Source organism: Astyanax mexicanus, chromosome 3 (assembly GCF_023375975.1).
Source record: "Astyanax mexicanus isolate ESR-SI-001 chromosome 3, AstMex3_surface, whole genome shotgun sequence".
NCBI classification, from domain to species: Eukaryota; Metazoa; Chordata; class Actinopteri; order Characiformes; family Acestrorhamphidae; genus Astyanax; species Astyanax mexicanus.
Genome location: NC_064410.1, coordinates 59,530,990 through 59,774,972, shown reverse-complemented (window position 1 = coordinate 59,774,972; position 243,983 = coordinate 59,530,990). Strand labels below are relative to the sequence as shown.

Here is a 243,983-nt window from a genome sequence, read left to right as displayed (position 1 = left end):
CTTCTGCTGGTGTCACGCTGAGGGGCTCCTCTCCTGGTGAGTGTGGGAGTCTGGTGCTGGCGGGTGTGTCAGGGTTCTCAAAGCGGGCGTAGAACGTGTTGAGAGCCTCAGGCAGGGATGGGTCTTTGGAGCTTTGTGCAACGTTAGATTTGTAGTCCGTGATGCACTTGATGCCCCTCCACATGCTCTGTGGATCCTGGGAGGAAAAGTGTCCCTGGATTTTCTGAGCATATGCAGCTTTTGCCCTCTTAACTCCAGCAGTCAGCTCTCTTCTAGCCCTCCTGAGCTCATCCGAGTCTCCAGATCTGAAGGCAGCATCCCTGGCTTTCAGCAGGGAACGCACCTCTGCGTTCAGCCAGGGCTTCTGGTTCGGGTAGCAAGTCACAGTCTTGGTATTAGTGACATCCTCCACACACTTGCTGATGTACCCGAGAACAGCAGATGTGTATTCCTCCAGATCCAGCTCCCCCTCACACTCAGCAGCCTCCCTGAAGACCTGCCAGTCTGTGCAGCCGAAGCAGTCCTGCAGCACAGCGGCGCCGTCACTGGGCCACACCGTGATGGTTTTCTGTGTGGGTTTTGAGCGTCGCAGTGGGGGGTGGTATGCGGGGACCAGCATGATGGAGATGTGGTCCGATAGCCCGAGGTGGGGGTGGGGGAAGGCTTTGTAAGCGTCTTTCACAGAGGAGTAAACACGGTCCAGCGTGTTATTACCTCGCGTTGGAATGTTCACGTGTTGGTAAAACCTCGGCAGCGTGTTCTTCAGTAAAATCCCCCGCCAGCACGTAGAAGGCGTCCGGATGCTTGTTCTGAAGCGAGCTGATGTTGTCATAAAGCTCCTTCAGCGCGTTGTTAGCATTAGCATCCGGTGCTATGTAAACAGCAATCACGAAGACCGCCGAAAACTCACGAGGCAGATAGTGAGGACGACACTTTACAGTCAGCTGTTCTGTCGCCTCAGAGCAGTGGCTGTTTACCAACACGCAGTTTGTGCACCAACCTTTGTTTATGTAGACGCACAAGCCGCCCCCCCGGGCTTTCCCGGATAGCTGGCTGCGGTCCGCTCGGAAGAGCTGCTGGCCGGCGAGCTGGAAGGCTGAGTCCGGCATGGTCTGGTTCAGCCAAGTTTCCGTGAGACAAATCACAGCGCAGTTCCTCATCTCCTCAGAAACATTCATCCTCAGCCGCAGCAGGTCCAGCTTGTTATCCAAAGAGCGGACGTTAGAGAGGAAAAGCGACGGAATCGGGGGTCGGTTAGCATTAGCCTTTAGCCTGGCTAGCACCCCAGCGCGTTTTCCTCTCTTCTGACGCCACTCGCACCGCCTCCTCCTCTTGCCCTTTGTCTGCAGCGATCCGCTCCCCCATGCCGGAGCGCGGAGGAGCTGCAGCTCGCCCAGCGTAGCTCGGATATTATTGTCCATAGTTGCTGTTTTACTGACCAAACTGTCCTTAATCCTCAGAAGTTCGGTTCTGCTGTAACTCACATGCGTGGGGCGCGTAAAGTTGGGTTCAGAACCGACGTAAAAACAGCTCAAAATAGGGTGTTCGCTAGGAGCGTGAGAAGCCGCTGCACTACTGCGCGCCGCCATCTTGCGAGAATCGAGATTGGAATGCAGTATTAGCATTAGCCGCTAACTGCGCTTAGCGCTAGCTCTTTTCCTGTTCAGAGGTGAGAATTATCAGCCTTTTGCTGCTGCTAACCCCAGGTAGCACTGCTGGAGCAGCATTAGCATTAGCCGCTAACTGCACTAAGCACTAGCTCTTTTGCCTTTCAGAGGTGAGTATAAACCAAGCTATATGGAATGAACTGCTGGCTAATATCACCCTGGCTTACTGGAACACTCAGGGTTCCTCAGTGTAGCTTTGTCGGGTGGCATTAGCCGCTAATTGCAGCTAGCCTTAGTAGAAATCAGGAAGTCTAAGCTTACTGTAAATAAACAGAAGTTCTTTACTCACCCAAATAAACAGTTTTTAGGAGAGAAACCTGTGTAGATTAACATGCAGAGCTTGTTTATCTTTAAAAGAAAATGTTTTTTTTTTAAAGAATTACAGTTATATTTACTTAACTTAACTATTTTTTGGCCATTTCAGTCACAATATTGAAAATCTAAGCTTACTGTAAATAAACGCAAGAGCTTTACTTACCCACATAAAGGTTTTTCAGGAGAGAAATCAGTGTAGATTAATACCCAGCACTCATTTGACTTTGAAAGAAATTGCAAGGGTCCCCTATTTTGGCAATCTTATATTCCACTTAAAATACCCAATATTAACTGAAAAATATATATACCTCAGCTTTTATTTTAATAATAACTCTTTACCTGATATTGGTGGCTGATGATGTGTGTAATAATGCGTATTTTTGAATCGCTGAGCTTATTTATTTGTCTTTGTCTACGTCGCCTATTGGAGACATGGCATTTTTACACTGTGCCTATGGGGTCCTGCAGCTCCCAGTGGTGTATAATGACATTTCATTTGTCCTGGGTGGGCATCCATACTCTGATTACGTTGAAAAAACATTGCGACACCTTTGTTCACTTAGAATTAGGCTCCCTAATTAGTGTACAGAAAAAAAATTAGAAAATTTGCTGTTGCGATATGGAAATGCATTGTGTGCATTTTTTACGCACAGAATTACAACATTGTTAGGGATTTTTTGTAAAAATAAAGCGCGATTGGCAGAGAAGGAAAGGAAAAACTGAGCAATAGGCGGAACTGGCCGAAAATAGGGGGCTTAGCTTAGCTAGCGTTAGCTTAGCTAGCGTTAGCTTACTTAACTTAGTTACCCCCCCCCAACACCACCCAGTGGGGAGACCTGCTGAAACAAGGCATCACCCCTGTTCCATACTAGTTTCGCATAATGCACCTTATAATCAGTTGCACCTTATGTATGAAAATACACCAGAAAATAGACATTTATAGATAGTGTGCCTTATAATAATAACTTGGAACATCCTATGTCATGAGCTGAACACCAATAAGCAGGGAGAGAACACACATGGAACAGTGTACTGGTGAACTGGTGTACTGGTGGGGTGATGGAGTGTGCCGATCTGCTCTGGAATGGATCTAGGCCAGATTAATCATTAGCCGCGTTCTTCAGCACGAGTTCCTCTGCCAGAACTCGACTGCTCTCTTCCCTCAGAGCCAAAGAAAACAGCACTGCAGAAATCACCCTCCCCAACACCCAGAGCTGCACAGTGTTCCTCTGCATCCAGTTAGAGTAGAGATATAACTGCTGGTAACTGCGTTAAGATGACAGGCGGTCATCTACATGAACGCTTTGCCAAAACTATAAGAATATGTCTAGCCTTAAAGTACTGTATATGTACTATACCTCTATTATAACCTTTTACACAAGTTAGAACAGGTCCATGGGGTATACAAGACATGTTCATGAAGTCCAGAATGAGCCACTTAAGGGCTCTGTCACTTTTATGCAAATAAGCTGTTGCTGGCCACGCCCAATGTTTACGCTAGTGTTTACCACACATTAGTGTTAAAAGCAGAAGCACAAAACTCATTATCTGAAAGTATAGATCCCTACTTAGAGGTAGGTGTAGATCCCTCCCTCAGAAAAAGTCTGCTGGCTAATTCTTCTGATTTACAGAAAACAGGTAGATGTTTACGCTTAGTGTTTACCACACGTTAGTGTTAGAAGCAGAAGCACAAAACTCATTACCTGAAAGTACTTGATCTCCCTCATCTGCAGTGTTGGTAGTAACGGCGTTAAAACTAACGGCGTTACTAACGCTGCTACTTTTTTCAGTAACGTGTAATCTAACTAATTACTCTGACTGTAACTATAACACCGTTACCATTTGCAACACCCCGTTACTGCACGTTACTTTAGCTGCTCAATTAACTTTTTTTTTTTAACTTCGATTTGCACTGGTTAACCCCTCCTTTTTCCGGTGAACTTGAGCTTCTGGACGCTGTGCCTGTGTGTTGGCGTGGTGAAGTGAGGCACAATTGTGACGATTTGCGTGCTCTAATCAATTCAGTGATTGCCGTGTTCAGCCCAAGTTCCGAATTAAGGACGTTAAGCTCTTTTTAGCTGCTCTGGTTTTTGTGGTGCTGCTACTTTCTCTTTTAGAGTTTAAATTCTCTGCCCGAACCCGACCTGACCCGAGGACCGACCCGAAATCGGGCTCCTATTTTTGTTTTATATAAAGCTCTGGTGTGATAATCACAATGTTGCTAAGTAACCAATTATTATTGTTCACTAAAGCGAACGAAATAGCGAAAACTGAAAGTGAAAAAACATTTGTGTTAACTGAATCTAATAAAAACGGTAATTAAAAGGAAAAAACATAACTATCTCGAACTGTATTTTGTGTTTATAAAACTAACTAAAACGAACAGAAATTATTGATAGAATACCCTCATTTTCGTGTTTAATTTATTTATAAGCGCTGTTGTACAGCGGGCGGTGTTGTGCCGAGCGTGCGGCACTCGTGGTCCGTAGCGTCAGTTCTTATGTAAAGCGCTCGCGCTAGCCGCAAAATACAACAGAAAACACTGAGAAAAATATAAAACAAAATCAAATTAACTATAATAAAAATGAAAAATTTAATCACGTAGCTCTGGGCGTACGTGAACGCCTCCGCGTTTGACTTGCAGCACTGTGTGTAGCTGTTCTTAAAAATCATTTTAATTAAATAATAGTTCTATGCTTTTATGTTTCAGTGTTAATTAACATAATTCTGATTATATTTCGCTCATTCAAACAGCCCGAAAACATACAGTTTATGGGGCGGATCGGGTCGGGCTCATAATGACAGTTCATGGTTCGGGCTCGTGCACGGGCTCGGTCTGGGTCGGGTCGGATTTTTTGGGCACGATCTAAGCTCTATTCTCTTTTGGTGAAGCTGTTATATTAATACCATTTTAATGGTCATTAGATTGTTGTTTTTGTCCATTATTTTGTTTTGTTTTATATATACATATTTCCTTTGAGTGTGGCTTGGTTTGTTTAATTTCATCCCCAGACGCGTTTTTCCGTTTTTTTTTTCAGTATTACAAGTTTTAGTAATTTTCTTTGGTTGTGTGGAGAATTTCGTTTTTTTCTTTTGAAATTCGTTAGATTATATTTTTGTCAACATTTTGGGTTTATTTTCGTTTGTTATTTTTCTAATAATAATAGTAAATACATCATTGATTTCCTTTTTTTTTGACAGGCGAATAATAAAAGTAACGCGATAGTTACTTTTACTGGTAACTAATTACTTTTATAGTGGAGTAACTCCGTTAGTAACTTTTTTGGAGAAGTAACGAGTAACTATAACTAATTACTTTTTCAAAGTAACGTGCCCAACATCTGCCACGACTCGCCAGAAAAACTAGGTACAGATCCCTCCCTCAAAAGAAGTCTGCTGGCTAATCCTGCTGTGTACATCCTGAGGTTTTTAACCACTTACTGACACTAAACTCCTTTAGATGATTTAAAGAAAACAGACATATGTATTTTTTTGGTGTTGGAGTGTTTGGAGACCCAAATGGAAATACAAAAGCACACAAAATGTACGTTTTTTTGCCAAAGCTAGTGTGCTAATGCTGTGTTTCACTCTGTTGACTTCAGACTGCTGCTGTAGTGTGAGGAGTGATATTATTCCGTACTGTAGGTCAGACTCAGATGTTCACAAAACTTATTATTTGAAACTACTTTCATCTCCCTCATCTGCCACGACTTGCCACAGACTGTAGGTATAGATCCCTCCCTCAAAAGAAGTCTGTTGGCTAATCCTGCTGTGTACTGTTTGATGTTTTCAAACTATTTCAACCTGACAACAAACTCCTTTAGATGATTCACAGAAAACAGACAGATGTATTTTTTAGTGCCTGAAGTGTTTGAAGAATCAGTCAAAACCCAGGTGGAAATACAAAAGCACACAAAATGTAAGTTTTCTGCTAAAGCTAATGTGCTAATGTTGTGTTTCACTCTGTTGACTACAGACTGGTGCTGTAGTGTGAAGAGTGATATTTCTCCATACTCTAGTTCAAGCTCAGATGTTCACAAAACTTATTATTTGAAACTACTTCTATCTCCCTCATCTGCTGGCTTGCCACAGACTGTAGGTACAGATCCCTCCTTCAGAAGAAGTCTGCTGGCTAATGCTGCTGTGTACTGTCTGAGGTTCTCAACTAAAAAGACTGCAATGGCTTTTATTCAACTGATCTAGAGGGTAGAAGTGATATTACTCCATACTGTAGTGCAGGTTTAGATGTGTAGTGGGGAGTGTATAATGGTGTGATTGATGCTGGTGCTGGTGGAGGCCATTTCCAAGAGTGTGTGTGTGTGTGTGTGTGTGTGTGTGTGTGTGTGTGTGTGTGTGTGTGTGTGTGTATATGAGTGTGTGTGGGCCTGAGTTCTGTACTCGGGCCCCTGTATGGGCCTCTCTGCTCAGAGGCCCAGCTAATCTCCATTGTTGCTGTGGTGGCTGTTCTCAAATACAGCCATCCATACAGTCATGCGAAAAAAGAGGACACCACATGAAGACCAGTGTCTATTATATAATATATTTAATGACATAAACTGAAGAAAAGCCTGGAAAAAATAATTAAGATAATTGTTGTTTTATTTTATAAACTACAGACAACATTTCTCCCAAATTCCAAATAAAAATATTTAAGTCATTTAGAGCATTTATTTGCAGAAAATGAGAAATGACTGAAATAACAAAAAAGAAGCACAGCTTTCAGACCTCAAATAATGCAAAGAAAACAAGTTCATATTCATAAAGTTTTAAGAGTTCAGAAGAGTTCAATATTTGGTGGAATAATCCTGGTTTTTAATCACAGTTTTTTTTCATGCATCTTGGCATCATGTTCTCCTCCACCAGTCTTACACACTGCTTTTGGATAACTTTATGCTGCTTTACTCCTGGTGCAAAAATTCAAGCAGTTCAGTTTGGTGGTTTGATGGTTTTTGATCATCCATCTTCCTCTTGATTATATTCCAGAGGTTTTTAATTTGGTAAAACAATTTAAGTGGTCTCTTATTTTGTAAATACAATATTTAACTATTTTTCTTGTAAATAAATGAAGTGGCTTGCAAAAATATTCATACCCCTTAAACTTTTCCACATTTTGTTACTATACAACCACAAACTTAAATGTATTTTATTAAGATTTTAAGTGACAGACAAACACAAAATGTTTCATAAGTGTGAAGTGGAACGAAAATGATACGTGGCTTTCAAAAATTGTATCAAATAACGTGCAAAAGTATTCAGCCCCCTTTACTCTAAAACCCCTACATAAAATCCAGTGCAATCAACTGCCTTCAGAAATCACTGAATTAGTTAATAGAGTTAATCCAGCTGTGTGTAATTTAGTCTCAGTATAAATATAAACAGCTGTTCTGTGAAAGTCTCAGTAAAGGTTTGTTAGAGAAAACTACTAGCAAACAAACAGCATCATGAAGACCAAGGAACTCACCTGACAGCTTAGAGATAAAGTTGTGGAGAAGACGTTTAAAGCAGGGTTTAGGTTATAAAAACATATCCCAAGCTTTGAGCATCCCAAGAAGCACTGTTCCACAATCCATCATCCAAAAATAGAACTGCAAACCTACCAAGACATGGCCATGATTCACCCAAACTGACGGATCAAGCAAGAAGAGCACTGATCAGAGAAGCAGCCAAGAGGCCCATGGTCACTCTGGAGGAGCTGCAGAGATCCACAACTCAGATGGGAGAATCTGTATACAGGACATCATAAGTCACGTGCTCCACAAATATGACCTTTATTAAAAAGAGTGTCAAGAAGAAGGCAACCTATTGAAGGCAACAAAAGACTTGAGACTGAGAAGGAGATTTACCTTCTGGCAAGACGATGACCCTAAACATACAGCCAGAGCTACAGAAGAATGGATTAGATCAAACAATACCCTTGTAAAAAAAATGTATATTTAAATATAATAATTGTGTACTTGAGCTACATGCACAATAATTCAAGTATACTTTTTTTACTTATACTTTTACATATTTACCTACTTAATCTGTATTTCAGTCTACTTTAAAAAAGTATACTTTATTTGGCTGTGCTGATTTTATACTGGTGATGTACTTAGTAAAAATATATGCTTAGTATTAATTTATGAAACTGTGATTTTTATGATAAAACTATACTTTTACTAAATCTCTAAGTCTAAGTCTAAAGGAGTCGATATTTCTGCAATAAAACTCAATAAAACTACTTTAGACTAATTTGCTACAAAACAATAATTTTGTGTTGACAAATTAAAACTGATAATGAACTTTTATGTGTTAAATTTATACCTAAAAAAGTTACTTTAGTTACTTTAGTGTCGGTAAAAGAACTTAAAAAAAACTTGTAGCAATGAGATATATTGCTTTTTGTTTCCCCCAGTTTTTATACACTCCTCAAAATGAATGTGATGTTAAATCTATATTTTAAATACATTTTTAATAGATTTTTTTAATGTTCAGTCGGACAGCTCACGCAAATATACTTATAAATAGTGGCGAAAATAACATACAACTAGTATACTCAATATGAATTTTGTGCAAATTTATATCATTTTAATTACAAAAAAGTAGTAATTAAGTACAAATTATTGGTTCCAAAATAACATAACTTAAGTACAGACCTATTTCAGGGTAATTTAAGTATACTTCTTTTTCACAAGGGTATTCATGTGTTAGAATGACCCATTGAGTTTTTGTGGCAAGATGTGAAAATTGCTGTTCACAGAATAGTTAATATGTAATAATCACGCAGCTCTGGGCGTGGGCGAGCTCCTCCACTTGTCTGCGTTTGACTTGCAGCGCTGTGTGCAGCTGTTCTTAAAAAAAAACATTTTTATTAAATAATAGGTCTGTGCTTCTTCAGTGTTAATTAATATTATTCTAAACAGATTTCGCTCATTAAAACGGCCCAAAAACAGCCAGTTTATGGGTCGGGTCGGGCTCATAATGACAGTTTATAGGTCATTTCGGCTCGGGCTCATAATAACAGTTTATGGGTCGGGTCGGGTTCAGGCTCATAATGACAGTTTATGGGTCGGGTCGGGCTCATAATGACAGTTTATAGGTCGTTTCGGCTCGGGCTCATAATGACAGTTTATGGGTCGGGTTCAGGCTCATAATGACAGTTTATGGGTCGGCTCGGGCTCATAATAACAGTTTATGGGTCGGGTCGGGCTCATAATGACAGCTTATGGATCGGGTCGGGACGGGCTCATAATAACAGTTTATGGGTCGTTTCGGCTCAGGCTCATAATAACAGTTTATGGGTCGGGTCGGGTTCAGGCTCATAATGACAGTTTATGGGTCGGGACGGGCTCATAATAACAGTTTATGGGTCGTTTCGGCTCAGGCTCATAATAACAGTTTATGGGTCGGGTCGGGTTCAGGCTCATAATGACAGTTTATGGGTCGGGTCGGGCTCATAATAACAGTTTATGGGTCGGGTCGGGCTCATAATAACAGTTTATGGGTCGGGTCGGGCTCATAATGACAGTTTATGGGTCGGGACGGGCTCATAATAACAGTTTATGGCTCGGGCTCATAATGACAGTTTATGGGTCGGGTCGGGTCGGGCTCATAATGACAGTTTATGGATCGGGTCGGGACGGGCTCGGGCAGAACGTGCACAGGCTCGGGCTGGGTCGGGTCAGTTTTTTGGGCCCGATCTAACCTCTAATCAACATTCCTCTGTGAAATCAGGATTTTCTGCATGATCTAAAAAACAAGTACAGAGCCCGTCTCAATGTGAAAGATGATGTGCGCCTGTTCCTGAGCCCTACCATGCATAGAAAATATTTGTGCCTCAGTGCAGGCCCAACCATCCAAACCATTTTATTTGTGCTGCCAATAAAGGGGGGGGGGGGGGGGGTCGCAACATTTTCTGGAGTATAAAAGGGGGTCGCGCAGTTAAAAAGGTTAAGAACCCCTGGTTTAGTAGCATGCTGAAATTGCTGAATGACTGACTCCGCCTCTTTACTCCATTACTAAAGCGTGGACAGCTGTGGGGCGTTTGCTCAGTGTGGAGATCACCCTCATGCTCAGGGTTCTCTGTGTAAGTAAGTTGGCGGTTTTTAGCGCTGAGGCTCTGCTGAGGAAGCTGATTGCTTTTGGGTGACTGGTTTTACGAAGGGTGCTGGAGTCACTGCAGTGTGGGGGGCTGTTGAATTTGGCATCAGGGTGACAATCAGATTCTGCTTAGTGGAGTCGAGCTTAGTGGCACAGATTTGAACCCAGGATGCACAGAAGTGTATGTGTGCATTTGCACTTCTGTGTCAGCAGTGGGTGCATCTTAGAGTAGTTAAATAATGCATTCAATAGCAAGCTTTAGAGAGCTTTATCTATTCTACAACTGCCTTACAAGATGTTTTTTCTACAAAGTAAATGAATACTGAAGTCATTCAGACTATAAAGGAACTCTTAAGGAATCATGTAGTAGCTTACAGATTTTTCCCACCTGTAGTTGTGAAAGTTTCTATGATCCGGATCAGTTGATGAGTTCGTTTATTTAAAGCATTTCTCCCTCTGTTTGGTTTGTTTTCACACAGGCATAAACCTAAGCGCCCCAAAATGCGCACCAATAAACCACGTGAGAACATCGTTTCCTCTGATTGGTCAGAGCTGTAAATATAGCGAAAACATTCAGTTTCAATGGGACATGTGTAACAGAGTTGGAATGAACAGATAATATAATTAATGAGTTTCACCAAAATTGCTTTATTATTATAAAATGTCTTAAAATATTTTTTTTTTGTGAAGGTTTGTATTTTTGTAAAAAGGTTAAATATATTTTTGGGAGCTTTTCATTTATTGCTTTGACGTCTCTGCAGGCTGTTTGTCCCTCTGCTGCTGCCGTACCTCCATCAGACCAATGAGAGCTCTGAGATGGATGATTTGTAGCTGCTGCAGTTCCTCTCTAAAATATATATTTTCTAATATTTATCTAGTTTAAAACTTTTAAAAACACTGTTCTGTAACTTTATAAAAATATCTAGTGCTCTATTTATTATATAGTTTTGATAAGAAATGCTAACTTTATCGAGTTATAGTCTAGACACGTGCGAGCCGAGTTATATATCTCATGCTTTCAATAGTAAAATATAAATTAAGCTAATCCCCTTTTATTTTATTTTTTACAACCTCAGTGTGCTATACCTGCAGCCATTCATTGCAAGATTTGAAGATTTATTTGGTGTAATCTGTTTTAGGTATGTTGCTCCCTAGATTTTCCCTCCAAAAATGCTCTATAAACATTTCTGAATATGTTATGAATTGATTTTTCTAATGCTGTTGTGCTATAAGATAAAAAATTGCTTTCCTCTGTAAATTTTTTGAATATATTTTTATGAGAAAACAAGCTATACGATCACGTACATGTTATGTGAAATATACTGTTTTAAAAAAAGAACACTCAGACGAGTGTGAGAGAGAGCTCTGAGATGGATGTGTGCTATACCTGCAGCCTTTCATTGCAAGATGTGCAGATTTATTTGGTTTAATCTGTTTCAGAATCATTTACTGGCCAAACAGTGGTCGTTACACATGCAGCACAGACGTACACATAGTAAACAGAGGCACATGGCAGTGAGCAGTGAAAGCAGCACAGACCTCATGTGTAAACAGCATGGAGCAGCAGCAGAGACAGCGTTTGTTCATAGTAGAATATTATCTTGTATACTATCAGATTAAACTGCTCCTTATCAGCATTTAACTCTTAAGAAGTTCAGCACAGCTGTTAACTGAAAGCCTGAATTCCAGGTGACTCTACCTCATAAAGCTGACTGAGAAAATCCAGCAGAGATGTGCAAAAACGGCTTTGAAGAATGTAAAATATGAAGCATATTATGGTTTGTTTAAGACTTTGTTTGGATGACTCTAGTGTTGATCTACAACACAGAACATTTTAAACTAATGAAAAAACACTGAATTTAAGACATGTCCAGAGAAATAGAGAGAGAAAGAGAGACAGAGAGAGAGAGAGAGAGAGAGAGAGAGATATGGGCGGACCACCAGGCCCGTGTTCATCTCCGCTGGGATAAGGAGGAGGAGGTGTTTATTTGATGAGGTCATTGGTGAGGTGGGGCCCATATGGAGAAAGGCTGGGATGAATCATTACGACTGTGTGTTTTTACACCTCACCCACAACACTGCCGCTCACCAGAGCTCGTAGGGTCACGATTGGCCCGGTCACGGCCGCACACCGAACTTCCTGGTAGATGACGACTTCGTACCCTGGTGAAAAAAAATATACTTAATTGTATTTAAAACCAGAGGTGGAAAAAGTACTGAAAAATTTGTAAGTAAGTAAAAGTACTTTTACTTTGCTAAAATTCTACTAAAGGTAAAAAGTAAAAGTACACATCTAAAAATCTACTCAAGTAAAAGTAAAAAGTCCTCAATTTAAAATGTACTTTAAGTAAAAGTTACATAGTTACTTTTATTTATTTGATGTAAAAAAGTACAAATCCTAAATTGAATAATTATTAAATTAAATATTTTGGAACTTTCAGGCAGTATTTGTTCAGACCACCCCATAAAACATTTTCAAGAACAAGTGACATAGGTTTCTATGATTCATTTTTTTCTTTAATGTTAAAAAGTTAAAACGTTATGGTCATATGGGCGACTATAAACTGTATTTTTATAGTTTTACAATTCATTATTATTTTTTAACTTGCCATTGCTCTGCTTTAACTGCTATTTACATGTTTTTTTTTTTTTTTACATCCAAGCAGATTGTTTAATGTTCCCAATAAAAACTTAAGGAATTATTATGAAAAAACATGAAACCATACAAAAGAATGTTGGTTGGCGCATATCAATGGGTAGCATAACTCGACAGAACACCGGTTCCCCCGAGCACAGCTGATTTACACAGCGTCTCTCCCACTAACCATAATAAACACTGCATGGAGAAGTTCAGCTGCGCTGCCATGGAGAACAAAACTCAATTTTTGTTTAATTCAGACAATTTGTTTTTTTTTCCCAGCATTTCATTATTTACTCAGTAACAGGGAGTTTTCCAATGTAGCAAAGTAAATTACTTGTGTCAAAATGTACTTGAGTAAAAGTAAAATTACCTATTTTAAAAACTACTTTAGAAATTACAAATTACTCATAAAATCTACTTAAATGTGAGTAAATGTAATTAGTTACTTTTCACCTCTGCTTAAACCATAGAGAAATGTCTAAGTATGCTGTAAAAAAAACTACCAGATTTATATACTTACATAAAATATATTAAAAGTACATTAATATTATGTTTTCATCAAATATTTGAAAGTAAAATTTGACCATACTTTTTTAAAAAGTACAATATAGTGTATTTTTAAAAGAATAGACTACTATGAAGTACACTTTTAGTTTAATGTTATTCAATATACTTCTAAAATACTTATTTCCAAATATACTTTTGTACATTTTTAGCAAAGTGTGTTAAAAACAACTGTTACAGTAGTTCACTTAAAGTACAATGTATCACGTAACTTTTTAGAAAGTAAATTTAATTACTACTCCTAATTAAAAAATTCAAACGTAAATTTGTAACACACTAAAAATTGCAGTACAGTAAATTAAAATACATACTAGAAGTGTGCTACTTTCAAAAGACAGGAAAACGAAGCATATATGTACTCTAATGTAAATAGATCACATATATTTAACATCAATTCTTAGTACATTTCTAATATATCTGGTATTACTCATTAAATGTTTTATAATTTTACTGTAAGCATATTTAAAATATGGGGTTACATACATGAAGTAGTTTATTTCTGTTTAAATGTTACTTGGGGAAAATAAAAAAAGTTCCATTTTAGAACAGTTAAGTACACTTAGCACAGTTTCCGTTACTCCCAGTATCCAGCAGCTGCTGATTGCAGCCCAGTACAGCTAATGGAGTGCTGAGCTCTGATTTTCACCTTCAAATTTTCATATATATATATATACATTAAATGTATGGAGCTGCATGTAGAGCATTAATGCAGTGGACAAGTCTAGAATAAATGAATGAATTCTGTTATTTTATTGATTATATTTGTCACAAAAAGGTCTCAGTAATTTAGTTCAAATTTTTGCAGTGTGGGCAGTGTGTCAAGTCCTGCTGGAAAATGAAATCTGCATCTCCATAAACGTTGTCAGTAGCAGAGGGAAGCATGAAGTGCTGTAAGATTTTGTGGGAAAACAAAACTGCACTGACTTTAGACTTGATAATAAAACACAGTGGATCAACAGCAGCAGATGACAGACATGACTCTCCAAATCATCACTGATCATCAGTAAATTTTACATTTTATTTGTAAATCAAGGGAGCAGAGTCTGGAGGACGAGTGGAGAGACACACAGTCCAAACTGCTCGAGGTCTAGTGTGTTTTATCTTTTATAGGGATGAGGATTTCATTTTCCAGCAGGACTTGGCACACTGCCCACCTTGCTTAAAGTACCAATTGGTCTTATATAATATGCTGATTTTTGGGTTTTCATTGGCTGTAAGCCATAATCATCAACAATTAAAGAAGTATAAGTTCAATATAGATCACTCTGTGTGTAATTCTATTTAACAGCCGCACCCAACCCAAGACTCCTCCTCCAGCTGATCAGATAAGACTGAGCTCTGAACACACAGTCAGCGGTGAGCTCAGCATTCCTCCACAGCGCCGTATAACCAGGCCTTTGTGCAGCTCAGTCTTTCAGCAGCTCGGCCGGATCGGGTCGGGTGGGTCGGGGTGCTGGTGCTGCTGGAGCACGCTTGCTGTTTATTAGATTGAAGGAGGCCTCGGTCTCTTCTGGCTCTAATTGGATCAGACGGGAAGAGGATTCGATTAAAGGCAGAATACTCACCCCTTAATGGAAGGCTTCCCCCCCCGGGGTAGGGCGGACCACCCAGCGGGGAATCGCTGCAGCAGGGGTGCTGGCACGGCTTCTTCCCACACGGGCTCAGACGTTCCTGAATGACGTGGTTTTGGAAAAGACTCGCAGAAACTGTAAAATAATCTCCGTCTGATTTTCTTATCACAAAATAAAGTTGTTTTTTTATTATTTATTTATAGAATCCAGCACAGACGCAGCAGACTGCAATAAAAGCCGCTACGCCGTTGTGTCCCAACAGATACGACCCGGCTGATCACATGATAATGGGTTTATTGCAGAGATAAGCTTTTACGGCTGCTTCGCTGGAGAGCTCTAATGGCCCAGTTAACAGAGAGCATTATAAAGAAGCATTTTTATAGCTGCTGGAGATAACAGGTACATCACTGGAAATATCATTGCAGAAATTATGCGCCAGAAATGTTGTGAAAATGATTTTGCACTTTAAAATAAAGCAAGCCTTATAAAGAGTTTTTTAAATGATCTATAAAAGAGTGAATTCATGCTTATTAATTAGAGTTTGAATACATTATCCATTTAGGTAGCACTTTAAAATAAGGCAATCCTTATAAATGGTTTATAAATGGTCTATAAAAGAGTAAATTCATGCTTATTCATTAGGGTTTAAATACATTATCCATTTAGGTAGCACTTTAAAATAAGGCAATCTTTATAAAGGGTTTATAAATGATCTATAAAATAGTTAATTAATGCTTATTAATTAGGGTTTAAATGCATTATCCATTTAGGTACCACTTTAAAATAAAGCAATCCTTATAAAGGGTTTATAAATGATCTATAACGGCGTTAATTCATGCTAATAATTAGGGTTTTAATACATTACCCATTAGGTACCACTATAAAATAAAGCAATCTTTATAAAGGGTATATAAATGGTCTATAAAATAGTTAATTCATGCTTATTAATTTGGGTTTAAATACATTATCCATTTAGGTACCACTTTAAAATAAAGCAATCCTTATAAAGGGTTTATAAATGATCTATAAAAGATTTAATTCATGCTTATTAATTAGAGTTTAAACACATTATCCATTTGGGTACCATTTTAAAATAAGAATACTTGTATAAAGGGTTTATAAATGATTATAAATTAAATTACTAACTATTATTAGGTTATTATTAGGTTGTAAATACCTTAAAAACCATTGATAAGCAGTTCGATTGATCTGTTGATTGCTAAGTCATTTAATTAATAGTAAATAGTTAAACATACTTACAAATTCAGCTCTGAAAAAAAATAAGAGACCACTTCAGTTTCTGAATCAGTTTCTCTGATTTTGCTATTTATAGGTTTATGTTTGAGTAAAATAAACATTGTTGTTTTATTCTATAAACTACAGACATTTCTCTCAAATTCCAAATAAAAATATTCTCATTTAGAGCATTTATTTACAGAAAATGAGAAATAAAGCAAAGAAAACAAGTTCATATTCATAAACAAGTTTTAAGAATTCAGAAATCAATATTTGGTGGAATAACCCTGGTTTTTAGTTACAGTTTTTTTTTCCATGCATCTTGGCATCATGCTCTCCTCCACCAGTCTTACACACTGCTTTTGGATAACTTCATGCTGCTTTACTCCTGGTGCAAAAATTCAAGCAGTTCAGTTTGGTTTGATGGCTTGTGATCATCCATCTTCCTCTTGATTATATTCCAGAGGCTTTTGACTTGGTTAATATATATATATATATATATATATATATATATATATATATATATATATATATATATATATATATATATATATATAGCAGAGGCTCTGAATCTGTTTTTGCACAGTTTACAGTGTTGCTCATCCTCTAGTCCAGTGGTTCCCAACCTATGGGTCGCGACCCAACCTATGGGTCGCCAAAGATCCACGATGGGTCGCGAAGCCCTCTTGATTTTAAGGGGTTTAATTTTAATACTATATATAGTCTAGGGTAAGCAAAATTCGCCGCGCTGCGCTCTCTCTGTCTCTCTCTCTCTCTCTCTCTGGCGCGCGCGGGCGCTCTCTCCGGCAGCGCGGAGCTGAATTCAGCGCGAGGCTGAATATAATAATATAATAATATAAGAATATAAAACTCAGTTTAGTTAAATAAATGAAAATGAGTGAGGGCCTGTAAAGTTAATCAATTATTGTCCAATATTTGGACAGGTTGAGGTTTTGGTGAGCTGTTTTACTGATTTGAAACTGAAACTGAAACTGATATTATTATTTTTTTTGTTTGTTTGTTTTTATTTTATATCAATTATTTTTTATTCATTTTAAATAGTTGTATTATTTTATTGATCTAATTATTTTTTTCTTCATAAGATAAAAATTCCTTATGTTTTATGTATCATTTTTTTCCTTTTTTACATGTTTATTTTATTCATCTATAGTAAATGTCAGTTTTTATTTGTCATTTCTAACCCCCCCCCCCCCCCCCTACATTTGGGGGGGGGTTATGTTGGGTCACCAAAGCTTACACTAGTAAAAATATGGGTCCCTGAAGAAAAAGGTTGGGAACCACTGCTCTAGTCCATCATCAGTGCTCACAGGATGCTGCAAATAGAAGGTTTTTGGGAGAATATTCTTAGTCCAGTACAGAAAAAGAAATGTTTAAAAACTCCAGCAGCACTGCAGTATCTGATCCACTCACTGCACCACCACACTAACACCACATACACCACCACCATGCTAATCAGTGCTGATCACTACAGTGCTGAGAAAAATAATGACCCACCACCCAAATAATAATTGTGTGAAATTCTTTATGTTTGGAGAGCTTCAATCCTGTCAGTTAAGGTCAATTAAGGATTACACCTGTCTCTGGAGTTCCTGAGGTTTTGGCCACTTTTCCACTAATTTTGTGCTGCATGTTCCAGCACAGCACAGTGATTGGCTTAAGCCCAGGAGCCCTGAGTGTTTAGAGAGCCTACAATTGGAGATTTAGAGGATTTTAACTAGTGCCATTAGGCCCCACCAGCTGTAGCCCCGGGGCTTTCAAACAGGTTAAAGCCCCTCTGAACACAACACTGACCCTCCTACACTCCAGGCTGAAAAAACGCAGTTTTTAGAGGTCAAAATCTGAGCATGAAAAGGTGTCCTGTGATATCTGGCACAAAATAAGGCGAAGAAGTTCTGTAAGAAGACTGTGATACTGAACTTCTGAATTGGACTTGTTGTTTCTGTACCACCTACTAGCAAACAAAGCACAAATACCCAACCTCCACACTAGTGACCAATGAAGTGTGAGAAATACTGCAGTGTACAATCCCCCTAACAAATCAAGGAAACAAGGATGGGCAGCTACAGGCTGACAATAGATGACAATCTAATATGGCGGCCGGTGCAGCGCATCCTTTCCGGTTTCTGTTTAAGGCCAAATTGACAAATTATAGAGATTCTCTTCATCGTGTGATCAATCTGATGATTGAGAGTGGCCTTGCTTGGTTTTGCTGGTAATTTTGGTTAAGTAGCTTGGTCTTTTTTGGTCATTCTGGTTAAGTAGCTTGATCTTAATGGTAATTCTGGTTGCTAAGCTTGGTCTTGTTGGCTATTCTGTTTAATTAGCTTGGTCGTCAATCTGCTTGAATCGCTTGGGTCCTTGACTAGCTAATCACCTGCTGGTTGATTAGCTTAGTCTTATTAGTAATTCTGGTTAATTTGCTTGGTCTTAATGGTCATTCCGATTAATTTGCTTGGCTTTGATGGTAATAATTATTGATTAGCTTGGTGTTTTTAGTTGTTCAGATTAATTAGCTTGGTCTTTTTGGTCATTCCAGTTGATGAGCTTGGTCTTGTTGGTCATTCTGAATGATTAGCTTGATCTTGATTGCCATAATAGTTGACTAGTTTTTTTTTTTTTTGGTCTGACAGAAAACGCTCCATCAGATGTTGGTCAATAACCCGGTGATCTAAACACTGAGCCACTAGCAAAACAAGAAAACAAGCATGGGCAGCTACAGGCTGACAATAGATAAAAATCCAATATGGCGGCCGGTTCAGCGCATCCTTTCTGGTTTCTGTTTTAAGGCCAAATTGACAAATTATAGAGATTCTCTTCATCGTGTGATCAATCTGATGATTGAGAGTGACCTTGCTGGTCATTCAGATTGATTAGATTGGTCTTAATGGCCATAATGTTTGAGTAGCTTGGTCTTTTTGGTCATTTTATTTAATAAGCTTGGTTTTGTTGGTCATAGTGGTTGATTAGCTTGGTCTTGTTGTCATAGTTGTTGATAAGCTTGGTCTTGTTGGTCATTCTGATTAATTTGCTTGGCCTTGATGGTAATTTATTTTTGATTACCTTGGTCTTTTTGGTTGTTTAGATTAATAAGCTCGGACTTGTTGGTCATTCTGATTGATTAGCTTGATCTTGATTGCCATAATAGTTGACTAGTTTGGTCTTTTTGGTCTGACAGAAAACGCTCCATCAGATGTTGATCAATAACCTGGTGATCTAAACACTGAGCCAATAGCAAAACAAGAAAACAAGGATGGGCAGCAACAGGCTGACAATGGATGAAAATCCAATATGGCTGCCGGTGCAGTGTATCCTTTCCGGTTTCTGTTTTAAGGCCTAATTGACAAATTATAGAGATTCTCTTCATCGTGTGATCAATCTGATGATTGAGAGTGGCCTTGCTGGACACTGGTCTTGACATTGGCATTAATGGCCATAATTGTTGACTAGCTTGGTCTTTTTGGTCGTTTTATGTAATAAGCTTGGTATTGCTGGTAATTTTGGTTAACTAGCTTGGTTTTGTTGGTCATTCTGGTTGAGTAGCTTGGTCTTAATGGTCATTCCGATTAATTTGCTTGGCCTTGATGGTAATAATTATTGATTAGCTTGATCTTTTTAGTTGTTTAGATTAATTAGCTTGGTCTTGTTGGTCATTCTGATTGATTAGCTTGGTCTTGTTGGTAATTCTGATTGATTAGCTTGATCTTGATTGCCATAATGGTTGACTAGCTTGGTCTTTTTGGTCATTGTATTTAATAAGCTTGGTCTTAATGGTCATTCTGGTTGATAAGCTTGGTTTTGTTGGTCATTCCAGTTGATTAGCTTGGTCTTGTTGGTCATTCTGGTTGATTAGCTTGGTCTTGCTGGTAATTGTGGTTGATTAGCTTAGTCTTATTAGTAATTATGGTTAATTTGATTAGCATGGTCTTTTTGGTTGTTTAGATTAATTAGCTTGATCTTTTTGGTCATTCCAGTTGATTAGCTTAGTCTTCTTAGTAATTCTGGTTAATTTGCTTGGTCTTGCTGGTAATTCCGATTAATTTGATTAGCTTGGTCTTTTTGGTTGTTTAGATTAATTAGCTTGGTCTTGTTGGCCATTCCGGTTGATAAGCTTGGTCTTGTTGGTAATTCTGGTTAATTAGGTTAGTCTTATTGGCCACTCTGGTTAATAAGCTTGGTCTTGCTGGTAATTCTGGTTGATAAGCTTGGTCTTGTTGGTAATTCTGGTTGATAAGCCTGGTCTTTTTGGTCATACTGGTTGAAGAGCTTGGTCTTGTTGGTCATTCTGGTTGATAAGCTTGGTCTTGCTGGTAATTCTGGTTGATTAGTTTGGCCTTATTTGTCATTCTAGTTAATAAGCTTGGTCTTGTTGGTCATTCTGGTTAATTAGCTTGGTCTTGCTGGTCATGTTGGTTGACTAGCTTAGTTTTGTTGGTCATTCTGTTTGAGTAGCTTGGTCTTGTTGGTCATTCTGGTTAATTAGCTTGGTCTTGCTGGTCATATTGGTTGAATAGCTTCGTATTGATGGTCATAATGATTGACTAGCTTGGTCTTTTTGTTTTTTTGGTTAATAAGCTTGATCTTGCTTGTAATTCTGGTTAATTAGCTTGCTCCTTTTGGTCATTCTGGTTGATTAGCTTTGTCTTGATTGTCAATCTGCTTAAATAGCTTGATCCTGCTGGTAGTTCTGGTTGATTAGCTTAGTCTTATTGGTCATTCTGGTTAATTTGCTTGATCTTGATGGTCTTTCCGGTTAATTTGCTTGGTCTTGATGGTCATTCTGGTTGAGTAGTTTGGTTTTGATGGTCGTTTTGTTTAATGAGCTTGGTCTTGCTGGTAATTCTGGTTGATTAGTTTGGCCTTATTTGTCATTCTAGTTAATAAGCTTGGTCTTGTTGGTCATTCTGGTTAATTAGCTTGGTCTTGCTGGTCATGTTGGTTGACTAGCTTAGTTTTGTTGGTCATTCTGGTTGAGTAGCTTGGTCTTGTTGGTCATTCTGGTTAATTAGCTTGGTCTTGCTGGTCATATTGGTTGAATAGCTTCGTATTGACGGTCATAATGATTGACTAGCTTGGTCTTTTTGTTTTTTTGGTTAATAAGCTTGATCTTGCTTGTAATTCTGGTTAATTAGCTTGCTCCTTTTGGTCATTCTGGTTGATTAGCTTTGTCTTGATTGTCAATCTGCTTAAATAGCTTGATCCTGCTGGTAGTTCTGGTTGATTAGCTTAGTCTTATTGGTCATTCTGGTTAATTTGCTTGATCTTGATGGTCTTTCCGGTTAATTTGCTTGGTCTTGATGGTCATTCTGGTTGAGTAGTTTGGTTTTGATGGTCGTTTTGTTTAATGAGCTTGGTCTTGCTGGTAATTCTGGTTGATTAGCTTGGTATTCCTGGTCATTCTGGTTGATTAGCCTGGTCTTATTGGTCATTCTAGTTAATTAGCTTGGTCTTGATGGTCAGACTGGTTGACAAGCTTTGTCTTTGTGGTCGTCTAGTTTGGTCTTGCTGATTATTCTGGTTGACTAGTTTTCTGGTTGTATTAGTTGGATCAAGTTGATCATTCTTGTAGACCAACTAAACTCTCAAACCAAATCAGTTTAAGAAGCTTAAGCAGCTTGATATGGCCATGCTGTTATTTTTTAGCAGGGTGGAATGATCAGTAAATGACTCCATGTTTTAGACTACAGTATTAGACAACATCAGATGCCTCACATATCTTGAGTCATTGGTATCAGTGTCATAATCAGCTATTTCTGGGTTGGTTTAGTGAATTTCGAAATGTTTTCTCTTGAGAGGAATGTTGTTGTTCTCCCTCAGTTTTATCTCGGAGCTTTCACAATCCTCCTGGATCAACAATAAAATAACCGTTTATTTTTCTTCGTTGTTTGGAACAAGCTCTGAAGCTTTTAATTGATTTATTTTTTTTAGTCTCCGCATTGTGCACCGCTTTATTGGTCACTGCTGGAACCGAGACCCAGGAAAATGAAATCACTCTGTCAAACGTTTCCTTCGCTGGTGATTCAGAACATTTTGGCAGCGGCTGCAGAAGTGTTGGGTCTGGAAATTGGCCAGGTTTAACCGCAAATATTTGTGCCTGATTACAAGCAATCAGTAAGAAACAATTACGGCTCTTCTGCGTGTGTTGTGGACACGGCTGTTGTCAGCCCAGATTCACTGGAAACCATTGTGAGCTGGAAACAATTTCAGTATATTTACATCCAACAGAGCTGTAGACTGACAGCTACTAGTGCTCACATGTTACCGGACACAAAATACACTGATACTGTGTTTAAAACAGCCACCAAACTGCTAGTTCCTAATGACTGGTATTTATTTCCTTCTTTCCTTTGTAAAAAGGAAGTATACTTAAGAATCCTAAAAATGCATTTTCAATTCAATAAACTTTATGAAAATACATTACATTATGTCACGGTCTCGCTCTGTTCCCCTGTGTTTCTCCTGTAATTTTCCGTCACGTGTGTCTAATTTGTAGCTCCGCCCCTCGTTACCTGTCTCCCCAGGTGTTCATTGTTTCATGTTTAGTATAAATAGTACCTGTTAGTCTACGTTTGGGGTCGGTCTTTGCACCTTCCAACGTTGTCTGTCTCGTCACGTCCTAGCTATAGTTTTGCCACGTTTCGTTATTGCCCTGCTCCACGTTTCTAGTTCTTTGTTTAGTTTGTATTATTTGTTTATCTCTAGTTTGTTACTATTCCTGGTTTTGTACATATTTACGTATTTATTCCTTTGTACATTTTCCCTAGCCCTGTTTAGTCACTTTCTGTTTAGCTTAGCTCTTTGTTGGTTTTCCCTGTTTGTTTATGTACATTTACTTATTCGTTATTCCCCTGTTTGTTTGTTTGTTTGTTTACTTATTATTCATTAAAGTCTGTCTTACCCGCTTTTACGTCCGCCTCCCGTCTGGTCCCGCGTTACACATTACATTAAATATAATTTCTCTGTATTTCTGTAAAATGTATTTTTAAGCAATATGCTTTAAATTATACGTTGTGTTGATAAAAAATATATGTAGTGGCATTAAATACTGCTTAAATTGCACTTTCGTGTAACATTTTCCAGTAACATTAAGGTGTACACAATATGTGCATCAATATGCAAAATAGTACATTTACAATATACTTCAAGTGTATTAAAAATTATGTTTAAAAACACATAATTAAATCTACTTAAATTCGCATGTTGTATAAAGTTGTATAAAAAAAGCACTCAAAGCACAACTTAATGCTTTATGCTGTGTTTAAATATAGCTTAATTACAACTGAAACATTTTTTGGAAATATTATTCATGTATTTATGTACATTTAAAGTTTTAATTAAAAAAAGTATGTATCGTTTCATGTTAAGTATACTTTTAAAACGTTTCTTGTACAAGAGGTTCTATAGAAACAAAGCAATAATCGTCCATCATGTTGTTAAATTTGCAACCAGTGTCATTCATTTTTAGCTTTATCATAAAAATAAAATACATTTCATTAGAAGTGCAGTTGCAACTCAACAGTGTTGCTTTGATAGAGGTGTTGTTAGGTGGTTGCTACGGTGTATAACTTGCTAAAGTATAGCTGTTGATTGTTTTATAATATATATATATAAAGAATAGAAGAAGTTATAAAAACTAATTTGGGCATTAGGGTATCAAGGTCATTTAAAGCAACATTATGTGAGAATTGCTATTTTTGCTCCTGTGCTCCCCCTACAGGTGGGGAGAGTAACTTTTGAGCATCTTCTGAAAGAACATGCATTTTCGGACAAGCTAAGAAAAAAGCCCTTAAAGAAGGTGAGAGAGGCATGTGCACTGAGGCCACAGAGTAACAATACAGGACTTTACACAGGTGTACTACTTGTGTAGTTTTGCCATATACTTGAAATGTATACACTGTTGTTCAGGGACGTGCACAGGAACAAAGTGCATGTGAATAATTCGAATAGTGCTTTATGTTCAATTCAATTCAATTCAATTTTATTTCTATAGCGCTTTTTACAACAAAGGTTGTCACAAAGCCGCTTTACAGGAAAAACAGGTCCACGCCTCTTATGAGCAGCACCACCACCAATTTTATGGTGACACAGTGGCAAGGAAAAACTCCCTTTAAGAGGAAGAAACCTTGGAAGGAACCAAGACTCGGTCCGAGGAACCCATCCTACTCGGGTTGACCCGCTCAGTACAAACAAACAACAAACAAATAACAGAACAAAAACAGTACAGAGAATTAATGTGAACTATGGCTCATATAACAGGTACTAATTTATGAATATAAGAATGTGATGGGCACAAACTATAGAGCTATGGCTAATACAGAAACAGATACTGAGTGTGTTAATGTTAATCAGTGCAGGGTTGCAGAGCCGGAGAACAACACAGCGGGCAGTGGAGAGCCAGGCTGGGAGCATCAGGAACAGGGCAGCTCCATACATGTAGAAGAGATAGATAGAGAAAACAGAAAGGAAAGGAAGAGAAAAAAAAGCAGGAGTTAGAAGGGTTGTGTAATAACCCTTCATTATGTCCGTCATTCATCTTGCTTGATAAAATGAAATGTAATCAGCTGCATGTAACTTAGTTTGGTTAGCCTCCCACAAAACAACCTGAGCCATGTAAAACGAGTTTTTTTGCTACACAGTAGGTGGCTGTCAGATTATTTAGGATCACTAAACGTCCTAAACTCCACGACATCGGATTTTAAAGAAGTTGATTGGGATCATGTCTTGTAATTCTGTGAAGGCTACGTTTCAAGCTCACCTTCAGGACAGTCGCTCTACTCCCATGCCATCTTCAAACTGCTCTTGGGTCTCTGCTAGTCGGCTGAAGCGCCGCCCGGTCGTGTGCTGCGCTTTTTTTTTTTTTTAGTGAAGCGTGCTGCGTGTCCCCCACTACGCCCGCGCCCCTCCCTTTTGCCCATCTCTCGAGGTGTCTGAATCTGAATGGTTGACTCTGAAAACGTTGGTTTATGAAACTTCAATCAAAATTACGAATTATAAAGAAATTCTTGTTGAAATATGAAATCATGTGTTTTTTCATTATTTGAATATGTTCTGCATTGTAGATTAATACTAAAGTCATCCGAACTATAAAGAAAACACATATGGAAATATTTAGTAAACAAAAAGTGTGAAACAAAATAGAATATGTTTTATTTTCTTGGCTGGATTTTCTCAGTCAGCTTTATGAGGTAGAGTCACCTGGCTCATTCAGGCTTTCAGTTAACAGCTGTGCTGAACTCAACAAGAGTTAATGACTTGAATTTCTTGTCTCTTAATAAAGTGTTTGAGAGCATCAGTTAAAGTAAAGTAGTGAAGAGGTAGAGTTACAGGTATACAGTGAATAGTGAATATTTGAGTAATGTTCTAATCCAGGTTATGAGAAGCAAGAACTACTCAACTAAATAAAGTAACTAACTAACTTGAAATAAAGAAATGAAGGTCAGTCAATGCAACAAACTTTAAGAATTTACTGAAATTATCAGTAAGTTTAGTCAATGCAAAAGCCATCAAAAACAGCATTATGATGAAACTGGCACTCATCATGAACACCCCAGAAAAGGAAAAGCAAGAGTTACCAGCCTCAGAAACCACAAGTTAACAAACAGCTCCCTAGATAAGAGCATCTAAATACTTCTTAACAGAGTATTTTGGTTTGTTTAACACTGTTTTTAAGTTACTACATGATTCCTTATTCCTTGTGTGTTCCTTCATAGTACTGATCACTACAGTATAGTATATATTTAGTAACCAGTGCACAGTTATAGACATAGCGTGAGAGAGGATATGTGGACCATCGCTGGCCAGCATGATTCACTCTGGAGAGTTGTGTCACGACTAATCAGAAGCAGAGAGGGACGTCCCCTCACAGCAGGGTCAAACCAATGTGACGGCTTCAGGCTCAGACTTTATTCTTGGGTTTGAAGGAAACAGACAGAGCTTCTTCTGCAGTGTTGGATGTAGAGGAGGGGGTGATTGAAAATTATTAAGATTGCTAAAGTTAGGGTTACCCTACAGAAAAAAATATATGTCACAGATGAGAGGGATGGACGTAAGTGCAGATATAATTATGTTTATTAAACAAACAAGAATAATAAAAAACAGAAAAGAAAACGCGGGTAGCGCAAAAAACTTACAAAAAAACAAGACTAGGATATAAATTTACTAAGACAAAGACAAGGAAAACTAAGGAAACAAGAAACTCTATAAAACTAACTTTAAACAAACAATATCTATAAAATACAAAAAAAACAGACCTGGATCATAGTGACAAAAAAAAAAATAAATACTAAGGCCCACAAAACACAAACTCTATTCACAAACATACGGCCACAAAGATACAAAAGACTCCACAAGCAAACACTCATACAAGGGGCTATTTATACACAAGGAACGAGGAAGACAGGTAACGAGGGGGCGGGGTTACAAACAAGACACAAGGTGACGACACTAATGGCTAGGGCGGGGCTAGGGCGGAGACAGGACAATAACAAAACAATGCCATGTGCTCAAAAAAGCACATGGCTGGGAACACAAGACGGGAAAACAGGGCAGGAGCACAGAAAACCAAAAGAGGGAAAAACACAGGACAGACACAGGCTAATATGTGACAATATATACTTTATTATACTTAAAACATATTGAGAAATGTCTAGGTATGCTGTAAATATATTTAAAATATATTAAAAGTACATTAATATTATGCTTGCACCAAATACTTTTTAAAAAGTACAATATAGTGTATTTAAAATTAAGAGACTACACTGAAGTAGGCTTTTAGTGTAATTTAATTCAGTATACTTCTAAAATACTTATTTCCATTATACTTTTGTAAAATGTTTTAGCAAAGTGTGTTAAAAAACCAACTGTTACAGTCGTTCACTTAAAGAACAATGTATCATGTAACTTTTTAGAACGGAAATCAAATTAGTACATTTATAAAATGTAACGCTAAAAATTGTAGTACAGTATATTAAAATATATTTTTACACCCAACAAAGTATAGTACTAGAAGTGTGCTACTTACAAAAGACAGGAACAAGAAGCATATATATTTGTACTCGAATGTAAAAATAGATCACATATATTTAGCATCAATTCTAAGTGTATAATAATAGTGATACAGTTGTAATACTCTGTATTAAATGTATTATAATTTTACTGTAAGCATATTTAAAATATATGGGGTTACATACATGAAGTAGTTTAAATGTTTAAATGTTACTCAAGTATATTTAAAATAGTTCCATTTTAGTACAGTTAAGTACACCTAGCACAAGACTTTTGTACTATTTTTATACTGTTATATAATACTGTATAATAAGTACAAAAAAAAGTTGTACCATTTTAGGAGTCTTAAATATACTGATTAATAATAAAGTGGCTACAAGAACACTTTAGTGCACTATAGCATAATAATGCTTAGTATACTTTAATCTACTTTTGTTTTCACTAGGTTACATATACAACAGAAACATCAGAATTCAGCTACAACAGTCAGATCATCCTGGAAAGTGTGTTTATTTGTGATGACTGGCAGGTATTTGCTATGGCATCGTCCCCTACACACACTCTACGCACACTGCGCACACTGCACACACTACAGCCACTTCAAGGAAAGCAAACAAGCGAGACTCGACACATGACAGTTTGTTTTCTCAGGAAGGCATGAGGAAGTGCTCTAGAAAAGCAGTCAGTGTTTCTCTGGAAGATTGACTGTCTAAATACATCAAACTCATTCAGACAGTTTAACCTACAGCAGCCCTGCATCACCATTAACATCACTCTATTACACATCTATACGTCCTTCAAGCTTATTATGAATCACGGTTAGATTTTCTGCTACTTTTTGCTGCAAAACTCATCCTGCAAAAACCTGAAGCAATGCAGCAACCACCTGGAATCCATAGCAACCACCTGAAATCCAAAGCAACCACCTGAAATCCTCAGAACCCACCTGAAATCCTCAGAAACCGCAGGAAATCCATAGCAACCACCTGAAATCCATATCAATCACCTGAAATCCTCAGAAACCACAGGAAATCCTCAGAAACCACAGGAAATCCATAGCAACCACCTGAAAATCAATCACCTGAAATCCTCAGAAACCACAGGAAATCCATAGCAACCACCTGAAATCCAAAGCAACCACCTGAAATTATTATCAATCTGCTGAAATCTTCAGAAACCTTTGGAAATCAATAGCAACCACCTGAAACCTCCAGAAACCACTGGAAATTCATAGCAACTACCTGAAATCCATAACAACCACCTGAAATCCTCAGAATCCACTGGAAATCCATAGAAACCTCTGGGAATCCATAGCAACCACCTGAAGTCCATATCAACCACATAAAATACTAAGAATCCACTGTAAATCCAAAGAAACCTGTGAAAATCCGTATCAACCTTCTGAAATCCTCACAATGCACTGGAAATCTATAGCAACCACAATGAATTCATATCAGTCACCTGAAATCCCCACAATCCACTGGAAATCCATAGCAACCACATTGAGTTCATGTCAGTCCCCTAAAATCCTCCAGAAACCACTGTAAATACATAGCAACCACCAGTAATTCATATTAATCAACTGCAACCTTCAGAATCCTTTGGAAATCCATATCAACCACCTAAAATTACCAGAAACCACTGGAAATCCATAGCAACCACTTTGAATTCATATCAGTCTCCCAAAACAACTGGAAATCCATTGCAACCACCTTTAATCCATGACAACCACCTAAAATCCTAAAAAAACACTACAAATCCATAGCAACCACCTAAAATTACCAGAAACCACTGGAAATCCATAGCAACCACTTTGAATTCATATCAGTCTCCCAAAACAACTGGAAATCCATTGCAACCACCTTTAATCCATGACAACCACCTAAAATCCTAAAAAAACACTACAAATCCATAGCAACCACCTGACATCTTCAGAAGACTTTGAAAATCCATAACAACGGCCTGGAATTAATAGCAACTGACGCTAAAACATTAATCCAGGAACCACTTACCAAGGCCATTGCAAGACCATTGCAACCACCTAGTAACATTTTTAGCAACACCATGTCAACTACCTGCAATACCACATCATCCACTTTGTGCCACAATAGCAGCCCTAAGAACCACCAAGAAAATAGCAAAGCAACTTACAACACCATTTTTCAGTGTACTCCTGTAATGAATTTGCGAGCGTTTGGGAGGATGAGGTTGGGTGGTGATCATCTAACACCACTACTGAAGTCACTACTGCTGCTGGTGTTGAATACAATCAAATCCTCACAGCAGTGAAGATGATCTAACAATTTGACGTGTTCAGTCTTGGGATTGAGGAGGATGAAGTGTAGAACAGAGATATGGAGACAACGAAAGCTAAGAAGGAGAAGAATGAGAGGGAGAAGACACTGAAGGCAGTGGAGAGACATTGCAGGTGGTGTCCTTCAGGAATCATCTGGATCCAGTTGTTCTCTCGGCTGCGTTTCTGAATTCTGCAGGCGCCGACTACCAAACAAACATCTCCCCACTGATTAACCCTTGTGAGGTGTTCATATTTTTGTTACTCGTTTACTTTGTTACTTGTATTTAATTCAGCAAAATTAAGCAATTCTACATTAAAATGCTTTACACATGCTCGCTTCACCTAAATTGCAAGCAATATAAACAGCTTACATGGTTAATATTTGCCCTTTACCTTTCTTATGTTACATTTCTTTTAAAAAGTGCTACTCTTTTTTTTATTAGTTTTTTAATAAAATGTAAAAGAAAATGAATTAAACTCAAGATATGAGTAGAAAATTTGTTTAGTTTCAAATTTACAAATGAAGCAATGTTTATTAGCCCTTGGCCAAACATACTGTATGTAATATAAATGTGTGTGTGTGGGGGGGGGGGGGGGGGTGTACAGTGTGTGTTTATCGAAAATGTGTTTTGATATATGTTTTTTTTTTACAAAAAATGAGCCAATGCCAATGAGTTTGAGTTAGAAAAAATATTTTTTGTATAATTTGATGAAAAATGAAAACGGGTCCCACAGACCCGAACACCACACAAGGGTTAAAACCAGCCGTTCAGGCAGTTTATCACACACACACACACACACACACACACACACACACGTACACACACGTACACACACGTACACACACGTACACACACGTACAGTGACATGAAAAAGTTTTAGATTTTTTTTTATACTGATTTTTTTCTTTTCGATTATCAAACAAACTTTAATATTAGACAAGGAATTACCTCAGTAAATACAAAAAAGCAGTTTTTAAATGCTAATTTTAAATCTATCCAAATCAATCTAGCCCTGTGTGAAAATCTAATAACTTAATTGTGTCACTCTTGTCGGCAACAACTGTAACGAGTCTTTCACATCTCTGTGGAGGAATTTAGTTCCACTCTTCTTTACAGAATTGTTTTAATTCAGACACATTGGAGGATTTTCCAGCATAAACGTGCTGTTTAAAATCATCCACAGCATCTCAATCAGACTTTGACTAGACCACTCCAAAACCTTCATTATCATTTTTTAAGTCATTTAGAGGTGAACTTGTTTGTGTGCTTTGGGTCATTGTCCTGCTCCAGAACCCAAGTACACCTGAGCTTGAGGTCACAAACAGATGGAGGGATATTCTCCTTCATGGAGACCATTTTCACACAGTTTTTTTTTTCTTATTATTGAATCATTAACACTGACCTCAACTTAAGATTAGTTAATTAGTACATGCTTCTGTGTATTTATTTGGAGCTGCACAAGGTGTACTTTTCCCGCTGTTATGATAGCAAAGACACACTGACCTGCCCTAAATCAAGCTGCACGGTGCTTAGTTGATGGCACGCCTACAGATTGCAAAAAATATTGCCTAATATCGTGTAATCAGATCACACCTGGAGAATACCATTAACTAATGATTAATACCTTATTTTTCACATTTTTAGAAAGTAAAAAGTTATCACATTTGTAAATACTTATAAATGCATTGATTTATTAATTGTGACAGTCCTGTCACAATTGGTTTTCAGTCCTGTTCTGTTCCTACTCTACTTTCTTAGTGAATACACATTTACTCAGCTATTTCTTTTCATTTAATACTAATTCTCCCTTTAAAAGTTAAACATTATGCTAGCTTTGAACATTTCTCACATTTCACAGTTATAGTATGCTACTGGGATATACACACATTTCTGTTTAAATAGCTGCCGGTACAGTAATTCACATTCACACACTAACCTTCGCTCCACTCTCTTCCTGGTCTGGCAAAGGGCCCAATTATAGTTTTAGCTGTCCTTATATAGGGCCTGAGCAAAATTGAGGCATGCTCACTGGGCCCCGTTTTGGGCCATACCATTTTGAGGGGGTTCTTTGGGGTTTAAAAGAGTTTAATTATTATTTCCTTTTCTTATGTTTATGTTTATTTTATGGGATTGTTGCCTATGGTGTGTAAAATGATTATTTTGAGTATTTTGTTTTCCCATTGTATGATTATTTGATTTATTGTTTGTTTGTATATAATTATATCCCCCTGCAGAGGAAAAATGCTTTGATTTTGGCTGGGTTGGGTAGACCAGAGGTGGCCTATTTAAGGCCTCATTTTCATGTATGGTTGAGTATGGTTGAGTATGGTTGAGTATGGTTGAGTATGGTTGAGTATGGTTGAGTATGGTTGAGTATGGTTGAGTATGGTTGAGTATGGTTGAGTATGGTTGAGGCCTCATTGTGTGTATGGCACATTTCCAAAACTGTATCGACACTGTGTTGCTGTATCACTTAATGGGGACATCTGCTGGACTGAGAAAGTCATTGCAAGCAACTGTGCGAGGAACTGCATCGGTCACGTGGTTTTCCTTAAAATGATACGCGGTCCGACACAGGGGTTCGCCTTGTTTGCTCGGTGCATGCGTCGAGGTTTCAGTGTCATCAGACCCATCGCTACCAAACGAAACCGGAATTGTATTGGTCACGTGGTTTTCCTTAACTTGATATGCGCACTGACACTGGGTTTCGCCTTGACAGCTCGGCACATGTGCCAAAGTTTCAGGGTCGTCAGACCCATCACTATGGTTGAGTATGGTTGAGTATGGTTGAGTATGGTTGAGTGAATGAAGGTCAGTGGCAGCTTCTGCTTTTGTAGCATGATTTATATACAGTGTTGTTAAAGTAATTAGTTATAGTTATTAGTTACTTCTCCAAAAAAGTAACTGAGTTACTGACTGAGTTACTCCACTATAAAAGTAACTAGTTACCAGTAAATGTAACTATTGCGTTACTTTTGTGTTACTCGCCCCCATAACCTCCCCGGCCCCCACCTTCTCAGAGCGTGTTTCATAAGCCAGACGAATAGAGTGCACGACAGCAAAGACAAGTACCTGCATAGAGGTTTTTCGTTCGGGGACATAATGTGAACTTGACGTGCACATTTTTACCTTTTACCTCAGTGAGTTTGAAATAGTGTGGGTATTTCCATCTGGAAAAGGCTGTTTTGCCACTGGAGTTCTCCTCACTCGCTATCTCTCACTATGCGCTCTAAAACACCCACCCACCTATTTCCTCTGATTGGCTGAAGATGTAATCTTACTATACCTTAGCCAATCATTGCTTAGGCAGTTATCTCATCCTCCCCTCTCTTGTGACTCACACACACAACGCACACACACACACACTTGCGCCTTTGTCTGTATGCGCAAAGTTAAAAAATAAATAAATAATTCAGCTGCTAAGGTAACGTGCAGTAACGGGGAGTGGGAAATGGTAACAGTGTTATAGTAACAGTCAGAGTAATTAGTTAGATTACTCCTTACTGAACACAGTAACGTCGTTAGTTTATTTCAACGTCGTTATTCCCATCACTGTTTATACAGCAGTTATAACGCAGTAGTATACCGGCTGAATGAGTTTCTGTCAGAGATGATTTTTCCATGACGGATGACAGCATGTAAACAGATCTATTAAAGCTGGCCGTGTGATAAAGCCGCTGTGTTCGCAGGTAGTTGTCAGCGAGAGCACATTACAGCAGCGTAACGGGATCCTGTTAAGCACAAAATGAGGGTAAATGCTGCAGGGCTGAGAGATCCAGCTGAGTGAGCTCTAATTTTCCCCCCTTTACAGCCCATGATGATGTGCTCTTTACTGAGCATTATCATACCAGAGACGCTGCCAGGGAATGGGACTCAGGGGCCTGGCAAGAGGGGGGCTCAGATACAGGAGAGCTTCTTCTGGGCTCGGGTTCAGTATACTGAATTTAGCACACGTAAAAAAACGTACCTTTATACATAAAACAAACGAGCAGAACAGGACAGAATAAAAGAGAATTTCATATATATGGAACTATCAACGTCTGCTCTTCACAACACATGTTCGTGGAGGTGTATCGTGGCCGAAACAATGGAGATTTCTTAAGACTTCTAAAGAAAAATTGTTATTAATGCCTATTGTTATTGAGGTTAAATAAACATCTCTAAAGAGTTTAAAGAGTCGCCACCAATCCACAGTCAGACAGAGCACAGTGTACAAATGGAGGCGTGTAATAGTCAGCAAGGTCTCAGAGGACCTCACTGTAACTTCTAAGCAACTGAAGGCCACTATCACAGGAGAGAATAGAATAGAATAGAATAGAATAGAATAGAATAGAAAGCAGATGAATAGAATAGAAGTTTGAAAACAAGAAAAAAGTGAATGGAAAATAAATACAAATATGACTCAATAAAATAGAGGAGAAGAAAGCAATCAAATATAATAGTATATAATAGAATTTGAAAATAAGAGAAAAGGGAATATAAAATAAGAGGAACAATTAAAATATAAATAAATTAAAAAAGTAGAGAGGATGGCAGACGAATAGAAGTAAAAAGTTATGCAAGATACATCAAGATACTTTAAAATACAACAGAAGTAAAATAATATGCATCTTCTAAGCATAAAAAAATACCTGAATTAAACAGAAGTGAGAAATAATAGTAGTTTAAAAACAAAAAAGAAATATGAACAGAAAAGAAAAGAAAAACTGACTAAATAAACTTAGCAAAGAATAAAGCAGTCAAATAGAATAGGATAAAATAAAAATTGAAAACAAGATAAAGGAGGACATAAAATAAGGGAAACAATGAAAATATAAGTTGATTAAAAATAGAGAGGACAACAGATGAATAGAATAGAAGAGAAAATGTGTGCAAAATACAACAGATTAGAACAGAAGTAAATTAATATGCATCTTCTAAGAATTAAAAAATAGTCAGTAGGGTCTCAGAGGACCATGCTGTAACTTCTAACCAACTGAAGGCCACTCTCACAGGAGAGAATTGAATAGAATAGAATAGAATAGAAGTTTGAAAGGAAAAAGTAAGTGGAAAATAAATAAAAATATGACTCAATAAAATAGAGGAGAAGAAAGCAATCAAATATAATAGTATATAATAGAATTTGAAAATAAGAGAAAAGGAAATATAAAATAAGAAAATATAAAAAAATACATAAAATAGAAGTCAAAAGTTAGGCAAGATACATACAAATACAACAGAATAGAACAGAAAATGAATGAGTATCTTCTAAGAATTAGAAGAGAATAAGAGAGGAGAGGAGAATGGAGGGAAACAGAGGAGAAGAAAACAGAGCGGAGAGGAACAATAGCTGCTCCTGATTACACGCCTCACTTCCTCTCTGCCACAAAACAGAGGAAGGTGCGGTGAGTTCGGTGAGTTCGGTGTGCGGTTTGGGGGAAAGGCGAGTGGAGAGGGGCGTGTTCTCGGTCCTGCCAGTGCTTTTGGTTTAGGGGTTATAGGGGTTGACAGGGGGTTGTCGAGGGGTTGCCGTGGTGTTGCAGCTGAGAGTGAGTTGCATGTCTTTGTTGAAACCTTGTGTTTCCTGGTGTTTTGAGAGAATGCTAAGATAACATTTGAACAGCTGCTCTACCTTCATCAAACGAGCCGTCCTCCACCCCCTCCCTCCATCCCTCCATTCTCCAGCCTGCAGCACTGCCCCCTGCAGGCTGGAGGTGGTGGGGGGGCGGCTTTGAGCTTCGAGGCAACACTAACATCTGGTCAGGGGTGGCAAAGGCAGGTGGTCTATGAGGTTCAGTGTTCAGGGTGGTTTTGAGTTGAGATGTTGTTGAGTTTTAGGTGTTTTTTGATATTTTGTGGAGGTTTATGGTAATATGTCAATGTTTTTGATGTTTTTTTGGTGGTTCTTAGTAGATGTAGGTGTTTTCTGGTGTTGTTTTGCTGGTTCATGGTGGATTTTGGTGTTTTTTGGTGGATCTTGTTGGTTTTTGGTGGATTTAGGTGTTTTTTGGTGGATTTTGGTGGTCCATAGTAGATTTTGGTGTTTTTTTGGTGTTTTTTTGTGTATTTTGGTGTTTTTTTTGCTGGTTCATGGTGGATTTTTGGTGGATTTTGGTGGTTCATAGTGGGTTTTGGTGTTTTTTGGTGTTTTTTTGGTGGATTTTTGTGTTTTTTGGCGGATTTTGGTGGTTCATGGTGTTTTTTGGAGGTTTTTGAAGATTTTTAAAGGTTTTAGGTTAAAGGTTAAAGGTTTTTTTTGGTGGTTTTTGGTGGTCACGTAGGGTCTGAGAGACGGTCGAACATCTGCACGCTGCATCCTGCAGGACCGAGGACACCCCCGACCTCTGTGGAGGTCTTGAGTTCTCACACTCGGGTTCTTCCCAAGCGGGAAGCCCTCAGAGAGCATTCCCACAGTCCCCCGCAGTGCCCTGTCCGGAGTCAGAGGGGTCGGGGGACGAGAAAAAAGAGGCCTTTCCGAGACACATTCCCAAAAACCTACAGTACAGAGTACAGTTTATATACTAATTATGTACTGGAGTGACTGGAGAGGGTTTCCTTCATGTTCTAATTTAAGACAGTTGAAACCAGAAAATGAATAAATAGTAGAATACAGGGGTACCAGAACCCCGGATGCTGAGTATAATATGGAAATAGAATAGAATAGAATAAACCAGATAATCTATAAATAGAATACAATGGAGGGGTGAGTAGAAACTAGAATAGATATAAAAATAAAATACAATTTAAAATAGAACAAAAAATGATAGTAATAAAGACATATTAACCTATATAGAATACAATACATACACTGCTGGTCAAAGTTTCTTTTTTATTTTTGCAATTTCATATATTCAGGTTCAATTAACAACCAGACGTGTTACAAAACGTGTGCAAAAAAAAACTAAGATGTTTGTATTTTTTAAATACTACTGTAACTATTCAATTATATTATTATTTTTTTAGATGCACCTGTATAAAACATATGAAAAAAATAGAAGGTAGAAGAAAAGAGAAACGTGGATGTACAAAGACATAAGAGAAATGTGAATTGAAAAAAAAAAAGAATAGTCTAAATATAAAATAATAGAATAGAATAAGACAAGAATAGGACTGAATTTAACAACGAATAGAAAAGATTTTGTTTCTCTGGTTCAGCCTGTCGGTATCTAATGGTCACTTTCTCTGACCTGGTTCACTGCACTACTAACACTCTGGGAACTCAGCCCTTGTTGGGTTCTGCTGAAGAGTCCAGTAAGGTCCAATAAGGCCGCAGGTTTGCCGGGCAGTGCTGCCCCGGCCGCTCAGCTCTGGCGGGAACATGCTGCCCCTCACATGCACCTCCTGGCCGCCTTCCAAACCTCCTGAATGGCTGGCACTCTGGAAAGCCCACCACACAAAGCCCTCCACTGTGACCAGACCTTAGCGTTTAATGCGCACACCAATCAAACCAATGCATTTACTTCACTGGCCTTCAGATCGGCGCTGCTGGTTCCCGTGGTCAGGTCTTTGCAGAGACCCAGCGTGACGGTTCAGAAACCCTAGCGGTGTAAATGTCCGGCTCGTTTGTATTAATTGGACGTGCCAAGTAGTGCATTAGCGGAGCCTCGGAGGAGCTGGAGAACGTCTGCTGACCTCGCCGTGAACCGGGAGGCTGCCGCCATGGCAACCGGTGCCATTCTTCTCCTTTCTGTGGTGGTGGTCATGGAGACCAGTGTCTTTTCTGGGCATCAGGACATCAAAGGGAAGAGGCTATGGACACTCAGGGGCTCGAGCGACTGACCACTTGACCCCCCAGTGCCCTGCTTCAGAGACCGGGGCCGGAAATTAAGTGAAGATTACAGCATTGGGGTGCTAAAGTAGAGGGGAGGGGGGCATATACAAGGTATTAGTGCTTTAGAGGATATGGGGTTGGATTTGGGGGGGGGGGGGCACAAAGACAAATACAACAAGAGTGGTGGTCTTTCACATTCAATTAAAACAGGTTCTTTTGTAAGGGAGCAGTTGGGTTCTCCACTCTGCTGTCCAACTTGCTAGATGTTCTGTTTTAAGCCTCATTATGACTTAAAAGGCCTAAATTATAGATTTTTTTTGCAAGATGTAATGCAAATAGATGGACATTTGTATTTAGACACCAATGAACCATAAATACCAACCAACCTGAATACCAAACAACTCGGCCAATCTGATCCGATCCAACTGCCTTTGAAGGTCAAGGTAGAGAACAAGGTATGGGCATAATGCATATTCCTCACCAGAATTTTTGTTATTTTGTAGCATAACCTAAGGTATTATGTGTATTTTCAGTGACTGTGTAATAAAACTCATTTCACATATGTGACAACTGGTGCGGCTCATTCTAGTGAACTGCAGGAGGCTTAACTCGGGTGAAAACTGATCCCAGGCAAGTTTGAGTATAATATGGGAATTTGCTTGAGCTGCATGCACCAACACCCCACTTGCTGAGTATAGTATGGGAATGGGTCTGAGCTGCCTGCACCAACACCCCGGTTGCTGGGTATAATATGGGAATGGGCCTGAGCTGCATGCACCAACACCCCAGTTGCTGAGTATAATATGGGAATGGGCTTGAGCTGCATGCACCAAGACCACGGTTGCTGGGTATAATATGGGAATGGGCCTGAGCTGTATGCACCAACACCCCGGTTGCTGAGTATAATATGGGAATGGGCCTAAGCTGCATGCACCAACTGCACAAGCTTCATGTACCAAGCTTCATGTACCAAGCTTCATGTTGCAGAGTATAAACCACATTCAGAGTATAAACCACATTTCTGATTCATTGTAGATGCATAGTCTCAGCCAGTGCTACCATACATCGTTTGAGTTTGGGTTGATTCTTTATGCTATCTGGGAAGACCCTGATACCATTAATTAAAATATGCTTTCCTGTTTTAACTGCTGCTTTAAGCCACAAACTCGGTCCGCCTTATCTGATCCGTCCAATCTGATGGCTAGGGAGCTTCCCGAGCACACAGGCCACTCAGCTTCTGTTCATCTCCAGGGAAGAAATCAGATGCAGCTCATGTGATGCTCAGTGTTCGTATAAATAAACCCAGCTCCTTCCTGTAAGCAGCACAGAGACTAGCTGTATGTTTAAGCTGGGGTTTCTGATTCGGTATAGCTCGTAAAAAAGGTAGCTGGAAGTGTCTTCACACCACAGTACGACAATACTGCTTCTATATTCCAGAAATCATATGTCTCTCTCGCTCTATGGCCCTGCGGACAGTGCGGCTCAGTCAGCTGCTCCCTGCCCTTATGATACACCACAGGTCAAAAGTTCTAGACCTCACAATCTGTCCACACTTTTATTTTTTGGCATTTATGACCTTCAAATCCAGCTAATAACCTGTAATGCTAGTCAGATGACCTCAAATATGCTTTAAAGGGGGAAACCCTGCTGAAAAATCCAGCTCACATCTAGTTTTAGCAGGTAGCTGGTTTAAAATGGTCTAAGCTGGTCTTTAAGGGGGTCAACAAGTTTGGCCTTGATGGTCATTTTGGTCAACAAGCCTGCTAATCCTGGTCATGCTGGTCAACTAATTTGGTAATGCTAATTGTGCTGGCCAACCAGCTTGGTAAACTGTTTTTTGTGGTCAACCAGCATGGTCTAGCTTGGTCAGGTTGATCATGCTTGGTCAGGCTGGTTCTTGTGGTCTAGCAGCATGGTAATTGTTGGAATAACCCTAATTTTTATTCACAGCTTTTACATGTCTTGGCATGCTCTCCTCCACCAGTCCTACACACTGCTTTTTGAATTTCTTCAGATGGGGGTATAATAATGTGCTGCTTTTTGAAATCTTTTATCTGCTTTATGTTGTCAGACAGATTCTATTTAAGGGATTTCTTGAATCTACAGGTCTGGCATTAATCAGGCCTGGTTGTGGTTAGTAGTGGAATTGGCCTCAACTTTCCAAAAAGTTGATTAAATCACAGTTAATTAATGGAGGGCAAAGACTTTTTTTACACAGGGCTAGATTGATTTGGATAGTTAGATACTCAGGTTATATTTGTCTGATATCAAAGTTTGTTTGATAATATGAAAAATGTAAGTAAGATTAAATGCAAAAACAAAAGAAATCGTCTCACTATTCTAGTCTCCACTGCATTCCTCAGAGCTGATCTGTCCAACATCCCTCCTGTTCTCTTTGACAGCAGCCACAAAAGAGTTGCTGTGCTGACCTACCCTGAGCTCTCTCAGCTCCCTTCAGAGATTACCTAATTACCCCCACGCCACCACCAGCCTCCAGCCTCCAGCCCACCTGCGGCCCTCCACCACCTCCTCTTTCAACAGGTGCTGCGTCCTGCCTTTATCTCCAACAATCTAGTTACCTTTTTTTTTAGTACAAAGCTATTTTTTTTCTTCACTTCTTAGCTTCTTTCAGGCACTTCTTTCTGGCCAACCAAGTTTATGTTTGCTTTGGTGGCTGATGGAACACTTCCCCCCTCCAACAACTCCCAACCTAGATTTCTCATTACCGCCAGCACTCGCACTAAGCTTTGAAAAATAACGGCGTCTTTGTGAAGCTCGTTTTTTTTTTTTTTTGCCTTAAGAGCCGCTCATGCTCTCTCTCTATCTCCGTGGCTTTGATGGCAGCTGCTTTGAGCTGCTCTCTCCCAGGAGGCTGGAAGTTCCCAGCGTCCCAAAGTTCCCGCTTCCACACTGCAAGTTTTGACAAGACTGGAGCGGAGCAGCGTTTGCGGTTAGTGACAGCCCACAGAGCATAAATCTCAGAGGAAAATGTATCTGCAGCGCTGTACAGACCATAATCCTGGGTTTGAGGTTTCAGCAGGTAAGAGAGAGCAGCGGTGGGATTGGCGGCGAGGGCGGAGCTCCGTGGAGGAGTGGGTGGGTGTACAGTGTGGCTTATTTTAAAAATTGAAAGACATTTACTAAATAAATCTTTACTAAAAAAAGACACATGAGCCAGTAATCCGAAACTTTATTAAAGATCACTGTGAGTTGAATATTTTCCCAAATAGGGACCTTTTAATGGGAAATCTCCATTCAAAATAATAGTTAAGTAGGGCTAAGTGGTGGGGGAACTGAACTAGCATGAAGCTTGGCTGATGTTTGTAGCATTAACTGAAACTTGCCGTCATATGGGAATATGGTTTATACTCAGCAACCACAGAATTGGCCAATTCCCATGCTATACTTGGCAACCGGGGTGTTAGTACATGCAGCTCTTGCAGATTCCCATACTATACTCCGCAATCGGGGTGTTAGTACATGCAGCTCAGGATGATTTACATACTATACTCAGCAACCGGGGTGTTGGTGCATGCAGGTGCATCTTTTTTTTTTTGTTGTTGTTTGTTTCAGCTATTTCTCATTTTCTGCAAATAAATGTTCTAAATCAGGGATTCTTAACCCATGGGCATGAGCGCCACCTTGAGGGCCTCAAAAGAACAACAGTTTTTACCTTTGGGCTGTGAGGGCCGCAGCACCACGTTGATTTTTGGTGCAATACACTTTCTCACCACTAGTGCGTCACTCAGATGACTCACTCAGCTTCTGGTTCTACCATTTAGCATTTCAAAAGTTCAAAAGACTGCAGCTTTATGTTCATTTGCATTTTATGAAGTTTATTTTTATAATTTATTAATTTTTTTTTGAGTGTATTTATTTATTTTACTTTAAAATAGTCAAAAAGCTGTTGAAGTTACTGTTATTCTTTGTCACTAATATGAGGAGCAACTTCTGGTCCTACCATTCAATATTTCAAAAGTTCAAAACTATTTTTTTCAAAATTATTTGCATATACAGCTGTATTTTAATTTGCACTTTATCAAATTAGTTTTTATAGTTTATTTTTTAGACATTTTAAATGTATAAAAAAAAACCTTAAGTTGTCAAAAAGCTGTTACTGTTTTTGTTTTGTCACTAATAAGAATAGCATCTTCTGGTTTTACCATACAAACATTTAAAATGGCTGTATTATTTTTTACACTTTATCAAAGTTATTTTTACGTTTTTTTAAACATTTACATGAACATTTTGATTGGATTCATTTTATGGCAGTAATTTATTTATTTATTGAATTTGTCTATTTTTGTTAAAATGTAAAAAAAAAAAAAAGTTATTTTTTTGTTGATAAGCCTGTTGACTGACTGTTTGGATTTGTTCAAATACTTTTCGTGGAAAAGTTAATATAAAATATGTTTGTCATAATCATTTCTTGTGATTATTTTAAAGGATTTTTACTTTTAAACTGTAAGTGTATTTAATTTAATTACAATGCAAGTACAAAACAATTACATAGGAGAATCTCTCACTATCTTTATGAAACTCCTGAAGACAGAGCTCTTCAAAAAGCACTTACTCTCCTAACACCTCTAACTAACTACCTTCTACTACCAGATCAGGAGAATCTCTCACTATCTTTAATAAACTCCTGAAGACAGAGCTCTTCAAAGAGCACTTACTCTCCTAACACCTCTAACTAACTACCTTCTACTACCAGATCAGGAGAATCTCTCACTATCTTTAATAAACTCCTGAAGACAGAGCTCTTCAAAGAGCACTTACTCTCCTAACACCTCTAACACACTAACTACTTCTAACCTCATTTCCTTCTTCCTCTCCTTCACTCCTCTATCCTATTATTTCCCTTTGACCTCCTTTTATCCCTATCCAAAGATGTTTTACCTTTAACTTTTTTTACTTCTGTACTTGACTATTGTAAGTCGCTTTGGACAAAAGCGTCTGCCAAATGTAATGTACTGTAATGTAAAAATTAAGATTAAGAATAATTATATTTTGATCAGGACATCGGTAATAACTGACTGGGCCTCGGGCCACTTCTTGTTCAACAAATTGGGCCCCGAGGTTAAAAAAGGTCAAAAAGGTTACCCCTGCTCTAAATGACAATATTTTTATTTGGAATTTGGGAGAAATGTTGCCTGTAGTTTGTAGAATAAAACAAAAATTTTCATTTTACTTAAATATAAACCTATAAATAGCAAAATCAGAGAAACTGATTCAGAAACTGAAGTGCTCTCTTAATTTTTCAGCGCTATGGTTTTAATGAGACTAAAGCTGCACAGTTATGGTATATCTGTGGTGGTATCATGACCGTAATCCTGGGCTTGAGGTTTGAACAGGTAAGATAGAGCCACGGTGAGGCCATGGTGAGGCAGCAGGGAGGGCGTAACTCTGTGGAGGCGTGGTCAGGCGGAGGTGCAGACAGCCTCTTTAGTGTTGGATGTCTGTGGGAGGATTAGGTCTGCATGAGAGCAGATAAGGTGCTGGGGGATCAGAGCACTGTTAAACATACCTGCCACAGCCAGAGCCAGAGCTGAAGAGCCAGTCACTCCTGAGTCCGGCCCCCTGCCAACATTCCTCCCTCATCCACCGCCTGCCAGAGCCCTCACTACACACTCAGAGCTGGACCTGTGATGCCCGCGCTGCCTTTTCCAAGGAATATAGCTGGAAAAGAACCATCAAAACTATGAAATACTTCTTTTCAAATGAGCTTAACACTTTAACAGGCACTGTAACCACAAACTAGTCCTTTTTCTGTTACAGTGTTGTAGTGTGGGAGAGGTGGAATCAAATGCAGAGTTGTTTTATTTATTATGCTACTTTTTATGTTATATTCCAAATAAAAAGAGCATTTATTTGCAGACAATGAAAAAAAGATGCAGAGCTTTCAGACCTCAAATAATGCAAAGAAAACAAAAAGTTCATATTCATAAACAGGTTTGGTTTTAAGAGTTCAGAAATCATCAATATCTGGTGGATATACCTGGTGGTTTTTAATCACAGTTTGTTTTTTCATGCATCTTGGCATCATGTTCTCCTCCACCAGTCTTACACACTGCTTTTGGATAACTTTATGCTGCTTTACTCCTGGTGCAAAAATTCAAGCAGTTCATATTGGTGGTTTGATGGCTTGTGATCATCCATCTTCCTCTTGATTATATTCCAGCGGTTTTCAATGTGGTAAAATCAAAGAAACTCATCATTTTAAGGGGTCTCTTATTTTTTTCAGACCTGTTGGAGTTCCAGAAGTTGGTGGGGGAGTTCTGGAGAAAGCTGGAATGTTTCACGTCTCATTAAAAGTGCATATTTAGTATCTGCATGATAACACCACGTGCAGTATCTACAGAGATACCGACTCTTGGAGAACTCAGTTCCTGGAAGTCCTGAAAGTGAATATATTCATACTGGAGATGGGAGGAACTGCATGGTATTAAAGTATGTCTTGTTCTATCTCTATCTCCCCTCTCTCACCTCTTCTGCTCTCTGCTCTCATTAAGTCAGTATCATGTGCTGGAGGCTCTACAGAGCGGTAAATGCAGACAGGCAGGCTGAGCTTCATACACTGCTGTTTCTACAGACGTACAGCCATATTTGGGGCTTTCCTTATTTCCTAGAATAAAACAGTCCAGAGGAAAGAAGAATCAAACAGTGGATTCTCTTAGACAACAATGAGATCAGATAATAAAAAAGAAACGATGAGACTTTAGTGTAAATCTCCTGCTGCTCAAATACTGTAGATAAAGAGCTCAGTAATTCTCCCAAAGACACATCTTAAAGTCAGTGGGGCTTTTTTTCATTATTTTAAAATATTCTGCATTGTAGATTAATACTACCCATCCAAATGTGTTTTATATTTTAGATTCTTCAAAGTAGGATTTTCTCCTTTATGAGGTAGAGTCACCTGGAGTTCAGGTTTTCAGTTAACAGCTGTGCTGAACTCATGAAGAGTTAATTACTTCAGTATCTTGTCTCTTAATGTTAGTTTGAGAGCATCAGTTAAAGTAAAGTAGTGAAGAGGTAGAGTTACAGGTATACAGTGAATAGTGAATATTTGAGGAATGTTCTAATCCAGATTATGAGAAGCAAGAACTACTCAATCAAATAAAGAAAAAATACTTTAAGATATGATTATATTCAAAACAATATATATATATATATATATATATATATATATATATATATATATATATATATATATATATATATATATATAAAATATCAAAAATTTCTTTGATTTTACCAAATTAAAAACCTCTGGATTATAATCAAGAGGAAGATGGATGATCACAAGCCATCAAACCAAACTGAACTGCTTGAATTTTTGCACCAGGAGTGAAGCAGCATAAAGTTATCCAAAAGCAGTGTGTAAGACTGGTGGAGGAGAACATGATGCCAAGATGCCACTGTGATTAAAAACCAGGGTTATTCCATCAAATATTGATTTCTGAAAACTTAAAAAAAATTATACCCAGTCATGTTAGTTGTAAATCGATATTATTGCAGCTGTTTTAATTAGACACCCTTACTTTTCCAGCTGTTCGTTGCTCCATCCCTACTTTTTCAAGTTTTAAATTAGTATTTTTTTATTTTTTTATTTCTAATTTTTTTATTCACCCTAGGAGTGATGTGGGAAAGAGCACCATCTACTGTACCCACCCAGAGAGAGCAAGACCAACTGTGCTCTCTCAGGGCTCCGGCAGCTGACGGCAGATGACCGGGATTCGAACTACCAGCAATCTCCCGATCTTGGTGGCAGCACCTTAGTCCGCTGGACCACTCTGAGCCCCCTAAATAAGTATGTTTTCATTAATTGGTAAAATGTCTTACTTTGAACATCTGATTAGTGTTTCTTTATGGCCTCATAATTTATTTCGTAAAGCATGTTAAACTGTACATCCCTCAGTTTTACCTTCAGGTCTTGAAGTTTCAACCTTTTAAAAACATATTTTTAACCACTCTCGAAAAACAAAGACGCCAAACCAGGGTTCAGTGGAGCGATGCCACAAAACAATGGTTCTCAAACTGATCCTCAAGCAAAACAAGATGGTCCACATTTTTTGCTCCAACCCAGTTCACCAAAACACAAAGGGATGGAGCAGAAATGTGGACAGTCCGAGTGCCCTGAGGAATATTTTCAGAGCTGTTGTTTTAGCAGCACCCTTTCTGAATCCATGAAGTGATTCTTCTGAAACCAGACCTCAGGGGCTCACAGACAGTTCACATTTTTTTGCTGGGTCACTCTGTACTAGACGCTTAAATTGAGGAAAAAAAATGTGGACCATCTTCTTTTGTTTGATGACCGTATTGAGATCCTCTGCCCGGATGCTCCCCCCCAAAAAAAAAAACACATTTGAAAGCTCTTTACTTTTAAAATGACACCTTCAATTAAAACACCCTTAATCCCCTTTAAATTCTAGACTTTAATGTTTTTTTATAGACCTGCTATTCAGTAATTTCTACAAATGATTCAGTATCTTCGATGGATGATTCAGTACCTAGTATAAATGAATACTTTGGTTACCACAATAATTGATTTAGTGTCTATTACAAATGATTCAGTAGCTAATATAATTAATTTAGTCTCTTTAGTGAATGAGGTGCCATGTACAATAATTGCTTTGGTCTTCAGAATAAATGATTCAATATTTACAATAAATAATTCAGTATCTACAACACATAATCTACAATAAATGATATGGTCTTTATAATGAGTGATTCAGTATCTAGAGTAAATGATTATACAATTAATGATTTGCTCTTTAAAATGAGTGATTTAGTATCTACAATCATTGAATCAGTATTTGCACTAAATGATTCAGTATCTACAATAACTGATTCAGTATCTACAATAACTGACTCAGTATCTGCAATAAACGATTCAGTATCTACAATAACTGATTCATTATCTATAATAAACGATTCAGTATCAACAATAACTGATTCAGTTTCTACAATAAACGATTCAGTTTCTATAATCATTGAATCAGTAATTGCACTAAATGATTCAGTATCTACACTAAATTATTCTACAATAAATGATTTGGTCTTTACAATGAGAGCTTCAGTATCTACAATAAATGATTCAGTATCTACAATAAATGATTCAGTATCTACAATAAACGATTCAGTTTCTATAATCATTGAATCAGTATTTGCACTAAATGATTCAGTTTCTACACTAAATTATTCTACAATAAATGATTTGGTCTTTACAATGAGAGCTTCAGTATCTACAATAAATGATTCAGTATCTACAATAAATGATTCAGTATCTAGAGTAAATGATTCTACAATGAATGATTTGGTCTTTACAATGAGTGATTCAGTATATACAATAATGGTCAGTATCTACAATAAATGATTCAGTATCTAGAGTAAATGATTATACAATTAATGATTTGCTCTTTACAATGAGTGATTTAGTATCTACAATAACTGACTCAGTATCTACAATAAACAATTCAGTATCTACAATCATTGAATCAGTATTTTCTCTAAATGATTCAGTATCTACAATAATTGATTCAGTATCTACAGTAACTGATTCAGTATCTACAATAACTGACTCAGTATCTACAATAAACGATTCAGTATCTACAATCATTGAATCAGTATTTGCACTAAATGACTCAGTATTTGCACTAAATGATTCAGTATCTACAGTAACTGATTCAGTATCTACAATAACTGACTCAGTATCTGCAATAAACGATTCAGTATCTACAATAACTGATTCAGTATCTACAATAACTGATTCAGTATCTTCAATAACTGACTCAGTATCTGCAATAAACGATTCAGTATCTACAATAACTGATTCATTATCTATAATAAACGATTCAGTATCAACAATAACTGATTCAGTATCTACAATAAACGATTCAGTATCTACAATAACTGATTCAGTATCTTCAATAACTGACTCAGTATCTGCAATAAACGATTCAGTATCTACAATAACTGATTCATTATCTATAATAAACGATTCAGTATCAACAATAACTGATTCAGTATCTACAATAAACGATTCAGTATCTACAATAACTGATTCAGTTTCTACACTAAATTATTCTACAATAAATTATTTGGTCTTTACAATGAGAGCTTCAGTATCTACAATAAATGATTCAGTATCTACAATAAATGATTCAGTATCTAGAGTAAATGATTCTACAATGAATGATTTGGTCTTTACAATGAGTGATTCAGTATATACAATAATGGTCAGTATCTACAATAAATGATTCAGTATCTAGAGTAAATGATTATACAATTAATGATTTGCTCTTTACAATGAGTGATTTAGTATCTACAATAACTGACTCAGTATCTACAATAAACAATTCAGTATCTACAATCATTGAATCAGTATTTGCACTAAATGACTCAGTATTTGCACTAAATGATTCAGTATCTACAGTAACTGATTCAGTATCTACAATAACTGACTCAGTATCTGCAATAAACGATTCAGTATCTACAATAACTGATTCAGTATCTACAATAAACGATTCAGTATCTACAATCATTGAATCAGTATTTGCACTAAATGACTCAGTATTTGCACTAAATGATTCAGTATCTACAGTAACTGATTCAGTATCTACAATAACTGACTCAGTATCTGCAATAAACGATTCAGTATCTACAATAACTGATTCAGTATCTACAATAACTGATTCAGTATCTTCAATAACTGACTCAGTATCTGCAATAAACGATTCAGTATCTACAATAACTGATTCATTATCTATAATAAACGATTCAGTATCAACAATAACTGATTCAGTATCTACAATAAACGATTCAGTATCTACAATAACTGATTCAGTATCTTCAATAACTGACTCAGTATCTGCAATAAACGATTCAGTATCTACAATAACTGATTCATTATCTATAATAAACGATTCAGTATCAACAATAACTGATTCAGTATCTACAATAAACGATTCAGTATCTACAATAACTGATTCAGTTTCTACACTAAATTATTCTACAATAAATTATTTGGTCTTTACAGTGAGAGCTTCAGTATCTACAATAAATGATTCAGTATCTACAATAAATGATTCAGTATCAAGAGTAAATGATTCTACAATGAATTATTTGGTCTTTACAATGAGTGATTCAGTATATACAATAATGGTCAGTATGTACAATCATTGATTCAGTATTTGCACTAAATGATTCAGAATCTAATAAATGATTTGGTCTTTACATTAAGTGATTCATGTTCTACAATAGATGATTCAGTATCTACTGTAATTATTCATTTGCTAATATGAATCTAAGATGAAATTTGTGGCTTGATGGTAAGGAATTAAAGTATGGGCGTTACAGATCATTAGGATATAAAGACTGTGAATGTTCTAAGGCATTGCTTCTATGCACTATTAAAAAAACATAACTTAAAAATACATTCTATTATTAATAGTAAATCATCAAATCATAGATCAACATTCGCATTATAACATTTTCCTCTGGGTAGGCCCGGTCACTGTCCTCCCTTCATATCCTGTAGCATTGCCTGGTCCATCCATTCCCTTCTTATGGTCCACGATGGTTCTGAAAGAAAGAACAAGATGGTCTTTCTCCAGTTCAGCAGGTCAGGGGGGGTTCCTGGTGTGAGGTGGGCAGCTGGACAGAGTTCTGGACAGCCCACACACCAGGTGTAATGACCGGCAGGTTCTGACCACCAGCAGGAGCTACTTAGAGCTTAACAGCCCGTATCTGTCTTTATGAGCCGCTGCTGCAGGAACATGTGGAGAGATCCTAAACCAAGCTGCTTCTGACACACGTCTGCTCCGGACCACCGCACCGAGCCCGCCCCCAGCTCCTGATATAACAGCAGATACCACAGCGGAGGATTAGCACCAGCGCTAACATTAGCATTACATAACCGAGGTGGTTTGAGGCCATTTTCGCTGTTTTGCCCGGGCACATGTGTACTGGAGTCTCCTTCAAAACTATTGAATTGGGAGTGCCAAGTGATCGTTCAGGCTGGTTCAAATCCCGGTCATGCAGCTTGCCATCAGCTGCCAGAGCCCTGAGAGAGTACAATTGGTTATGCTCTCTCTGGGTGGGTACAGTAGATGGTGCTCTTTCCCCTCATCACTCCTAGGGTGATGTCGATCAGCACAAGGCTGCGTCTGTGAGCTGATGTATCCGCGTGCACTGTGAAGTACAGCTCTGCATGGGATTGATTTTTCAACCCCCCAATAGTTCAGGATTTTTGTCAATTGTCTGCCTGACATTACACCACTAAATTATGAGGATTTCTGATCAAGCATTATATAAAAAGACTTGCAGAGACAGAGCTTTTATTTCTGCTGATGGAAAGGGCACTCATCAGTGGTCTAGTTAGATAGCAAACCTTGCAGAGATGGAGTTTTTAGTCCTGCTGATGGAAAGGGTACTCATCAGTGTTGTAGATATTGTAGATAACCCTGCAGAGACTGAGCTTTTAGTACTGCTGATGGAAAGGGTACTCATCAGTGTTGTAGATACTGTAGATAACCCTGCAGAGACTGAGCTTTTAGTCTTGCTGATGGAAAGGGTACTCATCAGTGTTGTAGATACTGTAGATAACCCTGCAGAGACTGAGCTTTTAGCCTTGCTGATGGAAATTTGAATATGCTGTTTTTGTGCTGGTTAATATATATTAGTATTTACTTCTTTCACTGCTTGCGAACTTATTTTTGTGTACTGTAATTACCTTTTTTTTTGGTCCGATACAAACGTGCAGATAAAATAAATTAAATATCAGGGCGACGTTTAAGGTATTTTATTTAAGATCATGTTGGAATAAACCCTGTAATATTGGTGATATGATGAACATCAGCTGTGTGGGCAGTTTTCTCTGAATTTTGGCGGATTTGAAACACATTTTAGCCAGTGAATTGGTTTTATCCGAATCCCACTTTAACAATCTGGCAACCCTGGTGGCTCGCTGTCTGCTTTGTTTGTTCAGCTGTCTGTTAATTATTAGCGAATTGCAAATTGTCGGTGCACGTCTTGCTGGCGCATCTGTGACCAAGACAGCAAGTCTTTGTGATGCATCAAGAGCCACGGTATCCAGGGTAATGTCAGCGAGATACCACCAAGAAGGACCAACCACATCCAACAGGATTAACTGTGGACGCTGTAAGAGGAAGCTGTCTGAAAGGGATGTTCGGGTGCTAACCCGGATTGTATCCAATAAAAAACATAAAATCACGGCTGATCAAATCACGCAGAATTCAATGTGCACCTCAACTCTCCTGTTTCCACCAGAACTGTCCGTCACCACAATCAATTATTGTGCTCTAAAACCAGGTGTATTAATGATCTGCACTGTAGCACTGTAGCTGTCGACCTGCCCTGAACTCTGAGCACTTTTTAAATATCATTTACTGAAAACAGATCTAACCCTGATCTCCCGGTCTGATCTGGAGCTGAATTACTGGGTCTGATTATACAGTCAGTCAGGTGGGGATGTATAGGGTTTATATGGGAGGCAGATTGAGGATAATAACCCGGTGCTGTTCTCTGTTTTAAAGCGCTCTCATAATTACGGTGTTGCCGCTCGCTCTCGCCTCTCTCTCTCTGTTTCTCTCTCTCGCGCTGGCACCGTGCCGCCTGTGCCAGGCTAATTACCCTGTTGCCGTGGGTTACGGTGTTGTGATGAGAAGTGCTCCAGTGAAGAGCAGAATGTATGATGATAATGCTTTTAAATTATATATTATATAAAACAATAAACAGCACTTACACACACAGAGCTGTGAGTCACAGGAAGTCAACAGGCCTGTGTGAGTGGATCCTATGAGTCTATGAGTCTCAGATCTGAAGACGCCCCCTAGTGTTCAGATCAGGAAGTGATGGTGGTAATCTCTGAAACTATAAGGACACCTAGTGGTCACTCTGGAACATTGTTTTTTTATTATATTTTTTTATTATTATTATTATTATTGATCTGGCATTTTTAGCTCTGGCCAAATCCACCAAAAAATCCCACATGAGATTTAAAATTTAAATTATTTGAACTGTTTGTATCTCTGCTTTTCTGTAAAAATACATGTTCATGAATTCTGGATGAATGGACCAATAGGAATGTTTTAAAACAATTGTATATAAAACAATGTACTTTTTTCACATGGACAAATATAAGAACATTTTTGTAAAGTTGATAATTTAGAGATATTTACGTTTTTCATCTTTTTTTTTTCTTCATTTTTTGTGATGTTCTTATACTCACAAAGAAAATACATTTGCATAAAAAAAGCATGTGTAATTGCAATCATTTTATGGGAGAAACTATTTTCTGGAAATGGCTGTATAAATACAGGCTGTTCTAGAATATATATTTTTAGGAATGTATTATTATCTTTTTTCATCTTTAAAATACTAATAATTCTAATTGAATTACTTCACTATTAATAATGCATTATGTATTTGTTAGGCACAATTTACACACAACATTTTAAATAATTGCGTCTCATTATTTTTTTACCTCCTGATTTATATATTTAACCTGATCTAATTTTCAGTTTTTATACATATTATAACATATTATCTGTTTAATGTTTAATTTAATTCATTAAAATACATATAACATACATATAGTATGTCTCTCACAATGTTTTGCACAATGTCTCTCTGTTAATTCTGATATAAGACTGTACAAAATCTGTGAAAATTCTCAAAATTTCATTATATTGTATAAAATGTGGAGTTTAAATGAAGAGTATATTGATTTTTGCTCCGATCTGTTGTGATTGTGATACTTAGTGAATTTTCCATTCAGATTTTAATTCAGTAAACAAACAGAAATTGTGTTTAAAATTATCGGTGTATTAAAGCATTCAGTCACCCAGACCAGGAATGGAACCCCAGTCTCCCACATGATGTGGTAACTCACTGGCAGGGGGTGGTGTTATCCACTGCACCACACCAACCATCATTTACTGGAAGCAGTGTCCACACATAATCAGAGCTGTAGTGTATGTAGATGATATATTGGTAATATTTGCTGTTGTACTGCCTCTGTTCTTTACTCCTTTTTATTTGAATATGGATGCAGCGATTTTTTTAGGTTTTTAGTGCGAAAAGCTAATTTAGCTCCAACGCAACAGATGCATTCAATTAACCGTAATTCTGTCAGTTTAATGGCCTTTAACCAACTGCAATCCCTCCATCTGTTACTGTTAATCCCACCTACGGGGTGAGTTGTAACATGTGTATATCGTCGCTGTCCTATAAAAAAACACTTATCTCCATTTTTGTCGAGTTTTAGTTTACTACATCATTTGAACAGACGAACTGTCCCTTACACTGTGCCAAAATGTCTTGATGAATGGACCAATAGAAACTCTTCAAAATGACCTGAAATAAACTCTTTATACATTGACTTCCATTGAAAGTTTACAAGGTTTTTTCTCTCTCCTGTAAAGTTGCTGTTTTGGAGATAAGTTTTTTTCACTGGACAGCAACGATATGCTCCGCCCACTGCTGGCCTGTTTGTAGAGAGATGTTTAGTTTGCATGTATGAGAATTTAATTAATCTCACTTAAATCCCTTAATAAAAACACAAAGAAATGTCCAAATGAAAAGGCTGGATTTGGTCATAAAAATATATACTGTATAAATATATATATATATATAAATCACTCTTCAATAGGAATATTAGTAAAAGCTCTGTTTTTAATGTTGTGTGGAGAGGAAAAACAGAGCTTTCTGAAAATGGTTTCAGACTGAACCTCAAATACCTCATACCTCATTAATTCCTACAGGTGTGTCTAAAAAAATTGAATATGATTAAAGAGTTACTTTATTTCAGTTCAAAATGTGAAACTCATATATTATATAGGTGTTTTAAACACAGAGTGATCTATTTTAAGAATATATTTATTTTATTGTTGATGATTATGATTGGCTTACAGCCAATAAAACCCCAAAAACATTATCTCAGAAAATTAGAATATTATATAAGACCAATTGGTACTTTTTGCAGTGTGGGCAGTGTGCCAAGTCCTGCTGGGAAAAAAAAATTCCCATCTTTATAAAAGTTGTCAGTAGCAGAGGGAAGCATGAAGTGCTGTAAGATTCTGTGGGAAAACAAAACTGCACTGATTTTAGACTTGATAATAAAACACAGTGGATCAACACCAGCAGATGACATGTCTCTTTATCCAAACCATCACTGATCATCAGTAAATTTTACATTTCATTTGTAAAAAAATAAAGAAGCAGAGTCTGGAGGAAGAGTAGAGAAACACACAATCCAAACTGCTTGCTTTTACGGAGATGCGGATTTCATTTTCCAGCAGGACTTGGCACACTGCCCACACCAATAGGTCTTATGTAATATTCTAATTGTCTGAGGTTTTGAATTTAGGTCATAAGGTAACACCAAGAGTTAATTATGTAGGGAAAAGCCTGTGTTAAGTGCATATTTAAGAAAGCTAAGTAGATAGCGCTACTTACACATAATGCTGTAGCTCGATCAGCTTGTGCACCTTAACTTAGACACACCTGACCAATAATGTACAGATATTGCATTTTTTTTTTTTGTATTTAACATTGTATGTTAGAAATATATTTAAATGTTTTGAACCCCCCAAACTATTGTTTTTAATCCATTTAGGGGGGGTTAAAATCTTTATTTGTAGGGTCTGACCCCCCCCAATACCCATTGTAATTCACACCCTGAATATTAGACAGTTGGCTGTGGAATATTTAGTAGTGAGCAGTGAAATGGTTGTCACTAATTGTATTGTGTAACACTGTAAATTACAGTAAACCCACTGAATAGAAGAATAAATAAATTAAATATTTAATTAAACCATTAATTACTATGGGTTCTTCAGATATAAAAGCTTTTTGTGGGATTTTTGCAGTTATTATAATCAGTGGCGCAAAAAGGGGTATGCAGCGTATGCGACACATAGGGGCGCTGCACTAGAGGGGGCGCCAAAACGATGCCGGAAAATAATTTCTAGCCGGCATTTTCTGTAAGAGCTGTTTATTCATGTATGATAATACACAGGGGCGTCGCCTGGCCTGGGCTTTCGGGGCTTTAGCCCCGAATAAATTTTCAGTAGCCCCGAATCGTTTTGCTCAGCTCAGCTGTATTATTAGTGAGGAGACAAGCCGCTGTCCGCTGTGAATCATGAAGCCAGTTTAAGGATAAAGTTCCGCCTTTCAGGAGAAACACCCAATCAGCTTGCTGGTTTTTATTAATTTTTACTACTTTGTTTTTATTAATTTAGGGTTGCAGGACTACTGTAAGCTATAATTAATGAAAATTGTTTAGGTAACCAGTTAGCTAGAAGCTGGATGTTATGGATAGCCAGAATTCAGTACTATACTTAGTTTAAATGAGTTTATTAATCCTGACCTCTGCCCTAAAATTGTATGTTTTCCACTGGATCTAACTGATCGGCTAATAAACTAATATAATTAACTGGGCTGAGTCTTGGATTTTTACATACCCAGGCAACGCCCCTGATAATACACATCAAAAAGCAGAATCACAGCACTAATCATCTCTGAGAACTTTCTAGTCTGTCTGGCGGAGTGATTGTGCTTCTCACACTAACTGCAGCTCATTTAAGGAAAGCAGTGTGTGTGGCATGGAGAGCCTGCGGTGCTAATAACGCCGAGGAGGCCTCAGCTGGACCCATCCGAGGTTCTGTCAGATCCCAGAGCCCACATTTCCCAGCGGCTGACCCGAGGCCAGAGCGGCCCGCGTGTCCAGGCCTCCACCTGAGCCCTTATTGACCCCGCCTGCAAATGAAGTTTTCACACTCACACACTCATCCCCCCCTGATGAAGTCTCGTCCGCGGCTGCTGTTTTTCCTCTTTATTGAGTTCACTGCACACGTACAAACACGCGCGCACAATACACCATTAGTCAAGTCACATGAGGACACGGAGAGATGCCGACAGTTTTACAAACTGCTGGGAGAAAGAGTGTTAAACCCCGACGCTGAGGTGCGTTTCTTATTTTTTTTCACCCTGCGCTCAGAGAGATCAGGCTGAAAAACCGGCCTAACATTATGACCACCTTCTTGTTTCTACTCCCATTGTCCATCTGAACAGCACCACTGATCATATACTAAAAAAGTCATTGAAAAGTTACTTTTTCAGTAATTCAGTTATTTTATCTATTTTTTAAGTTTTTATTTATTTTATTGTTGATGATTATTATGACTTACATCCAGTGAAAACCAATGAAAAATCAGTGTCTCAGAAAATGAGATTCAATTGGTCCTTTTGGCTGTGTAGACAGTGTGCCAAGTCCTGCTGGAAAATTAAATCTGCATCTTCACATTAAACCTCGAGCAGTTTGGACTGTGTGTCTCTCCACTCTTCCTCCAGACTCTGCTCCCTTCATTTACAAATGAAATGTAAAATTGACTGATGATCAGTGATGGTTTGGAGAGACATGTCATCTGCTGGTGTTGATCCACTGTGTTTTATTATCAAGTCTAAACTCAGTGCAGTTTTGTTTTCCCACAAAATCTTACAGCACTTCATGCTTCTCTCTGCTACTGACAACTTTTATGGAGATGCGGATTTCATTTTTCAGCAGGATTTGGCACACTGCCCACGCTGTGAAAAGTACCATTTGGTCTTATATAATATTCAAATTTTCTGAGACACTAATTTTGGGTTTTCATTGGCTGTAAACCATAATCATCAACAATAAAATAATTAAACACTTAAAATAGATCACTATGTATGTAATTCATCTATATAAAATATAAGTTTCACATTTTCAACTGAATTACTGAAACATAACTTTTCATTGATTTTCTTTACATTTTTTAAGACACACTAGTAGGACACTTTAGACATTATCTTACACACTGTGCAAGGTGCTTTAAGATGCTCATTGCTATCTTACACCCTGTCAACAGTCTATTTTCATGACTTTTGACTCTATATCTCCACCAATGGGTACATTTTTGGTGTATTGCTATTTTGGCAACGGAAAACACAGGTGCGCCGCTGACTGAATACAACCTAGACAACAGTCAAGCCAAGATAATGCAGGCTTACTGCACATGCTCTCTTGTATTTGTCCATGCATTTTCAAGCCACACAAGGTGTACTTTTCCTGCTTTTATGATAGCAAAGTCACACTGACATCCCTTAAATCAAGATGAATGGTGCACACGGTTGATGGCTAACCTATAGATTGCTAAAATAGGGCCCTTTGTTTCTATTATTTCAGACTGTACATACTTTATTATTATCCTCCATCTTTCACCCTGTTCTTCAATACTCACTGATATAGTGTCTGATCCACTCGTACCAGCACTTACTAACACCTCATACACCACCACCATGCTAATCAGTGCTAATCACTGCAGTGCTGAGAATAAAGACCCACTACCCAAATAATAATAATAATAATAATAATAATAATAATAATAATAATAATAATAATAATTATATTAGCTATATATATATATATATATATGATCAGTGGAGCTGGAGAGATGGACAGCCAGTGTAGAAACAAGAAGATGGTCATAATATGAGGATAATAACTGTATATAACAAAAAAACAGTGATATTAAGTCAGTCAAGTTCTTTTGATGCATCCATCAGAAATAAAAAAATAAACAAATTAATAAATAAAAAAGTTAAAACAAAAAAAGAAAACAAGTGTTTTAAAGTTGAAAGATCCTTCAGAATAAATCACAGGAAAAGGAAATTAAAGCTAATTAAGCTTAACTGGAGCCAATTACACTCAGTGAGCACTTTATTAGGAACACTACACAATATACCAATACCAGCTTGGACTTACTTTTACTATTAAAAAAAAGCATTTGAGGTCATTTTTCATGTTCCCAGCAGGAGTAATTAATACTGTTAAACTACTTTTCTACCACATCCCAAGGTGTTCTACTGGATTCAGCCATCTAAAAGAAGTCTTTGTGATGTATCAAGAGCCACGGTATCCAGGGTAATGTCAGGATACCACCAAAAAGGACCGACCACATCCAACAGGATTAACTGTGGACGCTGTAAGAGGAAGCTGTCTGAAAGGGATGTTTGGGTGCTAACCCAGATTGTATCCAAAAAAACATAAAACCACGGCTGAATTTAATCTGCACAAAAGTCACTTTAAGTAAAAACTGGCACAAATCACCCCACTCTCCCCTACCTTGTTGAATCTGTGCCACGAAGGATTAAGGCAGTTCTGAAGGCAAAAGGGGGTCCAACCCGGTACTAGCAAGGTGAGTATACTACCTAATAAAGTGCTTAGTGAGTGTTTCTACATTCCCCAGCCCAGTTAAATCATTCAATCAATCTGAAGTGTACCGAAGGCTGCATTACCAGTATTAAAACAAAAGGGGACAAAAGGAGGGAGAACCATCTCAACATCGAACCCGTTAAATTGAAGAACCACTTAGCATAAACGAACATTCGTTAAGAAAGACAAGGTCTCACAGGAATGCTACAGTAACATTCTCAACACAGCCCAGTGGGATTCAAGAATAAATGCATAACGTTCACAGTTTCAGATAGAAGAAGAAGAAGAAGAAGAAGATTTACGAAAGCGTTTTTTTTTCCCGTAACAGACTGGATCAATATTGTAAAACACTGTGAAATTGTACAAGCTGTTCGTCACGGTCGTGTCTTGCTCCTCCTCTTTGCTACAAAGGCAAAAAACCTGCAGTGTATAGAAATTCTATGAAACTTGCCTTTTTTTGTTTGTGAGTATTTGCTGTAAACCGTTTCGGAAAGTAAGTAAACAGACCCGCGCAGCTCCTCCCACTTTATAAAGCATCTTATCTTAGGCTTATGTTCATACAGGAAGTAAAAGTGTCCCAAATCTGATCTCTTTTAAATCTGATACATATCCGATATGCAGCAGTTGCATCAGTTGCATCAACTCGACATTCACAATTATGCACTAAGAAGAAGAGAAAATGGAAAATAGTAGCGAATGAGGGATTCAGTTGTTTCTGTGGATAGTGTGGCAACAGACCTCACAAATAAATACTAATACTTTAAAAAAAAATTAGAATACCATAGAAAAGTTACTTTATGTCAATAATTCAGTTCAAAAAGTGAAACTTTATATATTATATAAATTTATTACAGGCAGGGTGATCTATTTTAAGGGTTTAATTATTTTATTGTTGATGGAGATACAAAAATTAGAATATCATATAAGACCAATTGGTACTTTTGGCAGTGTTGGCACTGTGCCAAATCCTGCTGGAAAATGAAATCCACATCACAAAGACCAGCAGATGATATAGCCCCCAAACCATCACTGATTGGTGGAAAATTCACACTAGACCTCAAGCAGCTTAGACCGTTAATTTAGTGTTTTATTATCAAGTCTAAAGTCAGTGCAGTTTTGTTTTCCCACAAAATCTTACAGCACTTCATGCTTCCCTCTGTTACTGACAACTTTTATGGAAATGCAGATTTCATTTTCCAGCAGGACTTGATTTTTGGGTTTTCATTGGCTGTAAGCCATGATCATCAACAATAAAAGAAATAAACACTTAAAATAGATCACTCTGTGATTTTAATACATCTATATAATATATGAGTTTCACATTTTGTTAGTTAGTGAAATGATATTCAAATTTCCATGCTTAAAAAGAAATTTTAAAAGAAATGGCTAAACGTAACCAGAAAAGGGCGCTGCTGCAGCATCCAAAGAAAGATGAAAAGCGTAAAAAGCACTAAAGCAAGCTTTAAAGCATTCTCTGAAATCAGCAGAGCTGTCAACGATTGGAATACCCTAACCTCTTGTCCACTGCAGGGCTGTGCCATTCTGCATTGGCTACGGTTTCTTTTTCTATTTGCTGTGTTGCTAAAGTAGGACCAGGTAGTGCATGCCGTCCTGTTATTAGCCTGGAGCTACAAAGAAGCGCAATGGGATTGTGAACAGTGGTTTTAATAAGGTTCTTGTTCACTTCTTAAGTCATTAATGCCTCGTTTTAAATGTGAGAGCTCTCTGGATTCTAGCAATGAGGTGTGGAGCTACTTTGAGCAACTGGATAACGGTGCAAAAAGCGATTTATCGGGGCAAAATATGCCCTGGTACAGCCGTTATACAGAGTGCTGGGCAAAAAGCACAATTACTGGATCTCAGAAAGCTGTGGGAGAGCGGAGTTGGGATATTCAACAAAGGTTAGTACTCTATTTATCATGCTTTACTGCACCAAAAGCCAATTATACTCCAGAGTTCTCATTTAAGTGCCAGTGGACACAGAGCCCAGCTAGCCAATCAGTGCATTTCTACATCATTTAGTCCTTGAACTGAACTGAATGGTTCTCTGGCTCCACAATGGAGCCAAATTGTTTCCATGTGGAAAAGTGATAAGAACAGTTTGGCACTGTAGTATTAAAAGGAAGCCGATGATATTCACTATGATGCTGGCAAAAATGAAACCGAAACTTCACGTGAAGCGCTGCTCTCCGTTTCAGAAAGTGCCAGGAAAGCAGTATTAGAAACCTTGGATTTGGTAAAAAATAAATAAATAAATAAATCAGATTTGGGACACCGTTCCACCTTCCATACGAACATATCCCTAGACTTCAAGTCACAGGAAACTGCACCTCAATATAACGTTTCAAATCTAATCGGACGAAGAACCAACTAAACATACTTCAAAATATACTATCGTTAAATTCATATCATGCCCACAAGCTCCTTTGGTGAGCCGAAACATTAAAACGCAGCACGGAAAGTGCTGAACGGCGACAAAATACTGATCTTTAAACAGAGTCTTCATATAATTCACTTAGTAGTTTTTCTCTGGACGACAGTTAAAATCACACATTCAAAAGAGTTTCGTCTTTAAATAGCAAACATAGTACAACAGGTAGAAAAGCACACTGGAAATAGTGAGTACCACCGGCGCCAAAATCACTCCTCCTCCATCGACTTCTCGATCTCCTTCAGCCTCCGCACGAACTCCTGAGCCTCGCGGTCTCCTGTCCTCGCCTCCAGCATCTTCATGATGGGTTTCTCTGGATCAGGAAAACAGATTGGGTGAGGGTGGAATCCAGAGGGACTCACTGTAAATAAGCTCTTAATAGGAAGGCTGTTTGCTGGGAATCACACTGTAATTGGATTTCCATTCAGGGAAAAGGGAGAGAAGTCTGACAGGTTATGAGGAAATCTGCTGTACTTTAGGAAGCTGCAGTAATTGGTATTTGATTGTGACACCGATATGAATAAATACATGCAGTGTGATATGAAAAAATGATAAGGAGAGCTACACTATACACTAAAGGGGTGAGCTGCTTATTAACTAAGCCTTTTTTAATGAATAACTAGTATATTTATATATTTTTAGATTTAGAAACATTTTAATATCAGGCAAAAAATATAAAGCTCTGGAAAAAAATGAAGAGAACACTTCAGTTTCTGAATCAGTTTCTCTGATTTTGCTATTTATAGGTTTATATTTGAGTAAAATGAACATTGTTGTTTTATTCTATAAACTACTGACAACATTTCTCCCAAATTCCAAATACAAATATTGTCATTTAGAACATTTATTTACAGAAAATGAGAAATAGCGGAAATAGTTTTCATGCATCTTGGCATCATGTTCTCCTCCACCAGTCTTACACACTGCTTTTGGATAACTTTATGCTGCTTTACTCCTGGTGCAAAAATTCAAGCAGTTCAGTTTGGTGGTTTGATGGCTTGTGATCATCCATCTTCCTCTTGATTATATTCCAGAGGTTTTTAAGTGGTCTTTTATGTTTATTATATATATATATATATATATATATATATATATATATATATATATATATATATATATATATATATATATATATATATATAATAAAACAAAATTCTAGTCAAACTAATCTAGCCCTGTTTGAAAAATATTTCCACGTAAACCTATTGATTGGGTTGTGTTACTCTTGGCAGCAACAACTATAATCAAGCTTTACCGATAACTGAAAAAGTGTCTTTCCCATCTCTGTGGAGGAATTTAGTTCCACTCTTCTTTACAGAATTGTTTTAATTTAGACACATTGGAGGATTTTCCAGCATGAACGTCCTTTAAGATTTAAGATCATCCACAGAATCTCAATCAGACTTTAACAAGATCACTCCTAAACCTTCATTTAGTGTTTTTTTAAGTCATTCAGAGGTGGACTTTTTGTTTGTGTGCTTTGGGTCATTGTCCTGCTGCAGAACCCAAGTACACCTGAGCTTGAGGTCATGAACAGATGACTGGATATTCAATTCTCCTTCACTATAGTCTGATATAGTCTGACCATCACACACACACACACACACACACACACTACCACCACCATGTTTTACTATGTTCAGTATGATGTTCTTTTTCTGAAATTATGTGTTTTATAGTTTTACGCCAGATGTAACAGAAAACACACACCTTCCAAAAAGCTCCACATTTGTCTTGTCAGTCGAAAAAATAGTTCTGGAGATCAAGATGTTAAATATTTTTAGTTAAAACATGTATTCAACACATGGATGGCATGTATTATAAGTATACCAAAAAGAATGTATTACATGCCATCCATATGTTGACACAGTGTAATTTGTGTGTTTTAACTAAAAATATTTAAATTTCAGGAATTATAATATGTTATGTATCATAAATGATTGATGAGTAAAATTGTATAAATTAAGTAATTGTACTTAGGTAATATTGTATGCAGAAATTAAGTAAAGTTTACTAAAATGTATCTGAAATTAAATTTACTTAAAAAAAGCAAATGCAGAAAGTTGCAAAACTTTTTTAAATTAAATTTTACTCATCATTTTTTTTTCAGGGCAAGGGATAAGATTATACATATACATATAGATTATTTTGTTAGTACTCAGTGTGTGTTTGTGTGTGTGTGTGTGTGTGTGTGTGTAAGGGGAGGTGTGTACCGCTGGGTTTCTGGCGGGACAGGTGTAAGATGAAAGGCTGCACATTCTTCCCGGCCGGGGTGGCGTTGGGTCGGCCCGGCCAGCAGAAGTCACTCAGAGGAGCCACCGCCTCCCCGGCGAAATCATTGGTGGACAGCCAATCATAATCCATCACAGTGAAGGTGAGGCAGGCAAACCTGTGTCTGTACTGCTCAGGACTCACATGACTGTGGAGAGACCAATCAGAGATCAGGGATCAGAGGAGGCTCTTCTACCTGTCTTCAAATGATTGTAAATAAGTACATACAATAAAATTGCTGTTAACTGGTGAACAGTAGCACACGTAAGGGAATAATTTATTAAAGATGACAAATCAAAGAGCAAATTTGTTTACTAAAACACAAAGCATGAAAAATGATTACTATCAGGGTCCTATATTAGAGATTGTATATATATTCTTAAATTAGCATTCCTTGTGAAATTTATTTACTAGTGCATATCAAATAATTAGAATATCCATGAAAAGTTACTTTATTTCAGTAATTCATTTCAAAATGTGAAAATCATATATTATATAGATGTATTACACACAGAGTGATGTAATGCAAGCCAATAATTAACCCAAAAATCAGTGTCTCAGAAAATTAGAATATTATGGTACTTTTGGCATCAGTGTGGGCAGTGTGCCAAGTCCTGCTGGAAAATGAAATCCTCATCTCTATAAAAGTTGTTTTCAGCAGAGGGAAGAAGCATGAAGTGCTGTAAGATTTTGTGGGAAAACAAAACTGCACTGACTTTAGACTTGATAATAAAACACAGTGGATCAACACCAGCAGATGACATGTCTCTCCAAACCATCACTGATCATCAGTAAATTTAACATTTCATTTGTAAATCAAGGGATCAGAGTCTGGAGGAAGAGTGGAGAGACACACAGTCCAAACTGCTTGAGGTCTAGTGTGAAGTTTCCACCAATCAGTGATGGTTTGGATAAAGAGAGACATGTCATCTGCTGGTGTTGATCCACTGTGTTTTATATCAAGTCAACTGACAACTTTTATGGAGATGCGGATTTCATTTTCCAGCAGGACTTGGCGCACTGCCCACACTGCCAAAAGTACCGATTGTTCTTATATAATATTCTATTTTACATAATAAACACTTAAAATAGATCACTCTGTGCTTAATACATCTATATAATATATGAGTTTGAACTGAAATCAAAATCAATGATATTCTAATGTTTTGAGATGCTGAACATGCAGCAGACTGGTAGTTGCACTTTATATAATAGAGAAGATGTCCAGTTCTTTAGTCAGGATCACTCACAAGTAGAAGAGCTCATCAAACACGGGGTGCAGGGTTTTCAGCTTGACTTGAGTGCGCTGACTCCGGGCGTTGGGGAAGAGGTGATGAGGACAGAGCTCCACTATGACGAAGGGATCACTCAACCCTAATGGAGGACAAACAGGAGAGTAATGATACCATGAGACATAAAGGTAATAATTAGGTTTAGAAAGCAGCAGTCCTCAAGATGTATTTTTGTTTTAAATTAAAAGTAGTAGTGTTCTTCAGTTAAAAGGGGACAACATATTCTAATTAATGGTATCGGTGTCTACTTCAGTTTCTCTGATTTTGCTATTTATAGGTTTATGTTTGAGTAAAATGAACATTGTTGTTTTATTCTATAAACTACAGACAACATTTCTCCCAAATTCCAAATAAAAATATTGTCATTTAGAGCATGTATTTGCAGAAAAAGAGAAATGGCTGAAATAATGATGCAGACCTCAAATAATGCAAAGAAAACTTTGCATTATTTAAGAGTTTTAAGAGTTCAGAAATCAATTTTTGGTGGAATAACCCTGTTTTTTAATCACAGTTTTTTTAAGGCATCTTGGCATCATGTTCTCCTCCACCAGTCTTACACACTGCTTTTGGATAACTTTATGCCTTTACTCCTGGTGCAAAAAATCAAGCAGTTCAGTTTGGTTTGATGGCTTGTGATCATCCATCTTCCTCTTGATTATATTCCAGAGTTTTTCAATTTGGTAAAATCAAAGAAACTCATAATTTTTAAGTGGGCTCTTATTTTTTCCAGAGCTGTATTTTTAACTATGGGTATTTAAATTTAAATGAAAGATCAAAATCAGTGTTTGTTTGGCAACATTTAATTTTACTGTATTTATCTTAGCGGTGTCAATCAACTGTATTAATCACAACAAAATGTTAGCATTTTGCTAGTTTTTTTTTTTTGTATTTTTGGGTAGGGAGACAGTAATAATAGTGCAATTAGTTTTAGATCTGGCAGAATAGAGATTTTTTTTTTCTGTATTATAATATCTTTGTGGGCGTGGCCTAAGCTTTTGGACTTAATGCCTTTAATTTTTTCTCCTTACATCACTTTTACTGGTACCACTTTATAATAAGACTTCCTTTATAAAGGGTTTATAAATGGTTTACAATTAGTTTATTAATTGTTACTAATTAGATTGTAAATGCCTTAAAAATCATTAATAATCAGTTATAACACATACGTAGAAAGGGCAACAATGACCTGTTGTTTGCCAAATAGTGAACTATATTACACAGCCGTCTATATTGTTGCCCTTTCTACGTGTGTGTTATAACTGATTATTAATGATTTTTAAGGCATTTACAACCTAATTAGTAACCATTAATAAACTAATTGTAAACCATTTATAAACCCTTTATAAAGGTAGTCTTATTTTAAAGTGGTACCACTTTACTTTTATACTTTAAGTAGTTTTGAAACCAGTACTTTTTTAAACACTTTTACTTAAATAGTAAAAAGCTTTTTTTTTAAGTTTTACTTTTTCAACTTCTACAGAAGTTTTAATTATATTATTTTTTTTTATCTAAAATATACTTCTACCTACAGAGTAATGAATGAAGATACTTTTTACACCTTTGTTCCACATGCTCTGTTACATTACAATGATCTCTGTTTCTTTAACCCTTGTGTGGTGTTCATATGTTTGTTACTCGTTTACTTAATATTCGCCCTTTACCTTTCTTATGGTACATTTCTTTCAAAAAGTGCTACTCTTTTTTTATTAGTTTTTTAATAAAATGTAAAAGAAAATGAATTAAACTCAAGATATGAGTAGAACATTTGTTTAGTTTCAAATTTACAAATGAAGCAAAGTTTATTAGCCCTTGGCCAAACATACTGTATGTAATATAAATGTGTGTGTGTGTGGGGGGGGGGGGGGTGTACAGTGTGTGTTTATCGAAAATGTGTTTTGATATATGTTTTTCACAAAAAATGAGCCAATGCCAATGAGTTTGAGTTAGAAAAAATATTTTTTTAGTATCATTTGATGAAAAATGAAAACGGGTCCCACAGACCCGAACACCACACAAGGGTTAAGTAATTCTATTAGTTCTAAGCAGAACCCGAGGTCAGTTTTGCACACCAAAGTATGATCATGTGAAATCTTCTCCAGGCTCACCGTTAGCATCGAGGGCGATGAGGTCAGCGGCGTGCAGTATTTCCACAGTGAGTCTCTGCTCGGGGGCGTCGTAGTAACATTTCACACTAATGCGGCCAAAGCGACTGTGCTTCAGGATTCTCTGGAAGATATAAAGCAGGCTCTTGTTGAGTTCTTTTGTTGGTGCAATTTGGAATTCTTATTTTGGCTAAAAATGAGTTTATTTTAACCCTTTAAACCTCTTTCATGTCTTATAACACAGTAATTATATCAGACAGACACATGTCCTGATCTCTTTTACTCCAGAAGACATACGGCTGCTCAAAAATATAATCATTTAAAATGTAAAAGGAAGCAGAATTGTTATATTTTCCTGGAACTGATCATGTTTTATGTTTTGGTCAAAATTTTACCAAACACCTGTTTTTTTTTTACTTATTTTTGAATGTATAGACGTTAAATATATTCACATCTAAGATATATTTTCAAAAATGGTTAGACTAGAGTGTTTATGAGTTGAAAGCATAAGCATATTGATGATTTGAGTTCATTACATGGCTTATTAATTATTACTTTGACAAAATACATGGAGAAACAGCATCAGGTGGATTTATTTTTCTTGATAATCAATAATCACACCTCTAGGATACATGTAGATACTAAAAACCTGACACTCAGAGCAGCCTATGCCTTTCAGTATTTTAATCAGGACACACAAAAATGTAAACTTTTTAGTCTAAATAAATAAAAATGTTTAGGACAAAATAACTACTTAGTAAAAATGTGCAAATAAAATAGAAAAACTATATAAAGTAGTGCACACACCATACCTAGCTTTAGTTTCTAGAGTAAAGCAGGTAGTTTCACACTTTGTTTTTCTGTGGACACTTTTACTGAGTCATTAACTGATATTATTTGGTTTGAAACATCATATAAATATGTTTAAAGCACTAAAGGTAAATATTCAAAATTGGTTGGGGAAGGAGATTTTTTTCTCACTTTTTTAGGTGTTTTATTCTCAGTGGGTTTCTTGTAGATTTAGCTTTACCGCACTGGGATGTGATCACTATTTTTAGAAAGAGTAAGCTCTGCCCTTTTTAACCATATATGGATTATGTTTATGTGTGAAGGGATTCCTGAGTAATTAAGCTGAGAACACAAGGTGAGATTTTGGACGGAAAATCCGTCTGTAGGGTTCTAAGGGTTAATGCATGATAATTCTGCTGATCTTAACTAATACATAAAGTTTAGCTGCTTCAGACCCAGCTAAACATCGAGTAAGTGACTTCCTCCGGTGGCGGATGAGTGACTAAGAGGCCGATCGGTGCAAAACACGTCTGAGGCGAGGTGGAAATGAGTGGTGTAAACTTCTAATCAGCAGAGGAAGTGAAGTCTTTGTGATATCTCAGCTCCCAATCAACACCTCCTCTCTCTGCAGGACTGGAGGCAGAGCGCAGCAGGCTGCAGGATACCTGCTGAGAGATCTTCTCCAGGAAGTACTGCTCGATCAGCTCGAACGACGAGCACTTGTTCAGCTTCAGCTCCTCCTCCAGGGACTGGAACACAGCACACGGGGAGCCGGTCAGTTCTCAGCGGTCACTAAACTGGCTAGAATTGGTTTAAAGTAGAAAATAATTGTCTATTTGTTACTTTACCTTGTAGTCTCCACTCTTCAGATCCTCCAGGAGCAGCCCTTCACCATCAGCGTGGAAGAACCGCACCAGAGTCTGAGGGAAATTACTTATTAAAACAATATCTTTCAGCTAAAATTCTAAATTCATGCAATATAAACACCGAGAAACAAAGCAAATTGGAGCTTCTTACAGCAGATGCAACACATTATTCTACAACAATGACTGTAGAAAACATGGCCACTGTTTATCCACTCCATAGTGTTTTACACATGAAATAAATCTGCCCAGAAATATTCAATTTGCAGCCAAAGTCTGCCCCCTTTTCCCAGATCAATCATCTCAGCCTGCCTTCATTGAGCTTATAGACCAAAAGCAGGTTCTTTTCAATAAATACCCCAGATTGTCGGGTAGTAAACCAAATTTTTCAGACTATAAGGCACACCTTAAATCCTTGTGAGGTGTTCATATTTGTGTTACTCGTTTACTTTGTTACTTGTATTTAATTCAGCAAAATTAAGCAATTTTACATTAAAATGCTTTACACATGCTTGCTTCACCTAAATTGCAAGCAATATAAACAGCTTACATGGTTAATATTTGCCCTTTACCTTTCTTATGTTACATTTCTTTCAAAAAGTGCTACTCTTTTATATTAGTTTAAAAAAAAAATGTAAAAGAACATGAATTAAACTCAAGATATGAGTAGAAAATTTGTTTAGTTTCAAATTTACAAATGAAGCAATGTTTATTAGCCCTTGGCCAAACATACTGTATGTAATATAAATGTGTGTGTGTGGGGGGGGGGGGGGTGTGCAGTGTGTGTTTATCGAAAATGTGTTTTGATATATGTTTTTCACAAAAAATTAGCCAATGCCAATGAGTTTGAGTTAGAAAAAATATTTTTTTAGTACCATTTGATGAAAAATTAAAACGGGTCCCACAGACCCGAACACCACACAAGGGTTAAATCCTTAATTTTTCTCAAAAACCGGCAGTGCTCCTTATAATCCGGTGCTCCTTATGTATGAATTTTACCAGTCAGGTAATAAGAAGCAGTAAAGTCACTCCGCTGAAGTACAGAGTTATAAGTGTTATAAGAGTTCTCAGTGAAGTTTCTCCAGCACTAAGGCTGGGTGCAGCAGCATTAGCATTAGCTGCTAACCACAGCACTAGCTCTTTCACCATTTAGAGGTGAGTATATTGTACTGTAGTCTGCGTGTTTGCTGCATTAAAACAAGCTATGTGGAAACCGCAAACCGCTAGCTGATAGCGCCCTGGGTTACCGGAACCCTCAAGGTTCCCTTAGTCTAGCGCTATCAGGCAGCATTTACATCCCGCTAACGCTGCTGTTAGCAGCTAATGCTAAAGCTAATGCTGCTGCACCCAGCCTTAATGCTGGAGAAACTTCACTAAAAACTCACCTATCTATCTATCTATCTATCTATCTATCTATCTATCTATCTATCTATCTATCTATCTATCTATCTATCTATCTATCTATCTATCTATCTATCTATCTATCTATCTATCTATCTATCTATCTATCTATCTATCTATCTATCTATCTAATAGTGTCGCTGAATGTGCCTTATAATCCGGTGCGCCTTATATATATAAATAGACCAGAAAATATACATTTATTAATAGTGCACCTCATAATCCGCTTTATAGTCTGGAAAATATATATTCTGTGAAACTGACACCAATTAATCCATAGTTTATCCTCTTCAGTAACACAGGCTGTGAAGTATCGTAGAGAATTGTCTTGTCATGTATTGGACATCACAGAATCACAGTACCGTGATGATATCGTATCTTGAGATGCCTTATAATTCCCACACCTACTGTTAACTGGTGGGCCTTAACAGTGGAGGCATGGAGGCAGGAGTCAGTGCAAATCCAGACTTTATTAGAGTCTACTAAACGGTGGGACAGACACAAGAAACTGAAACACAAAAACACGTTAATGAAAGAAACATGGAGATATATAAGAACATCACCAGGCATCCAGTAGAAAACAGTGGGAAACCATGAGGGCCTTCTGATATCTCTAATAAATCACTTTAATTCATATAAATTTGTCATACTGTCTTATTTATAAGCAATCAAGTCACGACTGTCTGCTGTCAACATGCCTCCTCACACACTCCTCTAGTATTCTGATAATATATTTATATATGTGTGTTTATGCACGTTCATGCATTATGCATTATGTACACATACAGGCTCTACCGGATATATTAGCCTGACAGTGTACATACAGTAATTACTCTATGCATACCAACTGTATCACTGTAATTTGCATCTCTTTGCACATCAATGCAATGCACAGTCTTTTTTATACATCCTTATACATATATATATATATATTTTGTAGTTTGTTTATAGCATGAATTTAATTCAGCTGTGTTATCACATACTAATGCAAATTTCCTTTAGAATCAATAAAGTATCTACTGTATCTACAGGTGCATCTCAAAATATTAGAATATCATTGAAAAGTTACTTTATTTCAGTAAATTAGTTGAAAAAGTTGAAACTCTATTTTAAGCATTTATTTCTCTTTATTGTTGATGATTATGAAGCTTACAGCCAATGAAAACCTAAAAATCTGTGTCTCAGAAAATTAGAATATTATATAAGAACAATTGTTACTTTTGGCAGTGTGGGCAGTGTGCCAAGTCCTGCTGGAAAATGAAATCCGCATCTCCATAAAAGTTGTCAGTGCAGTATTTTCCCACAAAATCTTACAGCCCTTCATGCTTCATGCAACACCAACTTATATGGAGATGCAGATTTCATTTTCCAGCAGGACTTGGCACAGCTCGAATACTCATGGTTCACCACTGTCAAAAACCCAGTACACATAGAACAACACACAAAAACCAACAAACACACAACAACAGACCAACAAACACACACAACAGACCATAAAGGCAACCTTGAACACAGACAAGAAACACGTGGGTCTAATGATGAGTGTGCGTGGCTATAGACTTTACAGAACTGAGGGGAATTACAAAGAAGAGGCGGGACTAAAGAGATGCACATAATCAAATTAAACAGAATCACACAGGTCAGTGTAACATTTGTCAGTTTTATTTTCTGACCATTTGAGGTTAAATTCAAATAAAAAAGTCATTATTTCATGTTGTCCATTTTGGCCCCCTGCACAAAACACATTGCGGTGTTCATTGCTATCTTACACCCTGCTAACAGTCTATTTTCATGCCTTTTGCCTGAATGGTTTAAATAGAAAAAAAAAATATGCACAAGGCATACTTTTCCTGTCGTTACAATAGCAAAGACTAAATGTATGATTGACAGCTCACTTATAGATCGTGAAAATTGGGCCCTTTGTGTCCATTTTTTAAATTTTTTTTATTTCTGCCCCTTACAATCTGAAAACTCGGAGGAAAGCGTAGCGACTCGGTTCTGATACATCAGCTCACAGACGCAGCCTTGTGCTGATCAACATCACCCTAGGAGTGATGAGGGGAAAGAGCGCAATCGACTGTACTCACCCAGAGAGAGCAACACCAATTGTACTCTCTCAGGGCTCTGACAGCTGATGGCAAGCTGAATGACTGGGATTCGACCCAGCTATCTCCTAATAAAACACCCTATTTTAATAATCTGTAGGCTAGCTTGATTTATACTACTACTACTGAAATGACTACAACTATGACTACAACTATTAAATTTAATCCTATTAAAGTTACCACGATTATTTTTTATAATACTACTAAAGTTACCTATACTAATATTTATACTACTACTAAAGTTACCTATACTAATATTTATACTACTACTAAAGTTACCTATACTAATATTTATACTACTACTAAAGTTACTAGTACTAAAATTACTATTTCTACTAAAGTTACTACTACTAAAGTTACCTATACTAATATTTATACTACTACTAAAGTTACTAGTACTAAAATTACTATTTCTACTAAAGTTACTACTACTAAAGTTACCTATACTAATATTTATACTATTACTAAAATTACTATTACTACTAAAATTACTACTTCTACTAAAGTTACTACTACTACAGTTACCTATACTAATATTTATACTATTACTAAAATTACTATTACTACTAAAATTACTACTTCTACTAAAGTTACTACTACTAAAGTTACCTATATTAATATTTATAATAGTACTAAAATTACTATTACTTAAGTTACCTATATTAATATTTATAATACTACTAAAATTACTACTACTAAAGTTACCTATATAAATATTAATACTACTACTAAAGTTACTAGTACTAAAGTTACTATTTCTACTAAAGTTACTACTACTAAAGTTACCTATACTAATATTTATACTATTACTAAAATTACTATTACTACTAAAATTACTACTTCTACTAAAGTTACTACTACTAAAGTTACCTATATTAATATTTATACTATTACTAAAATTACTATTACTACTACCCATTTTAGTAATCGGTAGGCAAGCTTGATTTAGAGCATTTCACTATGTCTTTGCTATCGGAACAGCGGGAAAAGTACACCTTGCTCGGCTCAAAATTTGCAAAAACATGTACAAATGCTCTGGGTGTGTTTTGGAAGTAATGTGAATTGCTGAATTAGTAAATGTCTGACTTTTGATATTTGACTGATCATAGTGGCAGTGCTTTAGACTGCTGGACTTGTAACTTAGCACCCCCACCTATGAATTAATTTGTTTTTTACATAAAAAATTCTGTTTTTTTATATGGCCTCAAATGATGAAAGAAGAATTAAGAGAATTAAACTGATACACAGAGTGTGACACAGGGGAGAAGGTTTACACACAGGGAAAAAAACAGAGACAAGGGCAAGGGCTGGACGTTACAATCTGGACGATCAGGAAAATAATATAATTTTTTTGGCAAAAAAATCACTTAAAATTGATATAAAACCCCAGCAGTAATAAAGATACAGTAACATCTGGACTGAGGCCTCGTCTGTCTGCTATCAGCCGTCCCTGAACTCCAGCCCGTCTCTGATTAAAGCCTCTCTGTGTTCCAGCAGACCTGAGAACAGTCTTCAAACAGCGCGGGATCCACGCCATGCTAACAGAGCAGCTATACGGAGCCCAGCATGTTCGCCCACGCAACTCAGCATCTCAGGACTTTTCATGCAAATCTGTCCTACGTTCCTGCCAGTTCCTGTCCCTCGGAATAGTGCTACTCGCACATTGTGATTCTTGTGGGGACTCCCCTAACACACGCACGGCCAGGAGGACTGATGAGTATCTGATGGATGCTGAGAGTGGAAACCGCAAGTATTAAAGCAGGAGTTTAATCACAGTATTTACAGATTCAGACTGATTACAGGCAGCAGGGACTCACTGTGCTCTCAGGGATTAAAGTAGTAGTATGGGAAAATTTTAATTTTAGCCATATTCAGTGTAAAAAATTAGACTTTTCTTTATTATTTCTTTATTGTTCATTTCCTATTGTATTTTTGCCATAATCTGGATTAGAAAATTACTCAAATATTCACTATTCACTGTATACCTGTAACTCTACCTCTTCACTACTCAACATTCTCTATTCTGACTACTACTAACATTGTTACTACTACTAAAATGAATACTACTAAAGTTACCACTGTTAATATTTATACTACTACTATATATGTAACAACTACAAATATTGATACTACTAAAGTTAATGCAACTAAATTTACTACTACTACTAAAGTTACCTATACTAATATTTATTCTATTACTAAAATTACTACTGCTACTAAAATTACTATTACAAAAGTTACTAGTACTACAATTACTACTACTTGTACTGAAATTACTACTACTGCTACTAAATGTAATACTACATCTTTATGTAACAACTACAAAAATGTATACTACTACTAAATATATCTACTACTACTAAAGTTAATACAACTAAATTTACTACTACTACTAAAGTTACCTATACTAATATTTATTCTACTACTAAAATTACTATTACTACTAAAATTACTACAACTACTAAATATATCTACTACTACTAAAGTTAATACAACTAAATTTACTACTACTACTAAAGTTACCTATACTAATATTTATTCTACTACTAAAATTACTATTACTACTAAAATTACTACTACTACTAAATATATCTACTACTACTAAAGTTAATACAACTAAATTTACTACTACTACTAAAGTTACCTATACTAATATTTATTCTACTACTAAAATTACTATTACTACTAAAATGACTACTACTACTAAATATATCTACTACTACTAAAGTTAATACAACTACATTTACTACTACTACTAAAGTTACCTATACTAATATTTATTCTACTACTAAAATTACTATTACTATTAAAATTACTACTACTACTAAAATTACTATTATAAAAGTTACTAGTACTACAATTACTACTACTTGTACTGAAATTACTACTACTGCTACTAAATGTAATACTACTAAAGTAACCACTACCAATATTTACACTACTTCTTTATGTAACAACTACAAAAATGTATACTACTACTAAAAATACCTACTACTAAAGTTACATAAACTAATATTTATATTACTACTACTACTGATATTACTACTACTACTAATCTTACTACTATGAAATTTACTACTACTATTTATACTACTGCTAAAATTACTACTACTAATATTTATACTACTACTAAAATTACCATTACTAAAGTTACTACTACTACTAGTTACCACAACTAAGGTAACTACTAATAATAATTATACTACAATAAAAATACTATTACTAAACTTATACTATTAAAATTACTACTACTACTAAAGTTACTGGTGCTAATATTTATATTGCTACTAAAATTACTATTACTATATTTACTACTGCTACTAAAATAACTACTACTTATTTTTATACTGTGAATAAAATTACTATTACTAAAGTTACTCATAATAAAATTACTACTACTAATATTTGTACTACAACTAAATTTACTATTACTAAAGTTACTGCTATTACTAAGTTATTACTACTATGACTATAAAAGTAACTACTAGTAAGATTTATACTACTACTAAAATGACTACTAATAAAGTTACTACTTATAAAATTTCTACTACTAAAGTTACTACAACTAAGATTTATACTACTATATTTACTACTACTAAAAATACTGCTACATTTACTTCTACTAACATCACTACTACTAATATTTATACTACTACTTTGACTAGAATTTTTATTACTGAAGTCAGTACTACTAAAATTACTACTACTAACACTAAAGTTACTTCTAATAATATTATACTACTACTAGAATGTATATTAATAAAGTTACTACTACTAAAAATACTAGTACTAAATTTACTACTACTAATATTTATACTACTACTAAAATGACTACTACTCATGTTACAACTACTACTAGTAAAATTACTACTACTAATATTTATACTACTACTAAAATTACTATTATTAAATTACTAAAGTAACTAATATTTATTCTACTACTAAAATAACTATTATTAAAGTTACTACTACTAAAACTACTACTAGTACTACTACTATTGAAATTAGTACTACTACTAAAACTACTACTAGTACTTCTACTATTACATTTACTACTACTACTACTACTACTACTAAAATTAGGTTTACTACTAAAATTACTACTACTACTTCTTCTACAATTAATGCTACTCTTACTACTAATAATAATAGTAATACTGTTTTTAGCTAAACACTAAACTTTTGTCAATTTCTACAGATATTTTCAAAAACAAATCACAGCAAAAAGGGGACACTGTGGGAAAAAAATACATTTTAGCCAAACTACCAATTATATCAGATAATCAGTGTTTTAATACAATTATTCTCATTCTGTCATAGGAGTTTGGCCATAGTAGCTCTGGTAGCTTCAGTATATCTATATTTATATCCATACTTTACTGTATAGAACATACTTTATCATGGATTAGACATTCTCTATTGGGTTGGGTCTTCTCTCACCTCTATGGTGTGCTGGAACCGTGTGTAGAACTCCACCTGAACCCCCCTGTTCTCTGCTACTGAGTCCAGGATCATCCTCAGGACCAGCTCCCACAGACTCTGCAGGACCCTGCGGTACCAGAAGAGTAACAGGAATCATCATCATCATCATCATCATCATCATCATCATCATCATCATCATCATCATCATCATCATATTCCTGATGAGCTGAGCTCCAGCACATTCACTCAGAGTAGAGAAACACACTGATATTTACTATTCTCACCAGCTGCAGTGTTATTACACGCCGTGCCCTCAGGCTGCTGTAATATTATGTCATGGTGGAGGTAATTACCTTGCCAGGTTCTCCTTCACCAGTGACTCACTGAGGATGACTAAGGTGGAATCCAGGTATTTCATCAGCGGAGACACGGCCTGGAGAGGTTTACAACACAAAACACATAGTTACTACTGTATATTATTGCTATAATGCACAATTTGTACAAAAGTGTCAATGTACAAAGCCAAATTAAGAAAAAAAATACATTGTTTCTTGCATTTATTTAATTTAATTTATGTAAAATGTTCCATAAAAAGTTGGGATGTTAATGAATTTACCACTTTCTTAATGTTGTCAGTCCTGCACAAGAATTCAAGTCAAGTCAAGTCAAGTCAAGTAGTTTTATTGTCAATACTGCATATGTACAGGACATACAGAGAATTTAAAGTACGTTACTCTCCTTCCCAATTTTACAGCAAGTACAGATAATAGATATAATAAAAAAAAAAGAATGGGAGACACTATGGGTACAATACAGCAGGGACACAATACACATACATGAGACAGAAACAATGGGCAGTAGTGGTGGGGGAGAAATAGATTTAAATATAAATAAAAAGAGAAATAAGATAAATAATATAAAAGAGTGGGAGACACTATATGTACAATACAACAAGACACAATAAACATACGTAAGACGGAAGACAATAGTGCATTATTGATGGTGATTGAGATGGAATGACAGTATAAATAGTATATATCAGTAGTGCAAATATGGTATATGTTATATAGCTTAAGGCTGGTAAAGTGAATGAGTGCGTAAAGTTCTTAAAGTTCACAGTTTTTGGGGAATTAAAGTGCGTATTACAGTGCAAGTATAGCAGTAGTCCAAGTCCATTTGGAAGGGACCAGTACTTTGTGTATTACAGTGCAGAGTTTCAGTACTGTATTGGTGGGGGGTGGGGGGGGGGGGTCAGGATGCTGAGTGAATGTGTGAATTGTCATGATGCTCATTGCTATCTTACACCCTGTCAACAGTCTATTTTCACTCCTTCCGCCTGCATCGTTTACATAGCAACAGTTTACATAGCCTGTGAATAAATTCTTTCCAATGGGAGTGGTGGTCTGGAAGTGAGGTGTGTTCAGCTAAATTTCTGGTATATTGCTATCTTGGCAACGGAAAACACAAGTGCACCACTGCCTGAATACAACCTAGAAAGTAGAAAGACTTCAACAGTCAGACGTTCATTGCTATCTTGGCAACACAGATGCCCAATGTTACCTCTGGTCCATCAATTACTGAAAATAGTACGGTACCTCTGTATTGTAGAGAAGTGGGTGGAGCTTCTGGACATGGTGAACTAGTTATAAGGCTCATGTTGTGTACAGTGATGTTGTAAGTGGTATTAGTGAATATAGTAACTCTGTATTGTATTGTAGAGAAGTGGGCGGAGCTTCTTCTGGTCATGGTGAACATAAGGCTTGTGTTGTGTACAGTAGTAAAGTTGTAAGTGGTATTAGTGAATATAGTAACTCTATTGTAGTAGAGAAGTGGGCGGAGCTTCTTCTGGTCATGGTGAACATAAGGCTTGTGTTGTGTACAGTAGTAAAGTTGTAAGTGGTATTAGTGAATATAGTAACTCTGTATTGTATTGTAGAGAAGTGGGCGGAGCTTCTTCTGGTCATGGTGAACATAAGGCTTGTGTTGTGTACAGTAGTAAAGTTGTAAGTGGTATTAGTGAATATAGTAACTCTGTATTGTAGTAGAGAAGTGGGCGGAGCTTCTTCTGGTTATGGTGAACATAAGGCTTGTGTTGTGTACAGTAAAGTTGTAAGTGGTATTAACTAATTAATATTTATTTATATGTAATTTTAGAGTATTTCTATTGGTCCATTCACCCTAAAAGTTTAAAAACAATATGGAAAATAACCACAAGATTCATCAGACAGAAATTCAACCATATAACCCAAAATAAAATCACAGAAAAAGACAGAAAAGGACGCTGTACTCACATCGTCATTGTTGATAGTGTCTGGAGAAAGGCTAATGTGCTGAATGTATCTCCTGAGCTCAGGAAGCATCTGCACACAGTGACCCAAACACAGAGCCGTCAACAAAAGAACAGAGAGAAGCTCAGCTATCTGTGAAAAGCGGAAGAGGAAGAACGGCTCTTTATTAAAATTGCTTCTTAATGACTCGTCTCAGAGGCCCTCTCCAGGAGAAATGACTGGAGGAGAAGAATGGAAGATGCTGTGACTGCTCTTCATGTCTAATCACTATTATTCACTGCCCTCGCTCTGCAGTTACGGATGAGGGATGTCAGGTAGTAGTAGTAGTGCCCAGTGAGCCTCCTCATAATGTTCCTCATCTCGCATTATTCTACACTGAACAATGGATTACTTATGTACTGATGACCTGACAATACACACGTCTATCTCCTTCAATGGCGCAGTGAGGATGTGATAATTGAGATATTATAATTGTTCTCATGCCATTTTACTAAGAATATCTTCATTTTAAATGACTTTAAAACTTTATAGGAGAAGGGAAAAAACTTACAAAATCAACATCATGGGGTAACACTTTACATTACACTTACTGACATGAATTAATGCATTAGATACCATGAATAATTAGGTAATGCTAATGTCACACCTTAGCCTGTGTCTGTTTTTCCCTCTTTTGGTTCTATGTGCTTCTGCCCTCTGTTTTCCTGTCTTGTGTTCCAAGCCATGTGCTTTCCTTAAGCACATGACATTGTTTTGTTATTGTCATGTCTCCGCCTTAGCCCCGCCCTGTCATCTGTAATCCCTCCAGTCTCATTTGTAACCCCACCCCCTTGTTAATTCCACAGGTGTCCCTAGTGTGCGCCTGTGTATAAATACCCCATGTGCTCCTTTGTTCTCTGTCATGCTTTTTGTTTGACCTTGTACTGTTACTCTGTCCGGATCTATTTCTCTGTGTTTTGTTTTGCCTCAGACCTGCTGTGTTTTTTGTCTTCAGTGTTCAGGTTTGCTTTATGTAGTTTGTTTTTTTGTTTATTTTTGCTTGTTTGTTTCAGTCTTTTAGTTATCCTCTTTTTCATAGTGTTTTGTTTTAGATACCTTATTCTTTTTAGTTTGTTTTGTTAGTTTCGTTTTGTTGTTTTGTTCTTTGTTTATTTTCATTATGGAAAATAAAAGCGACTTGTGTTTGCATCTTGCCTCCTCTTCCGTGTTACAGTTAATTAAACACAGAACTACATCATTAAGTAATGTTTTTTTTTTTACATTAACTAACATTAGAAGTAAAGCATTTGTTAAGATGAACAATAAATCATAAATCACTTCATTAATAATGTTAACTAATGTTTGGTAAACAAGTAACAACTGCATTAGTTAATCTTTTTGTCATTTGCACTTATTGCTTATATGCTGCAGTTATGCATACATTAATTGTTAAATGTTTATTAATTAAATATTATTTATAAATATATTTGGCTGTGGTAACACTTGGGCAGTGGTAGCCAGTTACTTATTTTATTTAATGTCAGTTAACTAATATAATATTATATATTTTACTTTTTTACTTCTAATGGAAATACAGTACATCTCTACATGGATTAGAATTATTTTACTTTCACTTTATATCAGATATATATATATATATCTGATATAAAGTGAAAGTAAAATAATATATATATATATATATATATATATTACTGAGCAAAGCTGTATAAGTGCTAAGTAATGTTTAACAGATGTTAATGCTAATGCTAAACAGAGGCATTATTGGTTAATCATGGTTTATATTTACAATTTCTACATGTAAGTTGAATTCCAACAAACACTCACACACATATATATATATATATATATATATATATATATATATATATATATATATATATATATATATATATATATATATTTCTTATTAAAAAAAATCATACCCAGAAAATTATACTAAAAGTGTGCTACTTACAAAAGACATGAACAAGAAGCATATTTGTACTCAAATGTAAATAGATCACATATATTTAACATCAATTCTTAGTGCATTTCTAATATGCGAGGTGTATAATAAATAGTGATACAGTTGGAAAAACTCATTAAATGTATTATGATCTTACTGTAAGCGTACAGTATTTAAATATATGGAGTTACCTACAGGGGTTGGAGAATGAAACTGAAACACCTGGTTTTAGAGCACAATAATTGATTGTGGTGACGGACAGTTCTGGTGGAAACAGGAGAGTTGAGGTGCACATTGAATTCTGCCGTGATTTGATCAACCGTGGTTTTATGTTTTTTGGATACAATCCGGGTTAGCACACGAACATCCCTTTCAGACAGCTTCCTCTTACAGCGTCCACAGTTAATCCTGTTGGATGTGGTTGGTCCTTCTTGGTGGTATTGTGACATTACCCTGGATACCGTGGCTCTTGATGCATCACAAAGACTTGCTGTCTTGGTCACAGATGCTCCAGCAAGACGTGCACCAACAATTTGTCCTCTTTTGAACTCTGGTATGTCCCCCATAATGTTATAGTGTGCATTGCAATATTTAGAGCAGAACTGTGCTCTTACCCTGCTAATTGAACCTTCACACTCTTACTGCTCTTACTGGTGCAATGTGCAATTAATGAAGATTGATCACCAGGCTGCTCCAATTTAGCCATGAAACCTCCCACACTAAAATGATGACAGGTGTTCAGTTTCATTATCCAACACCTGTAGGTGACCATGGAAGTGATTGGAACCTTCCTGAAACCCATAGTCTCACCTACTTTGTCAGTGAGGTGTGTGATGATGCGCTTGGCCTCCCTCTGCAGGTCCAGGTCAGCGTTATACAGCTGACCGTTCAGGGCTTTGTTCACCTGCTCCTTCCCTTCAGCTCCACACGACTCCTCCATGGCCTGCTCCACGCCCCGCCAATCCAGTTCCCGTGGCAACCCGGCCAGGTACACCCGCACGTGCTCGGTGTCGTTCAGCGCCACGCACAGCTGCGGGAAACAGGAGGAGGGCGAGGAGGAGAGGAGGAGGAGGAGGAGGGGAGGGACAGGAGCAGAGGGGAGAGAAGCAGGGAGAAGATGAGGAGGTCTAGCAGGGGGGGAGGAAGGTAGACAGGCTGGATATAAAAAAATATGGCGGGAAATAAAATACAACGACTAACGAGGCAAGCACAAGCGCCACGTTCCAGACATGCCACCGAAATGGCAGCGAGGGAGAAAAAACCCAGCGCTGACATTTATCCAGCCACACAATAAACCCCCAGTCATCCCCCATCACCCTCCCTCCCCCCCCGTCATCAATATTCAGGGGATGTACCTGCACTGTGAAGCTCCGGTGGTCTTGGCTCATCTGGATCCTCTCGATCTTGCGCTTCAGAAGCTCGGAGTAGGACACGGCCTCGCTGCAGAAATTCTGTAAGAAACAGAAGAGATTATAAAGTATTATAAATTATTCGCTCTGATGCCGTCCGGCAGAAGATACAGGAGCATCCGAGCCTCCACTACTAGACTCTGGAACAGCTTCATCCACCAGGCAGTCAGACTTCTCAACGCACAGAGACAGAACTGAACCCCCACCCCACCCACCACTCACCCAACACACTCACACAAAAACTAAACTGTACACCCCACCCCCCCCCCCTTTACACACACAAAGAACTGAACTTCACCCACACACACACAACCAGTCAGCACACAGATGCTGACATGACTTTATTCCCTTCAGCAATATTTGCTGCACTCTTAAAAACTATAAACTCTACGTCAGTAACTGCTGTGATTATATATGTTCTATATGTTACAGTATGTTACACATCTCTGCACCTTATCCTCACTATACACTATATTATACCGTATCGGTACTGCACTGTCCTGTCACTGTCCTGTCACTTTAAATTGTCTCGTCCTTTGTATTTATTGTATCAATTGTTATTTAGTGTTATAATTTAATAATTTTACATTGCACTGTCGTCACTCCTGCACTTTATGTTGTCTATTGCTTGTTGTTCCATGTTGCACCATGGTTCTGGAGGAACGTAATTTCATTACACTGTGTACCTGTACTCAGTTGTACTGACAATAAAAGCCTCTTGACTTGACTTGACTTGATTATAGACTGGGTTGATTTTGTCACCTTATTACAGTCTCTAGTAACTGTGTAATAACAGTGTAATAACAGTGTAAGAACAGTGTACCTACTGGTAAAAAAGTACGACGGTGCAGATTTAAAACAGTTGCACAGGTTATTTCAATATTGATTTTGACTTGTTTAAAATAGTAGTAGTGCAGTAGTGCAAGTGTAATGACCTATGTGGTAGAACATGTGAATTTTCACATGTAATAATGTCTACATTTCTACAACAGCTCTTGTCCACTATGTCTTCAGAGCTGTGACTGTTTTTTTATGCTAAAAATCATTCAGTTTCAAATTCAGATTCTACGTCTGACACTGATACACTTGTAATTACATAACCTGTGCAATTGTATTTAATCTGGTTAATGTGTAACAACACAGCTATTAGAGCCACTTATTATAAACTTGGATCCAAATTGTTACCTAATGATTTAACTCATTATTATTTACAACATTCTTAAGCATTAACTAGTGTGAATAAATAATTAGTTGAGAGTTTACTTAACCATCTATTAAACGATGTTAAGTACTGTCATAAGTACTGTAACTTGTGACCCTTATTGTAAAGTTTGACTTGATTCTGTTCTAATGTCTGGTACAAAAAAAACACTAAAGTTTTATATCTATTGGTTTTTGACAATGTGTGCTTACCAACCTGTCTATTTCAAACAGGAAATTAAAATTTACTGTGCCAGTCAATAAGCCCTATTTTAAAGACCTAAAGCGCATTAGTCAATTGCACGATTTAGGGCGTGTCGGTGTGTCTTTGGTATCGTGAGGACACAAAAAATATGCCTTGCATGGCTCAAAACGTGCAAAATACGGGTACTAATTCTCTTAATTAATCATGTTTTTTTTTAAACATTACAGGAAATAAACCAATCAATCAGGCAGGTGAGCTCTGACTTTGGCGCATTTGTATCTTAACAGTGTGGTACTTTGGCACGTCTCAGCAGGAATCAAAGGAAAACTGACTTCACACTGTGAAGCTACATCAGCAGCTTATTTAAGGGAACAGCAATATTATTTTATTCTTTATTCTGTTTATTGTTGAGTTAAAAGCTGGATTTGCATCCATATGTTTGCGCATGGCGCTCCTACATGGCTAGGATAGGACTGGGTGGCTGACTGTTGACTGTTGTCAGGGTTTTAATTAGTCAGTTGCGCACCTGTACATCTGACCACCATACCTATCAGTGTAGATTTATTCCTAAACTCCGACTCTATTTTAATTGCACGGGTGCAAGGCGTGAAAATAGACATGTTGACAGGGTGAAAGATAACAATGAGCATCTTACGAGCATGGTTTAAATGTGCAGAACTCACATCGGTCAGGCGGGTAATGAAGATGAAGGCTCCCGCTGAGTCCGGCCAGGCCAGCTGAGTCCAGAACTCTCGCACCTGGCCGAAGCATGCGACGACGTCCACTGCTGAGAAGCTGTGTTTAGCCTGCGGAATCGCCTCCAACTGTGTCACACACACACACATATAGATACACATACATATATAGATATATATAGATACACTTAATGCATACAATGGACCCATACTCTCTTTCTTTCACTCTCTCTCTCTCTCTCTTTCTCTCTCTCGCGCTACATGACCACTCGCCTAAGTGTGCAGATAAACACAGACGGTACACCCTGCTGGCCCACTCGAATGTGAGATATTTACGTCCTAGCAGGGAGAAAAGTATTCAATTTTCACACCAGAGGAAGCTGGAAATCAGAGAGGCTGCGGCTTTCCAGAGTCATTATGCAAATAAGGGGCTGTATTTCCACGTCTTTTCAGACTTGTTGCGCAATCAAGCCAAGGACTTTCTGATTTCCACCCCTTTGTTTTCTTCACTTAGACTCCAGTTAGTTTGCTTTGTCCATCTTTATGGTCAGAACCTTGGTTTTGAGTGGCTGTTGTTTTTACACAAAAATAAAAAATAAATAAAAAAATCAAGCACAACATTATCCAGCTCCACTGATCATATAGAGGACACTTTGTAGTTCTGTAATAACTACAAATTGTAGTTCTGATTGTTTCTGTTTCTCTGCATACTTTAAATTATCCTTTCACCCCGTTCTTCAATGCTCAGAACCCCACAGAAGAGATAACCACCACAGATCATCTATTATTATTATTATGTGGATTTAATTTTCCAGCAGGACTTGGCACACTGCCCACACTGTTAAAAGTACCAATTGGTCTTATCACATTTTTTGTATATCCTGAGACACTGATTTTTGGGTTTTCATTGGCTGTAATCCATAATCAGCAACAATAAAATATATATGTTTTAGATGCACTAGTATATTTGTTTTTGTAATTTTTGTTTTGGATTAAAATGCAGCATTGAACCTCAAAACCTCAAAAAAAGTTTTAAACTATTACACCAATATCATTGGGCAAAAACCCAAGAGCTTTATGTGATTCCTGGCCACGGCAGAGCAAACCACTCAGTACACCTTCACAGTATTTCTTTATTATTACATTAAAATAAAACTGTCACTGTAGCATCAAAGGGCAAAGAAAAAAAATGTATATATATATATATATATATATATATATATATATATATATATATATATATATATATATATATATATATATATATTCTTTTTTTTCTATATATATAAAGCTGGGGGTGGTCGAAAAACATGCAATTTTAACAACAAGGCTCAATTGGCTTCAGCCTGAACTCCAACTCTCTTGAGATTCTGACAAGGATTAAAGGGAAACTTAACGTGAAGTATTGCTCTTTAGCACATGCATGTATGTCACTTACACAGCAAGAACCATTCAGACAAAATGATTTTAGACATATTTCACAGTACAAAGATAATATCATATGAAAATTACCAGCTGTGTAAACTTTGCCTAAAAACACTGGTCCACTGTGTTTTATTATCAAGTCTAAAGTCAGTGCAGTTTTGTTTTCCCACAAAATCTTACAGCACTTCATGCTTCCCTCTGCTACTGACAACTTTTATGGAGATGCGAATTTCGTTTTCCAGCAGGACTTTTTGGCACACTGCCCACGCTGCCAAAAGTACCAATTGGTCTAATTAGAGTATAATATTCTATTTTTTTTTGTTTTGAGACACAGATTTTTAGGTTTTCATTGGCTGTAAGCCATAATCAATAATCAAAGATAAAAGAAAAAAAATAATAAATGCTTGAATTACTGAAATAAAGTAACTTCTCAATGATATCCAATAATAATCTTTTGAGATGCGATAGTATATTTCGTCGCTGTCCAATGAAAAACAATTATCTCCATTTTTGTCGATTTTTAGTTTACTACATAGTTTGAACAGAAAAACTGTCTCTTACACTGTGCCGAAATTTCTTGATGAACGGACCAATAAAAAACTCTTAAAAATGACCTGAAATAAACTCTTTTTACATTGACTTCCATTGAAAGTTTACAGGGTTTTTTCTCTCTCGTGTAAATTTGTTGTTTTGGAGATAAGTGTTTTTCATTGGATGAAAAATTGGAAAAAATGATAATTTTTATATGATAATTTATTGTATGATAAGATGATAGCGTAATTATCCTGACAGTATCCTCTCTAATTGGAACCATAAGAAAAAGAAAAGGCCTTTTTTTTTCTTATCAGGTAGATGATTTGCTTAATCTTCAGAAGCTGCAGTAATCCCCAGCACTAATACAATAAGCAGTGTCGTGTGATTTAATGTTAATTAATTTTATAAGCGATGCACAGAATTTTGATAAGTACAGTATCAGTCAAAAGTTTGGACACACCTTTCCATTCTATGTCTTTTATTTCATACATAGTAGTTGAATAGTGAACTGAAGTGATCCAGACTATAAAGGAACACATAAGGACTCATGTTGTAACTTAAAAGCGGTTTCTGAGGCTGGTAACTCTGATGAGCTTATCCTGTGCAACAGAGATAACTCTTGCTCTTCCTTTACTGGAGTGGTCCTGATGAGAGCCAGTTTTAAACATTTTTGAAGGGCTTTGTTTTTTAGATTGACTGACATTTTTGGTAACACTTCCTATGAAGCCTGTATTCATAATGCATTACAAATGCATTCATAATGCATTATATTACATGCATAATACCTTATAATGACTGTAATAAGCCTGTATAATAACTCATAAGTGCATTTTACAATGTAGTGTTGTAATGCACTATAACACATATTTGGTATAATGTCGCTGTACATGCTTATTAGTTATTATACAGGCTTATTACAGTCATTAAAAGGTATTATGAATGTCATATAAGGCATTATAAAAGCATTCATAAGGCATGATTAATACATGGTTTATAGGAAGTGTTGCCACATTCGAGGGTTTTGTTTTTCAGATTAACTGACATTTTCTATGAAACCTGTATTCATAATGCATTATATAACATGCATAATACCTTGTAATGACTGTAATAAGCCTGTATAATAGCTTAATAAGTGCTTAATAAGTGCATAATAAGTGCTTTTTGCAACACTATTTGTGTTGTAATGTACTATAACACATATTTGGTATATTTTGCTATAATGCATTATAATATAATAAATTAAGCTTTTAAAAAAGTGTGTAACACATTATAAAGCCTTATATAAACTAATTGATGACTTTAAGTGAAGTGAGTTTTCATATGTTTTTTAAACGTAAAAAAGTACATTTTATTGTGACTCACTGTAATGTCTTATAGAGCATTATGAGCGCTCTTTACTGGCTTTAAGTGAAGTGTGTTTTTAAACGTGAAGCAAATGTTTTTATGCTTTACTGTAGGCATTTGAAAACTCACCTCACTTAAAGTCAGTAATGACTGTATATAAGGCTTTATAATGTGTTAAACCCTTTTTAAAAGCTTTATTTGAAAAATCATAGCTGTACATTATAATGCATTATACCAACATATACTAAATCTGTGTTATAGTGCCTTACAACACTACATTGTACAATGTACTAATGAACAGATATTATAAGGCATTTCTTTATAAACCCTTACATTTGTAGTTTATAATGTGTTATGAATGTCGCTGTAAGTACTTATGAGTATTTATACAGGCTTATTACAGTCATTATAAGGTATTATGAATGTCATATAAGAGATTATAAATGCATTTATAAGGCATTATGCACACAGGGTTTATAGGAAGTGTTACCACATTCGAGGGCTTTGTTTTTCAGATTAACTGACATTTTCTATGAAACCTGTATTCATAATGCATTATAAATGCATTCATAATGCATTATATGACATGCATAATACCTTATTATTATTGTAATAAGCTGGTACAATAGCTTATAAGTATATTGTACAATGTAGCCTTGTAATGCACTATAACACATATTTGGTATATTTTGCTATAATGCATTATAATATGCAGCAATGATTTCTCAAATAAGCTTTTTAAAAAGTGTGTAACACATTATAAAGCCTTATATATATATATATATATATATATATATATATATATATATATATATATATATATATATATATATATATATATATATATAGTCATTACTGACTTTAAGTGAAGTGAGTTTTCATATATGTTTTTATTTTAAACGTGAAGTACATTTTATCATGCCTCACTGTAATGTCTTATAGAGCATTATATTTTGCTATAATGCATTATAATATGCAGCAATGATTTCTCAAATAAGCTTTTAAAAAAGTGTGTAACACATTATAAAGCCTTACATACAGTCATTACTGACTTTAAGTGAAGTGAGTTTTCATATGTTTTTTTTTGGCGTGAAGTACATTTTATTACACCTCTGTAATGTCTTATAGATCATTATGAGTGCTCTTTACTGGCTTTAAGTGAAGCGTGTTTTAAACATGAAGCAAGTGTTATTATAACTACTGTATTGTAGGCATTTAAAAACTCACATCACTTAAAGTCAGTAATGACTGTATATAAGGCTTTATAATGTGTTACACACTTTTACAAAAAGCTTACAAAAAGCTGCACATTATAATGCATTATACCAACATATACCAAATCTGAGAATGTCATATAAGACATTATAAACGCATTCATAAGGCATTATGAATACAGGGTTTATAGGAAGTGATCCTTAGTTTTCTTTACTTAGCTGAGTAGTTCATAAAATGACTCTGTCTATATTTTTAAGATGATAAAAAGCTGTTTTTTGTAATGGTATTGATATGACTAGTGAAGGAGAGATCTGAGTCTGTTATAACACTGAGATTTCGCACATGGTCTTTAGTGTTTAGGCTCTGAGTGCGGAGATGTTTAATAACGCAAGTCCTCTTTTCTTTCCAACCAAACGCTATGTGATGCACTAGTGATGCCTTTTGACTTTGATTTTTTTTTCTTTTTCTTTTATTATTAGTTATTGCTTGTTCATATTTTACTATTTTTTGTGTTTAGTTTTTTATTTATTCATCTGTAGTTGAATTTTTATTAGTTCTATTACCTTTTTTACCTATGATTTTATGATTCCTACTCTTAAATTATTATTTTTACCTTATTTGTTTTATATCTTAATATTTTTTTTTATTATTATCCTTTTTTATAATTCTTATACCTTATTATAATGCTGTTTTTTATGATTTTTTATTACTTATTTTATTCTATCTACTTCCATTACATTACATTACATTACATTACATTACATTTGGCAGACGCTTTTGTCCAAAGCGACTTACAATAGTCAAGTGCAAAAGTAATAGAAGTTAAAGGTAAAACATCCTTAGACAGGGCTTAAAGGTGGTCGAAGGGAAATAAGGGGATAGAGGATTGAAGGAGGGGAAGAAGGAAATAAGGTTAGAAGTAGTTAGTGTGTTAGAGGTGTTAGGAGAGTAAGTGCTGTTTGAAGAGCTATGTCTTCAGGAGTTTATTAAAGATAGTGAGAGATTCTCCTGATCTGGTAGTAGAAGGTAGTTTGTTAGAGGTGTTAGGAGAGTAAGTGCTCTTTGAAGAGCTCTGTCTTCAGGAGTTTATTAAAGATAGTGAGAGATTCTCCCTTCCCTATGTAATTGCTCGGCTGCATTGTAAATGAGGGCCACCCTCAATGTACTGCGAGTTTAAATAAAGGTTGATTGATTGATTGATTGACTTCAATCACGTGAATCGTGATAAATATTGTGCATTGCCCAGCTTGCCTGATCCCTCTCCACAGCTTTGCAGATCCTGTCGACCGATTTCTCGTGCACGATCTGCAGCCACTTGTGGATGGAGGTTTTGAACCAGTTGTGGAATCCAGTCAGCGCCAGCATCTTCGTGTCTCTGAACAGGAAAAAGGAGCAGAGAAAGCAGGTGCCTGGCTGTGAATCATCGCTCATAAATAGCGCCTGACAGAACATTCAGCCTGAATATAAAGACTCGCTACAGAGACAAATTTAGCTACAGTAACTTTTCCATCCATCAACCCCATATGGCCACCCTCCCGCGCCGTGAGTCACCCGCTTTCACACGGAACAGCTGAGGGTCCGGCCATCATCTGACCCTCTCAGATGGACCCTGAGGGACGTGGTGACTCACTTGAGAGGCAGGAACTCTCTGAAGCGCTTCAGGGTCTTCAGGGACATGAACAGCTCGAACAGGGTCTCCCCCATGGTCTGGGACAGGCGAAAGCTCTCCTGCTCCAAGGTCCCGCAAACCCGCTCCATAGCAACGCTCACGTCATCCGCCACCTGGACATAAGCCCCTACGTTAGACCCCCCGTCTCCCAGCTCATGTTTATCAATGGGAGAACAGGAATTAATTGGCGGAGAATCTGCTCGCGTTCACATAAATCATACGCACCAGCTTCTCCAACTGCCGGTAGGAGATACTGAAGAAGTCCACCTTCACTGAGCTGAAAAACAAGAAGAAAACACGAGTCGTTCTCACTTTAGAACTGTTTCATGACATCCCTATATTTATAAAAAGCACATTTTTAAACAATATCTTTATTACATTTTCAAAATGATAAACAAAACTGGAGCAGTATTTTTTATATATAAAAAAAGGAAAATCTTATATACAGGGTTGGACAATGAAACTGAAACACCTGGTTTTAGAGCACAATAATTTATTGTGGTGACGGACAGTTCTGGTGGAAACAGGAGAGTTGAGGTGCACATTGAATTCTGCCGTGATTTGATCAGCCGTGGTTTTATGTTTTTTGGATACAATCCGGGTTAGCACCCGAACATCCCTTTCAGACAGCTTCCTCTTACAGCGTCCACAGTTAATCCTGTTGGATGTGGTTGGTCCTTCTTGGTGGTATGCTGACATTACCCTGGATACCGTGGCTCTTGATGCATCACAAAGACTTGCTGTTTTGGTCACAGATGCACCAGCAAGACGTGCACCAACAATTTGTCCTCTTTTGAACTCTGGGATGTCACCCATAATGTTATAGTGTGCATTGCAATATTTAGAGCAAAACTGTGCTCTTTCCCTGCTTACTGAACCTTCACACTCTTCACGCTCTTACTGCTGCAATAATATGCAATTAATGAAGATTGACCACCAGGCTGCTCCAATTTAGCCATAAAACCTCCCACACTAAAATGATGACAGGTGTTTCAGTTTCACTGTCCAAACTCTTTATGTATTGTTTATCTGTGTGATGATTGTGGATATAGTGCCGTTACCTGTGGAAGAGCTTGTTGTAGACGTTCTGGCCTCTGTGCACATCTACACACACTGCATCCACCACCATCACCAGCCTCTTCAACTGCTCCTCCAGAGTCTGCAGAGAGAACAGCACAACCAGAGAACCCAGAATCAATCAGTAGAGCCTTTAGATCACAACCATCAGTCCAACCTCCATTATAAACATGATACAACAATACACCCTTCATAATATCATAATACTATACTGTAGTTACACCTAGAAGGAATAAAACAACCCACAAAAATGAAACTTGGTAGGAAGTCAAGCCAGACGACAGGTCATCTTTAGTTGAGTTTGGAGATGACCAACAGATATGCGTGTGGAAGTGATACCAGATCATCTAATGGGTCCTATTTTAGCGATCTATAGATTCCTTATTAATTGTGGATTGTGCAGTTGGATTTAGGGCGTCTGTGTGTCTTTGGTATCATGAGGCTGAAAAAAAATATGCCTTGCGTGACTCAAAACAGCAGCAGTGGGCTAGCTAACCGTAGCAACAAGCTAACTAATATACTAATGTTAGCGGGGAGTGAACTAAAGCTAGCGAAGAGCTAGCCAACCTTAGTGACTAGCTTGCTGAAATACTTATGCTACCGGGGACAGAAGTACTATTAGTGACGAGATAGCTAACCTTAGCAATAAGCTAAATTACACACTAATGTTACCAGGAAGTGAACCAAAGTTAGCGAAGAGCTAGCTAACCTTAGTGACGAGCTTGCTGAAATACGTATGCTACAGGGGACAGAATTACTATTAGTGATGAGCTAGCTAACCTTAGTGTAGAGCTAGCTAACCTTAGTGACGAGCTAGCTTCAATTTTAATGCTACCGGGGAGAGAACTACTATTAATGATGAGCTATCTAACCTTAATGACAAGCTAGCTAACCTTAGTGACGAGCTAGCTAACCTTAGCGACAGGCCAGCGAAAACACTAATGCTACCTATCATTAGTAATGAGGTAGCTAACTTTAGCGTTGAGCTAGCTTACCTTAGTGAAGAGTTAGCTAAAATACTAATGCTACCGGGGACAGAACTACTATTAGTGATGAGCTATCTAACCTAAATTACACACAATTGTCAACAGGCAGAGAACGAAAGCTAGCAACGAGCTAGCTAAACTTTGCAATAAGCTAGCTAACCTTAGTGACAAGCTAGCTAAAACACTAATGCTACCGGGGAAAGAACTACCATCTTGTCACCATTAGTAACAAGCAAGTTAACCTTAGTGACCAGATAGGTAACCTTAGCAAAAAGCTAGCTAAAACACTAATGCTACAGGGGAGAACTACTATTAGTGATGAGCTAGCTAAACTGAGCTATCTTACCTTAGTGATGAACCAGCTAACCTTAGCGACAGGCCCGCTAAAACACTAATGCTACCGGGAAGAAAACTACCATTAGTAATGAGCTAGCTAACTTTAGCGCTGAGCTAGCTAACCTTAGTGAAGAGTTAGCTAAAATACTAATGCTACCGGGGACAGAACTACTATTAGTGATGAGCTATCTAACCTTAGTGACGATCTAGCTAACCTAAATTACACACAATTGTCAACGGGAAGAGAACTAAAGCTAGCAACGAGCTAGCTAACCTTAGCAAATGAGCTAGCTAACCTTAGCAATAAGCTAGCTAATCTTAGTGACAAGCTAGCTAAAACACTAATGCTACCGGGGAAAGAACTACCATCTTGTCACCATTAGCAACAAACAAGCTAACCTTAGTGACCAGATAGGTAACCTTAGCAACAAGCTAGCTAAAACACTAATGCTACAGGGGAGAACTACTTTTAGTGATGAGCTAGCTAAACTTAGCGATGACGTAGCTAACCTTAGTGATGAACTAGCTAACCTTAGTGACAGGCCAGCTAAAACACTAATGCTACCGGGGAGAAAACTACCATTAGTAATGAGCTAGCTAACTTTAGCACTGAGCTAGCTTACCTTAGTGAAGAGTTAGCTAAAATACTAATGCTACCGGGAAGAGAACTACTATTAGTGATGAGCTATCTAACCTTAGTGACAAGCTAGGTAACCTTAGCAACACGCTAGCTAAAACACTAATGCTACCGGGGAGAAAACTACCATTAGTAATGAGCTAGCTACTTAGCAATGAGCTAGCTAACCTTAGCAACGAGCTAGCTAACCTTAGCAACGAGCTAGCTAACCTTAGTGACAAGCTAGCTAAAACGCTAATGCTACCGGGGAAAGAACTACCATCTTGTCACCATTAGCAACAAACAAGCTAACCTTAGTGACCAGATAGGTAACCTTAGCAACAAGCTAGCTAAAACACTAATGCTACAGGGGAAAACTACTATTAGTGATGAGCTAGCTAACCTTAGCGTTGACATAGCTAACCTTAGTGATGAGCTATCTAACCTTAGTGACAGGCCAGCTAAAACACTAATGCTACAGGGGAAAACTACTATTAGTGATGAGCTAGCTAACCTTAGCGTTGACATAGCTAACCTTAGTGACGAGCTATCTAACCTTAGTGATGAACTAGCAAACCTTAGCGACAGGCCAGCTAAAACACTAATGCTACCGGGGAGAAAACTACCATTGGTAATGAGCTAGCTAACTTTAGCGCTGAGCTAGCTAACCTTAGCGCTGAGCTAGCTAAAATACAAATTCTACCAGAGAGACAAGTACTATTAGTGACAAGCAAGCTAACCTTAGTGACAAGATAGGTAACCTTAGCAACAAGCTAGCTAAAACACTAATGCTACCAGGTAGAACTACTTTTAGTAATGAGCTAGCTACTTAGCAATGAGCTAGCTAACATTAGTGACAAGCTAGCTAAAACACTAATGCTACCGGGGAAAGAACTACCATCTTGTCACCATTAGCAACAAACAAGCTAACCTTAGTGACCAGATTGGTAACCTTAGCAACAAGCTAGCTAAAACACTAATGCACTAAAACACTAATGCAGGGGAGAACTACTATTAGTGATGAGCTAGCTAAACTTAGCGATGACGTAGCTAACCTTAGTGATGAGCTATCTAACCTTAGTGATGAACTAGCAAACCTTAGCGACAGGCCAGCTAAAACACTAATGCTACCGGGGAGAAAACTACCATTAGTAATGAGCTAGCTAACCTTAGTGCTGAGCTAGCTAACCTTAGCACTGAGCTAGCTAAAATACAAATTCTACTGGGGAGACAAGCACTATTAGTGACAAGCAAGCTAACCTTAGTGACAAGCTAGGTAACCTTAGCAACAAGCTAGCTAAAACACTAATGCTACCAGAGAGAACTACTTTTAGTAACGAGCTAGGTACTTAGCGATGAGCTAGCTAACCTTAGCAATGATCTAGCTAACCTTAGCAATGAGCTAGCTAACCTTAATGATGAGCTAGCTAACCTTAATGATGAGCTAGCTAACTTTAGCAATGAGCTAGCTAACCTTAATGATGAGCTAGCTAACCTTAATGATGAGCTAGCTAACCTTAATGATGAGCTAGCTAACCTTAATGATGAGCTAGCTAACCTTAGCAATGAGCTAGCTAACCTTAATGATGAGCTAGCTAACCTTAATAATGAGCTAGCTAACTTTAGCAATGAGCTAGCTAACCTTAATGATGAGCTAGCTAACCTTAATGATGAGCTAGCTAACCTTAATGATGAGCTAGCTAACCTTAGCAATGAGCTAGCTAACCTTAATGATGAGCTAGCTAACCTTAATGATGAGCTAGCTAACTTTAGCAAGGAGCTAGCTAACCTTAATGATGAGCTAGCTAACCTTAATGATGAGCTAGCTAACTTTAGCAAGGAGCTAGCTAACCTTAATGATGAGCTAGCTAACCTTAGCAATGAGCTAGCTAACCTTAATGATGAGCTAGCTAACCTTAATGATGAGCTAGCTAACTTTAGCAAGGAGCTAGCTAACCTTAATGATGAGCTAGCTAACCTTAGCGACAGGCCAGCTAAAATACTAATGAGAACTACTACTTTTACAGTACTGTTACTTGAGTAAAAAGCTTTTAAAGCTTATTTAAAGGTATTTTAAACCCTAGTATCTATACTTCTACCTACAGAGTAATGAACGGGAACACATTTGACATCTTTGCTTTACACTAAATTCTTTATTATTTAATTAATTGTGACTTATAACTTTTATCTTTCTTCTGAATAGAATTAAGATCTGACATTTCTTCTTCTGAGTGCAACTCTCTCTTTGATTAAAAGTGTAGAAACTCTATATTTTTTTTCTCTCTCTCTCTTTTTTCTGTTTTTTGAGCGCAGACACTTACCCCTTCGTCTGGTTTGAAGTGTGAAATTGTGGCCTCGTACCACTCCACCGTGCCTTTCTGGATTCAGAGGGAAAAATTACAAGAGTCACTCAGAAAGTGCTGTATGATTGACGCAGTGCTTCACAGATAGCCAGATTCAATCCTACCTTTATAACAGTGGCTATTTCCAGGTGCAGTTCATTGCGGTTGGGGCAGACAGCCTTAAACGCCTGCATTGACTGCATCTGCCCGATCGTCCTGTATTAGAAACGGTCACAATGAGCAACTGGCAGAAGCACAAAGCGAAACCCAGACCTCATCATACATAAATCCACTTACTGAATACTGCTATTTACATGTGCTCTCCACTTTATACAGCCAATCGCTCAATCTGTCATTCTGTCAGCCTATTTCATCAAACTATAGAATAGAATACATACAGCTCTGCAAAAAAAAAAAAATATATAAGACCATTTTAAAATGACCTGTTTCTCTGATTTTGCTTTTTATAGGTATATATTTAGGTAAAATGAACATTGTTGTTTTATTCTATAAACTACATACAACATTTCTCCCAAATTCCCCCCCAAAAATTTGTCATTCAAAACATTTATTAGCAGGAAATTAGATAAATCGTAGAGTGCTTTTAAACCTTAAATAATGCAAAGAAAACAAGTTCATATTCATAAAGTTTTAAGAGTTCAGAAATCAATATTTGGTGGAATAACCCTGGTTTTTAGTCACAGTTTTCATGCATCTTGGCATCACGTTCTCCTCCACCAGTCTTACACACTGCTTTTGGCTGACCTTATTCCACTCCTGGCACTACAATTCAAGCAGTTCAGCTTGGTTTGATGGCTTGTGACCAACTTGTACATCTTACATGATTACATACAGAGGTTTCTTAACGGGGTTTAGGTCTAGAGATTGACCGTCAACTTATTTGGATGTCAGTCGGCAACAGCGGGATGACGTCAAGTGACCTATAAAAAGAATGGCAAAGGATTATAAGAATTGGACTATAGAGGACTGGAATAAGGTCATCTTCACTGATGAGTCCCGTTTTCAGCTTTGCTCAACACCTGGTCATCAAATGTTTAGATGGAGACCTGCAGAGGTATATTTGCACCCACTGTTTTGGTGGTCATCCTGGATAAATGCTCTTAATAACAATATTTTTATTTGTAATTTGGGAGAAATGTTGTTCGTATTTTATAGAATGAAACAACAATGTTCATTCATGAATTCTGCCGTGATTTGATCAGCCGTGGTTTTATGTTTTTTGGATACAATGTGGGTTAGCACCCGAACATCCCTTTCAGACAGCTTCCTCTTACAGCGTCCACAGTTAATCCTGTTGGATGTGGTTGGTTCTTCTTGGTGGTATGCTGACATTACCCTGGATACCGTGGCTCTTGATGCATCACAAAGACTTGCTGTCTTGGTCACAGATGCTCCAGCAAGACGTGCATCAACAATTTGTCCTCTTTTGAACTCTGGTATGTCACCCATAATGTTATAGTGTGCATTGCAATATTTTTAACAGAACTGAGCTCTTACCCTGCTAATTGAACCTTCACACTCTTCACGCTCTTACTGGTGCAATAATGTGCAATTAATGAAGATTGGCCACCAGGCTGCTCCAATTTAGCCATGAAACCTCCCACACTAAAATGACGACAGGTGTTTCAGTTTCATTGTCCAACCCCTGTATACCTATAAATAGCAAAATCAGAGAAACTGATTATTTTGAAGTGTTTTTTTTTCCAGAGCTGTATATATATATATATATATATATATATATATATATATATATGTGTGTGTATATGTGTGTGTGTGTGTGTGCACTAGTAGTATCGACTCAGTCTTGGGAGAGCAGAGCGCTATACTACGTTTAAAAAGCAGCGGTGGAAAAGAAGCCCCACAGGACATCAATTCTTCCAAATCCGTCTATCCGATACAGCCCCCCTAGAGAACACTGAGCCAGAAAGGGCATAGCAACAAGACCCTCTACACACACACACACACACACACACACTCACACGGCTGCATTATTGACAGGCGAGAGAGATTTGAATTTGAATAGGCTGTCTAGTTTAGTCCTTTCAAAACTGTATGTGTATATGTGTGTGTGTGTGTGTGTGTGTGCAGTACAGTACCAGTCAAAAATTGTGACACACCTTTACACACAAATTCAGTGTTTTTCTCATTAATTAATAATGTTCTGCATTGTAGATTAACACTAAAGTCATTTACAAATCATGACAAAAAGAATATGTTTTATATTTTACATTCTTCAAAGTAGCACCTCTTGCATAGATGGTTTGGAATGGTTTTCAATTAACAGCTGTGCTGAACTCAGTCTTCAGTCAGTTGTAAAATTGTAAAGATGTAGAGTTGGTATTCAGTGAAAAGCTCTATTTGAGTAGCTTTCTAACTACTCAACTAAGTAAAGAAATAAATTAGTTTAAGAAATGAAGGTCAGTCAAGCTAAAACATTTCAGAAACTTTGAGTGCAGTCAAATGCAGTCACTGCAAAGATAATTGAAAACGTTGAAATGATGAAACAGGCTCTCATCAGAATACTGCTTATTTACAGTAAGTTTAGATTTGCGATATTAGCCTGCGGTTCGTCCCATATAGCTTGCTTTAACACAGTACAGCGCAGCCTCTGAAAGGCGAAAGAGCTAAAGTGGTTAGCGGGTAATGCTAATGCTGCTCCAGCAGTGCTAGCCAGGGTTAGGAGCTTCTGAACAGCAAAAAAAACTAGTGTTTAGCGCGGTTAACGGCTAAAGCTAATGCTACTCCAGCAGTGCTAGCCAGGGTTAGGAGCTTCTGAACAGCAAAATAACTAGTGTTTAGCGTGGTTAATGGCTAATGCTAATGCTGCTCCAGCAGTGCTAGCCATGGTTAGGAGCAGGCTACAGGCTGATAATACTCACCTCTGAACGGTGAAAGAGCTAGCTCTTAGTTTGGTTAGCGGCTAATGCTAATACTGCTCCAGTCCCAGTGCTGGAGAACTAAACTGAAACTTTTGTATAATGCTGCCCTGGTGAAAAAAATGTAATGTAATTCAATATACTTCTAAAAAAACGTATTTCCAAATATACTTTTGTACATTTTTGTACAACTTTTTAGAAAATTAAATGAAACTACTACGTTGGTAATTTAAAAAAAAAAAGTAATTAGGTATTACAATAATATAACAGTTAAAATGTATTTCAATGTTCTGTAATTATAATGAGGAAAATATAAATTGAATTAAAGTAAATTATAGGATACATTGTTTAAATAACACATTTAAATGTCAAATAAAAAAATGTAAAGTAAATTTGTAACACGCTAAAAATTGTAGTACAGTATATTAAAATATATTTTTATACCCAATGAAGTATAGTACTAGAAGGGTGCTACTTACAAAAGACAGGAACAAGAAGCATATATATTTGTACTCTAATGTAAATAGATCACATATATTTAACATCAATTCTTAGTACTTTTCTAATCTAATATACCTGGTGTATATTAGAATAGTGCTGCAGTTGTAATACTCTGTATTAAATGTATTATAATTTTACTGTAAGCATATTTAAAATATTGGGTTACATACATGAAGCAGTATGTTTAAATGTTTCAATGTTACTTAAGTATATTTAAAATTATATTCATATTTAAAAGTACTTAACTTTAACCTTTGTACTATTTTTATACTGTAATTAAAGTATAATAAGTATTAAAAAAAGTTGTTCCATTTCAGCACTCTTTAAATATACTGATTAATAATATTGTGGCTACAAGAACACTTTAGTGCACTATAGAAAAATAATGCTTAGTATAATTTAATCTACTTTTTTCACTTGAGTGTACTTCAGTGGAGTGGCTTTACTGCTCCTTAATACCTGACTGGTAGAATTTATACATAAGGTTCACTGGGTTAAAAGGAGCACTGATAATTTTTAGGAAAATTAAAGGATTTTAAATGCACCTTAAAGAGCTAAAAATACGAAACAAAGTAGGATAAGCTTTTGATTGGTACTGTACATTTTTGTAAGATGTAAAAACGGTCCGGTGTGAAAGTGTGATTACCTCAGCACCAGTTCACAACATGTGACGGCGTTTTTAACACTATTTTAACATATATATTATAAGCACAGCTTAAAATGTATTATGATCACAAGTCATAATGCTTTATAAACATGGCTATAATGCAGGGGTGTCCAAACTACGGCCCGCGGGCCATTTGCGGCCCGTTTCCTTTTTTGGAGCGGCCTGCGAGGTATTTTAGAAATAGAATGAAAGTTGGCCCGCTGTTAAGCAGGTTTTTATAATGTGAGATTCAAAGTTTGAACGCTAGGTGTCAGAAACGGGCCAAAGAGTCTAAAAGCGGAGAGAGTGCGCATTTCTAGCGCAGAAAAACGGGCCAAAGAGTTTAAAAGCGGAGAGAGTGCGCATTTCTAGCACAGAAAATGGGCAAAAGAGTTTAAAAGCGGAGAGAGTGCGCATTTCTAGCGCAGAAAAACGGGCCATAGAGTCTAAAAGCAGAGAGGGTGCGCATTTCTAGCGCAGAAAATGGGCAAAAGAGTTTAAAAGCGGAGAGAGTGCGCATTTCTAGCGCAGAAAATGGGCAAAAGAGTTTAAAAGCGGAGAGAGTGCGCATTTCTAGCGCAGAAAAACAGGCCAAAGAGTCTAAAAGCAGAGAGAGTGCGCATTTCTAGCGCAGAAAAACAGGGCAAAGAGTCGAAAAGTGGAGAGAGTGCGCATTTCTAGCGCAGAAAAACGGGGCAAAGAGTCTAAAAGTTGCCGTAATTAAGGAGTTTAATATTAAGAGACATCATGAAATGAAACATCAATTAGAAAAATCTTAGTTTACACAACACTGTTAAAGATAAAGATAGTAAGTCAAGTAAAATGATGTGTAAATGAAATAATCAGGAAAAAAGTATTATTTAAAGTGGTATATTTCATTATTTGTTTTATTATTTTAGTCTGTGGCCCGTGACTTCAAATATATTTCTCCTTCTGGCCCCCAACAAAAAAAGTTTGGACACCCCAGCTATAATGGGTTATGAATTTTTATAAACATTTATAGCCATGTTTATAATGCCTTATGATTGCATTATAATATGATTTGTAAGACGTAAAAACGGTCCGGTGTGAAAGTGTGATTACCTCAGCATCAGTTCACATCGTGTGACGGCGTTGGGGCTGACGCAGGGGAAGACCTGCCTCATGCTCTTCATCAGAGACAGGCAGTAGTCACAGTAGAGTTTAAAGCTCTGTGCCAGGAGGCTCTCCTGCCCGTCCACCACCACGACCACGACCAGCAGCCCAGCGTTAAGAGCAGAGAAACACACAGAAACACTTCACCTTCAACATCCGCTCAGAGCACCTCTCCAGGACCTCCAGCGTTCAAGACGGAGAGCCCTCGAGAGCAGCGTCTCCCAGACATTTAGCCTGTGGATGAGCAGTCCCTGTCATTCCTGATCAATGAGCTTTTAGAAGAAGAGCCTTACCAGCTCCTTCTGCACATCTCCAGCCTCCCACTCGGCCTCCACGGCCCTCAGCAGCCTCAGCAGCAGAGAGTAGCACATCCTCTGGGAGCGGTGGTGGCTGCTATAGCAGTGCCAGCGTCTGGAAACGAGTAGAAAAAAAAACGTGAGCTGAGTTAGAGAGCAGTGAGCACGTCAACAGTACAAAGCTCAGATGTGTAATAGGCCTATCATGATAATTGAGTTGTCAATCTATCGATCGATTAATCGATAAATCCCAAAAACTTTATAGAAATAACTTTGTGACCCCACTTTTCAATGTAACTGAGTTGGGAGAATCACCATTAACAATAATACAAATAACAGTTAATTACCGTATTTTTCGCACTATAAGACGCACTGAATTATAGAATACTAGTAAGGAACAGGGGTGCCGCCATGTTTTCTTAAAGGTTCTTTAAAAAAACATGTTCTTTTAAAGTTAAACGAGCGCTGGATGTTAATCTACACAGATTTCTCTACTAAAAATACTTTTTATTGGGTTGAGTAAAGTGATCTAAGTTAGCTTAGATTTCCAGATTTCCACTAAGGCTGGGTGCAGCAGCATAAGGATTATCAGCTAACTGCTAAGACTAGCTGCCCGACAGAGCTACACTGAGGAACCCTAAGTGTTTCAGTAAGCCAGGGCGATATTAGCTAGTGGTTCGTTCCACATTTTAATGCTTGTTTTAACACGGTAAACACACAGGCTACAGTTCGAGTGAAAGAGCTAGCGCTTAGCGCAGTTAGTGGGTAATGCTAATGCTGCTCCAGCAGTGCTAGCCAGGCTTAGCCACAGGCTACAGGCCAATCATACTCACCTCTGAATGGCGAAAGAGCTAGCGCTTAGTGCAGTTAGCAGCTAATGCTAATTCTGCTTTATTATATTTATAAAAAAATATGGGTAACACTTTCTATGAATGTCATCTCTATAAGACTCTAAAAACATACTCATAACACATTATAATTCATTCAGAAGGCATTATAAACATGACTATTGTCGTGGAAATCGACAAAGACAGTCAACGAGCCGGGATGCCAAAAAGAGAAGGTTTTTATTTTGAAGTTGCAAAAAGGAAAAATAAAGCAAAGCAATGGATGAAGAATTGAGAGTAGTCAGAAAGATCGGAAAAGCCCCTTTCTGTGTCGACTGGGCATTTTTATACAGTCCCCCCTGCATACATGAGGCAATCCCCTCGTGATCTGTTTTGGAACAGGTCACTACCAAATATAAAAAGAGGAACAGAAACTGCACGTACCAGAAGATAAGCTTTTTAGGAGAGAATAATTCATGAATCAGAAAGCTCTATTTTACTATGACAAAACAGTTTCCAGGCAAACCTGATTTTCATTCCTTGAGGAGAGAATAATTCATAAATCAGAAAACACCATTTGCTATGACCCGCTAGTCTCCAGGCAGAACTCAATTTTTATAATCTTTGCCCTTAAGTCTGAATGAATGGCCTTATCAGAGAATATAAGTTCACATAACACTCAATGATAAAATACTGATTGAATGATTAACAGGATGAATATTGAATGATTAACAGGAATAATCAGTATAATTGATTATGAATACATGAAGTAAATCAGGAATAATCAGTATAATTGATTATGAATACATGAAGTAAATCAGGAATACATGGAATAAATGTTGATTTTCCCCCACACTATACATATTTATAAAAATGTATAATTCATCATAGCCATGTTTATTATGCATCATGACCTGTGATTATAATGCATTAATAGCTGTTTATAACATATTATACATCAATACCAAGAAACTCAGTCCCAGCTTGCAGACTTTATCATGACTAAAAAAGCTTCCAACTTATAAACACACCCTCAATAATCCTATAAATATATGTTTTAACCACTAATAAATTATTCTTGCCTTGAACATAATATTAATTATAGTCAATTATAATGTATTATAACAGGTCTTGTGCGCTCTAAGTAAAGTGCCAGGCTTTCATTGTGGGACTACATCATTAACGATATATAAACACTATTTTAACATATATATATATATATATATATATATATATATATATATATATATATATATATATATATATATATTATAAGCACAGCTTATAATGTATTATGATTACAAGTCATAATGCTTAATAAACATGGCTATAATGGGTTATGAATTTTTATAAATATTTATAGCCATGTTTATAATGCCTTATGATTGCAATTATAATATGTTATGAATGTGGTTATAGAGTCTAATAGAGATAGAGGCATTCATAGAAAGTGTTACCAAAATATGTAACCCATCATAGCCGTGTTTATTATGTATCATAAATAGTGATCATTATGACATTCATAGAAAATGTTACTAATATTTTTTGGTAACACTTTCTATGAATGTCATCTTGATTAGACTCTATAACTACATTCATAATATATTATAATGCATTCATAAGGCATTATAAACATGGCTATAAATATTTATAAAAATGCATAACCCACTATAGCCATGTTTATTAAGCATTATGACTTGTGATCTTAATACATTATAAGCTATTCTTATGATATACATGTTAAAATAGTTTATATCTATCGTTAAAAATCTAGTCCCAAAATGAAAGTCTGTCACTTTACTTAGAGCGCACAAAGACCTGTTATAATACATTATAATTGACTATAACTAATACTATATTCAAGACAAGTAAAATTCAGTGGTTACAAATATATTTATAGGATTATTGAGGGTGTGTTTATAAGTTTGAAGCTTTTTTAGTCATGATACAAGTCTACAAGCAGGGACTGAGTTTTTTGGTATTGACGTATAACATGTTATAAACACAGCTATTAATGCATTATAATCACAGTTCATGATGCATAATAAACATGGCTATAATGAATTATAGAGTTTTATAAATATGTATAGCCATGTTTATAATGTCTTATGAATGCACTATAATTTGTTAGGAATATGTTTATAGAGTCTTATAGAGGTGACATTCATAGAAAGTGTTACCTTTTTTTTCATTTATTCACATTTATTTTTCATTGAAAGCATCATTTTGAAAAGAATAATTTTATTTGCCAAATACTCTGTGTATCACTAACAGTTACTCATGCAAAAGCAGAATAAAGTCTTTTAAATAGCCTTAAAATAGTGTAGTGCAGTTATGTTCATAATTTATAACATATAATTCATAATTACATTAGGAACTACAATTGCAATTATCATGAAGTTTTTAAGTTCTAGAACAAAGTGTCAGGGTGTTACGGGACTTAAAATGAACAGTAAAGCAATGATTACAAAAAACAAACAGTGTAGTGAGTTAATCTTGTTCCCTGTATCTAATACAAACATAATGGCCTGTTGCAGCGGGGACAGGTCAGCCTGCACAGCATGATGGGAAAGCACAGTCCATGCAGCTGGACACACTTGTCCATTCCAGTTATGAGGGTCTTTCTGCAAGAGAAATGCCTTAAATTCAGTGATTTTTCATTATTTTAGTTTTTTTTTATGTTCTGCATTGTAGATTAATACTAAACTCATCCAAATTATGAAGAAAAACATATGAAATATGTGTTAAACAAACCGGAATGTGTTGTATATCTAAGATAATTCTAAAATATAAAAGTAGCACCTTAGATGCTTAGTAGATGCTTAGATTTCTCAGTCAGTTTTATGAAGTAGAGTCTCCTGGAATTCAGTCTTTCAGTTAACAGCTGTGCTGAACTCATCAAGAGTTAATTACTTGAATTTCTTGTCTCTTAATAAAGTGTTTGAGAGCATCAGTTACAGTAAAGTAGTGAAGAGGTAGAGTTACAGGTATACAGTGAATAGTGAATATTTGAGTAATGTTCTAATCCAGATTATGAGAAGCAAGAAATACTCAACTAAATAAAAAATATATATATTTTAAAGCCCTATATGGACTGGATTAGTTTCTCAGGGGGTTCTGGGGTGATTTTCTCTTTTATGGGGAGTCTTCTGTAATTTTATTCCTGTCCGGAACGACCATGTACGTGTTTTTTTTTTTTTTTTTTTTCTCAGACGTCCTCTGTCTTCGAATTATCTACTGTTTTTCTCTGAACTCTTTTTCGTGGTCCTCCGTTAATTTTAGTCCTGTCCGGCCCCACATATCTGAGTTTCGTCTCCTCCGTTTAATAAAAAAAGCTATTTGTCCACTGCTGTGCACTGTTATTACACTTTGGGCACGCGTTTCCACGGAGATTCACATTAAAAACACAACAGTGAGTGGAAATGGAGGAGCTACTGAATGCGATGTCACGTGACTGAAAAAAAAAAGCCTAAAAACTCACTGGTCCTCCTGTTTTTTTTTTTTTTTATTCCAGTCCGGATGCAAGAATTTTATCACTGAGTAGAAATGTGAAATATTTTTCACAGGCATCCCCCTGAGAAACTAATCCCATTAAGATAAGGCTTAAGAAACTTTATGATGGAACTGGCACTCATCAGGATTTAAGTTACTACATGAATCCTTATGTGTTCCTTCAAAATCTGATAGTCTGATCACTTCTCTATTGATTTACAGTGTAGGATAAAAACTAAAACATTGAATGTGTGAGCTGTATAAATAAAATGAATAAGATATGAACATAAAAGCCAAACCTGAACATGATGATGCTCATACTCCAATATCTGACTCAGCATCTTCTGGTGGATGACCACATTGGACACCATTTTGGTCAGAGCGGTGTCTCTCTGCACAACAGAATCAGACGTTCTTTCAGAGTCTTTATAAATAAAAAACTCTGTAGATCACATGACTCTCCAAACCATCACTGATCATCAGTACATTTTACATTTCATTTAAAGTAAATGAAGGGAGCAGAGTCTGGAGGAAGAGTGGAGAGACACACAGTCCAAACTGCTCGAGGTCTAGTGTGAAGTTTCCACCAATCAGTGATGGTTTGGATAAAGAGACATGTCATCTGCTGGTGTTGATCCACTGTGTTTTATTATCAAGTCTAAAGTCAGTGCAGTTTTGTTTTCCCACAAAATCTTACAGCACTTCATATCTTACAGCTTCCCTCTGCTACTGACAACTTTTATGGAGATGCAGATTTCATTTTCCAGCAGGACTTGGCACACTGCCCACACTGCCAAAAGTACCAATTGGTCTGATATAATATTCTAATTTTCTGAGACACTGATTTTTGGGTTTTTATTGGCTGTAAGCCATAATCATCAATTAAATCACCAATGAAAGAAAATAATATAATATATGAGTTTCACATTTTGAACTGAATTACTAATAAATAACTAAATTTTCCAATGATATTTGAGTTATTTGAGATTCACTAATATATAATTATTTTTCCCCTTTTTTATTTCATTGCTTGATTCTGTATATTTACTATATTTATCTGCTTGTTATATTTAGGTCTGTATATTAACCTTTTGAACTTTAGGCTGTTTTAATGTGTTTTTTCTTCGTTTTTGTTTTTCAGTTCCTCTTTCAGGTCTTATAACACAGTAATTACATCAGACAGACACATGTCCTGATCTCTTTTACTCCAGAAGACATACGGCTGCTCAAATATATAATCATTTAAAATGTAAAAGGAAGCAGAATTGTTATATTTTCCTGGAACTGATCATGTTTTATGTTTTAATCAAAATTTTACCAAGCACCTGTTTTTTTTTTTTTTTTTTTTTTTTGCTTATGTTTGAATGTATAGACTTTAAATATATTCACACCTAAGATATCTTTCCAAAAATGGTTAGACTAGAGTGTTTATGAGTTAAGAACATAAGAATATTGATGATTTTAGTTCATTACATGGATTATTAATTATTACTTTGATAAAATACATGGAGAAACATCATCAGGTGGATTTATTTTTCTTGATGATCAATAATCACACCTCTAGGATACATTGACATACACTGACACTCAGAGCAGCCTATGCCTTTCAGTATTTATATATGATCAGGACACACAAATAAAACTATATACAAAAATGTAAACTTTTTAGTCTAAATAAATAAAAATGTTTAGTGCAAAAAAACTACTTAGTAAAAATGTGCAAATAAGATAAAAAATATATAAAGTAGTGCGCACACCATACCTAGCTTTAGTTTCTAGAGTAAAGCAGGTAGTTTCACACTTTTTTTTCTGTGGACACTTTTGAGTCTTTATTTACTGATATTATTTGGTTTGAAACATCATATAAATATGTTTGAAGCACTAAAGGTAAATAATATTGGTTGGGGAAGGAGATTTTTCACTTTTTTAGGTGTTTTTCTCTCAATGGGTTTCTTGTAGATTTAGCTTTACTGCACTGGGATGTCATCACTATTTTTAGAAAGAGTAAGCTCCGCCCTTTCTAACCATATATGGATTATGTTTATGTGTGAAGGGATTCCTGATTAATTAAGCTGAGAACACAAGGTGAGATTTTGGACTGAAAATCCATCCGTAGGGTTTTAAGGTTTAATGCATATTTAGTATATTTAGTGCTGTATTTAAGCAATAGAACACGAGAGGGAGTGTGTTATCACAAATAAGATCACGGCTGTGATTCGGTTGTAGGCACGAGCCCAAGGCGAGTAGTTCCACAACAACTGTAACAGAACTGAAACTTAACTACAAAACAGTGTATGGTTCAGGCAGACTAACACCACGAAAGTTAGCTTGAAATCTTTAATTGGGAATAAGTGAAGATGGTAACGTTAGGAGCGTGAAATAACGCTAATACTCTCCTCTCCTGCTCCGTGGAGTCGTCTTCAGGTGAAAGCTGCACATTTTTTGAGCATTTCTGCTTTCTGTTTTGCTGGGTGGTGTTGGTTTTAGCTAGCTGGCTGGACTGTGGTTAGGTTAGCGTAGCTTGCTTTAGCTCAGCATTAGCTTAGCTTAGCCTAGCCTGGCTGGTTAGCGTTCTGGCTCTCAGACGGCATTAGCCGAGCGATTTTCCTTCCCTTTTTCCACAAAAGACGACCCAGCGCTGCGGGCTGCAGGCGAGCGTGCCGTGTCTGAACGCTAGCCTGTGCTAAGCGCTAGCCTGTGCTAAGCTAACGCTGCTGCGGGTGTGCTGTGTATATACGCCATTACTCGGCAACGCGTCAGCGGAGTGATACAGGTTTAGTGTGAGAAGGCCGTGATGTTATCACAAATATCAGCACGGCTAGAACACTTCTCAACCAATCAGATTGTGAGGTCAGAACTAACTGTTGTATAAATGTGCATTACATTGCTGTAGAGCTATTGGTTAAGCATTTTAATAATTTTATCTCCTGCTGTCATGAAATTGACAATTGGATTCACCGTAAAACACCAATAATTATTTGTAAATCCCATTTTTTTTAAATGCTTCGAAATAATGTAAAATTGTTTGATATTTAACTAGAATACAGTCCGATTAGGTGTGCCATCACTCCAAACTCCAACACTTCACTTTTAAAGGTAAATGGAAATAAATGGAACGCAGAATAATTTCCAGTTCAACAAAGAACCCCTCATTTTTCACTAATCCTTTGTATTTGGGAAATCCATTGATACTAAACTGCTTCAGAATGCATTATTGAAAATGACGGCACATAATGGTTTAGTCTTTTTTCAATAATTGCTCGCAGCTAAAGAACTCTGGAGAACATTAGCTGCAATTTGAAAGGCATTATTATGAAGACTGGATTAAATGAAGCCATATCTTTCAATAATTTATGTTCTGCTCCCTCTAAACATGAAATAATCAGTGAGCAGGGGGCTGGAGGGGTCGGTAGAGTTCAGAGCAGGTCTGCTCCAGGTGAGCTGCGGTACCTGGGTGGTGAAGAGCCGCAGGATCAGGTGACATTCTCCCTGCACTTTAGACGCACTGGACCGTGGCTCCAGTTTAAACCACTTATCATAACCCACCACTGGAATCTCCTGTAAAGAGAAATAAAAAAACAAGCATTAGTGTAAAGAGATTAGAGAAGAACCAAATTCGGTAACACTTTCTATGAATGTCATCTCTATTAGACTCTATAAACCCATTCATTAAATGTTTTAATGCATTCATTAGTCATTATAAACATGACTATATATATATATATGGTAACACTTTCTATGAATGTCATCTCTATAAGACTCTATAAACATACTCATAACACATTATAATGCATTCATAAGGCATTATAAACATGGCTATACATATTTATAAAACTCTATAATTCATCATAGCCGTGTTTATTATGCATCATGAACTGTGATTATAATTTATTAATAGCTGTGTTTATAACATGTTCTACATCAATACCAAGAAACTCAGTCCCAGTTTACAGACTATATCATGACTAAAAACACTTCTAACTTTTAAAAAACACACCCTAAATAATCCTATAAATATATATTTAACCACTCAAAAATTATTCTTGTCTTGAATATAATATTAATTATAGTCAATTATAATGTATTATAACAGGTCTTTGTGCGCTCTAAGTAAATTGCCAGACTTGCATTGTGGGACTATATTATTAACGATAGATATAAACTATTTGAACATATATATTATAAGCACATCTTATAATGTATTATGATCACAAGTTATAATGCTTAATAAACACAGCTATAATGGGTTATGCATTTTTATAAATATTTATAGCCATGTTCATAATGCCTTATGAATGCATTATAATATGTCATGAATGTGGTTATACAGTCTAATAGATATGACATTCATAGAAAGTGTTACCATATATATATATATATATATATATATATATATATATATATATATATATATATATATATATATATATATAATGCCTAACCCACTAAGGCAATGTTTATTATGAGTTGAATGAATTGTGATCATAATACATTAATAGCTGTATTTATAACACGTTATACATCAATTCCAAGAAACTCAACCCCAGCTTGCAGAATTATGCATTATGACAAGAAAAAGCTGCCAACTTATAAATACACCCTGTATAATGCTCTAAATATATTTTCAATCGCTCATGAATTATGCTTCTCTTGAATATAATATGTATATAAAAGTTATAGTCACTCATAATGTACACTGAAAAAAATGATGTGGAAAATTTACTTTTAAAAAGTTTCGCAACTTTCTGCATTTGCTTTTTTTAAGTACATTTATTTTCATGTCAATTTAAGTAACTTCAACTCAGTTTCAAGACTTAAACGTTATACAGAGTAAATAAGAGAACTGAACTTCAGTCAATCCTTTCTTTTAGTAAACGTTACTTCATTTATTTTACTGAATCAATCCTTTCTTTTAGTAAATTTTACTTCATTTATTTTTACTGAATCAATCCTTTCTTTTATTAAACTTTACTTAATTTATTTTTACTGAATCAATCCTTTCTTTTAGTAAACTTTACTTCATTTATTTTTACTGAATCAATCCTTTCTTTTAGTAAACTTTACTTCATTTATTTTTTACTGAATCAATCCTTTCTTTTAGTAAACTTTACTTCATTTATTTTTACTGAATCAATCCTTTCTTTTAGTAAACTGTACTTCATTTATTTTTACTGAATCAATCCTTTCTTTTAGTAAACTTTACTTCATTTATTTTTTACTGAATCAATCCTTTCTTTTAGTAAACTTTACTTCATTTATTTTTTACTGAATCAATCCTTTCTTTTAGTAAACTTTACTTCATTTATTTTTACTGAATCAATCCTTTCTTTTAGTAAACTTTACTTAATTTATTTTTACTGAATCAATCCTTTCTTTTAGTAAACTTTACTTCATTTATTTTTTACTGAATCAATCCTTTCTTTTATTAAACTTTACTTAATTTATTTTTACTGAATCAATCCTTTCCTTTATTAAACTTTACTTAATTTATTTTTTACTGAATCAATCCTTTCTTTTATTAAACTTTACTTAATTTATTTTTACTGAATCAATCCTTTCTTTTATTAAACTTTACTTAATTTATTTTTTACTGAATCAATCCTTTCTTTTATTAAACTTTACTTAATTTATTTTTACTGAATCAATCCTTTCTTTTAGTAAATTTTACTTAATTTATTTTTACTGAATCAATCCTTTCTTTTAGTAAACTTTACTTCATTTATTTTTAGTGAATCAATCCTTTCTTTTAGTAAACTTTACTTCATTTATTTTTACTGAATCAATCCTTTCTTTTAGTAAACTTTACTTCATTTATTTTTACTGAATCAATCCTTTCTTTTAATAAACTTTACTTCATTTCTGTATACAATATTACCTAATTACAATTACTTAATTTATAAATTATTATTATACAGACATCCCAAGTTGCAAAAGTTGATTTCAGGGAGGTTCACACACATTCAAATATTTACATAATCTCAAAGATTGATTTTGTAAACAGACCAAGTCTCACTGTCTCAACACATGGATATCATGTAATACATTCTTTTTAGTATAATAGTATAAAGAATGTATTACAGTGTAATATGTGTGTTTTAAACTTCATATTCAGTTATTCAGAGCTTACATGTAATGGAATATTCAGGCAGCCCAGAAAGTCGTCTGCGTTCTCCTCGCTGCCCGATGCTGCCGCCCCATTGGCTCTCACAGACTTGGCGATTTGCTTGAAGTACCTAAATATGATAATATATTCATGTTTTAATAAACAGAAGAAAAAGCTGCTGAAATTATTATACCTGTGGCTTCATTCTTACAATAATGCAGGACATACCTGCCCATCCCCCTGAGCCCACTGATCTCATTCAGCTTCTTACACGCCTCCGCCACAGACACGTCGTCATCATGATCCCTGCGGAGAGAAAACAGGAAAATGGGTTTCTGGGTTACGTCGCTACTGATTTTTAACACAAATAACAGGATAAAAGAGACCAGAAACACACATGTAGTCAATAAGAATGTCTTCAATCTGTTCTTGTTTTAAATATAGCACTTGCAGGACATATCAAATTAGAAATGAAAAAATCATTAATAATAAAATATAAAATAAAATAACCAAAAAATCCAACTTGAAAAGAATAATATGAATGTAAAAGAATAAATGAAGTAAATGAAATAAAATTGTTTAAACATTGCATTGTATCAAGACCAATACAATAACTAAAATCTAAGGCCACAGTTCATTTTCATACAACAGTATATAGAAAATGTAAAGGAGGTTAAAAAAAAAAAGAAAATATTGAATACATAGGCCTGTGCAAGTCTCATCGCAATGCTTATTGCTATCTTACACCTCACTAACAGTCTACTTTCACGTCTTTCTAAATAGCAACGGTGCTTTTAAACATACAGCTCTGCAAAAATTCAAGAAACACTTCATAGGTTTTGTTTGAGTAAAATGAACATTGTTGTTTTATTCTATAAACTACAGACAAAATTTCTCCCAAATTCCTAATAATAATATTGTCATATAGAGCATTTATTTGCAGAAAATGAGAAATGGCTGAAATAAAAAAAAAGATGCAGAGCTTTCAGACCTTAAATAATGCAAAACAAAGTTCAGAAATCGATTTTTGGTAAAATAACCCTACTTTTTAATCACAGTTTTCATGCATCTTGGCATCATGTTCTCCTCCACCAGTCTTACACACTGCTTTTGGATAACTTTGTGCCTTTATTCCTGGTGCAGAAATTCAAACAGTTCAGCTTGGTTTGATGGCTTGTGAGGTGCTTCTCTGACTGAATACAACCTAGACAGATGTCAACAGTCAGACGTTCATTGCTATCTTGGCAGTAAATTGTCAACACAGGCAAAAACCCAATGTGCTTGAACTTAAATGCTTAGTTATGTAAGCATTGGTAGTTGCACCATTAAAATAGCAATCTGCCAATGTCAGAGCACACCTGGCTCTTGAATTATGGCAAGTGACACTGATTGGTTTACACCCAAACACACCCATGATTAATTAAGATAATTAGTACATGCCCTTTGATCATCAGCTGCGCAAGGTTTACAGTACTTTTCCTGTCATTACGATAGCAAAGACACACTGACGCCCTCAATCAAGCTTGCCTAAAGATTGCTTAAATTGGGCCTTTGTATAAGTTAGTGTAGAGAAGTATTGGCAGTAGAATAGGACTGCTTAAGGGCTTAATGTTTCGAGTCACACAAGGCATACTTTTCCCGTTGTTACGATAGCGAAGACACTCTGACACTCCCTAAATCAAGCTGCACTGTTCACGACCAATGGTTCACCTACAGATCTATAAAATAGAGCACATAGTCAAGGTAATACGATTTTAATTGCTAAAACCTGGGAACCTGCGCTGCTGAGTAGAATGTGGAGAGGAGAATTCATTAACAATGGATAATAATGAATAGCAGTGAGTGGGAAGGGCGTCCTTTAGAAAAATCATTTAGATAATTGAATTACTGCAATAAAAGTTTGACAAATTAGTATTGTTATTATTTTTCAGGAGATGTGCCTCTTGTGAAGCTTTCACAGTGGAGACCTCTCTGGTGAACAGTTCATAAAAGATTCTCTGGAAGAAAAAAACAAAAGCTTGCTTTATTACGCTTAGGTTAAGCCTAGTTTTGGAGTAAACAGTACAGTATAATGAAATTCTCTTCTTCTCATATGCTAGTTTAGAGCCAGTGTAGCATTATGGGTTTTGCTTAAAGGAGAACTCTGGTGTAAAATGGACTTTTGGTGTAGTAAAAAATGATAAAAAAGTACTTACCTTTAATGAACAGCACACCTCCACTCTCTTACAGCTTTCTGATATACAGTCATTATGTACTTTTTGCCCAGCACTCTGTACAACGGCCATATAGGGGCATATTTTGCCCAGAAAAATCACCTTTTCCACGGTTATCCAGCAGCTCGAAATAGCTCCACACCTCCTTGCTAGAATTGATGTCATTATCAGTACAGTGATGGCGGCGCCCGGAGCTGAAAGCTAGCATTATGGGATGTAAACACTGTTTTTGAATACATTTCTTGTGCACTTTTTAAGTTATTAATGTCTCGTCAGAGCTGTCCGGATTCTACCAATGAGGTGTGGAGCTACTCTGAACCCAAATAACGGTGTAAAAAGTGATTTATTGGGGCTAAGTATGCCCTGAAGCGGCCGTTGAACAGAGTGCTCAGCAAAAAGCACAAAATTACTGGATCTCAGAAAGCTGTAGTAAAGTGGTGATGGGCTATTCAACAAAGGTAAGTAGTTTTTATCATGTTTTACTACACCAAGGTCAATTTCATCTTGTTTAAAAAATCTTATTTATCTGTAACAGGTGTTCCGGTTGTTCAGACTCGAAGAGAGAGGTGGAGCTATGTGAGCCTTGTGTTTGGTCAGGGTTCTGCTGACATTAGCCTGACCAACTGACCATTCTACATCTAGAGGAGAGAGATAGTCGCAAAATACAGCAAAGATTTATTAGAGGTTGGGAAAATATTCATTGGAAGTAATTTATAGATTTACAATTGCCATAACCAATTAAAGACCGGATGCCATATTAATGTTTCCAGACAAATGTGGTATTGCATCATCACACAGAGCTTCTGCGATGTGCCATGAACTGTCCCTCAAGATTAAATGTACTTTAATTATAGGAATAAACCACACTCAAAACTCTGCTGTGTTGCTGTACTAATAGCTCCTCACTGTCCTGAGCTGAGTTAGTCCAGTTAGTGCAGTTAAAAGTCTTTATTCTATTTCCTCCACAAGATGCGTTAGTTTTACACATTCTACAAATATTTTTGTTTGTCAGAAACAGCTAAAAAACAAAATACAGACTGATGGAGCCAAACTGAACCAAACTGAACCCTTGCTGAGCCAGTACAAAGTGTGCAAATAATTAACATGTTATCAGCCATCTTACCATATGTCCAAATGTAGAAGGTCATTCTGGACGTCATCGATATCACTGAGCAAAAAAAGAGAGGTAAATTAATTATTTTAGATCTTTAAACAAAATGCAATTTCAGACAAAACATATTTTATTTTGATAACTTTTTGCATGAGGTTAATAAACTGCAAATATTTCTATAATTTAATTTCTATAGGGTTGTATACATCGCTGTGAATGAAACTGAAGCAAATTATTTTAGTATGTACACATAAATAATTCAGTATCAAGGCTAGAATATTCAGTCTCTAGGCTCAATAATTCAATTTATACTCTAAATGATTCAATATTTAGTTTAGGTCATTTAGTATATACAATGCATGGTCCAGTACCTACTGTAAATTATTCAACATCTCTATAAAGACCATGTATCTACTATTAATGATTCAGTAACTAGATTAAATGATTCAATATTTACACTAAATGATTCAGGATCTACTGAATAATTTAATATCCACATTAAATGACTAGACTCAATTATTATGTATGCAGGATACATTATTCAGTATCTAAACTAGATTATTCTGTATGTATGATAAATAATTTAGTATCTACAGTAAATGATTCAGTATCTACTATAATAATTTAATATCCACATTAAATGACTCAGTATCTACTTTATATGATTCAATATTTAGACTCAATGATTCTGTAACTAGGCTTAATGATTCAGTATCAAGGCTAAATGATTCAGCATCTGCACTAAATGATTCAAATTAATCAGTACATATTATAATAAATATGTACATAGACTAAATGACTCAGTGTCAATTATAAATGATTCAGTATCTAGATTAGATTATTCTGTTTGTAGGCTAAATTATTCACAATCTACACTAAATGACTCAGTATCTACTATAATAATTAAATATGTATTAAATTATAAAGTTAATTTATTGAAAATAACTAAAAAGTTTCAGTATCTAGGCTAAATAAATAAAAAAACATCTAGACTAAATTATTCAGTATATAAACTTAAATGATTCAGAGTCTATATTTTAAAAATCAGTATTTATTGAAAGTATTTATTGATTATTTATATAAAAATATCTACATATATATATATATATATTTTTTATATATATATTTTTTTTTGAAAATAAATCAGTATTTAGATAAATTATGAACTGATTCATTATATAAAATGATTCAGTATCAAAGCTTAATGAAAAAAAAATATCTAGATTGAATGATTCAGTATATAAACGAAATGAATCAGTTTGTAGACTAAATTGTTCATTTTCTACTATGAATTATAATCTAACTATTATGAAAATAACAAAAAAAAAATGTCATTTGTGGCCAAGGAACTGAAATATGCACCAAATTAAAAATATGATACTAATTTTAAAACATGTTTTGCGTTTGATCAGATTCTCTTTGTTGAATTTCAGGTTTTAATGAAATATGTAACATGACTGATCGAGGAAGGAGCAGATATGTTATCAGGGCTCTGCATGATAAGTTGAGTAATATCCATGTAGAGAAACAAATGGAGTAATTATAACAGACAGCGTTTCATCAGTCTGAGGCTCACGGCCTGTTAAATAAATCAGAGCAGCGGATCCAGACATGCTGCTGATTAGATTCCACTCACAATAAGAAGTGCTCGTTCCACACGGGGTTCAGCGTCTCCGGTTTCACGTCCGTCACCTGGATGTCCCTCGCCGCCAGAACCTCCTTAACACTGGAGCGCTTCTCCAACTTCTCCTTCCTCTTCCTGAAGCTGAACTTCCTCTCCTTCTTCTCCTCCGTCTCCCGAGGGCTCTGTCCCAGGAGAATTCCCAGCATGCAATATGGGTCGCTGTAACCTTCACAGTCCCCAGAGAGAGAAATTAACTACAAGTAAAAGTTAAACTCTTACAGAAACAGCAAAATATAATGTATACACCATTAAAAACATGATAAACACCTTTCCTAATCCCTTCCACCCCAATTATAACTTCACTTCTTGTTTGCTGAAGTTTCATATTTTGCAGACTGCAGGAACGACGAACCTGGCTGGTTGGCTACTGTCAGCTACTAGTGGGAGGGGCCTCTTGGGGTTTAGTTTGCTTGCCTTGTAGAGACGGGCCAGGTCTGTATAGCATCTTTATTGTTGTATCTCCCTCATCCAGTAATATACAGTAATATGCAACATACTTATGAGGTGTTTGTATGTTAGATGTGTTTTATTTTATTGATAATAAAACACAGTGGATCAACACCAGCAGATGACATGTCTCTCCAAACAATCACTGATCATCAGTACATTTAACATTTCATTTGTAAATCAAGGGAGCAGAGTCTGGAGGAAGAGTGGAGAGACACACAGTCCAAACTGCTCGAGGTCTAGTGTGAAGTTTCCACCAATCAGGGATGGTTTGGAGAGACATGTCATCTGCTGGTGTTGGAGATGCAGATTTCATTTTCCAGCAGTATTTGGCACACTGCCCACACTGTCAAAAGTACCAATTGGTCTTATACAATATTCACATTTTCTGAGACACTGATTTTTGGGTTTTCATTGGCTGTAAGCCACGATAATCATAAACTATAAAATAAATAAACGCTTAAAATAGATCACTCTGTGTGTGTAATACATCTATATAATAAATGAGTTTCACATTTTAAACTGAATTACTGAAATAAAGTAACTTTTCAATGATATTCTATGTTTTAGTTTCCAAGTTAATGTAGTTCATATGTTTATTGTGGTGCTCTGAAGCTTTATGGAGAGCCACAAAGAACCTCTAAATATCCTCCTGTGACTATGATAGATAGATAGATAGATAGATAGATAGATAGATAGATAGATAGATAGATAGATAGATAGATAGATAGATAGAAGTTTTACTTCATCTTCTGATGATTTAGACACTAACTAACATTAACTCTCCCTATCTCGATCTTTAATACTGTACTAATACTAGTGATACTAGTATTAGTAGTAGTCAGTGGCGTGCAGTTAACATAGTGGGTACCCCTTCTGTAACATCCTCCCCCCTCCCCTTCACCCACCAAATTTCCTACAGGATAAATAAAGTATCTATCTATCTATCTATCTATCTATCTATCTATCTATCTATCTATCTATCTATCTATCTATCTATCTATCTATCTATCTATCTATCTATCTATCTATCTATCTATCTATCTATCTATCTATCTATCTATCTACACATAGATTTATATTAGAACTACATATTCTCTGTCTCGACTTAATTATATGAGCTTAATGCACATTAACATCCCAAAAATACAACAGCTACAAACTAAAAATCAAAGCTTAATTTCCCTACAAGTACAGCCGGCCAACAAAGATCACTCATTTGTATGCCTACAGTACGCCAGGGCAGCCAAAACATTAAGTACACACAAAAACACACCAGTCAGGTGGTCTATTATTGTGAACTAGTTTCACATTAAAGGACAGCTTTTAAAAAGGCTTTTTAATATGATGCGACACAATATTTGTCTCATTTACCGTTGTAATTCTATTATAGTTACTGTAGCTAACTATTGAACTAATTCAGAATGAGCTTCGTTTTACACTAAGCAAAGCGTAGCCGCTTTCAGCACAGCACTGCTGAGAAGGGGTTAGATAGTTATGGCCCCGCCCCCAGAGTGAAAATCATGAATCTGATTGGTTAGATTGTCCTGCGACTTTGCTAATAAACTCATTACTACACCCTTCAAAAAATCAGGAGAAGGGTCACGCAGGCTGCGTCCAGAAACTGTTGCTACTCCTCCTGTCCTACTCCTCCTCTCCTACCCGGAAGAAGGGACAGCTGATCCCTTTTAGATAAGATGTTGACTGCCGATAAACTGAGCCAATCACAACGCTCACTTTCAGCACATGCCGGATACTGCCCAGCCAATCACAGCTTCTGGATAAAGCTCCACATACAAAAATAAAAACGAGAGATCAATAAACACAATTCCAAATTCTAGAGATCAAGCTTCAAAGTGCAGCCTGATTAGCCAGTGATGAAGGTTGCATATGTAAATATTAAATTATTTTAATAGTAAAATATGATTTCATTGAATTTAATAAAACAAATAACAAATCTTCATAAATAATACATATAAGAATACGTGTTATATTTTCCATACATGTTGAAGTGAAAAAAATATTAGATCATGTTACAAATATGGGATCATTAATATAGTTTTACTGAGCATACAGCTTATCTAAACTATAAATTATATTACTGCTTTACTGGCTGTATAATTAGATAAGAAACCTAGTTAATTAATATGTTTATGACGTATATTTGGCCGTTGCCTGCTCCATTGTCACGTGCTCTGTGGGCGTGGATGCAGTGATGTCATTGGAAAATCCTTAAAAGTCTTCCGGAGTAGGATGCACTCTCCGGAGTAGGATGTACCCTCCGTTGGAAGCCTCCTACAGGAGGATTTTAAGGGGCTTCTTTCGTCTCCTACGGTTTTCGGACAGGCGGCAAGATGGCGTCACGAAATCAGTTTCCAGGTCACGGGTTTTTATTTTAATTAATTTATAAAATACATGCTTATAGTTTACAATAACTATAATATATATTTCCTGATTAAATGTTATGTAATGATTTACATAACATATTATAGCACCTATTTTCACCCCTTCTCTGAAGGTTTAGAAGGGCCTAACTGCACACCACTGGTAGTCATTTTTGTGCTCATATCTCACTCTGACCCTAATTTACCCCAAAGCAAACCAAACTCTATTGACACACCATGTTCAACTGAACCACCCCTCTAAAGAACTGCAGACTCTACTAAACCAAAGGAAAAAAGGCCCGGCTCACCGTTGGAATCTTTGGCCATGAGATTCTTCCCTTTCATGACAGAAACCCTCAGAGCGAAGCTGGCTCTCTGTAAAAGAAAGGGTCAGACATGCAGGTTACAGAAGTGCTGAAACAGTAACACCAGCCTGTTTCTGTAAAAACACAGCCCTGCTTCACTGGATTCATATTTCACACCAGCTGAAGAAGATATGAGCTAGCGGACAATTAGCTTATTAGAAGACATGAAGCAGGGAAATCTAATTAAGCTACTTTTCTTGCTTTCTAATAGCTGCTTGTGTCTTATATAACCATCCAGGCTTAACGATGGTTGATGGTTGGGCTAAAAAAACCTATTTTGCAGCTGTTTTTTTTACTGTTTATGGTCCAAAGTTAGCTTCTTTAGCATTTCTCTACAAGAGATTGCAGCTAACAAATGATGAAAGAACCACCTCCTCCAGTTTGTATCATATATACAGTGCATACCTAAATCATCACACACAGTAGAGTTTTAAAATTGATTAAGTCAATAAGTCAGTGTTACCTACACTGCATGGACAAACGCAAGTAGAAAAAATATTTGATCATAGTTTCTTTAGAAATAAAAGGTTATTAAAAAGAGTTTAATAATAAACTCACTCCTGTTACTGGCACTCAGTCATGTTGCTTTTTATGTTTTAAGTAACAGGAAAGGAAGTTAGCATAGAATTAAAAAACATGGCGCGCCGAGTGGTCCAGTGGTCTAAAGCGCTGCCACTATGAGCGGGAGGTCGCAGGTTCCAACCCCCGCTCATGCATCTTTGCCATCAAGCTGCCGGAGCCCTGAGGGAGCAAAATTGGCCCTGCTTCCTCCGGGTGGGTAGATGGCGCTCTCTCCCCACTTCACTCCTAGGGTGATGTCCACAGCACAGGGCGTCTGTGAGCTGGTGTATCAGAACTGTGTCGCTGCGCTTTCCTCCAAGTGTTAGCGCTGTGATGCTTCTCGGCAATGCTGCATCAACAGCAGCTCGAAAAGAAGCGATGGCTGGCTTTACATGTATCACATGGGTGGTTGGTCGCTAAATGAGTTCGCTAAATGACGTCAACACCTAATTTGCATAATACATGTTTTTAAAGGATTAAGGTTATGGGAGTGAAAAACGTTTGTAAAAAACACCCTAAATATGTTAGAAATGTTACAAATGAACAACTTCTGTTGCTTTTTAAATAGGCCGTCACTTTTTTTACAGTAACTTCATTTTTACGTGAATTACATAAATGAGTTTTTTTTTTGCCGTGTTCTTAAATGTTATTATAAGAGCAGCAGTTAGCCGGAAGTGTTAATTTACTTTTTTTAGGGTTTTTGTTTGTTTTATTTTATTATTTTTTACGTTTTCTTTATTTTTGAAGCTATCATAGACAAATTGTTCAATGGTTCAATAGATAGTTAGCTTTTTACAAAGAGGCAGACACTGTGGAGGAGGTGAGTGACAGGCTACGTGGTGAATGAGGTGAGAGACTGACTGAGACTGTGTTAAATTCAATATTTTTTTCGTTTTACACTGAAGACAGTTATATTTACATCCTGATCTGTAAATACGGGTCGAGGTCAGTCAGCGGCGGCTGTGGGCACGGTGTCGGTGGAGCGGTGTGTGAGTGATGTGGGCGGGGCTCACGGCAGCAGCCGCTGCAGCATGGCTGAAGAGAGCGTGTGTTCATCTCAGAGTCGCCAAAAGTCTCCAATAACACCACAAAAGCTCGCTACATTTGTCGGTAGTGGCTAAGTTGGCAGCACTGACTGACAGTCACACTGTCTACATTCTGATTAAGAACAGGGCTGCTCTCACTAACGAGACTCAGGGACTATGTCACACGCAGCGCCGTGTAATTTAAAAACCAGGACATTTCCTCACTTTTTGAAAAAACCCGGGACGCCCGGGACAGGACGTGAAATACGGACATGTCCTGGGAAATACGGACGTTTGGTCACCTTAGTATAAATAAAATGGCGCCGACTACAAAATGACGACACAAATTCAGTGGTCTATTGGCACCATGCTTAATGCCAGGCATCCTTTCATATCAGTCCCATGCTTTTCTCAGTTTTCTCCAGAAGAGTTTATAGATCTGTATATTTCTGAGAGTGTAAAATCCACACAGACACGGTGCTTTGATTCCAGACACACCGTGAAGCCTCCTATTCACTCGGAGTGAAAAATCTACCTGACACTTCCAGTGCTCGCCTGCCTGAGGGTGAGGAGATAGACCGTCACGCTAATGCTGAACGTGGAGCTTCGTCTGTCTGCAGCGGAAGTTCAGAGCATTCAGAGGCATTTCTTTAAAAACGCAGGACTGCGGATCTCCAGCGTGAAACCCTGCAGCACCAGAAACCTTTCAGGAGCTCAGAAATCGATATGCTCTCTCTCTCTCTCTCGGTCAGAGCTCCAGAGTGACCACTGTGAGAGAGCGCGAGAGCGTTCGGATCACTGCGAGCTCCACTTAAACCGCACAATATTTCCCATTTCCTTTCACAACCTTTCTAAAGGAGCGGGTCGGAGGAGCCTGGAGCTTCTTTCACTCTGACATTTTAAACAGCCTCTGAGGATCATCACTGAAGAACTAATTGTTCATTGATTCTTTTATCTTTTTTTTTTCACTACTTTTAAAATGCCCTGCATTCTACCACTTGCTTAAATACAGACAGTTTTACACATCTCTGCTGGATTTTCTCAGTGAGTTTTATGAGGTAGAGTCTCCTGGAATTCAGGCTTTCAGTTAACAGCTGTGCTGAACTCATCAAGAGTTAATTACTTGAATTTCTTGTCTCTTAATAAAGTGTTTGAGAGCATCAGTTAAAGTAAAGTAGTGAAGAGGTAGAGTTACAGGTATACAGTGAATAGTGAATATTTGAGTAATGGTCTAATCCAGATTATGAGAAGCAACAACTACTTTAAGAAATGAAGGCCAGTCAATCAGAACACAGTCAAAAACATTCTGATGAAACTGGCTCTCATCAGGACCACCCAAGGAAAGGAAGAGCAAGAGTTTCCTCTGTTGAGTTACCAGCCTCAGAAATCACAAGTTAACAGCTCCCTATAGATAAAGAGAGTATATAAGAGAGTATTTTGGTTTGTTTAACATTTTTTAAGTTGCTACATGATTCCTCATGTGTTCCTTCATATTTATTTTATTGTTGATGATTATGCCTTACAGCCAATGTAAACCCAAAAATCTGTGTCTCAGACAATGTGAATATTATATAAAATCAATTGGTACTTTTGGCAGCAGTGTGGGCAGTGCGCCAAGTCCTGCTGGAAAATGAAATCTGCATCTCTATAAAAGTTGTCAGTAGCAGAGAGAAGCATGAAGTGCTGTAAGATTTTGTGGGAAAACAAAACTGCACTGACTTTAGACTTGATAATAAAACACAGTGGATCAACACCAGCAGATGGCATGTCTCTTTATCCAAACCATCACTGATTGGTGCAAACTTCACACTAGACCTCAAGGAGTTTGGACTGTATGTCTCTCCACTCTTCCTCCAGACTCTGCTCCCTTGATTTACTTTAAATGAAATGTAAAATTTACTGATGATCAGTGATGGTTTGGAGAGACATGTCAACTGCTGGTGTTGATCCACTGTGTTTTATTATCAAGTCTAAAGTGATGCAGATTTCATTTTCCAGCAGGACTTGGCACACTGCCCACACTGCCAAAAGTACCAACTGGTCTTATATGTAATATTCAAATTAATTCAACAATAAAATAAATAATATGTATAATATAATATATTAGTTTCACATTTTGGACTGAATTACTGAAATCTTCTTCCTGCTTTTGTTGGAGTAACTGTCTCTACTGTCCAGAGGGAGACTTTCTACTAGATTTTAGAGGAACATTACTGTGAGGATTTGATTGCATTCAGTGAGATCAGCGTTAGTGAGGATGAATTATTAAACAAATTAGACATCCATCACATTCGATGAAGAAAACATGACCTTAATAAATAAACTGAACAGGCAGTGTGTATGTGTGTGTGTGTGTGTGTGTGTGCATGTGTGTGTGTGTGTGTGTGTGTGTGTGAGTGGTCATGCTCCTCTGAGCCCTAGGTCCATATATAGCTCCTATAAGTCCAGCCTGATCTCTGGCTGTATAAAACTGAACACAGCGTGGAGACAGAGTGAATCCGTGAAGGCAGCTGGAAGCAGCTCGGTTATGATGATAGAAGAAGAAGAGAGGATGACACGAGCAGAGCGAGGATGAGAGGTGGAGCAGATAGAGCAGATATCTGCTGATGAACAGACCAGGCCTCACCTTGGACTCCCTCACTCTCTGTAGAATGATGTCGTGCTCCTCTTGACCCATATCAAACACCTGGGGTAGAGAGACAACCGGGAGAAGAGCGTTATCTACAGAACAAACACATCAACGACAAGATAACAGAGTAGAGAGCCATGAACTGACTGGTTTGAATGTGGGTTGTATGAAAAAAGCTGATTTTCTGATTTTTGACAGGGTTAAAATACTGAAGAAATTATTTTAGACATACAGCTCTGTACAAACATGACCCCACTTAAAAACGATGAGTTTCCTTGATTTTGCCAAGTTAAAAAAAAACCTCTGGAATATAATCAAGAGGAAGATGGATGATCACAAGCCATCAAACCACCAAACTGAACTGCTTGAATTTTTACACCAGGAGTAAAGCAGCATAAAGTTATCCAAAAGCAGTGTGTAAGACTGGTGGAGGAGATCATGATGCCAAGATGCATGAAAAGAACTGTGATTAAAAACCAACCAGGGTTATTCCACCAAATATTGATTTCTGAAAACTTTATGAATATGAACTTTTTTGTTATTTCAGCTATTTCTCATTTTCTGTAAATAAATGCTCTAAATGACAATATTTTTATTTGGAATTTGGGAGAAATGTTGTCTGTAGTTTATAGAATAAAACAACAATGTTCATTTTACTCAAACATAAACCTATAAATAGCAAAATCAGAGAAACTGATTCAGGAACTGAAGTGGTCCTTTAATGTATTCCAAAACTGCACATATATTGCTGCAACACATCTTGTGTCAGAGTTTTAATTTTTAGTTTTGGGAAAGTTACATTTCCATAATGTTAGTATTTGTCTAGCTGGAAACGTTATATGAGAAACGTACTAATGAGGTTGTGACTGTTATATGTGTCATATACATTTTCTGAATGTTACTGTATTATATCTGTAACATTAGATAACCTTTCTAGAACCTTTTCAACACTTTAAAAGTATTCCAGTAACATTTTTCTTTAGCTGGGATGCTAGTTATACAATCTGAGTTTGATGGATTAGCTTGTCTATCAGACAATGATGCTGACACCTTTAAGTCATTTAAATTTTGGAATGTAAAAATGAACTTAAACCTGCAGTTTTTCAGCACTTCTTGCTGGCTCTCTTCCACACTACCTTCTTTGTAAAATATATCCTAACTTTAGATGGATTAGCTGCTCTACTGCATGAGCAGAACTGAGTTACCAAGCTAGTGGCCAAGCTTGGGTATTAGGGCTGCACGATACTGGCAAAATTTCACATTGCAAATATTCTTTTTTTGACTATATATATATATATATATATATATATATATATATATATATATATATATATATATATATCGCAATATTAAACAATGCAGGGCCCATGACGTCACCAGCCCCGCACCACCCGTGCGCTGTTTCGCATCTGGACCGATAAAGAGCTCAGTCAAGAGCGCGAGCAAAACCCGAGCAAAACAGCAAAACAACAGTAATCAGCCCTTTAATCAGGCATTTAAACAGCTTTTTAAAGGCTAAATAAGAGTGTTTTCAGTTTTTCTGGGACTAAAAGCGTTAATTCAGCTGTAACTGGAAATATCTGCGCTTTAAAACTGTGCTGGACTGAGGTGCACAGTTTTCCACACGTGCTCGTAAACATTTACGAGCACGTACCCAACCATGTGGATAGAGGCCTTGCGGTTACCTCCCCCTCGTGCTTCTCAGGCAGCAGCAGCCTGTCACTCACACAGACACAGAGACAGCGCTGTGTATCTACTTCTTGTGTCATGAATTAAAACATGAATTTTAGTTTAATTGCCAGTGTGCGACATCGCACATCACGATGACGAGGCTTAAAAAATATATCGTTCAGCCCTATTGGGTATACTGTTTAACTAGCTTCAAGACCAGGTTGGTCATGCTTGTAGACCATCTAAAACATCAAACAAATCAATCAAAAACATGCCATCTTTCTAAAAAGTTGGGACAGTAAAGTATTTAACACTTTGTAATGTTGTCATTGATCTAGACAGGTTTTATTTTTTATAGCAGGGATGTATCTTAAGTTCAGTCGTCATCTTTCAGAGTTTAACTCAATCCCACAGGTGAAGACTGAGGTAAAAAAACGACTTTTCTCCAGGAAATGACAGAGCGGCTCTTCAAATGCCAGGCAGACGAGGACGAGCGGCGGCGTTTGGAGTGACAGCGGCAGAGTGGATGTAATATCAACACCCAACATCAATCCCCAGCAGGCGAGGGCTTTGATGTTTAATCACATCTGAGACAAGAGCATCTGCTTCGATTCATTAAACCCAACCCAGAGCAAACACGACACCGACCCCCGGACCCCCGGCTCCCCCCAATATTTCTCTAAGGAATAGGTCAGCTCCATGAGAAACAATGTGTGTGTGTGTGTGTGTGTGTGTCCTGTCTCTGTGTACCTTCAGTTCTACATTCGGCGGTAATCAAAGCCTGCTTATTGTTTCTATCTCAGCGGATCTCGACACACAGCGGAAACAGCCCAATTATTAATTAATTTATTAATTTATTTATTTTAATGCATAAAAAATATTCTATGTCAGGAATAATTTCAATTAATAACATCTGAATAAATATTGCTGTTTTTTTTTTTTTTTTTTTACAAATGACTAAACGCTTGCTAAGTATAATTATATTATTATTATTTATGTATTTATTTATTATCATATATAACTTATTTGTAAGTACTGCCATATATTCAGTATCTCACAAAAGTGAATATACCCCTCACATTTTTGTAAATACTTTATTATATATTTTAATGGGGCAACACTGAAGATGTGACACTTTAATACAATGTAAAGTGTCAGTTTACAGCTACAGTATAACGGTGTAAATATATTGTGTCCTCAGTATAACACAACAACCATTGAAATGTTTTATGACCCGATTTCTAGAACAAAATTTTAAATGTAAAATATTTATAGTCAAATACCTACAATAATAATATACATTAAATCATATATAAATATAAATATATTTCACATTCAAACATTAACAATATTACACAACTGGTTAATAAAGGTTTAATTTTGTATAAGTTTATAGTTAATAATTCAAGGGAAGTGATCAAAAAAGCATTTACATTTAAACCCTTTACATTTCAGTCGACTAAACTATATTTAGTTGACTAAAACTAGACTAAAACTAAAAACATTTCAGATGACTAAATTATGACTAAAACTAAATCAAAATTTGTTGTTAAAATTACCACTGGTTTTCAGCAAACTGTTTGCAGGCTTTCTTGTGCATCAGCTTTAGAAGAAGCTTTATTCTAGGATGACAGCCATGCAGCTAGGGTTGATGCAGTGTGTGGTGCATGAACTGAGCACTGCAGGTTGACCTCCCACTTTCTTTAATTTGGCCATTTACACTTAGGGGTTTACTTTAGTTATTTTGAGGGCACAGCAAATTTACAATGTTATACAAGCTGCACACTCACTACTTTACATTCAAAGCTTCTACTTTCACTAATCATAAGGAAAATAAATGGAAGGTGTACCTTCTGCAGGTAGTTGAACAAGTCCCCTTCGTTGGTCACATATTCGGGCGATGGCACCCCGACCCGGTTGACCACAGTGTAAACCGCCTCTTCGTACAGCAAGTCGAGCTAGAACAGAAACATATGGATTACTGCATGAATTAGAACAGTGTTCATACACAGAGCAGAGCAGACGAGCAACATCCGACCAATGAAATGTGTAATTAAAGAGTAATTATAATAATTAAACTGCTGGAGAAACGCTGTTTCTATAGATAAATTGTGGTCCAAAATCATGCACCCATGTGTCTGGGTCTGAAACTGACGGCCGATGCCTCAGAAGGGGGTTAATTTCCTTTATTAATATACTGTACATCTATTTCTGCATTTCAGACCTACTACACACTTCACAGTAAAGCATTTCCCAGTTTGTAATGTTGCCAATCCTCCTCAGAACACTTTAAAAAGGTTTTGGCACTGAGAATATCACGTAATGAGGTGTTTTAGTGTGTTATTGTGACCCATATTCTCTTTAAATAGTCTTAAGTCTTAAAATAAATAGATTTTCTATTTTTAAAAAAATCAAAAGTGCGCCTTCAAATCCAATGCGCCTCATGTATGAATTTTATTAGCAGTAAAGCCACTCCGCTGAAGCACAGTGTTAAAAGGGTGAGTTTTCAGTGAAGTTTCTCCAGCACTAAGGCTGAAGCAGTATTAGCATTAGCCGCTAACCGCAGCGCTAGCTCTTTCTCAGTTCAGAGGTGAGTATATTGGACTGCTTGTTTGCCGTTTTAAACAATCTACGTGGGACAAACCAACAGATGATACCATTGGTAGCGCACTGGGTTATGGGAACACTCAGGGTTCCTCAGTGTAATGCTATCGGGAGGCATTTACTAGCGCTAAGCGCTGCTAATCATGGCTAAGGGCTGCTAACCGCAGATAGCACTGCTGCTAACCGAGCTATCGAAAATATTGGAAATCTAAGCTTACTTTAAATAAATGGAAGCGCTTTACTCACACAAACAGTTTTGTTTACTTAGCACTTCACCATTAGAAGGAAAACATGGCAACACCCCTGTTTCTTTCTATTGTTGCTTAAAATGCGCATTATAATACGGTGCGCCTTATAGTCAGAAAAATATGGTAAGTTAGCTTGGCTAACATAACCGTTCTAGCCAGCTTGAGTCTTTTAACTGGAATCAGACAGTTTGTGAAGAGATAAACTGATAATACTGCGCTTGAAAAGTGACTAGGAATCCTTAACGTGAAAAATGAACTTAAACCTGCCGTTTCTCAGTTCACCCTGGCAGCTCTCTGCCACACTTCTCCACCAAAAGATCTCTGATGAACGTATCTTGTGCAACAGGGGAGACTCATGCTTTTCTTTAAATGGGGTGGTCCTGATGAGTGCCAGTTTCATCCTAACATTTTTAACGGTCTTTGCAGTGACTGTACTTAAGGATTTGAATTTTAGTACTTAGTTGAGTAGTTCTTGCTTCTTATAATCTGGATTAGAACATTACTCAAATATTCACTATTCACTGTATACCTGTAACTCTACCTCTTCACTACTTTACTTTAACTGATGCTCTCAAACACACAACTCAAACGAAGAGGTGCTTACACTAAAGAATTTTAAATATATTATATATTCTGGTTTGTTGTTCAGAATATTTAAAAGAATAAAAGAAAAACACAGGATTTAAGGTATGACCAAACTGAAATATTACCCATATTATTGTATTTTTTTAAATATAAAATGCTACTTGTTCAGTATATAAGCTTTATTCCTCTGTTCTGTACTCAGAATCCTCACCTCATTCCTGGTGGCTTTCTCCGGGGCGAAGGCCTGGTCTGTGCACTCCGGAGGCGGTGGACCCGCGATAATCTCATCCTGGAACAGTGTGAGGGAGAGAGAGGAGCGAGAGGATGAGATCAGGCTTAGAGAGCAGAGCATGGAACAAAATCCACAAATTGCTCAGCGATATCCAGCTCTGTCAGCAGGCAGAACTAAGACCCGGTTCTGATCCGCTAGGAGCTGCATTCTATACCAGTATCAGACACTATACTATATTTACTTACAGTGTATTCAGTACTTGTTTACCTTTATAGCTTAACCAATCACCAGTTACATACGCAAACAATGTTTCAAATTAAAACCAAATTGAATAAACACCTAGTTAGCATAACAAGCTAATGCACTGGAGTAATGTGGACGCAAACACTGCATCCTGCCTGAAGAAAAATGAGAACGGCACTTTATCTGAGGAGCTCCTGCTGCTGTTCCTCACTGTAGGAGTGTTTTTAGAAATAGAAAAATAGAAAAACAACAGCAAACAGCAATTATTCACTCAGAAAATAGTTGAATGGAATTATGCAATTGATCCACACCTTGGAAAAAATGTTCCCTTTCCCCTAGACGAGCCCAGAATTGGTCCTGGGTACAGAATCATTTATTCAGCACAAAAGAAAAAACTTCCTAAAACTCTGGATACGAGGTGCAAAAAATGCTTCAAGAGCAGTAACTATAGTTACTATACTGCTTAAATATATTAATACTGTAGGTGTTTGAAAGATAAATGTAATGCACACTGAACTGAATGTATTTGTTAACTGGAGAATCAAGGGAACTGTGACTAATAAACAGCTATTAAATACTTTTATGCCTCTAAAAGGCTTCCAGAACAACATATTATATTATATTGATATTAAACTTGTGTCTTACTTGTGCAATAGAGCTTTGAAGTAATATCAATTTGAAAACAATGGGTATTTTAGAAACATTTATAGTGTTTGTGGAACTATTTAAAGTTGTAGTCCATGTTATTTTGTTTCTAAACTAAAAGCAGAAGCATTTCTAAGTGGAGAAGAATATGGATAAAATATTGTGTTTAATGGTACCAGTGTGATTAAACCACCATCCCTGCTAAACCGTATATATATATATATTAATAAAAAAAAAACTGGGGTGTCGGGTCGCTTTTGGCGGGAGTTCTTCTTCTGGTCACGTCACGCGTCTTTTTACGTACTCACATCACACGTACAGCCTCTAAAAGAGGATCCGGCTCAGTTTTACTGAACGCGAGCGGCTGGTGGAGCAATGGAGACTTCAGAAGGGTAAACTCAGAGCTCAGTAGGTCATTTACTTATAGTAAAAACAAAGAAACGAAGGAGTGAAGTTTCAGACTGAGCGCTCTCTCTCTATCTCTCTCTCTCTCTCTCTCTCTGACTGAACATAACCTGGAATCGGATTCATCCGCTCTGAAAGGAGACCGCATCACACCCGCCTAGTTTAAAATGATTCTTCCGCATGCTCGGTGCAATTACCCATTCTCACCAGAGAGGGCACTAAATCTCCCAAATCGCAAAACTTACAGACATCAGCTTTAAAATATTTAGTTTTGTAAAGAAAGCCGTGTTAAAGATTTTGGCGTATCTCTTTTTAAGGTCTATTAACCCTTTGAAGTCTAGGCTGTTTTGTCGTGTTTTTTCTTCGTTTTTGTTTTTCAGTTCCTCTTTCAGGTCTTATAACACAGTAATTATATCAGACAGACACATGCTCTGATCTCTTTTACTCCAGAAGACATACGGCTGCTCAAAAATATAATCATTTAAAATGTAAAAGGAAGCAGAATTGTTCTATTTTCCTTTATCGTGTTTTATGTTTTGCTCAAAATTTTATCATGTGCCTGTTTTTTTTGTTTTTTTTTTACTTATGTTTGAATGTATAGACTTTAAATATATTCATACCTAAGATATATTTTCAAATATGGTTAGACTAGAGTGTTTATGAGTTGAAAGCATAAGAATATTGATGATTTGAGTTCATTACATGGATTATTAATTATTACTTTGATAAAATACATGGAGAAACAGCATCAGGTGGATTTATTTTTCTTGATGATCAATAATCACACCTCTAGGATACATGTAGATACTAAAAACCACCTGACACTCAGAGCAGCCTATGCCTTTCAGTATTTTGATCAGGACACACAAAGAAAACTATATATATACAAAAATGCAAACTTTTTTTTAGTCTAAATAAATAAAAATGTTTAGTGCAAAATAACTACTTAGTAAAAGTGTGCAAGTAAAATCTATAAAAAAACTATATAAAGTAGTGCGCACACCATACCTAGCTTTAGTTAGAGTAAAGCAGGTAGTTTTACACTTTTTCTGTGGACACTTTTGAGTCTTTATTTACTGATATTATTTGGTTTGAAACATCATATAAATATGTTTGAAGCACTAAAGGTGAATAATATTGGTTGGGGAAGGAGATTTTTCACTTTTTTAGGTGTTTTTTTATCTCAATGGGTTTCTTTTAGATTTAGCTTTACTGCACTGGGATGTGATCTTTTTAAACTATTTTTAGAAAGAGTAAGCTCCACCCTTTTTTAATCATATATGGATTATGTTTATGTGTGAAGGGATTCCTGAGTAATTAAGCTGAGAACACAAGGTGTGATTTTGGATGGAAAATCCGTCTGTAAAGAGCTTCATGGATGGAGAGTTTCCATGACTGAGCAGCTCAATCAAAACCTCACATCACCAAATGCAGTAATGCAGTAATGCAGGATAGTTTTGGCAGTATAGCGAATCTCCAGCCCCAGAGCCGCTCTGCTCAGCGGGGGGAGACTCGGGGGGGTGCCGGGGCACAGTGGGGCGTGCCGTCCCCGCCAATCCTATACTTACCTCAGCTTGAGTGGCAGCTAACAGGCTCTCCTGCTTCTGGACGATTTTGCTCATTCGCTCAAAGAACTCCCCGTTCCCCTTGGCAACCCTGCAACACACAAACGGATCTGTTCAGCAGAATCCAGCGTCTCGCAGTGTTTATCTCAGATGAGCTCAGAAAAGCAGCTTCCCCTCAGAACCGAGCGGCGGAGAAAGACTTCCTCTGATGAAGCTCAGCTCGATCATTAGCAGAGCCGAGCAGGAAGCGGCCCACCGGGACCACCGAGGTGTCAGTCATCTGCAGTAATAAGCTAAGTTGAAGCCATCGAGGATTTACGGCTGATGCAGATTTTGGAGGTCGTTAAATATCCCCCGTGGTATTTCAGCTCTGACTGAAGCATCATCCAGCATTCAAACAAGCAAACATAAACTACACAGCGGGAGAATCCCACAGATACACTGTTAGAAATACATGTAAATATTCTCAGTTCAGTCCCACACGTCTCTACAGATCAGCAGAGATGGTTTATGAGAAAGGAAAATGGGTACTAGACTGCTAAAAATACAAATAAAAATCTATTGGCAAGCACTAGACAAAAAAAATACAGTTGCAAGAAAACGTATGTGAAACCTTTGGGATTATACTTGGATTTCTGCATAATTTGGTTTTGCATTAAATGTGTTCTAATCTGAATCTAAGTCACAACAATATACAAACACAGTCTGCTGAAACTAATACCACACAAATATATATATTTATATATATCAGTGGCAATTGCTCTAAGACTGCAAGGGAAGCTCAGCTTCCCCTAAAATGTAAAAAAAATAAGTGATTAAATATATACTGTTGTGTGTACATGTCACTGATTAAATATGCGCTACACCGCGCTGAACTTTAATTCAGAATCAGCTTCTTATCACTGGTAACGCCGTGGCTTTCCTCTCACTCATTCCCGCAGCTTCACAGCGCTGCTTTAAACAGTGCACAGACTTCAATAGTGGAGCAAAGCGCGCGGCCAAACCAGACGAGTCATTGGATAAATGCTGGGCTTTGTCCCGCCCATCGGACACTCAGCGTCTCTGGGGGTCTATGGGGCAGTGGGCTGGCCTCGGCCCACTTCTGCATGATGATTGGATGATCTGTCTGAGGCGGAGTCCCTTTTCGATTGACAGCGAAATGAGCGAATCAGCGATCTTTTAGTTTAAAAATCCGTGATGGCAGCATTTTCATTCTGTTCTGAGTTGAACCAGAGACTTTCCTAATCCTTATAGCGGCATTTTCTTTAATAAAAACAACGAGCGACAAATCGAGCTTCTATTTCTGGTGCTTTTCTGTAGCTGCTTGTGTTTGGATACTGACTCTTTCTGACTTCTCAGATTAATTTAGTGCAAAAGGTGGGGAAAAGTAACAGGTCTTTTCAGCTGTTCTGGTATGATAAAGTGAGCTGGCTGACTGGAAGTGCTGTAACTAATAAAATGTACTGTTGAAATTGAGCTTCCCCTCCTTGAAAGACCAGCATCTGCCACTGATATATATATATATATATGTTTGCATTGTTTTATTGAACACAACATGTTAACATGTTTATATTCACAGTGAGGGTGGAAAAAGTATTTGAACCTTTAGATTTAATAACTGGTTGATCCTACTTTGGCAGCGAAAACCTCAAACCAACCAAACTCAACGGTCAGGAGGATTTTTTTTGGATCATTCCTCTTCACTAAACGTTAGTTTCAGTTCAGCTATAATACTATAATATTCTTCGGATATCTGGTGTGAATTGATCGCTCTCTTGAGGTCATGATGCCACAGTAGCATCTCAATTGGGTTCAGAAGGTCAGGACTCTCCAGAAGGCCAAGTATTTATTTTCTTCTGTTGATGCTCATTGAACATTCTGTGCTCTTGCAGTCTCGCTGTGCTCTTGCAGTCATCTTGCAGTCACCATGTGCTGTGCTCTTGCAGGATTTCTGCTAAATACCTTAAATATCCTAAATAGCCTAAATGTTAATGTAAATGATAAGTCCTTACACTGCAAAAAAATAAAATAAAATAAAACAAAAAGTAGAATTTCTTTAGAGAATTTACAGATTAAGCCAGAGAGCGGTGAGTACTGTTTCCTACACCTTCAAATAAAGACTCTTGGAAACTGGAGAAGAAAACTGCTACAGGAAGACGTCTGGCTGACCCACATGGAAACAGCAGCTTTAGCATTTAGCTCATATTAACATGATTGGACTTAATCTCAGATTTAGCAGTGAAGAGAATTAGAATTAGTGGTCTAATGGAGGTGAAGGGCAGAAATAAAGTCATTGATAAGATGAGAAAATAAAAAAGCAGATTGTCTGGGTCTGCTAGGTGGTCTCTACGGTATCTTAGGAGCTCTCTGCATGGGGTTGTGGTAGTGGTGGTTTATCTGCAACATTCCTGGCTATTGTATTTTCTGGAAGATAAGAGAGGAGAAGGTTCCTGCTGGAAAACAATAGCCAAATGTTTATGGTACTTAGGTTGCATCAGATAACGCAGGATGATGGACAGGTTACTGCCGTCACTCCCGAGCTCAGCTAGAGCATCACATCCTTCAGTCTGAGAGCTACAGGTGGAGTTTAAAGCTGCGTAACAGTGGGAATCTTCTGCTATCCGATTTAATCCGTCTGATTGGGTGGAGATCCGTCTGAGTGGAGGGGGGGAGTGTATCTCTCCCGTGAAGCTGGGTGAACTCCTGCACCCCTGCCACGCGCTAATTTTCCCAGCCTCCGTCGTCATGGTGATGATAACACATTCGCGGCAGGATTGGTCGACAGAGCCCGGAGAACCTTCGGAAAACCCCCCCTCCACCCCCAACACCCCCACCCAACCCACCAGCGCCTGTCTGAACCCACATACACCCCTCCACCCTTCCACCCCTCCATCCATCCACCCTTCCACCCCTCCTCCCCTCCACCCATCTCCCCCCATGGTCTGCTCTCCTGACTCCTGAGAGTGAGTGCAGGAATGAGAATCTCTCTCTCCGTCATTCTTTCTCTCGTTCTCTCTCACCCTCTCTCTCTTTCTCTGTTTCTCACACACTCACTCTTACTTTCTCTCTCTTTCTCTATCTATTTTTTCCTCTGATTCTGTCTCTCTCTTTCTTTTTCTTTCTCTGATTCTCTCTCATACTCTGATTCTTTCAGATTCTCTTTTCCCGATTCTCTTTCTTTCTCTCTCTTTCTTTCTCTGTTTCTCTCTCCTTCTCTCCTTCTCTCTAATTCTCTCTCTCTCTCTGATAATCTCTCTCTCACCCTCTCATTCTTTCTTTATCTATCTTTCTCTCTATCTTTTTTTTGCTCTTTCTCCCTCTGTCTCTCTCTCTCTCAATCTCATAATTCCTGTAGAATAGTGGTCCACATTATAATTTTACAACCTAAATCTCAACCCTATTCTCAATCTCAGTCTTAGCCTCAGCCCAACCTCAGTCTCAAACTCAGTCTCAGTCTCAACCTCAATTTCAACCCAACCTTAACCTTAATCTCAACCTCAGTCTCAACCCCAACCTCAATTTCAACCCAACCTCAATCTTAATCTCAATCTCAATCATATTCTCTACCCCAATCTTAACCTTAATCTCAACCCCAATTTCAATCTTAAACTCAATCTCAGTCTCAACCTCAATCTTAAACTCAATTTTAACCTCAATCTCAACCTCAACCTTTATCTCAATCTCAGTTTTATCCTCAATTTCAACTTCAATCTCAACCTCAGTCATAACCTCAACCTCAATCTCAACCTCAATCTCAACCTCAACCTGAACCTCAGTCTCAACCCTAATCTCAATCTCAGACTCAAACTTAATATCGATCTAAACCTCAATCTCACCCTCAATCTCAACATCGATCTCAGACTCAAACTTAATCTCAACCTCATTCTCTCAGACAGAGCTTTTTATCATGGGATTTTTATGATAACAATCTGTAATGTTGTCTATAGACCGTATAGTGGGGTGGGAATCACAGAGAATTTCACAATATTAACACAATACATAGCCCAAAATAGTGAAGATACCACGATTCTTTGATGTCATAATACTTGATATAATACGGCATCTGTGTTACTGAAGAGGATAAAATACTCCCAACTAATGAAATACTAAGAATTATGGATTTATTGGTGTCAGTTTTACAAAATTTACCGAACAATAGTCTTCACCGCAGGTTTACCCTATTTATTTTATTATAGCGCTACCACATGGAGTAATGAAGCAGTAAGTTTAATAAGTCTAATTGGTGGCCTATGTTCCAATAAAAATATTCATAATAAATAAACTGCATTGCTGTTCAAGCCATTCTCTAACTAAACAAACTCAACTGAAGCACATGGCCTTTAAAAAGCTGATCAGACCCATCCCTCTCTCCCTCCACCAGTAACATCTAATCCCCAGTCTGTTACTGATCAATACCCCAAACACACAAACACGCCGCCGCCCGCGTTTCTGCAGGTATATCAGTCTGATTAATAAAAATAAAATGAGCCGGCTCTGAGGAGAGGCCTGGATCTGTGGAAAAGGTCAGGATGCTCTGTTTGCTCTACCGCTCATGCTCTCAAATCTCATGGGGTCACCTGAGCGAGGCTGTGCCAATCAAAAGTTAGTCAAGAGCTAATTAAAAAACTTACAATAGAGACAGCGGCAAAAAAAAATTAACACACAAAAAAAAACATAAAAACAACTGATAATTGAGTTTATTGGGGTTGTGGACAGCATGCACAAGCCCTTTATTCAAAGCCAACACCATTCTGTACGAAGTTTAAAGGAAAATATATATTAAATACATAAGCCCTGAAATGGATTTGTTTGGGTCAAAACCTCAAAAAAGCTTTGTGTGAAAACATAAGAACATAAGAACCAATTTCACAGGTTTTTACTCATTTTACCACATTTCTACCACTCATAAAACTTACCACTCATGAAAAAATATTTTTGTCTTGCTAAAAAGATAAAAACAATACTGTAAAACATTTTGGTACCACTTTAAAATAAGACTACCTTCATAAAGGGTTTATAAATGGTTTACAATTAGTTTATTAATGGTTACTAATTAGGTTGTAAATGCCTTAAAAATCATTAATAATCAGTAATAACACATACGTAGAAAGGGCAACAATATAGATGGCTGTGAGTTCACTATTTGGCAAACAACAGGTCATTGTTGCCCTTTCTATGTATGTGTTATAACCGATTATTAATGATTTTTAAGGCATTTACAACCTAATTAGTAACCATTAACAAACTAATTGTAAACCATTTATAAACCCTTTATAGAGGTAGTCTTATTTTAAAGTGGTACCAACATTTTTTACAGCTCAATATATTTACTGTACCTCAGCAGTGTACTTTTTATCTTGAACTTACCTCAGCAGTGTCATTCTACTCAGTTAGTTTAGCAGTGCTATTACAGTCATAAACAGTGCCCACCAAAAGTATTGGAACAGTGAGCTACTAGTCTGTAGCACTCCATCCCATTACACTTCATTTTCCAAAACTTTTTTTTTTTTTTGTGGCCCGCCAGGTAAATACTTAATTGCCGACCCCTGCTCTAGTGTTTCATACCTGGCAACCGGAGATTTCTGCTCTGTAATGAACAATTCATAGAAAAACATACTGGCTGAAGCTCTGTTTTCATAAGATGCCATATAAGTGCGTAAACTTAGCATATATGATCATACGTCAAGATCATAGTACAGAAATCAAAGTAGATTAAATATAATACATATAATTAATCTTTTAAAAACAGTCCCAGTAGTGAAATAGTAATCATATCTGGAAAGTCTGAATACAGTTACCACAGTGAATTACTGAACTGCGGGGCCCTTAAAGGTCTTTTTAATGTCTTGTTAATGGAGCTCCATTCTCGTCTTTTCAAAAGCTTGACTTGTGTTTTCTGAGCTCAGACTGTGTTTCCTCCATGTGGGGGACCACTAACTCCATCCATTCATACAGCCACAAAGTGTGTTATAAAGGGGCACAGAAGTACTTGGTCTTTTGTGAAAATCGGAATACCGGCTATAATGCATTAAATTATTAGTCTTTTACAGGCGTAGAGGTGAGTAAGCCTTTGATTTTGTTATCGACAAGCTGGAAAAAAAAAATCAGTATAAAGCTTCCATATCCAAGACTTTTTTTTTTCTGAGAACTACAGTAGTGTGCAAAAGTTTAAATCTCCTTCATAAACTTGAATGACAAGCTCAATTTTAGAAATGAATGCTTTACATTCAGTAAAAGGGTATTAGCTGTTTGAATCCATATACAGCAGTGTGGAAAAGTATTTGCCAATATTTTTCTGATTATCAAACACAGTTTAATATCAGACAAATATATAAAAAGCACTAATTAAATGATATTTAATTATATTAAAGGATAAAGGATTCAATTATATTAAATTATATTTAATCAAATTAAAGGATAAAACTATCTAAACCAATCTAGCCCTGTGTGAAAAAGTGTTTGCCCCTAAGCCCAATAACTTGGTTGGTAACTGCCAACAAGTATTTTACATCTCTGTGGAGGAATTTTGTTCCACTCTTCTTTACAGAATTGTTTTAATTCAGAGACATTGGACAATTTTCCAGCATAAACATCCTGTTTAAGATCATCCACATCATCTCAATCAGACAATAACTAGACCCTCCAAACCCTTAATTTAGTATTATTTTTTATCATTTAGAGCAGGACTTGTTTATGTGCTTTGGGTCATTGTCCTGCTGCATAACCCAAGTACACCTGAGCTTGAGGTCATGAACAGATGGACGAACATTCTCCTTCAGGATTGTCTGATAAACAGCAGAATTCCTGATTTCATCTATTACAGCAAGTTATCCAGCAGCTCCAGACCATCACACACACACACACACACACACACACATACTACCACCACCATGTTTTATGTTTTACAGTATGATGTTCTTTTTCTGAAATTATGTCTTTTATAGTTTTATGCCAGATTTAACGGGACACACACCTTCCAAAAAGTTCCACTTTTGTCACGTCAGTCCAAAGAATATTTACCCAACAAGTTCTGGAGATCATCAAGATGTTAGTTGGTAAATGTGAGACGGGTGGTTGTGTTTCTTTTTTGGTCAGCAGTGTTTTTTATCTTGGAATTCTCCCATGGAGACCATTTTCACCCAGTCTCTTTCTTATTACTGAATCATTAACACTGATCTTAACTGAGGCGAGTGAGACCTGCAGTTCTTTAAATGTTGTTCTGGGTTCTTTTGTGACCTCCTGGATGAGTTGTTCATGCCCTTTTGGAGTAATTTTGGTCGGCCGGTCACTCCTGGGAAGGTTCGCCAGTGTTCCATGTTTTCTCCATTAGTAATAGTGAATTACTAATAGTGAATTACTGTGCTTCTCTGGAGTCCCAAAGCTTTAGAAATGAGTTTATAACCTTTTCCAGACTGATAGATGATCAATGCTTCATGTTGTCAGACAGGTTCTATTTAAATGATTTTCTTAATTCTACAGGTCTGGCAGTAATCAGGTCTTTTTTCCCCTTAATAAATGAAATTATCATTTCAAAAGTGCTTTTTTATATTTACTCAGGTTATATTTGTCTGATATTAAATTTTGTTTGATCATCTGAAAAATGTAAGTTGGATAAAAAAGCGAAAGCAAAAGAAATCTGTAAGGGGGCAAATACTTTTTCACACCACTATAAAATAGTCAGTGTACAGCTTGTATATTAGTATAGATTTGCTGTAATCTGAAAATAACTCCACACAGCCGTTAATGTTTAAAGATCTGGCAACAAAAGTGATTACAGGCAAGAGTTACAAGTTACATGGGCTGTTAAATTTGGTGTTTTGGGTACAATCCTCTTATAATGTCCGCTGGATATTGAATATGGCACCTCATGGCAAAGAACTCCCTGAGCATGTGATGTGATAAACAGAATGAATTATTGCTCTCCAGAAAGCTTACTGTACCTAGGCTATAAGAAACGTGCTAACACTCTAAAACTGACCTACAGCACGATGGTCAAGGTTTTACAGTGAACATACATCCCTAGACTCGATGTGTTCAAAATTATATCCAGAGGTTGGCTTTAATAGATAATAGATAAGAGATGTATGAGTGCTGCCAGCATTGCTGCAGAGGTTGAAAAAGTGGGAGGTCAACCTGCAGTGCTCAGACCGGACCATACCACCACACACTGCATCTAGAAGGGAGCCTCTTCTGAAGCTGATCCACAAGAAAGCCTGCAAACAGGCTGATTGGGTTTTTTTATCTTGACGTTTGCCTCTTTCAATGCATCCCTTGGAATATGTGCAATATGAATTTTGCACAGATTATATATATTTTTTTTAAGTTAAGAAACACTGTTTTTTTAATAGTATGGACTCGTCAATTTTCATAGAATTCAGCTTCACTTTGATCTATAGAGGTGATTATACTCTATATAGATAAAAGTCTATGGGTTTACTTACTATTCTGCACACTCACAGAAGCACACAAATGCACAACACACACATACACACACACACACACACACACACACACACACGCAAGCTTTGAAGGCAGCCCCCTTTCATGTTGCTAGGAAACAGACTCTCCCCATGAAGCCTTTTTATTATTATTACAATATTATTTATTTTGATTATTCAGACCACAGAAAGGTATACGAGTGTGCAGGAGCGAGAGTGTGCGGTATTAAAAGGGGAAATGTATATGATAATTAATGTGCGGTAGCGTGGGTAGGCAACCACACACACACACACACACACACACACACACACACACTCTCACACACACAGAGATAGATACCCCGGAATATAACAGGCACCGCTGGGCTTCAGATATAGAAAATTAGGCCCCGCACTCATGAGTCAGAAGTGTAGCTCTGATATTAAATGTTAAGTATGCAATAACCATTTTTTGAGCCGGGGCGACATTTCGGGGGGAAATAATCTTGGGTTTCCGTGGTTATTACAGAAAATAAAAGTAACGCTTGCCCACACATAAGGAAATAATATTTAGACAGAACTAATTTCCTCCGGATCCAGTAAAGCTCCTGTCCTCTCTCTCTCTCTCTGTACGCTTAGTTCCTCGTAAATTCATCACGGCTGACCTTTAGCCTAACCGAGCCATTACCAGTTCTGGCACAGATCTACTCATGTTCTTTCCATCTGCTGCTCCTGCTGATAACGAGCTGATGTTCTCGTACACAAGAAAACACACTGGTCGTCCGAAGAGGATGGATTGCTGTGGTATCTGTATGGGTTACTGTGGTATCTTAATAGGATGCTGTGGTATCTGTAAGAGCTACTGTGGTATCTGTATGGGTTACTGTGGTATCTGTATGGGTTACTGTGGTATCTGTATGGGTTACTGTGGTAACTGTAAGAGTTACGGTGGTATCTGTATGGGTTGCTGTGGTATCTGTAAGAGGTACTGTGGTATCTGTATGGGTTACTGTGATATCTTTATAGGATGCTGTGGTATCTGTAAGAGTTACTGTGGTATCTGTATGGGTTACTGTGGTATCTGTATGGGTAGCTGTGGTATCTGTATGGGTTACTATGGTATCTGTATGGGTAGCTGTGGTATCTGTATGGGTTGTGTGGTATCTGTATGGGTTGTGTGGTATCTGTATGGATTGCTGTGGTATCTTTATGGATTGCTGTGGTATCCGTATGGATTGCTGTGGTATCTGTATGGGTTGCTGTAGTATCTGTATGGGTTGTGCGGTATCTGCATGGGTTGCTGTGGTATCTGTATGGATTGCTGTGGTATCCGTATGGATTGCTGTGGTATCTGTATGGGTTGTGTGGTATCTGTATGGGTTGCTGTGGTATCTGTATGGGTTGCTGTGGTATCTGTATGGGTTGCTGTGGTATCTATATGGGTTGCTGTGGTATATTTATAGGATGCTGTGGTATCTGTAAGAGTTACTGTGGTATCTGTATGGGTTACTGTGGTATCTTTATAGGATGCTGTGGTATCTGTAAGAGTTACTGTGGTATCTGTATGGGTTACTGTGGTATCTGTATGGGTAGCTGTGGTATCTGTATGGGTTGCTATGGTATCTGTATGGGTAGCTGTGGTATCTGTATGGGTTGTGTGGTATCTGTATGGATTGCTGTGGCATCCATATGGATTGCTGTGGTATCTTTATGGATTGCTGTGGTATCCGTATGGATTGCTGTGGTATCTGTATGGGTTGTGTGGTATCTGTATGGATTGCTGAGGTAACTGTATGGATTGCTGTGGTATCTGTAAGAGTTACTGTGGTAGCTGTATGGGTTACTGTGGCATCTGTATGGGTTACTGTGGTATCTGTATGGGTTACTGTGGTATCTGTATGAGTTACTGTGGTAACTGTAAGAGTTACGGTGGTATCTGTATGGATTGCTGTGGTATCTGTATGGGTTGCTGTGGTATCTGTATGGGTTGCTGTGGTATCTGTATGGGTTACTGTGGTATCTTTATAGGATGCTGTGGTATCTGTAAGAGTTACTGTGGTATCTGTGTGGGTTACTGTGGTATCTTTATAGGATGCTGTGGTCTCTTTAAGAGCTACTGTGGTATCTGTATGGGTTACTGTGGTATCTGTATGGGTTACTGTGGTATCTGTATGGGTTACTGTGGTATCTGTATGAGTTACTGTGGTAACTGTAAGAGTTACGGTGGTATCTGTATGGATTGCTGTGGTATCTGTATGGGTTGCTGTGGTATCTGTATGGGTTGCTGTGGTATCTGTATGGGTTACTGTGGTATCTTTATAGGATGCTGTGGTATCTGTAAGAGTTACTGTGGTATCTGTGTGGGTTACTGTGGTATCTTTATAGGATGCTGTGGTCTCTTTAAGAGCTACTGTGGTATCTGTATGGGTTACTGTGGTATCTGTATGGGTTACTGTGGTAACTGTAAGAGTTACAGTGGTATCTGTATGGATTGCTGTGGTATCTGTATGGGTTGCTGTGGTATCTGTATGGGTTGCTGTGGTATCTGTATGGGTTGTTGTGGTATCTGTATGGGTTGCTGTGGTATCTGTATGGATTGCTGTGGCATCCATATGGATTGCTGTGGTATCTGTATGGATTGCTGTGGTATTCGTATGGATTGCTGTGGTATCTGTACGGGTTGCTGTAGTATCTGTATGGGTTGTGCGGTATCTGCATGGGTTGCTGTGGTATCTGTATGGATTGCTGTGGTATCCGTATGGATTGCTGTGGTATCTGTATGGGTTGTGTGGTATCTGTATGGATTGCTGTGGTAACTGTATGGATTGATGTGGTATCTGTATGGGTTACTGTGGTATCTGTATGAGTTACTGTGGTATCTGTATGGGTTACTGTGGTATCTTTATAGGATGCTGTGGTATGTGTAAGAGTTACTGTGGTATCTGTATGGGTTACTGTGGTATCTTTATAGGATGCTGTGGTCTCTTTAAGAGTTACTGTGGTATCTGTAAGAGTTACTGTGGCATCTGTATGGGTTACTGTGGTATCTGTTTGGGTTACTGTGGTATCTTTATAGGATGCTGTGGTATCTGTAAGAGTTACTGTGGTATCTGTATGGGTTACTGTGGTATCTTTGAAGGATGCTGTGGTCTCTTTAAGAGTTACTGTGGTATCTGTAAGAGTTACTGTGGTATCTGTATGGGTTACTGTGGTATCTGTATGGGTTACTGTGGTAACTGTAAGAGTCACGGTGGTATCTGTATGGATTGCTGTGGTATCTGTATGGGTTGCTGTGGTATCTGTATGGGTTACTGTGGTATCTGTATGGGTTGCTGTGGTATCTGTATGGGTTGCTGTGGTATCTTTATAGGATGCTGTGGTATCTGTAAGAGTTACTGTGGTATCTGTATGGGTTACTATGGTATCTGTATGGGTTACTGTGGTATCTGTATGGGTTACTGTGGTCTCTGTATAGGTTACTGTGGTAACTGTAAGAGTTACGGTGGTATCTGTATGGATTGCTGTGGTATCTGTATGGATTGCTGTGGTATCCGTATGGGTTGCTGTGGTATCTGTATGGGTTACTGTGGTATCTTTATAGGATGCTGTGGTCTCTTTAAAAGTTAGTGGTATCTGTATGGGTTACTGTGGTATCTTTTATGTGGCTGTGGTATCTGTATCATTTTTCTTAAATAGTTTGAATAGTCTAGACTTTTGAATGCTAGGTCTCAATAAAAAAAAAAACACTGACAGTTGTTCTTTCATGATGAATGGCCAATAGAAATGCTCTAAAATGGTTTAAAATTAAATCAATGTACACTGAATTTCATTAAAAGTTAAGAAAGTTATTCCCTTCTTCTGTAAAGTTACTATTTAAAAAAAATAAAAGGTCTAATTTGCTTGTAAACACTGAAAACAGTGTGGTCATCCCAAACAGTACGCCCTAAGGATTTCATCTGAAATGCACACATTGTGCGGCTAATCAGATTAAATATAATCAGCGCAGTTTGATGTAGCACATTTCCTACCCTTTATTCAGTTAGCTGCTCGTTCTGGAGAGGCGGCTGGAATATCATGCGGTAATTAGTTTTGCTAAGCCACTGAGATGAGTAGCCCAATTTATCAAGCAGGTACTACTTAAGAAAGATGGCGCCCTATTTTAGGAGCTGGTAAAAAAAAAGGGCATTAAAATCTATTTATTTAGATTGCAATCAGGGACACAAAGTCTTCGTAATGACTTTATAAATATAAAGCCAGAGGAGTCCTAATCAAATGTCCTATATACACACAGCCATCTCAGCCTCGCATCTGTTTATCTACTTCATCTAACTATGAATCACTTCAGAATTCAAGATGAGAATAAAAAACATACGCAGAGCACCTGCACCAGAGTCAACCGCCATTAGAGCAGAGTGGCTTGTTTTTCATTATGAACGCAAGATGCAAGATAATATCATTATTTAATGCAAATGATAAAAAGTGCACACACTGATCAAGTAGCACTAGTGAAAAACAAGTAGATTAAAGTATACTAAGCATTATTATGCTATAGTGCACTAAAGTGTTCTTGTAGCTACATTATTATTAATCAGTATATCTAAAGAGTGCTAAAATAGAACAACTGTTTTTGTACTTTAATTATACTTTAATTACAGTATAAAAATAGTACAAAAGTATTACTTAAATTGTGCTAAGTGTACTTAACTGTACTAAAATGGAACTATTTTAAAAAAACTTAAATAACATTTGAACATTTAAACTACTTAATGTATGTAACCCCATATTTTAAATATGTTTACAGTAAAATTATAACACATTTAATGAGTATTACAACTGTATTACTATTTATTATACACCAGGTATATTAGAAATGTATTAAGAATTGATGTTAAATATATGTGATCTATGTTTACATTATAGTACAAATATGCTTTGTGTTCCTGTCTTTTGTAAGTAGCACACTTCTAGTATACTTCATTGGGTATAAAAGTATATTTTAAAATACCATACTACAATTTTTAGTGTGTAACAAATTTACTTTACATTTTATAAACGTAGTATTTATTTATATTTCATTTACTTTCACAAAAGTTACATGATACATTGCACTACTGCAGTGAACTACTGCAACAGTTGTTTTTAACATGCTTTGCTAAAAAATTACAAAAGTATATTTGATAATAAGTATTTTAGAAATATATTGAACTATATTAAAGTAAAAGTGTACTTCATAGTATTCTGTTTTTTTTTAAATACACTATATTGTACTTTTTAAAAGTATGATCAAAGTTTACTTTCAAACATTTGATAAAAGCATAATATTAATGTACTTTTAATATATTTTAAGTAAGTACATACATCTGTTAGTATATTTACAGCATACTTAGACATTTCTCAATATGTTTTAAGTACAATTAAGTGAACATTATGGCCATCATCCTTGTTTCTTTTATTTCCAATAATTTATATCTGAATCTGCTACACGGTTTAGTATGCTCAGTTTCAGATTTGGATTTTATCTATGCAGACTGAGCATTTATAGTTAGAGGAGTAACCAACATGAAAACCAGAGAGCAACGAGTCTATGGGTGAAAAACAAGCTATTGTGAAGTTGAGAGAAGAAAAAAAAATCAATCAGAACCATTAGAGCACAAATATTGTCCATAGCCAGAACAACAGTTTGGAATATCCCGAAGAAGAAAGTCATCACTGGTGTACTAAGTAACCAATATTGTACAGGTAGATAAGATAATCTACAGCAGTTAATGACAGAAACACTGTGAGTTATATAAAGAAAGACCCTAAAACTAGTGTTATAAACATCAGCAACAACCTTCAGAGGGCAGGAGTGAAGGTATCACAATCTACTTGTCACAGAAGACCTAATGAACAAAAGTACAGAGGCTTCACCAGAAGATGAAAACCACCAGGCTGGAATTAAGAACAGAGACAAGCCTATGGACTGATTATAGTTAAAGATACAGACCTACAGATCTGTATTTATAAAAGTACAAAGAATCATATACATGATCAATGGTTCTGAAAAATATATATAATAGTTGTAGAAACAAGGAGATGTTTCTAATGTTGCTTAATGCTTGATACACTCTTAGAAACAAGGATTCTTACATGCTTCTTAAGTTTCTTATTAAAAACACTTAGTATATTCAGAAATTTTACAGTGTACAGCTCTGAAAAAAAAGAGACCACTCAAAAATGATGAGTTTCTTTGATTTTACCAAATTGAAAACCTCTGGAATAAAATCAAGAGGAAGATGGATAATCACAAGCCACCAAACCAAACTGAACTGCTTAAAATTTTGCACCAAGAGTAAAGCAGCATAAAGTTATCCAAAAGCAGTGTGTAAGACTGGTGGAGGAGAACATGATGCCAAGATGCATGAAAAAACTGTGATTAAAAACCACCAGGGTTATTCCTCCAAATATTGATTTCTGAACTCTTAAAACTTTCTGCATCTTTTTTGTTTGTTATTTCAGACATTTCTCATTATTATTCTGTAAATAAATGCTCTGAATGACAATATTTTTATTTGGAATTTGAGAGAACTGTTGTCTGTAGTTTATAGAATAAAACAACAATGTTCATTTTACTCAAACATAAACCTATAAATAGCAAAATCAGAGAAACTGATTCAGAAAATGAAGTGCTCTCTTAATGATTTTTTTTTTCCAGAGCTGTATCATAGTCTTTTCTCACTGCATCTGATGACAAATTTAGTGTTAAAAGCACAAAATTATTCACACACAAGACACACACACACACACACACACACACACACTCACCCCCATCATCCAGTCAAAGTGATGATAAATTGCACTGTTGGGGTCTCCAGGTGAGCAATTTGCTGTCTGCATGTCTCCAGCAAATAAAACCAGCTCCTTATGATCAAAGGAAAACCAACACAGGAGGGAATCTGCAGAACGTGAGACAAGATAATGGAGAAAAAAGAGAAAGGGAAGAAGATTCCCTCGTCCTATTTTTCTACACTACACTACACTACACCCCCTCCACCACCTGCTGGTGGGAACCGCCCGACGTCACTGCTCCCATTCACGGCTACTGGAGGTCATGAGTCACCCCTCCAGACCGTCATCCCATCAGCCTGACTCTAACGGCCCTCAGGCTGGGGTGGTACTGCCCAGCTCACGCTCATTTGCATAATATTAACAAGCATGCATTTGGGTCGAGACATTAGTCTTCAGTTTGGCACTAATGAAGGAGACAAACAGCTTCCCTAAAGCAAAACGACGGCGCGAGTGTCGCCCGCAGCCTGCTGACTCTCGCGCTCTGCGCTCTCAGTTGCCTAAAGGGACAAATACGATGATCTGCTAAACAAACCATCGTATCTGTTGGGACCATAAACTGTGTATAGCTGGACAGAGCATCGTCTCTCAAAAGTGAAGCCACCACAGGTCGGGCGTCCCCTGCTGTTCGGTTGCAGAAAGCTGTGTAACTCCACCCATCCCCATACTGTAGGTTTCAATGGCAAAATAGACAACTTTAAATTTTTTTTTTCCAATAAACTGTAATTCTACGTCCATTATTTAAATGCAGCAGCTAGTGTAACCTCTGCTTATATTGTTAAATTTTTATATCCCCACAGAATTCATTTTTTAAAACGTTATTCAGCTCTATATTCAAAAAGGTGTGGTTATTGTAAAAGGGCTGGGTTACACCTATAGCCAGGGTGGGACCAATGACTGTATGGGTAGGACCATAGACCCTGTGAGCTCTGTGGGGGCAGCCCTCAGGGGCGGGGTTATTTAAATGAGTAGGCGGTCTCTCCACAGTCTTTCTCCCTCCTCTGGTCTCTACTGCACTCTACAGACTCAGGTTTCAGGATCGCCAACATAATGGAAGATTTTGGCTTCATTTTCATTGAATGAATGGGCGTCCAACAGCGACACGGCGTCCATCTTTTTTTTACAGTCTCTGTTTAGGACCTGTTGAGTTTGGTTTTCACTACAGTCAGGGAATGGATCAAACAAAGGGCATCCAAACCATCAGAATCACCACAACGGGGTGTAAGATAGCAATGAGCATCACAGACGTAAGATAGGACCAGATTTGTATTTTTTAATCTGCCCTAATCATATAAGAGCACTTTGGAATTCTATAAATACAGACTGTTAGTGGACTATTCTCAACAATGCAGTGATACTGAGGTGTTTAAAAACTCCAGCAGCACTGCTGTGTCTGAACCACAGTGGTATAGCTGAACAAACCAAACAGGCACCCAAACAACAAGAAAAAAAAAATGAACAGAGAGGCATATCAAGAGCCTAGAAAGAGGCACAATTTCATTAAAGCGATATTAAAGTGCTGTTCAGCCTAATCTCAATCAGCTCCATCTGGACAATACAGTTGATTAAAATGTGCAATCATATTAATGCACTCTAAATTACTCTAAAGCAAAGATCAGAAAGCATATTGAGTCAAATAATATTATTTTACTAATAGAAGAGAGAATGGGCTCAAGCTCAAGAGATGCTCGAGCTCAAGCATTTCAAGTCAACAGATGGTTTGTATGTAGTTATGCACTAGGGATGTTTTAATAAGAAAATATCAATTAATTAAAATATATTGTGATATTTTATTTTGCAATACTGTATCGATTTTTAAACACATAATTTATGATTATATGTTGTATGTATGTTTTTATATTATACAAATCCTGATGAGTGCCAGTTTCATCACCATAAAGTTTTTGATGATCTTTGCGACTGCATTTGAGGATAGTTCTTTAAATGTAGCTTTTTTTCTTTACTAAATTGTGTAGTTCCTGCATTACAGCTCTGGAAAAAAATAAGGGACACCACAGTTTCTGAATCAGTTTCTCTGATTTTGCTATTTATAGGTTTATGTTTGAGTAAAATAAACATTGTTGTTTTATTCTATAAACTACAGACAACATTTCTCCCAAAGTCCCAATAAAATATTGTAATTTAGAGCATTTATTTGCAGAAAATGAGAAATAACAAAAAGGACGCAGAGCTTTCAGACCTCAAATAATGCAAAGAAAACATATTTACATTCATAAAGAAGTTTTAAGATTTCAGAAATCAATATTTGGTGGAATAACCCTGGTACATCTTGGCATCATGTTCTCCTCCACCAGTCTTACACACTGCTTTTGGATAACTTTATGCTGCTTTACTCCTGTTGCAGAAATTTAAGCAGTTCAGTTTGGTGGTTTGATGGTTTGTGATCATCCATCTTCCTCTTGATTATATTCCAGAGGTTTTCAGTTTGGTAAAAATTCAAAGAAAGTCATCAATTTAATTTTTTTGAGCTGTATATGGATTAAAACATAACTCAAATAGGGCTATTCACTGTTTTGCAGCGATATGTAGTCTGTTCTTGTTTGTGTAGATGATTGTAAGTTAAAAATAAGATATAATAAATCAGAATCTGTAGTGAGAGATTTACTACTTAATTCTTTGCTACATTTGGGAGACACTTTAAGAGGTTAGCATTAATACTAATCACCAAAGCTGAAGAATAATTCATGATTACAAGCTTAATATGCTTTTTTTCTTTGTTTTTTTTTTTACTAATAAAGCTATAAAGAAGTCATATTTTGAAGAAATCTGTCTCTGAAACAGTAAAACTAACTGTAAAAATGTCAAGGAAAGCCTCCTGTCAAAACCGTGACACCATAAAACCAGAAAAAAGAAACAGGAATAAAAACAGCAGCAGGAACAGAAGCAGTGATGGTAAACCTGCAGACAGGAGCAGACAGGAGCAGACAGGAGCCGGCGTCTGCAGCAGGTATCCGCCATGTATTTGGCGAACAGAGCCAGAGAGAGTGAAAGTATATCAAATCAGCCCAAAACAATTATTTCTCTTCTCCGCTCGGCGCTGTGTTTTTCCCTCCCGGTAGAAGGATGACACACGCTCATCAAAAAGACAACACGAGCGCTCATCTTCTACGAGCAGCTGGGAAAACAGACGTGTTTTAGTTGCTATAGAAACCTCAAGGTTTATGTCCCGTTACTTTTTGCCATTGACATCAGGCGTGTCTGAAAAGGAATCAAAACAAGAGAGACTGAGACGGTGGAACAGAAAAAACACACACACACACACACACACACACTTACATAATACACACACACACATATATATACACGTAACACACACACTACACCTGTGCTCACTCAGCCAACTCTGCCTATCTGATGGAATCAGTTCCAGTCTAAGCCCAAACATCCAGATTCACCCCAGTTACCAAATCAGTGAGTTTTCACAGTTTTCTGTCATATTTATCACAGAGAAATGCTCAAACACACTGCCGCACTCAAAGAGGTGGCACAGGGGGGCAATCGCCCCCTTCATGTGCTGTTAGCTTGTGGTTTCTGAGGCCTGTAACTCTGATGAGCAACACTGCAAAAAAATCCATTGGCAAAAACTAGATAAAATGTATTTAAATTGAGACATAAATGCTTAAATTAAGCAACAAAAAACTGCCAATAGGTTAAGCACATTTTTCTTATAAAGTATTCTTGAAATAAGCAACGACAAAAAGCAAAAATATTTTATTTTCTAGCTTAAATTTCTACACGTATATTAGAATAACTTGACTGGTGACTTTTTGTGTTTATTTTGAGTTTAAATTACCTAAAATAAGGTGAAAATTCTAAGTAAGACTGAAAAATATAATTTTTTTCTAAAATATGTAAAATAATCTTAAATTTGCAATGCTTAGTAAGACTAAACATTCTTATCAGAGCAAACTAGATTTTTTCTTTTGCAGTGATTTGCAGTGTATCCTGTACAACAGAGGAAACTCTTGCTCTTCCTTTCCTGGGCCAGTCCTGATGAGAGCCAGTTTCATCATAATGTTTCTTGGATGGATTAGAACATTACTCAAATATTCACTATTCACTGTATACCTGTAACTCTACCTCTTCACTACTTTACTTTAACTGATGCTCTCAAACACTTTATTAAGAGACAAGAAATTCAAGTAATTAACTCTTGATGAGTTCAGCACAGCTGTTAACTGAAAGCCTGAATTCCAGGTGACTCTACCTTATAAAGCTGACTGAATGCTACCTTGAAAATGCAATCAATCTATCAATCACATTTACACAATACACATTTTAAATAAATATTTAATATAAAATTCATGGGTTTCTTTGATTTTACCAAATTGGAATATAATCCTATACTGGAATATAATCCTGTGGGTTATAATCAAGAAGAAGATGAATGATCATAAGCCATCAAACCAAGCTGAACTGCTTGAATTTTTGCACCAGGAGAAAAGGCTTAAAAATATCCAAAAGCAGTGTGTAAGACTGGTGGAGTAAAATGTAAAACATGCCAAGATGCATGAAAACTGTGATTAAAAACCATTGTTATTCCACCAAATATTTATTTTTAAACTTGTTTTCTTTGCATTATGACAGTATACTACTCTACTACGCTAACCCCTTTTTCTTCCCTCCCCTCTCTGTTCTCTCTCTCTATCTTTCTCACATGTGCTGAGACGCCTGGCCGGCCGGTCGGCCTGGATCTGTCCGTCTGTGGTTCCAGCTTTCAGGAATCAGCCCTGTCCTTCTACTCATCAGAATTATTACACAACCCTTCTAACTCCTGCTTTTTGTTTCTCTTCCTTTCCTTTCTGTTTCTCTATCTATCTCTTCTACATGTATGGAGATGCCCTGTTCCTGATGCTCCCAGCCTGGCTCTCCACTGCCCGCTGTGTTGTTCTCCGGCTCTGCAACCCTGCACTGATTACCATTAACACACTCAGTATCTGTTTCTGTATTAGCCATAGCTCTATAGTTTGTGCCCATCACATTCTTATATTCATACATTAGTACCTGTTATATTACCCATAGTTCACATTAATTCTCTGTACTTTTCTGTTCTGTTTTTTGTTTGTTGTTTGTTATTTGTTTGTACTGAGCGGGTCGACCCGAGTAGGATGGGTTCCTCGGACTGAGTCTTGGTTCCTTCCAAGGTTTCTTCCTCTTAAAGGGAGTTTTTCCTTGCCACTGTGTCACCATAAAATTGGCATCTCTGTGGTGCTGCTCATAAGAGGTGGGACCTGTTTTTCCTGTAAAGCGGCTTTGTGACAACCTTTGTTGTAAAAAGCGCTATATAAATAAAATCGAATTGAATACGCTGCTGTCTCTGTCTCTTTTGATTGCATTCATTAAAAAGAGCATTAGTGTCTTATTGATCACCATCCCAACTACCTCATCCCCAACTCCTCAACTCATCCCAGTAGTATTGGATGGAGCTCCATCATCCCAGAGAACACAACTCAGTTCTTTCACTGGAGTTTTATACCCCTTTAAAAGACCACGCCTGGCATTAGGCACAATACCAGTAGGTTAATGTCAACTGATCGGCCCCAGACAGTCCTATTCTATTGGCAGTACTTTTCTTCTACATTGATTAGACAGGCTGTTTGTGTGCATTTGCTTATACAGATGTGTGGGTTCCCAAATCATGATTAATGTACCTATTGATCATGAAGAGTTAACCTGAACATTATCATTACTTTAAGTCTCCGGCAAGGTGTTGGGTATGATATGGTTAAAGCTCCTGAGGGAAAAGATTAGTGTAGATTAGATCAGGCTTGTCCGATAATTACGTTATTGACGTATCGTACAATACATGAACAAGAGCTTGATAAGTGCTGCTGACCTCAATACTGCTCACTGAGTTACTTACAATAACTCAGCTCATAAATGTAAATACGCTGCTGTGTGGACTTGGTTTTAAAACAATTAAAATAATTTTATTTCTTTTTTTTTCTTTTCCATTTTCTCCACAATTTAGCACAGCCAATTACCCAACCCACTCATTAGGACTCCCCCTATCGCTAGTGATGCTCCAACACACCAGGAGTATGAAGACTGACACATGCTTCCTGCGATACATGTGAAGTCAGCCATCGCTTCTTTTCGAGCTGCTGCTGATGCTGTAGCATTGCTGAGTAGCATCACAGCGCTAACGCTCGGAGGACAGCGCAGCGACTCAGTTCTGATACATCAGCTCACAGATGCCCTGTGCTGCAGATATCACCCTGTAGTGATGTGGGGAGAGAGCGCCATCTACCCACCCGGAGGGAGCAGGGCCAATTGTGCTCCCTCTGAGCGCCGGCAGCTTGATGGCAAAGCTGCATGAGCGGGATTCAAACCTACGACCTCCTGCTCATAGTGGCAGCACTTTAGACCACTGGACCACTGGACCACCACCACATTTATTTTGGATTTTTAAACATATTTAAATTAATCAATTGATTAATCACAACAATATTCTGTGATTAAATGCGATTAATCGCATTTGTTCTTCTTAAGACGCAAGTTTTTATAGTGGATTTTAAAATGTAAAACAAAGAATGAATGTAAGAAATGTAAAATGCAATTATATTAGTGTTGTTAAATAAAATACTAGTATATATGTTTATGTTTGAAATAAAGAATGCATGATAAATTGGATAGAAAAACTATATTATAAACATCACAGCTTGATTGTAAGAATTTCTTATTTACGACCTAATTTGCTGAGTATAAATGAGGATTTGATTCTGTGTTTCAGCGCGTATATCTGTGCAGTGTGAAGCTGTTTTATCACAAAGCGCTGAAAATTCGCAGCTGCACTTTTCAGTTTTTAAAAAATCTTATCAGAGAAAAAATAAGATATATTGCCTAGAAATTAGATCATTTTACTTACTAAGAACTTACTTAGATTTAGTTTTTCCAGAATAACTTATTATCACAGACCTACAGGCCTAGATCAGATGAAATGTCTGAAACTGGCTCTGATTTTCCCATTTTTCCAGCAGCGGTGTCAGAAGCCTCTGTGGAGTGTGTTCTGATGCGGCTGGCAGACGTATTTACGGACCCCGAAATTACCAGGCTCTCCTGGGCCTCTCCAAACCCGCTCTTTTTGCGACAGATCGGCCGAGGCTGGAGATCTCGGTACGAGGCGGCGAGGGCCACGCTGATTCCATCTGCTCTGCTCTGGAATGATCAGAAGATTAGATGTGAATGAGAGATCTCATTTCACCGTCTCTCTGTCTCTCTCTCTCTCTCTCTTATTCTATCTCTCTCTCTATTTCTCTCTCTCTTTCTCTCAATTCAATTCAAGGTGTTTTATTGGCATGACAAATAGTGCTACATTTGTGTTGCCAAAGCCTGAGTTCCAGAGTTTTAACAGTACAATAAAAATAATAATAATAATAGTGAACTGATTTAGAGATTAACAATTTCTAGATTGTTTCTAGATTCTACATTTTAAAACAATGCAAATAAATAAATAAATAAATAAATAATAAATAACAAAAAAAAAGCATAATACAATTAATAAGAGTAAGTAATGGGACAAATTAACCAAAATTGTTTGTTCATGTGTGTATAGTGTGTGTATATACTATATATATATATATATATATATATATATATATATATATATACTCTGCACTGGAATGATCAGAAGATTAGATGTGAATGAGAGATCCTGTTCCACTGTCTCTCTCTCTCTTCTCTCTCTCTCTCTCTCTCTCTCTCTCTCTGTCTCTTTTCTCTCCCTCTCTCTCTCTCCTTTCTATCTCTTTCTCTCTCTCTCTCTCTTATTCTTTCTCTTTTTCTCTCTCGGCGAAGTTCTGTCTTAATGAGCTGCGGAGGTAATTGTCTCTTAATCCGTATAAAGGCCCGTCTCCGAGCGCTCTTTGAAACGGTAGTTAATTTGAGATGTGGGAGAGCAAGATGTCTTTATTGAGTCAGTTTCCCGAGCGTGAATACGGCGCGGCCGTGGCGCGGTGGGCGTCCGCGAGCGCCGTGACTCACCGCGGCCCGCTCGCCGACTCTCATCCTGCCATCTGTTTTCATAGTTTTGGGGGAAGTAAATACATCAATACAAACAGTGACCACCAGCACCAGCAGAGTTCTGGGGAATTGGTGGTTGTGGGCTTGGGATTCTCCATGGAGCGAGGCGTGGGCGAATGAAGGCTTGCCTTTAAAAATTTGGGGACTTGCTGGTAATTTGCTGTTAATTATCTGGACCATCTTTCAGTCCCCTGAGGAACAGTTTGCAAAAGCAATGGCAGAATTATTACACAACCTTTCTGCATTTTTACACTACTAACAGTCTTTGAAATGACATGTGTTACTTTATAACATGTGTAATGACCTCTTAAGTGCAGTTCAGTCACTGACCCAGTCTAGGAGTCTCTGTAAAACACAAAATCCACCGGAGATCCTATTTAAACCTGTAGTTACTTACACACAGAGATGGGTTTTGGCAGTTGGAACAAACAAAACCACGGGGTGGATTTTTACTTGAGTAAGATGAGTTACTTACATACTGTACACCTACCTATCTCAATTGTACTTGGCTGGTGGTGTTCCTCCATAGACAAATTCTAAACATTTGTTCCTTATCTCTGAATTACTGGGTGAAGTATATAACACTGATGTGTTATTCGCACAAATAACACAGGAATGAACCGCCATGCTTTTCCTAGCGCTGTTACTTAGCTCCTATCTGACGAGACGGTGTTGCTGCCCGGCTTCAGCTCTGCCTTTGGGCGGTCCCGAGCCAAGGTGGGTGGGGCCTTGAATACTAATTCACGGGTTGACGTAGACACAGAGATATACTGTCATATGAAAAAGTTTGGGCACCCCTATTAATCTTAATCATTTTTAGTTCTAAATATTTGGGTGTTTGCAACAGCCATTTCAGTTTGATATATCTAATAACTGATGGACACAGTAATATTTCAGGATTGAAATGAGGTTTATTGTACTAACAGAAAATGTGCAATATGCATTAAACCAACATTTGACCGGTGCAAAAGTACGGGCACCCTTACCATTTTATTGATTTGAATACTCCTAACTACTTTTTACTGACTTACTGAAGCACAAAATTGGTTTGGTAACCTCATTGAGCTTTGAACTTCATAGCCAGGTGTATCCAATCATGAGAAAAGGTATTTAAGGTGGCCAATTGCAAGTTGTTCTCCTATTTGAATCTCCTCTGAAGAGTGGCATCATGGGCTCATCAAAACAACTCTCAAATGATCTAAAAACAAAGATTGTTCAACATAGTTGTTCAGGGGAAGGATACAAAAAGTCGTTTCAGAGATCTAACCTGTCAGTTTCCACTCTGAGGAACATAGTAAGGAAATGGAAGACCACAGGGACAGTTCTTGTTAAGCCCAGAAGTGGCAGACCAAGAAAAATATCAGAAAGGCAGAGAAGAAGAATGGTGAGAACAGTCAAGGACAATCCACAGACCACCTCCAAAGAGCTGCAGCATCATCTTGCTCATTTGCACCCAAATATTAAGAACTAAAAATGATTAAGATTAATAGGGGTGCCCAAACTTTTTCATATGACTGTAGTTAAAATCAGTTTTAAATGTGGTGTGTCTGTATCAGTGCACAGTGTACAGGACTCACCCCAGGCTGACTCTATCAGGGGTCCTGGTGGGTGTCGAGGGGCCGGCGGCGGCGGCGGCAGCAGTGGCAGGGGGCGGCTCCCTCCTGCTCCTCAGAGACTGGCTCCTCTGCACCTGCCTCAGCACACTGCTCTTCAGCTCCAGCAGCGTCGACATGGCTCATTCACCACCTGCAGCACAGACCAGCAGTTTCACGTTAGTGGCGCACGTGGAGGAAGATGGCACACGTGACCGACCATTTCCTTCTGGTGCACTTAATCCCCCCACTACCAAAACTGGAGGAAAAACAAAAACAATTAACCTGATGTCGACCTCGCCGAACAACCTCTGACCGGATTCACAGAAAGTGCAACGAGTAATTACTGTAATCACGCTTCGTTAGCGCACGCGCCCGGCCCCGGTCTCACGCAGATCCGGCCTGGTGTTAATTGACGTCTGTGTGCCAGGCACATTTGTCTACGCTGAGTGGTCAGCGGTGCGATATGGAAAGTCAGCAATTACGCACAAAATTCACGATGCTCTCAGACTCATTACTGACCATGCCACAGTGGAGAATGAGAGAACAGCGTACAGGAGGTCAGCAAAATCCAATTTACCTAATTACCCCCTTAATCCAAATGTAGCAGATCTGTCAATGTATGTCTGGTACATTACCCAAAAGACTTTCACCGGGTTTCCATCCAAATGTTACATAAAAGTTATGCATAATTAAAAATATGTGATTAGGAGTGGCACTGAAACAATAAACAGAATAAAGAGATTTAATTTTCTGTTTTACCCAAACTGTTGCATGATGCACATAAACACTGCCAATTTTTCTACTTCTATTGTTTAATGGAGAACCTCATATTTGAGATAAACAGCTGTTCAGGTGCAGTTTAACTTGATTTATTAACTAATGCAATCTCTGCTGCTGCCTACATGATAAATTGCATTGAAATATACTTTACTACAAAACACAGGACCTTCTTGCGATATTTCTCATGTGAAACCAAACTAAACCAATGTTACATAAAAGTTATGCATAATTATAATTTACTGGCAGGACCATGCTAAATAAGTCTTGATTCTGTCCAACAAACTTATGTTGTTGGCTACTGTGATTATGAGTAATAAAATGCTGCTAAGTGGTTGCTTTGGTATCCTATGTGGTTTCTATACTGATGCTACGAGTCTGCTACAACATTAAGTGTGGTTTCTATGCTGTTGTCAAGCTGTTGATAGATTCTTTATAAGGTATTTCAAGTTGTTACAATGTTGTTGCCAACTGGTTGCTATGGAGTTGTAAGACATGCACCCCTTTATGTTTGAAATAAACCGCTGTATATGACCAAAGTTTGGTCCCTTGTTCTGGACCATGGTTCAAGACAAACTGAAATGTCAAAGTCCAGATTGGTTTAAATCAGTTAACAAGCTTGTAAACTTGGAGTATTTTCTACTTTTCTGCTTGGCTTGGCTTAGCTTGGCTTGGATGGATTGGCTTGGCTTGGTTGCCTTTTCTTGGTTTGGTCTGTTTGGTAGGCTTTGCTTGGCTTGGATGGATTGGCTTGGGATCTGGTCGGCTTGGTTGGATTTGCTTGGTTTAATTGTCTTGGCCTGTTTAGTAGCCTTGGCTTGGTTGCCTTGGCTTGGCTTGGCCTGTTTGGTAGGCTTGGCTTGGCTTGGTTGCCTTGGCTTGGCTTGGTTGCCTTGGCTTGGCTTGGTTGCTTTGGCTTGGCTTGGCCTGTTTGGTAGGCTTGGCTTGGCTTGGTTGCCTTGGCTTGGCTTGGTTGCCTTCCAAGTGCTCCAAAACACTTTACAACAAAATATGTGACAATGTTCTCTCTGCTGATTGGTCAAAGATGTCGGGGGCCGGGTAAGAAAGTAAATACAGGAAGGAGGTAGAGTTTAACATGGAGCAGCAGCAGACCCATAACACATTCTTTATGGGTTTTGGTGCGGTTGTCTTGGTCCACATCTGAATTTAATTGTTGTGTTTACACCTGCCCAAACTAATCGCATTGAGGGTAAAAAATAGTCTAATTTAACCGGATTAAATACAAAAGTGCAGCTGTGACAGCAGCCCTACAAGAGCACATCCTTCTCTAGTCAATGACAGGCCAAGACAACAGAGGAATGACAGGAAGCAAACTGAAAACGAAAGACAGGAACGACAGAGAGAAATGTGGAGAGAAGCCGAGGGGAGGGGAGATGACTAAACTGTGACGGGGAGGGTTTTGATTGATCGAGACGTCTCAAACAGACACACAAACAGCCCTTTCAGAAAAGTGACAGCACGCGCTCTCTTTTTTCAGATGGCTAAATGCTAAGAGGAGGAGCTCCAGAGCCGACTCATGCCTCCTCCTCCTCTATATGAAGACTGCGTAACAGGAAAGAGAAACATTTATCTCTGCCTTCAAAAGCAGCTTTCTTCCTCCGGCTGGTACAAAGCTCTGCATTCAGTCTGTTTGGAGTCTATTCTACAGAACTCAGACTGACAGGCCTTTAAACCGCAACAAGAAACCGCAGCGACGCTTTACACAACCACAGCACAAAACCCAGCCGACGTCTGAGTGTGTTTATAGACGACTGAGGACATTTCTGCTCCTCAGAGTTATTTTATTACCATTATAATTACTGTTCTTCATTCTTAATCCAGACTAATCCACAATCAGGACTCAGACGTTACGCCAATCAATACTTCTTTGAGCTGACAGAGCTTCTGTTACTAGGTGTTGCTAAGTGGTCTCCATGGTATCTTAGCGTGCAAAAGGCACACATTTAAAAAGTGAACACATGTGCCCAGAGATGCTATGGAGGTGCAGAGTGGTTGTTATGGTATCATATGTGGTTGCTATGCTGCTGCTCAGTGTTTGCTATGACATTTTCTGTAAGGTGGTTTCTATGCTGTTGTTAAATTGTTGATAGATGGTTGTTAAGGTATTTCAAGTTGTTACAATGCTGTTGCCAACTGGTTGCTATAGAGTTGCTTAGTGCTGTGATATCCCAGGTGGTTGCTGTGCTGCTGCTAAGTGGTTGTTTTGGTATCATAAGTGGTTACTATGCCGTCGCTCAGTGTTTGCTATGAAGTTCTCTAAGAGGTGGTTGCTATTCTTAGTGGTTGCTTTGGTATCATAAATGGTTGCTATGCTGCTGCTCAGTGTTTGCTATGACATTCTCTGCAAGGTGGTTGCTATGCTGTTGTTAACAGAGGTTGTTAAGGTATGTCAAGTGGTTACTATGCTGTTGCCATCTATGCTGTCGCTCAGTGTTTGCTAAGAAATTCTCTAAAAGGAGGTTACTATGCTGTTGAGCTGTTGATAAATGGCTGTTGAGGTATGTCAATTGGTTAATATGCTGTTGCCAACTGGTTGCTATGGAGTTGCTAAGTGGTTGCCTTGGTATTCTATGTGGTTGCTATACTGCTGCTACATGTTTGCTATGTCATTCAATGTGGTTCCTATGCTGTTGTTAAGCTGTTGACAAATGGTTGTTGATGTATTTCAAGTGGTTAATATGCTGTTGCCAACTGGTTGCTATGAAGTTGCTAAGTGGTTTCATACGTGGTTGCTATGCTGCTGCTACATGTTTGCTATGACATTCAATGTGGTTGCTATGCTGTTGATAAATGGTTGATAAGGTATTTCAAGTGGTTAATATGCTGTTGCCAACTGGTGGCTGTGATTTCCCATGTGTTTGCTATGCTGCTGCTAAGTGGTTGCTATGACATTTAAGGTGGTTGCAATGGTGTTGCCAACTGTTGATCTGGTGTTGCTTAGTGGATGCCACATAGATATTATAGTGTGCCAAAATAAATGCTATATTAATTTGTGCAGTTGCCACAATGTTGTTTAGTAGATTCTAAGGGGTTTCTAGGCAGTTGCTATGTATCCAGTGTTAAGGTGGCTGCTTAGGTATTTCCAGGTGGTTTCCGTGGTATATCATGGTTAGATAATTGGATGTTACAAATGAATTTGTATCACTCTTTTGTTTTTGCGTGTTTTTTTAGAAGAACTAAAACCGTTTTATTACATAAAATAAATATTGTAAGCTGGTCTAATCCATAGTAGACGTCAGCCTGGCCCTAATTTAAAGCCTATAAATCTAATCGGGACCAGGATGTTGCCGCAATCAATTCTGCTTAGGGTTGACAGAGCCTCCGGACGCCCGTGGCAGGTTAATGCTCCTCACAGCAGACTTTAACTCGCTCATCCTGACCAAATCTCAGAAACGTCACTGTTGATGCGGAGGCTAATTCTGACCTCTGAGTCTTTCTACAGTAGACCAGCCATATTGATTTGCATAAGCTGAGCAGACTGTCATCAATCAATTTACTTTTTCAGCGCTGAAAAATCAGACTGAAATTTTACTCAGGAGAGGAACAGTCAGATAAGGAACATGTCTGTCAACACTGGGATTGAAAATAAGGCAAATTCTCCACATCTACCACAGGATTTGCATTAAGTAAGTAGGTAAGTAATCTTTATCTACACTGATTAAGCATAACATTATGACCTTCTTTTGTTTTACCTACTGTTCTGGAAAAGTTGGGAGACAGAATCTGTCCAAAATCTCTTGGCTTTGTTGGGAAATCTGCATTACGCCTTACTGCTTCAGCGCAATCCCCATGGTTTCTTAAGATGGAACAGATGGACAGGATACTTAGATCTTCAGCAAATGAACAATTTAGTAAAACCATAGGCTGTATATAGCTGGACAGAGCATCGTCTCTCAAAAGTGAAGCCACCACAGGTCGGGCGCCCCCTGCTGTTCGGCTGCAGAAAGCTATGTAACCCCACCCATCCCCATAGGTTTCAATGGCAAAACAGACAACTTTCAATCACGTTTTTTCCAATATACTGTAATTTTACCTCCATTATTTAAATGCAGCAGCTAGTGTAACCTCTGCTTATATTGTCAAATTTTTATATCCCCACAGAATTCGGTTTTTAAAACGTTATTCAGCTCTATTCAAAAAAGGTGTGGTTATTGTAAAAGGGCTGGTTATGGGCGGGACCAATAACAGACCGTCAGCTCTGCTCCGCCCCGCTCTGCAGTCTGTGACCTCGAGGCAGCCCTCGGGGCGGGGTTATTTAAATGAGTAGGCTGCTATCCACAGTCTTTCTCCCTCCTCTGGTCTCTACTGCGCAGAATAGGGTTTCAGGATTGCCAACATGGCGGAAGATTTTGGCTTCATTTTCATTGAATGAATGGGAACGGCGACACGGCGTCCATCGTTTTTTACAGTCTCTGAGTAAAACAGTGATCTGGGAACTCCTTCCACTCGCAAAGAGTTCAACGATCATTACAGTTACCAGACCTTTTATCACCCAAATCCCCACTCAGACTTATTGTGTAAAGGTCAGTGAAACGGTTTCCACAAAAATCTAACCGATTGAGTGAAAATGTTATCTATTGATTACTACTGTTCTCTACCTACCAGGTTGCCTACCTACCAGGTTGCCTACCAACCGGCCTTATCTCTGCTGACTTCTGCATTACAGACTCCATACAACCGCCCCTCCACCAAACTTTACACTTAGCACAAAGCAATCAGACAAACACAGCCAAACCCAGATTCATCCAACATACGAATTGCCATCCGGAAAATTCTCAGTCTTAGGAAAAGTCTTAGGTACTCCGTCAACACTGGGATTGAAAATAAGGAAAATTATCTACATCTAACGCAATTTTGGATTAAGTAAGTAGGTAAGTAATCTCTATTTACACTGATCAAGCATAATATTATGACCTTCTATTTGTTTCACCTACTGTTCTGGCAAAGTTGCGAGTATCCTGAAGCTGAAGCATGTTAGCCTACTAAACTCCTGAAAAAACAACCCCACATGTTAATGATCCCCCCTCCACCAAACTTTACACTTGGCACAAAGCAATCAGACAAATACCACCAAACCCAGATTCATCCAACATACGGATTGCCATCCAGAAAAGTGTGATTCGCAACTCAAGAGAACACATCTCAGGAGAGGTACAGCCAGATGAGGAAAATGTCTGTCAATACTAGGATTGAAAATAAGGCACTTTTTTCATATCTACCACAAAATTGAATTAAGTAAATTGGTAAGTAATCTTAAGTATAACATTATGACCTTCTCTTTGTTTCACCTACTGTTCTGGAAAAGTTGAGAGAACAAAATCTCTTGGTATGCTGAAGCTTTAGCAGTTAGCCTCCAGAACTCCTAAAAACAACCCCACATCATAATGATCCCCCCTCCACCAAACTTTACACTTGGCACAAGGCAATCAGACAAATACTGTTCTCCTGGTAACCGCCAAACCCAGATTCGTCCAACATACGGTTTGCCATCCAATGAAGTGTGATTTGAAACTCCAGAGAACACATCTCCACTGCTCTATAGTCCAGTGGCGGCACGCTTTGCACCACTGCATCTTGAGATTTGGATAAGGCTCCTCAGCCATGGAAACCAGAAACCCATTCCATGAAGTTCTCTTTACTCTACTGTTCTTGAGCTAAGCATCTGCTGGTGTCGCTCTGTTATTTTACACTGACAAAGCAAGTTTCTGTAGTTCCTAGTTGCTTCCACTGTGTTATAATATCACTGACAGTTGGCTGTGGAATATTTAGTAGTGAAATTTCACAACTGGACTTGTTGCACCGGTGCTGCATCCTATCATGGTACCACCCTAGGACATATAGATGCACTCTGCATGCCTAGATGCTTCCTTTGATACACCAAGGATTTTGGATGGATGGGTGAGTGAATACTTTTGGCAATATGATGTATATTCCAGTCCATTTGATGCAGGTAGGTCTGCAATTAACAGCAACAATTTACTTTTTTTACTTTTTGATAAAAGCAGCCTTGTGATGTGGCGAGATTAAGATGGGCACAAAGAGAAGTGGCAGACGTTGCCAGAAGGTTTGATTAGCCAACTAATCAAATAAAGTGGACACAATCATTAATTAGAGACGCAACTGATACTAGCTGATAGTGAAAGCCTTAAATCAGTGCAGCAGAGGAATAAAACAGAATAAAACATCTACGTATTTGTCCTTTTTCCTCGCAGCGTCACCCAAACTGGATCAAACGCGACCCAACCGGACCCAGCAGGACCTAGCGGGACTCCACGGGACTCAGCTGGATGAGTCGTGTTTGCACCCGACACTCATTTAATAGACTTGCATTAAAAAAGGTCAGGCTCCTCCAAAATAGGCAGAGAAGTTTCAGCATTACTATCTTTCCAGACTAATAACCTCCGTCCCCCTGATTTTAGAGCCGCCAGTGACTCGAAATGTGGCTCCAGGGAGCCGTGGTTACCTGCTGAACGGATTCTCACACTCGTCTGGCTGGTTGGTACCGGTTTGTTGTTTTACATGGTCTTACACTTTGTGGCTAAGTTGCTGTCGTTCCCAGTCTCTTCCACTGTGTTATAATATCACTGACAGTTGGCTGTGGAATATTTAGTAGTGAGGAAATTTCATGAATATGGTGTATTTTCCAGACCATTTGATGCAGATAGTTCTGCAATTAACAAGTCATTTTTTAACTTTTGGATAAAAGCAGCCTTGTGATGTGGCGAGATTAAGATGGCCACAAAGAGAAGTGGCAGACGTTGCCAGAAGGTTTGATTAGCCAACTAATCAAATAACGTGGACACAATCATTAATTAGAGACGCAACTGATACTAGCTGATAGTGAAAGCCTTAAATCTGTGCAGCAGAGGAATAAAACAGAATAAAACATCTACATATGTGTCCTTTTTCCTCACAGCGTCACCCAAACTGGATCAGACGCAACCCAACCGGACCCAGCAGGACCTAGCGGACTCCGCGGGACTTAGCGGGATGAGTCACGTTTGTACCCGACACTTATTTAATAGACTTGCATTAAAAAAGGTCAGGCTCCTCCAAAATAGGCCGAGACGTTTCAGTATTACTATCTTTCCTGGCTAATAACCTCCGTCCTCCTGATCTTAGAGCCGCCAGTGACTGTAAATGAGGCACCAGGGAGCCGTGGCTACCTGCCGCCTGGATTCCCGCACTCCGGCTGGTTGGTACCGGCTGTAATTAGCGGCGGGGCGGCTGAGCAGCTGCCTCAGAGGCTAAGCCAGTTTCAATTAAACGCACCCTGTCCGCGCCGGGTGTCACTCCGTCTCAGCCATCAGCCTCCGTGAAAGCCACCGTGCCACCCGACACATGGCACCAGCTGCCAAGGGAGCGTTGGCGCAAACCAACAGCATGAACATTGCCGTCAACACCACCACCCCCTCTGCGTATATATACACACACACACACACACACACACAGATACACACACACACACACTCCTGGGCATGTGAACGGCACTGTTGCTCAACAGAGTGGCTCCTGTGAGAGACAGCCAGGCAGCGCCAGCCTCATCTGCGAGGCATGGCGGGGTCTCTATGGTAACGGCTGAGCGAGAGGGGCCACGGACGCGGCTACATAGGACTCCGTAAAGCCGGCACAAAGAACAGCCTTGGTGCCATTATATCAATGTTTCAGAGCTGGTTAAGTAGACGAGCTTCACTGGTGGATCTCGAGTGGGATTCATGACCACCTGTGTCCTCAAACCGGCAGGAAAACCAACGAGTAAAAAGGCCACGTTCACACAGCAGGTAAACGTGGCTCAAAGACGAGGTTTTCATATTATGAGACGTTATCAGATGTGTTATCTGTGTAGCAATTTGAATGGCAAAAACACACTGAATCTGCTATTTTGAATTCATATTTGGGTTCACACAGCAAGTGAAAGTCGACAAAATCGACAGGTTATAGTTCCAAGAAAAAGTATTTGGCCCCTTACACTTTTATTTAGTTTTTTCTTTTTTTTTTGGCCATACTTACATTTTTCAGATTAGAAAGTTCAATAGGTAGTTAACAGGTGGTCAGTTTAGGAGCGTGAACTGTATTAAAGTCTAAAAAAAAACAACAGATATGTTAATGACTGATAATGGGAAGCTAAGCTGTTGCTAGGCTGTAGCGTGCCGGTTGCTAAGGTGTTGCTAGGTGGTTGTTGTGCTAATCGGTTGATTGATAATGTGTCAAGCAGTTACTATGGTGTTGGTAGACTTGTTGCTAAGGATTTGCTAGGTAGTTGCTCTGGTGTTGCTTGGCTTTTGCTTCAGTGGTTGATAAGGTGTTGCTAGGTTTATTGTCTAAATGGTGGAATCACTTAATTGTGGGACGCCAGATCTTTTCCCCAAAACCTGGTTGATACAAAGACTCGAGAGTAAAAGACCCTTGTCAGAAAGCCCCCATGTCAGATAGGCCACTTTCCCCTCGACCCTGTTCTCCAGAAGCTTCCGCCAGGGCTTTAAGATTAAAGCGTGACTCAGATCGGTGAAATTGGAGCGATCCATCTTATTGGAAACCTCATCCCATTGCCATCGTTTTCCATTCACCAGCCGGATTAACCTACTGGTCTCTGTCAAATGAAATCAGGAAGGGCTCCTGCATAATGCCCTCATTGGGCTGACACACTGGAATTGGCGGTGCATTTTTCACCAGTGTGTGTGTGTGTGTGTGTGTGTGTGTGTGTGTTTACAGACTGAAACAAATTCTTCCTGACAATATTTGACATCCAAGAGAGGAAGACCTTTAGAGCAATGAGTCGTTCTGATTCGCCACTGCTCTTTGAAGAAGGTGTCAACATGCCGCCCATTCAACCAGCGTGCTGCCCAACCCTGGCATGATAACAGACACACTACATCAATACAGTTCCAGTGTATCATTGCTGTCATGCAGAAGCGTTGTATCGCCAATTTTAGCTACATTGTGTCTAAACTGGACCAATAGAAATGCTCTAAAATGGAACTGGATTGAGTGAAAAAAAAAATTACATTGACTTCCATTCACATTATGCCCGATCTGAAGAAGTTCTATCAGTCTAGAAAAGGTTAAAGTCATTTCTAAAGCTTTGGGACTCCAGAGAACCACAGTGAGAGCTAATATTCACTAATAGAAAAAAAACATGGAACACTGGTGAACCTTCCCAGGAGTGACCGGCTGACATTACTGAACTTACTCCAAAAGGGCATGAACAACTCATCCAGGAGGTCCCAAAACAACCCAGAACAACATTTAAAGAGCTGCAGGATCTCACTCGCCTCAGTTAAGGTCAGTGTTAATGATTTAATAATAAAACAAAAGAGACTGGGTGAAAATGGTCTCCAATATAAAAAACACTGCTGACCAAAAAGAACAAAAAGAACATCTTGATGATCTCCAGAACTTTGGTAAATATTCTCTAAACTGATGAGACAAAGTGGAACTTTTTGGAAGGTGTGTTTCCTGTTACATCTGGCGTAAAACTATAAAACACACAATTTCAGAAAAAGAACTGAATCATACTGAACATAGTAAAACATGGTGGTGGTAGTGTGATAATGATCAGGGGCTGCTGGATAACTTGCTTTAGTAGATGGAAGCAGGAATTCTGCTGTTCATTTACCAGACAATCCTGAAGGAGACTAAATATCCGGCTGTCTGTTCCTTAGTGACCTCAAGCTCAGGTGTACTTGGGTTCTGCCGCAGGACAATGACCCAAAGCACACAAACAAAAAGTCCACCTCTGAATGACTGTTTATGCTGAAAAATCCTCCAATTAAAAGTCTGAATTAAAACAATTATGTAAAGAAGAGTTAAACAAAATTCCTCCACAGAGATGTGAAAGATTCGTTGCCAGTTATCAGTAAAGCTTGATTGCAGTTGATTGTTGAATTTGTTTCCTTTAATAAATAAAATGATCATTTAAACAGTGCTTTTTATGTTTAGTCAGGTTATCTTTGTCTGATATTAAAGTTTGTTCGATAATTTTCTTTTTCATGCCTCTGAATCTCAGCAATAGGTTCCAACTTAAAGTATCTAAATGCATTGATCATTTGGACATATTATTTGGACATATAATCTATATTGTGTATCTATTCATGCCGGGGATGTCAGCTACAGTACGTACCCTGTGGCCAGCCCTCCATCAGCTCCACAGCGCTGGTGTTTGTGCAGCTCTCCACAGATTAATTCAACAGGCACATCATTTTCCACAATTATTTATGACAGCAGGGCCTGTGATTGTTGTTGTGCAGCAATTATCAATCTCCCCTCTCCGTCTCAGGGCTGTCAGAGTAAGCAGCGAGGGTCACTGTAAACCAGAGGTTCCAGAATTTAGGAAAATTGCCAAAATGTCAAGTAGCCTCTTTGTCCCGAGCCGCCGAACGACGGCACAAACACACGGCCGACAGGGCAGCGGCGTGGCCGAGCCATAATGCCACATCACACACGTAAACATTTTAATTTTACAGCCACTTACAAAGTAGCCCAATCAAAGCAGTGCTTGAAAACACATCACCTTAATCAGTCCACACAAAAGCCCAAAGCCCTCATAAGGTCACATTGTCACATTAGCAGCTTCTGCCAGCTGAAACCCCTTACAGCTCACAGTGAGAGACAGCTGTGTGAGTCGGATGATGAGTCTATTATATGACCAGTTCACCTTTGTTCTCCGTTTGCCACTTTAACAGACCAACGTTACATTAATGAGGTCCTGCAACCAGTGACCTTACCTTTTCTGCACGCTACAGTCTGCTGTTCCAACAGGACAATGCTCATCCACACACTGCAGCTGTATGAAGAGCTTGCATTGAAGACATCGCCAGATCTATCCCTGATTAAGAATTCTTTAAAAAACTTAAATCAACTGACAAAGAAAGGAAATGAAAAGAAAGGAAAGGAAAGCAAATTACAAAAAAATAAAGCAAAGGGAAAGTGAGGGAATGGAAAGGAAAAGACATTAAAGAAAAGAGAGGAAATTTAAATAAAGACAGAAATAATAAATAAAGAATAAAGAAATAAAAGAAAGGGAAAAGACAGAAAGGGAAAGGAACTGGAAGGAAAGGAAAGGGAAGAAAATAAAAGAAAAAACAGAAAAGGAAAGGAACTAGAAGAAAAGGAAAGGGGAAAGAAAATAGAAGGAAAGGAAAGGAAAGATATCGAGATATAAAAATACATAAAATGAAAGGAACTGGAACAAAAAGAAAGGAAAGGAAAAGACAGAAAAGGAAAGGAACTAAAAGGAAAGGAAAAGAGAGAAAAGGAAAGGAAAAGACAGAAAGGGAAAGGAACTGGAAGGAAAGGAAAGGGAAGAAAATGAAAGGAAAAAAATCAGAAAATGAAAGGAAATAAAAGGAAAGGCACTAGAAGAAAAGGAAAGGAAAGGGGAAATCAAATGGAAGGAAAGGAAAGGAAAGATTTTGAGATATAAAAAAAACAGAAAATGAAAAGAACTGGAACAAAAAGAAAGGAAAGGAAAGGAAAGGAAAGGAAAAGACAGAAAAGGAAAGGAACTGAAAGGAAAGGAAAAGACAGAAAGGGAAAGGAACTGAAATGAAAGGGAAGAAAATGAAAGGAAAAACTGAAAAGGAAAGGAACTAGAAGAAAATGAAAGGAAAGGGGAAAACAAATGAAAGGAAAGGAAAGGAAAGATATCGAGATATAAAAAAGACAAAATGATAGGAACTGGAACAAAAAGAAAGGAAAGGAAAAGACAGAAAAGTAAAGGAACCGAAAGGAAAGGAAAAGACAGAAAAGGAAAGGAACTGAATGGAAAGGAAAGGATAGACTAGGTAAAGAACTGGAAAGAAAGGGAAAAAAATAAAAGGGAGGAAAGAATAAAGAAAAAGACAGAAAGGGAAAAGAAAGATAAGGAACTGGAAGGAAAAATAAAGGAAGGGAGGGATTGGAGGCAAAAGAATCACAATGAGAAAGGGAATAAAGGGATAGGGACATAAGGAAATTATTTGAAAGGGAAGAGAAGAACAGAAAGGTATAAAAATACGATATAGTCCAAGACTAGGCTTAATCCCTGCACTCGGACACTGCACCAAAAAGCCTAAATGTTAGGATACGTTGTACACAGCTTGTTTATACTTCATATAGAAGTACTGCCAATAGAATAGGACTCTCTGTAACAGATAACAGTAGTCCTGGACAAGAGAGGAATAAAGCTCCAGCCAGTGCTTTTGGGATAAATTGTGGAGTTAAGGATGAGGTGGGATAAGATGATGATTATCCAACACCCTCATCAAGTCTTCCCTAGACAGTATAGAGACAGTTACTCCAAGAAAAGCAGGATAAACTCTTTTTAATGCATTTCATTTTGGATTGTTTTGTAGGATGCCAGTGCCAAACGCGTCCCAGACTTGTCCTTAACTCATCAAAGCAGATGCTAAAGTGCCACTAGCTGTGAAATGCTAAGAAATCAATTGCATACAGCCCTCATAGATGACGAGGGGGTTCCATTCGGCTCTGCAGTGCCTGATATATATATTGACCAGTGCACATTTCGCTATAAAACACAGAGACCCCATCAGTCAGGCCGGCGGGAGGCTGTGCACTGGGAACCACAGGACTTATCATTAGGATCTATGAGCAGATAAGGACGGTAATCCCCCCGGCTGTGATAAAAGTTCCGAAGGGCCATCAGAGGATTTGTGCCATCTTACGTCTCGACTGGTCATTTCCAAAAGGGACAATCTGCTACTGTGATCGGCTCCAACGTCAACCATGATACCACTCAGCCACTCTGCACCAGAGATCGATCCACAGAGCCAGGAACTGATGGAGTGAACATGAGGGAAAGAGAAGGAAAAGAAACAAAAGGAAGCAAAAAGAACCAAAAGGAAGGGAAAGTAGCAATAGGGCAAGGAAAAGAAAGAAACATAAAGGAATGGAAAGCCAAGCCAAGAAAAGCTAAGGCAAGAAAATAAAAGAAAAGAAATGAAGGAAAGGAAAGTGAGGAAAAGGAAATGAAATGAAATGAAAAAGGGGGGAAGGAAAGAAAATAGAGGGAAATGGAAGGAAAGGGAGGACAATGAAAGGAAATAAAAGCAAAGAAACTGAGAGGAAAGTTAGAAAAGGAAAAAAAGGAAGGCAAGGAATAGAGGCAAAAAGAAAAGAATGAAATGAAAGGAACTTGGTTTAATTGGAAGGGAAAAAAGGAATGGAAGAAAAGGGAAAGAAAAGTCAGGGAGGAAGAGAAAAGGACAGGAAAACAAGGAAATGAGCCAGAAATTAAATGAAAGCAAAGGAATTAAAATGTAATAGAAGGAAAGAAAGGGAAGGAATAGAAAGGTAGAAAGGAAGGCAGGAAGAAAGTGGAAGAAAAGGGAGGAAATGTAAAAGGAAAAGACAGAAAATGAAAGGACAGATGAGGAACTGGAAAGTAAAGGAAGAGAAAGGAAAGGAAAAGGACGAAAGGAAAGGAACCAGAATAAAATTAAAGTAAAGGAAATAGATTAAAATAACAGAAAGGTAGGGAGGAAGGAAAGAAGAAAAGACGAGAATGAAAAAGCAGGAAAGGGAAAGAAAAAAGAAACTGAAAAAGAAAGGAAAAAATAAAAGAGTAGGGAAGGGAATAAAAGGAAAAGACAGAAAATGAAAGAGAAGGAAAGGGAAAGGAAAGAAAGTGAGGAAGTAAGGAAGGGAATGGAAGAGAAGGGAATGGAAGAAAAGGAAAAGGCAGGAGATGAAAGAGAAGGAAAGGGAAAGGAAAAAAGTGAGGAAGAAAGGAAGGGAATGAAAGAGTAGGGAAGGGAAGAAAAGGAAAAGATAGAAAATGAAAGAGAAGGAAAAGGAAAGGAAAGAAAGTGAGGAAGTAAGGAAGGGAATGAAAGAGTAGGGAAGGGAAGAAAAGGAAAAGACAGAAAATGAAAGAGAAGGAAAGGGAAAGGAAAGAAAGTGAGGAAGTAAGGAAGGGAATGAAAGAGTAGGGAAGGGAAGAAAAGGAAAAGACAGAAAATGAAAGAGAAGGAAAGGGAAAGGAAAGAAAGTGAGGAAGTAAGGAAGGGAATGAAAGAGAAGGGAAGAAAAGGAAAAGATAGAAAATGAAAGAGAAGGAAAAGGAAAGGAAAGAAAGTGAGGAAGTAAGGAAGGGAATGAAAGAGTAGGGAAGGGAAGAAAAGGAAAAGACAGAAAATGAAAGAGAAGGAAAGGGAAAGGAAAGAAAGTGAGGAAGTAAGGAAGGGAATGAAAGAGAAGGGAAGAAAAGGAAAAGATAGAAAATGAAAGAGAAGGAAAGGGAAAGGAAAGAAAGTGAGGAAGTTAGGAAGGGAATGAAAGAGAAGGGAAGGGAAAAAAGGAAGAGGCAGGAGATGAAAGAGAAGGAAAGGGAAATGAAGGGAATGGTGTGTATGAATCACAGGGTTGAGTTTTGTAAGGATGAGAGAATGTCTGTAACAGAACGAATCAGAACGGCACTCAGCGCTGGTTTCTGTGTAATTGATTTGGTAGCTCTGAACGCAGCGTGTGGAACTTCTCGCTCTGCTTTTCTCCCTGAAGCTCATGAGAAAATGTAGCTTCTGCAGGAGAATGATATTAGAACGGGGGTTATGACTGTGTAACAGGGTGGTAATAAGAGGAACAAGAACTTGTATCATGTCTCATGACTTTTGTTATGTTACATACAAGCTGCTGTGTCCTGTGGGTCTGTGGGCGGGGTCTCCTGCATTAAGTGTGGATGTGATTTCAGCCAGAGTCGCATGTCTTCTCACAGAGACAGTTCTAGCCAGATGCTGCCGGTCACAATTATCAGTGTCCAATGACCTGTCCACTGTGCATTTCCTTCTATTCCCATTCCTTCTCTTTCATTTCCTTCCTCACTTTATTTACTTTCCCTTTCCTTCTCTTTCATTTCCTTCCTCACTTTATTTACTTTTCCTTTCCTTCTCTTTCATTTCCTTCCTTTCTTTTCCCTTACCCTCCAGTTCCTTGTCTTTTCTTTCCTTTTCTATCTTTTCCTTTTCCCTTTTCTGTCTTTTCTTCCCCTCTCCTTCCTTTCCTTTTTTGTCTCTTTCTTCCTACCTTTCTGTTCCTTTCCTTTGTTTGCCTCTTCCATTCCAATTCCTTTCCTTTTCTTTCATTTACTTTAATGTTATTAAAGTACTTTCATGTTATAATACATTATAATTGACTATAACTAATATTATATTTAAGACAAGTATAATTCATGAGTGGTTAAAAATATATTTATAGGATTACTGAGGGTGTGTTTATAAGTTGGAAGCTTTTTTAGTCATGATACAGATGGTCTACAAGCAGGGACTGAGTTTTTTGGTATTGATGTATAACATGTTATAAACACAGCTATTATTGCATTATAATCACAGTTCACAATGCATAATAAACATGGCTATGATGAATTATAGAGTTTTATAAATATGTATAGCCATGTTTAGAATGCCTTGTGAATGCATTATAATGTGTTTTGAGTATGTTTATAGAGTCTCATAGAGACGACATTCATAGAAAGTGTTCCCGAAACTTCTTCTGCTTGCCTTAATTAGTGTAATGAACATATAATATGAAAATGCAAAACTAAAACAAAATTGCAATGCTATGTTTCAAAATAATTAGCAATGAAGCAAAAAAATATATATTTACTAATTAAAATACATTAACATAACAGGTGGGTTAAATGTAATTTTTTTAATTAATCTGTCCTCAAACAATTGTACATTTTAAATGAGCTTTCAGATATTTTCTGATTTAGGATTGTAGAACCTGATGAAATACTGTAGAGCTTACTCATGTCTGAGCCACATGAGCTTCTAAATCAGGTAAAAAGTGATTTTTTTTTAGGACAAAGGAGCACATCTCCAAAAACCCTGGCTTTCAGGATGTGGAACTGTTTTTAAATCCGCTTAATCAGTAAAAACTGCCTCTGAAAAGCCAAACACTGTATTAGTCTCCTGAACATGCGACGCCTGAACACGAGAGCTGCTTCAGTTCATCTCTGCTATCAAAACCCGACAGATCCTGCCGAACAAAGCCGGTGACATGGTTCACCGTGGTTTTCCTTTTCTTTAAGCTCTTGTCTTTTGTGCTCCAGGAACCACGGTGAGAAAGAGCAGCGAATCAAACACTGTCTTTTACCTGAAGCAGGAATCTCGCTGAGCTTCCCCGCCGAAGCTCCTATTAAGCCGAGCACACATTTCAGCTGTCAATCACTGCCTTTAGAGTCGAGGGTGGCAGGGTGGTGAGATTGTTCGGCACAGCTTTCACTTACCAATCCGGTCGGAGCCAGCAAGACGCATTTCGCTCGAGTCATTCACTCTCTCATTCTGAAGTCTGAAAATAGTAACAGGTTGGTGGGATTCTCTGTACCACTGCATTTTTTTCCAATAACAGTATAAAGCAACTGTATCTACAGCTCTGGAAAAAATAAGAATGATGAGTTTCTTGGATACAATCAAGAGGAAGATGCATGATCACAAGCCAACAAACCAAACTGAACTGCTTGAATTTTTGCACCAGGAGTAAAGCAGCATAAAGTTATCCAAAAGCAGTGTGTAAGACTGGTGGAGGAGAACATGATGCCAAGATGCATGAAAAAAAATGTGATTAAAAAAACAGGGTTATTCCACCAAATATTGATTTCTGAACTCTTAAAATGTGTCAGTGAATATGAACTTTTAACGTTTTCTTTGCATTATTTGAGGTCTGAAAGCTCTGCATCTTTTTGTTGTTGTTATATCAGCCATTTCTCATTTTATGCAAATAAATGCTCTAAATGACAATATTTTTATTTGGAATTTGGGAGAAATGTTGTCTGTAGTTTATAGAATAAAACAACAATGTTCATTTTCTCAAACATAAACCTATAAATAACAAAATCAGAGAAACTGATTCAGAAACTGAAGTAGTCTCGTAATTTATTTCCAAAGCTGTATTTTCATACCATGGTGTATATATAACAACTGCATATCACTGCAAACTAGTCTCAAACAAATGCTGTAAATCCAGGGTTTTTTCATTATTTAAAAATATTCTGCATTGCAGATTAATACTAAAGTCACCCAAACTACCATGAAAAGCACATATACAAAGAAGAACCTCTTTCTTAGATGATGGCTGTCACGTCTGGTGCTGTTAGCTCCTCTGTCCCTTCCACACCCAGCTCTAACGGAGGTTCTCAGGTCAACAACTACACTACCCAGAATGCACCACCCGCTGACATCACGCACTCACCTGATCACGTGACACCTCACCTGCTTCCTCCAGGAAGTCCTGAATACTGATTACTGGCACTATATAAGAGCACTCCACACAAACACCCACGCCGCGTATTGTAGGTTCTCCTCATTACAAAGCGTTAATTTATCTCTTGTCTCAGTTTATCTTGTGTATGACCTTGCCTTTGTTTTCTCGACGCCGATTATTGCCTTTGCCTCTGATATTGGATTGCTTGTGTATTACCTGGACTGTGTTTTCACTACTGCCTCTTGGATTACCTCTGACATTGGATCTCTCGTGTATGAACTCTGGACTGTTTCTCGTTTATGGTATGGTTTTGCCTTCATTGCTCTGCTTACTGGTGATTACCCATTTTTTCTGTATCGACTACGTTTACATCTGTTTATTTTATAATAAACATTCTGTTTTATCAGTATCTGCACGTGTCTGCAATTCTGTGCTCACCATGACAATGGCTGGATTTTCTCAGTCAGCTTTATGAGGTAGAGTCTCCTGGAATTCAGGCTTTCAGTTAACAGCTGTGCTGAACTCATCAAGAGTTAATTACTTGAATTTCTCATCTCTTAATAAAGTGTTTGAGAGCATCAGTTGTAAAGTAGTGAAGAGGTAGAGTTACAGGTATACAGTGAATAGTGAATATTTGAGTAATGCTCTAATCCAGATTATAAGCAACAACTACTGTATACCAACTCTACCTATAGCACATTTGCCATCCAGCACTGGGGTCTTGGGTTCAAATCCTTATCTGGGTAAAGTTCCCATGTTCTCCCTGTGTCTTCATGGGTTTCTTTCCACAGTCCAAAAACATGGAGATCAGGTAATTTGGATATTGTAGAATTACAGAGAAAAATTGAATACTCTAAATTGATTTGGTGTGTATGTGTGTGGTATGTATATATGTTTGTTTGTGTGTGTTTGCCCACATATGGATTGGCACTCTGTCCTTGGTAAAATACTGTAGTGCCCCGATGCACCATCTCCAGGTAGGCGGTTGTTTCCGGTTAAGAGTTGCTCTTCGGTTGCTTGGTTTTGGGTAAATTATTTCTCTCCACTTTTCATCCAAGCTTTCCACTCAGCTCAGAGAGCCACTTTGAATGCACCATTTACACTGATTTTGAGTAGATACAAATACGTTGTTGTCCTGATGAGCCCTGGTTTAATCTACAAGCTTGTTTTATTGAAAACAGCTTGTTTGAGTAAGTAAAGCAACTACATTTTTTATTCATTTATGGTAAGCTTAGATTTCCAATGTTTTGATTGAACTGGTGTGTTTTGGCGCCATTAAGCTTGTTAGCCTGTAAGCCAAAAAAATAATATACCATATTTCTCGCACTATAAGGTGCATCGGATTATAAGGAGAACTATCAATAAACTTATATTTCCTGGTCTTTTTTTTTTTATAGACAAAGCACCCTGGATTATAAGGCGCTTTACTTTTAAAGTAAAATAAGCACTGGATGTTGATCTACACAGATTTATCTCCTGAAACCAGTTTATTTGGGTGACTAAGGTGCTTCTGAGTGTTCCGGTAAGCCAGGGCGATATTAGCTTGCGGTTTGTCCCACGTAGCTTGTTTTAACATGGTACACAGGAAGGCTACAGTCTGATATACTCCCTCTGAACGGCGAAAGAGCTAATTAGTGCTTAGCGCAGTTAGCGGGTAATGCTAATGCTGCTCCAGCAGTGCTAGCTGGGGTTAGCAGCAGGCTACAGGCTGTTAATACTCACCTCTGAACTGCAAAAGAGCTAGCGCTTAGTGCGGTTAGTGGCTAATGCTAATACTGCTCACATCTCAAGCCTCGGTGCTGGTGTACTAAACTGAAACTCCTGTATAACTCTGTACTTCAGCAGAGTGGCTTTACTGCTCCTTAATACCCAACTAGTAGAATTCATATATAAAGTACCCCGGATTATATTAAAGATAAATTAAAGGATTTTAAGTGCTCCTTTTAGTGAGAAAAATACTGTACATATTATCCGCACCATTAAATAAGCAGCAGTGTTCAAAGTGCATGATAAAAGAAGCTTCTTATAGCCAGGAAATTACGGTATACAACTTATAAAGTGTCCTCTATATGATTAGTGGAGCTGATAAGATAGACAGTGAGTGGACACCATAGTCTTCACATCCCAATCCACTCAGAACCAACAAGAAACTTGTCCCTCATGTCCATCATGTCTGTTTTACTGGTGCTGAGCATGTTGTTTGGATCTGTTCAGCACAGGCTTCCCTGTTCCCCAAGAGATTCACCACAAGTCAGCAGTGAAACAGCCTCTCAGGAGACGTGTCCTCCTGCCCGTCCGTCCTCACCAACTGAAGAAAAGTTCCCACACTCAGAATTTGGCTTTCCTCGATATTTCACCCGTTCTTGTATCTGTCAATCTCAGTGTCATCTCTTATATATGCTGTTGTCCTGGCAACCGACTCTCCTGCTCACGCATCAACGCCACCTTTCCAAAATGCCCTCAAACTCCACGAAGACGTTCAGCATCAGTAACTTTCACCACGTCTTTCCTCCGCTTCTATTTTATATTTACTTTCCATCCACCTATAGACCCTACAACCCCCTCCTCTTCCACGCTTTAACAATCTCACGCAATACCCTACATCTCTGCCCCTTCCACACACAGAATAATTGCACACAATCTGTCCTATATACATACATATAAATAAATCTGGGAAAAAAGTGTGAGGCAAAGCTTGCTTTCATTAAACTGGCCTACATACAGTAAGCAGTAAGTGACTTCAATTCACTTCATAAAAAAAAAAAAAACCACACAGTGGCACCGAGGCTGTCCTATTTTCATGTTGTGATACCATCTCAAAAAGTATCAGAGTTTCACGCTAACCAGATACCCCTCTCAAGAGTGCATCACCCTTGAGCCCAGCACAGTGAGTTTCTCATGTATTTCTCTTTTTATTTATTCGTCTATGCAAGAAAAAGAACACTTAGTTTTTGCTCAATAGTTTTGCGTAATTTTCCTCTGCTTCACTTACAGTTTACCCATGTAGTTAAGCTTGTTTTTGGCGTAAGTTCCTTATGGTGTTTAAAGAGGAAATCTCTACATTTAACAAGAAAGTCTGCTATTGTTACGCAAGGATAAAACTTTAAATAAGGGTCCCAAATAACATTACTATGTTTCAATGTTTAAAAATATTGTAAATAATATTTAAATGAGATTAAAAATGTTGTGTACTCAAAATATCTCTGTGTGTCTTCTGAGTGTACTTAGTAGTGTGTATGTGTGTGTTCACTGCACAGATGGGTTAAAAGCTGGGACCAATTGGTTGTCTTGGTGTATATGGTTGTCTTGTCTTGTCTTGCTTTGCCTTGTCATGTCTTTTCTTGCCTCACCTTATCTTTTCATGTAATTTCTTGCCTTGCTTTACCTTGTCTTGCCTTACCTTGTATTGTCTTGTCATGTCATGTCATGTCTTGTCTTGCCCTGTCTTGACTCACCCTGTATTGTCTTGTCATTTCTTGTCTTGTCTTGTCATGTCTTTCTTTGCCTTGCCTTGCCTTACCTTACATTGTCTTGCCTAGTCACGACTCACCATGTATTGTCATGTCTTTTCTTGTCTCACCTTGTCTCACCTTATCTTTTAATGTAATTTCTTGCCTTGCTTTACCTTGTCTTGCCTTGCCTTGTATTGTCTTGTCATGTCATGTCTTGGCTTGCCCTGTCTCGACTCACCCTGTATTGTCTTGTCATCTATTGTCTTGTCTTGTCATGTCTTTCTTCGCCTTGCCTTGTCTTGCCTAGTCATGACTCACCTTGTATTGTCTTGACATTGCATGTGTTGCCTTTCCTTGTATTGTCTTGTCATGTCATGTCTTGTCTTGCCCTGTCTCAACTCACCTTGTATTGTCTTGTCATTTCTTGTCTTGCCTTGCCTTACCTTGTCTTGCCTAGTCACGACTCACCTTGTATTGTCTTGACATTGCATGTGTTGCCTTGCTTTACCTTGTATTGTCTTGTCATGTCATGTCTTGTTTTGTCTTGCCTTGTCTCGACTCACCTTGTATTATCCTGTCATTTCTTGTCTTGTCTTTCCTTGCTCTGCTTTGCCTTGCCTTACCTTACCTTACTTTTTCTTGCCTAGTCTCGACTCACCTTGTATTGTCTTGTCATTTCTTGCCTTGCTTTACCTTGTATTGTCATGTCATGTCATGTCTTGTTTTGTCTTGCCTTGTCTCGACTCACCTTGTATTATCCTGTCATTTCTTGTCTTGTCTTTCCTTGCCTTGCTTCGCTTTGCCTTACCTTACCTTACCTTACCTTGTCTTGTCTAGTCTCGACTCACCTTGTATTGTCTTGTCATTTCTTGCCTTGTCTTGCCTTACCTTGCCTTACCTTGTCTTGTCTTGCCTAGTCTCGGCCCACCTTGTATTGTCATTTCTTGCCTTGCCTTACCTTGTCTTGTCTTGTCTTGCATAGTCTCAGCTCACCTTGTATTGTCATTTCTTGTTTTGCCTTGCTTTGCCTTGTCTTGTCCTGTCTTGTCCTTTCTTGCCTTGCCTTATCTTGTCTTGTTATGTCTTGTCTTAATGTATCGTTATAGTCTATTTCAAGAAACCACTTCAGCAATGATCTTTGACCCTGCACCTACACAATCATACAGTAACTCAAACCTGCTTTAGTTTAACTGCACAATTTGTCCATGTCCATTTGTCCTGTATGTGCCTGAAAGGGTTAAATGCAAGAAAAGTATCTGTATAATTATTCCAGATAGCAAAAATCATTCCATTTTCATTTCTGGTCCAATTATCACACACAGTTGCGTCAGTCTGGCCCTGGTTTGAGTCTTGGCTCGATGTGCCGACTCTCTGGTTATCCAGTATGATATGGGAATTGGCCTGAGCTGCTTTTGGCAACACCATGGTTACTGGGTATAAACCACATTCAGCCCAGTGCTGCCATACAGTACATCAGCCAACTGTTCATGCTGTCTATGATGGCTAGTTGGTGATGGAATTTTACATTTTAACCTTTACATGCATAGCTGTATTTAATTCTGCAGTTAGGAAATATATTGTCATAGATGTAACCACAGAACATAACCAGATACCCCTCTCAAGAGGGCATCACTCAGTCCAGTACAGTGAGTATCAGAACACTAACCGTATACTCTTCCAAGTGTGTCAAAACTGACCCACGTTGGAATCAGTGTGTCTTAATGTTACTTTTGTCATTTTGGTTAAGAATAATAATTTGCACTTTGTTGTATATTTTGCCACAAAAGAATGATTTAATGTTTTGATTTGAACATTTTGTTTCTGTATCTTTCATCTTTTTATCTATCTGTCTGTCTGTCAATCTAATATTACCCTATTTTCAGACTATAAGGCACACCTAAAATACATACATTTTCCCCAACTCAACAGTGCGCCTTTTGTATGAATTCTACCAGGAAGTTCCTCCAGCACTAAGGCTGGGTGCAGCAGCATTAGCATTAGCCGCTAACTGCAGCGCGAGATCTTTCACTGTTCAGAGGCCAAACACTATATGTCCGTAGTGTTTGGAGTATTAAAACAAGCTACGTGGGACGAACCACTAGCTGATAGCGCCCTGGGTTACCAAAACACTCAGGGTTCTTCAGTCTAGCTCAGTTATTGTGCCTTATAATCCAGTCTGCCTTATATATGAAAATAGATGAGAAAATAGACGTTTATAATCCAGTACACCTTAAAATCTGAAAAATATGGTAGTTTGGTGATAGCTGATAGATGATAGAATATCAGAGTACTAACCAGATACACCTTTCAAGAGTTTATCACTGATTTTAGCTAGCTTAGTTAGAAATCATTCATTTTTTGACACATATCATATTTTTAAATAAATCTTTGTGGTCCACTGAACATCCACTGTTAGTATATTTGTAACAGTCACAGTTGATAAGAATCAATAGTTTCAGTAGAGTTCTATAGAAAAATAAATAGGGGTAATCTTTGATCCACCTATAGAAGCTTGGGGCAGTAATACAAATACTGGAAATTTGTAAAATCTATAAAAGGTAAGTCAAAATTGTTAAGAATTGAAATAAACTTTTAAAAAACTTTTGAAAAATACTTTTCACAACGAAGATTTGCCTTGCCTTGTTTTGTTTTGTCTTGTCTTTTCTTGTTGTGTTGTGTCGTATAGTATATTCCTAACAGTCAGAATTGAAGAATATATTAAATAATATTAAATAAACAGGGTTCATTTTTGATCCACCTATAGAAGCTTGCGGTAGTAATACAAAAACTAGGAAGCTGTCAAATCTATAAATGTAAGTCAAAATTGTTCAGAATTGAAAATAACAGTTAAAAAACTTTTTTTAAAAACTTTTTACTATGAAGATATTGCAGTAAAAAAAAATATTGTATTGCGTTGCCTTGTTTTATCTCGTCTTGTCTGTCTTGTCTTGTTGTTTAGTATAATATATATAAGCTATTGCAAGAAAGCTACAGTAAATATGATATTGGTTGTGTTTGTGCTAGCAGCTTGTAAACTTTCTGGTAAAAAGGTGAATAAGTTAGAGATGCACACTAAGGTTTTATAAAGGAACAAAGAGTAGGATTCACCGCTAGAACCAATGCTCTCGTCTCCAGGTCTACAGCCCTCGTAGCTGCACAAATGAATGACATCTTGGCAGCACAGCCTGACAGTTGTAAAAAGTGCTATACAACTAAATTGATTTAATTTCATAGTCCTGGCTTTGGCAACCACAGGCAATAACCCATTTCTTTCCCTTCTACATACAGAATAATTGCAAACAATTCGTCCTATATATGTACATATATAAATGTATCTGAGAATGTGAAGCCATGCTCGTCACATTAAACTGACCTACATACAGTGTTCACTGACTTGAATACATTTATTTTGAAGGAAACATACACACATATTTGGCCTTATTCACACATTGTTCCTAAGAAGCACTTTCTTTGTAAACATTTGATAAAGATTCTGATACTCTACTAGTGTTTTCTTATATGGGATTAGTTCAGTTTATGAGGAGAGTATAATACATCCTTATAAAATCAGAGCTGTAATCAATTCCACACTTTATATATACATTTTAAGTCATAGACCTGGTCTTTTAAACCCCACTGTGCACAACTATAAACAGACCATAACCAGATACCCCTCTCAAGAGGGCATCACACAGCCCAGTACAGTGAGTATCAGAACACTAAACAGATACCCCTATCAAGAGAGCATCACTCAGCCCAGTTCAGTCAGTATTCAAACACTAACTGGTTATCCCTCTCAAGAGAGCATTACTCAGCTTAGGACAGTGAGTATCGAAACACCAAAAAAGGCCCCTCTCGAGAGTGCATCACTCAGCAGAGTTAAGAAAATAGCCAGACATTAACTGGATACCCCTCTCAAGAGTACTATGCATCACTCAGCCCATGTACAGTGAATATCATAACTCTAACCAAGTTTATTTATATAGCACCTTTCATACACAATGGTCATTCAAAGTGCTTTACAAATTAGAAAATACAAGGAGAGTCACATAAACATGTAAGAAAATAACAATTAAAATGGAATTAAAAATAAAATAAGAATAAAACATAAATAGAACATGATTCAAGCATGATTAAAACAATATATTTAAAAGAAGGAAAATTAACTAAATTAATTACAATAAAAGTGCTAAATAAAAATGCTGAATAAAAGTAACCAGATACCCCTCTCAATAGTACTTCACTCAGCCCAGTACAGTGAATATCAAAGCACTAACCAGACATCCCTCTCGAGAGTATTGTACATCACCTTAACCCAATTCAGAGAGTATCAGAACACTAACTAGATACCCCTCTTGAGAGTCCATTACTCAGACCAGTTCAGTGACTATCAGAGCGCTAACCGGATTCCTCTTTTGAGAGTACTGTACATCACTCAGTCCAGTACAGTGAATATCAAAACACTAACCAGACACCCCTCTCGAGAGTATTGTACATCACTCAACCCAATTCAGAGAGTATCAGAACATTAACTAGATATCACTCTTGAGAGCGCATCATTCAGCCCAGTACAGTGAGTATCAGAACACTAAGCAGATTTCCTTCTCATAAAGGCATCACTGAGCCCAGTACAGTAAATATTATAATACTAAACAGATATCCCTCTTGAGAGTGCATCACTCAACCCAATTCAGAGAGTATCAGAACATTAACCAGATATCACTCTTGAGAGTGCATCATTCAGCCCAGTACAGTAAGTATAAGAACACTAACAAGAAACCCCTCTCAATAGTACATCACTCAGCCCAGTATATCTTACTATTGTAGATGTTAAATATAATTTATTTCAGCTTCAATTACTTCAGAAATGTGTTTCTTGGTGCATTAAATGGATTGGATCATACATTTACCACTAACAAGATGCCCCTCTCAAGAGTGCCACACTCAGCTCAGTACAGTGAATATCGAACCACTAACCAGATACCCCTCTCAAGAGTGCATTACTCAGCCCAGTACAGTAAGTATAAGAACACTAACAAGAAACCCCTCTCAATAGTACATCACTCAGCCCAGTATATCTTACTATTGTAGATGTTAAATATAATTTATTTCAGCTTCAATTACTTCAGAAATGTGTTTCTTGGTGCATTAAATGGATTGGATCATACATTTACCAAGAATTCTAGATTTTTTTACGCTTTCTGCCCAGAAACTGCAGGAAACTGCTGGAATGCTGCATGTGACATGCTTCAAGAATAGACTCACAGTATTTCTGCGCTTGACTGGATGGTGTTGAAGGCTATATTGATTTATAGAGAAGCATATAGTGTGAAATAGACTTAAAGCTGCATTCTTGTGTAAAGTGACTGAAACGTAAGTGGCTCTTAATATAAATGTCAGCCTTGGAGACAGGAGAATAATACTCTGAAGTGCTTTCATTGTGTTTTAAAAAGTCAATTAAAGTAAACGTTACATAATAAATATATTTAAAACAAAAAAATGGTAGGATAATCAATAAATAAGTGACTTAATTAATTTACTAATTGAAAAAGTAATCGTTAAATGATTTGACCCATGTGCAGCTTTTGCTTTTTTGACAGTATTATAGATAAACTGCACTGACTAATGTCAATACTGTAAGGGAAATAATTATAAAATGTCATAACTACATACACAACTTTACTCAGCCCAGTTCATTAAATATCAAAACACTAACCAGATACACTCTCAAGAGCGCATAACTCAGCCCAGTAAAGTGAGTATCAGCAAACAAACCAAATATTCCTCTCAAGAGTGCAATACTCAGCCCAGTACAGTAAATATCGGACCACTAACCAGATAACCCTCTCAAGAGTGCATTACTCAGCCCAGTAAAGTGAGTATCAGCAAACAAACCAAATATCCCTCTCAAGAGTGCAATACTCAGCCCAGCACAGTGAATATCGGACCACTAACCAGATAACCCTCTCAAGAGTGCAATACTCAGCCCAGTACAGTGAATATCAGACCACAAACCAGATATCCCTCTCAAGAGTGCATTACTCAGCCCAGTACAGTGAATATCGGACCACTAACAAGATTCCCCTCTCAAAAGTGCCACACTCAGCTCAGTACAGTGAATATCGGACCACTAACCAGATATTCCTCACAAGAGTGCATTACTCAGCCCAGTAAAGTGAGTATCAGCAAACATCCAGATATCCCTCGAGTGCAATACTCAGCCCAGTACAGTGAATATTGAACCACTAACCAGATATCCCTCTCAAGAGTGCATTACTCAGCGCAGTAAAGTGAGTATCAGCAAACTTTACTAAGTATCTGAATATATATCATATATATATATATATATATATATATATATATATATATATATATATATATATATATATATATATCATAATACATCAAAATAGTATTATAGCCATTTTTCGAAGTCCTAAAATATATATATATATAAAAAAATTACTTTTCTTGTCTAAAAAGTGCTTTAAATTCAATTTAGAACCAATATTATAAATATTAATATACAGTGGCGTGAAGAAAGTATTTACCCCCTACAGATTTATTTTGTGTAATATCAGACAAATAAAACCTGCATAAATATAAAAATCACTTTTTAAATGAATTTTTTTTCATTAAATGAAAAAAAAAACAATCTAGCCCTGTGTGAAAAAGTGTTTGCCCCCTAAATCCAATAACTTGGTTGTGTCACTCTTGGAGGCAACAACTGCAAGCTTTACTGATAACTGGCAACTAGTCTTTCTCATCTCTGTGGAGGAATTTTGTTCCACTCTTAATTATTTTTTAAGTCATTCAGAGGTGGACTTTTTGTTTGTGTGCTTTGGGTCATTGTCCTGCTGCAGAACCCAAGTACACCTGAGCTTGAGGTCACGAACAGATCGCCAGATATTCCCCTTCAGGATTGTCTGATAAAGAGCAGAATTTCTGGTTCCATGTGTCCAGCTGTTTGTTTTTTTGTGATGTTGAATTATTGTAAAATTAATAATGTTTTTAAAACTAATAAACAAATAGTATTTTCGTGCATCTTGGCATGATGTTCTCCTCCACCAGTCTTACACAATGCTTTTGGATAACTTTATGCTGCTTTACTCCTGGTGCAAAAAAAAATCAAGCAGTTACAATTTGTTAAAATCAAAGAAACTCACTAGTTTTAAGTGGTCTGTTATTTTTTTTGCAAAGCTGTATGTTGAGTATTGAGGTTTTAACCAGCATATTCTAGTGCAATTTGCACTATATTGTATTTACTGCATATATTTCTGCCTAGAAGCTCCTAGAAATGACTAGAAACTGCTGGAATGCTTCATGCCTGACAGCTTGGTGTTAAGAGCTGTATTGATTAGTATAGGAACATATGGTGTGAAATATAAAGCTCTTTGGATAAGGGTGTCAGGCTTTTATCGCACATCTGTCCACATCTGCTCAGACTCAGCTACAGGTGATGCAGTACAGAAAATCCAATAACTAGACTAACAGACCAATCAGAGCTCAGTAATCTGATTCTCACAGCCTTTACAATCATCTTTCTAATAAATCTAGTAAATCAAATTCTCTTGACAATATCACCTTTACATTTAAATGATATACTTTATATAATGCATTTAAATAATATTTCTACCACCATATTTAACAAATTTGTTATTTAAAAAAAAAAAAGCATCCATCCAGTTATATAGCTTAACACAGGTTTCATTGCAAATTAGTTAAAAAAAAACAACAATACAAATTATAACAAATCCTGTTTTCTAAGATCCAGTCTTTCCTTTCTACACAGCATGAAGACCCAATGACCAAATTCCCCAAATAAACTCAAATAAACCTTAAATAATCCATAAATAATCCAGCATAACACACTGCATCTGCTCAGAGCTACAGCTACAGGTGATGCAGTACCGAAAACCCAAACAACAAAAAAGTTAAAACAAAAAATACATTGAATAATGTAGTACATATAGTACATCAAAATAATATACTTTACTATATCACCCAGCTCTAAAACAATTCAAAAGCACAACTTATTCCACTTTTCTAGTCTTAAAACTGCATTAAATAAAAATAAACACATAGGCAAATGTCTATATGCATTTACACATGTGATGCATTTCAAATGTATTAATTCATCTAAATTAATTTGTGAAAAAAATCATTTAAACAACTGTTATAAAAAATAAATCCACACCACAACTGCGCACATCTGTCCACATCTGCTAATGCAGGTAATGCAGTACAGTATATGGACTGTCTGATAAAGATCAATACTCTAGTGAGAATCATCATTTGAAATCAAATAATATAAATATAATATAAAAAAAACATCAATGCATAATATTTTGACCATATCGTCCAGCTTTAAAATATAAAAAAAATAATAATTTCCATTGTTGAAGTGATTTATGTGCTTTATATATGTGATCTATGTAATTAATATATATATATATATATATATATATATATATATATATATATATATATATATATATATATATATTTATATTTATATATATATTTATATTTATATATATATATATTTCATTTGTGAGATATATTGCAAGTATACTGATTGATTTCAATATATTTCTTTATTCAATATTTTGTATTGTCTTAAAACTAATATGTTTACAGTATTTCCCAGCCCTAAAGTTTGTTTAAAACACAATTGATTTTAATTTTATTTATTTTAATAGACTTAAAAGTGTTTTGAATTTATTTTAGAACTATCAGCAATCTGCAGACAGAGCATTCATGTAGTTAATTCAGCTTAACACAGGTTTTACTCTAAATTACTCTGAATTATCTCAAAAATTAAAACAATAACTGCCCTCTGAGCCCTTTCACTCATCCCCCACAATCCACACCAGCGCCACGGACATCAGCTCAGACTCAGCTACAGGTGATACACGCAGAAAACCCAATAACGAAGCTGAAAGACTGACCGAAGCTAAATAATCTGACTTTATATTCTTCTTCACAATCTTTACATTTCACTGAAAAATAGAATTAACATCTTCTACAGTCCAACAAAAGTCTAAAACCCATACCTGTACATGTTTAATAGGCAATAATTGAATAAAGGCACAGAAAAGCATTGAACAGCATGCATGCAAACTTCAGCCAAGGTATGTCCACATCTTAAATGTGTCCAAAAACACAAAAAAGCCTTGATAAATGAGACAGATTGATGATGAATGAGCTAAAAGAGAGAGATGCGCTCACCTGTGGACTCCCCTCATACACTCAGTGCACAGCAATGATGCTGCTGGTGGTCCTGATGCTGCTGATGCTGATGCTGCTGGTCCTGATGCTGCTGCTGCTGCTGCGTGTCTGCGCTCCTCACACTTCCCTGCCATGGAAATGTGCGCAGCTGCTCGGCAGGAGCCCTTTAAGACAGGACACGCTCAACTCCGAGAGAGGTAGAGAAAGAGAAAGAGAGAGAGAGAGAGAGAAAGAGAGAGAGAGAGAGAGAGAGAGAGAGAGAGGGGGGAGGGAGGGAAAAAAAAAACACGTTAATTTGTCCTCATTCGATGACAGGAAAGCGCTTTATTTCCCGAGCCCAGCCGCTCTCCTCCGCGAGCGCAGCTCTGCTCCATATATGGTCAAGGGAAGTGCAGCAGGACTTCGCTGGCTGAGAGCTGTTGCTGTGGGGACCATCAGTTCTAGGCGCAAGGTGTGTGTGATTACATGTTTTAGCCATTAGTTTTCTTCCTGCTGCCGCTGTTGTAAGTATGTGGTGTAATTATGGGCTGGTGGATGCCCACATGGAGGTCTGAGTGGTTGTAGAGTAAGCAGGAAGCAGGTGGAAGAACGGACTTAGGGTGCATTGGTGAGTCTTGATTGTATAGTAATAACTTACAGTAACTAGTATAGAGAAAAAGTGTCAGTATAGTTGAGTATTCTCAATTACGAATACACGATACATACTCAGAACTGCTCAGTTTTTGACCTTGGCTACACAAAACTGAATAGTACATTACAGTGTATCATACTAACTAACGCGTTACTCTAATCTGACCCTTTTTTCAGTAATGAGTAATCTAACGCGTTACTATTTCCAATCCAGTAATCAGATTAAAGCTACTTATCCAAGTCACTGTGCGTTACTCTCTCTCTCTCCACCTCACACACACACACACACACCTCACTCCCTTCCTCATCCCCCCTCCGCTCCCCCCCCAATGACACGCGTCTCTCTTCTGTTAATGAGGTACAACCATTGGTTTACTCACTGCACTCCCCTGTCTCTCTCTCTCTCGCGTTTGGCATGTCTTTAGTTTCCGCTCGTTCTTGTTTTTCTGCCAGTTCTCGGCCCCCTATCTCTTTATAAAGGCGCTTTTTCCCGGCCGCGTCCCAATTCACTAGCCAGGGCAGCGGTCTGCACAGATCTGACTGGCAGAGGAGAGCGTTTGAAGATTTTACTGTCAAAATTAAATCCTTCTCAGTAGTTTATCGGTTTGGGTCCGCATTGGACAAAGTCTGGGTCTGGACCCGGACCGCAGTCCGCATATATATATATATATATATATATATGATCCCTGGTCTAGACCATATCCCAGTTTTGTTTTGTAAAACCACTCCTTGCTGCCCTGCAGAGAACAACAGGTTCAATGTTCAGTTTTACAGAGTTAAATATGTCAGGTCAAGAAAGACTTTCTTTATTTTATTTTTTTTTTTTTTATAAAAACAAGTATTTATGTTAAGTGAAATCAAGAAAGACCATATTTTATTTTTTATAAAAAAAAATATTTATGTTAAGTTAATTCAATAGAAATGGTCTTTTATTTTTATAAAAAAACTTATTTTTTCAGGAAATAGTTCAACTTTAAATGTCTAGAGATACATTGTTGCTATTAAAAATGCATTTTCCAATAAAGGGAGCATTGGCAAAACTGGTTATAATGTTTATGTTAAGGCGGCGGGTGGTGGTGTCTGCAGCTGCTGAAAGTAACTAATAAAGTAACTTGTAAAGTAAAATCAAGTAATCCATAAAGTTACTAAGTTACTTTTTAAAGGAGTAATCAGTAATCGGATTACTTTTTCAAAGTAACTATACCATCACTGGTGATGTTTGGAAATATCCTGTTCGGCATTTTGCAGGCTTTATTTATTTAAGGTCACACAGTGGGTTTACAGTGTAGAGAGGTCGTTTCTTCCATTGCTTTGAGAAACGATGAGGCAACGCAGTGCAACAAGTGCACCATCAACACCCTTCTGTTCGTCTGCACTAATTTCTGAATTCAGCAGAGCACAGCAGCGGAGAGGAGCAGAGGAATGCTCAATAAGGCAGCAGAGTTAGTAAGGAGGTCTGTATTGACCACTGCGGCCAATCCCTCCTCTTCAGGCCACGCTGGTCCACCACAGTCCAGCCTCGGCGTTTACTGTACATGGCATGTACTGTACACGGCATTTACTGTACTGTACTCTTCTGTTTTCCTGTAATTAGCCGGAGAAGTGGGTGGAGGTGACATCCTGCAGACAGACGAGCTGCAGACGTTTGTTTAGCGTAGTAAAGCTTCCCTATCTGTGAACAGTCCGGTGAGTCATATGGTCCTGCAGAAAGCACGTGAAGGTGGCGTGTCCAGAAATGGCACTGCTTTCACACCTCGCTGTGCTCAGTGTGGTGGATGAAAGAGACGGTAGATCAGCTCTGAAATAAAGCTTTCTGATTCTGCAGTGTTACAGTAGCTCAGTCCTTATGTTCATAATCTGAAAGATCTGCAGCTTTGTGTCAGTTTAAGAAAATTAACTACACTACATGTCCATAAATGTGCAGAAACTAACCTAAAGGTTAAACACAAGAAGTTTGCACAGCAAACACGATTCCCACCAGCTGCAGTTGTCTCCCAGGTGGTTGCTAAGGTGTTGCTAGGTGCATGCTATGGTATTTAAGGTGGCTGCTATGATGTTCCTAAGTGCTTTCTTAAGTTCTTAAGGTGTTGTTAGGTGCATAGAATGGAATCCAAGGTGGTTTCATGCTATGGTATCCAAGCTTGTCGCTATAGTGGTTGCCACGTAGTTGCTAAGGTGTTGATCGGTGTTTTCTATAGTAAACATTGTTCCCACCAGTTGCAGTGGTCTCCCAGGTGGTTGCTAAGGTGTTGCTAAGGGGTAAAGGGTTAAAATATAGCTCAGGGGTTGATATGGTATTTAAGGTGGCTGCTAAGATGTTCCTAAGTGCTTTGTTAAGGTGTTGTTAAGTGCATGCAATGGAATCCAAGGTGGTTGCTATGATGGTTGCCAATTGCTTGCTGAGGGGTTGCTAGGTGTTTGCTATAGTATCCTAAGTGGTTGCTAATGTGTTTCTAGGTGGCTGCTAATGTGTTTCTAGGTGCATGTTATGGTACCCAATGTGGCTGCTGTGGTGTTCCTAAGTAGTTTAAGGTGTTGTGAGCAGCATTCAATGAAATTCAAGCTGGTTGCTATGGTGGTTCCTAAGTGATTGCTAGGTGTTTACTAAATATCCAAAGTGGTTGCTATAGTATCCAAAGTGGTTGCAATAGTGCTGCTAGGTGGTTGTTGAGAGGTTATTGCTCAGGTGTTACTGTGCAATTCCTGTGGTAATTTACTGGTTTCTAAGGTGTAGCTAGGTGGGTGCTATGGTGTTATGATATGGTTGTTATGTTGCTGTTAGATGGTTGCTATAGTGTTGCTAGATGCATGCTGTGGTATCCAATGTGGTTGCTATGGTGTAGCAATGGTCAAGTTGTAGGGGGCTAAGCTGTTGTTAGGTGGTTGCTATGATGTTCCTAAGTGCTTTCTTAAGGTGTTGTTAAGTGCATGCAATGGAATCCAAGGTGGTTGCATGCTATAATATCCAAGCTTGTTGCTATAGTAGTTGCTAAGGTGTTGATTGGTGTTTGCTCTAGTATCCAGAGTGGTTGCTAATGTGTTGCTAGCTGCATGCTATGGTACCCAATGTGACTGCTGTGGTGTTCCTAAGTGGTTGCCAAGGTGTTGTTAGGAGCATGCAATAGAATACAAGCTTGTTGCTATGGTGGTTCCTAAGTGGCTCCTAAGTGGTTGCGATAGGGCTACTAGGTAGTGGTTTTGGTGCTGTAAGGTGGTTGCTAATGTGTTTCTAGGTGCATGTTATGGTACCCAATATGGTTGCTGTTGTGTTCCTAAGTAGTTTCAAAGGTGTTGTGAGCAGCATTCAATGAAATCCAATCTGGTTGCTATGGTGGTTCCTAAGTGATTGCTAAGTGTTTACTAAAGTATCTGGAGTGTTTGTTATAGTATCTAAAGTGGTTGCAATAGTGCTGCTAGGTGTTTGTTCAGAGGTGATTGCTAAGTGGGTGCTATGGTGTAATGATATGGTTGTTTTGGTGCTGTTAGATGGTTGCAATAGTGTTGCTAAGTGCATGCTATGGTATTCAAGGTGGTTGCTATGGTGTAGCAATGGTCAAGCTGTTGTTAGGTGTTTGCCTAGGTGTTACTGTGCAGTTGCTATTGCTATGGGTAGATGGGTGCTATGATTATTGCTAAGGTGTAGCAATGGTCAGGCTGTTACGGTCAAGTCAAAAAGCTGTCACTAGGTTGCTATGGTAATTTTTCTGTTGATGAGTTGTTGCTGGGTGATTTAAATGGAAAGTGCTTAGATTAAAATACACAAAAGGCATGAACTAATTCTGTTAATTAATTGTGGGTGTGGTAAATTTTGGGTGTAACATGAAATAAACCAATCAGTGTGTCAGTTGTCATTTCCTTTAAGAGGCAGATGAGCTCTGACTTTGGCGTGTTCTTATCTTAACAACGTGGTGCTTTTGTGCGTCTGAGCAGAGACAGATACTGAGCTGCTCGTTCATGCTGTGAAGATACACCAGCAGTTCATTTAAGGGAACAGTAATGTTATTTTTTTCCTTATTCTGTTTATTGTTGAGGTAAAAACTGTTGAGCGGCTGACTGTTGTCAGGGTTTTAATCAGTCAGTGGCGCATGTATTCCCATCACCAAGATAGAAACAGAACAGAAATTTATCTGAACACACCTCATTTCCAGAGAACCACGCCCATCAGTGTAGATTTATTTCTAAACTCTGATGCTATTTTAACAGCGCGGGCACAAGGCGTAAAAATTGACTGTTAACAGGGTGTAAGATAGCAATAAGCATCGTGACACACCTTGCACAGGGACTATTATAGGGCCCTTGTTGACGATGTGTGCAATTGCACACCTGTGTCAGCAGCGAATGCAACTTTAAGTAGCTGTATGTATTAAATTAAAAAGTAATCTCCATACAGATTTGATATAATGCATATTTATTAAAGAATAAGGTGGATTAACTATCTGAAATAAGCCAGTCTCACTTCATGAGCAGGTCTTTTTTGTATTGATCTGTGATTATTGATTATCTGTCAGTAAGAAGAGCAGGATTACATAAGCGAATGTCAGCCGGGCGGCTGTGCCAGCCAGCCTCGCTCTCTGCAGATGGACCTAATAAAGCAAGGATCTGCTATTTGCCTAAACACTAATGCAGCACACAGCATCCCATTGCTTATCTACAGAGGGTTCAGAGTCATCACACAGACATCACGCTGCCTTCAATTAGACCTGTAGATCTGTGACCTGCGCATACATGACAAGCGCAAATAAATCAATATGTATTAATAATGATCTAATAAAACCTCGTGTTGAAATGGAAGTTCAATATATTAATTTAAACAAATGTAATGAGCTTTTTTTTTTCTAAGTAAATTTGGAATCGATCAATCAGTTCAATTGTTCATTCAATATTAAGAGCTGCTGATATTTTTATATTTATATGGTGTACAAAAAGACTGATAGTAAAAAAAAAGAGAAAATATGGTGGCACCATAGAGAAGTGTGCAAAAGCAGGGAAATCAATATCAATAAATACTATTAATTATTACTTGTTAATGGTAGAAACTAAAAGGAATTGTAAAAAATTATTAAAACTGATAAACAAAGTAAATCAGAGCATTAAAAAAACAATAATATGAATAGTAATTATATATTATACAGTACCAAACCAAAAATATGGCAATTTCTGAAGTTTCTGAGGCTGGTAACTCTGATAACCTTATCCTGTACAACAAAGGGAATTCTTGCTCTTCCTTTCCTGGAGCGATCCTGATGATAGCCAGTTTCATCACAATGTTTTTGAATCTCTTTTCAAAGTTCTTAAATGTTACGTTTTCCTTTATTTAGTTGAGTAGTTGTTGCTTCTCATAATCTGGATTAGAACATTACTCAAATATTCACTATTCACTGTATACCTGTAACTCTACCTCTTCACTACTTTACTTTAACTGATGCTCTCAAACACTTTATTAAGAGACAAGAAATTCAAGTTATTAACTCTTGACGAGTTAATTACTCGCCCCAACCCACAGCTCTAAAACTCAAAGGATAAAATGTTTTCAGAGATACAGCCTTAGTTATAAAGATACAGCACTGAGTGCTAAATAAAAAAAACCTTAAACTTCACTTAACGTCAGACTCTTATGTCAGCCGGATGTTTTTAACAACAAGCTGGACTGGACTGACAACACGGCTGCTCTCTACAGGAAAGGTCAGAGCAGACTGCGTCTCCTGAGGAGACTCCGCTCCTTTGGCGTGCGGGGGACACTACTGAGGACCTTCTTTGATGCCGTGGTGGCATCAGCCATCTTTTATGGAGTGGTCTGCTGGGGCAGCAGCATCTCCACCGCTGACAGGAAGAGACTGGACAGAATCATCAGGAAGTCCAGCTCTGTCCTGGGGTGTCCTCTGGACCCAGTGGAGGTGGTGGGAGACAGGAGAATGAGGACTAAGCTTAAGAACATGCTGAAGAACCTGTCCCATCCCATGCATCACTCTCTGACAGCACTGAGCAGCTCCTTCAGTACCCGGCTGCTGCACCCACGCTGTGTGAAGGAGAGATACCGCAGGTCCTTCGTTCCACACGCCGTCAGACTTTACAACACACCGCGCTCCCAGTAAACACTAGTTTACTATCTCAGGACTTCATACAAACCTACATACTACTCAGTGTAGCTGTAATGCTTACCGTGTGCAATATCCATCTCACTACGGGTACTGTGATCATCATTTGTGCAATTTATTTAATGTGCAATATTTTTTTTTTCACTTTTGTTTTTATCTATTATTTATTTGATATTTATTCACTGTTACTCTTGTGCAATAATACTGGTCCACCCTACCATAATCATATCTCTATGCACTAGATGTATATATATTTTTTTCTTTTACTATATATAAAATTTTTTAAACTCTTTATATATTTTCCTACAATAGGTTTTCTGTATATATAGATTTATCATTATTTGTATTTACCTTTTCCTGACCTGTTTCTCTGTCCTTTACTCTGCACTGCTGTAACATGGTAAATTTCCCCATTGTGGGATTAATAAAGGATTATCTTATCTTATCTTATCTTATCTTATCTTAGCATCACTGAGAAAGAAAGTTATCAATTTCGTGGGGTGTGCGAAGGCTGCCCACTGCGGCGCCACTGTCCACGCGTCCCAGTGGCATTTCGGACCACCGCAACCCCCCCCCCATCGCTTTCCCTGTGGCATTGATAATGTTCCTTTCAGCTAAACTAATTCTTACCTCCTTACCTAGTGATTCGGTGCTTGGGCTCGGTAAAACACAGAATCAACCGGAGATCCGATTTAAACCTATAGTTACTTACACAAGATAGCTAACGCTAACTAGCTGCTGTAAACAGAGCTATAAGCTCTTTAGCTAATGAGCTAACAGTGTTGGCTCTGCTGTAGCCCGGCTTCAGCTCTGAGCCAAGGTGGGCGGTCCTGAGCCAAGGTGGGCGGGGCCATGAATACTACAGTAATCCACGGGTTGACGTAGACATGGTGCTTTTCCTGATCGACTCATTTTTCTGAAAATTTTCTTTTACTATCTACTGCAGACAATAGAGGTTGAGGAAGAGTTTCATGTGCAGCATCATCATATAGAACTCAGAGAGACCCACTGTATTTCACAAAGAACAAGAAAAAGCGGATTGTTTTTTTTTTTGTTGAAAGGATCTCTTTAAGCTTAGACTTGTGCTCTTTTGCCTTTACATGCTGAAATTCTTCCTAATTCTTTTATATAAATTTTATTTAAGTTTTTTAAAAACATTTTACACACTAAAAAACACATACAAAATTTACAGTCATGCTTCTCCATGACATATTTTTGGTTATGTAAAGTGAAACGCACATGTTACATGTTCCATTAAAATAAACATTTTACATGCATTTAAATTAAAACAGATATATTACCAACATCTTTAAATATATATTTCAAAGTCTTTTGCAAGAGCTTGTTTAAAAAAAAATCCAATGTCCTGAATTAGTGCAGTTATCCATTGCAATTTTACAACGTGTTTTCCATATTCTGTTTTTAATTATTCATATCCATAACATTCTTCCTGATTCTGTGAATGGTTTGATAATATTATGGGCTGTAGAGGGGAAAAATGCAAATCCTTTCCAATCTTCCAATAGTTTTGATCATTTTAATAATTTTCTCACGCATTTGTGCCTATTTTAAGTGCTGTTTTTGTACCAAATCATGTTTACAGCCACCTGTTGACACCACCTGTTAAAAATTATGTATATTATACGTATATATACATATTGATGGAGAAAGATAGAGTGTGTGTGAGAGAGAGTGTGTCAAAGAGAGAGAAAGGTAAAACTGGTGGAGACAACTTAATGTTTTATTCAGTGCACACTTAAAAGATGTGTACATGACCTATTTAGATTTATCTTCCACCTGCATGCGGCATCTACAACCTCCTCGCAGGAGAGCGAGACGGTACGGCAAGACGACCAGCCACCAGACCAATCCTCAAAACCCATTACCATCACCAGTACCCAACCACCCACCCTGCCTCCCACCTATCTTCCCCAGCTCTTTCCCTCGCTCTCGCGCGGTCCTGGTGCTATAAATAGACTCAGACACATTAATAACGTGGCTGCCGGGGTGAGGTGAGAGCTCTCGCGGCTCTGAAACGATCCAGTAAAACAAAGGCAGAGAGGCCAGAGGAAAACTCTTAAACGGCTTCAACCGGGCATGAGAGGATGCCGGGGAATCCGCGAGCGCCGGGACCCAACCTCCAGCTGCTCGCTCTCCTGATTCAATTGATGTGCTCGGATCCGTGTGAGCTTCGAGTGCTAACTCAATAGCGCTAATGGCATTGGCAGATTTACAGCGGTGCGATTCGCACTGGTTTGCGAGTTAATAATGTGGGTGGGCGTGTTTCGTTTTCCTTTTTAGGTTAAAAATAGACGAAGCAACAAGTGTGGGAAAGTCAAACGCAAAGAAGCTATGGCTTTTCACACTGCATTATCCTAAAAATACTCATATTACCCATTCATTTTGATTAATTAATCACCTTCATTGGTGCACTTTCACTCTGTGCCCCCAAAACCATCTTTTGACCTTCAATTACTCCAAAATGCTACAGTAAAATCAATAATAGTAAGGAAATGGTTCTTCACAGATTCAATGGTATCATTTGATAATTTAATTTGCTGGTTTTATAGGACTCCAAACTTTGGTTTATGCAAAACCAATTTGGCATCCTATTCCTCCAAAATGCTACAGTAATATTACTATTATTAGTTTTACCTCCCATTTCTTCAAAATGATGAAGTAATATCACTTAGAACTTTTGTCATTAATAGTATGGAAAGGATTATTCACAGATTCAGTGGTATCATTTGATAACAGTTTGATTTGCTAACTCATTAGCACTAATGGAATTGGCAGATTTATAGCGGTACAACTCGCACTGGTTTGCGAGTTATTCATGTGGGTGGGTGTGTTTTTCTTCCTTTTTAGGTTAAAAATAAATGAAGCAACAAGTGTGGGGAACATCATAGACAAAGAAACCATAATTTAATAAATGGAGGTTTATAATTTAAAGTCGAGCCATGACCTTTTCCACTGCATTATCCTAAAAATACAAGGGCTGTCAAATTACTGTGTTAATTTTGATTAATTAATCACCTTCATTGGTGCCCTTTGACTTTGAGTGCTACAGTTCCCGTTGCTGGCATTGATGGAGGCAAACAAAACGGCTCATTAAAGACAAGAGTAAGAGTGTATGAGTAAGAGTAAGAGTGTATTTTTCCTAAGTTTGACCTCCCATTACTCCAAAATGCTACAGTAATATCACTTATGATCCATAGTATGAAGAACGTTCTTCACGGATTTTATGTTATCATTTGATAACAGTTTAATTTTGTGGTTTTATCTGGTTTATTGCTAACCGAAAAGACATTTTTCCTAAGTTTGGATTCTCATTACTCCAAAATGCTACAGTAAAATCACTTATAACTTTTAGGATCAATAGTATAGAAAGGGTTGTTCACAGATGTAATGGTTCTGTTTTATACCAATTTGATTTGCTGGTTTTATAGAACCCCAAAATCCAGTTAATGCAAAACTAAACAGGCAATTTTCTAAAGTTTGACTTCATATTACTCCAAATTGCTGAAGTAAAATCACTTAACAATTTTATAAATAATAGTATGGAAATTGTTCTTCACAGATTCAATGGTATTATTTGCTAACAGTTTTATTTGCTGTTTGTATAGAACCTTAAAATAGGGTTTATGGAAAAAACTAAAAATACATTTTTCCTAAGTCTGACCTCGTATTACTCCAAAATGCTAGAGTAAAATCACTTATTACTTTAATGATCAATAGTATGGAAAGGGTTCATTACAGAGTCAGTGGTATCATTTGATAACTGTTCGATTTGCTGGTTTTATAGGACTCCAAACTCTGGTTTGTGCAAAACCGAATAGACATTTTTTCTATGTTTGACCTACAATTACTCCAAAATGCTACAGTAAAATCACTTATAACTTTTATCTGTAATAGTATAGAAAAGGATCTTCACAGATTTAATGATATCATTTGATAAAATATTTAATTTGCTGGTTTTATAGGACTCCAAATCTGGTTTATTGCTAACCGAAAAGACAATTTTCCTAAGTTTGGCTTCCCATTACCCCAAAACGCTACAGTAAAATCACTTATAACTTTTACCATTAATAGTATAGAAATATCATTTGATTACAATTTGATTTGCTGGTTTTATAGGACTTCAAATGTGGTTTATTGCTAACCGAAAAGACATTTTTTCTAAGCTTAAACTTCCATTACTCCAAAATGCTGCAGTAAAATCACTTATAACTTTTATCATTATTAGTATAGAAAAGGTTCTTCACAGATTCAATGGTATCATTTGATAACAACTTTATTTGCTGGTTTTATATGACTTCAAATCTGGATTATGCAAAACAAAGTTTTTCCACTTTTTTTCCAAAAAGTTCCACTTCCCATTACTGCAAAACGATACAGTAACATCACTTGAAACATAATAATATTAATAATCCTTAAATACATGAGAATGAAATTTTCATGAATTTAGTGTGACATGATAGCCCTTAGATTGTTATGTTTTATAGGATATTAGCATATTAGCACATAATATACATAATATAAACAGATTTAATTGTAAATGTAAATGATTTCTATTTACATATTCATTGCAGCCTGTCCACGGGGTTCTCCTGCTTTGTGCCCAGTGATTTCAGGTAGCCTCTGGATCCAGTGTGACCCTGAGCAGAAATACACAAATATGAAGATGAATAAATGGATGGAGATTCATTACACTAATTAAGCCCAGTGGAAAAAAGATTTAACATCTAGAAAATCCTGTATTTTTAAAGCGACAGTCTGTAAGTTTTTGGGATTTGGGGATTTAGAGACCTCTCTGGTCAGAATGTGTAATTGCATAGAGCATGTGGAAGAGTACTTTTAATGTAGGTTAATGCAAATAAAATGCTGTATAAAATTCTATGTGTTTGAATGTAATATTGTTTGGTTTATTTTACTCATTTATTAAATACTGTTATGCAATGCAGAGAGAAATAACATCCAATAGACCTACCAGACCACTCGGTGTTTAGAATAAATATTATAAACATTGCAGAGATGGCTGTGTCTGGACCCTGATAGCATTCATCACAAAACTTTATCTCCTCATGACTCAGGAAAACTACTGCTTTCAATTAAGAAGCAACATCGGTAACACTTCCTATGAACCCTGTATTCATAATGCCTTGTGAATGCATTTATAGTGCATTATATGACATGCATAATATCGTATAATGACTGTATTATAAAGCCTTTATAATAACTCATAAGTACCTACACCAACATTCATAACACTAGTATAAACTACAAGTATAAGGGTGTATAAAGAAAGAGGGGAACACTTTCTATGAATGTCATCTTTATTAGACGCTATAACCACATTCATAACATATTATAATGCATTCATAAGGCATTATAAACATGGCTATAAATGTTTATAAAAATGCATAACCCATTATAGCCATGTTTGTTAACCATTATGACCTGAGATCATAATACATTATAAGCTGTGCTTATAATATATATGTTAAAATAGTATATCTCTGTCATTAATAATCTACTCCTACATTGAAAGTCTGTCACTTTACTTAGAGCGCACAAAGACCTGTTATATTACATTATAATTGACTATAATTAATATTATATTCAAGACAAGAATAACTTATGAGTGGTTAAAAATATATTTGTAGGATTATTGAGGGTGTGTTTATAAGTTGGAAGCTTTTTTAGTCATGATATAGATGGTCTGCAAGCAGGGACTGAGTTTCTTGGTATTGATGTATAACATGTTATAATCACAGCTATTAATGCATTAAAATCACAGTTCATGATGCATAATAAACATGGCTATAATGAATTATAAATTTTTATAAATATGCATAGCCATGTTTATAATGCCTTATGAATGCATTATAATGTGTTATGAGTATGTTTATAGAGTCTTATAGAGATGACATTTAAGGAAATTGTTACCAGAAAGGGCTTATAATATCTTATAATATCTGTTCATAAGAACATTGTACAATGTAGTGTTGTAATGCACTATTAGAAAGATTTGGTATATTTTGGTATAATGCAATATAATATGTAGCTATGATTTCTCAAATTAAGCTTTTATATAAGTGTGTAACGTGTAATAAAGCCTTATATAAAGTCATTACTGAATTTTCATATGCTTAATTTGAGAAATCATAGCTGCATGTTATAATGCTTTATCCCAAAATATACAGAATATGTGTTATAGTGCATCACAACACCACATTGTACAATGTTCTGATGAACAGATATTATAAAGCATTATAAGCCCTTTATTCTTTAAACCCTTACACCTGTAGTTTATAATGTGTTATGAATGTCGCTGTAAGTACTTATAAGTCATTATAAGGTATTATGCATGTCTTATAATGCATAATAAATGCATTTATAACACATGAATACAGGGTTCATAGGAAGTGTAACCAACATAATAGGAGGATTAGAATGAGTATATAGTAAATAGCTCTTAGCGTTAGGGATGCTGAATGCATTTCCATGCACTTTTTGATCTGATTACTTCAGAGTGTGTCCATAATCCAACCAACACATTTACATGAACACAAAGAGCCATATTTTATGGATCGCTGGATATATGGTGTGTTGATGTGTTTTTAGTATTGTGTGGGCATAAAAAAATACGCCTTGTGCAGATCGAAATGCACAAAAGGCATGAACTAATTCTCTTATTTAATCATGGGTGTGGTTAATTTTGGGCGTAACATGAAATAAACCAATCGCTGTATCAGTTGTCATTCCCTTTAAGAGGCAGGTGAGCTCTGACTTTGGCGCGTTCGTATCTTAACAGTGCGGTGCTTTTGTGCGTCTCAGCAGAGACATGTACTGAGCTGCTTGTGAAGATGCACCAGCAGCTCATTTAAGGGAACAATAATGTAATTTTATACTTTATTCTGTTTATTGTTGTGTTAAAAGTCAGGTTCGTGCTCTGCAGTGTGCCTATAGTAATGGACTCTGACTGTTGACTGTTGTCAGGGTTTTAATCAGTCAGTGGAGCTCCTGTATTTTCCACCACCAAAATATATAGAAACACACCAGAAATTTACCTGAACACACCTCACTTCCAGACCACCACACCCATCAGTGTAGATTTATTCCTAAACTCTGACACTGTTTTAAGAGCGCGGGCACAAAATGTGAAAATAGACTGTTGACGGAGTGTAAGATATCAATAAGCATTGTGTCGCGCTTTGCGTGAGTCATATGATATTTGTAGTTTTTCTTTGTAACCAGCCAATAAACTCACAGAAAAGGACGTAATGTAAGCAGCTTGTAAAACATGAACTTAACGCTGCAGCTTTTTAAACACATCAAGCTAGAAAATGAAATATATTTAACTCCTCTAGTTTCAGCATCGATCTTTAAGTATTGGTTTGGGTCCTCGTTGGTTTGGGTCCATTTCTTTGACTGAAGCTCTTGAGAAACCGACTCATTTACATATCTCCGCCTTTTCTACACTCCACTGTAGAGGTTAAAAATAGAAGAGGCATTATGCAGGACAGTCCAAGGTGAGACGTATATTTAAATGAAGGGATGATCCTCGCCGAGGTGGAGCCATGGCCTTTTCCAATGCATTAATATTCAACCAGACACACCTGACACATCCGCAGCTCTTGAGGTCCTTGATGAACAGGTGATGAAATGAATCAACAGCAGAAAGAGAAAACTCTTCATGAATTCAGATTAATATCTACAGATCTTCCTCAGACAGGGATTAAGTCTAGTCTTGGACTAAAATGGCTTTTGTTTAATGGAGATTTTCTATTGAATTTAAAATATAGTTTATGAAAAGGCTTAATCACTGTTTGAGAAACTGGCTCTTCAAATTGTTCAAATCAACTGTGAAGGAAACTATGGTCCCAATATGGTTTTTAGTGAACAGCCAATACATTAAAACCACCCTGAATGCAGCCAAAATAACTTTGGATAAACTGCTTTCTATCCTGAACAATGATAGTCACCCACTTCACACCATCTTCATGAAGCAGGGGAGTGTGTTCAGTGGCAGACTGCTGTCACAGAGCTGCACAACAGACAGACTCAGAAGATCCTTCATCCCGAGAGCCATCAGACTCTTTAATTCCCTTAATTCTCTTTAATTATTATAACTCCCATCGGGGACGGGATGCTGCTGCTGACTGAGTTCAATCCAGTCACACCACATGGACATTATCCAACCACTTAATTCCTAATTCTTTACACTAACACTTCCCTAACCTTAAATTCAAGTACATTTCCTCGTGATTGGGTATTAACATTTATATATTCACTTTACAGAACTATATATGTTACATATACATATTAATAATTTCATGGCACATCAGTCACTTTTATAATCAATGGCATTGCACCTTGCACTTTGCTCTGTTAATCATTTAATGACCACTAGCAACATCTACTGCACTGCTCCATTTACAGACAGTTCTTTACATTGTATAGAAAGTTTTTAATACCCTTATATATTTTCTATTCTTCTGTGTTTCATTTATGTTGAATATATTTCTTACTGTATTGTGTTGTTGCTGCTGAATGCCTAAATTCCATTCAGGATCAACAAAGCATCCATCCATCCATCCATCCATCCATCATTCATCCATCCATCCATCCATCCATCCATCCATCCATCCATCCATTCATTCATCTATCCATCCATGGACTGGCCAGCCTTTATACTGTTTCATATTCTGATCTGCAGAAATGGTTTGCAAAGATCATATGAACAATATTTCCATGTTCAGCTTAAACTGGTGATGACCAGCATGGGATAAGTTTGAGTGTGGGTTTTTAGGGTTAGCTGGTCTAGAAGCATGATCAACTTGACCAAGCTAGACAAATAGTAAGAACAGGCTTAATCATGCTAGGCAACTTTTGGTCTTGGTCTGGATTGAGTCAGGCATCGGTTGGTCTGGATCTAGACTGAGTCAGGCAGCAGTTGGTCTGGATCTGGACTGAGTCAGGCAGCGGATGGTCTGGATCTGGACTGAGTCAGGGAGCGGATGGTCTGGATCTGGACTGAGTCAGGCAGCGGATGGTCTGGATCTGGACTGAGTCAGGCAGCGGATGGTCTGGATCTGGACTGAGTCAGGCAGCGGATGGTCTGGATCTGGACTGAGTCAGGCAGCGGATGGTCTGGATCTGGACTGAGTCAGGCAGCGGATAGTCTGGATCTGGACTGAGTCAGGCAGCGGATGGTCTGGATCTGGACTGAGTCAGGCAGCGGATGGTTCTCTGCTGGTAAAAGAACGAAACGTCTCAAAGATCTACTGTGCATAGAGTCTATGGCCATCCCTGGCCAATATAATGAGTTTCTAAAGAATAATGAATGCACATCCCACCATTTATGGTAGCTCTTGGACCATGACCCGAGATAAAGAGCTCCACTAGTGGCAGCCAGTAAGAGCCAGGTGCTTCTCGTTTCAAGGACTTCCAGATTAACTGGACTGGACTGACACGGATTTAACCCAAATCCCCTCTGCATGTGAACTTCATGAGCGCTTACCCTTTCAACCTATGAATGATGAAAATCCAGAGCTCCTGCATTAATGGAGGAGCATCTGAGAGCTCTAATAAAGGATGAAAGCTACCAGCGGCCAGTTAGCATATAGGAGAATGGCTGGGATAACTGGTAGCTCTGGCTTTCATTCATTGTTTAGGTATGTTAATGCATTTATTTTGGCTGAAGTGTTCTTTATGAATATTTGCAACTGTTGTGTGTCTGGTGGTTCCTAATGCGGTAGGTAACCTTTTTACTGTTCCATATTCAGATCTGCAGAAGTGGTTTGCAAAGATCAAATGAACAATATTTCCATGTCTGGTCAGCTCAAACTGGTGTTGACCATCATGTGATATGTTTGAGTGTGAGTTTTTAGGTTTAAATGGTCTAGAAGCATGATCAACCTGACCAAGCCAGACAAATGGTTTGAACAGGCTTGACCATGCTGGTCAATTTACATGACCTGCATGACCATCATCACCAAACTAGTTGACAAGCATGACCAGCCTCACCAAGTTGGCTGACCGGCATCACTAGTGTGATCAGCATCACTGAACTGGTTGACAATCATGCCCTGGCTTGCTCTAGCTGGTTGTGACCATAGGGTATGAGTTTAGCTGATCTTCAAGCATAATCAACCTAACCAAGCTAAACAACTAGTATAACCAGGATTGACCAGCAAGACTACGGTGGTCAAACAGCATGAACAACATCACCAGGCTGGGTGATGAGCATGACTATAATCAACAAGCATGATCATAATTACCAAGCTGGTTGATGAGCATGACCATCATCACCAACAAGACCTTTAACACCAAGCATGATCATTATCACCAAGCTGGTTGACAAGCATGATCATAATCAGCAAGCATGACCATAATCACCAAGCATGACCATAATCACCAAGCATGATCATAATCACCAAGCTGGTTGATAAGCATGACCATAATCATCAAGCACGACTATCATCAGCAACCATGACCATAATCACCAAGCTGGTTGACGATCATGACCATCATCAGCAAGCATGACCATAATCACCAAGCATGATCATAATCACAAAGCATGACCAACATCACCAAGCATGACCATCAGCACCAAGCATGACCATAATCAGAAAGCATGACCATTATCACCAAGCATGACCATCATCACCAAACATGACCATCATCACCAAACAAGACTGTTATCACCAAGCATGACAATCAACAAACAAGTCCATTATCACCAAGCATGACCATTATCAGCAAGGATGACCATAATCACCTAGCTGGTTGATGAGTATGAACAGCATCGACCACAGCTTGGTGATGCTGGTCAAACCTGGTCATACGTGGAGTTATGTATCATAACTAAGTTTTGGGAGTGATCCAAGCCCTCACTCCTCCCACTTCCTTCCCTATTTAAACCGTCATTTCCTCTCTTCCTCTCTCTTTTATCTGAATTACTAGTTTTTTAACCACCATAGGCAGCATAGACTGCTGTGTGCTGTGCTGGTTAGAGAATTGCTTTACGGATGACCCTCAGGTCCTACATGCGTAAAACGGCATCATTAAAAAGAAGGAACTTGTGTAAAAAGCATTCAATCAAGATTTTCTTTTCCCTTTGATGATATTTTTATTAGGTACGGACGAGCTGCAGTGCTTTCCAGAAAATGGACTGTTTCTACACAGCACAAAGACTGGTAAATGAGTTTTATTTGGATGGGGAGAGGGGGGTTAACGGCAGTAATAGTCTGTGCTTTTCTAGTTAATTAGCTGCTCGGAGAGAACATCAAGTGTCTGCCGGACTCAGAACACAACAAAGAGCTTGTATAACCGGCGAGGCTCCGGTCGCAGCCGCAAATGACCTCCGCGTGAAGAAGATGTGTCCGAAATGGAGAAAAAAGGCCATAGAATTAAGGTCTTGGAGGGATGCACATTATAAGTCACCATTGTCTGAGCTGTAGCCGTTTGGTGGACGGCCCCAGAGAGACGCCGGTTGGTTTTTTGATGTGCGGAAAGGCTCACAATGGCCCTCTGCTCTGTTTCCATGGGCACATCATTAGTGTACCGCCCCAGCTGGTGCGGCCTTTTTGAAGTGGCTGCCTCGCAGCATCTTTAAAATAACTATTCCTCTACTCAGCAGCCAGACTGTAAGGAGGGGAACACAGAGCAATTTACAGAAAATTTATCCTGATCAGAGACCTGCACTGGTTATATTCATTAAAACTGTGTTTACATGTCTTCTGGAGTTAAGAGCTGGAGCTGAACCTTCATAGATACCACAAAACACCGTATAGAAAAAAACATTCCCATAGACGACAGACAGTAGAGTGTGAACCACAAATAGACAGAAGCACTTAAAACGTTTAAAACTTACCAACTACTCAGCACACAGTAGCAGAAATGCTAGATGCTAGAGTTTCTGCTGTCAAAAACTGGAAGTGTACAAGTATGTTTTCCAAAGCTTTGCAAAATGAAAGGAATATCATGAACTAGAAGTAAGACATTATATTTAACTTGAGTTTTAGCTGTAGAGTTTAGCTCCATTTACCCCCATTCATTAAGGACTCGCTCACAGGCTCCCTCTAGTGTTTAACCCAATAAAACTCAACCCCAATTCAAACAAACCAAACACATCTCAAACCAAACAAACTCAACCCAATCCATCCAAAATCAATCCAAACAAAACCCAACTCAATCCAGTCCAAACAATCTTAAGTCAAAACTAAACCAAACCCATCCCAAAACCAATCCAAAATCAACCAAATCCATCCACACCCAACCCAATCTGATCCACCCAAACTCAATTCAAATAAACTCCACCAAAAAACTAATAAAATCCAACCAAACCCAACCCAAATCCATTCAAACCTAAGCCAAATCCAATCCAACTGAATCCAATCCAACCAAATCCATCCAAAACCAAACAAAATCCATCCAAAACCAAACAAAATTTAAACTCAACCCAACTGAATCCAATCCAACCAAACTAAACTGAAATAAACTCAACCCAAAACCAAACCAAATCAAATCCAACCAAACCCAACTGTAACAAACTCAACCTAAACAAAACTATACACAACCAAACCCAACTCAAAACCAATTGAAATTCAACCAAATCCATTCAAATTCAACCCAAAACCATCCAAAATCCAGCCAAACCCAACCCAACTCAACCTAAACAAACCAAACCCAACCCAAGCCCAACAAAGACAACCCAAAACCAATCCAAATCCAAACAAACTCAAACCAACTTAACTCAAACTAAATAAACCCAACCCAAAACCACACCAAATCAAGTGAAACTTGCTACAAACTTACAAACTTATTTACTGATTCCAACCAGAACAGAGTGAAAATGCCCTTACATGAAAATTACCTACACTGCCTACATGCGTTTTTATTGGAGGAAAACCACACCTCTGTCTGGGGAAAACATTCTGCTGAGTTTGAATAGAAGTGAATGGGAAATTGCAGCTTGTGTTTTTAAATCATTTTCTGACAGAAAAGGGAAATTGAAGGGGAAATAGAAAGTGGGCTGGCTCATAAACTCATAACTTCATAAACTGGTCCTAAAATTACTACTCATTCTATATCTGTTGATATTATAACCAGACTAACAGGTATACAAATATCTGTACAGCCATACTAACCAAAAGGAGCCCATGCAATTACCATGACTGATCAATATAATGAGTCTCTAAAGAATTATGAAGGCATGTCCTACTATTTACACAAAGCATTTTTTATTTTGAGAAAATTAGTTTTGGTCATTGATCTGTGCTGGTTATATTCATTAAAACTGTGTTTGAATGGAGTCTGCTGGAGTTGAAAAACTGGATCTGAACCTTCATAAATACCACAAAATCTCGGGCTGACAGACAACAGGAAGCCTGCTCCCACTGAATAATGCTGGGGGAGGGTAATATCTATGAAAAGCTGTCAGTAAGCCCATCATTATCTAATATCCCACTGTCAATGGCTGTCTGATTGGTCTTTGAAGAATATTCACTAACTGGCTTTGTCAAGACCTGCGTAATAGTTTTAATTATACATTAAGTATGTAAATGTAACGAGGACGCCTGAGGAAAATGCAGAATTTGCCCTCCGTGTACCGACACTTTCCCGCTCCCGTTTCTTACGGTTTAATACCCGAGAGATTACACACGCCATATCACTCCAGCATGCACAGCACTAATGATTTAATTTGCATTGCAGAGCCGTAATTTGCATTGTGTGTTAATTTTGTTTAACCTGCTGCTCAAAGACAGCAATCAGCCGGCCTCACCAGCTTACAGTGAGGATTCCCTCAGCACACAGCGTGAACGCCTCGAAATAGGACATGGAAACAGCCTCTGCAGCCACCCAGTATAAGAATGGATTTGGTGCACATGGGTTTTTTCCTTGTGTGAAACCAAACCAAACCAAAATTAAACCCAATCTAACCCAAAATCAAAAAGAAAAAAACACTCAACCCAACCTAAATCAAACCAACCCCAGTCCAACCAAATTATTCCAATCCAAACCCTGAAAAAACAGGCCCAAGCTCCATCCAATAAAAAAACGCATCCCAACACAAACAAATTCAACAAACACCAAAGCAAATCCAACCAAACTCAAACCAGCACAAACCCTGAAAAACAAGCCTATGCTCAACCAAAACCCAAATCTAACCAACCCCAATCCAACCAACCTTTTTCCAACCTAAACCCTGAAAAACAAGCCCAAGCTTAACCCAACCCAAAACCAAACAAAACCTACCCCAATCCAAGCAAATGTAACCCAACCAAACAATCCCAAACTCAATCCAAACCAAACAAACAAGACCAAACTAAATCCAACCCAAACCAAAAAAACAAAAAACAAAAACCAATTCTATCAAATGTAACCCAACCAAACAAGCAAATACTCAATCCAACCCAAACAAATACATCCCAGACCAGAGCAACCCAGCAACAGGTTGAGGAAAGGCCCTCACGATGTTCACTATGTCAGATGAAGCAGTTTGTTTCGTGTCGTACTCGGGGGAATGGCAACACTACACGTTATTCACCGACCAATCATCATCCACGTCCTCGCGTGAGTTCGTAGGTCATGGTGGGGGAGAAGGAAAGAATCTGACAATCATGGCTACAGAAGCGTATGGAGTGATTGTAGCGCTTTTGTGTTTAGAAAAACGCAAAAAGAAGAGGAAGAAGAGACTGTGGGCTCCTGGGTTCCTGCGTGACCCAAAGAGGAAATCACGAGCTTTGTGCTCTCCAGAGAGAACCTGGGGTAGAAACGTAGCTACTTTAGGTTTTAAATAAATAAATATTTTTCCATGTTTACATCTGTGCGCCACAGAATGCTCTATTTTCCCATTGGTCAGCGTCAGGGAGCGTCTCGCGGAGCAGCATGTGTCAAACTAGGCGATAAAATACAAAAAAAAAAATCAAACATGCTAGTCTTTCAGTCGGACCTTCTGACGGCGTCGCTCACGTCAAATTACTGCTTCTTGACTATCAGTGTGTCCCAATTCAGGGGCTGCATCCTTTGAAGGACGCGGTCTACGAAGGTGTGTCTTTTGAAGGATGGGTAGGCTGCAGCGGCTCTACTGAAATGGGACAGTCTACCCTAACGAGTATTTCCTGTTTCCTGTTTGAGATTCTACCCGTCACAATTAAAGTCAGAGCTAAGAAATGATCCTAGTTTTGCTTCAGACCACAAAATACCAAATTAATCCAGTCCAAATTAATTAGTCCAGGTTAATTAACTGTTCAATTACTTAAATATTTTAAATGTGAATGGGTGGAACTGAACATAAACAAATAAAAGGGCGTTTGAAATGAAGTTGGAAAAAAGAAAATAAATTAGAATAAAGTATTATTTAGTTTATATATATATATATATATATATATATATATATATATATATATATATATATATATATATATATATATATACAGTATTATGTAGTCTATAGATATATAAATACTATATATATAAAATAAACAATACTTGTAAATAAACTAAATAAAACATTAATACATAATAGATATATATACACACAGATATATATATATATATATATATATATATATATATATATATATATATATATATATATATATATATAATTTAGTTTATGTAAATAAATACAGAGGTATTTATATATCTATAAACTATAAACATATAACAACATAAACATTATACTACATATATAAACTAAATAATACTTATATATTTATATATATATATATAAACTTAACAATATAAACGATATAGTATATAAATAATATTTATAATATATAGAAGTATTTATATATCTATATACTGCATAATACAGCCGACTCCTCTGCCGACTCCGCCCTTTTCTTGCTGAAATAAGCCGGCACGCAGTGAATCTTGGGATACTGTAGGCCAGGGGTGTCCAAACTTTTTTTGTTGGGGGCCAGAAGGAGAAATATATTTGAAGTCACGGGCCACAGACTCTGTAATAAAACAAATAATGAAATATACCACTTTAAATAATACATTTTCCTGATTATTTCATTAAAACACCATTTTACTTGACTTACTCTCTTTATCTTTGACAGTGTTGTGTAAACTAAGATTTTTCAAATTGATGTTTAATTTCATGACGTCTCTTAATATTAAACTCAAGACAACTTTTAGACTTTTTTACCCCGTTTTTCTGCGCTAGAAATGCGCACTCTCTCCGCTTTTAGACTTTTTTACCCCGTTTTTCTGCGCTAGAAATGCGCACACTCATCGCTTTTAGACTCTTTGGCCCATTTTTCTGTGCTAGAAATGCGCACTCTCTCTGCTTTAGACTCTTTTGCCCGTTTTTCTGCGCTAGAAATGCGCACTCTCTCCGCTTTAGACTCTTTTGCCCGTTTTTCTGCGCTAGAAATGCGCACACTCTCCGCTTTTAGACTCTTTGGCCCGTTTCTGACACCTAGCGTTCAAACTTTGATTCTCACATTTTAAAAACCTGCTTAACAGCGGGACAACTTTCATTCTATTTCTAAAATACCTCGCGGGCCGCTCCAAAAAAGGAAACGGGCCACAAATGTTTGGACACCCCTGCTGTAGCCTGTGAAGGATACACCCGGTTCATCCTTCATTTCAGAGGAAAAGAAGGCTGCATTCGTCGGCCGCATTCGAAGGAGTCTTTGAAATGGGACAGACTAGTCGCACCGCAGTGACGTAATCGGCCTTCAAATGAGTCCTTCGAGGGATGCAGCCCTGAATTGAGACACACCTTATGTCATACTATACGGGCCTTTGTCGCTCATGTCAGATCTGACTTGGCTCAGACAAAATCAGTTCAAAATCGGGCTAAAATCATGTAGTCTGATCTGGGCATTACACTCTCTTTATAAAAATGGCCTTCACTGCTCACATGCTTCTATAGAGATGCATCGCATTGTTGTAGGAAACCCTCTGTTTAGTTTGAATATAGATCAATGGGAAACTGTGGCTCATCGTATCTTTAAAAAGCTTAAACATGAAATATCATCACCAACCTATCTTGAAACCCCTTACTTCTGAAGAAAAGAGAAATATGAATACCAAAACTACACATGACTGGACTCCTTCAGTGTTTGATTTCTATCCCAAATTAGGGGAAAAATTGTTTGCAAAGAGTGAAGAGTCAGACATCACTTACTTTGACTTATTACATAGCATTATCTCACAGAAATGCAAGTAAATGGTGTTGCCTAAACTGTAGTCTTCCTCTACGCATGCATTATGATGTTAGTGAATAACATCCACCAGAGGGCATCTCAGTCAAAAGATTAAAAAAATAATAAACACATAACGAAGCAACCAATAGAAATGCTCCAAAATCACTTGGAATACACAGCAATTGAATTTCAGTCTGATTCACCAGAGATAAATTTGTGTATTCTGTGTAAACGCGTGTGGATTAAATATAAATCCGGCTACAACCCAAATATGTAAGCATTCCTCACATTTCTAATGATAGCTAACAAGCTGAAACTGAGACGATAAAATTGGCGATTGCTTTTTCTTACTACCTAGATGTAGAGTTTCGAAAATTTGAAACTGAGGTACCGCTTTAAAATAAGACTACCTTTATAAAGAGTTTATAAATGGTTTACAATTAGTTTATTAATGGTTACTAATTAGGTTGTAAATGCCTTAAAAATTATTAATAATCAGTTATAACACATACGTAGAAAGGGCAACAATGACCTGTTGTTTGCCAAATAGTGAACCCACAGCCATCTATATTGTTGCCCTTTCTACGTATGTGTTATTTCAGCAATAGAATACGAGAGGGAGTGTTATCACAAATAACACACAAATAACACACAACCTCGAGTGTTCTATTGCTTTTATACAAGTTTTTTTTATTTTTTTTTTACAAAAAGAATAAAGAAAACTAGAAAAGGCAAAGTTCGTGAACGAACTTTAAGTTGGCTTGGAAAAGAGCGCTAATAACGTTGAAAAGTTAAAATGGTTGACAGAAACTTAAAAAGCTGTTTCTGTCTGAAGAGTGTGAAGAGTCGTTGCTATGCTGTTAACTTTTGGCTAAAAGCTAAATACCAAAAACGCTGTAATCTAAAAACGTTTGGTTAAACGCTTAAATCTAAAAACATTTGGTTAAACGCTGAAATCTAAAAACCTTTGGTTAATTGCTTACATCTAGAAATGTTTTGTAAGATGCTGAAATCCAAAAACTTTTGGTTAAACACTGAAATCTTAAAACGTTTGTTTAACAGCTGAAATCTAAAAACTTTTGGTTAAACGCTGAAATCTTAAAACGTTTGTTTTCATGTTGAAATCTCGAAACTTTTGGTTAAATGCTGAAATCTAAAAACTTTTGGTTAAATGTTGAAATCTAAAAAATTTTGGTTAAGTGCTGAAATCTAAAACTTTTGGTTACATGCTGAAATCTAAAAACTTTCCAGGTGGTTGCTAAGGTGTTGCTATAGTATCTGGGGTGGTTGCTGAGGTGTTGCTAGGTGGTTGCTAAGGTGTTGCTATGGTATCCAGGGTGGTTGCTAAGGAGTTGCTAGGTGGTTGCTAAGGTGTTGCTATGGTATCCAGGGTGGTTGCTAAGGTGTTGCTATGGTATCCAGGGTGGTTGCTAAGGTGTTGCTAGGCAGTTGCTAAGTGGTTGCTAGGCAGTTGCTAACGTTTTCCAAGTGGTTGCTAGGCAGTTGCTAAGTGGTTGCTAGGCAGTTGCTAACATTTTCCAGGTGGTTGCTAAGTGGTTGCTAGGTAGTTGCTAACATATTCCAGGTGGTTGCTAGGCAGCTGCTAAGTGGTTGCTAGGCAGTTGCTAACGTTTTCCAGGTGGTTGCTAAGTGGTTGCTAGGCAGTTGCTAACGTTTTCCAGGTGGTTGCTAGGCAGTTGCTAAGTGGTTGCTAGGCAGTTGCTAAGTGGTTGCTAGGCAGTTGCTAACGTTTTCCAAGTGGTTGCTAGGCAGTTGCTAAGTGGTTGCTAGGCAGTTGCTAACGTTTTCCAGGTGGTTGCTAAGTGGTTGCTAACTGGTTGCTAGGCAGTTGCTATCATTTCTAAAGTGGTTGCTAAGTGGTTGCTAGGCAGTTGCTAACGTTTTCCTAGTGGTTGCTAAGTGGTTGCTAGGTAGTTGCTAAGATATTCCAGGTGGTTGCTAGGCAGCTGCTAAGTGGTTGCTAGGCAGTTGCTAACGTTTTCCAGGTGGTTGCTAAGTGGTTGCTTGGCAGTTGCTAACGTTTTCCAGGTGGTTGCTAGGCAGTTGCTAAGTGGTTGCTAGGCAGTTGTTAACGTTTTCCAAGTGGTTGCTAGGCAGTTGCTAAGTGGTTGCTAGGCAGTTGCTAACGTTTTCCAGGTGGTTGCTAAGTGGTTGCTAGGCAGTTGCTAACGTTTTCCAGGTGGTTGCTCAGTGGTTGCTAGGCAGTTGCTAACGTTTTCCAGGTGGTTGCTAAGTGGTTGCTAGGCAGTTGCTAACCTATTCCAGGTGGTTGCTAGGCAGTTGCTAAGTGGTTGCTAGGCAGTTGCTAACGTTTTCCAAGTGGTTGCTAGGCAGTTGCTAAGTGGTTGCTAGGCAGTTGCTAACGTTTTCCAGGTGGTTGCTAAGTGGTTGCTAGGCAGTTGCTAACGTTTTCCAGGTGGTTGCTAGGCAGTTGCTAAGTGGTTGCTAGGCAGTTGCTAACGTTTTCCAAGTGGTTGCTAGGCAGTTGCTAAGTGGTTGCTAGGCAGTTGCTAACGTTTTCCAGGTGGTTGCTAAGTGGTTGCTAGGCAGTTGCTAACATTTTCCAGGTGGTTGCTAGGCAGTTGCTAAGTTGTTGCTAGGCAGTTGCTAACGTTTTCCAGGTGGTTGCTAAGTGGTTGCTAGGCAGTTGCTAACGTATTCCAGGTGGTTGCTAGGCAGTTGCTAAGTGGTTGCTAGGCAGTTGCTAACGTTTTCCAGGTGGTTGCTCAGTGGTTGCTAGGCAGTTGCTAACGTTTTCCAGGTGGTTGCTAAGTGGTTGCTAGGCAGTTGCTAACGTATTCCAGGTGGTTGCTAGGCAGTTGCTAACGTTTTCCAAGTGGTTGCTAGGCAGTTGCTAAGTGGTTGCTAGGCAGTTGCTAACGTTTTCCAGGTGGTTGCTAAGGTGTTGCTAAGTGGTTGCTAGGCAGTTGCTAACGTTTTCCAGGTGGTTGCTAAGGTGGTTGCTAAGCAGTTATTAGGTGGTTGCTAAGCCCTGGCTGGGGTGCCGGGGTGTCCAAACTTTTGACTGATAGCTGCTCCATACAGCAGCTCCTCCATACACTCACAGTACTGGAGGAGCAGGGGAGAGAAGGGGTTCCGTGCGCAGAGCTGCTCGTGTGTGAGATGGAACTCTGGGCCCCCCATTCATTTCTATGGGAAAACTTCGTACGACATTTGTACGAAAACCGTACGACGTATCGTCGAAACGTTAAAATTTTCGGAAAGAACGCGGTAAGTTCTATAGACCGTCCGATTTTTGTCTTTGTATGTCAAAAATTGTTACCTACACAAACGTTCAAAGTTGTCCCCCATTCATTTCCTATGGGAAAAAAAAGCGTACGTTTACGAAGTTTTTACGAAAACCGTACGATGTATCGCTTAAAAAAGCACAAGCAACCTAATCGGGTATAGGTCCTACGATACTGCAAAATTTCGTGATTCTACGTCAAAAGCCCTAGGAGGAGATGCGTATAGAAATTTGAGCGCGGAATAATAATAATAATAATAATAAGAAGATTACGAAGAACAGTAAGTTGGCTTTTCCAAGCCAACTTAATAAATGAAAGAACTTTTAGAAATTAAGAATGAATATGCTTTAATATGGACTGTGCCTTCCGCCAAAAAGTAGTTCCACCACAACTGTAACAGAACTGAAACTTAACTACAAAACAGTGTATGGTTCATACAGACTAACACCACGAAAGTTAGCTTGAAATCAAAAGTGGGAATAAGTGAAGATGGTAACGTTAGGAGCGTGAAATAACGCTAATACTCTCCTCTCCTGCTCCGTGGAGTCGTCTTCAGGTGAACGCTGCACATTTTTTGAGCATTTCGGCTTTCTGTTTTGCTGGGTGGTGTTGGTTTTAGCTAGCCGGCTGGACTGTGGTTAGGTTAGCGTAGCTTGCTTTAGCTCAGCATTAGCTTAGCTTAGCCTAGCCTGGCTGGTTAGCGTTCTGGCTGTAAGACGGCATTAGCCAAGCGATTTTCTTTCCCTTTTTTCCCACAAAAGACGAGTCAGCGCTGCGGGCGAGCGTGCTACGGCTGAGCGCTAGCCTGTGCTAAGCTAACGCTGCTGCGGGTGTCCTGTGTGTTTATATGCTGTTACTCGGCAACGCGTTGGCGGAGTAATACAAGTTTAGAGAGTTGTGAGAAGGCCGTGATGTTATCACAAATATCAGCACGGCTAGAACATTTCTCAAGCAATCAGATTGTGAGGTCGGAACTAACTGTTGTATAAAACTGATTATTAATGATTTTTAAGACATTTACAACCTAATTATTAACCATTGTAGTAAACCATTTATAAACCCTTTATAAAGGTACCGTATTTTTCGGACTATAAGGCGCACTTAAAAACTTTTAATTTTCACAAAAATTGACAGTGCGTCTTATAATACGGTGCGCCTTTTGTATGGATTTTACTCGTCAGGTTGTAAGGAGCAGTAAACACACACTCCGTGCAGCGTTATAGAGAGTTTCAGTGCTATACAGAGTCCAGAGCCGTGCAGCTCCGAGGCTGAGCAGCAATAGCATTAGCTAGATGCTAACCGCTAAGCTAGCTAGCTTATTCACTGTTCAGAGATCAGTATTATCTAAATTTTACTCGTCAGGTTGTAAGGAGCAGGAAACACACACTCCGTGCAGCGTTATACAGAGTTTCAGTGCTATACAGAGTCCAGAGCCGTGCAGCTCCGAGGCTGGAGCAGCAAATAGCATTAGCTAGCTTATTCACTGTTCAGAGATCAGTATTATCTAAATTTTACCCGTCAGGTGTAAGGAGCAGTAAACACACACTCCGTGCAGAGCCGTGCCGCTCCGAGGCTGGAGCAGCAATAGCATTAGCTAGATGCTAACCGCTTAGCTAGCTAGCTTTTTCACTGTTCAGAGATCAGTATTTTCTAAATTTAGCACTTTTAATACTGCTGGAGCAGTATTATTAGAGTTAGATGCTAATCGCTAAGCGTTCACCGTTCAGAGGTGAGTTATCGGCCTGTAAGTCTGTGCTGCTTTGCCTGGCTAGCATTAGCTAGATGCTAAGCGCTAACTCTCTCAGAGGTGAGTTTTATCAGCCTGTAATCTGCTTGTTTACCGTGTTAAAACAAGCTACGGGGGACGAATCGCTAGCTAATATCTCACTGTCTTACCAGAACATGCAGGATTACTCAGTGTAACGCTGTCGTTTAAGTTTGGGTTAACTTTACTAGTTTAGGTGACTAGCTAGCGTGCTAGCGGATAGCTATGCTAACGCTGGTGCAGCAAGCCTTAGTGGACATCTGGAAATCTAAGCTTACTGTAAATAAACTGAAGCACGTTACTCACCCAAATAAACAGTTTTCAGGAGTGGAATCTGTGTAGATTAATATCCAGCACTCGTTTGACTTTGAAAGAGCTAACGTTAGATTTGTATACTGAGACGCTCCACCGGCAAGCGACCACCCCCGGTGGGGGAAGGGAAACATGGCGCCACCCCTGTTCACTTTGATATAGGCACCCTTTCTAGTGTCACTTAAAGCGCCTTATAATGCGATGCGCCCTATGCATGGAAAAATAGCAGAAAATAGGCGTTCTTTGATAGTGCGTCTTATAATACGGTGCGCCTTATAGTCCGAAAAATACGGTAGTCTTATTTTAAGGCAGTACCGAAATTGAATTGATTGAACTGAATTTTTGTGTTTTTCTAATTTGAGTTTTTAAATTTATAACATTCACATCAAATTCTGCAGATACAAAAATCACTCCATATAAATCAGGATCTCAGTGTTTATTCCAGGTTTATCCTACTCAAGGAAATCCGAGCTCCTTCATTGGATCTTGTTACTACAATCCAATTGATCACAGTGAGGAGCTTCTTCTCTCCAGGACCTGCTGTGTAGAAGATAATGAGAAGATACCACACATGCTCCAAAGTTCCAACTGTCAACAGTTCAGTAGAGAAGAGTCTCAGCTCCAGATATTACCCATTATTACATTCCAGCTGTCAACAAATACCACAGCATAATACTGTAGAACTATTACTCTACATTCTGTACATCCCTGAAACCGTGAGCTCCAACAGTACAGTCCAACTGATACGCTGGATACTTCAAGAAGGGGTTTCCATATCTATAAAGGGTAGATAAATCTAAATACATAGAATTAAACTGTCTATAATCTTGGATTAAGGAAAATCAAGGGCTGACTAATGTTTGGTCCAAACTACAGGACAATTAGGACAATTTTGAAGGCAAATTGTTTTTCCTGACAATTGCACCAAGTCTCAAGAGTTTAAGGTGATGGTAAATGATCTTCCCAGATGATCCTGCAGTAGGTAAAGTATATAATCCAATTTTTAATTCTCTGATCATTTTCCAGAGGAGTTGCTCCATCCCAATCGTGAATAGTTAACCAAAAAACATGTTTATATAATTTTGACTTTGTGTCCTGTAGCATGGGGAGACTTTTCCCCGCTGGGTAACGCCACATTGTCTTCAAGTAGATGTATACCACGTGAATTAAATGATTAAACACCTGCGGTATCAAATGAGTGATTTAAAAAAACAAACAATATATATGCAGAGCTTTCAGACCTCAAATAACGCAAAGAAACAAGTTCATATTCATAAAGTAGTGTAACCTGAAAAAGTTGAACAACAGTTTTCAGGTGTCTTGGCATCATGTTCTCCTCCACCACCAGTCTTACACACTGCTTTTGGATAACTTTATGCTGCTTTACTCCTGGTGCAGACATTCTAGCAGTTCAGTTTGGTTTGATGGCTTGTGATCATCCATCTTCCTCTTGATTATATTCCAGGTTTTCAATTTGGTAAAATCAAAGAAATTTTGCTCCTCCTGGGTTTGATCCCACGTGAGTAGTGGTGTGTTTAATTATTATTTTTTGTTCCTTTCTTCTTGAATTTACCTGCTTTGAGACCAATTTTTTTTTGTTTTGCAATTGGGTTCAACAACCCTCTGGGCTGGCTCCATTACTTTACACTTCATTTTACAAAACTTAATTGCCAACCCCTGCTCTAGAGTGACAAATCACACTTCTCCGACTAGCAATGCAATATATGAGGAGTTGAGCTCGGCTGCTTAGTTCCAGTGACAGGAACTCTTAATGCTTCAGCATACGAACAGATATTTTGGACAATTTAGGGTATAGCCCGTTCCTGTATGCACCAGTGCACAAACAAGATCCATAAAGACATGGATGAGTCGGTTCCAGTGTGGAAGAACTTCACTGGCCTGCGCAGAGTCCTTATCTCAACCTGAAAGAAAACCTTTGGGATGAATTGGAGCAGAATGGTGCTTTATTTAAGGAAGATGTAGGGATGTAGTGTAGGGAGTCTGACGACCAATAACTGGTATATAGGGAAATTGGTGAAAAATGTATTTATGCAAGATGCGAGACTGAGAAAAAGATAAAAGACAAAAGATAACCACCCAATCTGGCTTTGTATAAACATTTTTATTTACTCTAAACACTTACATGAACAAAAACACCATATAAACACAGATTGATGCAGCGACACTAACCCGCCTTCCGGTTTTGATTCAGAGGCCTTTTTTCTTCTTTTTTTTTTTTCTTCTTCTTCTTCTTCGCAGAACATATTTAGTTGGCCAAGGCAGCACAATGCTATCATACTTTATATTACAACATGCTGTCTACACTGCCTGCACCAGGAATGGAAAGTTCTATAGATAGACACTAATTCAAAATCAAGAAAGTATAAAAGTATCATTTTACAGCAGTTGAAATACTGACATTTAAGTAATAGCGAGTCATTAAACATCATTAAAACCATGGAAGAGTCTAAAGGAGGAGGCCGGTCTGAACGGATGAAACTGAAAGCAAGGAAAATGAAAGGAAAGAAGAGGAAAAGGAAGGAAAAGAAAGGAGTTAAATGCTCATACCGTCTTCTTTGTTGTGCGGTATATAACTTCTACGCATACGTATTATTTTCGAGTCGATCTGTAACTCCAGAGCGAAACGGAGAAGCCGCAGTATGTGGTTTTCCCAGCTTCAACATGCCGAATTCATTTCATCAGCTAATTATCAAGCCCCTCATGAATCCGGCAGGCTGGAGAAGGGAAGACACAGAACCATGCAGACTTGTGACTCCTTAAAATTGGAGTCGGGCGCTCCCGGTACGAGCGCCTGTGCTGCAAATTAGCTTCAATAGGGGGCATCTGTGACACTCCTGCCTCTTTCACAAATAAAATAAAAAGCCAAATTAAGAGCCAGAGAGCTTCGTTAGATGAGTGTCACTGGACAGACGATGGCACAACACATTCAGTTTTCTTTAAACTCAGGTGGAAATTAGTGTGAAATGAAATCGGGGTTAAGAGGGGGAGCCGAGGGGGGCTGCAGGGACCTTTTCAAAACTCAATCTTTCCATCGCGACAAAATCTGGAGGCTTACGGAGAAAACTTTTTGGCTTGTGCTCGGACCCTTTTTTCGTATTCCACTCTGTTTTGGCTGAAAGCGAAAGAGACAAACAAGTGGCAATGAGTAAAAAAACGGTAATTAAATTGGACACTGTGCAGTTAATTAAGAAAAAAAAAAAAGAAGTGGTAAACGGGGAAGTGGATTGGCTTACCAGTAAATTGTATATGCCTCAGCTTGTGCGGGGTCCTGAATATTTGGCTCGTTTAGGAGTTCTTGGATTCCTAGCAAGATCTGCAAAACAAGAAACAGCTCAGATAAACTCAAACAGGCTGATTAGAGCTGCCGAGACGTCCGTGAGATAATGCTGCCCCCTTCAGGGATATATAATACAGAACAAAAAAAAAAAGAGATACACTGCTGAAGAGCTTGTTTGACATTTGAATGAAATTACAATGAAAGGTCAATAGTGGATATGCACTATATAATCAGTGCTATTACATGCACTCAAATCAGTTCAGAATAGTGCATTTCTATCATGATTTAAGTACTCAGAATCCAATTTCTTCGACTGGATTAAGGTCTAGAAAACTTAAAATATGATAGAGAACTGAATCTTTGTTCATTATACAAGATTTTAGTGCATTTATACTCTTAACTGGGGTATTCTTGGATTTCTAAGTGCACGTACAGTGGTGTGAAAATGTATTTGCCACCCTACAGATTTTTTTTTGTTTTTGCATTTTTGCCATACTTAAATTTTTCAGATTACTAAACTAACTTTATCATCACACAAATATAACCTGAGTAAATATAAAAAGCAGTTTTTAAATGCCGATTTTATTTATCAAACAGGAAAAATATACATATATCCAAACCAATCTAACCCTTTGTGATAATTTAACTGTGATCCATCACACCTTTTTTGGAAAGCTGAGTTCAATTTCACTACTAAAACACAACCAGGCCTGATTACTGCAAACAGACCTGTAGAATCAAGAAATCACTTAAATAGAACCTGTCTGACAACATGAAGCAGATAAAAGATCTCAAAAAGCATCACATTATTATTAGACCCCCATCTGAAGAAAATCAAAAACAGATGAGAAAAACTATTAAAGCTATTAAAATCATCTATCAGTCTGGAAAAGGTTATAAAGTCATTTTTAAAGCTTCAGTACTCCAGAGAACCACAGTGAGTCACTATTGTTCACTAATGGGGAAAACAACATGGAACACTGGTGAAGCTTCCCAGGAGTGACCGGCCAGCCATTCAGAATTACTCCAAAAGGGCATGAACAACTCATCCAGGAGGTCAGAAAAGAACCCAGAACTACATTTAAAGAATTTAAAGTAGTTTCATGCCAATGTATATAAACACTCTTAAATGGAGTATTCTGAGATTTCTCGGTGCACATACAGTGACGTGAAAAAGTATTTGCCTCCCTACACTGTTCCCTCCCCCCCATAAAATAACTAATTAAATCACACTTTTCATGAAGCAGATAAAAGATCTCAAAAGCAGCACATTAATTCAACAACAGATGCAAAAACAAAGTCATTGATCATTCATCAGCCTGGAAAAGGTTATAAAGTCATTTCTAAAGCTTTGGGACTCCAGAGAACAACAGTGAGAGCTATTATTATTCACTAATGGAGAAAAAGGAAAAAAAAAAAGAAAAAAACATGGAACACTGGTGAACCTTCCTAGGAGTGACCGGCCGACCGAAATTACTCCAAAAGGGCATGAACAACTCATCCAGGAGATCCCAAAAGAACCCAAAACAACAGGATCTCACACCCTGCCCATGCATGAAAACAGACTGTGATATTTGAAATAATCAAGCAGTGTTTAACAGCTGTCATTTATTACTTTTATTTATACGGTACAGCACTTGTGTTGACTTTAAATAAGCTCTATAAATAAACTGAATTTACGTGTATGTTTATAGTACCGGAAATGAGCTGCAGTGTAAAAGATAAAATCTATAAACGTCACCGATACCCTACGCCAAGCAAATGACCCAGATCTCTTTCTTCTGAGAGTTTCCTGAATTCAGTTCTACTGTATGATTTCCTGAGCATGAGAAACTTTATGATGATTCCAACCCATGACTACAAACGCAGACAAGCTGTGGGTTGTGGTGAGCCAAGAAGTTGAACCAAAAAGGTCAGAATTTAACATTTTCTGAAACTGTTGCACACATGAAAAGTAACTGATGGTCTAGTGCGTATTGGACTCTTATTGCACAGCAAAGGGTAAAATAGCAGATGTTCTTAAACTCTGCGAAAAAATAAAAATAAAAAAGGTGGACAACCAAAATCTAGATAATAATATTACATTTAAAAAAAAAATAAAAAAAAGTTGGCATTTTTTTCCATGTATAAATAAACCAGAGCATGATCTCAATAATTTTTGCTCAATATTCAATAGTGCCTAGTAAGGGTAGGCGATATGGTCCTACAATATTTCATTTTGTTTACACTACTGCAACAAAATGAAAATAAAATTGTATTACTGCATACAATATGATAGGGCACACTCCTAACTGAGATATTAAGAAATACAAGAATTTTATTAGATCTGTAACAGAAGTCAATGATCCAGAATATCATGATAATAATAATGCACTCCAAATATCTCCATATATCCAGGATTAAAGTAAAATAAATAATACTGGACAGATATAATTTGTCTCTAGTAGATATATAATGGGAAATGAGAGTGTGTTTTTTCTTTTACTAAAAACAGTATATATAAAAAAATAATAATAATTAGGGGTGGGCGATATTGCATGACTTTTTTGGGTAGAATATCGTTCACAATATCTTAAAATGTTGGCAGTATTATTGTGTACGATACAATTACGATAATGGCACACTCCTAGTGCCTATAATTTTATTATAAATCAGTATTTTGACTTAAAACTGCAATTTTATTTCATTTTATTTACGATTCATTTGTAATATTTAAAATTCTATTACTTCAGTGTTCATATAATTTAGAAAAATTAACTTAGGCGCCCTTTAAGAGAGTACTTTCTTCACTATAAGCAGAAAAAACTGTTAAAAAAAAAAAATCACAAGTATCGTATTTTTTTCTATATTTAGACAAATAAAAAAATAATTTCAAGAATACACTACTGGAACAAAATTAATATTATATTTTATTTGGTGATATTGTTGCATATAAAAGGATATGGAACATCTCTTATCGAGATTTTCACCAGATTTGTAACAGAAGTCAATGATCCAATGGGTCATGATGTTATTAATGCACTCCAAATATCTCCATTTATCCAGGATTAAAGAACAATAAATGATCCTGGACAGATTATCTATCTCTAGTAAATATTATTTAATGGAAAGTGAGAATGGGAACAGTGTGAATTTTGCTTTTGCTGCAAACAGTAAAGAAGTTGTTAGCCAATACAGCCATAAAATAATAATCATATTTTAGGTATTTTTCTGATTATATATATATATATATATAAAAAATTGGCTATATTATTGCGTACTATATGATAAGGCACAACTCTTCTACATAAAACACTGCATTTTATCATAATCCTTCAATTAGTTTGTATGGTTTTCACACCTAATGAGGGACAAAAAAAAACACATTTTACATGCAAAAGCATGTTAAGTTCTCTTACAGGCAGTCGCCACATTTACCACTGCAGGTTCACTTTTCACTGGTTAGCCTCAGCGTTCAGTTTTACCACCAGTAATGCCCTGTGCACCAGTTCTATAGACAGACTAGCACCACAAAAGCTCAGCACATTAAAATAAACAGGATGCAACAACTGAAACTGGCTGATCTTTCTTGCTTCCTCCACTTTTACCTTATTCAGGTCTGACATTTGTTCTGCTCATAAAAGCCTGTTTACAGTAATCTATTTTAAACACGGCCAAAGACCTGGCAGGTTTCTTCAACAGGCCAGAAAGCTGCACTTTGTGTTTGTAGAATGTTTAATAAACTCTAATCCTAAAAATCGATATCAGCTCTAAAATGTAGTCTATGTTTTAATCCTTGTCTGGTGTTCTGAAACAGCTTCTTCCCACAAGCAGTCAGACTGCTGAACAGCCAGTAGCAGTGTTCAGTCCACACGCCCCATAGACCATAAACTCTTCTAATCCAGCTCACTACAAATACAGCTCTGGAAAAAAAATTAAGGGAGAACTTCAGTTTCTGAATCAGTTTCTCTGATTTTGCTATTTATAGGTATATGTTTGAGTAACATGAACATTGTTGATTTTTCTATAAACTACAGACATTTCTCCCAAATTTCAAATAAAAGTTGTAATTTAGAGCATTAATTTGCAGTAAATGATAAATGGCTGAAAAAAAAAAAAAAAAGTTGCTGAGATTTCAGACCTCAAATAATGCAAAGATGCAGTTTCCATGCATCTTGGCATATTCACCTCCACCAGTCTTACACACCGCTTTTGGATAACTTTATGCTGCTTTACTCCTGGTGCAAAAATTCAAGCAGTTCAGTTTGGTGGTTTGATGGTTGTGATCATCCATCTTCCAAATTATTATATTCCAGAGGTTTTCAATTCAATTTCAATGGTAAAATCAAAGAAACTCATCATTTTTAAGTGGTTTCTTATCTTTTTCCAAAGCTGTATTATCACATCTCCACCCTTACAAACTCACTCTGCATTCGGTCCTTTACAAAACCGCTGAATCAAGAAAGGCTCCTCTGAAGAGTTACTCTACAATTCCTCCCCAAAATCACTCAAACAGCTCCTGCACAACTTCTGACAAGATTAAAAAGTTTGCTTCCTTCTAGTGTAACGCAACGTGCACACCCAATGTTTCCAAAATGTAGTCAACGCATCTCCAAACACATTAGGGCTGCAACTAACTACTAATCTTTTAATTCTTTTGTTTAATTAGTCAAAATTATTTTTGTCATGCCCTTCATTTGTACTTCCTACTGGTGAGGACAGCTAATCATTTAGGCCCCAAGACCAACTTTGCAATACATTTTGATAGTTTGTGGTACCGGTTTTAAACTAAAAAGTACAAAGTACATTATGAGAAACACACACAGAGGCTGGATGTTATTTTCAAGAGATTCTAGGATACTTGTACGTATCCCTAAAATGATGGTCTGAGAAAATATAAAATCAAGAGTACAGTCATGTCATAACTGGGCTGTCATGCTGGGGAGACTCTCCAGCGGCGTGCAAGTCAGTCTTTGACTGGTCAATTTTGGTGCACAAGGGCTCATACGAAAGTTTCTACAGTTGAACTATTTGGATGTCAAGAGTGGATAGACCATTTAGATTTCACATGCAGTTTAAATAACGCTTTCGTCCTCACACTCAGTTCCTAATTCCTTAAAAAAAAAAAGGCTGATTAAAAAAAATTACATCTGTGGCTTTATAAAAAAAAACAGGATATTAATTTTAATTTCATAACCTTGTACAGAATCTAATATAGAATACAGAATGTAATATATATATATATATATATATATATATATATATATATATATATATATATATATATATATATATATATATATATATATATATTATTGAGGCAGGTGTATATGATTTTTTCAAATGATAAAGAGTTGAAGTTAGTTGTTACTGGAGCTGAGGGTGCTGCCTCTCCCCCTTCTACTGATCCTCTCCTCTTACTGACTGCGCTCACTCACACACCCCAGTCATATCAGAGTGATTTTACTGAGAAAAACGCATTTACATTATTCAAAATGCCTGATATATAACGTAATAATATAACAACCACCTCAGACCACATGCTTCTCTCAGCTTGTCCAGAAAAGCATGTTTACAGTATGTCCTTAAATTAGTGGCAAGTCAACGTTATTCTCACATATTACTGCTTTAAGACACAATCACTGCAGCTCCGCTTAGTTCTGGGCAGTATCGTAAAAATGATTTTAACACTTAACGCTTTTAACTGAATCCTACAATACGGTCACAGCCCGATCATGTGTTACAGCATCCAAGCCTGGTTATCATTCACAGCGCATCCAGCCTGGCATTAGTAGAGGGAGCAGTCTCAGAACTTTAACCTTCATCAAAAAGGTGAGAACTCTCCCAGGAGGATTCACAGCAGAGATGATCATGTTTCAGCTCAATATTACCAGATATTCAGAGGCCTAAGCACCAGTTCACTCAGCAGGACCGGGCACACGGGTGCTGGTGCACACAGCAGGACAGCAGCTTGTGTGCCCATCCACAGCAGGAAATTGCAGAAAGCAGAAAAACTGACATTGAGATCTTTCACTGGTCTGCGATATATAAGATAACTTCTGCTTTTTGTTTCTCTTCCTTTCCTTTCTGTTTTCTCTATCTATCTCTTCTACATGTATGGACATGCCCTTTTCCTGATGTTCCCAGCCTGGCTCTCCACTGCCCGCTGTGTTGTTCTCCGGCTCTGCAACCCTGCACTGATTAACATTAACACACTCAGTATCTGTTTCTGTATTAGCCATAGCTCTATAGTTTGTGCCCATCACATTCTTATATTCATAAATTAGTACCTGTTATATTACCCATAGTTCACATTAATTCTCTGTTCTGTTATTTGTTCTGTTACTTGTTTGTACTGAGCGGGTCAACCCGAGTAGGATGAGTTCCTCGGACTGAGTCTTGGTTCCTTCCAAGGTTTCTTCCTCTTAAAGGGAGTTTTTCCTTGCCACTGTGTCACCATAAAATTGGCATCTCTGTGGTGCTGCTCATAAGAGGCGTGGACCTGTTTTTCCTGTAAAGCGGCTTTGTGACAACCTTTGTTGTAAAAAGCGCTATATAAATAAAATTGAATTGAACTGAATTGAATATAAAATACAGGCATTTATCAGTTTATCAAAAGTTGATTACTCAAATTTTATCATGATTTTAATAAAGGACAGTGTGTCTATAATTGGAGAAAAATAAACTGATACTGCGCAAACATAAATTTGCCTTTGTTTGCAACAGATCATGGAAAAAGCATCAGCAAAAAAAATTTAAAATAAAAATAAAGTTCTGCATTGTAACTGTAATAATAATGTATAAATGACATACTGCAATACAAAGCCCTAGTAAAATAGAAATTCACAGAATATTAACAATCAATAAGTCTTTTTCGATTTGCTTCCTCTAACATTAGGATTTTTTTTTCACAGCACTGCTGTATAAAAGGCAGGGAGTGTGGGAGAGAGCCAGCAGTGAGAGCTGAGAAACATTAGGCTAAATTATTTACTTTTTACACTCACACTAAAGTTTTCTAGCTCTTCAGAACTGTCTGTACTTAAGGTGAAACCAACCAGCTGTACAGGACTAGGATACTAACAGTAGCTGTGCTGTATGGCTACATTTCTCTGTGCAAATGTCACTTACATGTAACTTCAGTAGCATTACTGAGGTAAATGTACCTTGTTGATATGTCTGAAGGGATATTAAACTATTTAGGGTTCAATAAATGCTTTAAACTACGGGCTTGTAATTGCTATTTTTTTATTTTAGGGAATATATTAAGCAAAACTCAGTTTTTGCTCTGGTTCTGACTCAGGGTTGAACATAAGGTTGATGACGCCTCTGTTTTTTGCCATTTTTACAAGTGGTAAACACGTGTGTATACATGAGACGGGTGTGGCAGGGCCAGTACCAGGTTATTTGCTTAAAAAAAAAATGACAGAGCCCATAATTAAACCAATTTCAGTCCCTTTCAGATTGAGCTGTAAGAATAGAGCTGGTGAGATCTTTATCTTTATGTGAGAGTAATTGTGACCTATACTAACTTGTGTGTATAAAAAAAAAAAAAAAAAAAAAAAAAAAAAAAAAAAAAAAAAAAAAAGTGTACTATTCAGCCAAATAGTTTTTTTTTTTTCTCTTCTGGCTAAAATGTATTATTTTTTTTTACTTTGGTGCATCCCTAATGTTAAATGTTTAAATTATGGTATTCTCCTTAAGATTTTAGCATTCAAAAGTTAAGAGTTAAAAAAATAATAAAATAAAAAAACAGAATTAAGGGGTATTTTATGTATTAAATGTGTTCGTTTAAGGGATTTTTTTTGCAAGTCAAAATAAACCTTTTAACCAGCACAGCTGCATTGTGTTCTTAGTTAGGGGGACATTTTTTTGTAATTTTATTGTATGTATTGTACTATTCCTGCTGTTTTAATATGATTCAGAACACATTTCTCTGGATAAAAGGTTCATTTTCAACAATTTCCAACTTTAGTTTCAGGCACACTTTCAGGTTTCACTACGCAATAGATCACTTTCAATTTCACATTATCTGCATAAAGGGGGAAAATACTTTGCATGGACAAAAGTATTGGGACACCTGCAAACTCAGATTCCTTTTAGTGCTTTAGTTCTCAAAAGACCTGGTGGCGCTTCCTCATTCTAGAGAACACAGTTCCACTGCTCCATACTGTTGGGCTTTATATGGCATTAGGCTTCAAGATTTAGTGAGAAAACAAAACTGCACTGACTTTAGACTTGATAATAAAACACAGTGGATCAACACCAGCAGATGACATGTCTCTTTATCCAAACCATCACTGATTGGTGGAAACTTCACACTAGACCTCGAGCAGTTTGGACTGTGTGTCTCTCCACTCTTCCTCCAGACTCTGCTCCCTTGATTTACAAATGAAATGTAAAATTTACTGATGATCAGTGATGGTTTGGAGAGACATGTCTGCTATCTGCTGGTGTTGATCCACTGTGTTTTATTATCAAGACTTAATTCAGTGCAGTTTTGTTTTCCCACAAAATCTTACAGCACTTCATACTTCCCTCTGCTACTGACAACTTTTGTGGAAATGAGGATTTCATTTTCCAGCAGGACTAATTTGTTTTATATATTCTAATTTTCTGAAACACTGATTTTTGGGTTTTCATTGGCTGTAAGCCATAAACATCAACAATAAAATAAATAAAATCTAATCTAAAAAAATAATGTTTAAGTGCTTTCCAAAAGATATAATCTCATTGAAAAGTTACTTTATCAAATTAATCTACTTGGTTCTTTTTTATTCAGTTAAAACATCTGTTAATCCAATCAACTAACTTTAGGCCGAGTCAGATGAATCAGATTAGTCATATATTCATATATAATAATATATTGTTTTTTTTGTTTATATTTACTACATGGCCAGAATCATTTATTTCACATGCATTTACTAGATTACCCATTTGTCAGCTCACACTAATATTGGTAAGGGTAAGAATGGCAGTCTTACATTTACATTTAATTACTGTTTTAAAGTTGGCACAGTGTTCACCAAGTCTGAACAATTCATCTAATTGTTTTTGTTTTTTTAAATAAGATGGCATTAAAGTTACTTATGCACCAATTTTTGCACTACTTGCTTGTACTTCCATATACCACAGTAATATTTTAATAAAATACAGTACCAGTCTAATATTTGAACATTTTCTTTCATTTTATGATTTTTTACATTGTTAATTTAATATTAAAAGACTATTAAAGCTATACAGGAACACATGCAGAATTATTCTTTAAATAAAAAAAAAAAGTGTTAAACTTTAGATTCTTCTAAGTATCACATTTCTCTTTGAGGACAGATCTGCACACACTTGGTGAGATTTTAATCTCAGTGTCTTCATGAGGGAGAGTCACCTGAAATAGTTTTCTCAGCATCTTGAAGGAAGGAGGAGTTCCTGGAGGTGCTGAACAATAGCTGCTGCTTTTCCTTCATGCTGTGAAGCTCCAGCTCATCCCAATTAATCAGGGGATTAATGTGGAGGACTGACACTTTTTTTTACTGTTTACTACATAATTCCATATGCGTCCCTTAATCGTTTAAATGCCTTTAATATTAATATATTAATCAATGTAGAGAATAAATTAAATAAAGAAATAAACACTGAATAAGAAGGTGTCCAAACTTTTTGATGGTACTGTATATACTGTGCAATTCTAACAGCTTAAGCAATCTGGTAAAACAAGCCTTGCAGAGTCTTCTTAAGCCACTACCTCAACATTAATCTAATTATTTAATCACTTACCTTTCATAGGTGTTTGAATACAATCTAAGCATACCAACTCAAGCCCATATTTGTAGCCTTGTGACACACACTGACCAGTGTGTTTGCAGTAGTGTGAGAACCCTGAGGTTATTTTTAATATGTGCATTCCTGTGAAACTTGAAAGTTGGTAAGTTGTCTATTTCTGTCCCTGAACTTCCCTTTCTATAACAAATAGCATGCTCCATCATAGGGCTGCACGATATTGGAAAAGTTTGACATCACTGTCTGGACCAATCAAGAGCTGAGTCTGCACAGAGCACTCAAAACCTGAGGAAAACATTTAAATGGATTTTTAATAAGGTAAATAAGAGCGTTTGTTTTTCTGGGATTAAAAGCATGAATTCAGCTGTAACTGGAAATATCTGCGCTGCAAAACTGTGCTGGACTGAGGTGCACAGCTTTCAACACGTGCTCACGTTTACGAGCACGTGCCCAGCCATGTGGATGGAGGCCATGCTGATGTTACCTCGTGTTTACTCCTGGCCCACTATCGCACTCCCCCACCACCTTCTCAGGCAGCAGCAGCCCGTCACTCACACAGACACAGAGACAGCGCTGTGTATCTACTTCTTGTGTTAAAAATCAAAACATTGCAACATGACATGTTTGACTTAATTGCCTTAAGTGACATCACACGTCCTGTGATTTGACTACTGAGCTTGCTCAAATCACGATGACTGTGCTTAAATGATATATCGTGCAGCCTTACTTCATCAGCAACAACTAATACTGCAATAATGCAGGAATCAGTTCTTTCTGCTTACTTGCTTGATCGTGATAGCCGGCCTCCAGTCTTTGTCTTCCTCTAAAATCGATAGGCACACGGTGCCAGATGGATATACGTTGGGATGGAACAGGGGAGGCTCAAATTTACCTGAGGAGAAAAGAAGATCTGAGATTAAATATGGCTCTGAGGCAGCTGGTTTTATTGTAAAAAGACAGAATATAAAAAGGCAGTAATGTAAGAATGATTAATTGTAACTCACACTTTGGCGGGGAGGAAGGATAATCGTCCTTAAAGAGCATTCGCAGTTTAAACAAGCCTCCCTCCCAGGGCGTCTGAAAGGAGGAGAGTACAACATGCATACGAGATTAAAGCTAAAGGAACAATTTGGGTTGCCAGGTTGGGGACACTATACCAGCACATTTTAATGTTATTTAAAAGGTTCATTTTATGCACCACTAGCTGTGGGAACTAGAATCACAAACTCTGAAATGCCTCAAAATGTCCATTTATAAATGTTAAGTGAGCAATGCTTGAAAAGTCTTGTATTCCTTCTGGGCTCCAACTCTCAGAGACGCCGTTCATGAATCTTTGTAAAAGGACAATGAGGCTTCTTAGAATGCCATTTCTGCTAAACCAGTCTATCTGAACATATATATGACAAAATCAGTGTGTGGTTAGCTAGCTAGCTAGCTAGCTCATTAGCATTAACACAACCTGTTCTCAGTTCTGAACAGAAAGCTTAGCTTGGTCGACTAGAATCCCTTCTAGACCATCAGCTTTGTGCAGCTTATGTACCCAGCTAACACATTAGCACCTATTCCACCAGTTGAAAGCTTATCCATTTCTTCATCCAGCTTTGATAGCAACTTTTAATGTGTTTGGAATCTGCTAAACTCGAAAATGACCCCCCCCCCCAGGGGTAAACACTAGATAACTATGGCACATAAATAGCCCTATGACTAGCCGTTTTAATAAAGTAGAGAGTTCTCTAGTGGTAAAATCAGCACTAACTTGCTAGTCAGGTAGATAAGCTAATTAAAAAAAAAAACATTTAAATACAAAGCTTATATGCTATTTATAAGTTGTGTGTGTACTTTCACTACTGATGGAATGGGCACTAATTTTTTAGCTTAGGTAGTTCTGTCAATTAGTGTTGGCTTGTCAGTGAACTAAAATTGCACAGTATAATGCACCACAGACAGATCAGAATCATATCTAAAAAACATGTGAAAACATAAAAAATATTTTTAATTCATCTACACACACACAAGATAAAACTATTTTATCAAGGAACTAGTGTTTTTGTTCTAAAGTAAGATGTGGCTATTTGTAAACTAAATATGAGCTTTTTTGATGCCAACACTTATACTTACCCCCTTTTTTCCAGGGATGGCACACTCCCAATTCATCAGGTTCATTGTTCCATCCGGGTTTTTGGTCGGCACGGCTACAAAACCCTGCAAAAAAGAAAACACGTCTCAGCATCAGCGTTGAACTCTATTGCTATAGTGTTCCATACCTGGCAACCTGAGAAGTGGAAATAGGACTGGGGAATAGGCAGGGGACCTGATCACCACCTAACATTCTACCTAAAATCACATGATATAATATATACAGCTGCCACTATATTGACGACAGAACCAAGAACTGGTTATTTAGCTAGCTAGTAAATTAGAACACAAGGTTGGTGCAGCTTAGCTACCAACAAATTAGCACCCATTCCATCAATCGAAATCTATTTCAACATGCAGCTTTCACTGAGGTTCACTTCAGGTTACTCTGCACTGCACGTGGGAGTACAAAAATACACCGGGGCGTATTTCCACTGTGTAGGAAGAACTGTTCAGTGTGTGGAGCCTGAACCTCTAGTTCTGTACAAGTTCACATATAAAGGGAGGTTTTTTTGTGAGTATTTCTGTGATAAGATTGACAAGGTCAAAATATGAAAATATTTATTAATTTCCCAAAAAAAAAAAAACCTACTGCCACAAAATAAGTTAGTTTTTTTAGTACAAGTAAGTAAACTAAATTAGAAAAGGTTGGCACAATATGCAGCAAAAAAAAAAAAAAAAACACTGTTAAACCTTAACATTGTATTTATTTATTCTATTTACCTTTTTTACCTCCATAAAAGTTTAAGATGAAATCTCACATTCATATTCGCTCAACTCAATATCTGCCTAATTAATTTATTAATATACATTAATGCTGGATGATATGGCCAAAATGTATATCACAATCTACTTGTGGTGCTGAATGATATGGTAAAAATATTAATATTAAATTACTCACAATATTTAAAGACTTCTTAACAACACAAAGTATTTATCGTGTTTTGACAAATATATTTTCATGCACAGGAGAGTGATTTTTCTTACTATTTTTGCAGCAAATAATTGCTATGTAACATTATTTTTATGTTACACAATTCATTTAAATATATGTATATATAACTTTTATATAATAATTTATGTTTCACAGACTTATTTTTTCAGAAAATAAAATTTAAATGGAATAAATGCTAAATAAAACTTTAATTTCTAATTGGTCACAGTAATATTGATTATTATTGAATTATTGAAATTAATACAAAATGTTCTGCCATATCAAGAATATAATTACCGCAGAAATCCCCTAAAATATTGTGATGTTAATTCTAAATCATAACTATAAATAATACTAGACTACAATAAAAAAATGAGATGTTTCATTAAACACAGTGATAAAAAAAAAAAAAAAAAAAACATTTATTCTCATATTTGACAAAATTATACGTACTAATAAGGAAAGAGGGTAATACGAGATGATTTGATTGAGTAAGTTGCTCTTAATCGAATTCATTAAGACTCATTTAAACACTATGGTACACTTGGCCCAAAGTATCGAGCTGTTTTTCCAGGTTAAGAAACACTAGTGCAGCAGTGGAAATGATGTGGGTGGGGGTATAATGTAGTGATGTGTGTATAATCAGGGTGCACCGCCTTCTCTTTAACACGCTGAGGGACTTCAGTATAACTATTTTGTATCTGTGCAATTCTATTTCTATTTTAATCCGAGTGGAAATTATCGGAGGCAGACGCTTAATAATAAAAGGTGCTACGAAGGGTCAGAGTGTGACGCCACAAAAAAAGTTGTGTTCTATTTAGAGACGGAACGATCGGTGTCTTTAAAGACAATAGCAAACGGCGATTATCTTCCAGCGCAGCCATTCACAAATGTCAAACCGAGTGCAGAACTTGATAAATTAACCATCATTAACCTGCGTAACTTAAATACGACTTAAAACTCTTCTTAATATAAAAGTAAGCAAATCTAAAATAATATAAAACATCACTATTTTACTGCAATAAAATATAGTTAAGTTTCATATAAAATAATGGTTCCAAACATTTAATAGAACCAATAAAGCCTGTAAACATGATTTTGTATTAAATAAAATGCAACAAAAACAAAAGAAATGCATATTATATATTATAAAATATATCTAAATACTGAACACAAAACTGAACACAAGTATACAACAAAAATAAATAAATAAATAAATTACAGCAAGCTCTACAGCAAATAGCAGCCGGCTTTAAAGAGAAAATACTGCTACAGTATATTATCACAATATTTAAGAGATTTTTTTAATCTTTAAATCCCAACCGAGTAAACAGCAGAATAATCTGTTTGGCTCATTTTTCATTTAAAAAAGGGAAATTAACAGGCATTTTAATGGTTTAAGAATTATTATAAATAATTTTTACAACGACAATCTGAAAAAAATAAATAATTTACTCACTTATTGTGCTATGTTAACATCAGCAAGTAACTATTTGAAATTAGTCAATTCGCAGATGCCGATGTTTTTAGAAAAATATATAAGTAACCATTATTCACTTTTTTAAACCTTTATTTATATATAAAAAAAAAAAAACAACAACAATAATATATATAAAATTACCAAACCAAACTGGGCTCTTCTAAGGCAAACCTCAAAAACCCCCTTTTCAACACCTTATTTTGTAAAAAGTGCTTCATTTTCACTCTTCAGAATAAAAAAAGGTGTTGCAGTAAAGGGGGTTTTTGAGCAAAGCCACAGAATAACCACTTTTGGTTTCCATAAAAATATTTTAAAAATAAATTACAAGCTTGTAAAGAGACTGAACTCGCATGCCAGAGTCACAGTACAGAATTATGTATACTGATCATGAGGTGTTATCTTGTGAGTGATGTTGATTGAACACTGGTCACTGTGCTCAGAAACCTAGCTGCTGCTGCTGGGTAACTTCAGGGTGTATTTTATCGTATGTCTTCAGAAAGACGGCAGGTGGTGCAGTAATTAATTATCACGTCCATTTCTTAATGAAATTATAGCTTTTATTTTCTCTTTTTAGGTGTTTTTATTCCACCTTAAATGCTGCAGCCTCTGCCGTATATTGTGCCATTTAAGGTGGAACAGGAACAATAACTAGTCATCTAGCAACTGAGATGAAATACCATACTGTTTGCACTATAAGGCGCACCAGATTATAAAGAGCACTAGCAATGAACGTTTATTTATTGGTCAATTTTTTATACATAAGGTGCACTGGACTATAAGGCACATTGAGGGACACTAGTAAGTAGGGGTGCAACGAGACACTAATATCACGAGACGAGACACGGTACTGGGTTCACGAGAACGAGACGAGACTTAAAAATACAATTTTAAAGAAAACGTCAAAAATGAAAAATAGCTTAAAAGCTAGAGTTTTATTTGACAAAATCATATAATGCAAACTTAACAGACTGGTGTCTCTCACACATTGATTCTATAGGAAATAGAAATAATAAAGAATAAGAATAAAAAACTAAACTTATCTAGGTCTTATATAGAGCAAACAATAAGTGCAAACCATAACCAGTCATATTAAGACTATGGTTTGTGTTTTTCTCCTAAATCTCTTGTAATTTAATTATGCATAACCATAACCAGTCATATTAAGACTATGCTTGAAGTGCAAACAGAGACAAAACATTTTTTTAAACACAGTACAGAGCTATGGGATTAGTACAGCTGCCTATGAAGGTGTAGGATTTACTTACAGTATTTATATATGGTTTGTGTCTTGTTGGTCACTCTGTTACCGTTTATTGTTTCCACTGGAGCCTGCTGAGAGCTGCTCTCACTGCTCAGCCACCATACCGATAATACTCAAAGATGAACGCTGAAAGAGCTAGCATTTAGCGCAGTTAGCAGGTTATGCCAAAACTTCCCTGAAACTCCTGTACAAAGCTGCACTTCAGCAGAGTAACTTTACTGCTATTTACAACCAGACTGGAACAATTCATTCACAAGGTGCCCTTTTATTATAAGGTGCACTGAAGATTTTTAAGAAAATTTAAATGATTTTAAATGTGCCTTATAATCCAAAAAATACGGTTCTACAGATTTTTTTTTGCTAATTATGAAAAAAAAAAAAGGCCAAAACCACTAAATCTATACATGAAATATGACAATATGGTGTTTATCGTAATATTTAACAGGGAAAATACTCTTTGGTTTCTTTGTTTCTTTGGTCGCTTGTGCCACTGCCATCTTGCTAGTAATTCTCATCGCCCTCTGTTTTGAGTGTGCCTCTAAAAAAATCTCTGTTTGAAGGATCATGTATCCCAAACGTAGTGCTCGGCCATAAAACGATATCGATAGTTATAGAGGAAATTATATATCGTGATAAATTTGATAAGCCGGACGATAGGATTCGATAAACTTTATTTTTTATTTCCCGTTTAAGTAGCGCTTTGAACAGGCGCAGCACGCGATCAGGCAGCGCACTGAACAGCTCAGCCACAGCACTTTCCGTCTTTTTTTCTAACCCTCACTGTTTTCGTGTTTTTAGCTTTTAACAGATAGAGAGTCTGTTGTGCTGGATATTTTACTAAATACAGATGATTATATAATCTGTGTAGCTGTATTTAAACAGAGCTAAAAATTGCTGTTACTGAACTGGATGAGTTTCAAATACACTTGTTAAGTAATGTAAATCTAGTCTACTGAAAGCCAGTAATGTTAGTATAAATCTGTACTGCAGTAGAAGTGGATCATTTCAGAAACTTGACTTTATTCGTCCCGCCTCCATTACAGGTCACTTGTACTTAAAGGGTATTATTTGAATAAACATTTGCAGTAAATAATCTTAAAATAACAACAAATATAAAATAGAAAAAGAGTAAAACATATGTAATACATACTTTTTATATGACCAAAACTGTGTGATATACTCTTGTAATTTGCTTTATGTAGTTGCCTGCATTTAGGGAGGGCATTTAGGGGATAAATATTATTTTATAAAAAATCCAATTGATATTGCAATTTAATTTAAACAGACAAATAATGTAAAAGGTCTGAATTGTATTTAGTTTATATATTTGTCCCCTTGTACTTGCTTTAAGGGCCAAACGTGTGTGTGTGTGTGGGGGGGGGGGGGGGTATAATGACCTGTGTGGATGTATAATGACTTTTTAAAATTAATTTAAAAGCTGTCTGAGCACCTTGTGCCCATCTGGCAGGTTGTGAACATCCTAGTGTCTGTCTTTAAGCTCTCAGCCTGCTAGTGATTTTGGCCATAACTTCCTTATTCTGTCACTTATGAGCAAAAGGAAACCTTTAAGTGTAACAGAAAGGGATTTGATTTATATCGTGATAAATATCGATATCGGCTGATATGGAAATCTATACCGTAATAAGATTTTTTTTCCATATCGCTCGGCCCTACCCAAACGCTCCCCCAACCCACCCCTCCAGCCCAACAAGATTTGGGACACCCTACCCTCTGTTTTAGGTGTACACACCTAGGGGTAGGGTGTCCCAAATCTTGTTGGGCTGGAGGGGTGGTTATTTATTTAATAACATTTCCATCTACAGTGGGAAGTACAGTGCAGGGCACGGTAAGGATTGTGACTAGCAGTGTCTGGCTAGACTTGCTCATGCAAACAGACAATCAAGTGACTCTGGCTCAGTGCAGTTTTTTTTTAGCTTTCACAGAACATGGCAAAAGTCATGGGACACAATATTAGCTTTTTACACAGGGAGAGCAGCTTCAGAAGCCTGTTTTTAAAAGCAGCACTTCTCCTTATTTCCAGTTAGTGAAACTTGAATGAGGATCAACATAAATGACACTGCAGAATTCAGGTGGACGACACGACAGAAATACCGAGCTAAAGGACCTGCAGCGCTTCCTGCAATCTGCTTTAGGATCCGATTTCCTTTGGGATCAATGAAAGTTTGTATGTGTAAATCTATTCTTTTACATTTTTTTTTTTTTTTTTGTGAATATCAGCTCCCTGGACTGTATGCATGTTTTGACTTGTATGCACAAGAATGTTTGTTTAATTATGATAATGATAAATAATGGGAAATATGAGGTCATCTTTAAATTAAAGCCATGTTTTCTTCAAAATAACTTCATAAATATATTATATATTATATACATTTAAAATGTATTCACGTGACAAAATGTGCAGGCGTTTTGTGATTGAGCGGGAAACTAAGACAGTGCAGACTTCACATTTAAGTTAGAAATGACATCTCAAAAAAGTCTGCAAATTAAAACTAAAATCTGCTCATTATTTCATAAAAAAAAAAAAAAACACAGTGGACACAGCAAACAAGCTTCAAGCAGGGGAGCTGATTATACAGGCCAGCAGTAAAAAGAGAGTAAAGAGAGTAATAAAAAAAAAAAGGAAAAAAAAAAAGATTTGTTTAATCTATTAAAAGATCAAACATGCGTATTCGTTTATTTTTATTCACATTTACATTTAATTCACATTTAAAGACAAGTACAGTTATCTAATGAGCTGAAAACGAAAAAAAATATTTTCAATGCGGAAAAAGTTGCAGATTTCCATTTTTTAAAAAGTTGTCCTTAATTAAATAAGCTTTTAATTCCGGTTGTTCATCATATGCACTTTAACTGATTCTTAAATGCTCAAAAAAAAAAAAAAAAGTATCTTCATCTGAACCAAAGTGGTTGCAAACGTTTAGTGGAAATACGGTTTCGGGAAACCCCAGAACAACTTAATGATGATTGGCACTATGCAAGTTGCTAACATGTTAACAACTACGCCTTTGGGAAACGCACCCCTGGATGTTTATAAAGACGTGAAAATCAGTTCCTCATACTTACAAAAGGATGGTCTTTCCGCCAGGCCTTTCGTTCTTGTGCGAGACGACTTAACGCTATACCAGACATGACTTCAGGTTCCTTAAAATGATGGAGGCAAACCTGGAAAAAGACAGGAGTGGGAGTAATGCTGACAGCAAGGACTGAAACATCATCCAATTACAAAAACGTATAATATCAGTAGTTAAATAAAAGAGCTATCTAAATATGAACAGATGCAAAAAGAAGAACAAAATATATAACTTGACAAAACTTGTTTTTTTAAAGATGAACGCCGGTGTAAAATGCACTTTGGGTGTACTAAAATGTGATAAAAAGTACTTACCTTTGTTAAATAGATCACCTCAGCTCTTTCAGCATATTTTATTATGTGCATCATTTTACGCTTTTTATAATTCTCTATTTCAGTCATTTATTTGAGCAACTTTGCATTTAAGTGTTCAATTAGTTATGTTATTGTTATATTTTGTTTTTAATCATAATCTGTAATTAGTTGTACAGACTGCTGGGCAAAAAGTACAAAATTACTGGATCTCAGAAAGCTGTGGGAGGACGGAGGTGGGCTAATCAACGTAGGTTAGTACTTTTAACCTGTTTTACTACACCCAAAGTCCATTTTACACCCGAGTTCTCCTTTAAATAGCATGTGTCAAAAAGATATGCATAGTATTCAATTAGAAATAAACATTACAAGAAAAAGAAAAAAAATATACACATTACAAAATTCTTGGAGCTGTCAAAATACAGCTGCAAGAAAAAGTATTCAAACCTTTTAGAAAGTCCTGTTTTTCTGCATAGATTTGTTATAAAATCTGATCATTCAAGTTAAGCGGACACACAAATATAATGTGCATGTAATATGTGATTTAACATTGAGGGACAATATCGTACAATGATGTTTATATAAAGTTTAGCATATTTTATTAAAGTGTATCATTTTACTCTTTTTTTGACAAGAATATCTATTTCAGTAATTTATTGTAACAACTTTGCATATTATAAGTATTTTATTAGCTGGATTATTTTCTTTTGTTTATTGGTTTCAAATGAAATCTTTAATATGTAATTTTTGCTGATGTCTGACTTTCCTATTTGTATATGTATATTATTATTATTATTATTATTATTATTATTATTATTATTATTGTTATTATTGAATTTATTCTTTAGATAAAGAACCATAAAGAACAAAAGGGATTTTTTTTTAGAACCAGCAATCAATTTTTAATCAGCATTTTTTCCTGCAAGACAAACTATTACAATTAAATTAAAATTAATAGTCAATTGTCTATTAATATATTATATATAATTATTGTACATAGTTATTAATATAACATTTTACTGAATAGCGTCCAAAAAGTAACAAATATTTTAAGCCCATATTACGCCTCTGATATAGTTTAGGTAGAGTTAAATATTTATAAAAGCACAAATAAAACAAATATTTACTAAAATAACAAAATAAAACACAATTAGCAATAATGAGTTCAGCAAAAATTATTTGATGTTATGTCCGTATATCGTACAATTATTTAATTATGAAAATTTAATTGTGACATTTTGATTTTTTTTTTTTTTTTACTTTTGTTAATAATAATCTACTTTAGTAATTCATATTTGCACTTTGCATTTTATAAGCATTTTATTTGTTGGGTTATTGTTTTGTTTGTTTTGTTTTGTTCATTGGTTTTAATCTGTGACATGTTAATTTTGCTGGTGTTTGATTTTCTTAAATTTATACTCTACAATAAATAATAATTAAAGGATAAAATAGTTTTGTTTTTTTAGAATCAGCAATCAATTATGCATTTTTCCAATAATTAGCATAATCAAACTATCAAATCCATAAATTCTCTTTTCATAGAATAGTTAACATTAATACATATAATACATATTTATTGAATATTATTTTGTCCAAAAATTATTATACTTAAGATAAAGAACAATACAAGATATTTATAATCTCTTTCTTTTTAGAATCAGCAATCAAATTATGCATTTTTTCCCTACAAGTCAATTTATAAAAATTTGATTAATCCATCAATGACCTCTCAGTCAATATCAATGTATATTAATATAATATAAATATACATATACTATGTTATCCAAAAAACAGCTGACAGTTATTTTAAGCCCATATATACAGCCTTGGATATAGTTTAGAGAGTTTAGTGATATATAAAACAGTTACATATTTATAAATGGTAATATGAAACAAAATGCTCTCCTAAAACACGATCAAATAAAACACAATTGGCAATAATAAGCTCAGCAAACAATACTGCACGTTACGTCCGTATATCGAACGATAAATGTCACGATAATCGTGACAGAGCTAACCGTGATACTATTTGAATAGCTGGAATATCGCCCAGCCCCGGATTCCCTAAGGCCTAGCTAGTTATCTCTATGCTAACTACAGGTTAGCTTGATTCTACTGTATATACACACAGAAAGAGCGCAAACTGGCAACTTTACTTTGTTTCTGAGGCAGGGAGAGATTTTTTGGTGGTTATAAATGTGAGTAATTTGCTTATTTAGCTTTAATTTTGTGTAATTTGTCCACTTTTATATAACCAAGCTGGCGCAAATACTCAGCCAGCAGCTGAATACAGCACAGCGATCTGGCGCAAACCGCCGCTCACTGCGCACTTTCCCACTTATCTACGTTGTACAGCTAAAATAAAGCCTTAAATCGCGATATAAAGCACAGGGTGGCTGAATAAAAGCCTTGTGTGTCTGATAAATTAGCTATATGTCAGTAATATTCAGTATATCGGTGAGGAATAGCGCTAAAACAGCAGCGCGGCTACAGCAAGAGTTAGCCTCAGCGGCTAGCGGCTCCGCACAGCGAACAAAACCAGCCCCGCGCTGCTCCACTCCCGCGCTCTTTACCCGCTTTTCCCGCACGATTTACCCTCCGAACACACTCACCCTGGACCAGATAAAAATGTCTGGAGTCTTTTCTCGCCAATTCCGGGCTTTTCTGGGGGCTAACAGACGCCAAACTCAACAATTTCTTGCTAAATAACGAGCCGGACAGCGAAGTTTCCCTCCTGTAAAAACACTGGACACACAGGACCGCTGAGGGGCGACCGAGGCGCCTGATTAAAAATACCGCTACCTCTGATGCTGGATGCAGCCCTCAGGCTTTTTCTACATGAGCACCAGCTGAAAGAAATTTAACACATTTAACACCACTCAAAAGCTTAAAAATAATCGAAGCACCCATGGAAATCACTTTAAAGCATAATAAAAATGGATTTTTATTTTATTTTGAATGGCCACAAAAAAACTACTACAAAAAAACTACTAAAAAATGCTACAAAAAAGTAAATACTTTCGGAGCCCGTACGGCGACATCATGAAAAAAACAATCCGACCTATTATTAAAGCGTGGGAACCAGATCAAAGTCGTAGGGATGACTTAATTATCTCATTCCCACGCCTTAATAAGTTTTCCCCACTATTTAATCATCTTGTTCCCACAGCTTAATAATGTTGTACACAAATGTTGTGGTTGCTATGTAATGGAAAGGGGTTGGTTGATAATGTGTTTCACCAGCTGAAAGAAATGTAACAGATTTAACACCCCTTAAAAGCTTAAAAATAATCGAGGCACCCATGGAAATCACTTAAAAGCATAGTAAAAATGTTAAACTTAAACTAAAGGGATTTTTATTTTATTTTGAATGGCCACAAAAAAATAGTACAAAAAAAGTAAATACTTTCGGAGCCCGTACGGCGATATCATGAAAAAAACAATCCGACTTATTAAAGCGTGGGAACGAGATCATTAATTCATAGGGATGACTTAATTATCTCGTTCCCACGCCTTAATAAGTTGCCCCCACTATTTAATCATCTTTCTCCCACAGCTTAATAAAGTTGTACACAAATTAGGATCTCATTTCCATGCTGAAAAAATAATAGATTGCTTTGGTTTCAGAGCGGATGCTACGGTGTTGCTATGCTATAGATGAAATGTTGCAAGGTGTTGCTATGATAAAGATAATGGTTGTTTCTTCTCTGTGGTTGCTATGTAATGGAAAGGGGTTGGTTGATAATGTGTTGTTTTGAGGCTGCCTTGGTGTACCAGATGTGTTTCAAGTGGTTGCTAGGTTGCTACTGTATACGTTCTTTAAAAATGAGAGTTAACGGCACAAAAAAGGACAAAAGATTTGAAAAAAAAAACCTTTGTAACTAATGCAACAATTTTTGACCACTGATCCTCTTAAAGTTTTTTTTGTTTGTTTTTTTTTTGCACGGCATAGCGCAAGTTTCAGTCACGTATTACAATCTCTTTGGAAAAGCATATTTACAGTGTATTTAACAAACTAAGATTGTCAAAAGCATAATCAAATAAATTAACAAAAATATTATTTGGCTAAAATATCTCCAAATAATGTAAAACATGAATACTTAAATAGTACGGGTGTGCCATATTACATTTTTGAATATTGTGAGCAATATTATACCCTTTTTATTAAATGGAAGTTAAAGGAACATCCAAAAAGATGAAGAGAATAACAACAAAAATATACACAGAATCTCGAAAGCAAGTAAACTGCGTAGAAAATGCTAGGTTTACAATATGAATCTAACACCTCTCTCTGCTCAACACTGCATGTGGGTTTGTTTTTTTTCTGTCAGGCGCTGTGCTGGGCAACTGCGTTTTAAAGCCCCAGTGCGATAAAAGAACTACAAATCCCAGAACTACCATCAACCCACCCCAGCAGCGCAGCAGCGCACTAAAGTGCGTACAGCGAGAGCGCGCGACCAGACCGCTGCATTATAAACTACAGCTGAGCTGCATGCAGTGAACAGGTCAGACCGACTTATTTACCTCATTTTAACTAATTGTAACCCATTTTAACTCATTTAAACTGTCTAGATCTGCTTTTAGTGTTTACTACAAGTGTTTAAATGTAATTATCAGATTTAAAAAATATATTTTTACAGCACAAACATTCACATAATTCACAAAAAACTCAAATTATTACAATTGAGGTGTAATCATTATTATATTTTATTTTTTGCATTGTAGATTAATACTTTAGTCATCCAAACTATGAGAAAAAAACATATATAATTATTTACTATACGAAACAAACTGTTAAGCAAACCAGACTATGTTTTATATTTTACATTCTTTAAAGTAGCACCTCTTGCTTAGATACAGACAGTTTTGCACATCTCTGCTGGATTTTCTCAGTCAGCTTTATGAGGTAGAGTCACCTGGAATTCAGGCTTTCAGTTAACAGCTGTGCTGAACTCATCAAGAGTTAATTACTTGAATTTCTCGTCTCTTAATAAAGTGTTTGAGAGCATCAGTTAAAGTAAAGTAGTGAAGAGGTAGAGTTACAGGTATACAGTGAATAGTGAATATTTGAGTAATGTTCTAATCCAGGTTATGAGAAGCAAGAAATACTTAACTAAATAAAGAAAATAAAAAATGACTTTAAGAAATGAGCATCACTCAATCTGAAAGTCAATCTGAGGAACTTTTGAAAGTATCCTCAAATGCAGTTGCAAAAAAAATAAATAAATAATAAATATGTTACCATGATGAAACTGGCTCTCATCTGGACCGCCCCAGAAAAGGAAGAGCAAAAGTTACCAGCCTCAGAAACCACAAGTTAACCAGATAATCGTATCTTTGCACCCCAGATAAGAGCATCTAAATTCTTCACAGAGTATTTTGGTTTGTTTAACACTTTTAAGTTTCTACATGATTCCTTGTGTGTTCCTTCATAGTCTGGATCGCTTTGTTTTGTTTGATATTTAATGCAGCCAGACTTTATGACAGTTTTACAGTTTGTAAAATTCTTATAGTCTCAGTTGCCTTTTTATTTTATTTTTTTTAAATAAATTATTTTATTTTAGCTTAAATAAGGTCATACTAAAAATCTGCAAGTGTTTTTCTGGTGCATGCTGTGCAAAGATAATCCAGCAGGGAGCAGAACACATTTAATGTAATAGGTTTTTGATGTAATAGATTATTGATAACCCTTGAGCAAGGTCCTCAACCTATACTGCTCCTCAATACAGCTGATGTTCTTAGTAATTGGAAGGACGCGACTGATGTATCCTTCCCGTTTCTCAGTTATCCACAGTGTTCTCAGGCAGATATGTAAATGATTACAGGAGTGGTCGTAAAAGTGCTTCACTTGCTGCCTTCGAAAAAATACTCTCAAAGGCTACTTTTGGTAGTGTACCTCCTGGTGAGAGATTGATGGCTGCTAGATAAACCTTTATGATACACCTAAACGCATTTTGCTCAGTTAACAGACTTTGAGAGGGGGCTCTTTTTCTTCGTTCCTTTTGGGATTTGCCCATTTTTTTCTGAGTTTTCCA

At 37.4% G+C, this 243,983-nt stretch overlaps 2 protein-coding genes and 1 long non-coding RNA gene across 4 annotated transcripts; 1 reads left to right on the top strand and 2 right to left on the bottom strand.

The window, feature by feature from the left end:
• Positions 1-57,466: 57,466 nt before the first annotated feature.
• On the bottom strand, positions 57,467-186,606 carry baiap3 (BAI1 associated protein 3). 2 transcript variants are annotated; one of them, XM_022666661.2, is made up of 34 exons: positions 186,439-186,606; positions 155,744-155,912; positions 130,885-130,972; positions 128,003-128,080; positions 126,205-126,312; positions 122,681-122,740; positions 118,412-118,478; positions 115,225-115,438; positions 113,601-113,645; positions 110,493-110,570; positions 110,289-110,394; positions 107,612-107,719; positions 104,461-104,553; positions 103,190-103,293; positions 99,840-99,957; positions 99,496-99,620; positions 94,494-94,584; positions 94,348-94,404; positions 90,073-90,170; positions 89,237-89,288; positions 88,973-89,124; positions 88,594-88,717; positions 82,813-82,953; positions 80,671-80,766; positions 80,130-80,345; positions 77,374-77,442; positions 75,436-75,515; positions 75,101-75,209; positions 67,140-67,211; positions 66,957-67,040; positions 65,506-65,626; positions 63,359-63,482; positions 62,051-62,256; positions 57,467-60,150 (listed from the first exon to the last, which is right to left on the bottom strand). In XM_022666661.2, exons 2-34 carry the CDS (start codon positions 155,896-155,898, stop codon positions 60,047-60,049), a joined length of 3,543 nt encoding a protein of 1,180 aa, XP_022522382.2. In that variant the 5' UTR covers positions 155,899-155,912; positions 186,439-186,606; the 3' UTR covers positions 57,467-60,046. The 2 variants fall into 2 exon arrangements, with proteins under 2 accessions (XP_022522382.2, XP_049331903.1); XM_049475946.1 differs by lacking the exon at positions 122,681-122,740.
• Positions 186,607-212,064: 25,458 nt separating this feature from the next.
• Positions 212,065-213,121, top strand: LOC125799397 (uncharacterized). Its single transcript, XR_007438290.1, has 4 exons — positions 212,065-212,140; positions 212,281-212,343; positions 212,732-212,774; positions 213,023-213,121. It is a non-coding gene; the product is annotated as an uncharacterized LOC125799397 (long non-coding RNA).
• Positions 213,122-217,786: 4,665 nt separating this feature from the next.
• On the bottom strand, positions 217,787-240,731 carry ube2ia (ubiquitin-conjugating enzyme E2Ia). Its single transcript, XM_022666651.2, has 7 exons — positions 240,561-240,731; positions 237,630-237,728; positions 230,853-230,936; positions 229,739-229,811; positions 229,517-229,626; positions 218,938-219,017; positions 217,787-218,816 (listed from the first exon to the last, which is right to left on the bottom strand). Exons 2-7 carry the CDS (start codon positions 237,693-237,695, stop codon positions 218,756-218,758), a joined length of 474 nt encoding a protein of 157 aa, XP_022522372.1. The 5' UTR covers positions 237,696-237,728; positions 240,561-240,731; the 3' UTR covers positions 217,787-218,755.
• Between the last annotated feature and the right edge of the window lie 3,252 nt (positions 240,732-243,983).

What these genes read in the sequence shown, in the direction of transcription:
- ube2ia (XM_022666651.2), bottom strand. Translation starts at nt 237,695, where the DNA reads ATGTCTGGTATAGCGTTAAGTCGTCTCGCACAAGAACGAAAGGCCTGG. An exon ending in GGCGGAAAGACCATCCTTTT is followed by an intron (nt 230,937 to 237,629) that starts GTAAGTATGAGG and finishes TCTTTTTTGCAG; the next exon opens with GGTTTTGTAGCCGTGCCGAC. An exon ending in TCCTTCCTCCCCGCCAAAGT is followed by an intron (nt 229,627 to 229,738) that starts GTGAGTTACAAT and finishes TTTTCTCCTCAG; the next exon opens with GTAAATTTGAGCCTCCCCTG.
- baiap3 (XM_022666661.2), bottom strand. Translation starts at nt 155,898, where the DNA reads ATGTCGACGCTGCTGGAGCTGAAGAGCAGTGTGCTGAGGCAGGTGCAG. An exon ending in AGAGAGTGAGGGAGTCCAAG is followed by an intron (nt 118,479 to 122,680) that starts GTGAGGCCTGGT and finishes TTTCTTTTACAG; the next exon opens with AGAGCCAGCTTCGCTCTGAG. An exon ending in ACACTATCAACAATGACGAT is followed by an intron (nt 75,516 to 77,373) that starts GTGAGTACAGCG and finishes AAACCTCTCCAG; the next exon opens with GCCGTGTCTCCGCTGATGAA.